The sequence below is a fragment of the Temnothorax longispinosus genome, chromosome 9 (assembly GCF_030848805.1).
Source record: "Temnothorax longispinosus isolate EJ_2023e chromosome 9, Tlon_JGU_v1, whole genome shotgun sequence".
NCBI classification, from domain to species: domain Eukaryota; kingdom Metazoa; phylum Arthropoda; class Insecta; order Hymenoptera; family Formicidae; genus Temnothorax; species Temnothorax longispinosus.
Window position 1 is genome coordinate 4,018,766 of NC_092366.1, and position 287,306 is coordinate 4,306,071.

Consider the following 287,306-nt stretch of genomic DNA (forward strand, 5'->3'; position numbering starts at 1 on the left):
TAAAATCGCGCTGGCCGTCCCGAGGGAAGTCGATTTAAGCTCTCTGTGGTAAGCGTCCGGCCACGGCTGTGAAGGAGGAACGTATAAAAGAAGCGGGCGCCTCTGTAATTGGGCATCAAAAGGCGATATTTCGCGCGTTCGCCGACGACCACCTCCTCGATGGGAGAAGAGGAAGATCCAGCCGCGGCGACCCGGGCTCGCTCTCGTGGATCCCCGCGATACCACGTGGCCGCCAAACCGCGAGGGGATGGCCTTTTACGATAGGGTCGGTTCTACCCCCCCGAACAGAATGATGATAGTATGCCTTGTTACCGCGGCCGCGCCGAGAAGAGAAGTCGCGCTCCCCCGGGTAATATCGCATACAATTATGTCCACAGAAGGGAAGACACACATGCATTATGGATGCGGTATGCCCGTACCCCCGCTGTACGTTACCTTCCTTCCCTCCCCCCTCCCCCCCCCCGGTAAATCATGTCACAGGGTTGGTTAACTCTGCAAATGATCTGAAGCGTTGCGCGCCTCGTCGGCCACCCAATATTTTTTTTTCTCTCTTATTCCAATTTCTTTTTTGCTCTCGCGATTACATTTCTGTATAACAACTGAAATACATTTTTAAAAAAAGAGAAAGAAATTTGTTAAGATGTATAATGGGCGTAAGATTATTTAGATAACCGAGTACGATTAAAAAATATGCAGTTCTACGTCACGATAATAATAAAATATTGTATTATGAATATAATTAGGGAATAAAGCGACACGATAATTAAATCTCTCAAATTTCGGTATCAAATTTTAGAATCACATCAACTAAAATTATAGATAATCATTATTAAAATCTTTGCATTACTTGAAGCAGACATTTCAAATAATCGAATCAATAATCAGTACAAAAGAAACAAAAAGAATAGAAGAATAATTGAACGGTGTATCAACACACAATTAACGTTTAATTGTATATAAAGATAAGTAACAGAAACAGAATATTCGAAGTGCGGAATAAAATTGACGTCGTGACATAGAGCACACTTTATTTCTCAATTAGTATTATAATAATCATTTAGCATTGACCGAAATCGAATATATATATATCGTATATTTTTCTTCAATCGAGTTCAATATAATCGTAGTAGATTAATTTATTACCAATACAAGTGTAATTAATCGTAATGTATTGTCTGAAAGTATCACTGTGTTGCATCCACTGGTCGCCCCCTTCGCACTTCGTCAAAACGGGGATCAACGGGAAACGGCTCGGGGCGGGGGGGTGCGTCCGGGGAGGGCAGGATATTGTCGAGAGGGCACCGATTTTTCTTTTTCTAATAACGCATCTCGTGTCTCCCGCAGATCCCGGATTTTCTGGCGCTTACAAAATATAAGTGGGCCCGGGACACTTCGAGAAACGCGAGATTCGTGCCGATCCCACACGCATACGTGTGCAGGAAGTCGGAGAGACATTTACGTACAGAGGAGAATGCGAGGAAGGAAAAATAGAAAAGAGAGAGAGAAAGAGAGAGCAAGAAGAAGGTAGGGAAAGTGGGAAAACACCAGAAGCTCCTATCTCCGTGACCAAGGATGCTCAGTGATTTTTTTTCTGCGGGGATCGATAGATCCGGCGCGTCCGCTCGATCCCCAAATAGATTAGATTACAATTAGAACGCGGAGAGCTCGTCATGCTCGCCCGAGAAGCACGCGTTTATATTAAAATCATTAAAATATTTCAATATATAATTGTCCACATTTGTTTTCATCTCTCTTTTAAATACATATATTCGAATACAACAAATAAAATGCAGTGAATCGTGTAGATTCAGACGAAGTTAAGTAAAGTATTATCTATTATTTTTAAGATAGTGAGTGAATTTCTACAGAATTATTATATCAACGCAACAATTTTTTCAGTACACTTTATAAAATATAAATAAATATCTACGAAATATTTAAAAACAATATAAAATAAAAATTGACTATACACAAAAGTCCGAGCAGTTTAATAAGCGATTTAAATCTCCTTTCGAAATTATCTTAGATCGCGGAGAGCTAGACAAATATTAATATAAAAATTATATATTAAGTGAAATAAAAACGCGTGTTTCTCGTGCGAAGACGCGCGAACTCGTCGCTGAACAATATTCAACATTTAACAATAGCCAACATTTATAGAATAAGATACCGATTTTAGTATTTATCGTTAAGTTCATTCTCTCTCGCGATCGCGCCAATCTCGCTGCCTCTTTTTTCGTGTTTCTTCTTCTTCCTCTTCATCCGCCATGCCAGATTGCGCGAACCGGTCCACGAACAATCGAACGCAAAGCGCGGACCGACGCGATATATATAAATTAACATAGTATATCACGCAGTAATATAAATTTCTTCCCGCACAAGTAGTAATAGCATATATATGTATATTTCTCTCTCTTCTTCCCCCAGCACAGTGTTTCTCAAATTTATTTCTTCCCATTGCCGATCAGCGAGAATTATCGATCAGGAACGGATTTGTAAGAGTAATTGAGAATATTTAAGCTCGGGTCCTGCAACTAATCAAGCGATCCCCATAAGTCCATTCCTGAAATGTTCGTGACTGCACATAGTATCACAAAGATACCGCCACTTCCTTCTATTTTAAATGTGCAATTGTCTAATTAGGATGCTGTTTTAAAAGATTGACTTTAAATTAAGATTTTAAGCTATACAATTATTTTATTTAAAATATACCTCATGATTTACTAAAATTTATTAAAATTGTATTAAATATTAATTTGTGAAAATTATTAGGTTTTGCTAGGTTTTCGAAAACTACTAACATATTGTCTAGTATCCATATATCTCAATACTGGAAATATCTTATTAATTGCGTAAAATGCCGTAGAATAAAAAAATTCAATTTCTTTTTTAAATTTCCATTGTTCACTGGGGACCTTGAAATTATTAGCTCCGGACCCTGAACAATCCTCATCCGCCCTTAATTCTCTACGCGAGATAATCAGCGTTTTATTGCTATCGTTCTAATTGACAAAGCTTCACCAGTCTCTCATTATATAAACAAAAATCATGATCCCACTGTGATCGAGCTGTGAGGGGTCGAAGTTGTTTCTTCTAATCTCCGGTTATTCGCATCAGAAATTTAATGACCAATTTTTTACCTTCTCTAATTTAGATTTCTGTTATTGTATATAATGCAAGGTTGATTAAAAATTAAACACGTTAATATTATCTATTTGCAAGATAAAGGTTGAAATTAAATCTTCTTAATTTCAACTATCGTTATCTGTTTTGTGTTATTGTATTATTAATATTGCAGCTCGGTAATTAATTTCTGCCCATCGACGAATGCTGGGCGATAATTTCGAACCGTATCGTGCATGTTTATTCATATCCAATTCATATTCTATTTCGCGCAAATTTAAGGAGCTTCCAGAAAGTAATTCCATCATACGGTGACGCACAAACTACACCATGCGAATAACCGAGAGTAAAAATCGTCATTTCCGATGTTCACGTCCGTTCGATGCGGATTTATCGCTTCGCATCGGACAAGATCGTTGGAACGAAAGTGATTCGTAGGCTTCGACATAGTTCGAATCGCCTTTACACAAGAGAAAAATTAATACAAACTTCTAGCAGATTACACCCTTCATGCCCATTAATTAACAGAAGTAGTTATCAGTCATATTCGATACAATCGCCCTTCACTTTTTCGCCCCTCCCTCTGTGCCCCCGTAAATCTTCGCGATGTTTTGAGAAACACTGATCCAGCGATGGCCCCCACCGGCTAAACACCGATGATGTTAAACTCTTAATATTGCACAACATCGATAACACCTCGAGTTCCGAAAGGGATTTCGTTTTATCTCACAGCGATAATAGTGTAGAGGTGAAACTTGCATGCGGACCTCTTTTTTTCCACGTTCCACGACTTGTCCTCCGTTTATTAGTTGACGTCCGTCTCAAGTAAGGACTTAACTGGCGACGGTGATAGCAGCAAGTGATAACATCAATAGTACGTTAATCGATATAGCGATCATAAACTTTAATTATGTTAAACGTGAACGAACGTGCCCTTCGTTATCGGCGTATCGCTCTGCGGGACAAAGAACATTCTCCGATTTGACTGCATCTCTACTACAACTACGTCACTTTAATACTCGTATTATAGGTATTCTAATTCCAACGGAATGTAAGAGATTATCACTAATTTAAGCCATCCGTCTTTCTTCATATCGCGCTACACTACGTACGCGAAAATTCTATCATTTTCTTAAAAATTCTTTAGCTCTACAATCTATTTAGAGAATCTTGCGTTACCGTTCGAAAAATAATTTAATGAACGGCACAAATTATTTGGAAAAGCTGAAACGCTACGAAATCAGATTATCCTACGTCCCCTGCGTATCTGTGTCTTATATCCTATTAACGGCACACTCAATTCGGAAAATGTCCCGAGTCTGAAATCCTTCGATTTAATAGAATCTCGTTCTGAATTCAATGTATATGTATAATCAAGAACGTTTTGCCAGTGCGGCGATTACAATGATATAATAATGACAATAAAATATATGAACAATGATAATGAACAGATAACGCGGTCGGATTTCGCCGTCGCCTCTATCGACAATATGTATACGTGTAAGTAATATACTCTAGTGTCATTACATTATGCTTAGCTGATATCTCGCTCGAAGATTTACCTAAAATCCACGTGGCAACAAATAACCAAGTTCCTTAATTACTTTCATTGTTCTGGCGGTTGAACTCTCATATAAAGTCAGAAAAAGGGGGGGAAAGGAAATCTGACGTCAGGACGCTGCGAAACTATAATTGTTGCCGGGCGCTCATGTAAAACATACTTGATGTATAAACGTTCTGGGTTAAACGGGAAGTTTCTTACTCCTCATTCTTGTTTTACTCTTGCGCTGTGTTCGAAAGTTACTAATTAATTAAAACTATTGCGTCTGGCCATTTTTCAAACATACGAAAAACGATATTTACATTCTAAATAATTAATTAAAATTTTCTTTAAGGCGATGCAAATTATGTAAAAAATATCGTAAAGAACGTCGAAAAAGTTTCGGGCGTGTTGAAAATTCAATAAAAAAACGAAATTTAAAATATAAATATTAATATAAAAAATTAAAAAATGTATTATTTTTCACAATTTCACATAGTTTTAAAAGAGTATTAATATTTCTGCTATAGAAAAAATCTTTCATTATCTTTGTTCCGAAACTGTCACAGCTAAATATTTCAATAATCATCGAGTATTTTTCTGCAATTAAAAATAAATGTGAAATAGTAGTATAGTCACGCGAATACAAAAGACAGTTGATTGAACGTTTCCAATAAATTGATTTTCCATTTTCTCCAAGTTTTGTTTTATCATCAACATCGACCCGGAAGTTTTCTGACAACCGAATTGGATCGTCACTGTCAAAAACAATCAATGCCAGCAACTGTAACATCTATAACAATCACAGATAATGATTTCGTGGAAGAGATTTGCCGCCATTTCGAGGTTCGCTTAAAGTAAATCCTAAACTTCTAGCTAGTATCACCTAGCAATTAATAAAAAAAGGAAAAACGGTGAAAACGAAGAACGAACGGTAAGCAGCCGAAAGAACGGTCGTTTCGACTGAGGAATGGAAATACGAATTGCGGTAACATTATTATTATATATACGAGTACATTACACGAGTAACGAGTTTGCTGCGTCGCGCGGACCAACGCAAAACATGTGCCGCGGTTGAATGATCGAACTCTCGCGAGGAAAGCCGTTTAATTAATTAAGATGATAAATGAGAGTTATGAAGAAACTTATACGCGACTTAGTGGCCAAGAATTCTTTGCGAATGGAGGGCGAGTAAGTAGAGCGGAATAAGACTGCTCCAGCCGCATTAAAATTCACTCTCACGTAACAATTATGTATGTAACAATTAAAAATGCAACAGTTAAAGAAGAATGTCAAGATCACTTAATAGTGTCTTTTATATTGGAAGCTTAATGACTTCTTTTCTAGATTATTATGACATTACTTTATTGAATTATCTAGTACTGATTAGCAATTCGAATTATTCTCTCTTTGATATTAATAATTATATTATTAATATTAATATTAATAATATAAGTATTAAGCGAAGATATAATCAGAATTGACGCCAATTTCGACACAATGAAGTAATGCTAAAGCTAGAAGCCTCCACTTATCTTAACGAGGAATTTAATAACGGCTGGAGTAATCTCATCCCGTCCAAAATCCACAAGCGATACATAATATCCGGACGAAAGTGTAGTTTGCAACAGAACAAACAGAGCGCCGAGTTATCGGCTCGTTACCGAAACGATACGACACTTTCGGCGGTGAAACTAATTAAATGCCAGAAAGGGAACTATCGGAAAATTCGCGCGCTCCGCCATAAATCGTTTCACGCTAGGCTCGATTTTCTTCTTTTGTGCACTCGAACTGTATTTGAAAATATCTCGAAAGCATCTCAACGAGACGGAAGATAATGTAGAAAAGTAGATGAGGAGAGAGCCGCCCTTGACAGTGAACTGCTATCGTAGGTACTTTGATGTGTCTGAGTGTTTGTATATGCGTATGTGTATATATATAATATATATATGTATGTATTAATACAGGTTTCTGCGTGTCTGTATACGTATAATACGTCTATATGTATCTATGCATTCGTGTGCATGTGTATTTCTGCGCGCGCGGTCCTTACGTCAATAAAATACACTATAACATTATATATATATACATTAATATGCGTAACAGGTCTATTCTCGGGGGGAGGGTGGTCTATGGGGAAGGAGGTCTCCGTATAGCTGGCGGGGAGAAAGGTCTAGAGAAACTCGGGATTGTGTCTTGGACGTAAGCTTGAAATCGCAACGTAAGTGACAATAGATAGGTAAGATATGTCGTCGAAAAATCGTCTAGGTTTTTTAGGCTAGCTGGAGAGCAGAATAATCCTGTAATGGTAGACGCTAGTGAACGAATACGCAGGGTCTTTGGCTTCAAAATGCGCGGCGTCCTCTTAGGGTAATGGCACTACGACCTGCACGTAGGTCACGGGGAAGTAACCGGTGCGGCCGTCCAGGCTGCCCTCGAACCAATTGTCGTCGATCTTCTGGGTCAAGGTGATCGTGTCGTTCTCCTGCAAAGCAGATGATGTTAAGATACAAACCTCGTCAATCATTCGCTTCTAAAGAGATCAAGAATCCGAGTAATAAAAGTTCCGATTGATCGAAGGGATTGGAACAAAAACGAATCAAATTCGTAATAAACAAGATTTAAGTATTATAAAATCATGAAATAGATTTTTTTTTAATTGTTTGAAAAGACAGAATATCTTTATGCAATTGTCTGAAGAATATTAAACATTTTTTAAATGTTTTTTAGACTTTTTTGAACAACGGCTCAAGCTTTCGGCGAATAATATCGCATGAGCTTACCTTAAATCCAAGTTCACCGGGATTCTCAGGCTCGAAGTCGTACAGGGCTGTGCAGCACGGCGATCTCTGTGTCAACGGCGTTCTCGCTGGCGATTTGCTCGGCGAGGGCAAGGGTGAAGCTGAAAATAGTCAGCACGAGTGTGCTAAACTGCTAAAAGCCGCGCTAATCTAACGTAAAAAAAAACACGTCGCAGTGTGCGTATCGCATCATACGTTCAAACTACACACTTAACAATCTGCCTTGGTGGTTGTGAAACCATCTCACGCGGAAAAACCGTGTTGCACAAAGCAGCAGTGTGTAATGTCGATTTCTTTCTAAATGCGAAAATAAAACGTGGCCCAAAACGCTCGAGGATACAATTAAACCCCTCGAGTGAAATCAATGCTTAATCATCAATAGAAGCTGCGTGAGCTAATTGAAATCTTTGCGGCAGAAGGAGACAATTCTTTCAATTTCTACATTTTTTGTCTGAAATATCTTAAAGAAAAATATGAGATTTTTCCAAAAAATTATCACTTCTAAAACTAAAAAAAATAGTCAAGTTAAAATACAGGAAAGATTATGTTCCCATATGTTATCAGAAATATTTTACAAAATTGAAATAAATACTTAAATATAAATCCAATTATAATACTTGTAATTTAGTAAAATTTGTATGAATCACTATGTTCCTTCTTGCTCAACTTGGATTTCATTCAATTCATTCGATCTAAAAACTATTCAGCGCAACCCTCTTCTACAGGGTGGCACGACACTATCTAATAAACGTGCATAGTGATCAGTCATCAGCGTCGTTATAGAAAGCGGTGGAAAATCTCATCGAAAGAAAAAGAGAAAGAAGAAAATTGCGCAGTCGGATCGGTCGCACCAACAGCCTCGATTATCAATCCTGATTTTGGACTCGACATCCTGTTTCTGGATCATTACTAGACAGAGCGAGAAACTTTAGGCAATTACGGTGGACGTTAAGCGCCCTTAACAGCGCAACAATTGGTGCAACCGCCCTCTCGCGCGGTCTCGAAAAGGAATTTGTTTGTTCGCCGGACAGAGAGACGAGGAAACCCCCATGCAAAGTTTACCATTGGTAGATTGTGGCGGGTTTCCGGCCGGAAATAGCTCGAGCTGCGAGCGCTTCCCGTCCGCGAGCGGAGAGCCGGCCCGACTTGACCCTACAGTGTGTCAAAAGGACAGACAGGTATGCCACATTATACACACAGCACAATCGGAGGAAGAATAGGGTGACGGTATGACAATGTGGCGAGAGTGTGCGTGTGTACGTATGTGTGTATTTCGCGCGCAATCGCAGAGGTCGATCCTTGAGAGATTAACATCCGATACCCGTAATTGATAGTACAATGAATCCGTCTGTTTAGCGCGGATCCGCGATTTATCTCTTGCGACATCTTAATCGAACATCGAACGTTCCAATTAACTTTTCAAGGAAGCTTGATTTATATTGCAATACTTGAATCCGTGTTTAAATTAAACGACTCGTATCCGGTTCAGTTTTGACTTAAGTTCGCAGTAGAGTTTGTACGTGCGGAAAAAAAATGAAACAGAGAATATTAGACACACATCTCGCCGAATATTTTGCGAGAGGCGTTAGACGTTCCATACAGGGTAAAAGAGACAGGAGAATGCAATATATTGGTCAATGTAGTACGTAGGGTATAGTACGTAAACGCCACCCTCCCTCTCCCCCTCGGGCATGACAGAAAGAGAATAAGGAATGAGAAACAGTTAACAGCCAGACCACCCGAGTGTCGTCGCGTGGTGTAGTGGAGTATTTGTGAAATGCATTTTACCGTGAAGAGAGAAGTTCCCACCGTTCATATGGTCCAGCGTCAATCCACTGTCCACGTGCAGATCCGCCAGTGTCTTCGGCACGAATTCCAACTTTGGTCGATTTGCGGCCTCTTCTTTCCTGAAGAGTTAAGACATTTATCCGTGAGCAATATTATTGCCAAGAAATGATTGCCACCATTCACATGCATAGACACAAAAACGGATAACTGGATCTTCTTTTACGCAAGAGATTTGCTTATTTATTTAGCTGTGAAAAGATATATTTAATATAACGCGCTTTATATTAATATTTTATCAGAATGAATCACTTTTACTTCGCCAGTCAAATAATGAACAACAATGGAAATATTAATCGACTCTACTGGCCATTATAATCGCCAAGACAATATGACCACGATTTGGTTCGATTATCGTCATCTAATCTTTGATACTTATATATAAGTATCTCATTTATAATTAATTAAATTTATTGCGAAAAATATTACCTCAGCCAGGGTTCGAACCTGGAACCTCCCTCATTTCGTGATGGGTGTCGTACCAATTCGACCATTGAGGCATGTGATAATATTTATCGCAATAACCTGTATTAAACTAAACAATATTATTCCAACCATAGTAACTGCGCGCCGACGATAATCGAACCAAATCGTGGTCGTATTATCTTGGCGATTATAATGGCCAGTAGAGTCGATTAATATTTCCATTGTTGTTTAATATTTCATATTAATATTTTTTATTAATATTTTATATTAATACTTTATATTAATACTTTATATTACGCTTTATATTACGAAAAAATATTCGTAAATTAAAACGAAATAATTGAGTATGCATGTAACTTTTTTAATTTAAATACTCATTTTTAATTCGCGCATTCGAGAAAATTATGGAAATCAGTTTCGTATTTGACACATTCGATTTTTATAACGATTTTTAATTGCGCCATATGATCAGACATACTTTTCGAAGAGTATTTCCGTCAACCCTTTCAGGACCTCGGTGCACTGTTGATGATATTCGAGAAGAGCTTCGCTGAAAGTTGCCAATTGTGCCACTTGTTCGACCTGCAAAAGAACGACGTAAGAATCACGATCTGTGGCGCAACGCGCAACATCTCGGATTAGCAACAACGACTCACGTCGTTCTCCAGCAGATTGAACATGCCCATCTGCGCCAGATGGAGGCTCTCCGCGAACTTCTCCTCGGCCTGACGAATCTCGTCGTCTGAAACGTGAGAACCTGTTCGCAAACGGTCGCCCCGCCAACGGCATTAAAAAGGTTGCACTACTGGGATTGCTTCATATTCTAAATCTAAACACTTATACAGTATAGCGGGGTACAATAAAGAAGCGTAATTAGCTCTACGAGCGCGCAAATGTAATTTAATGCTATAAAAAACCGTGTTTAATTAAGTGCCGTTGAGCGCTTTGATAAAATTATCATTTCTAAAACTAGCAACAATGCATGAAGACTGTGCGGCACAACAGTTTAAATTTTTTATTTAATTTAGAAATATATAATTAAGAAGCGTATTTTAGGAATATTTAAAAATATCTTTCGAAAACATCTTTTTAAAAAATCCAAAAAATATCCTACATTTTTGTTCTATGCAGGTTTATCTTCTAAATTTTTTTTTTTTGAAAAATTTACAGGAAATTTACGGTAGAAGCATACTGATCGATAATATGTAATAAATTTCCAAAAATACGGGATGTAAGCTCAAAATGGCACGTAATGGAAGTCATACCCGCATATGGCGACGAAGTGCCCGATCGCGCTGGACTTCCAACATGCGGACTGACGGATCTCTTTCCGGTCGCTAATAATTAAGCGATTGCCAAAAACAGATATCACATCAATCATCAGCAGAAAGCGCAAATTCATTCGGAGCAAATAACACAAAAGAATCGCGACCGCGGAAAACGTATCAATAAATTCAAATTAATAGTTCAAATAGCATAAAAGCGAAGTATATAAAACTTACAAGAATTGTTATTAGGTGTATTTAACGCTATAAAAAAAACCGTGTTTAATTAAGTGTCATTGAGCACTCTGATAAAATTATCATCCCGCCCAACGATCGAGAGTGTCAATATTAATTTATTTTGCGCCATATACACACATCGGCAGTATTTACTTATAAAAGTGTTAATTAAATCCAATTATCTATTATTCTGAACAAATTAAAAATACCGAGTATACTTTGGCTGTTATGTCGAAATTCGTTTAATTTTAACGGACTTGGATCTAACAATTATTACACCCAATATGTTATTCTTATAAAATATTATATATGTAATATAAAGTAATATATCAATATCGTATCATTTGTAAAAAAAAAAAAATTTATTGAGTTACATGATTTAAAGATATTAATACGTTTAATATTTATATAAACTGCAAGTACACGGATAAATATTCTGTTAACCCACTGCACACATTTTTTTCTGTATTTTTAGCGCTGCAGTAAGCGAGCTAATCGTGTCAAAAATAATTTTCTCTGTATAAAACGGACATAAAAGAAAAGTATTCTTTTCGCGTTCTACTTTCAAGTCCATATTATAACGCTGATTTGTAATTCTATTTGATCGTGCTCATGCAACGCAGCATGCGAGCAAGGGATCGCCTTTCTATCGCAAAAAAAAAAGAGTTGCACCACCGGCATCATCTACTCATGCAACGATTTTATCGTGACAATCCTAATCTACAGAGGCGAATCATGTACGAAACATAATTCTATTTTCCCACACGCATGCCGACAATGGGAGACGAAGCTGTCTTCATAAAGAGCCTAAAAACCCACCGACGTTACGCTGGAAAAGTATAAGTGAAGAATCGAAATGGAAATTGCCTGAAAATCTCGAAAGTGCAAGAATAACGATCGATATAATCGTCAAAACGGATCGTTCGTCAGCATCATATTAAATAATGCTGAAATTTGTATAACAAAAAGAAAAAAGTATCGAGCAATTAAAATTATGTCGTAGTAAAAGATATAACTCACAAAGATGAGAAAAAAAGAGTTCAAAACTTTGATTTTTATGCAGGTCTTCTTTTTTTAAGTACATTTACAAAAATGTATAATAAAATGAATGAATAAAAAAAAGCGTCGTTCAAAAACGACATCTCAGCGGTTCTTTTTTTTTTTTCACAAAGAGTAACGCGATCATTCTCTTTATTCATCACGTCTCTCTTTCGACAATTGCTCGTACTTAACTGCGAGTTTTTCTCCGTCGGAGGAAAATAATCTCCGCTTTGGTCACGAGACTTTTATCTCTTCGACAACGACGATTTCGCAGTTTGTGACCTTTCGCCGTTATAGCAGTCCCGGCAATACCGTCTTTCGCGTTTTCTTTTACAACACCGTCATCTCGAAAATCACGAGCGCGTGCGGCCACAGCTCCTCTCCCATCACGCGTCGAAGGGCGCGTTCGCCCGGCGTCATTACAACACGGAGTACCATGTTACAATTCCGTCACGGTTTTTATTTCAACTCATCACACGTAGTCGCATCGCGAGCGACGACGACGTGTTCGTGGCAAGGACACGCGCGACGACGGCCGCGGCCGCGGCGCGGGCGGCCTGCTCGCGCGCGCCTGAATAAATCAATAGGAGCGCGGAAACGCGAGAGAGAGGACGAGAAGCGAGGGTAACACGCAAGGGGGAAAACCTCAACGTACCTTTCGCCTGGCGTCTTCGCTTGCAATCGAAGTCCAGTCTACGGCCTTGCAGTTTCTTCCGATGGTGCTGAAATCAACAACGAAATCGAAGATGATCGTACGCGTGCGAGAGGAGCGTGAAGAGAAGCGGCGCCTAGCCGAGCGCGACTATACACAACTTTTCCAATAACCGTACCATCACTTCTTTGAGATCCTTGGTCTGCAGATGGTGCAGCGGCTCGAGGAAGTTCTGCTTGATGTTATCGTCCAACGAATACTTGACGTCCGCCATCTGCTTCATGGCTTCGCCCATTTCAATGAGAGCCTGGGCTGTAAGGATTGATAAAAGTGGAGCGGACGGTAAGGTGAGACGCTTAGACAATACGACCTATCGATCCTCGATACGTCTTCCTTTCTTTAATATTAAAATGTCACTAAACCCCGCTGTGAAAACATTTAACTCGTGTAAAGACATTTTTTTTCATTATCTGAAATTGTCAGATGATTCTTATCTCCTGCCAAAAAATTGTCGCGTACAAAAAAGAATGATATATTTTTGTAGAAAAGGAAAGAAGAAAATAAAAATCTTTAAACGATATAAACGAATAAAAATCTGTTTTGCAAAAATAATAACAATATAGTCGTCTTATTGAAAATAATTTTAAGAGGCGCGATTCCTCGCGAACGAGAACATTTTTAGACAAGAAAGTGCGGATTGAATTTCTCCACGAAAAACGGTGAAAAATCGCGCAATCGTCGAGTTTAAACTGCATGTACCGAAAATGCTGTCCTCGCCCATTTTCTTGCCATAAGTGAGCATGCAATCGCCAAGTACACCTTCCGGCTGAGGATAAGTGGACGCCTTCGCCTGACCGCTGAGTTTGCTGATACCCTTGACTGCAGCCATCTTCGCCCTCGCCGTTGGGTTTGGTTGAAGGAACTCCTTCGTCTTCATCTGCAGCTCCTCCACGAGCTCGTACGTGACGTCTGTTTTCTATATACATGATGTTTATATGAAGCCTTCGTTCTCTTGTCAATTCACTTCGTCGAGAACGTCAAGGAATTCTTTATGAAGCTGTGAAATTATATTCGCGATACGCACGAAATGGATTATCGATTCAAGAGTATAGTAATAAGACAACTCATTTGAGAGACTATTGCTCTTCTCGGAATAATACTTCCGCAAAATCTAATAATGCATAAATTCGGGGCATAAATTCCAAAAACATTATCCTCTTTTTTTTTAATTATCCTTTTATTTATTATACAGTTCTTTATTCTCTAATTACGTTAAATTTATTTACTTATATAATTTAGAGCATTCTTCACATTTAAGAATCGAGAAGATCCAATTCATTTCGGCAAATCTTTACATTGAAAAGGTTTTTTTTTATTAAATAACTCTTGTATAAGATTTGGGTTATACATTCTTATCTCAAAATTAAAACTGTTATCGAATTCTAAAAACAGTTTTAATAATATGAGAACGCACACAGAAAATCGTAATCAGAAAATTAAAAGCGCTTACAAAGGTGCAGAATTTACAAACGGTTCTCGACATAAATTATATCGCGTTATCTATGTTATGACGAAGTTAAAAAGCGAAGTATTCTAGAAAGGAACCGGCCGCGGCGGTAAGAAGTTTTTCCAGAACTTCGTTTTATAACACAGTCAATCTCGCGACTTCTGGCTTCTGGCTTCATATAACAGGAAAACGTCAAGAAAACGTTTTGAAAGACAGATAAAGATCCTCAGCGAAGCCAGAAAAAAGCCAGGCAAAATCTTTGAAATTCAGTAATAATGCCAGTAAATAGAACATGCTAGTCATCTCATCGTTCCTGACGTTCTCACAAAGGAACCGTGCGAAAATGTGACGCCTCATCTCACAACACACATACATCTTAAGAGAGACAGGAGAGGGAGAAAGAGAGAGATGGATACGAAAATACACTACTCACCCTCTCCATATCCACGAAATCGACGTCGAGCTTCGTTCCCTCCGCTCCGCCCATCTTCTCCGTCATGTACTGCAAGAGAGATCCGTTTATCCTTAGCTTAAAATCTATAGCTGCTGAATGAATAACGCACTTTACCCATTTTACAAATCTCTTAATCCGACCTGATAAGATCGCGTGAAAGATGTGCTTGTCGAAACTTGGGTCGATTTGATTTGACAAAATTTCTCGAGACTTATTTACTCTCAAGCACTCAAGTGAGATAGGTACATCACGAAAGTCATCGACATTTTATTCTTCTATTTCAACGAGCGTTTCGTTGAATAATTTATGTTGAATAATTTATGTTAAGTAGTAATAATAGGTTTAAAATTTACTCGTTTATTGCCTGAATTGCTTTAATTATAAGCGTAGAATTTTTGTTCTCAATAAAACTTTAGAGACTTTATCTGGATATATTAGAACTCTTGAAAGAAAAGATATAAATCGAAAATAAACGTAAGCGTAAGCATACAGAGATTTACGATAATTTAAAACTCCGAAAATTTTAATATTCAAAAATAAAAAATTTTAAGAATTATTAAAAAACGACAAATTTTTAAAAACCATCGGATTTAAAAGAGTCAAAAGACTGATATGTGCGTATTTTACTTTTAAAAACTTCCGTCAATCTTAATATCTCGGTCGAGGATTTCACGCTTGTATGATTACTGCCCCGTACGAACGAGATCGTTTCCGAAAATGTCTTCTTGGATTACGTAAACCGCGCTACGAATGCGAGAATATAATATTTCCACGGACCACGTCGGTTGGACGAGAGGTCAGCCAATCGCTCGTAAATCGGGATCGTCCTGAAAAGCGGCAGGAGATTTCCTCGGGATACTTCCAACTTCCGACAAGGGGATATCTCCGGAGAGAGAAGTCAGGAGCTAAGACTTTGGAGAAGAGTATTACGGAAAGCGTATACACAGAGAGGGGAGATGTTAATGGCAGAGAAAATATCATCGACAAGGGAGGAACGGTTCTTTCCTCGATCAATAATACACCCGCAACAATAATGCCCGTCGATCTGCCAAGACCTACGAAATATATCGCTCCCTGTCTTTGCCAATGGCAATGGTGAAAAAAGGACACGCATATCCTGCCAAGGCTCTGGAAAATAGGTCAGATAAATTGGCATGCGAGCGCATACGCAACACGAACGACTGTACCAATTTCTGCTAAACGAAATTTCAAGTGTTTGCTTCGAGATTACTCCAAAACTCCGATGAGCTCCATCAATTATATTTTATTGAATTAACTACTCACGCGTGTCAAAGTTACGTACATTACCGAATTTAACGGATTTAAAACATAAATATCATACAAAATTGTTTTCGATATTTTACCGATAAATCAAATTTCATACATCAATCATTATCAACATTTGCTAATTACCTATCTGCACAAGATCAAATTTTTCTTACAAAACTTGAGTTCTGTGTTATCTAAAAGATTGTAATATAACACTATATGTAATGTATCATACATGATGTATAAAAAAGTTTGCTAAAGTATAATAATTTGATGATGGCAACACTGCAAAATTAAAAGTCAAATTGCACCACAGTATCAAGATTAACTAACGGGGTTAACGATCTCTTTGTCTTTCTTCCTTCCACCTTCTCTGTTTTTTTTCTCTCTCTCTCTCTCTTTCTCTTTGCTTTCTCTTTTCTACTTAAAAATTTCTGTAGTACACACAATGAGTTAAAAAAAAGTTACATCAAAGTTAGCTATCGGTATTCTTCTCTAAGCTCTTTTAAAGTCCTCTTCTAAGTGCATTTTGAGCGCGTAACTCAATTTTGTTCACGCAAATTCAAATATTTACCCCGGTAAGGAGCAACTAGAATTCTCGACAATCGCAAGAATATCCAATCAATTCGCGATGTCTCATTCTATCTAAAAAAAAAATCAATTTCTTTGTATATGAACAAATATAATGTCGATGTATAATGCCGTGCGATTTGTTTTTTCCTGTGAAATCAATTGTATGCAAAAAGAAAGAGAGTAAAGGACACGGAAATGGTATCGTACGTTTAATCGTGCTGAGCGGCGAGCTTTGCAAGTGGGATTACTCGCAGGAGAAGAAGGGACAGAAAAAGAGACAGAGAGAGAGAGAGAATGAGAAAGACCCTGACCCATTTAACGACGACCCACTTCCAGAGATGTGCACAGGGACGCCGTCACTCGTATCCCAGTAAACGCCATCCTGGAGTAAATTTGACCCACATCGCGTCTCTCGCAATGTCGCGCGCTTTATACCGACGGACGAGCATCCAGTTTCCGGCGATTTAGAATCGCGCCTATGAAATATTATGATGGATGTCTCCATAAACATCATCCCGACACGGGAATCATAAAATTTGAAAATTTTCTGTGGTATAAAGGAAAAAAGTTTAGGTTTTTTTTCCTTCTTCAGAAAAACTGTTACACTAAATTTGTGCTGTAAAGCAGATATCGTAACGTGGCAAAATATCTGTTATTTGTTGCAAAAAATTGCTTTATTACACTTAGATTAAATTATGTACAAACATCCGTGTTTCTATTGCAATTAAATTTATAATAGCCCGTAATTGTATTAATAATATTGTAAAATAACGTAAATGGAAAATGGAAAATGGGCCTCGTGAGCAATCACGTATAATTCTTTTCTTTATTCCAGGAAAGAAGAGAAATAAAACTACAGGATCTCTATTAAGATTTCATGAATTACAAATTATATACATTCTAGATTTGTGTTAAGACCGGTTCTATTTGTAACCGTTTCTCTAACGACTTCGATAACGTGGATGACGTAAAAATATAATTGGAAAAGCGTCATCGGCGAGATTGAAACCCCGAAGGAGCGATATATTTATAACCGATTCATAACTCTTGCAACGAGCGGAAACTTAAAACTCGATCGGCTTGAATAAGATCTAAATTTTAACCGCCGCCCGCGCCGGTGCAGTCGCAGTTTGTATCGCAAAACTCTTAACACACATTCGGCGCGGACTCGCGTCGCTCTTTCGGCTTTAAAGCGCCTTTAAAGTAAGGTACCCGTGTTACGGATTCGATAAGGGTGTCGATCTACATAAGGATTGATTGCGCCAGTCAACTGGCACATTCGTGCCTGAACGAGACCTTTGCACTCGCATTAAAGCAGCAACCAGATTGACCGGTACGAGCATCGAATTTCACAGACGTGTTCGCTCTTGGGCGATACCGAGTCGAGATTAGAATTACACATCCACGAACCGTATATCCCCGAGATAAAAAGAGAAACAAGTCAGAGAATCTGTCCCTTAAAAAGAGACGACCAGGACATTTCAGTATTTAAATATTGTTAATCGGAATATTATTCATTACATTTAATTTCACTAAATGTCAAGTGCCAAATATAATTCAAAAACCTATGGAGTGAAATTATCCTCTCTGTATTAATTTCATATTATTTTTGATATAATATTGATTAAAACGTATTGAAAGCAATCGACTCGTTTACATCAATTAATTCATAAATTTTTCCTGTCATATTGTACCTCTTATTTTACAATGTTTGTATCTCGCTGCAAACGTATATATTTACCATTAATGTTACGATAGCATTTGTGGTTTCAACTACAAATAATATTTTTCATGTGAGAACAACAATTTAAAAATATTATTTATATAAATATTTTTCCGAATAATTTATAAATAGTGATTCATTGTTTTATTAAATTATATAACCATTTGATTGACGTCGAACGCACGTGTTTATTGTTACCAAGGACGATGTATGTACCTACTACCTTTAAATCTCTCGTATGTGCGCGCACATACGGGATCGAATCAAATTTCAGGCAAACACGAGAACATGCGGAAAAGCGGAGCACACATTCTCGAAAGCTCGCACGGTCGATCGGCTCGTAACATCATCGGCGAGTTCACGACATCGCGCCGTAAAAATATCCGTTCGCCATCGTCCTACGATAACGATAACATCGATAACGACGAACAGGACATCCGGCGATATTGCGGGGTTCGATCAGGCGGCGGCATAACAACGCGACACATCACACAACGGTGCGACGATGCACTTAAAGCCCCCACATTCGCCGCACCAGCCGCGCACATATATCGTGGCGAATGCAATTAGGGCACATAAAGTGAGGTAGGCACGTGCCATGCGGGCGTGCATATACGCGTGCGTGCGTGCGATTCCAGGGTTTTTCGCGCCACGAGATAAACATACAATTTTCGTCGAGGCGCAATATGGTGAGCACGCGTTATTTACGATGCGCAGTAACGCTGTCGAACTATCGCTTTATATGCGAAAATAGATGTATGTATACAACGATAGCCGGAAGCGCCTTCAATAAATCGTAGTAGCTAGCCAGTGGTTGCGAATAAAATGCCGGTATTCATATCAAATTATAAATAATTAAATATAATCGCTAATACAACCATGAATTTATCTTCCTCTCTCTCTCCTTCTTTTTAAACTCTTATGATTCTGCTTTAATAAATACATTTATTAAAGTTGAATTATTTATTTATTATAAAATTTATTATTATATTAAAGTACAATGAATATGTTAATAAATATTTTAATTACTACATGGAGAAACCAAGCCGAGCTTCCAAAAAATTCCTATATTAAATATAAGCGTTAAACCATGAATATAACGTAATAAATAGAATGAGATAAAATCGAGGAATCCACCTGTTCTAGCACGAAATGATAAAAGCTCATTTAATTAATATTTATTAATTTTTATTTTTATTGCTTTTATTTAATTGAACAAAATTTTTTACTGGATACATCTTAAAATAACATGGCATTTGTCAAAACGCGTTGGCGCGTTAAAACTAGTTTGGATGCAGATATCTCGCCGGGGCGCATCGATCGGTGCTTCTCGTTTATTATAAATATTCGAAGGTGGTGTGCACAATTAAGGATGCAAAGGTCAGAAGCTGCGGCTGCCATCATCGCGCATCACCGAGAATTTCGGTAGCCGCGGATCGTGCCGTTCCCGAGAAGTTACCTAGTCGACAGTTTAAAACTGCTCGTTACACAATCGTGCCTCAGGCGGCAGGCAATAATTCGCATTGTTTCGCACGCCGCTCGCACACTTTTCGCTCTCCGCTCGCGCCTCGCCGCCGTCAACGGAAGACATGGATTTTCATTTGACATTTGCGACGGCCCGCAAATGCGGTAATTAAGGCCAGGATAACATCCCGCCAACGCGAGACGCGACATCCCTTGGAAACTGTATTAAAACTTAGGAGAGTTTTCCTTACGCTCAATTCTCTGGGCAAAAATCAAGATACATGGCAAAATCCACCGTATCAAGTCTGTACATAATGAAAAGTAAATGGAACAGCTACGAAGAATTAACTTTATAGTTATTATTTTATTGTTTATTCCCTGTGTCTTGTATTTAATTTTATCGTTTTTAAATTTAATTTACTTCTATACTTTCTGTATTATTAAGGAAGAAATACAGAAGTAAATTAAATACAAAGATAATAAAATGAAATATAAAGGTATAAAATAGATAATGAAATAATAACTAATTTAATTCTTCTGTGGATTCTCTGTGGAATTTCGTAAATCATAATATTAATTGCGGAAAGCGCGGTAACTGTATCGGTAACTTTTATCGATATTTCCCCTCGGAAAACAAACTGACGCATTTGCATAATAGCAAATAGTACTTTACCGTGTACCTGCAACTGCGAGCGGCGCATGGGAATAATTGCAGCAATTTTCATTATTACGTCTCGACAATGCACACGGTAGAAATGCCATATAGGCAGAATTTCGCACGACACATAAGCGCGTGGATCGCGCCTCGTTTAACGCGAAGCGCAGAGAGCCTCGCGTCTTTAATGTTAAGAATTTCATAATCAAGTTTTCCACGGTATTTAGAGCGTAAGTTACGCATGACGCATATGTTCAACGAGATATTTCCATCGTAGAGATTTTCGCCGTCAAGGGCAAATAATTGCACAATTAACTGAAAGATACTAACGCAAAGACAGGTATATTAAGCTGTCTGAGCCAAATTATCAAAACACAAAAAATTTTATATGGAATTAATTTGCTAATTATTTGTTATTTTTTGCTTTTAAAAGTAATTTTTTTGCTCCAGCTATTAAAAAAATTACAAAGTTAAGATTAACCTATCCAGCCATTGTAAAAAAAACATATACATAAGTTAAAGCAAAACGTTAATAATACCAAAATTATTTGCTACTTTTTTGCTATTTTTTGGTTGCAAAAGTAATTTTTTTGCTCCAGCTTTTAAGAAGACATCAAGATAAAAAATGCGGCGCTTAAGAGTAAAGCACATTAAAGAAAATAATTTCTCGCATTATTATAGCATCAGAATGTTCCCTGAATTATTCGCTCTCAAGATATCTAAGTCTCGAATTTTTTGCTCGCAAAATAATTTAAAAAAATTTATATTTTACTTATTATAAGTCTGTTTCCCTTTCTAAAAAAGGCATGTCATCGATACTTGAATCTATCGAAGTATTGTTGTCAATACTTTGCGATGTCGATTGGTTCTCTTACTGCGCTTATTTCATGATCATCTGTCATGTCACATATTTTGACAGTTTTGTGTATCAAAGGGTTAATATTGTAATGTAACAGTAATGTAATAGATAAGTAGCGCATGCGCGCGCGTAGTGCATGTCTGTGTGATGTCTGATGGTATATAAAATATCTCGTTTTTTTATTTTTTCTATATTCCTATTAGCTATAGGAATAATTTATTGCTTTGACTTATGTATATGCTGTTTTTTACAATGGCGTGGCAGCTTTAATCTTAAGCTATTCAGCTCTTCGTAACTTTTTAATAGCTGGAGCAAAAAAAATTACTTTTAAAAGCAAAAATAGCAAATTAATTCTATATAAAATTAATTCTATATAAAATCCAACCCTTTGTAAATTTTTAATAGTGTGAACAAAAAATAGCAAAAAAGTAGGAAATAATTTTGGTATTATTAATTTATTGTTTTGACTTATGTATATGCTGTTTTTTACAATGGCTGGATAGCTTAATTTTAAGCTATTCAGCCCTTCGTAACTTTTTAACAGCTGGAGCAAAAAAATTACTTTTAAAAGCAAAAATAGCAAATTAATTCTATATAAAATTTTTTCTGATAATTTGCCTTAGATAGCTTAATATACCTCGCACAGACCATGCGGGTCAACCACGCCCACGCAAGCACACTGTGATACAATTACGCTTAATCTTGTATAATTACGAGGTATTATTCGAAATAATAGATTCTAACAAGCTACTTCGAATCAAAAGCAAGATTATCAAAATAAATGGTATATTAATTCTCATTCGTTTGACAAATTTACGCTTATTGTCAGTATTAGTGTTACGCCGTTTTTATATATATTTATTCAAGTAAAAATAAATTAGATAGTGTCTGATGTTTTGCACTTCCAATTTAACAAATATGTAATAATTTATCATTTTGTTATATCTCCGAGTTTGTTATGTCTCACCGGATGTTGTTTCTATTTTGATGTGAAATTCTTTGTACTTTTTAATTTTGAAAATCTGCACGACCTCGTTTCATTAAAGGATCATTATTGATTCGTTAAGCATGTCTCTTTCAATTAACAATTAGCCGTAAATTCGTCACGGTCTGGCTGCGACTTTAGTATTGAGAGCAAGCAGCAGCAACCAGTTACCAGTTCTTCTCTACTCGTCATTTCAAGATTAAACGTGACAGCGTGATAATGCCGCGGCTGCAGTTGATACGAAAATTCTCCGCACATAGCATGCTGGACCAAATGATAACTCGCATCAACCAGTTGTCAAACTTGGCTTTCTCAGTAACATTCCAATAAATGAATTGTGTAAAACATGCATTATTTTCCGCGCTTGAACGCGAAAAAACAATCGCGTTATCTGCTAATGGAAAGAAGTATTTTCCTGTTGATGTAAAAAACGTATACTACACTACGCGATATTGCCCGTAATTCTGAGATTCCCCCTCTCGTGTTTCACGCATTCCAGACTCGTAGATTTCTATCCTCGGATTCTGAGATCCTCCGCGAGAGAGATTCTCCAATAATAAAATTCCCACATGTACATCGAAAATTCTCGTGGAATGCCGGAGGACATCGATTTCACCGACGCAAGGACAATTCGTGTAATAATATTTCACGTGATAACAATTAATCTGCGTTTCGCAGATCTCGAGTTTCGGAGAGCTCGTTTGCTTGGGTTTTCTCGATTACATTAGCTGTTGCGGGGAGCGTCGCGGTGACGCCGGGTAAATCTGGCTGCGTTACGCGAATATCACGAATTTCCCGACGACGCGTAATCGCATTAAGACACCGCGCGTTTCGCGGGGAACGGACGGCGTTGGCAGTCGAAAGTTCGCGACGCCTAAGTAGCAATCCATCGCCAGTAATTGGAGTAATGTAGCCCGAGAGTCGTCGTTAATGTGGACGATTAAACTTTCAACGGTGTTCCACATAATGAATACGCCGTATCGGCGAATCGTGCGCGCCGCAGCGGATCGTTAGCGCGATGCCTACTTAGTGCTCCTAAGCACTAAATCAATAGCGTAATAATCGTAAAGCGTTTTGTCGTTTAATCCAATGAGAATGGCTAGTTAAATTGAAAAAAAAACTAGAGTTTAAAATAAAATTTCGCGAAGGAAAAATCGAATTTCAATTACGCGAACCGGTATACCAATTTAGATACCGTTAAAAGAAATCGACAAATTGATAAAAGAAATAATCCACGCGAGGCGAATACTCGGAGGATAAATAATGCCTCCTGTCAGCGCTGCGTATTGATTTATTATTATTCAGTCAGAAGAGATATATCTCAATATATTTCAAATAATTTCAAAAGATATTTAGCGTACATTTCTTTCGAAGCTCAACCTCCGTTTGCGGGCTTGTTATTCTTATGGAAAAGATATATTATCGATTCCGTGCATGGTGGAAAGATCCATTGTCAAGTCGCCGAAGGAATAGGACGCTTCCACGACGAATGCTCACCTGATTCGCTTTGTTGATCTGCTTCTTGAGCCCGGCGAACGCCATGGTCATGCAGTCGTGTCGTTGTTTTCCGGATCACGCGTAAATCGTACCCCGTAACTGTAACAGAGACGGAAAACGGGAAACTGTCAGACATCAGGTTGCACGTATGTGAATCTCTATACGACGCGACGGAGAGCCTCGTATATAGAGAGAGAAAAGAATGAAAGTTGCGAGCGTCGGGGAAAAATAGAACGAAAGTTTCGAATTTGTGGCCGCGACGGCTGTTGGCCGCTCGCCAAGGCGAACGGGATGATTTTCAATGTTATCGATCGGCCGTATGTTTTCCAGCATCATGACTCGTCGCTGATGTAACTATAGCCGGTCGCCTCGCCTCGCCTCGCGTGCAGGTGACGAGGCGGAGGCGACGGCGATGGGGCCCTCGAGGATGATCTCACACGCGTGAAGCCGTACGTCGCAACGTACCGCGCCGACCCGACCTCTTAACAGGCTCTAATGAGAGTAAGTAATGCTTGCTCTTATTAACGGACAGCACGTAGGTATCGATAGTTCCCTCACGCGCGACTTCCAAAGCGGCTGCAGCTTTGGCACGGCGGGAAGTAAAAAGAACGTCAGCAAATTTTGTGCATATACAAATCATAAATTTACAACCCTTTAATAAAGGCAAGCGATATACGCTGTAAAATCCATGGTTTATTTAAATCTGTTGACCGCGAGTCACAGAACTTCTCTGTCATATTCTATAATCCGATCGATCCAGCCTGTATCTATATTGGGAATGTTGTGTTACAGCAAGTTATGCGTGCATTTATTAATGCAACTGCGTATATCGATTTTTCATAAAGGTTGGCATGCAGAAATGTCGCAATAAAAATAGAGGAAGCGTGTACATTTTAAAAAATTTATGAATGGCAAATTTACGGGATGACTTAACAATAGCGAGTTACCGCACGTCGCGTCTTAATAAAGGCAATATACTGCGAGCCGATAAATTTATATATATGTTTGGTGTACAATACAGAAATTTTATTCGCAAAACCTATAATAATGAATTAAAGGGAATTCGCTCGATTAATAGTAAGTGACATATTTCTCGTTGATGTAAATTCTGCACATCGAAATAAATATGTAATACAGCAGAGAGGTTCCAGCAACGAGATATGCATAAATCCATGGCAGATTTCAATAAGAGCAAGCGCCGGGTATCAATCGATTCCTGACGCAACATCCACGAGGCTTACTAGGTTAAAAGTTTTACGTAATAAGAAAATCTTAAATCTTAAATGATCGCGTAATATTGAAGCGCTAAATCTGCAAGAATCGAACGGGAATGACGATAATATCGACGTGTTCCCACGAATACAGCAACATAAGTCTCTTATAAACTCTGAATAGACTCTTAGAGCGCGAATTTCAAGAAAGTACGCGTATCGAGCCGGAGAAGCTCTACAAGCAGGCGCAAAGTCCATAATTGACCCGAGCGGTCGGCGATGATTCCGACGAGCACAGAGGTCGTCGGAACCTTACGCGATTAATTAATCTCATGGTGCACTAGCCGAAGGTAAGCCGGACTCAAACTCTTCACGCTCAGCTTTGCGCTCTCTCGCAGAGTCGTCGTGAAAAATCATCGACCGACGAAAACTCTTTCCGAGCGATCCTTGTCGATCGCAGGAATCGAGGTTTCCGCTAACGTGCATGCCGGCAGCGGAATTCGCCGAAGTGAATAAACGCCCCGTTAACGAGAAGAACCGCTGTCTATATATGTTCCAGAATGGCACGCATTGATGGCACCGCGATATAACGTCGAAATCCTCTTACTTATAGTAATGGGCGTATAAATGAATGCAACATCTTCATTAATAACATAAGACTAATTTTAAGCCTGTAATAATCGCGAGAGCTTTATTTAAACGCACGACGGTTCGATCGAGCCGATCGGTATCGCGGCTCCGAAAGATCCTCGAGGTAAATCGGAGGCAAGGGGACAAGGTTCGGCAAGTGGGCGATTGGATGAGAAGATGGAGGATTACTGACACACAGTCCCGACAACAACGGTTAATGTCCGTCCCGACTTCGTTGCGACACAACAATTGAACCCATCGCCAATGTGCTGACTGCGCCGTTAAGCGCCGAGTATTTGCACTCTTTAAGTTAAATTCGCGTGTGCCTTAACGACTAAAATTTATGCTGCTAATAAATAAACGGACGGTATAGTGGAACATAATATTAAAAGAATAGATGGCAGTACTGAATAGTAAAATATAGAGTCATAAAGATAATACGTGGCGCAATAATCCTATCTGATGAAATTTAAGTAGAAACTTTATGCAAGAAGAGAAATGATAAGATTAGATAAAGCCGCAGTAAAAAAAACTGCGGTAAAACTGCAGGAAACTATATATAATATTCAGCCGGAATATAGCTAGGCGTGTAAAAGACTATAACGTAGGCTGTGCGAGTGGATACACGATATCGAAAAGGATAAAGGTTCTACAGTAGGTAGCACCTGGTGGTATAAGCACGGGAATATAGAGAGCTATACGTATACGCCTCACTATATAGGTAACTATAGTGTAGTGCTAGGTCAGGTAAAAATGGACTATAGAAAGGGACCGACCGATCAAACGCGCAGGTAGATGAAGACAGCCACGTTAGTTAGGTTCAGAGTACAACCCCCCCGGCGCGGCGGCGATCAAGAATTCTAACTCGTCACCCGAGAGCTCGCTATACCCAGCGGCAACGTCGTCTCGTGCCATCCATATAGTCCGCGAACGGGACGACGCGTTCGCTCCGGAAGGACCCCGTATTCGCGTCGCACTGCACACGATACCGAATTGCAAGAGCCGCGACGGTCCTCGCGCGCCGGGAAACGGGAGGAACGACCCGCTGGGTCGCGATAACGCCGCAAAATGCAACGCGCGGTATAGCGCGGTGGACGACGACGACGGTGGCCTCGCGATGCAAAATACAAGCGCAAGACAAGGAGCGTGTCTCACCTCTCTCTGAGCGTTCTCGGCCCCTCCGGCCGCGAACCGGATGCGCACCCCCACAAACGCACGCCCTGGTGGACACGGGCCGACGACGTTGGACTCTCGACGTTGGACTCGCGTCGACAATGGGAACGGGACGCGAGCGGATGCGTGCCTCTACGTGCGTGGAGGAAACAGGAGGGATCCGCGTGGGCCCACGAGCACCGCGAGAGAGCACCCCACTGACTACTCTCGTACGTGATCGGTCTCTCGCACACCGCCAAGTCCCCTGCTAGGGGGTAGTTTTCTGCTGGCCGATCGATACGCGGCCACGGCTCGGTTTCTCTCTCTCTCTCTCTCTCTCTCTCTAGCTTGCTCCCCTCTCCGGTTCCCTCCTCTCGCTCTCTCTCTCGCTGGTTCCCTCTCCCCGTCTCTCACCCGCCTCGCGTTTCGATACTATTCCCTACCCTTTCCTCTCGCGATAGCCACCTCTTCCGTCAGGGACGGATCCAGGGAGGAAACCGCACGGAGGTTGAGTTAATTTCTTCGTGTGTTTAATTTCTGTAAGACGTTCTCCCGAAGGCTCGAAATATCATCTCGCAATCAAGAATTATAATAATAATCGTAATTAGCTTCTTCTCCGGTCGGAGAATGTAATTCTTTTGCTTCCAACACAATTTCCTCCCGTAAGTATTTTCAAGATCCACCTCTGTTCTGCCCTTTCCCTATCGTTCTCTCTCTCCTCCTTCCACGTGCGCCGCAACCCTCGACTTTATTCGCGCGCGCCTTTGCTCCCTTTATACTTATACCGGGTGTCTGCTAGCGGCGAGGAGTCATTGCGGTGTACGCTCACTTCTGGAATTAGCGCGCGCGCAATAAGGATGAATAGGATGAACAATGTTTGTCATTTCCTGGGACGAGACAACATGTAAATCCCCATTCTTATGAACGAAATCCAATTTAACACGGTTGATCCGCTAAGCAGAATATTAGTACAAGGTGATGGGGACAGAAATGAATATAAATGAAATTTTTATGAATTATTTCGCTACTGTGTAAAACGTGAAGGGGAAAGGAGACGCAGCGTTTTATCGCTAAACCACTCCCGTAGCGAATAAAAAAACTTTTTACTTTGTAACGCAAAAAGAAAGTGGAAAAATGGATCTATGAACTAACAGTTACGAATAAAAAAAATTATGCATTAGAAATTAAATATTTATATCACATTTTAATCCTTTGAAAAATTGATATATTATTTTTTCCTGTGTTTTTTCTATTTAACTTTAAATTAGAAAGAATTGTGATGCTATCAATTACATATAAAAATATTTTTTTGACGCAAGATCTTCTAATTTATTTGTAGAGCAAGAGCCTACTGTTGTTATGTATTTCATATCCATACAGAGATATAAGATTTACTTCTTAAAGTCTACACACACACACTTAAATTCTCGCTTATTATATCGTTAATATAACCCACTTTGGGGCCCACGATTTTAGATAATCATATTATTTGGATATCGTAACTCTAATTAACATTTTAGTTAGTGCCCCTTAAGTAAAAATTATTTTTGCGTGAATATCGACAGAACTAATTGAGAGAATTGACTAGTATAACCTAAAAATCTTTAAAATAGATAGAATAGCTAATTACGATTTTTAGTTACGCGTAATCGTGGGCCCCAAAAGTGAATTATTTCCATCTTTATTTTTCCCAGAGTGAAATCTTTCATGAAACATCTGTCAGAATTGTCTGTCTAACACCCCCGCAATATAATCTACAAATAGCATAATAGTTCCATGATATTTCTCGAATATTCTTCTAGGTCGTTGACCATCCGCGTATATATTGTCTTTCTCCAAGGAAGAGCTCTCTTTGTAATCGGATAAAATTACAAGAACAAATAAGCCCCCTCGAAGAAACGAGATTGGTAATAAAAGCGAATGAACGAACGAGCGGTATAAAGGCGAATTGATTTTACAATTCACTAATATCGTTCTGTTTTAAGAGAGCCTTTCCTACTCTCCTCTTGCGCACTGTGTACGCGTGACAATAGTCTCAACGACGCCGCGACGTATCAATTATGAATATAATCAGTCCCTCTCACGTAATCGTTATCCGTAATACAATTTGCGATCTCTTGAGTTGACAAGCTCTCCCTCCTCCCATCTTTCCCGCTCGTTTTTTTTCCTTTTGCGCCAGTTACTCACCTCGACCCTTCTGCACTCCGGCTCAGTTAAATGCATATATCTCCTCGCAAAGTAACTCTTTTTAATTTAAGACGCGGACTCGCGAACCGTCGCCTCCACTATCGCATTTAATTTCCCAGAAGACGCTTAATTAGCGTCAAAAAGGGATGAACCGTTAGATCATAACACACTTTTTAATCGCGTCCTCTGCAAAATACCCGCGGCAGTTTCTTGGAAATCAATTGTCAACGACGCCGCGGTCTAAAAAGAGAAGTTTGATTCCTCTTACATTTTAACTTTTGCAAAGATCATGTATGATTAATTATGACAATCTTTTAATGAGCATATTATATAATCGCAATTATAATAGCAATCATAATCGCAATTATAATCGCAATTATAATCGCAAAATACACTGTCAACAAATCGCATACATTATAGGCGATTTGCGTGTTACAGGAAGTTTCACTCACTCATGGTTTTGTAATCAATGTGATATAGCGATTAAAAATGTGCAATACAATTAAGTATATAAAGTGATATAAAATTGTGTAATTAATATAATTTAAAGGTAGGTGAATTTCTGTTTGCACAATGAATCGCTGAACTATATTAACTATATAATATTGCTTCAACTCGATCGGACTCGAATTATAAAATGAAAAAAAAATATGACGGAAATGTTTTCTCTTTGGCGAAAGTTTATCGACGTTGACACACAATAAATTGGGAGAAAAATGATTTTGGACATTTAAAAGTTTGATACACGGTACACGTGTACATAGTCAACACAACACGGCCACGGGTGTAAAAGCTACTTTTCCATCCACGTTTAAGATTTAATACGCTGTAATAATTTAACATTTTTCAGATCACGTTATTCTCAGTATCATGTTTTATTCCCAGAAATTATCAAAACTATTAGTCCTATTATGGATAACGAATGCATACATTCAATGATTAAATTATTCCGTCAACTAAATATATCCTCTCATTAAAACGCGCAATTAGCCCTACGAGCACAACCACCAATTCCCAGTATTTGATGTGCAGGTGCTTTAAATATATTATATATACAGATGCATTATTTATATTTATATTATGCAGATATATTACCTATATTTATATTTTCTAAATTATAAAATAAGATGATGCAAACAGTAACGTATAATTTAACATTTCCACACGTAAAAGATTAAATATAATTCATTAGTTATATTGCACAGAAAATAAACACTATATTAATGTATGTGTAATTTTATGCAATTTTATTACATGTGACGTAATTGCATTATTTAATCATCTTCCACATATAACTAACGAACTGTGTTAAAAATTCTTTTATACTTTATGCTTTTTTAAAAATACGTGACATATACCTTTATTTTTACCAATTTTATAGCAGATAATTCTTTTTCTATGCTCGCGGAGAGAAATACGTGTCCCCCATCCTCAACTACTTTAAGCTCATCAGACCGGTAAAGAACAGTTCCCTTTAGTTTCCGTATCTCGTATAGATCAGTGAAATGACTGAAATGGAATTTTCTCTGCGGAGTCGAGCGCTGATTTGTTCGAGACGCGAAAACTTTCTGCGAATTGGCGAAACTTGACGCGATGGGGTCGTTGCTAAGAAACCTTCATCCCGACGAGCACGTACGACTGGGTCATGGTGCCGGTATCACTCGATAAAATCCTTCCCCTCCCCGTCGTCGTGGTATCGAAGTTCGCTGTATCCGTCATGCGAACCACCCCCGCCGGCGAAATATTTCTAAAAATACGCATCATCGTGCGCAGCAGGAGACGGCCGGCGGCGATTGCAATGCCTCGCGACTCGCATCCTTTGTCGCGTTACGAGCCTTATCGTCGCATGTATGCTCTTTCTCGTTTAATCAGCCGGGCGCGCGTAGCTTCGGCTGTTTCGAGATATACGAAAATTGATAACAGTAATACCCGACATTTCGTGAAACTTTTGTAGCAACGACAGATTCCCATTGTCTTTCATATGTGGATCCTGAAAAAATAAACTTTGAACGTGCCCGTTTATACGTCTAAAATTTTAATCTCTCTGTTACAATTCCCAGTTAATGTAGTCTTATACAAAATTTTTTATCAGCTAAATCAACTTGCTTTATACACTGTTAAATTCCGATTAGGGTCAAATTATATTCAGAGAGTTTCAGTCATTTTTAACCATTCTTATAGATCGCCACTGCTCCCACTCAATATATTGTTGATATTGTTATCTGCATACTGACATTGTTGTTATATTTTAACCAAACCAGTGGAGTTAAAATAATACTGTTTTGTTTAAATAAAAAATGTCGACACACGTGGTAGTTGTTTATTTTTATTTAAAATAACAAAATGTTATTTGACTCAGGGTATTGGTTTAAATTTCACCCTTTGATATTTAACAGTGCACACTTTGATACGCTCAATACCTCAATACTTCAGACTCACATATTTTATTTGTTTCGCAATAAATTTTCATCCGACGCCTATTTACAAACTTCTATATAACAAAATTCCTTCATTATTATGAAAAAATTATCGTTTGTTCTTTTCATTTTTTAAAAAAAGTGGATATTACAACAATCTCATTAATTGGTTCATTTATAATTGATGTTTATATATAAATTACTAAATTATTTACGTGGACACTTTAAAGAAAAGAATCTCTCAAATTATCTCAGAGATTCACAAACATGGAATTCGAATAATTTATCTCGGGGAACACTGCATAAGATGATTCTAATGAAAATAAATAATGAAACTCTGTATACATATTGATATCAAACTTGTTGGCTGTTTCAAATGCAATATAAACATAAAAATACTTGGAACGGACCCGCTCAATAATTATAAAATATACGTGCGATGACTTATATATTCATACATATAATTCATTTGATTATTATATTCTTTGTATATTGTAGAAAATGTATAAGGTCTTCATCTCAAGTCTCAAGTCTTCATCAAAAACCGAATCCTATCGATCGCGAAAATTTCACGCGTTACGCGTATTGCGAGCATTGCGACAGGGGCTCGATTCTTGAATTTATTCGCAAGAGAAACGTACTCGCGTTCTTACAGAAACATTGCAAGTTGATCGGTTAAAAGCCATGCGATAGCCAATCGACTTGTAACTTTTCTGTAAGAGCAGAATTTGCGCATACGTTTCTTTCGCGAATAAATTCAAGAATCGGGCCCCAGAATTCACCACAAGCAATTGCGACGATTCCGCGAGCATTCGCTATAACGAATCTTCAGCAGTATAGCTAAATCGTTATTCGTTAGAGTCGCGAAGTGGAAATCGGCGTCTGATGCGCTAATACCGGTAATAAGGCGCCGCAAACATTCCCCGAGGAATCTATATCCGTTGAGAACGCGCAGAAAAAAAGGATATACCTATCCCAATTAAATAACTGATTACGCCGGGCATCGGCGCAGTCGACGCGCGATGCATCATTAAGGTGAATTGATTGCTATATGTTAAAAATTAAGAACTTAATTAATAAGAGAGTAATCGAAGCGTAGCTAATAACGAGTGAAAAATGGATTCACGCGGGGTCATTTATCGAATTATAATAATACATCCGCGATATTCGCTATTTATAGTACGAAGGATAACTTTGTATTTTCGCAAATGTTAGCAATAAATGTGCCAGCTCATTCCGCGCTCTCTCTCTCTCTCATATCGATAAGAGTCGATTAATACATCCTGGTATCGATTTTACGCCAAGATTAATTACTACGATATAGTGCGAAAGAATTAACGTTACTTGTCACGCCGATATCTCTGCCGTGCTCACAATTATACGTTTGTCTCTTTTGCTGAAAGTAAACAAATCACACAAACCCGTGCATTATCTGCACCTAATTCGGACAAATTGTCGCGATATAATTCTCGTATAACGATATCGCATGCTAATTCAATTCGCCGTGACGTTTTAAATAGCGCTGTCAATCGTACGGTAGACTTGACAGCGCCATTTAGAACGCGCATGCATTAAATTAGCATGTAAAACGTCGGAAACTTCGTAATTTGCATTCGGTGGCATATGGTTTATTTTCATTTGCGATCCTAATCCGTCGCGCAATATGTGATCACAATGAAATCGTTTCTTACAATATCGGCGGTAATCGATAACCCAATGATACCGGAATCATCGCGCGTTCAGCGGCGAGATTTTCCTGCGCGATCGCTGTACCGTATTTTCGGAGAAACCATTCGTGACGCAATTATAATTTTACACGGACGCCGTATCTGAACTCGTTATAAACTACGCGTGCATTTCGTGCAGTTTTATCCGCTGTACATTATTTACGATATTTGTATAGATTATCGCTTCTGACGCACACACCCGCGATCACCATGGGGACTTTAAAACGGACGCATTAAAATATAAATAAAAAATACTGTCAATGAAAATTCAGGATGCGGGGCGGGACGCGCGCGCGTGGAGATATATACCACAAATTATTGGCGAGGTGTGGGAAAATCGCGTTACGTTAAATTCTGCCCACTCGTTACATCGAATCTGGCGCATCGAAATATTAATTAACGCCGACATTTCATTACGTTGCATTGCGTACATACTGATGTAGACATTATAATCCACAATCGTACCTCGTTCCAATGGGTTATTCTGCAGCTGCGCACCAGTAAAGTATTCTCAACTTTTATCTGCGTAGAAATAAAATTTGGATTTTCGTAAATTTTTGTTCAATAAAAGATCTCTTTAGCTTTAGTTAGGATATAAATAATAACAATAGAGTAACGGTATGAAATAAGCGTAATAATAGAAAATGTAAAAAAATATGCAAATTAAAATTATACGATTTAAAATGATATTGTTATTTCTTTTGCTAAACTTATGATACGTTATCGGTAAATAATGTTATATTGTACTGCCGGATATGTAAAACCCTTTCAAAGCCGAAAGGCACGAAATAAATATCTATCTACATAAATTTTTCTTTACTTTAATGCCTTCGAGCTGCATTCTTTCGAAAATTTAATGTGTATCCTCCATATATTTAGTGTGTATATATATATTTTTTTTCCCCTCGAATTTTTACCGTATAAAATTATTTTATCTTTCTTTCTGAATTATCATTATATCTTATCTCGCATATATCGCTAAGTGCGGTAATAAAACTCATCAACGGCTACTCATCGACAGCTGCTCATAATATTTACCTAAAAAATTAAATAGAAAGAAATAAAAGAAGATGTAGGAAGCTGAAAAGTTTCCTATCGCGAGAACTGCAAGATTAGCCATCCATAACTTCGCTGACGCAATACGCATTGATTTCCTTTTAACTCGCCTATTCTCCCCCGGAAAAGTCGCAGGCTTATAGCGGAGCAAATCTCGTATCAATTCTTCTCCATTTCTCTTAATTCAACTCCCTATTATTCACAAACTCGCTCGAATTTGCATACAAGGCTGATTTTAGAGTCTCTCTCGCGTTACTCGGGAGGTGCTCGGGATAGTAATTTATTCGCCGGGGGTTTCGAATCCCAAGAAAAAGGGACGCCTTCTTTATTCCACGCGGCGAAAGGACGCTTGACGTGGGGGTCAAGTCTCATCCCTGCCATGAATTTTCGCGATCGCGCTAGCCGGGCAGCTGCGACACGCGACCGTACGCGGTTAAAAGTCGGAGGTCAAAGCGGATGGCGCTGCTGGATGTAATAAAAAGGAATTGAAAGCGGAGGATCGCGAATGTGCGAGAGAGGTTTTTTCCTTTTTCTGCCGGCCGTGCCCGGCGGCATCAATACCACTTCGGCACTCGCCGTTTGAACTATTAGAACGACCCGCGACGAATATTAAATTATTTGTCATTAAGCCCGTATTAAGTGGCACGAGAGAGCCGTATCGATTTTCCACGGCACGCAGAGAAAAAGAAACAACGCGAGACGAAAATCGGCGGACTTGTTAAATAAAGATACTCCGATACCAATTAGAGTTAATCACTTAATTGCTTGTTATCCGGAGTTAATTCTATCGATATCGGTTGATTGTGATCGTCGATTACCTACGCGTCGTCTCTCTGCCACTGTTTAATGTATCATAATCCGAGAGAAAAAGCAGAATTTATTAATGCTTCTCGATGTCGGAATATTAAAACTTCGCTAATTAATTTCAGCGCTGAAAAATCATGCAGAAGTTTCACTTTTTTATCATGTCTTTGCAGTAATAATACACTGTTAAATTCGTAGGTGAAATTCGTGTAGGTGTCAATTTATACTCAAGTACTGAGTCATTTTTTAGTCATCATATAGGTCGTCACTGCTCCTACTCAATACGTCGTTAATTTAACCAAACCAATGAAGTTAAAAAAACACCAAAAAGTGCACGTAAACGCGTTAGGTAGAAGATTAAAATTTTCAAAAATTAATTCGGACAGTGTTTACAGGATTCAAGCGTTAAAGAGATCAATCGACGTTACCACAATCGAGCGTGTTCGCCTGTCGTAGCGTCTATTCGAGCGTCGGTTTTCGTACAGATAGGGCTACAATCTAGGAGGGGGACGAGAGCAAATACCGCGGTGAACGCCGGATCTCTCGACTCCGGTTACAGGCTCGCAGCTGCGGCGGCCACACGGACCGCAATCATCAATGGTCCGTACCACTGGGGATGTGCGCGAGGGCGGACTACAAGTACGCTACGATCGGTCACGTGATACGCCCACGCTCATTCACGATCATTCAAAAATCCGCCGGGCCGCCCCGGCGGCGGACGCGAAATGTCAGCCGGTCGGTCGGCAGGGCCGGCTCGATCGAAACGACGACGACGTCGTCGTCGCCGGCGCGCGGCTCTCTCTCTCTCTCTCTCGGCTCGTGAAAGCACACGTTCGGCAACTTCGGCGTCGTCGTCGTGGGCGAATCGATCGAGCGCGCGCCGAGCGTTCGTGCACGCGTAATCGGAGCAAGGCTGCCCGGTATACGCGGCGGTTCGTTACACGCGCGCGTTACACGCCCCGGCCGCTCCGGGGCGGAGAGACGACGAGGAACGTGTATGCGGATAAGTGACGTGTCGTACGTCGGTTTCACTCACCGCCGAGGGGCAGCCTTCGCCGGACGCGGCTCACAGCAAACGGCCCAGTAAACGCAATCCGCAGCAGGCCCACGACGCGGCTCCACCGACTCCTCTCACGGAGCTAACCCCCTGCCAAGATTTGACACACACGGCCCACGGGCCACACGGACGACAGCTGTTCGCGACTTCGCGCACGACCGCCAGACAGCGCGAGGGTCGCGTCCGGCGCGGCAATGAGTCATCCCGCTGGGCGGGGGAGATTAAAAACCGATCGGGGGTCGGGGGGCGGTCCCGGAGTAGGGGTATCGATACGCGCGAGAAAATCGATATGTACATCGACGAGGCGACAATTGATCGATATAAGACGATAAGACGCTTGAATTTTGCGCAAGATTATTGAACGAAATAGTTGTATGTTGATTCACTGTGGGAGAGGGGAGGGGAGCACGTGGGAGACGATAGAATAATGAGCCTGTAAACATTGTAACTTGTATCTTGAAAATACCTCGTCAAAACTTTCTTTCCCTCTATTTTTGACAAATTCTCAATTAAAAAATAAAATACGTCATCAGGCGTTTAAAAATAAACTTGGGACGATGAATAACTAATAATGTCCATTTCTATCAATGCAGATTAACTTTAATCTCGGTTCAACTTACCTTCTGTCTTTTCTTAATTCCGAAAATTGGAAGATAAAAAGTAAGTTAAACGTGAGATTAAAGTTGATCTATGTTGGTAGAAATAAACCGATGGTATAGAACAATCGTCTGTGAAGCCAAAATCTGAGTTTAATTCACGAGTCTGCACAATCGCGTGTATTTAAGTGAGAAAATATTATATCACTGTGTCACTATCCCGAGGAGTCAGAGATTATAAGCTTCAGAAACAAACAAGGCCAAGATTACTTTTATTATCGTTATTAATACAATGAAACAGATGGTAGTATTATACAATAAAATAGTACCGTTTTACAGAAGAGCGCCATAAAGCTTCGCACGTTTATGTAGCATTTGTCGAAAACATCCTGCATTTGCGGTTTTGATCTTGTTTCTTCCTCACAGCGATATGTAGTCCTTGAGTTGTTCGTCGATCTCGGAGTTGAGGGTGAGCATCAATTGGTCAAACTGATGATTACCGACTATACCTCGCAGCGTGATCAGCTAACAATTTCGAAAAAGACTTGAGTCTTTGGACAACTATCCCCAAAAAGTCTAGAATACGTTCATGATTCTCACCTGACTTTGGAGCGTATCTTTCAAAGATATACTGTGTACGGGATCATTGAAGACGAGTCTCTTCTGGCGTTGAGCATGCTCGGTTTCATAATCCACATCCTCGTACCACGAAGGGCTGGTCTGATCGGCGATCATTAAGGAGCTAAAACAATTTTCGCTCTGTTATGCACTTTAAAGTCCACTATTCCACTTTCTTTATAAAAATCTTATACGCTCAATTAAAGTAATTACGATACCAAAGTAAATATAATACTGAAATATTTTTCAATAAACCTTTATAAAAACAATTCGTAATTATGGAATTTTAAAAAATTAAATAATAACGGTTATCCAAGTTTGTTAATAAATGTTATAAGATTAAGACATTATGACTAGCGGTTATATTTAATTACTGGAAAAGATCTCGCGTTATGACTCGCGCCTTTGCTCCAACTAATATGCGCACAAAAAAGAATCTTACTCGACAGGATAGCCCGAATCGTCAAACTTTGTGATGTCGTTAAGCGTCTCGACAATGTTCGATATTATCTGCGGGAAATATTCGAGAACTGTGGGTGGACTGTTTGCCCCGAGGAGCGAACACAGCGCGAGGGCTAGTAACTTGCGCCTTTCGGTCTGAGCCACCAGCGGCATTGCGGTAACCCAACTGTGTACCAGTTTTCCGAGTACAACATCTTCTCTGGTTTCAGTTCCTATACTCTGCGCTAGATCGCTGATTACCTGCGACAATATTCTTCATTACTGGACGAACATGTACATATAAGAAAATCGTGGTCAAGATAAAATGTTTTTTACCTGTACAAAAATATCACGGGAACCTAGTAAAACTCTCGCGACGATAGACAGATTCATGGTCATGACCAATGGATATTCATCGCTATTGTAAACACTCCTGTTAACATATCGCATCACATATCTAAATATCCGTGTGGCACAAAGATATTTTTCAGAAACATTTACTTACTGGAATATCTTTAGCAAAACGGGCTTTATCAGTTCCGCGCCCTGTTGAGGAGAAGTTCTGAGACAAATCTCAAATAATCTCAGCATCATCACCCTACCCTCCGACCGCAAGTCACTGAGCAGCGTTTTCAACGACTCGATGACCACCGAACCCCTCTGAGTAAAGAAATCTTGTGGACTCAATAATACGTACATTTGAATTATGTACAGACATAAACGCAGATTCTCCGTGGTTTGATCTGAAAACGACAGAGAGGAAAGCTGACATCGTCGTAAATCATTACGACCCGTTAACAATTATTAACAACGAAAACTCGTATCACTAACCCAACAACGCTGGCATATTTCTGAAAAGATCCATTATAGCTGGCGTCGGTGTAGGTGTATTTTCCAATAAAGCTATCCACAGTTCCAATCCCTCCTCTAATAAATAAATGTGTCCCTCTTGATTAACATCGACACTCAGAGCCACGACGCTCACCACCAATGGCTCCAGAATAACGCTTTCCGAACCTAGAGCCTGTCAATACAACAGCATTAGAAAAAGATCGCGACAGCATTCATCTACTGGTCTAATAAATATCGCACATTTACCTTCTCCAAGTGTATCAGAGTCGATACTATGGCACACCTCAGCATATTGTATACCTCAGATTGCTGCCAAAGTTCAGGTAGATACGAGCTGAGTGCACCGACATGCGGCTTGATTCCACTACCAACACGCTCGATAATGAACGATAGCACAAACAACACATGCATCTAAGAAATAGAAAAACTTGTAAGAAACAACTCGAGAATATTAAGAGAAAATAAATGCCAGCTCTTCACGCCTACCTTTGTATCGCATTCGTTTACTTCTTTAAGAAGTGCGAAAAGTAAAGAAAAGGCTGGTTCCAAGAAAGGAGTAAACTCCTCCGGATTAAACTGAAAATCATCAATTGCCCGTTTCAAGGCGTTGCTCGCTGCTAAACGAACCCCTAAGTCCTCCTCGGGATTCAATGCTTCTATCATGAGCTTGTACAACTCCGGCCTTAATCCCGCACTTAACTTGATGTCTGCAAAAAGTAAAATTCGCAAATAACTTATAGTGAACAATCAATTGTCTTGAGTATTTTTCAGTGAAATTTTCAACGTACTCGTCCATTGGCCAATCAACCAACACACGCGTCTTCTAATAATCCTATAATTGTTATTTCGAACCTTCAATTCCTCTTTTAAAGTCGTCGAAAACCACTGATCAAAGTTTACCTGTGGCATAAAGACACAATAACAATTAACATTCGATGAACAAGGATAAATGATGCATTATGCGCATCATGCGTGAAACGGAATATACCCCTAGAGCAATTAAACGTTTATATAAAATTCTTGAAATACTATTCTCTTACCTCGTCATACAAATCGAATGCGGCTAGACCAACTGCGCGATACACCGCGTCTTTCACTAGAATTGCGTGTAAATTGTTAGGATCGACAGGTTGGTGATGCTGCCGCATCAAGTCAACCAAAACCGAGGCGAGAACATCTCTAAAGTGATGGAAGATTGCCAAAAATAAGGATTCTGTGCAAGGCTACAATATAACATACATTTACATTACACAATACATTTATAGAATACTTACTTATTTCAGTAATTTTTACAATATCTCCGATTACTCACCCTCAAACTATATTTCCATGATTCTCCGCCATCGTCAATAGCTGAAACAATCAATACCTTTCATATCCTATTTTTTCTATATTTTAATTACGTTTTCATCTTATATGATATTATTCTGAATACAATTTGAAATACATATTATTATATAAATTCCATGCTTACCGAAATTTTCTGGATGGGTATCCCACATTTCAAGATCCGCAGGTGTCAAAAGGAAGTAATGCGTGACAAGCCTGGAGCAAATCTCCGTTAACGTTTCCGGTGTGAAAAACTCTTGCCTTAATTGGCACGCCCTCAAAACCAATGGATCTTTATCTTTCGTCTCTGTTTCGATGAAGAAAGAATGGTCATTAATATGAAATACATCACGTAAACGAACAAGAAAAAAAAGCTTACGTACTTTCCAATAACATAACTTTCGCTGGTCTTCTGTAATACGTCGACAATAAAATGGTTTTTACTAAATTTAGACACTGAATAATAAATCTTTCAAATGCTAACGCTTGGCCAGCTTCTGTGAAGCAGTAAAAAACAGAGAACTCTAGAGAAGTCGGTATAAGTTCCACATAGCAAAACGGATGAGTCTCTAAGACTCCTAATAAAACTTTGGTCAAATGTATTATAAACTTTTCGCACACATCCACTTGCACGCCTCTAGAGGCTAAAGTTTTTCCTAAGAAAAAAAAGAAACAGAACAATATGAGATAATGCACATGTGAGTAGACGTTTGTTTTAAACCAACAGTAAGTAGAGTACTAACGACACTCAAGGCAGGTCTTTGCACGCTCGAAAACGACTTTCAGAAACAACATGGCATCTTGAGATTCGGATGGTTTAGAGAAACCATTTACGATCAGTTGCCTAAGTATTCTTAATAGTAGAAGTGCTTTTTCTAAGGTTTCTTGTGTCTGATTGACGTCGGCACCATTAGACGCCATAATCAGGAAGGACTCGGTATAAGTATTCCATAGGTTTAGAATAAAATTGAACATAGTCGCAGTCAATTCTCGGAAGAGCCTCTGTCCGTCGGCCAAGCGTCGGGACGCCAGAGCCTTGACAACGTGATGCAGCGTTAATAACGCCTGACGCTGCGCCAAAGGATTTTCTTGCCTTATGACTTCCAGCAATGTTGGTACCAGCGTACCCCATTCTCTGGGGCAATCAAACCTGTAAAATAAATTGCAAAATAAAAAGATTAGTACAGTAGAGATAAAGAGATAAAGTATTTCAACGTATATTACATATATTATACGTTATATATGTTACCTTGCTATCTTGGAAATAAGAACTGCTAATTGTATAGCTAATGGACTCATAGGTTCTTCAAAATTGATGAGCAGATGCTGTCGCAGAAATTCCTTCTCATTTTCTTCGATTGCGCTAGAATAACAGTATGCATTATTAAGCATACACTGCCGTAAATGCAATAATATCTCATTTCTGTACAACACAACTCCCTGCTTCTTACTTTGGCGCATTTTTCCTCCAGTATCTCTCAACCCCGATCTTCAAATACACTACAGCCATCCATCTAACTTCAATAGCCAAGGAATGATTCGAAAGAACATTCTAAAAACAATTTTTGCGTGATTAGTCATAAGTTTCAGATCGACGCTAAAAAATATGTAACAATATGTAAGATATTCCTAAAAGATAATAATATCCACTGCATAAATACATCATTGTCCCCCACGTGACGTTCCATAAATCCAATACGTACGTGGGAAATATAGAAAATATAAGCCTGTAAAAAAATAATAATGCTGTCGTTCCCAGCATAGGAGGACTTACATATAACGCTATATAAAATCCTTGCTGAGTCTCCCATTGCTTCAGCGTTTCCTCCGCAGACTTCAGAACATTGGGATCCTGACTGACCGCCTGTCGTAGAACTTCTATCACCGCGGCTTCCATGTCTTCTTACTGTACACAATATCAGCGGATATTACATGCCCCGGATTCTCTCGCCCTTAACGAATATCTCCGTTTCCCGGCGCGATATTATCTAACGTCGCAATTGCGACGTTGCAATGCCGTCGTTTCGGCTCGAACAGGAAAAACCGCGAAGACGACCCCGATTGCGGTCGACCGTCGTCCGCGACGCAGGTTGCCGAGAAGTATGCGCTCCGGGGGGAATCGCCGAGCATGTGGTCGCGGGACGAGCCGTCGCGTCGCGCGGGTCCACGTAAAACGAAATAGGGGGACGCGCGTACCCCGACGGAAAACGATAAGGCGATCACGCGAGTCTCGTTACATCATTTCACGTTCGCTCGCGAATCAACGTCGTCATCACCCGATCACCGTCGTCGTCTCGGTCGTTCCGGTGAGCGAGGTGCCCTCTAACCTATACGGGACGTTCGCGGCGGCGACGACGACGGAGACGGAACACCGGACCGGGCGGGGGACGAACGACGATTCCGACGAAGGTACCCGGGGGGCGACGAGAGACGAGAGAGAGAGACGCGCGCGATTCGGCGCCGCGCGCGCGTGGGAGCGGGGGAGAGGGGGAGAGAACGAAACGTCGTCTACCTGTCTCGCAACCGGTGCCGCAGCCTCTCATTCCGCGTGCTCCATTTGCCGCTCCGTTCGCGCGCGAGGTAGAGTATTTACGTAGTAAATCGATACATAACGAAAATCCTCCGGCGAGATCCCACTCTTTCTGTCTCTCTATCGTGTCCACACTCCACCGAAGAGTGCCGCGCACACACACACACACACACACACGCTCCGCGCCGCGACGTCGTACGTACGTGTACGTGGTCGGTCGTCGGTCGGCACCTTCGGCGGCGCGCAACGTTTCCCTTTTCCCTCCTCGCCCCCGCCCCACGCAGCCCCGCGCCGCCTATCCCGCCGGTCACCGCGCCGCGCCGCTTCTTCGACTTGCGCTGCGCGTCGACTCTCCTCTCGTTTTTCTCCCTTTTTTCTTTCCCTTTCTCCGCCCGCGATTAAGTGACAGTTGTCGGGCGCGTGCGTGTATGTATGTACTCCATACGTCATGCGGAGAAATAAAGAACGATCAAACTCCGATTAGCTTGATCGACTATTAACTTGGCGACCGACACCCGCGCGGTTGCTCGTAAATGCGATTATAGTGGACCGTTGCATCGTTCCCTATTATTTCACACGTGGAGAAAAAAAAACGGGAAAGGTGAATCACGTTGCTGAAATTTTCGCCAATCGCGCCGGTGTAAATTAATCGACGAATGTATCTAGTTTCTATTTTACGTATTCCTATTACTATTGCTATTGCTATTACTATTGCTATTGTTATATTATTGTTACTATTACTATTATTATTATTCGACATACAAATCGCCCCTGCTGTATATTATCGAGCAATGTTAAAAATACGTTAGACGCGGACAGAAATGCGGGATGAGGAAACAGGGAGAGAATTAGACGCGAATCTCTACGTCGAGAGAGACCATGTGCGTTTCCAGCAGCGATTCGCCGAATTCGCATTCGTTTCCGGAGCGTGCCTCTTTTCCGTTCAATTCGAATCCTCGTGGCGTTTCACCGGCGCGCGGCGGACATCCGGTGGCGCGCCGCGCTTCGCGCACGCGCGACAGTCGCTCGTCAACTCGGCGGCAGCACCGGCGACAGCGCGCTCTCCCGTTCTCTCCTTTGTTCATGGCTCGTGGCACCGTTTAAATCGTGTCACGATGAAGGTAAGAATCTGCGAAAATCGTAGGAATCGCGCGTCCTTCGCGCGAGATACCGATCCTCTTCGATTCGAAGAAGCACCGCGGACACGGCGACGTTCGTATATTTGTCAAGACCGCGTTCGTCCGCGCGCAACACCGACCGTAAATAAGCGTCGGCGTCAGGTGACGGCACGGCGGGTGAAGCGTGCGGACGTTTTTCACCGCGTTAATTGCCGTGTAACGCGATTACGACGCGTCTCCCCATTGTTTTAACCAACAACTCGCGCGAGATACATCGTTCCGAGAAAGTGTTCTTTTTCCCGGCTGCTGTACTCCGTGGAAGAAACTCTAACCTCATTTAACTTCAGCCTATCTCAGAAGTCTCGAGCGTATTCGTATGCGACCTTTCTAATGTGCATTTGGTTGTTGCAGCTGAACGTGTCGTATCCCGCGACAGGATGTCAGAAGCTGTTCGAAATTTCGGACGAGCACAAGCTCAGAATCTTCTACGAGAGGCGCATGGGCGCCGAGGTCGAGGCTGACGCCCTGGGAGACGAATGGAAAGGCTACGTGGTGCGCATCTCCGGGGGTAACGACAAGCAAGGTTTCCCCATGAAGCAGGGTATTCTGACAAACGGTGGGTTCCCGATACGTTTTACATCGATACAATTAACATATGTATAAAAAGTTACTAAGAGATAATTCACTAAACTGTTCGTTTATTCTTAATCTATTGTCATCTTGGCACTGTTCCCTTGAGTCTGTAAAAGAGACTGGGAACACTTCTGCAACTTTTCGTATCTGCGTCATGATTAATACATCGAAAGACTGTCTTTTAACGCAATGTTATTTGTTTGGCATAGGTCGTGTGCGTTTGTTGCTTTCCAAGGGACACTCTTGCTACAGACCACGACGAGATGGTGAGCGCAAGCGAAAATCAGTTCGCGGTTGCATCGTAGACTCCAATTTGTCTGTGCTGGCGCTCGTCATCATCAGGAAGGGCAAACAGGTGAATGATCGATCGCGATGTATCTTTTGAGGATGTTTCAACGCTAAAGACCCATGCTGTTCAGGGTGTATTCGAGATGTTCAATTTTCTTGAGATACTATCGTACGCATGGGAGATAAAATTCGTTTTTTGATTTGGGAAACTGCTGTGTTACTTGTGCTTTTTCTCAGTGTACGAACGAAACATTTTTTTTCCTCTTCATTATTGTCGGTTCAATCTGAATTTTTAGCAGAAACAAAATTTTGTTATATGGTTCTAAATTTTTTAAGTAAAAAATGAATTGAGTTTTAAATATAGACTAAGATTTATTCTGAACTAATGTAAGACTAATTTCTAAGTAGGTTTATAATAGTTTTCTACAATAATATATGAATCAATTGCAGGAAATCCCGGGATTGACTGACATGAATGTACCGCGTCGTCTGGGACCAAAGAGAGCGAGCAAAATTCGCAAACTCTTCAATCTCTCGAAGAAGGATGATGTACGGCAGTTTGTTGTAAAACGACCGGTCCAAAAAGAAGGAAAGAAGGAACGGTTTAAGGCGCCGAAGATTCAGCGTTTGATCACGCCAATTGTTCTTCAGGTACGTAACCTTAGAAGAATTCGCACCGATAAATATATCCTGAAAATAATGAAATTAAAATTAAATTAGATTATTTGTCAAGTTAAGTAAAGGGGAATCAAAGTATTATGCAATCGTTACATTAAAATTCATTCTTTTTCGACTCTAAATATATTCTTAAACGTGAAAAAAATACTTACAGAGAAAAAGACATAGATTGGCGTTGAAGAAGAAGCGCTGTCTGGCTCGCAAGGAGCAAGCGGCGGAGTACGCCAAGCTGCTGGCGCAAAGGCAGAAGGAGGCGAAGAACAGGCGCCAAGAGGAACTCAAGCGAAGGCGCAGCGCCTCATTGCGCGAATCCAAATCTTCGACCCAGACGGCACCAGCGGGGGGTGCGCAAGTTCAGTAAATCGGCTGAATCCTGAAATGTATTTACACGTCAATAAACAAGGTTTCAACTATCTGTAGTTTTCTCGTTTATCATGAATCATGTCAATATCCTTAACCTTTTAAAGACTGACGTGGCAAATGAGCCACAGTATACTTAAAAAATACCCGTCCTTAGAGGGTTAAACTATCCTGCATAACGACAAATAATAAATGCAATTTTTTTTTCCATACAAATAACATTTTTCAATAATTTATCAATTTATTACGCTGTTCGCTTTAACAATTAAATAATTCCGTCTACAATAATTTAAATGGAAATGATAACTTTTTTTATATAAATAAATATTTTATTATTGTAAACCGGCTCTATATATATTATCTTGCTTTCTGCCAATTGGTCGATCTCGGTAAAGGACGATACGTATTCAGCGTATCGAATGATCCCAAACAACGTCCATGAAGATCAACATAACAATACCAAAACAAACGACAGTCTGCTTCGATCTGCCTAACGTTGCGCCGGTTAGACGTCCCCAAATCCGCTTATGTGTCAAATTACGGGATCACGGATCACAGTGCGTAACGTAATCATGAGTTGACTCGTTGATTCGTTATTTTCAAGGTGTCCGTGCAAGGTTTATTCGTTTCCCGTGCGTATAGATCTTTCCACGAGCGTCTACACGCGATCGCGCGAATTCTTCTGTTCTAGGATCCAAAACCTATGTAACAGTGAACTCAAATATGTACGTAAACTCTATTTTACTTGGTTTTCCTCTGTTTTTTTTCAGATAGTCAATGTACACTGCAAAAGTATCTTGTACTGTGTCGGTGATATTTGTTGTATCTAATCTATAGTTGCTTTCCATTTACAAAACTCAGATAATTCTCACGTGTGACGTCATAATTCAGTTAAATGCACGTTCTTTTTGCATGCTGGCAAGTGAGATTCAACTGAGTTTTTATCCACAATCGAGACCATGTGCTTTAACGAATCTAATAAACTTACATTAAAAGTGAGGCTATGGACCTGTATTGTTATGCGATAGCTTTGTCATCAAAACAAGCAGGTAAATGACTTACCTGAGTATATATAAAATATTCACATAACTGAGTGACTCTGATCACTTGAGTGTAAATGGAAAGCAACTTATATCTCTCTCTTTATCAATATCTTAATCTTCTGATAATATCTATTTCTTCAAAAATTTTAAAAGTTGTATTCCATCAGTGTCTGTACATAATATAGAAAATATCTATGAAAACTTTTTTCATGTTCTTAGAATTTGAAAAGAGAGAGAAAAGAGAACAAAAAATTATACATCAAAACTGCAAGAAGCAATATCTAAGAACTCGTTTTAATTTAAGTATATGCAGAAAAGGTTAAAAAATGCGACTAAGGAGAACAAATTTGAAACTGACAATCTCTTTGTTCCACATGTATATTTATTTATTTATTTATTTTCAAGACAGAAAGATGCCGAAACTCGGGATAGCCACGAGCGAAACGCACACCCGGCCACATTTCGCGAGCCACACGCAATCTTCCTTGATGAAAAGACGGACGCCGATGAAATCGAAGCAGAATTCGTCGTCGTCGATGAAAGATGTGAGTGGGTTGAAGAGGCCGCAAGGAAACGTCATTCTCAGATCGAGCGGAATTCACAAGAAACGAAGTAACATCGTGAAGCAGAGCAGAAGCATGCAGATGATGATAATGATCCTCAAGCAACAGCGGGACCGTCGTGCGACCGTTTTTCTCACTGACAGCGAACTAATCAAAACTTGTCGATCGGAGAATCCTCTCATTTCTCTTCGAAGCGATTTGATCAAAGACGTCTCCGACGATCTCAAAAAATGCGCCGGCAGTCCAGCTAAACTGGCGAACCGAACTCTTCGCGGCGAACTGACAAAAGTCGTCGACGAGTCCGAAAAGCACGCAGATAATTCACATGCTTCTCAGGGTGAAACGAACTGTACAGGGAGAGATCATTCGGAAAGCATTAGCGTCTCTTCCGAAGATCGTACAATCGTAGACGTCGCGTATAAGCTCCAATTACATTTGAGCGACGAGGAGGAGCCGGCGGACTCGCGTTGCGAAGTCGAAGTTCACCGTCGCGGAACAGAATCGGGAGAAAAACCCAACGACTTTCCGAAGGAGGATTGCTCCGAGATCGAGACACAAATACATCCGCAAAATGCAAACGCCGCGACGAATCGCAAACGTACGCGGAAATTTTGGACGAACAGAAGAACCGGGAACGAACGCGTTGATGTCGACCGCGCGCGTCGTACCGATTTACAAAATTCTAAAAGCACGAAACACATTGATAATCCGCGAGATAATTCGTCAGCGAACGATAAGCTAGCTATGAACGGCAATGTGATTGCCCGGAGGAAGGGTGCTCTTCAAAGGAATGTCGCTTCTAATCAGCGAGCCTGGAAACCACCCGGCGTCTCGAAAACTTGGGCTACGGAAAGCGCAACGTCTTTACAACCGATATCACAGAAGTCGTCTCAGTCAACCGAAAAATCCACCGCTTCGTCGAGGAACAAACATTCGTCGTCTGAACATGTCGAGTAATATGTAGCTTTTTTTACTATTTTCTATCTTACATGTTTACGAAGTTGCTCTTCAAGTATCTGTCATCCTATATGTGCAAACTATTCTGAAGCTAGCGAACTTTCTTAGTGACATTCTGTATAATTTCTGAATAGTTTTTATCTCTATTTCTAAATTTTTATGTTTTTACTGTTTCCATTTATGTATATAATTATTATTAAATTTGTTTTAAAAGGTAACATTAAAAAAAATATCATAGGTTAAAAAATATTTACAAATATGTAAAATGACTTCGACTCCGAACGATTTCGTATTCTATGCATTCTGTATTTATAATTTTAGAGCCTCTAATAGCGAGTCTACGAGCAGCTCGACATCAGCAAATCAGTCCAAGATGTTAATGAAAGAGAACAGAGACCCTCGCGCAAATCGCATGATGAAAATCTGCGAACATCTCGCGTAAGAGACGTTTATCCTCGACATATATAATTCCATTAAGATAACAACGTTTATACATGGTAATTTTATTATAGGGAAACGAAACAGCGGCAGAGGCTGCAAAGCGGAGGGACGTTGCCGAAGAAGAGATGGTCGAGAACGAAGATCGGCACAAAGTTTGTAGATAAACGCGATGACGCGAACCCAACCCTGTCGAAATCGAAATCGCGACATTGTCAAACGCGACCAATTGTGCTGAAAGAATCCTCGAACAATTCGAATGTCGAGCAGCATACTGCGTCCACCCTGACTCGTGGCAAGAGAGCAAGAACCATGGAGGTAATCCACACATTGAGAAAGATCATCAACGACAGCGCAAGAGAAGACGAAGACGCGGAGGAAAACGCTGTGAACGACTTCGATCACGAGAAAGACGACAATGAGATCGAAACGTCGCCAAATCACGACACTTCCTTGCAAAATAACGAACTACATATGTTTACGAAAGATGTAAACTTGGATGAAGCTGATCAACCTTCTCGAAGATCAATCTGCACGCAGACGGAGTTACATCTCCCTTCTGATCAAGAAATTGACGCTGAAGAGGACCAAGATCTGAAGGAAATTTTGAAATTGACTCGAATTGTCGCGACACAAACATCGCCTTGTAATAGAAATGTAGTTGAAATTGGATGCAATACTTCTAATGTCGTTTATAACGATGTGGAAGTTTCCTGCGATCTGATGGACTTTATAAATTCGAAAACAGAAGTTGATCCAGCCACGATTGAGGATAAATCAACTTTAGATGGTCCAATTCATACGGAGCCTTCCTGCGATCTGATAGACCTCACAAGTTCGGTAACAGAGATTGATACAGGTACAATTGAAGGTGAATCAACTTTAGATGGTCTAATTCATACGGAGTATTCGCCTCTTAAACATATTGAAATTAATGTTGAAAGTGAAAATACTAATGAAAACAGGGAACTTCCGCTCAACGGCTGCAAAGAGACATTGAATACACAGATGAGCGTAAAATTAGAAAATTATGATAGCATGGAAATTGCGGCAAAAACGACAAATGATGCTGCTAGAGAAGTAGAAAAGATTATACAAGAGGAAGCTTACCAAATTTCTTTAAACTTACTTGAAAATTCTGACGATAAAACAGACACTGACAACGATAAACAGGAATCCACAAAATGCTCCAATAATCACGGCGCAAGTAGTACTTCAGTAAATAATCTATCTTTAACAAGATCTCCATCACTAACGATCGACGATTGTAATGTGTCTCATCACTCTTCCGAGGATATCACGAAATATTCCGAAAACGACGTCCAGGACGAAGATACGGTCACGTCGGAATTGAAAGTTGACGGTATACCAAGCGACGTGATGGCTGCTTTTGAGCTCGCGGCAGAGCGCGCGCGCAATCTTCACGAGGCAGTCATTATATATCATAGAAATTTAACGTCGAAGGAATCTGGGAAACGAAATGAGAAAACGGACGAAGATTACGAAATGTCGGAGTTCCGAGATGATCGGCATTGTCCCGGGATACATACCCCTTTCACAAGTCGCGAAAATGAAGATAAGATGAAATTGAAATGCGAAGCGATGTGTCACCTCGCGAACAACGGTGAAGATTTCGACGGATTCTCAACGTACTCGTCGCGCGGCAGTACTTCCGATCGAATATGCGACTTCGAAAGTTTTTCGAGATCATCGAAAGAGGATTATTTTGGGATAGACCAGGAAGAAGAAAATAACGTTCTTTCAGAAAATAAACGAGCGAGGTCGACTTTAAACGAAAGTTCTGATTCCGACGACACGGAGTATCTGATACAAATATTGAAAGAAATACAATCGAGGAGAAATAGAAGTAACGAAAATTTTGGAACGAAAGGAGCGATTAATAAAACTTTGGCACTTCCTGTGGCGATTAAAGAAACTTGCCTTATATCGCGTGAAAATCTTATTTCTTTTATTTATTGCATCGTCTGTACTGTAGTGTTTTGGTTTTTACAATTTTCGTTCCGATGTGACTCAACAAAGTAATCTCTCTGTAATCTACATTATATGTTTTTGACTCTGCATAGTATGATATTGATTTCGTTGATATTCGTTTAAGTTGTGTTCCCTTTGGTTTCAATAAATATATTCCCTGTACATGTTATATTTTTTTATTGTATTTGTATTTTATTCGATTGTATTTTATAGATATATCCATTTATCGGACGTTTTGCGTTATATAAAAGTATAAACTTACGAAAACTTAAAAAAAATGCATGTCGAAAAGTTTCTCCTGCAAAGTAACAATGAAACTGTAAAACGTCTGTGTAACAATAAAAAGGTTAATACTGGAAGGAAAAAAAGGTTGAACTATTTATTTCACGCTAGTTCGATAATATATCCTGCGTGTTAAAAATGCTAACTTCTCATCAATTTCATATATACGTACTATTTTCAATAAAAGTCATTATTATATATATTATTGAAATCGAGAGACATAGTAATAGTGTCTTACGCGAAGCGAGATCGCACCGTGATTAATATCTACTACAAATAACATTCAAAATTGACAAATTGTTTATGAGAGACAAATTCGTAAAAATCGTTGCTTAAACATTATTCACGTAGTATAATATCCAGATAAAGCCGAAATTCTTTATCTACGTTATCACGCTGATCGGATGATTCAACCAGGATGCACCTGGCATTCTTAGCGATATGTTACACATTTGAAAATGAACTCGAATCATCACGTAGCCATTCATTCGGCATCAAGGACGTCAACGGTTGCGCAACCGGTGATGTCGACCAATTCTTTCGAAGTAAAAGTGGCGATTATCTTCTGCTCTCCGGACTTTTGCGGCACGAGCTGATGCTCCACGTAAACGTTCTCCTCGGGCCCGACGTCCCTGAAGGCCAAGGTCTTGTTCCTGGAGAGACCGGGCCCGGCATAGTTGAACTGGCAATTGGTCAAAATTCTCTTCAAAGGATTCTTAAAACTCAACGTGATGGTCGATGGTTTTCCAACCGCTGGTTCACCTTCGATCTACAACATCAGAAATAGTTTGGAGATAGTTTCTTTAGTGAGAGAAATCTCTTCAGATATTTTTACGTGTAAAAACTGGATAAATAACGTGGTCTATATTTTGAAAAAAATCCCAGTTTGATTTGGTTTTTCTTATACAATACCTTAACATCGATATTCGGCTTTAAAACCTGAAAGTCATCTTCGTCTGCCCAAGTTTGCCGGGTTTCCTTGACCGTGGCAATACAATATAACTTCATAATGCAATACTCCACCAGCTTGTCTAGGTAATCATTCACCGTTACACTGAGCCTTAATTGTTCCACTGTAATGGATTAAATTGAGAATTATGTGATCTAAGCATAAAAATTACACATTACAGATGGCGTAGTTTATTTTTGAGGCAATTAACGCAAAGAAGTTAGATAACGACGCAGTATATAAAAAGTTACACGATTTTTTCTTATTCGCTGATGATTGCCCATTAAATTATATCATCACCCAGGAATTCCGGAGACAAAATTAACCAAAGCTAATCAGTCGCTTTTCTCGTTGATGATAGAACATTAGCATTAGTTATGGAAATAAAACGAATTAAACGTTGCGAATTTAATGCCAAATTTAACGACTTTGTCCATTTTCAATATTAAATCATTTGTAAATATCGTGTTTCCTTATAGATTAAAATCCCATTATAACATTATAATTAAAAAATCATTTGTCTACTTTTGCGGCCTTGCTTAAACTCATATAATCCTTCAGCTTCGATTACTTAATTACGATTCAAGAATTATGGGCGCTTTATTGATAAATTACCGTTTTGTCTATCTACTTCTAACATTAATGCAGCATTTATTTCCAGCGGCATTAAATGACTTGCCGCGAGCGTTTGAGAAAAAAAAATAAAAAACAATTCTCACCGGCGTTCGGTTGAAGCACAAAGTCGCCGGACGCTCTCTTCACCAGATTCGCCTTAACTCCGGTATAATAAACGCTGCCGGCTGACAGGATGGCCTGAATGGTGCGCGTCTCGTCGGACTTGTTCTTGATGTTCACGGTCACGGCGAACGGCTCGCCGATATTGACGCGTTCGAGCTCGATAAGATCAAACTCGACGTCCTCTTTACCCGGCGATGGCATCGAGTAGAATCTCTTCGCCATCTCGGTGCTGCGCACCGCCCTGTACAGGGTCAACCTCTCGACCTCGGTGCCTAAAAGTCGGTCAGAGATAAATCGAGCTTACAGTCAGCCGTGTAAAAGGAGGACGAAAACTATGGAGTGACTCGAATTAACGTAACATGAATTATGAATTAATATTGCAATTAATGGAAATATAATCCAAATTTTACTGAAAATTTCCAAATACTTTCACTGGTCGTGTTAGGGGTAAATTTATAATAGAATATGAATCGTCGGAGTGAAAAGGCAATTTGCTTGCATCGTTTACCTTCCTTGGCTTTGTAAACCGACGTTATGTCCTGCCTATCCTTGTCTCCATTAGGATCGAAGATCCACGGCGCCTTTGTTAAAATCATTCGGCCGATGCTGTGAAGATAATTTGATTTTTGCATTTGATTTTTAGCATGCGCGAAACGTGCCGAGGTCCTTTTTATTATTCAGGATCAGCAATTATTGCTTTTTACGAGAAGAAAGTGATAATTTGACAATTAATACATAACATGGATTATTAATTAGTACTAAAAATCATAGAGAAAGAATTCAAAGAATATAAGTGGAGTTTCTGGAAACTCCCATGACGGAGATAGGCGTGAGAAACAATAATGTGCGGAATAATAGATATATAATCCATTACGCGGAGACGTTCATCGTTTGCAACTTAAACGAGTCGACCGTCAAGTCTGTCATATTTATGCTTGCGCTTTGCATTATCTATGTTCGCCTCGGCGTCGCGGAAATTATGGAAATCGCGAGTACACAGTAATTCATGCTTTATGACGCGTCGAAGGACGATGTAATTGCGAATCGCAGGATCGGCAAATAGCGCAAAAGGCTCGCGCTTTTCCGTTTCCGTCGCTGGTACACCCGTCGTTCACTCGTCCGACTCGCTTTTATACATTTCACGCTTCATATGTAGCTGTCATAGCTATTTCCGTCCGCGACGAATTTGCTTGTACCGCGTGAATGATCAGCGAATGAAATCATCACAAAAAAAAATCGAATGAAACGTAGAGAGAGATGTTCTTTGGGACTTGGGACAGGCTCTCGAGGGGCATTAATTATTCTACGATTCCGCGCGAGAGTGCTGATTAAATAATTGCTTATTTGTCACGGTAATATTCAACGGTGCGAGAAACTTAGTTTGACAAACTCATAAATTTAAATTTGCAATTTAAATTCAGATAATATATAATCCTATCAAATTTTGATAAATGATGTGATCTTCTCTATAATACAGTATATTTTACAGTAATTTGTCAATACAAATTTTCAGTATAATATTTTAACAAATGTTGGCAAAGAATCTATTATCCGGTTCACGATTTTCCTCAATTTTCTTTGTTTTACATTAATGAATACATTATTAAATTTTGAATATAATTTAATGACAACTTTAATAAAATTATATCTCAATAGGATTTTCCTCAAAGAATATAACGTTATTTTCAATGAACGCAAAACTACCGTGTACTTACTGATACTTGTTGCAGTCGATCTTGGAATATCCCAGGTCGCTCTCCGGGTCCTCCTTCCATCTCATTAGATCCGCGTTCACGGACGCTACCATAAAGGTCACGTCGTAATTGTAACCGACGGCACCCTCCTTGACGGCCTCCACCGACGCCGGCCCACATTGATAAAAGTTGTCTGAGTGTTCCTGAGGAGTGGCATCGATGGCCTGCCAGCCTCCGTAACCCTTGGGGAGATCCGGTCTCGCCATCCACACGTCGTTCCACACGTGGTAATTCCAGATGGAGTCCTCGCCCATGGGATTGTTCGGGTCGTACTCGAGTTCCTCGTTATTTAAATCGTAGTAACGATCCACCGATAGCGAGGCATTGGCGTCGTGGGCCGATACCAGATTGGACACCACTCTCGACGGAATCCCCAGGGCGCGACACACCGTGGTGACGACCCCGGCGAAGACCCAGCATTGACCGTATTTTACCTCATTGCCGGTCTCCCAGAACTGCTCGAGGATGGGCACGCTCCCGGTCCAGCCGGACGGCGCGGTGCCGTCGCTGTAATCGCCGTCCCAGCGGCCGGTTATCACACCCTTATCGTCGTTAGAGTTTATCTAAGAACAGTGGAAAAGGAAATTGTACTTGATTTCGATTTAAAGATAATTATTTAAGTGAAAAAAGTGCTATATTGCTATGTATAGCCGTTTCGAGTTTGAAAATAAACTAAACGTCGCGATATTTTCGTTTCTAATTATTTCAGATAAAATAAGAATAACTAATCATGCGATACATCCTGATTTAATTAATAATCATAAAACCGAATTATTAGATTACTTGTAATTCTGAGCAAACTCATAATAATTCGAATGTCATTGCCAATCCTAAAATAAGTTTGGAATAAAGTAAGGATATATTACAATTCTCGAGATCGCCCGAGCCATTCTGACCGGGTCGCCTCTGGAAATCGCCTTGATACCGGATCTCTCGAGCAACAACTGACAAGCCGGTAGCACACACGCGTCGAATTGCCCAAATACCCATTCTCTGCCACGGGAGCTACCCCATGGACCCACCCATATCTTCCCGACGTCATTGAGGATGTACTCGTCGAGCAGTTGGTCGTCCTCCATATACACCAAATCCTCTACATTACATTTAATATATTTAATTACATTTTTTAAATATTTTATAATTATTTAAAAATAAGAACAATCATTTGGAAGATTATCAGATTTATCGCTGAGATTATCAGATTTAAATTCCGCGATATCTTTAAACGTCCTGCTTGTTGTTGATTAAGCTTGCGTACCTTTCAGCCACGGATTGAAGAGTAAATAGATATCTTTATCATAGCTGTAAGTATTCGGCGCTTGTCTTCTACCGAGGGTGTTGGTCTCCACGTTCAATTGCCACACGCCGACGGGACTGTCGATCGGACTTCTGACCTCGACGGACAGATCCCCGTCTTGAGCGCCGATCATCCGAACGCCCCAAGCCTCCAAATCGGTCAGGTAAGTCTCCCTGCTGGTGACCGTGTTCACTCCCCTGGTGCCACGTAGCACGTTGGGGTTCGGGCCGAAGCTGAAGAGCAGCCGGACGATGTCGGTTTCGTCCACGTACTCGCGGTTGAATCTCAGAGCCATGTGGAAGGCCTGTCCTCGTCGGAGGACGGGAATCGCGGGATCCTGGTGGACCATTTCAAAATTGAAGGTGCGATGGGTCTCGGCATTCTCCTTCTCGTACAAGTACACCGCTTCAACTATCAGCGGCTCCTCGAATGACATCTGAAGAGATCAGGATAAATTATAAAATGTCTTACGAGATTATATTAACTTATAAAAATTTCTTTTCTTAAAACAGAATGTGTTTTGGAAATTTTGAAGACTAGTTCTTCTTCTGAAAACTTTAATTCCTAATTTTTTTTAATTATCAGTGATATTATAATTATAATTACTTTAAAGTTTAATAAAATGTCCACGCAAGATTGTGCATATGTGTTGAGAGAGATATGAATCTTCTTGTTAGAAATCAACAGTCATGTTAAAGATATTGATTATATACGGAAGTGAAGTATGATTCTGTGCATTGATCGCAATTCTGCAATCTCATTCCCAGGTATTGGCTACAGCGAGGCTGTAACCGGGATGTGTCCTCATTGTCGGATCGCATGAGTGGTCCGTATCCGTCATTGATTCACCCGGTGGCATTGCATAAAAGTTCGGGAAAAATTCCGAGTGCGTAATCCGCGTAATCCGGTGTCCCGTAAAGGGGCGATCGATCGGAGAGCGGCGTCAAGCGACCTCGATCCTCGATCGCTGATTCACCCGGATCACCGCGCAGGTGAAATGCGGGATTCCACCTGTATCGCGGTATACATGCCGCGCGTGGCTCACACATTCTCGAGCACCCGGTGAATTACCGTGAAAACCACTCGTACATTATTATTATATCGGTTGTAGAAATGAAACCGGTATTTCGAGACGATTCCCCCCCCCCTTATTTGATGAATAAGTTGCGTTGCGCAAGCCACAACGTTTCTTCGTCTTGTTTTGAAAGCGAGTTGTATTTCGTGATATCGTAATCGAATAAGATGTCTTGGTCTTTTTATGAGTGAACCTCAGTTTGATAATATATAATTAACAGCACTGTCAACAATAATGCTATAACGGGACGGATAGATGAACAACAAGATTTTAAAATGCGAGTGATATTCGGAGAATGGAGATAAAAAAAACTAAATCTCTGGTTAATCTTTCATATTTTTCCATAAAAAGTGAATAAATTTAAATAATTCAAGTAAATCATGCAGTTTAGCACGAAATTAACTTGAAACGTATAATAAATAATATAGTTTGCTTTATATATTATTCTTTGTATATATAAATATATAAATACGTGACGAATTTTTTTATGTTAATTAATAAAATAGATAAAACCAATAGGGAACGGAATTTAAAAATTGATGTAAAAAAATTAGATCGGTAATAATTCCATTGGACTACATCGTTTATACAAATTAATTTCAATATAAAACATAACGATTTGTAATATATAATTAAGGATTTAATCTACAAAACTTATAAGTACATATTTTATTAGTCGTGAATGTGCTTGCCATCTTTTAATGCTGTTGCAGCAATCAATTTTATATATTATATATGTTTAATTAATTTTATCATTAAGTCTTATCATCGTTTCTTGCTTCCAATCTCTCTTAGTCGGCTTATTATATAAAAGACATAAAATTTGAACTTACCTTAAAATCACTTATGTTACAAATCAACGGCTGTAGAAACCGCGAAACAGAACAACCACGAACGACAATCAATTTACAAGTTACACCGCAAACGCACTGACGTTCGTAAACGCGTGCTACGTCTTATATGAGATACAGCTTCCTCTACGGAGTAACCGCAAAGTCCCCACTACAGCAATAATCGCGTGTAGCATTTAGATCTCTGAGTGAACGAGTCGATATGAACTCAAAACGCGCCACTTTATGTTTATGAACGGAAATGAAAAATTGATTAATTTTATAACCGCTTAAATATTTATTTATGACTCAAAATGAAATGGTTTATCAAATATAATTTTTCGAGAGATAGAAAATATTTCGACGATTTCCATCAAAACTGCAGAGAACATTTTTCTATTATGAGAGAAAAATAGAATTAACTTTGTGTTTTTAATGCATGTCTTTAATTATATTTACGAATATTACAAAAATTACTTAAATAGATTTTTTAAAATAATTAATTCAATTTTTCGACTATCCTTCTTTTGGCCTCTGTACATATTATTCAAATCTGAAAAAAAAGTTATTACTTCACATTTTAAGACATATCGCACCCCTGCTATCAACTCAAAAAATTTCGATTTTGAGTTAAGTAATATAAAAAGTATGCCTAAAATGTTATTTATATGCTATAATAGTATCACAAGTTTATATATGCGAAATTCGTTGCACGGGACAGCGTCATTATTCTTTTAAACCGATTATATTGTGGTTTCCTGGATGAAAGTGTCATAAGTCATAAGTGAATTGAGAAGTGAATCATAGCAGACCTCTTCAAGAAACAGTACAAGTTTCATTACAACAAAACAAACGTCATCGTAATTGCGTTAGTTATTTCACAATTCAAAAAAATTGAATTAAATTTTTTTCTTTCTCCTGAAAATTGTGAACTATTGAGCTGTGACAGTATTCTTCTAGGGGTGCGACATATATGTAGAATGGCAATCGTCATTTAAAATTCCAACAAATACAGTTCTTCTGATCCTAAAAAGTTAATTTGAAATTATTCGTTCGAAATAAAATCTCTAATTAGACGGACGTATCTTATCGACTTGCGATGCAGCGGTAATTAACTCGATAAACCGCAGGCTCTCGTGGGTGGTGGACGTTGCGGTCAGTCTGCAAATTAATCGCTGAAATGGGAAATGCCTGCGTAGAAGGAAACGGAACGTAATCCGGGAGTGAGATGAATGTTTGTACGACGGCTTGATGTTTTCACAAATTTATTTGCATCCTGTGTATCGAGCTACACAAATTACGTAGTAAATTATTGGTCTGTAGTTGTTTTTGGATTCTCTCCCGCCACGCGATTCCTCGCGTGCGCGCAATAATTGCGAGATCCGATAATTGCGGGCACGAATCTCTTTCCCTCTTTGCGATCGTGCAATTTCATCGTTAACAGATATGCCCCTCAATTGTGCATTTTGAGTATCGCGTTTAAAGGTCTCTCGCCCAATATCTTTCGCAATTAAGCTCCACAGACGAAAGATTTTAAGAAAAATGTAACACTTTCTATCTGATTTCTTTTTTATTTTCTGTTTCATAAAATAAATAACTAGACACTTTTATACAAAAAAAAAGAAATTTATTTTTAAAAACATATAAAAAAGCAATAAGAAAATTCAATAATAGAAATTTATATACAATTTCAAGGATGTAAATTATATATTATATTGCACAGAGAAAACAATCCCTGCTTTAGCTGCCCATCATAAATATATGCTACTCAGAATTTGAAAATTTCTATCTCATGTCAGATGTCCAATCGAGTATATACAGAGACCTTTAATCACGTTCGGCGATACGCAAAACGCACTCCTTCGACATCAATCTCGCAACACATACACACTCGTATATATCCTTAAATAAACGGACCGTGTGTGTTGAGCACCCATCTAAAATGTCTAAAAACATTATGGTAAGGCAAGTAGCAGTCATATGTAAACAAGAACGAGGAATAGATTACTATCGACTACGTAATACAATTAACTAACGCAACATCCGCTTCAGGTAATTTCCGGATCGGGGATTTCATCGTCTTGTGTGCTTCGCATTTTCTCTCTCAATCATCATCTCTCACGCTTCATCGCGGTCTCGTAAGGGTTGCGTTGTTCACGCGGGAAAAATGCCCTTCTCGTCGCAGATTCATACGATGATGATCATTAATCTGCTATCACTCACAGAAAACTGACAAAACTACCAATAACAGAATATAATATATATATATTCTTTATATAAAACAATAAGAGACCATAAAAAAAAATTGAAAGAAACTTTTTAAAATTATATATGCCTATTCGAGTTAAAATCTGAATCAAAATTTTACAGAGTAAATTTCCTGTATAAATTTGTCAATTTAACAATTCTTTAAAAAATATATGTTTGTTATGAATACTAAAATATACGGCAAAACAATCTTTTCAATTAGAAATTATCCGTATCGGGAAACAATTATTATACAACAGATAATTGTTTCGTCAAAAATTCAATTTCCTGTGGATGATCACAAATCGGTGACCAATAACTGTCGCTTCATTATTTGAAACGATTCTCGATATTCGGCATAACTTTCCTCTAGGTAGCAGGTTTTTTTTAACATCGACTCCCTAATGTGGCGGAAAAGCTGTACGAGCGCACGACAATCGACAGGAACATGCGTGTCTTCGTTAAGGACATTTCACTCAATTTTTACCAAATTTGGCACAGGACTTGGCTGTCGCGTTTATTGGCTATATGATCCTCGCAAAACGTCTCGACGTCCTTTCTCAAATTTCTCTCACAACCGATCGTCGTTGATTTCCGTTATGAGATTGCTCCGTCAGATTCAATTTATCACTATATAAAAAGAAACTAATAAAATAATAAGAATAATAAGAACCTTATTATCTTTCTTATTCTTTGTCAAATGTTTAAATATTGTGCTATTTGTCTATCCCCCGATAGCACCAATATCCTATAAATATTCATATAACGTCCATTGGACATTCTGGACATAATATGGACATCCATAGGATATTGTGTGATGTCTGGGTCATTTGTCAAAATTTGAATAATAATCTTCTTATTTATTTATTTTTTACTAAGTTTCAAATAATGTCCTGAAATATATTATAGCATTATTCAATTATAATTATCCATGCTTGAAAGGGAGCAATCTCATTCCAGCAATATGTCCGCAGTATAAATTAAAAACAGCCAACAAAAAATTATTTTCCTTAGTTGAAAATCTAATTTCGATTTACGAAAAGATGAGATTTTAATTTCGCTAAATACATTGCTGTTGACTCATTTTAATCCCCAACTTCTTGCAGATAGTTTATCTACGGTTCAGTTCTCGCTGAGACATCGGCTAATTGGTAATCTACTTCATTACCCGGATGACAAAACGAGTCTCAAAACTGATCTCTCCACGTATGCGATGTGGATCGAAAGATCGTGTTTATAAGTTTCAAGGGTTCATCATGTGTGACAATGTACAACAGATCGGGCTTGTAAAATCTCGTTTAAAGGTTTTCCGGCAAAGCGATTTACAATTCTGCTTCTCGTGCGTGTGCTCGCGTTTTCTGGCGCGTGTATCGGAAATACGCTTCCGCTTCTTAATGAGTCGTCAGCAACGACACGTGTCGGTCGATACGCTTCTATTTACGGCCAAACTGTTTTCGCATGTTTTCGCGCCGACGGAATATTCATCGCGCGCGAAGTCGAGTCGCGCATTTCGAATCCGGACACGCGAAAGGAAATACTGCTTGCCCCGTCCCACGTTTTCACGATGTTTTCGAGAGGAAATCGGAAGAGAATAAATAAGTTGTCAAGTCGCGTTTGATCGTGTCGCGTTATACTCGCTTCATCTCTCTGCGCGAGTAATAATTAACGTATTTAACGTAGTCAAGCGATAACAGAAAAATTGGTAACAATAATGGTAATGTCCAATAAAAAGGTCGAAACTTAAAGTAATACCGCAATACCGTTTGTATATCCCATCAGTATAATTAATTATTAAACAATGTACCAACGTAGAAAATAACATTTAAGGGATTTTCCTTTCTCTTTCTCTCTCTTTACACTCTTATAAATATAGTTAATTAATATAACAGCACTTCTCTTAGATCCCATATTGAGCTCGAAGGGGGAACGATCGCGCTTATCAATTGCCTCCTTCCTTCTTTTCCGAGCAAAAAGGAAACCATAAAAACGATCTCCTTACTGCGCCGCATATAATACATTACACAAACCGCACATTTCCTGTATTTTCCTTTTTTTTCCGTCTTAACGTTCTTCTCTCTATTTTGCGGAAACGAAGATTCGCGCGGTAAAGAGTTAAGCGCGGTCGTGCCTCTGCGAGCGCTCATTCACGATCCTATTATCACAGTCAAACCTCCACCCTCTCGTCTCCCATATTATAATCGCAAATATAATAACGCTTCTTTCTTTTTTTAACATTCCTCGTTCCGTCGGAAAGTGCAACGATTTCGGAATTTGTTCGAGTAAATGATGAAATATTTCGCCAGCACTTTCGCGCGCGAGTCGTTCATCTCGAAAGTACGGCAGCAAGCTTTGAAACGCGACAAACTTAATTCATTTATGCCCGAAATTGCTCCTCTATCCAGAATTTAATCAAATCGATATATGCCGATGAATTTCGATAAACGTAATTTTCTTATTAATATAGTTTAGAAATTAAAAATTCACCCAAGTGGAAATAATTTTTAACATTTTCCTAAAAAACCTTCTGAAGGTTTCGAATAAATAATTATAAAATTATAAAAAATATTTAACATAGATCCCGTTATGTTTTTCAGATCTTTAATATATCTTATAAGCATTAGATGTGTGTTAAAAATAATCACTAAAAATAAAATCACTAGGAAATAAATAAAATTAAAATAAATTTAGTCACATATTTTGTATCAAATAAATTATTAACGATCAATTAAGCATAAATAAATTAATTGAGACACAACAAATCGATGCTCTTGTACGTTTCAAGATTCTCACAGTTTGTCTAAATAGTTTGTCGAAATAGTCACTTTCGACATAAACGACTTGCGTGATCGAATCCAGAAGATATACGTCGTCTTTACTTCCAGAAACAATCGAGAGCATGCAGTAGGAACAGTCACGCAAGAGAATACGGATTCTCTCTCTCTTTCTCTTTCTCTCTCACTCTCACTCTCTTTCTCTCGTATCTCCGGGTCCATTCGAGCTGCGCAATTTAACCCTTTCAGTACCGAACTAAATATAGGGACATTAGCACCTTCCTCTTGTTAAATCAACGCAATTTTACAGCCGGTGTTCATCAGTGTGTTCGCTTAACTTTAACTGTCATTAAGTAAATATTCCCTTACGGCTCGTCATGGGGATACAAATATGCAAATGCTAATATTTAGGCAAGAGTCTTCGTCCATTTCAACTCTCATTTGAATTTGTTAAAAATCCCTTTTTCTATTTGTAATGTATTATAGTTTAGTTTACGCTACGGTCTGTAAAGTCTGTAAACATTGAGATTTACTTAAATAATGTCACATTGAATGATGTCAGCAAATAACTACAAAGTCACACTTTTCTTCAATTAGAAAAGTTTTTAAAAAAACCAAAAGCTTTGTGTTAATTGAAGAATCTACTTTGCGATAACAGAGGAGAATCGGGTATATTTTTTAAGAACCTGGCCGTCAAGCTTCAAACTATAGAGCGGTGTCGTTACTCTTTCCTTCAATAATATTCAACGCTTACATTTGTAGTTTCGTTGCTTAATTAACATAGAACGCCACGAATTATCTCCCAAATAGCGTTTCATCGAAATTTTGTTGAGTGACAGAAACTTAAAATTTAGTCTCATCGAAATCGCGAGACGACGAGAACGTGGCGGGGCCAAGGGATACATCGTGGAGTTTATTTTTCTAAAATTTTTGTATCATTATTAAATGCAGGTTTAAGGCAGGTACTGAAAGAGCTAATGGCGGATAAGGAAAGCGAGCTCCTCTATTATATCTCGGTAGATACTTCATCGTCTCTCGGTGAAGTATCGTCGCACGGCGCCATGTATCGCGCGCTACATCGAGATAAGATTACCCATTTGTGATGCTATATAACATTGTGTCGATCTTTTTTAATATATCATATATATAGCAGCGGTGATTGAGTAGTGCCCGACTAGCTCGAAATACATAATTAACGAACAATTAATCGCGAAGTATGCGTTGTTAATCTATATTTGTATGTATAGATACTTTATATGTATATAACTGTTTATATATACTATATGTATGTATATATACATATACCATTTTGTTCATTCTGTTTCTCTTGTCGTACCCCGGGACTTAGGTACACGCGTGACTAGTAGTTCAAAAAAGAAAAGGAAAAAAAAAGCAGAAATTCCTTCGCCCGCCGCGCACTCACCTTCGATTTTCTCTCTATATGTGTGTTCGTATATGTGTGTCTGAGGTATCTTTTTTTATGCATATATATGTATGTTTCTGTCAGAACAGCCTATAATCTGCAAGCGCTCACAATCAGTTCTAATTCGCGCGGTCGCTTCAGGTTCGCTCGAAAATGGATATTCATTCCCCCGCGCTCGGGATGCGCGCCCGAGATCTCTCTCGTTTCACGAGACACGGCTGCCTCTCTAAACTCCCGCGGAAGTCTAGGTACTAGAACAATAACTCCTATTCGGAGGGACGATCGCGCGATGACTATGCGTGGGATCGACCCTCGCGGGTCGCCGACGAACTAGCGCGGCGACGACGAAGACAATGATGACGACGACGGCGACGACGACGACGAATACGGTCGTCGTTCACGAGGCGATGCTACGCGCGTCGGCGGAGCGACGGGACCCCGTGTTATTTTTTGGCTGAATTAAATCGCGTTCCATCGTCGAGGGCTAACTCGGCGCATCTTCCGGTTCCACCACGCCGCCGGCCGGCCCCTGGCCACCACCCTGGCTCATCGCTACAAACTGCTGCGATAGCGTCTGCAGACTCTGCCGCACCTACAAACAAACATATTTTTCTCGTATCAAGGGAATTACACAGTTAGTCACTTAAACTATTTGATTAGACACCGGCCATCAACCACACCTGGTCTTTCCCGATTATCTTTGATTTTCAAGTATCGATAAAATCCAAACACCTGACACCTATTACGCAATCAAAATTACTCATAAATTTATCTATTTTAATTTTAGAAAAAAGTAAAATGATGTAAGAGAAATTATACAAGTCATTGTGTATTTCCAGCTTGTACTTTTTAAAGTTATAAAAAAATTTATTTAAACCATCAATAGATAAAAACTCAATAAAGTCACTTAATTTAAGAATAAATTAAAAAACACTATTTATTGAGGCCGAATATTATTACATAGTCATTTCCAGTTCGTAATTACTTTTTAAAGGAATAAAAGACTTATTTAATTTAATTGAATAAACTTAGTTAATTTAATTTGCAGACATTACATTTAAAAAACATTTATTTATTAAGTTCGAACAGACTTCACTGCAACAGATTCGGATAGTACGATGTGTGTCGGTAATCAAATCCATCGTGATCACAAACCATCACTTCCTGGGGCAATTTACCTTTACTATTTGATCCAGATTCGTGTTAAGATAGTGCAACAGCCGATCCTGCGTGAAGCGTTCCGGCGAGACGAGGGGGTGGTTTAAATAAGCGGTGTGCAGCCTGTCAATACGCATCATCATAAGAGCCGCCGATACGTAAAGAACTGCCAAGAGAGCCACCAGTATCGCTATCACCATGCCAGGCTTCAACCCGTTGGTAAACAGAGATCCCAGCCGGTCGGATTTGCTCGGTGTCAGCGTCTTCGTTAACATCACTGTTTCCAGCCTGAAAGAAAGTAAAAATAAGCGGAATAAGCGACAATTACGAAAATAACTTCAACGTATCACATTTCGCAAAGCAATGAACTAAGAGAAAACAGAGACTTGATAAAATTATCTAGACCTTTTCGTTATTGCGATTTTACGAAAGCAAATAAGATCTTACTTTATCATCCTTCATTGTTACATAACTTTATCTCATTTTTGCTAGCTTTCAATAGCTTCGTGTAAAATAATTTTGCGGCAATTAATTCAATTAATCAAACTTCCTTTTTCTTATTTGATCTATATATATACGTCGGACACGGAAGACACACCTGGCGGGTGGCAAACTCGGCCTGGTGATAATCGGGGAAGTGCCGTCGATCTCGGTGCAGGCGGTCGGCGATCTGCTGGCCGCCGTAAGATCGGTACCGCTCTCGGACATGCTCGACTCGTCCTCCTCGGCGTTCACCTCCTCGGAGTCGTCGACCAGCAGCGTCTCCGGCGTGAGGAGCTTGGTATCGGTGTCGAGCGCCGGCAACTCGTCGTCCGCCGTCGCCCGCGGCTCCATCGCCGCGTCCCAGACCTGCTTCATCAGCTTGTACGTGGAGTCGCGCGAGAGCAGCGAGCAGAAGACGTGACGCTCCTCCTCAGTGGCCACCGCCACCGCGTTCGGTATGATCCGCGCCGTCTTCTCCTTGCTGATCTTCAGCACCGACACCGTCGGTATCAGCAGCTTCGTCACGTAGCCGAACACGTTGCTGTAGAAGGCGAAGTAGTTGGGCGTGATGTACAGGTGGCCCTGCAGCAGGATGTCGCCCACCAGCGCGCAGCTGTAGTAATTCAGCACGCGCTCGTCCTCCGCCACCTGATAGCGAAATTTCGAAGACTATGCATTAGGTCGGTACTGCCCTTTCGCCGACGCGACGAAACTCCTTCCTCAAGGAGTTCCGTTCAAGGGGTTCAAGGGGAGGGCCGGGGGGGGGGGTCGTCTCCAACTTTGTCCATTCACGTGACTCTCGCTAATCTTTGTAAGATACTGCCTGATAGTAAAACGAGCTCGAATGCGACGAACCATCGATTCATAAACAGAAAACGCAACGCAAAATAGTCGTAAAGATTAGTGTGTTAAGATGAAGCTAGGCTTCATTTTCTTCGCAACGTATCCTAGTATCCTAGGATCCAGATTCCTTTCTAGGAACACGCTTTATTTGCCACGCTTGACGCTCGGGACAGCTCGACTCGAGTTACTGTATATATACTCCTCGCTTGAGCGTGTGACAATTTCGCCCTGAAGACGGACTCTGTTCAAGTTGACATGCGATACCTTGTTTATCAAACATAAAAGGGTGTCATTATTGCGCCACGCTTGCATTCATATTAATAATTCCGCTCGCGACGCGACACTATTACTACGTAAACATACATATTCGACAATAACGTCGATCAAGATCAATTAGCGAAGCTGCAAATCTAATATATTTTCGCAATTTATACATTCTTCCCATCAAACACCTAGGTCTTTTAACCGTTTCTGAAGTTCATCGGCGAGATGAGGGAAAGTATTTTTATACCGCACGTAGACGAGGCATGCATTGACGTTCATATCCTACGCGTTTATGCCCTACGTCCGGAGAAGTTTAAACAAACTGTCCGCCGGATGAAGACGAGGTAAGTATCGCAATACGATAATGAGTTGCTGCGTTGGGAAGAGACCAGCCCCCGCAACATCTGCGGGCCGGTTTTTTTTTTTTTTTTTAGCTCTTATCGTACCCTCTCGTAAGCGATTATTATCGTGGGCTCTGAGAAAATGGATGTACTATTTAAACATAATCTCTACCTGAGTGAAGTGCCTGTGGAACTTCTTCTGCCTCGCGCTGCTGGTAGACGTCGGCGACGACCTCGACGAAGATCTGCTAACCTTTGCTGGAGTTTGCGCGCCGCCAGCTGCCATCGATGGTGTACTCCTACTCAATGGCTTCGAAAGGTGACTGAGGAAAGAAGAAAACAAAAACGTATAAGAAGACCTTTATTCATACATATTATTAAATATTACGCGAGAATGCATTTAATTTTTATGCGTGTAAAGGAAAAAGTCTAATCACTTAAGATACTTAAGTAATAAAAATTGAGACCATCTAAAAAGACATGAGGCATTTTTTTAAATACAAAATAATCGTTGAGATCAAAATTGCACCAAGAACACCTCATTGAATAATAACATTATGATAATTACTTGGTTATAAATAATGGATAATTAAAAAAATAATATGATTGAATACTGAGCAGAATCATAAAAATAAAAATTGTAAATGTAATAATAATTACCATTATAAATGCGATGGTATTTATAATCATAAAGATAATAATTATCGCAGAAACAGTAATATAATATCCATAATCCAGATACGTTTCTCTCTGACATACATTTTTATAAGATAAAATCGGACAATTTGTTCGCGCGTGAAATTTCTGCGGCTTTAAAAGGTCAATTGAAACCTTTCCCTTTTTTCCCGACGTTATTGTATCTCGTTTTACGTCGTTGAATTACCTTACTATTTCAAAGATTACTATCAGGTAAGAGAAAACTGTGCGTTGGTGTCTCGCTTAATTCGTATCCGAATTCAATATGCACGTTGCAAACGATAATTAGATATTATTATTTCCTGCGACATTCCGGATGCAAGTCCGGAAAAGGATATCAAGCGTTTGAACGGTCGCTGATCTTCTCTAGGGGACAAGACGATAACCTGTGTGTGAACGGTACGTTGCAAGGGTTATCTTTTTAATGTATTATCGAAACATAGCCGGACGATGCTGTTTGCATCATTTTAACGTGTTGCATAACTCGTTTTTTGTATATGGCCGTGTAACACGCAGAACGTTTTGAGAGATTAAAAGTCTTTCCTCGACGATAATTAAATGCGATAATTAATTGCGACGAACTTTGGAGGCTTAAGACACTTCGCTTTCAGATTAATCTGCAATTAACTTTATCTTCAATTTAATTTGACGCTTCAGAAGCATCGAGACATTTAGCGCCCCGAATTATAAATTAAAACGAAGGAAAGTTTTTCGATTTGGATTTCCGCGGCTCAAGGAAATAAGGGATTATTCGTGTAATTCTTTTATCACTTATATTGTATCTTATCCTCAACTTTATTACAGACTTAAGAAGTAAAATTGTAGTACTTCTACGTCTTATCTCTGATTTTATTGAAGTCTGTATTACGAACAAATAAGCAAACAAAAAAAAATAAACTTTGCTAACTTGTTGGATTTGGTCTTTTCGGAGATCGTCCTGTTTCTTTTCCCCATAACGGAGATACTCCACAAATCGTTGCCCCACATCTCCACCCGAGTTCCCATCGTGGAATTTTTTGTCGAATTTCCTTGTTTTTCACGTTTCAAAAATTGAAACAATCTCATGCGTGCGCTTTTGCCGGTCTACAGTTCGTACAACGGATCGCTCTCAATCACAGTTCCATGCTGAACGGTGACAAAACTCACGTATCGCAAAAAAATACGAAAGCCTTCACCTCTGAAAAGTTCCAACACAAGCGAAATAAATAAAATAATTTAGATAAAATAAATACGTGAAACTTTGTACAGCTGTTCCATAGAAAAAAAAAACTTTTTATTGGATAAACAAAGATTATTTTCTGTTCAAATTATTGTTTCTTCCAAACGTTGAAGAAAATATTAAATATTAAATCATATTAATTTAATTAATTAATTAATATACTAAATGTTAAATATATTGTTTACTGTCATCAAAATCTACATTTCTTGCTATAAAAAATAGACTTGAAATTCAAAAACTCAATTTACCTTCCGCTAATTTAATCAATAAAAATATTTGAAATTAATAATTAAAATAATATTCAAAATAAAGTTAATAATAAAAATTTTATACCTTCGTAATACCTGCCTAAAATCACATATTATTCCTGAACTCGAGCACTCGAGTTCAGATAATACTAAAGATATAGAGAATATAAAACAACTAATTATTCCTCCTCTTACTTTTCTTTGTTACGATAAAAATTAGTTATAATCGATCAGATTTTTATTTCTTTTCGTTAAAGTGCCGCATTGCAAAAATTTGAAAAAAAAAATCGAATGACCCGATATGATTCACCGACCGCGCCGATACTCATCTCGGCGATCGCGTCGCGTATCGCCGCGATTTTCGCACGTGAAGACGTCCGGCTGTCGTGCGGCGTAACGCGTAACTGGTGTACGATCCGTGGCTTAACAATCCGCTGCCGGCGACGATGATAACACGTGGGAGACTGTCTGGAGCGGCCGTTGTGCCATCTCGCTCGATTAAGAGGCTGGCCGGAACCAAAATGAAAAAAAAAAAATCACCTGACGATAACTGAAGTATGCAATAACTGGGTTTAATGATAATGAGCGACAAGATAAAAATGACAGATAAAAATTTCGAGTGCGATAAAATTCGCGAAAGCCCAATCGAAGGCCGTAATATCGACAGAGGCACCAGGCACGAGTCTCGCGATTCGGTATATAATTCCGCGAAAGCGTTCACGAGGCGGGGCAGGAAACGAACGAAAAAAATACTTTTCTTCCGATATTGCACATCTACGTCCGTTCGATAAGGCTCGTGACGTATCACGAGTCTTCTTCTTGTCACTGTACGCGCACGCTTTTTTGCTTGGGATTATCTTTCGCGATACAGTCCATATGTTGTCGTTGTATACAGAACGATTCTAATCTCCACCGGGCAGCTGTCAGAACTGACCTCTGTTAATCCCCTTTTTTTTTTTATTAGTGAAACGATTACTTCTACAGGATGAATGTACATTTAGTTTTTATAAGAACATGGTTTGTATATAGTGCTTTGATAGATGAATATTAATAAGGACTTGACGTAAAAAAGGATCGTAAACACACACACACATATTTATCGTGTAATATCTGCCTCTCTCTCTCCATGCCTCTCGCCAGAGTTAAGATATCTCTAGAAAAAAAGTGAATGCGCAGATCTCTTTAATTAAAAAGTTTCGAGTCGAGCTGGACTTGATAACACTCAAAGAAACCGTATAAATCACTTTTAATGGTGTAAAGGCTGTTACAAAAAAATATCACGCTTGTATAAAAAAATTTTTAAATTTTCCACGAAGAAGACCGAGTGAAGACCTTGTTATTCGTCGAAAAGAAAGATTCTTTTAATTTTGTTTCGGGAAGGGCTGCAAAAATGTTGTCGACGATCGAACAACGAGATACTTACATCTTGTATCGAGACGGTTTAGTGCACAAAAGGCAATTTCGCCCAGATAAACCCCGCGACGTCACGCTTTGTACCGTAATAACCGTTTACGGACGGCACGCATGGAGCGGCTATTGTAAGAATGGCCGCAAAACATTCCCGTACGATTGAACTGTTTCAAAACACAATTCTATTCTCGATGTGATTTAACGCCACAAGTGCTGTCTAACTCCGCGGCCATTTAGCGTTAAGCATGCGATGAAAATATATCGGCCTATATCGGCGCCCTGCCTCGCAAGTCGCTCGGTTTTTTAACCTTTGAAGGACGGAAGTCTAGTTTTGCAAGTCTCACAATCAGCTTATCTACTAGAATTAATATTTTATCGGTCCATATACGTATCGTAAAAAAGCAAAATACGTTACGTAATTAAACGCTCAAAATAACGTATGATTCAAAACACACTTGAACTTGTTATTATTTTCTAAATATGATTTGTCTCATTAATACGCAATCTACTCTAATTGAAGATACTTCTCGTGTGTGAGGAAAAAACAACTTTTTGCAATCGTCAATTTCCTCGCGTGTATTACTCTTTAATAAATTATTTAACCTGTAATAGAATAATTCGCTCGGGTGCATTCGAAATTTAAAAGCTTAATAACAAATAAATAATAAAATAATTAATAAAAGTAATAAAAAAAGAATTTTTTCTTTGATTAATTGCATGTATTTCTAAAATTACTTCCTTTACGAGTCTTCTGTTTAAGTTACGCCGACAAAAAAGTAGTCTGACTTCGCCAACATTATTATGGCAAGTGTACCGTAATAATATTTGGAGATCATAAATAAATGTAGTTAATAGCGGCGTTCGATAATTGTGATGTGTCAGCTATCTCGTATATAGAAACGTGTATTTCCCAACATATACAGACAGATAAATTAATTAGATCGTCTTATCACGAAAGCGTATAAAGTCAAGACTTTATACGCTTTTTATCACACAATCCCCCTCTTCCTTCCTCCCTGCCATCTGCGTTTCTCTGCAATTTCTGTGCAGGTGTGACGTTATCATCGTCGTTTTGCCCGTTGATAATTTCCAAGAACCGATAACGATTTCACGCGCGAATCATCTGACTTGCGGAAGCAAAGTTGAAAATAATAACGATATCAATAACGTTAATAAAATGCTCATGCAGATATATGCAAAATTATTCATCGTTCATTATTTTCACGTGTCGCGAGCAGAATATTACTCGAGGATCAATGGCAAAAGGAGAGCGGTTTTTTGCATGCCGCCCCGAGGACATAATTACAAAGTTGTCGCTCTTTAAAAAAAAATTTTTTTTTAATGAGATATTTTAATATTTATAAATAAATTAAATATTGAAATCTATAATACATAATTTATATGTCGTATTTACAATCTTTTCGCCTAAAATAAATATCTATAATTTTGACTAACTTTTCTCCCTATTTTTTAGTTTTTTAGATTTGTTTATAGAAACCTGTAACATATATAACGTGCATACATGCCAATCTTAAGACAATATGAATAAGAAACGCGGCTCGCATCAGGTTCACGACCATAAATCCGTGTTATAGCAAGCGCAGCAGCGCCGAGCGATCTTTACGACAAAGCGGGGAGCCTCACCTGTCGTTACATTTCAAGGCCGCGTGACTGGGGCTCCTCGGAGGCGGAGGATAGCTAGCGCCGGCCACGGTGAGTTGGGACCCGCTGATCGATTGTTGGCCCCCGGCTTGCGGTGCATCGGGAGCAGCTTGCACGGGCGTGCTGGGTGCTGAGCGCGCGCCTATGGACCCCGCAGACCTGCGAACAAGACGAAAGATGGGATTTGAGAAAAATGAGACTTGGAAGAGGGAGGGCTGGCGCTGCAATTTGTGGAACCTTTCATTCCCTATTTCATATCTGCTGTGCTCGTTTTTTACCCTTGATCGTTCATAAATCTTACAGAAATAACACTATGTCGATAACACTTATATGAAAAATATTATAACAGCAAAATTGTAACTTTCCCGGCGAGTTAATTGTTAATTGTTCATTTTTTTTCTTCCTGAAAAGTTAGAGTGGAAATATATCGGTTGCTCCAGTGAATCAGTTTTGTAAAATAATAAGTGCAACTAACATTTTATCGAAATAACTTACATAATTTATACAATAATTTACACAATTTATAATAACGTTATTTCTTAAATAAATATAGTATTTAATGCAGATGATCTAAAAATCAAAAAATAATATTGCTTTTACGTATTTATTAGCTTCATTAGCTTCGTTAGCTTGATTTTGCTAAAAATATAAAATAAAAATGTATCGTGTGCGTCAAATCCACCAGAGAAAGATTAATAAATCAATTCTGATATCGACGAATGATTTAATAAAAAATTACACGTGTCCGCTGATAAAGATATATCAATTTTGTTACTACGACTATACACACAGTAATATAGTGTCAACTATAACATTTACAATAATCCTAAATGGGGTTTCTTCTATTGTTCGTCCGCAATCGGTTACAAGTAATCTTTTCTTAAATTAAAAAATTCAAGAGTCTCCGTATCATCTTCATCTTCAATTTGGATAAAAAAACAGATGGCATTATTTACTCAAGAGCTTATCACTTTCAGTGTCACAAATCACGTACCTTGCCCTGGTGATGAGTGGGCGAGACGAGAGGCAAAGGTTGATCAGCGCTAGGGTTTCGAACTCCATCATCGTGAATACAACGTTACGAAATGTTATTGTTATATTATCGCCGGGATAATAATCTGTGAGGCAGATTCCCCCTGTCCGACAAAAAGCTATCGCGCCTTGTGTTTAAAGGTAAGCTTCAACGCCGGTTACCAGTCGATCGGCAATCGACGTGAGCTCTGCGATCGATCTGCGTGGTTTATCAGACAAACATCGGCAGATGTCCAAAGTGATTCCCGGTAAAAAATGTTATCGAAAGTCACACGGACGTCGACAGGATGATTCATCGATATATTTGGTTACACGGTTGGCGAATTTCCTTCGAACGGACGGTAGCTTGTACCCCGCCATCACACAAGGCCTGCTCGCGCGACGTGATAGCGGGAGCAATTTTATCTGCAGCTTTTATCCGGCTTATCGCTCGAGTTGAGTAATGACAGAGCGTGGAAATAGCCCGAGTGGTGGGTAGCGATTAATACGTGAAAACGGAAGGGAAACAGTAGCGACTAATATTACCGCGAGTCGAGTTTAGACGAGTTGGTCGCTCGCCAAGTTCGACGGACGTGAGGCGAGAAGAGGACGAAGACACCGGGCAGAAACGAGATCGGGCGCGAGAAAATCGAAGAGAAAAGGAGAAAAAAAAGGGAAGTCGCCGGGACGGGATGAAGTTAAACGGGGCGAAAAGACGTGGCGCGGTGACTAACGAACCAGTTTCGGTCCGCTCTTCGCCGCCGCGAGAATAACCACACCTCACCAGTCACCGCACGGGTTCAACGAGCCCGGTTGCCTTTAACAAGCGCGGCGGCTCGCCGTGACCGCGGCCGATGCACAATGAGGCGAGAAGCGCGAACCGAGCGCGAGCGCGGAAAAAGAGGGGCCCCGCCGACTCTCACACGCCGCGAAACGGAACGACCGCGAGCGCGGGAGCAATGCAACACGCGGAGACACCGTTCAGTAGAAACCGCGTTGGTATCGGTACTTCCTGAAGATCCCTCTCTTCGAATGCCGCCACTTAGCGCCCATCGATCGCACGGCCAGCCTCGCGAGGAAGATGATGCCCATCTCGAAGCGGCGATTTTCTTCGTGGAGAGAGAAGAACTCGTCCGTATCCGCGCCTCGCGAGAGCGATCGGTACCGATCCAGCGGTCCGATTCTCTCGTCGTGAAGGAGAGAGTTTAGGAGTCGGGAAGTCGATGAGAATGGACGGAAAGATTGCGAAGCCGAGTACGAGAAGTGATGAGAGTTCAGAGTTGATGAGGAAAACGAGCGCGAGTGCCGCGAGTCCGGTACTCCACGGGCCAGCCGGGATATCAGACTGATCGCGGTTGGACACGTTTGTAGTTTCTTACCCGTCGCGGCCGACCCCCACGACCTTCTTCATAATTGACAAATCCGCGATGTACACCTGGCTACGTAATACGGGATCTATAGTTCGCGCTCTAGGATACTTGTACTTGAGTTATACGAGGTCTACGAAGGCGCACCGCATGGATCGAATATCGCGTACGTTAATGAGTACGCGAGGACGGAAATTGACGCTAAAATAAATCGAAATTCAACGATGACGAATTGCTCACGATTATTAATGGCATACCGTTAAGCTAGATAATGCGCAATTATAAAAAAATTAAAAGCCCACTGCTACCTTGAAAATTTGTGCGTATATAAATATCATTATTATATCAGTAATATTGTGTATAAGATGTTGGAAGAAATTATACTTTATATAATATCGAGAAAACATTTTATGACGTTGCATTTAAACATATCAAAGTTAATGAAATGAAGTAATTATTTTTAAAAAATCAAAACTGTTCCGTACAATATTTGTAAATTATGCAAGTACATATGTAAATTATACGCTGTTGTGCAATATACATATAGAAAAATGATCTATGTATGAAACGTATTATCCTTTATATGCGTAATGAGGAAGTAGCAAAAAATATTACAATTACGATTACGTAAAGCGAAAAAAAAGGATGAAACTTCACACCAGTTTGCGTCACTTCGGATGTTTAAATAAATATCATTATCCCGGCAAATTGATGCATGCGGAAACACACGCTCGAGTTTCCCGAGCAACGCAACACTTCGCTGAACCGAGAAGAAACGCAAAATATTTCGTCATTAAGCGCTGGTGCCTCCGGACTGGAAAAGAATTATATGCGCTCTCGTCGTCAGGTCGACATTCTCTGGCAATCTCCCAAAAGGTCGAAACGCTCTTTCCCTCTGTGCTGCACATCAATAAGAGGCAGCGAGAGGAAGGAGAATCGTAACGTTATTGATGCGTTTTCAAGTCTCTACAGTCTAAAATCGAATACCAGCAATAGCGAAGCCGATGAAGGCCATTACTCTCGTTAAACCGTACTATAATAATGATCACTTGAATACAGTGAAGTAAATGTACACGTTGAAAAAAATATATTTTTTATACATATAATTTTCAATAGAAAAATCATCTATAATTTTTTATAATATTTATATTTTTACATCTTTACTGTTTATGTATATATATATGTATATAAACATAGAAAGATAAAAGTAAAAATGTAAAAAGTATACAAAAATATAGAGATACAGATTAAAGCAATTAGTATTAAAATTACAGATAAATTTTACGCTGCAGGAATAATAGCTGTACACATAGGAGCTCGTCTATACCTACACCAATCGAAAGCAAACATCCACGAAATTAATTGACTTATTAATCTCTCAAGTCACGATGAGATGCGCGATTGATAGCCGGCTACTTTAGCGTAATGGCACAAGATACATGCGCGATGTCGACGACGTGCCGTTCTCCGGGAAGTGCACGCAGTTGTGACTATTATTATCTTATACCACGCAGTCACGGACATAACACGGAATTTGATTAGAGGCTCACTCTCTCTCCCTTTGATTCGCGATATCAATAAAGCGATGCTCACCAACGCCTAGTGTCGCGGTGTCCTGCATTATTGACATGCGCCAGGTGTTCTCCGATTGCGCAAAGTTCTTTCTTGAAGGCCGTAAAAAGACGTCACGCGAACATGACACTTGTACAAAGTTCTGCCGTAGACTCCGGATGAAGTGTCTAAAAGTTACGTCCTGTGCCAGGACACTGCGTAACTCGATGCGACAAATGGAAATGTTTCTAGAAAATCGATTTACGGAGCAATCCAACACGGACGCAAACATATTACGATAATGATATCCAATTAAATAATACTGTTAGAAACAGAGTAAACATTTAAATTGAGGAACTCTTTGAAACCATCTAATTATACGTACAAACCTATAATTTTTACTTTAATAAGTGATAAAAATAATTGAATCATATTTAAGTGATATATAGATATGGAATAAATAATTAATAATGGTCATCAATAATTAAATCAATTTACCGGATTATTGCCAACAACATACACTGAAAAAAAATACTTAGATCCAAGAAAATATTTTTTCACATAGTATCAATGACTTATTTACTTAATATAATCACATATTTATTAAGAATTAGATATCTTTACTTAAATTAAGTAAAAATATCTAATTCTAAATAAATATGTGATTTACTTAAATTAAGTAAAAATATCTAATTCTAAATAAATATGTGATTATATTAAGTAAATAAACCATTGGTACTATGTGAAAAAATATTTTCTTGGATCTAAGTATTTTTTTTTTTTTTTTTTTTTCATTGTAGATGATACTTTGGATTTGGTCGTATTATTAAAGATCGAGTAAACATCGATAGGTAAACGTTTTTTCGTATTCGTATAATCTTTAAAATAATCCTCGGCGTCAGATAAATGATCATGATGAGTCGAGATAATGAGACAGAGAAAGACACTTCATTTCGACATCACGCGAGTTGTCGGGAATGCAGCAAATACGTAGATGCTGCTGCATACATTTCCTTGACGACGAATGCGTTTGCATATTTATGCGTTTCAACGCCATTGAACTGTCGGCCGATTTCTCAGAGATACGAGCTTTAACGCCTATTGTACAGAAAATTATGCACACGTGGCACATCGTTCAAAACGCGTTTTCTAATAGAGACGAATGCAACGCCAATTTATTTACGATAGCGCAATTTATATTACTGGGAAATATGTGAAAAAATTTTTATTTATTACGCTGTTAAGTAAATGTCTATACCATATATCAAAATTATAAAAGTGATGTTTGTAACAAAAAATTAAAAAAAATTTTCGTAGATTTTCTACATATTAAAAAATGTATATATGTATAGCAAATTGAATAGATAATTTCTAAAAATTGGAAAATTCTCCATAAGTAAATATAGCTTGATTTGACGAAGTAAGTATGACTTAAAGTAATGAGACTTTTGACACTTAAACGAAAACTCGTTTATACACGTATCTAATCGAAATACGTGTATTAGAGAATTTTACTCCAAAATTACTCGATTTCGAACGTCAGCGAGCTATTTGCACTTCATTTGAATAACAAGCCTACTCGAAAGAAACGTTACCGATAATCGATTTATCTCTTACAAGCACATCGTACAAGCGTATAGTTGAATAAATATCACCAGAGATGAGAGCGAGTATTTAACCGCAGTATTTGACTTTACTTTTTTATCCAACTTTCGAAAAGTACAACACTGCAATATCAATATTAATATCCTCCAAATCTATTTATAAAAGGTATCAATCTCCGAGATATTCGTGCCTTCGTCGTTTGCTATATAATATCAAATTCAATATTAAAAATTTGATCATTTCTTGAAATTTTTTTGCTTGAGAAAGTTTAATTTAAACTTCTTCTGTTTAAAATCATTAGAATAACAAACTCCGTGCAGCGTTTGCGCAAGTATAATTTTTCGTATACAACCTATCTCTGAAAAAGAACTCAATTTATGTAATGAATACGATCGCGCGGTGCGAGGCGATTAGTCATTGTCAAGAGTTCGCAAAAATGTATGTCTGGCCTCTACTTTCGTCGAGTGAACCACGCATGCTCGCATTCTTGCTAGAGGGCTTCAGAATATTATCCGGTCGTCACTGATGATCGAGAGATATCGTATGTTTCCCCATTTATTAGCATCATATTTCCTCGTTGCAGGAAACTTGTTAAAATGATAATGATATCGATCGGTATCGAGTTTCACGTTTGGGTTGTAATAACATACTATATAATAATAAAATTATAACATTTTCGTAAAGAAACTGACATTAATTGAGAAATTCAAGCCTCTCTCTCCATGAAATCATTAATTTAATTATTAAATATATTATATTAGATTAATGTGCAAATATTATATATATATATATGGCACTTTTTACATATAGGTTTTAAAATATCATTCATATATTGAAATAAAATATAATCGTTATCTGTATGAAAAATATTAAGTGCATGAAAGTTTCCAAAAAAGTTTCAAATTCCCTCATCTTATCAATAATTCTCTATTTCAAATTTATAGAATTTATATCATAATTTACATTCAGCTACAAATGAAATCAGGATCTTGTGACAAACAAAATGATAAGAAAATAATCCTACTAAAGAGACAAATTCTGTATAAAGTTTAGGAAATAACTCCCCTTGTTCTGGTCCATTTCATTTTCAATCATCCAATTTTGAAAGTTAAATCCAATTCAATCTTAAATCTTTTCCAAAAGTAGAAAGTATAAAACATTACGTACCTAAAAAATCTCAAAGAATGTTTTATTTATTTTATACATTTATACATGTTCCAACTGTAAACAACGGATAAACGAGATTTCATCGTCGCGTTCACATTCAGACATTATGGAAGCAATGGATCGGCCGATTATGCGCAAACATTGGCAGTATATTATCTTCCCCCGAGAGAAAAAAAAAATCACATCGAAAAAAACACTCCCGATGTGTCACAGAATATTCTCCGGGCCAAGTAATTTGCATTAAAAAGTCAAGGTATCCTCGCTTGGAATTACCAAATAATCCATGACTCGATAGATTCTCGCAAGAAATTTTATACGCTAAGCAAAAAAACAAAAGAAACATTTCCATAAATAAATTTGATACCAAATGTTTTCGAATACAAATCGCTATCGTAAAACGTTTGAAAATTAAATCTGAATTAAAGTTAAATCGTTGGTTTCGCTATTTTTTTGTTTCCTTAAAATTATATCTCAAATTTACCTATTCTGGATAAAAATAAAGAGATAAAATCTTAATTTAACTATTTTGATATACTTTCATGTACTTTATGTTGAACATACTTGTATGTTAAACAGTGAGGAAATTGTCTTCGTCAGTGGATAAATAACAGTAATGAGGCTTTTTTGACTATAACTGGCAATCTTTATTAATAAGCCAACATAATGGTGTTGACTTATTCCTAATGAGTATTTTGGATATTAGTACAACTTCTCGACTTTATCGTCATCATTGAATACTCTAATAATTCTAATTTAACATAACACAACAATGAGCTAAAGTCAATTGCCCTAATGATAGCTCATTTTATTAAATATTTAATCAGACACGATTAATGAAAAAATAAACGCATACTTCTCATCCATTATCCTGTTTAATTGAAATCGAAATGCTTAAATAAATCAATGAATCATATATAATCATATCTTCGTTCGAGAAAAGTAATGAGAAATATGTAAACTTCAACGATCAAACTCCATTTAGGAAATTGTTAAAAGAAACATTATAGAAAGATTATATCTTTCGATTTATCTCGTAACGTCCTTTTATCGTATATCTCGTGATGACAAAGCTGAAACATTATTACATTGGACTTCAACCGTATATTCCATCTCGGACGTACATTACATTTATTGAACACGCGAATATTCACTCGTTGCCTGCGCCAACGAATTCATAAGATCCATTTAACGTGGCTGCTTGCGGTATCATTTCGATTTACGTAAATAATATTGCGTGCATCAATGCTAATGCAGGTTCAAGAGAGGAATTGCCACCGTAACGCATTTGCGCGGAACACAGGTTTTTAGCGCGGCGTTTACGGTACACGCAAAGTACGCGATAAACTAGATATTGCGAAAGTCTCCCTATTAATAGTACGTACATGCGTATCGATCGCAGGGATACACCTTCAAGGAAGCTCGGCGAATCAGTCTGCGCAGAATGATTATCTATTGACGATTCTTGAATATTCGACCAGTCTCCCGAATCTGATCTCGTGGGCGTTTTTATCTGTGTGAGAAACGCTGGATGTGCGATCGCAGATGTACTTACATATATATATTTGATACGCTCGCTTATAAATGCGAGGCATTATCTAATGGATGTAAGAAGATAATATAGAATCGACTGGCCTTCAAAAATAGATTAAAAAAGACTGCTACATCGCTATTGCGGACAAATATCCCGATGACACGCGAATGAATCCTTGCGAAAAGAATTTTCTCTGCAATTTGTTAAGTAGGAGTTGAAATTGTGTATAATCTTGTATAATTTAGATTTCGATCTAATCTCTCACTGATCGTAAAATCGTAATAAGTTAATAATAAAACAATCAATTTATAGCGGTATGATTTATGGAGTAATAATGATAATATATATGATAAAGTGATTTAAAAATATTTCATAACTTCACAATTAGTAATCCAGTTTTTCTATGGCACACGAAAATATACAACTTTTATATTTTATATTGAAAATTGAAAGTTATAAAAATTATAATTTAAAATTTAGTTTCTCTCTCTCTTTCTCTCTTCCTCTCTTGCTTCGATCTTGCGGTGTACCAATAAATCTGAATAAATCCAATGTATAAAAAGGTCGAACAATGAAAAAGCTAAATTAAAAGATGACAAAGGAAACGTACTTGTGGTCACACACAAATTATAATCTGCCATTCAATATTTGGAGTGGAATATATATCGTAGCTCCCGATTTCATTACGGTCGGTATTTCCAATAAAGCGTGTAATACTCCGGAGAGCAGGCTAGCCACCCTTACGTCGCTGTCGGGAAATTCTCAAAGAACAGTAGTAGGAATGTTAGTTTTACCAGCCAGTCCTACGCAAGTCATTAAAGGATAAAAACCGGAGGTATACACTAAAGGTCCCTCATTGACCTCTCCCGTAAATTCTCGAACGCAACTATGATTTCCACCTCGGCAAAAATTATTAACGTCTATATAGATGTACAATATGATAGAGTTACCGATATATAATGAATTTTATGATATATTTAATGCACAGAAAATTAATAAAACAATATCTACATAACAACATAAACTAATATCTAAGATAATTATAGAAAATTACAACTGACTCAAGAAAATATTTTTCTGTTTAATGGAAACATAATAATTTATTAATCAACTCCTTAAGTAAAATTGAACAAAATAAAAAGATGTAAAAACCTATAATATGTATATGGCATATATTAATAACACATTCGAGTTATTATTTTTATTATTTCGTATACTATTTTTACTATTTCATAAAATTATATCGATAATTGATCACTAACAATTGAAAACTGTTTCATACGGCGATAAGAGTTACACGTGTAAAGCGCGTCTGTACTCGACCTCCATAAACCGTTCGATACTCCAACTTGAAATTTTAAACAACGAGTGTCCTTACACGTGCTCTCGACGTCTCTACTTTTTTTTCATTACCTTGCACTATTCATTTCTTCGCCTTTTACCCCAATTAGCTCTCGTTTGATCAACTCTTAAATGCATCTTGTCAAAAAACTACAATCGATATTAATAGTCTCATATTATAAAGACAGGTTTAGTCCTCAAAATTTTTGAATTTAATTACATTTACGATTTTCTGCACAGAAAGCTTTAATAGTATGAGCAATAATTAAGGAGTGGACTAAGGGAAAGCTTTGTTAAATAACCATTTATTTAAATAATAATTAATTTCAATGTAAATAAATTTATATGCAAATTACAAATCTTTAGAATTAAGTCTCATTTGATGAAAGTAATTATCGCGTTCTATTTTAATACAAGTAATCCCAAGAAAGCTAATTTCTTATCATCGCTTCATTATTTATATTTTTAATTTACAATATTATTTAATATTGTAGGTTATTTTCATTCATTTCGCAGAACCTTGAAGTGCTAATAAAATCATGATCGTTCTCAGACATGTTCGTAAAATCTTGGCAGAGCTCTCGGCAAACTTGTCAAACGAGGAAAAATAAACTAAAGGTAATCGGGAGATGAAGGGATCGCGAAACATCGTGACGTTCGACAGAGAAGTGCATTAAATAAAGAGGTCATGGCACAGTCAAGGTTGCCACGAGGCAGAAAATATTTTCGCGATGGATGATGCAGAAAACGCGTTATTAAGTTTGTCGGTCGCAGATTAGATTGTTAGTTATACTAATATTACGTTCGACAGGCAGTCTTGTAAAAAAGGTGCATACGTCAAACCAAGATTTTTCCAATGTAATAGCTAAACGCCATTTTACTGTGTATTCATAAATTTAAAAGATAATTTTTCAAAATTATTTATAATCAACTTAATTTTTAAAATTTTTTTATTCCTTAGAGAATTTATGTTAAAAAATCCTGTTCAAATTTTTAAAAGACTGTTCGCTAAATATAAAAATTCACTCGTTATTAAATAACATCTCGCATAATGTTAACAAATAAGTAGAAAAATTAGTGTGCTAAGTTCTGCAGACTTGTCTCTATTATTTTACGTCTCATATAATGCGTGCAACTAATTTCAACCTCGAATATTTTTTATCACATCTGTCATTAGACGATTAGAGACACACATGTCGATGACGTAGTAATGATAGTGCGTTGTCAAGCTCGATCGAAATTACATGCCACACGTGATAATTTATTTCCCGAATACATAGTCTATTTTTTATTAGACTTATTAGTTTATTACCAAATTATTAAATTTTAAGTTGAATAAAATTTTAAAAATAAAATGAAGATAGCTTGGGTTTTTATTATAAATTATTTTCCAAATGATTATACATACATGCATAAGATATATATTTGGACGGTATTCCGCGGTATCATTTTCGAATCTCTATCTTCCGGCGATCTATAAACTATATACGGACAAATAATTGAATTCTATTTCAGTCACTAATTTACATTTAGCCACATCATGCTAATTTTACCTAAAACTCCGTAATTTCCGCAAGCCATGTCATTCCCGTGATTTAGACACAACGGTATATCGCGTGTATTTTTACAAATATCTGTTTTAGAGAAACAGATATTACCAAATGCAATGGCAATCAAATTTTTCCAAATCAATAAAGTACAATCAATATAATTCAAATTCCAATACAATCAAATATTCCAAATTCTTAATTAATGATTATTACTATGCCAATAAAATATGTAATAAAATAAAATGCGATTTAATTAATTTTGGATCTCTAATTAATTTCGAATCAAAAGGAATATTATTTTATATAAAAAAAATGTGCGATATGTGTTTTAAAGTCAAATTAAATTTGTCACGAACGAGTGCGAGTCTTTGTCTTTGATATCATATGGGACCAAGAGAACAGCAAATTAAATTTTTATAAGATATGAATAAACATAACGTATTATTACTATAAAATTAGAAATAAACAATTGAAATTTGGAAGATTCTAAAAAAATGCGTTTCTTTTCAAGATTTAATGTCTAACCAATGAAAAGACATACTGCTCTTCTGCATTATTATTTTCTATATTTCAATAAACTTTGTAGAAATAAATATAGTTCAACTTTTCCTTATTATATGCCTAAGAAAAAAGATATAAATGTATAAATATATTACTAAAATTTAATCGTGCACACGCTCTGCGCAAACTTTTTTAAATTTAATTTTAATTAAACAAATTTCTATAAAAGAGAGAGGAGAGGAGAGGAGAGAGAGACTTTTTCATGCTACAACCATTTGCATTTCAATAATGCAATTTGCAATTTTAATCAACGGGTTAAAATAATCGTTCAGTCGTAATGAGTGATAAAACAATGATTAAATTATGGACGCAAATGTAGATCAGAATTTGTTGGAAATATATTATTGGGTCAAACCAAATCTGGTTCCTCAATGCCACGTCATTATTATGTAATATTACTGCGGAGAGATCGATCCCGAGTCACCATATTTAATTTTATCGTTACGATTTCGCGGCTATCCGTTCGTTTGGCATACTACGAGACTTAATTCCCATCTGTTAACGACAAAGCCACGAATGATACAAGTGTCAGAATTGAGTTGTTACAACTTAAAATTAGTTAAGCAAATATTACCTTCGATAATAGTCTAAAGTTTACTTTCAATTGCCTCTCACACAGATGAGTTGAGGCCGCTTTAAATTAACTTTCCCGGATAAAGTTTGCGATAAATTTAAATCCACATGTCAAATGCAGAGATATCGACATTTCTTTAATGAAGAAATTTTGCTCTTTGACGCAAAGCGTTCTACAAAACTTTAGCTGTCTGCGCGCTTGGTACTATACCGTTTTATGTAACAAATTATAGAACAATTACTAATATTATAGAACAAGCTATAGAACTATTGCTAATATTACAGTATAAATCTCACGACATAATCCTTCTTTCCAATAGATAATAAAATATATATGTCAAATTGTAAAACAGATCTTTAAGAAAGTTCTACTGACGGAAGCCTCTTTATACAAATCCACTCATTTAATATTTAAATAGTGTATAGTTTTAATTTAAATCATACATACAAAAAAATAAAATAATACAATCGCAAGGAAAATAAGCGCGCGATTTTAATAGATCTCTAACAGAGAATCTCTCAACGTCTTTTCCTACGACGAGCTCTTAATTCCGAGGGGCCGGCGCTGATCCGCCGACGTGCGTTGTGAATGAAGCGATCTGGACTGCGGAAGTTACGACGATCGCGGTATATAGCACGATGGCCGGCTGAATATAGCAGAACGAAAGACCACGTGAACGCGCTGTGAAAACGAGCCGGCGACGGCAGCTGCTACCGCGCCCGCGAACGAGCGAGCCCCGAGACACCGCGCCGGCCAGTTCCGCGAGGTCGTCGTTCTACGAGCCGAGGAGCTTAGCGGTATTCCTCTCTCTTCCGTACGTCCCCGGGACCGCCGCGCTGCCACCGCCGTCGCCGCCGTTGGCTGCTGATTGACCCTAGAAACCCACGGGTGCGCAGCATCGCGTATGATGACCCCGATGAAAAATTCGTGATTACGAGCATTGGGGCGAGCTTCGTGAATCTAGCTCCCCGGAGATTGAAATAGAGTAAAAGGAGAAGAAGATAAAGAAAGAGAGAGAATAAAAGAGACTGATACCCATGTCCCAAAAGAGATAGGGGAACATAAAGAAAGAAGATCGTGGGAATTTAAATTACGAGAAAGATACATTTAAAGAGAAAAACGCTAGACGTCGACATTATTCAACGCAAAAGTGGATAGATCGTAAGCCAAAATATAATAAAACTAATAAAAGTAAATGGCTTCAATAATTGTACCAATAATAATTTAATTTAACACATTATAGAAACATACAAAGCCTATATCTTGCGTAAGGGGATTTATTTAGATAATTTTCTTTTCTGAAATAAAAATTAACAATTGCCCTTTCCTTTATTTCTGTGCACGTAATAAATACCTTTAAAAACAGGTTTGTAATTTCAATTTTTGATGGTCATCAATTTCTATAACAATAAATATGTATCAATATTTTATAACTGATATTTCCTGATTTTGAGTTTGTAGTGACGATATTCGGTTGAATAAAAGTATCGTCGCATTATATTTCAGATAATCGTTAATGAAGATACCACACTCAAACTGGTATCGCCGACTGCGGCATCATAACGGTCCAGTCACGACGAAACCGTTCCACGCCGGGTATAAGGCCGCATGGTATTCGCTATTTTGGGTTACGACCGGCGCGAGATTCGATCGTTCGTAAAACGAATGTCCCGATCGTCGACGGTATCCAGCACAATTCGGGATAAAACGTGTTCCAAAGTAGAGCGAGGTAAAAACCGTATTCCCATATCGTAGACACATGTGTGTCGGGAGAAAAACCGCCCAAAATAGAATCGATAACTTTTAATATCCAACAAGTAACAGGCCTGTTCTTTTAAGCTGAACTTCTTACACAGTTTGTCTTTTCTCTTTTTCTCTCCAACGTGAAAAGAAAGAGAGGAAAGATGAACCGTGCAAGAAGTTCAGCAAAAAAGAACAGGCCTAATGTTAAATATTAAAGAAATAATTAGTATTTGATTTAAAAGTAGTAAATAGAAACCTATGTTGTTTTTCAAGCGGGGTGGAATTTTGAATTTGAAATTTAATCACCCCGGAAGCGATCTCTAACATGGAAAGTTGAAGAGAAATCGCGCCGGTACAATAATCGCTAGTTTGTCGCAGCGTTTAACAGAAATATTATATAAATAAACGGAAGATATATATATATATATATGTATAATTAATTTCTCGCGGCTCGATGAAAGGACCGACATTTATAACTACTCACGATTGGATCAATTGTATCAATTAGAAGATTAGAAAATTGTTGCAACGCTAGATCGTCGTATCATTATTCGACGACATGTCGACGGTTCGACACACAGCGGCGAACTGTCCTTCCTTACGGGTCACGTCGAAATTAGAAACGTTTTCATTTCTTCGTGTTAGCGCACAGCGAAAATACGCCGATGAGTCCGCTTTTCACTAAAACACCGACCGCAACGCTGTTATTTTTCCTCGTTTCCTGCGATTAATTACTTAGAAACTCGCGAATGTTTTTACTCACGATCATGTAACGTCGCAATATGCGTCACGCGAGATTTTTTGCCAATCGTCGGCACGCATATACGTACGTATATTCGTTTTCGTCGTGAATCCTCGTGTCATTTTTAAATGTCTTATTTGCATCCATATAAACGTCATTCGAGTTCCCGAGGCCATTATACAGAAATTAACAATAGCGTCGTATGTGAAAAATATCCAATATGACATTTTATCCTATTGCACATTTAAGAAATTGGGATATATAAATCAAACTTGTCGGCGTTTACAAATTAGAAAAAAAAAAAAAAACAGAATCTTTTGGGAAATAAAATTTCAATTTGTATAAGATTTTTTGACCGATCATCATTTCTCGAAACCTTGATATTTCAAGCGGGAATTAAAAACTCTGGAGGAGAGGCTAAAACTCCCTTCATAAACAAACTCAAACAAGACGAGTTCGTTATTGTAATGCCAGTCCGTCTCCTTTCGAGAAGGCAAACATTTTCCATTACTTGCAAATTGAAAAATTTTAATTAAGGAAAAATCGATTCCAATCTAATTCAGAGTAATGTCATTAAATTTATATTAGCTTCCATGCTACATCATTACGTACATTATACGCATACTGATATCAACAGTAATGTGTTTCAATCGATATCTTAATATCTTTAGAATTTTCTTGAGCGCACATACTCACACACACACACACATATACACGCACACAACACACACTTGCACATATATTGACGGCGAAATGGATAATTTCTCCTTGAGAGAATTTCTCTGTCGTGTGAGAATATAATCTCCGGTCGTGCATCGCGCAAAACTCTAATACATTTTATAGTCGAGAGACGTATAGAAAACGAAAGAGAGAGAAACGTGAGACGTGTAAGGCCGGAATCGCGGTCGGTCTCTCGTCACTTTGAGCATCGTTGGCCTCTCCTCTCATCTTCTTCGTACACAACCTGTGCCAGTTGTTACACGCTTGCGACGTCAGTGACCCAAATAGGACGACGGTACGCGGTGCTAGGGAAAAAGAAGAGAGAAAGAGAAAAAAAAACACGTTCTCTCGAATCTATATTAACCCTAGCGCGATAAGGCGTGCACTCGAACGCGTTCCTCCTTCGGTAATCCTTTTCTCGCGTCCGTATTTAGCCCAGAAGAAGCTATACCGAGAGGCGCCGTGTCTTTCTTTGTCCATTGCAGTAACGCGAATTCGAAAAATGAGACCATTAGCGTAATAATAAAAAAAGAAGTGTGGTTTTCGCAAATATCGAAACATCGAAAGAATGCGAAGAATCTGATTCTGCGTTTTATTCCGCGCACGAGAAAGATAAATTCGTTATCTCGCTTTCGCGGTGTTTCCGATATTTTTGGTAACCATTGCACCCGATGTGTATAAAACTGTCCGTCACTTAATTTGTAATGCGCAATAGTGGATTCGGTTAAATCGCAATGACATTCCGTTTTCAACAACGGAATTCGGAATTAATATCGCGACGCCATTCATCGGAAATTGCGTGCATCGAAATCGATTCACGTATAAGAGCAACTTAAATATTTTACCATATAAAAATATCCCGAGAATATAAATAAGGTATGTAAGCAGCAATAATTGCATAAAGCAATCACTGCAATCAGTTATACATATAAATTACGAGATATTTAATAATATCGAATTATATACGATTAGCGGTATTATCATATTGTACAAACTGTCAATTTAGTGATCCTCCTAATTAATTGGCTATCTGATTGATTATCCGTTGCTACGCTAATTCTAAATGCAAAATTAATAGTTATCTGTAATAATAATTAACAAGCAATCTGCCCGCATATGCTATAATACAATGTGTCGAATATTTACATATAAACTTATTATTTTTTCGTGTCTTCCAAATATCGAGAAATATATTTAAAGGGCCACTTCAACCAAACTCCGATTTAACTTAATCGTTGATTAGTCCACTGGAAATTATCAATTGTATTTGCCAATCTGCTTAATAAGCAAATGCGATTGGTCATTTCCAATGGACTAATCAACGATTAAGTTAATCGGAGCTTGGTCAAAGTGACCCTTAGAAAAATAAAATGATAAGTTATTTCGTTATGTAAAAACAATTGAGCGGCGAATTGAATTATTTTGAATTGAAGACGTTTTCAGAATCCGCAGTCACAGAAAGACGTCCAGCGATTCTCCGTGGAGTTATCTCGTGTAGATTACGCTGCTAATTTTACCTTTTGTTGCGTCGCGACTTCGAGTCATCCTTCGTGTAGAACCCCTGAACGAAGCAGAGCATTATGGGTTCTTTGAGCTGCACCTCTCCCATGCACCCTCGTTCGCGCACTCTCTTCCGATGTCTCTCTAATTGCAAGATCCGCACGAGGAGTCTCAAAACTCCTAGATTTCCGTCTTTTCTCACTAATCAGACTTTTTCGTAGATCGCGAATTGTGTCCCTTTCCCTCGAGTCCAATGTTTCCAAGATCAGCGACTCCGATCTTCCAGGGCGCTTTCGTTTCCGTAGAATATCCAGAGTGACGGCGCAAAGATCCAGATTGATGAAATTTATGACTTCGAGATCGCACTCGACTGCGATCCGGAGTTTCGCGCGATTTATGAATCGATCGGCTGAGAACGACTGGCTTCGATCAGCTGACGATTTTGCAACTTCTTCCTCGGCGAGTATCCTCCTCCGCGAATCGATTCTCTTAAGAGACGAGGAACGACGCGAGAAACGCAATGCTGTATACCCCGTCGTCGGGGGTTGCGGAGGGCGAGTATGTCGGCACCCTTAAGGTATCGCCACGCGGTTGCCAGGCCAACAACCAGGAAAGGGCGAAGCACTCGACGAACTGCGTACTAACGACAAGAAGGCACGAAGCCCGTGCACTCTATTGATTCTCTTCTCTCTTCCTCTTCTCTCGCTCTACTCTCTCTCCTCGCTGGTCGTTAGGCGAAGATCAACAAGAGTGTCGTTGACTGAGTATTTTCAGCGATTAGAAACCGATCGAACGTCCGTCGATTCAGGTTTCTCAAGGCGTCGCAGATGTGCAGATCTCTCGTTTGTTGCGGTCAATTGTGCTTTTCTTTTTTTTTTAATACGTTCGATATTTTACCTGCGGATGCTGGAGGCGGAGGAAGAGGAGGCATCGATACTTCGTCGCAGGTCTATTTTTATTTTCCAGTCAATTACACAGCAGTCCCTTGATAAAATAAGCGTTAAAGGATACTTGAAATGTATCCGTCCGTTAGAGAGTCTCATTCGAGGACAATTATTATAAAATGCAAGTGGTGGCGAAAGAAAATTCGACAAGTCCGATCTCTACGGGTTGTACGAACAACGTTCGAGGACGTTCAAGTCCTTCCATTTCCACCGATGGACGCGAGATTGTTCCATTCGTTTTCGGACAATGCCTGATCACTCCAGCCTCCACCACGGCGTTATATTCGTTCGCAAAATTTGCTCGGCCGAGATTCACACAGATTTAATGACGCGTGCATATCCTGCGTACGTGTGGCTAATGAGCGTAATTACAACCTCCCGCTCTCTTATCGAGGCACGCATTCTCGTTGGATCCGTTCGTTGATAATCCACCACACGTTCCGTCGTATACCACAACCCGGTTTATTTATTGATCAACAACAAGCACAATAGCGATTTCTGAATCGCTTCGTTCCCAATGGAAGCGTCCAACTCTCGTTACCCTGCACCGTCTATAAAAATTCATTCATAAACGATTCCAATCCGAAAGGCGCAATCGGCACGCGTTATCAGGATTATCTCTATTCATATCGCGATATAGTACCAGGCATATTTAAACCTCTCCATGCCACTCGCGTCGGCGTCGTCTCGCGAGGAATCCGCGAAATCGGAGGCGCGATTTAAATCGCGACCGAAGAGAGCGTACGGTCCAAAATCACCGATCGATCGGATCCCGCGCGGGTCGGCGGTATCCTGCGCCTCGGGGTTATCGGGGGTTAACGCTCCCCAGGTCGGTTATCTCTCCGGCAAGCCGGATAGAGCAAAAGAGGAGAGCTCGGCGGCACCGATGGCACTCTCGCTCGGATGGCACACACGGTCTCGAGATGAGGCGGCGGCGGGGCCCTCCTTCGCGCTCGCCGGTGAGAAAGAATCGGCGACACACGCGGCGCGACTTTAAACGTGAGGGACGGGACGATACGAACAAGCCGTATCTCCATCCGACACTGGCGGCGGCGGCGAAACACCACCGCCAACCGCCACACCGTTCAGCGCGCGCGTTCCTCTCTCCACAGCCACAGCCACCGCCACCACCGCCGCCGCCGCCGCCGCCGTCCGTCGCTCGATACGTCTCCTCTATACCGCCTTCGTCCTAACTCGCGAAGCGACGCCGAATGCTTGTATGTTCTACGAGCCTCACGTGCGCGTTGTCTCCGAACACGCACCTGCATACACGCACCGTCTTTTTACACGCGCCGTCGGAGCAGGTGGTTGAGAAGTTGGAACCGGTGCCGATACACCACCGCGCGATAAAGAAAAAAGTCGGCACTTTTCACAGAGAGGTGATTGTACGTGCGATAACATCGTAAATAATCACATCGTTAATTTTTGCGTTTCAAAGATTATACACTGTTAAAGGATGAAATCTAACTTAAACCAATACCTGGAGTTAAATAACATTTTGTTATTTTTAACTACTATATGTGTATCGAAATTTATTATTTTAACAGTATTATTCTTTAATGGTTTAATTAAAAACGACTTAAATTGAGTATAATTTATTGACACTACGAATTTAACAGTGTAGGTATTATACATATGTGTTTAGAGTAGGAGAGAATGTTTCTCATACTAAAAGGTTTTGTGTCCTTCATGTGGCCGATAAAAATTAGAATAGAGCCATTATTCGTTTCTAATTGAATTGTATTCGCGAAAGAATTTTTTTCCATGAACGTTGACGGATTTTATATACATCGCACGTGGCATTATTAATTCTCAGATCAATACACATTTTACGTATTGAAAACGTCGTTATCGTTCGTTATCGTTAATACGAGCAATAGGGAAGCAAAAGCAATAAAACGGAATGCTTTTATACAATTACACTAATTGCTACCGAATGTTTCTGCTTTCCTGAAAAGCAGGCACTCTGAAGTAATTTCCGTCTATATTCCCCGTCTATATAGAGATAATTTCCTGTCCAAAACAATCCAACTAATTGCGTTATTGTTTACGAGAATTAAATGTTTCTATGTCTCTTTACAGAATATTATGATAAAATCTGCAAAAGTCGAGCTTACGGAAAAGTTGTCTTTTACGTTATTAAATCGAGTGATATTTGGCGCAATATTCGCGATAACCGCGGTTTTGTTGTGAACGGTAGTATCAGGTAGTATAAAGTTCCGCTTGTGAGTCGATTGCGACACACAAGTAGTTTAAATGCGAGTGCCTCAGATCCGATTACTAAATTATTGCAAGCCTCGCAATGGACTCGACTCTTTTTTTTCTTCTAACTTTCGCAGCGGAGCGGCGACGTCTTGCGACACGTGTAGTAGGTGCCGTGTGTCTGCTCGCTAAACCAATATTGTATGCGTCGCACTTTCTATATGCGCTTAGAACCAACTTCGAAAGTGAGCCACAGTTAAGAGTCAATAAACACGGCAGTTTACCGTATTACCGGCATTTTTCCCTCCATTATGCACCGCGTGCGTTATCCAGTAATTGCATATTGCATGAGGCGAGATTTTCCACGAGAATTTTCCCCTGACAGTTATCCATCTTGCCTTAACTTTCTGATACGATTAAATTTTCTGACTTTAAAAGCCGTGCGTGATATAACGATCGATCTTGTTACTCGTGTAGCAGGTGCAACGTAATCTTATGATCAAGGATTAAAACGAAACTCGATCAATATCTTTAAGATTGAATAGTAACTAACATTTACTTCGCCAGTAATTAAGACCGAAACTAATGGTCGTATTGCCATGACGATTAAAAAAAATGATAAGAGAGTCGATTAAAAAGTCTTTACTGTTAAACTTTAACACTGCGCGAACACCGTGTTTTTTAAGCAGTCATCCGGACACCCTGAGACTTTTAAGTCTAAAGGGTTTTTAAAAGCGTTTCTGTGTTACAAAAAAATCTATAAAAATTCATGTACCATCTTTAAGATTTCAAAGAGTGATTTCTATACTTACATAGACCGAAACTGTTGCAATTTTTTTTCCGTTCCCGTGGGAGTCATAAAGGTGAAAAGTCGACTGTGCCTTAAAAGACCCACGGTGTCCGCGCAGTGTTAAAAATGTCAGTAATAAAACATTTCTGTGCAGCTTATTCGTCGAGCACATTTAAATATGTAAAGGTGTAAACTGTTTACGTCTATAACATTTTAAGCGAATCTTGTGATTTCAGATGAATCTTAATAAATTTATTGTAACGGATAAAAATAAATTTTATATTCTTGTTTATCTCCTTTGGAGATTTACATATTCATATTCTTGCAAAAATAAAAATCAATATATGTCTCGTGGTACTGAATAATTTTTGTGAAACGCGAAAAGAAAAAGATTAATATTGAATAAAATAAGTGGCTGAAAAAAAAATTTACTAGCGAAGTCACATTTATTTATATAGTAACGATGTTTAACATTTTTACCGAAATTGGGAAACCGCGTGTTACGTAAGCAAGACCGGAGAAACAGATGCAGCTTGACTCCAAACGTCAATATCCGCAAAACATCTTTGGCAAACAGCAAATTATACTTAGACGACCCACTTTAAAGCATGTGTCTTATAATATTTGCACAAACAGTAGACCCGCGATTAGATATACGCGTTCCATTTTAGGAGTTCATTATCTTCGCTTGTAGCAAAATATGCAATGACTAACTGTTTCGAAATCATGAATACATCATTAGCAAGTTATAGCAAATATAGTCACTACCCAATTTAAAAAACTATGAGATTGACACTGAATTATAATCTCTACATTATTATTTGTGATTAGTAAAAAAAACACTAGAGAATTTTTATATTAATTTTATGCACTTTTTTTATTGTGATTATTTTTCATCAAATTATTTTTTTTTTTTAATTTATTATCATCGACAAGTGGATAAAAGGTTGAAATTTACTGCACATGTAATTTGCATATGATTTTAAGAATTTTTCTTGCATATATTCTCGTCTCTTTGCCCGCACAATACTCGAGACATTTAAGTTTCCATCAAGACCAAAAGCATTAAAACCTTCGTCACAAGGACTAATTAAAATTAACTGATTCGTCATATTTCTCTCGGAAGACAAAGTAAATAAAAATACAAAGCAAATTATCAACTACAATGAAAATTAAGTTACATAATTTACAATTTATGAAAGAAGACTTATAACGAGATATTAAATAACGATTAATATTCTTTTTCGCTTCCTCAAACCCATCTAACAACATTTCTCACGTCTGCAAACGAGTTACCTGTTTCTAAGATGGTAATTCTTGTCCGGATCTTTACCACGTTATCCGGATGCATTCACTGTCACTCACGACGGAAACGCGTCATTCCGGGGTGGGATCTGCGACCCTTCTGACGGCAGCGACTGGTATCGCAGGCTCACAGCGTCGCGTTTGTTTCCCTTGCCGACGGAATAAGCGCGATGTGTACGGGAAAATTACCGGATCGCAGCCGTTATCTGCGGCACGGGTTATCTGCGACGAGAGGCGACGACAATGATACCAAAGACGCCTCTGTCGCCGTCGCCGTCGTCGTCGCCTCTCGTAGCCTCTCGTCGCCTCTCGCGGCGTTGCAGCGCTGCAACATCTGCGCGCGCGGAGTCTGATAATCTTCCACCTCGCCGGGAAAAGGAATCGTGGATCGAAGTTCGACGTGTATATCGCGATAAAAACTGTCTATAATCAATAAAGTTCAATCGACCATTTACCCGGACGCCTTTTTAAAGACGCCCGGATGGATGCTTTTAAAGACGCGCTCCGACCGCCGATAGGGAATTGTATGCGATTTAAATAACTTATGCGTGCGTTTAAATGGACGGTCATTACGCGTATTAATTCGCGGATATATTAATTCGGGCGTGTTAACCACTTGTGCAAATTTAAATCCCACCGCGAAGTGATTATTATGTTGTTACTAGGGGATTAACCGTCAGACAGTTAAATATTTTGACGTACAAATATTATCGTACCTGGCTGAAAAAAAATTGATGAACTGTTGCAGTTAAAAATAGACTCGGATTTAAAAACTTGAGAAATTAATAGAAAATAATAAAGTTTATTATAAATAAGTACCAAAAAGCTCAAACGATTAATAAATGTCAGTGCCACAACAAAATGTTCATGTCGCTGTATTTTATTAAATTATAATTTTCAAACGTTTCGTTCTGTCATTAGGTCATATCTTCAGTATGACAAAAGTTATTTAAACAACAATTTATTATTAAAATTTATTATTTCATGCGCATATATTATGTCCTATGTTTATGTATTATTTGTGTAACAATAATTTCTTCAATAAAAAAGGTATTTTTATTCCTTTCTCTTCATGTAAAATTAGATTTAAAGATAAAAAAATTTCTTGAAAGAGAATACATATTTCGTTCGAAATGATTCGACCGAATTATTTCTTCGAACTAATCAGGAAATTGTCTCTTGCGCTATCAAGATAATTATGCGACAAATAATAATGACACGTGATTCTCGAGAAACCAATTTTATGTTTTTGATATCTCGATGGGCATCGTGTTTTCCACATACTGTATACGATATGGCTTACGGTGGAAATATACGCTCACAGTTATGGAAATATGCATTGTGTCACGATATATTGTAATCAACAGATCGTGATATAATAACGTTACAAGCCGAGTATATACAAACGGTACTATTCACTAACGCAGCCAGAAATTAAAACTTAAGGGGACCGGCATCAGACGTTTAATTAATCCGACAGATAATGCGACCCCATGAAACCCCTCACGCGACATCGACGTTGGATTTACGTCATATTCAACTGGCTTCGTATCATTCTTCGCACTTCCTATCGTTACGCGTTATACAATCGGCGAGAATTAAGCGGTAACAATAACTGACATTACGACACGTCCGAGGTGTTTCTCTGCCGAATTATTATCTACGTATTTTTTTTTTCGTAAAAATTTCATTCACCCGTGTCCTCCAATTAACACTCACGCACGCTACCATTAATTCTCGTCCTCACAACTACTACGCATATTTTTAATGTACAAGGATTATTGTTTAATTTTTCATTTTTACTTTCTCTTAATTCTAATCTCCTAAAACCTATTATTTGCCGTTAAACTCATTATTAAACATTTTCTTATTTACACTGTTAAATTCGAGTGTTAAATTATACTCAATTTGAGTCATTTTTAACCATTCCTGTAAATCACTATTGCTCCTACTTAATATGTCGTAAATTTAACTAAAACAATGTTAATTTAATTATACCAATAAAATTAAAATAATACTATTTTGTGTTAAGATAATAAATTTCGATACACATCACAGTTAAAAATAACAAAATATTATTTAACTCAAGGTATTGATGAGTTTGTCATATCCTTCAACATTTAGCAATATACGTTGATGGTAATATTCTAAAATAAAGATTTAATTTTTTATCAAAGTGTAAATTAGTCGAAATTAACTGCGGAATTTCATAATTTAATAATATTATGAATTACGAATTTATTTCGTATGTATAATTTATACGTATTTAGATAATTTAATCAATCAAGTTTCATATCCTTTTTGTTAATATATGCTTTCTGTACTTTTATCTATCCATTTTTTATTCTTACAACTTTGTATTTTTTTTTTATTCCTAAACTGACAGATTCATTTGAGTGCGTGACTTGCCAAGCTCAGATACGATCGTTTCATTTGCCTCTCGTTAACACGGTATATTGTATTCAATGCAGTTTAAGATCGACGGTTTCGACCGCAAAATGCACCGTTGCTCCAACGGCGCGCAATTGTAATTCGCTCGTTCCATCAACCGTATGCGCTTGTTAATGCCTTTTGATAGTACACGATAAGTGCTGCGCGCAAGGCCGGCCAGTGGCACGGACGACAGTTCATTGCACCGCATTTCTTTCTTTCCTGTCATTCGCGTCCATCCCTCTCCGGCATCCAGCAATAAAATCTATACAAACAGTGCCTTTTTCTCGATCTTTTGCCCTCAGAACGTCGTTATCGTCGCGCGCGATAGCGAGAATAATAATTCCCGAAAAGATATCGAGCAACTGCGAAAAATCGGGAATTTATCGTAGCGCGATAAGTCAGTCGTACATTGCGGTTCGACCGCATTGCTATACGCCACTGTATAATTGCGTTTTATACATTACATATAAAACGTAAAAAAAATAAATGATAGCGTTGCAGATACTACACGGACTAGTTTTCATCGACAATATAAATCATAACACGCAGTTCTTTACGCATAATTATCAGTAATGAAATATTCTCATTTGATGCCAACAGAAACACAAACGCGAACGGTCACTCGTCCTCATATACACAGAAGCTTCCCTGAAAATTTCTCGACGACGTATATTTAGCCGGGGCATTAACTGGCTTGTTCCTTCCTCAAGCCGGTCTCTCTACTGGTCGTAAAATCGAACGCAAACGCGAGCAGTCTCGTAAAGATCAACGCAAACGCGAATAGAAGAGGGCTACGGGCACGAAACGGTATTAATAGCGAGATGGAAGAACGAGTCCTCTTTCTAGGGCGATCTTATCGGGCTACGGAGTCCACCAAGTAATGCCGCGCGGCTAAACCGGAGGTTATTATGGTAAAATGTTTCTGGTTAAAGCCGGTCCGCCGGACGTCAGCTCGGCGTCGCGGATAAATCACACATTCTTCTCACAGATCTCAACCCTGGTAAGCGGTTATTGCTGACATAAAAATTAACAGGTCATTACCTACGCCCTCCGAATGACAACGTCCAATCTTTTGCGCATAATTCAAACCGGAGATATAAATATTAAAATTAAAAGCAAACGTAAAAATCAGAATATCTAGTTTAATCTCCAATTTCAGTTTTCATTTAAAACAATAAAAAATAATTCAAAATAAAATAACAATTTATAAAATTAATTTCACTGATTGGGCGACATGTTTCAATTTAATGATCGAATGGTTCACACTGTATTAATTTGATAACATATTTCTTCAGTTTTGTTGAAGATTGAAAATAATAATTTTAACCCTAGTTCGCCATATTCCGCTCCAGTAGATCGCTGAACGTTTTCCAGTTTTCTAGTTTTCACATAGTAACACAATTTCTTAATTTTTTTTATAATAAATTCAGTTTTAATTCAAATAATTTTCTTGATATTATCATAAACATCTTATTCAAAGTCTGTATTTCCAATTTCCACAGTATATACATAAAAGCTTAAAAATATTAATTAGAATGAAAATGACAATGCGACAAAGTCGAGCGACCTCACGAACCGGAGAGTGGCGAATTAAGGACTCGAAAATAAGTGTAGCTATAGCTAGGATTAAGATAAATATAAATTTTGGAAGTTAGATAGAAATTAAATATCAGAGGAAGTTTATCTATTATACCGCTTGAAGTTTGGACACATAATTAAATAAATATGCGTGAAAGAATGGACGTGATAAACGCCAGATAAATATTTCACGATCCGTGGAATATTGATATCGTTTACGAATGTATCTGTATCGAGAGTTGAAAAGAGCTAAATCAACGAGACAAAAACGCTTCGTGTCCAAGACCTTAATTAAATCCTCGAAGGACGTTACGACGTTAAATATAAAAATATATGATGCGATTTTTTTTACCTTATGGTCAACAACTACACGTGCGACACGCGAGCGTAAATAAACGTCGCTTATTAATATTAACTTTACTTGCTTGTGTGCTACCCTCGGAGAAAATATTGAAAGATATAAACTTATATAGATCCTAAACGCACAAGTTAACGTAAGTTAGATGTAAGTTTAAATAGACTGTAAATCTTGTTGGGATTATATAGAATGTATTATATAAATTGTGAGCACCCATAAACGCAAGTTTTGTAGCGTTATGATACATTAAAAAGAGACGTTGTTCCTCGATAAATAACGCGGAAGTCGCTTTTATCGAGACGATAATAGGGGTGCTCGAAGAGGTACTTTAATTGAGAAGACGATCCCGCATCCTGTTCATTCATCATAGTTTCACGCCATTATATTTTGTCCCGCTAAAATGCCCACGAAACTGCTTGGATGAAAAAAGATTCCATTACGCCGTTTGCGCAGTCATAACATCATTTCATAACGTTAAATCAAAATGACACGTGTTATACAATATTATGCTATTTTTACGAAAAAATAGAGGTTATCTAATAAATAAAGGTTATCTAATAAATTATTAATGTCCGTAGACGATGCATTTTTGTAATGATATTGATGAACAGTAAAACGTAGAAGACGTAATCTTAGATTCATGACCGAAGCATTCCGACGATATTAAAAGTAAAAAAAAGATACCGTAATAAAGAACACGATAATTCCGCTCTTATTGAAACAAAGAAGAAGAATCACTTCTCGAAGAATAGAGGAGAGAAATAAAAAATGATTTCGTCGCGAGATGAAGGGTTCAAATCGGCTTCAAAATCATAAGCCGTTAAATAATCTAGTAAAAGTTAAATTTGCAGACAAATGCTTAAAAAATTATATTAAACCAAATTAGTTGATGCAAAATAAAATTCAGATTTAATTATGTACGCCAGGAACGAGTCGCAACAGCAGATTATCGAGATCGCTCGCTCGCTCGCTCGCTCGTTATAATTCCGCGATCAAAAACGTAGAAAGCTCACTTTCCAGCGTGTGAGACATTAACCGCAGTTAATGTGCCATCGTGAGAGAACCAAATGCCTGGTGCAAAACCCGAGAGAAAACTAGATCAAGAAGATTAACCTTAATATCAAAGGCTTGAGCGAAACCTTAGGATGCCATTTCGTGGGAGAGGAAAACACAAACTCGGGGGAAGCGCACTCGGGGAATCCCTGCGCAAAAACCTGCGGTTGCCCTAATTCGTCGCGATCCCTTTCGATCTTCCCGATTCGGTTCGAAAGTTCATGGATATATCGAGCAAAATATATTCCCAGTATATATGTAAATAATATTTCCAGTATCTCGAGACGAAGCGAATTTCCGGTAAAAAGCTATCTACTTTCTATCGAGTCGTTTCGAAAGTAACGGCCGATCGCGCGCCAGCCTCTCGCACAAGACTACATCATTATCATTAAACTAGCACGGATCTCTTATTATCGAGCGCACTTCCACGTTCGTGCGCCTTTTTATCTTCACACACATGCCTAGCGGTGCATCGCGTTAACGGCGTTAGCTATAAACCACCGCGTAACAGTTTTCCATTGTGTGCACGCGTAATTCACGTGTCGACAGTGCTTTTCGCCCGGAATTGTGACAGTCCGCAAATAACGCTAATTTATTGGTGGCGTGCAACGCGGAAGAGGAAACATAAACCGTATTGCCCGCACACTGCGTGATCGGGAATCTGTCACACCACCGTGTGCGCGTTTTCCAGCGTTGCCCGCCCCGTTAAATGACAATAATCGATAACACCAGCGACGATGGAAGACTGCAGCTCCTCTCGCCGACAGTGCGTTGGAAAATTTTATACAAAAAAGAATACAATTGCGACGCAAAACGGAATACACGGCTCTATCGTGCGTTTAATTGCGTATATATGACTTGGCAGGATGCTCGTCTATCCTCGTATATGTAAAGTCGTGTGTTGTTGATTGCCGTTATAATTATCCGTTGCTATATATAGACGTATGAGAAGCTGCGATGTCTGATGCACAGGCGTTTTAATTGAATTTCTAGGAGTCTCGAACGATGGTGCAGCGCGTTAAGTTTCAACTGCATAAAAAAATGAGTAAATTTTAGGATTACACGTGGTGTTATTATCACCATCCCTTTTCCACTTACGTCTTTCCAGATGTAATAATAGACAGTAAAATATGGAGGCGAGAGAAAAATTCTCGTTTGCATTTTTAACTTACATTTATCTTTCACGTAGATCGAGATATTTAAATATAGCGTTCAATTTAAATATTTCAGATTACCGTCGCAAAAGTTTAAACGGCTTGTCGTGGAAAACGAGAGCCCTTCGCCTTAATATCGCCGATATAATTTTGTAATAAAGTTTACATTTTACTGGATAAAATGTGTAAATAAGAGAATATTTACGCGTCATCAAATCGCGTCGTACTTAAAATCTCGCCCGTGCCAATCTTGGCGTAATTCGTTGTATCGATCGCACTGTTAGATATCCAGCACGAATTCTATTAAAAGTCTGACTCGGAGACCGAACTGTAGAGAGAAGACGTCGCGACAAATTAACAGCAATGAGTTCGTCCCAACGGTGATGCACTTTGGCTGTACGATGAGTTTAAATGCAAACTCATTTAGGCGTTGACGCCGCCTTGGCCCGCCCGAATCGTTGATGCGTCGGTTCTAAATCGAGTATGTATATATCGCTGTACGCGAAGCTCATCCTTCGTTATTGCCCGTCAAATTTATAGAGGCCGAAGCTACCTGGTATCTGACTTTCTCGAGTTTAAAGACCCAATTTAGAAAGTAAAACTGTAATGACGGAAGCACAATGTTGATAGACTTGTTATTATAGTTGATTAGTTGATAGACTTATTTTCTTGAACCTTGAGTGCGGATACGTACGGAATTTTTTTTGTTATACTAATTTTATTTAATTAGAGTTATACTAATGACAGACATTCAATTTTACACTTTCTACGAAATCATCACAATTGCATATTGACGAACAAGTATGCTATTACAATATTTTCCAATAATATTAATGCCAGTACGTTTTACTGATTTATAATTTTAATAACATTGATGGAGAACAAATTTTATCAAAGATTGATTTTTAACTTTAATTATTATGAAAAATACTTCAATATTATAATTTAATTCAATTCGCTTTTATATTTCAAGTATCTCCTTGTTATTTTAAATATTGTGACAACACTGTAGAACTAACAGAACTTAACAGGACTTGGAACTTTTTGCTGGAAGAATATAGTGAGTAATGACTAATGACGCTATAAATGTTCAAGAGCTGAAAACGAGTCGAGTGATGTGTATTTCGTTGAAAGTCATTAGCACGCCGCGGGTATGAGTAATGCGACTCTACAAAGGAGGTGGATATATCCGACATTTACATTTGTTGTTCTATTGTTGCTCTAACGATCTCGCAGCTGGCGCTAGCACAGCTAATTCTCACATTTGATTCCTGATGTGTCTCGCGGATTACAAGTAAAAACACGGGCGTTATCTACCTGCCTATCATAAATTATGACGCGCTGTCACGCGTTATCTACATGACACGATAAACAACAAAGAAATTTCAGCTCTCAAGGGATTGCAAAATTTTCACTTTTATTAGAATACGCTTATGACACTATGTAATTATGGTAATTGTGCAAATCCACATAATATATCGTAAATTATTCGCGTCGTAAAATATTATTCTACTGATATATGATAATCGGCATTATTGATAAAAATACGAGCTTACGCACATATCATTTTTTTGTGAATAATGTCGCTAGTGAGCATAAAAAAATATTTTTAACGTTTACGTCTTTTTCACGTTTTTTAATATTTATAAATATATTAATAATATCGTATAACGCGATGATGTAATGTTAATGTATACTTTCATTATTACCATTCAATTCTCGTATTACTACTTGTTATATGTAATACCGGCATTAATTATCGAGTTAATGAATGCTAGTTATTTGTCAGGACCCGTATTCATGATTGTTATATAAATTCGAAAAGCGTATCAAGTGAGATACTCGGTATAAAGTTTTATATTTCGAGACACAGATGGTACAATAGCCATATTTGCATTAAAAATCTACATCCCGCGTACTCAGCTGATTGCGAGAAACGAACGATAAATTCTCGTAAAACTTAATTGAAGTACAACTGTTATGGAACTTCATAATATTCGCATATGAGACGAGACAGTTATTGAATAACGTTATTAAATATCTTTGGTTTTAAGTGAAACATTGAATTACCCATAAAAAGGACGGATGGGTCGTAAAAAATTAAAATAAAACCGCTCGAAATATGAAATGCATATCGAAACAGATTTCAAAATATTACTTCCTTGTAGCAAATTACTAATGCATTATTTTCTCATGGTATTCTCAATTACGATTTTTCTAAAAAAAAAAACACTTGTTTGACAATTCGTACATAAAATATTCTATAGATTATTCACGATTAATTATTAAAATCCCAAGATTAAATATTTGCGTTAATCTACTCTAACTCACCTATTTTAAAGTAATAGATCTCTATAAGACGTTTTTTATCTCTTGTGCTCTTAATTTCATACACATACATTTATATACCTATTATATATTTCATATAGCACATTTTTACGTTAATCCCTTTCCTTAAGCCTTTCGCTACTACTACCGATTATAATCGTCTTCTGCGAAATGATATTGATATAGGTATTATCGCCGACTACGGTCGTTCTTCATGTATATTATTAAGCGTTACAATTTGTGGAAATTTTTTATGCAAATTTTGTTCTTTATATTCGAAAAATTACAATAATAAAGTGGGTAGTAACGATAACGTGTAACTTGAAAACGTGTTGAAGTTATTGCATAAATGCGTATTGCTTACGGTAGTCCGTAGCACATCGTCACTTTTCGATCAGACCTAGCAAAAGGGTTAAGGTAAAAAATAATACATCACCAATACAACGCGCCGCGGCGGAGGTGCGATTATATTCTCCTCCCTCCGAGATTTGTTCATTGCACTCGCAACGCAACACTCACGAAAACACTACTAATAACGATCGCGCGTACTAATCACCAGAACAGGATAATCACAACGGCACGCCCGTTAATCGCACGCAACACGCACTTTACTATCGTATACGTTCTTACGGAGAAATACGTAGTCACGCGAAAAAAGGACGATGATGAATCGTGTTATTATCCGAAGAACTTCAATCGTCCGAAAATATAAAATCAAAATTTCGTGCTGCACGCACGATGTATTTCAAATCCCCAAATCAGACAAAATACGCCAGTTAATAAACGTGATTGATCGATATATCATGATTTTCATTATTTAAATCACTCGATCCGACCATTCGTATATATCCCGCGCTGTCAAGCGGGAAAAGCAGATGAGCAGATTTCATTTAAATTGGCAAAATATTCAAAGCGTGACATATGTTACGTGAGTTTTTGCTAAAAAATTCTTTAAAAAACAAATCGTAAGGAACGAAAGAAAAGTATACTTTTTTAGCGATATAATTCGATTAATTATCTTATTTAAATATAATTTATTTTATCACTATTTTGCAATTGATAACGCGGGACGATATGCGCGAATCGCCGAGTCGAGTTCAAAAGTTCCGATAGCGGGAAACTCCGTTGCATATCAATCGTGTATTGATAATTAATTTGAAATACATCCGAATTGAGCTATCCTCTGAAGAAATTATCGCTCGTATAAATAAAACAATTTTACAGTTTTACATTTTAAAGTTTTAACCGAATGGAATCACGCGAGATACTTCGACAAACAGCCAATAGATTTACATTCGTTAAGTTAATTAAAGCGCGCGGGCCGACAGCTACTAATTATTCGTAAAAGGTAATCGAGTTTCAATGGATAATACGGAGACAGGCGGAGAGTGAGTTGTGCTCCGCTACCTGCTCGCTCGAGTAGTACTGCGTGAATGACAATGCGTTGGCCTTGTGTACGAGGTCAAAACAAAACAGACATCAAGGTTGCGCACCAGCCGTCTCGCCTCTGGGAAATTTAAAAGTATTACAATAATTATGAGCGTTAATTCCATTTCTTTCTTTTTAAATTAATTGTATCAATACACGATCGACGTAACGGAGTTTCTCACTATCGGAACTCAAACTCGACTCGGCGATTCGCATATCATCCCGCGTTATCAATCGCAAAATGATGATTAAATAAATTATATTTAAATACGATAATTAATCGAATTATATCGCTAAAAAAGTAATTTTCCTTTCGTTTTTTTACGATTTGTTTTCTTAAGAATTCTTCAGCAAAAACGCAGGTATAAATACGGATCAAGAGATGATACGTTATCTGTTAAGTTTGTCAATGGATCGAAGATAATTATTAAACCCACACATCGTCTGCATTCTATTTGCCGGAACAGTGCAAAGAGAACTGTCAGACGTGCAAATAAGCTTAAGAGCGCGTACGGAGGAATTCTTTAACGATTTATTTTCGGACCTCGCCCTTGGAACGATGGAAAAAAAAGTTGCTCTAAAAATACGTAGGCGAACGCGGGAGTTTTGTTTACGGGCCGTGAAACATATTGATCAGCGTGTAATGGCTTATCGCATCTATCGCCAGGCTGTATTTATACAGCGTATAAAATTCGCGATATTAGAGCCGATTGTCAGAGCGATTTTTAATACACACACTGTGCCGTGTATTTTCAATCGAATCAACCGACGCTACCCTATCGTGATGATTAATACAGTCATTATGGTAAAGTGCGAACGTATATCTTCGTGTCTATGAAAATCAGAAAATTGTCAATTCGCATTGACAAACGTTGAAAAAAATTCTCAAGAACGACGAAATAGGATAAATGTAGTGTAAACGATCCGATAGAAAATACTGTCAGTAGATAACTGAATTTTTCCGACAACAATATTATTTTTGTCACATAGAATTATATCTATCTCTAATTTAACTTTTATTGTAATTATATAATAACATTCAAATATCGGTTATCGATTTGGAGCAACGACGACGTTAATTTTGCGTAAAAGTTTTATTTCCCGCACTTCAAATCAAGCTATAAATACAGATTCCATTTTTATCTTTCACGTCAGATTATCAATATATGTCAATATTCAATACTTTTCAATTTATTTATTCAATTTCTCGACAAAAAAGACAAACGCAGTATCGAACTTATTGAGAGATAAAATAAATCGCCTTTTTTCTTAGTGGTTAGTCCATCGAAAAGATATCTCGATGTTACTTGACTACATCTGTCATCCATGACACAATAAGTCGATCATCAACAGTTAAGTTGATAAGCTTTCCGCAGAAATAGACGTCGCGAAGAACGCGCGAAAATCACTTAGATTTAATCATTGATTTTAATCTATTAAACTGCGCATTTTATTGACTTCTTGTATCACCTGTTCAAGACAATACGGATTTTCTATAATAATTTTCGAAGAATATTATAAAACAACAGTCTCTAAAAATCTATATCTCTTTTTTATGTTATTTTCGTACCTAGCCTAGCTTATAAAAATTCTACCGAGAAAGAGAATAAGATAATTATATAAGTGCTACAAGGCCGTAACGCGGCGATATATTAAACACATTCCATCATTCGATTGATCAAAGATTCAAATAATATTCGTGTATTTGTCAATCTTTTTGATAAGCAAAATAATCTGTAATTCAACAATTTCTCCTAAATTCAAAATTATTTTCGATAGTGACGTAATATCACTGATAATTAACAGTATTTTATCAATTGAATACATTTTAATAAGTAGTTTTACATGTTTAAACGAGATTCTCAATTTCTCGTGTGTGCATATTTATACATCTTATTATAAGTTTATATGTGATGGATTTTTGGTTTTTCTATTTTATCTCGCGCAACACGGTTAAACTTGCGAACATAATAGTTCCTTCCATAATTAACGACTGTAAGCATCGCATCATAAATCGAAACGAATCGTGACGTACTCACCAAGTCGACGTGCTCTCGCGTACTCGCATATGCGTCTCCTCTTCATACACACACGATATTCGCTCGTCGCATATCACGGATTTCTTAATTCTCAACCGATGCAACACGATCTCGTAGTTGGCCAAAAAGCAATCCTTGCAGGTCCGAGAAATTCTCAATGCCGCCGAGATATTCTCCTTTCTATTAATAAGAAGTCCGAGTCGTCGGACTCGCAACGACGGCGACGACTCGGACTTCGTATCGCGAGTCCTTGATGTCATCTTTCATTTGGGCGCCACTCAATCACCGATGCGATTCACGAGCGGCGTAGAAAACATCGTGCGAGGAGACGCTTCCTTCCGCTTTTACTCTCTCGGCCGCGATCCGAAGTCTCATCGAGGAAAATTCACGCGCGGCGAGAATTCTTCTCGCTAACTTAACGGTTTTCGCCCGGCGACGAGTCGACGAGGTATGATCTTACTATTTCTGGCAACGCGACAGTCACCGGATCGAGGAGGCGTATCATTACGGCGCGCGATAACACATTGCACGATCCTATTATAAACACGTAATGGCAACGCCGAACGATACGACAGCACAGGAACGAGAATGATTTTGTTAACAATGCCGCGCGGAGGTGCCAACGCAGCGCTTATCAGGCGCGACGCAACTGTTTGTTTATCACTCGTCGCGTAGTACCTGGTCATTACTCTTCGGGGATGACGGGGGTGAGTGTTTGTTTGTCGTTACGCGTGAGTTACGTACAAGAAGGAAAAGTTATCGTCTCGTGTGCTTGTTACGACAGGTAGATAGTCTCGTGATATACTCTTGATATATCGTATCCTGAGAGTGTATACGCGGATATAACGCGTTAAACCGAACTTATGAATTACGTTGACTTGTAATAAAATACTTACAGTGCAATTACAGTTTTGATGCAGTTTTGATTAAAATTTTTGTATTCTCATTAAAACGGATAAGATGGTAAATCATTATTTATGAGAAAATTGCAAACAGTAATATAATATATTTTGATAATTGAGTCTTATTTTATTACTATGCATTATTTATTTAGAAATACTCAGAATGCAAATATAATTTTTTTATGTTATATTCCAAGTAAAAATTAGTGATATCTTGCGAAAATTGTTTATAGATTTAATTGTATACTTCTAAACTGTATATTTCTGAAACTTGATTGTTAATATTTCTCGGCATTTTAATTTTATTTTTTATCATTATGTTATTTGTATGTTATTTATGTTATTTTATATTTTATATATTTATATTTTAATGTTATTTATATTATTTTAGAAAAACAGTATTACTGTTAAAATGTTACTCAACGGAAAACTGAATGATGTTACATAAGAATCAGCAACTTAAGAGATTTGCTAGACACTTACATTGACCTCTGTGTCGCTCAATATTGATTAGAATCTTTATCCGATTGTACAATCGCACTAAATGCAATTCACTCATAAAGTCATTCGTTCGCCAGGAGAGAATGAATCGTCAATAGATACGCAAAATATTCTTTAAATGCTTAATTGGTTGATCTAATTTCAGATATCTACTCATCAAAACCATCTCGATTCTAATAACTTAATGCATTTGCACTACGATTACATTAATAATAGTATCTCTGGTCATTTACATCTGACTGGACCGTTCCCAACGTTAATTAAAGTCAAGTGAAATGTAAATTATTCTCTTCTTCTCTTTCTAATCCTTTAATAAGTTAAATTTATTAAAGAATTAGAAGGAAGAGCAGAGAATAATTTACATATCAGTTGTATCGCTGATATCGTTTATAACACTCACCCATTGATGATGGAAGCGGATTCATCGACGTTTGGTGGGCCCGACACCTGGACTTTGGGCACGGTGTAACCGTCCTGGTTCTGTCCATAACCGCCCGCGACGTGACCTTGCTGGTGAGCGGTGGTGTAGTCATCGCTGTCGCTGCTCGGCGGTTGCTCCGATCCGACACCGCCACGAGGTCTGCAATAATAAAACGAGCAACCGGGTATTGACGAGCAGATGAACGAGGAACCGCGATAGATCTTATTGTTACGCCACGCCGAGAAGCGCGGTCGCACGTGTCTCGCGTGGTCCAGCTTCGAATTTCTGCTCCCCGAAATTTACACCGCATGTCGTCGAGAATGTATATACGCGGATATAACGCGCAACACCGCGCACTCGGAACCCGTGAAACGCGCCTTTCCAAACGAAATTCAACCAGGCCGGTTAAACTACTCCGTTCCTTCGCGTTTCGCCGAGACGGAGGTCGAGGTTTCAACTCGATTTTCCAAGCTTCGTGGCGGTCGTTTGTAACGCGAACGCGTGGACTTTAAATCGCTGAATTACCGTCGCATTATACGACGTAGCCGTATATAACAGCCAACAGATGTGTATTGATCCGGTTAAAGATGAAAGATATATAGGTACAGAGCATCTCTGGTTTACATCCATACATCCGGTTTACATAATAGTTTCTTTTCTAGAATATATTTCGTACGTATCTGTAACGTGTTTAACACGCAACTTGAAAAATATTATTATAGAAATTAAGCCGCAAAATAATTTTTATCGAAAAACAATAAAGGCTTATATTGATAGATCCAATTTTTTTCGTGTATGAAATCTGAATATAAAACATACGAATAACAACAATGTCGAAAATATAAATGGATAATTTTATCAGGCACACAATAAGCTGCATAGATTTCTAAGTGTGGCGTTAGATCGGAAATACTCGAAAAGTGACGATAGGTAAACGTCACGATCAGCTGTCGCCAGAAGCGTGACGAATCTCGTCACGATGCGGATCGGGAAATTAACTGGTCGAGTTAACCGCGAGTTAATCGACTCTATCTCACGCACGGACAGGGAGCACAATTGTGTGCCTCAACGAGAGCAGCGCGGAAAGATTCCTATCTCCCGTGAGGCATGCTCTTTGCGCACGTTACCAAAGCAATTGCCGCTTGTAAATCAGATCGCTCGGCTTCTTTTATTATCCGAGTCCCGCTCAGAACGCTTACCGCCATTCGTAAAAATCTTGAATAAATTGTGAAAGCAAAACTTGAAAAACGAACAAACGTGGCGTCGAAATAATATTTTAATAGTGATAATAGGAGTAACAGTTTCATAATAAAATCAAGTTTTAATTTAAATGCAAGATTAATCAGAGAAACTGAAGATTTTCACGATATAATTTTTTACGAGACGAGTAAAATAAATATTAATTCATTAACAAAGTCATTAACAAAGTCATAATAAAGTTTATAAATTAAAAGTAACGTAATTCTTTTCTCGAAATTAAGTTTTCTTAGCACATAATTCTTTCTAGAAAAGAAATTATTTTTGCAAGTAATTCTGCCATGTGGGCAAGCTTCGAGAATGATTGAACGTTGGCAGGTATCCCTATGATATTTTTTGCAACGTCTTCAATCCAATCTATATTTAACAATTCTGCCCTGTATTTTCCTTTCTCTTCTACTTTAATTTTCCGGATCCTTACGTCACCTATCTCGCGGAGCACGAGGATCGATCGTCTTGAACTCGTGCTGGCATTTCGCCAGTGCAGGCGCATTAATGCGAAAGGATATTTCCAGAATAGCAATATATATACGCGAGATAACGATAAGCGAAAGGGAGAAAAAAACGAAGACGTTCCGCGAATCCTGACCGCTCTACCGTGTTTCTCTCATATCCATCACGTCGGGCGAGAATGTCCGTGACAGAACAGATGTGTTTGTCGCACAATTGCGAGGCATTCGTCACGTCCGGAACAAAAAACTTGCCCTTTCGCCCCACGTTTTAGAAGCGAATGTAACGATTTCTCCAATTTCACGTCTCGCGAAACATTCGCATTCGCGCGAAGCGCATTGTGTTCGCGCTAAACTCGAATCGTTTTTACTCACGGGACTCTCTTCATCGCGATAAATCACGAAGCGCTGGAAGAGTACATTTAGCAGTCGCCAACTGCGCTACAAATTTACATCGAACAGGATTATTTACGATCTTCTTTTTATTCGCGATAGTATATATGGCATCCAGAATGAATTCATTTGCGCTACGTAGAAGCCATGCAACTGTGCATCTACGTCTGTCAGCCGACAAACGTGGCGGTCGAGTAACACTTGATATTTATATTTACTCGTGCTCGTTCTCGTTCGCCTTTATTGACTCTCCTTTTTTTGTAACGTATATCTAGCTTACTAACAAGGACGTGATCTCTGACCCGCGATCCTGGTAAGGAACACCTCGCGGTGTTCTCGATACTGATCGCCCGCGATAAAAGCCGCATGCATAAATACGTACGCAGTACGCAATAAATGTTGAAATGGCTGCGAAAAAAAACCGAGCAAGCCATTGTGATACACATTGTAAAAGCCAAGCATTGTGATGCAATGTCTGCACACGCAAATGATCGCCGCACAATGACAACAGACGACAATAGCATTCAAGATGATTGAAGAGTTCGATCCAATAGCTCGCTTCTTTAAAAACAAAAATGCCTCTTTAAGACCTTCGGGATGTTAATCTAAATTCAGTGCTTCTAGTTTTGAGGTCGATCTTCCCTTAAATTTTCAAGAAAGCAATTAAATCGCAACGAATGTTTCAGTTGTGCAAAGTATTTTTTTCTCAGGATGCCAGAGCGCATTTAATTAAAGGACAAATTGAAGCTATACGATTTACGCTAAATTTGGGCCAATTGCGACAAATTATAATTATACAAGTATATCTATAATTATATAATTATAATTACATAATTCTATCGACATATAACGATCGCGTTTTAACGACCGGTCTAGGTCAATTCATTGAAAACGAGAACTCGTTCTACGTTGGCACTTTCGGCGTGTACACGCGGCCTTCGATCGCACCTGCGGTGAGTGCTATCGTAGCTGGCAGTCCAGTAGAGAGGCGCCACTGTCCCGCGTTATCGCTGCTCACAACGGCAGACACATGCAGAGCCTCCTTCCTGAGGCTGGAACCGGGCCTAGCCCCACGCGAAGCGGCAAGCTTCAATTATGCCAATCTTCCCGCATCCTCCTTCCGCATCTCGCCTCGCCGACGGCGCGGCGAGCCAACGACGAACTGCGAGGACCGCGGCGGAATCTGAGCCCGCGCGGCCCCGGACGAGACGCACTCTCCCTTATCAGCTGATAACACCTCTCCTCCCACTAATATCCTCCGAGAAAAATCTCTCTCAGAACATCGACGCCCGTCGACGTTCTCCTTCCTCGAGATTCCCGATGTTCCCCTCGGCTCTCTCGAGCTCCACCTCCCTCTTGGTCCTTTCGACTGTCACCGAAGAACCGGGAACCTTCCCGCAGATGTTAGCCGCTCCCTTCGAGAGAAAGAGAGACGATCCGGACGACGAGGACGAGGATGACGACGATGGCAGAGGAGAACGACGCCCCGCCGCTTATCACCTCGATATCCCGGATGTACTCCGACGACGAGAGGTGGAATACGGCAATGCGGCGCGAAGCGTGATGTCCGCGCTCGTGCTCTACTCTCCGCAGCGACGTTCTCGGCAACGCTTTCGCGGATTGTACGTGTGGCGACGGTGCCGCTGATGTGGGCACGCACACAGACGGGGCGGGAGCGACAGGCTGGTACCGCCGCGTCTGCGCCGCGCGGCTCACCTATTGACCGAATATCATCGCGATAGCTATATAGCTTATAGCTACGAATAATGGTGCACACACCAGCAACGAGAACGACGGGCTGCTCGCGGGAGAGCGTTGCTTCGAGGTGAATCCTGAGGCTCTCTCGTCTCCTCATCGAGCGGCTGCGATAACCGCGATGGCCGTCAGCTGATCGCGGCTGCCTGTCTGTCTCGAGATCGGCAAATTTGTCCGTTTTTCTCTCGTTTTCTCATAATCCGGCGTCCCACGTGAATCTCTCCCTTCCGTCAGATTTTATCATTCCGTGTCGAAAGTAGCTGCACGATTTCGGGAACTCGACAACGTCTTCACCTTCCACCTTTTACCCCTACGAGTTCTGCTCGATCAATCTTCCAGGCGAAAGGCCGCAACGCCCTTTTCTGTTTTTCCCTCTGTCTAGTTTCTTGTCAATCTGTTATCATTTTGTCTTTGCTGTTTTTCTTTTTTCACGGGACACTCATCCGCCTGTTACGCCGCGGCGCTCTTCGTTACGTCAATATTTTCCAACCCCCGTCCGTTTTTTTTCTTATTATGTTATATGTCCGTATATTTTTGTTAGGTATAACTCCTACAGATATATTTGTACTGTACCTACATACTACATAACATCCTGAGAGACCAGTCTTTATCTTAGCGCGTCCAGTATCTAAATTTCAAGAGAACTGAAACCAATATATTTTCATCGAATTTAACTTTGCGTCGCTGTTACCCCAATTACCTCCTCTCTCCTTATCGTCCCTTGATTTCGCGACAAGCGCATCAACACCGTACCGTACTACATTTAATTGCTTCATGAGATTCGCGACGCGAAAATAACTTCCTCGTTGAGGAAGGGGCCGCGTTCGCAGAGCTCTCTCCTCCGCTCGTTCGTTCGTTCCCAAACGCGATCGCGGAAGTCCGCCAACGTCGTTCCGACAAAGGAGGGTCGACCGAGGCAGGGAATATGAAGCGTTCGTTGCGAGGGGTAGCTCCAAGTGTCGTTCACACAATAATCGAGCGCCATTATAATCGTTACCCTCCCGTAACAAAATTGGTATTCGTATATCTTATTGTCAGTTACGACACAATGCGGCCTCTCGACGTTGCGGGTCTTGTGTGAACGAGACTTTATCGAGGGACAATTATTTCCAACAGATGCGTCAGAATGTCACGGGAGAGGGAAAGATAATCGAGTTATTCTTCTCGCCTCATTCTAGACTAAACGTGGGCGGAAAACGTCCCCGACGTGTGGTCGGAAGCTTTTTTCGCGTCTCCTTGCGTTACGTCATACCTGGGTTGCGCAATCGAGACCAACCCTCGAGCCGGTCCGCCCAGCATCCCAGTTCGGTCGGTACGATTCCTCCTCGCGACGCGACGACGGCGACGTCGCCTTGACCGAGTAAACAATCACGCCAACGAGAGTCACGTCTCGGAGAAGATCGGGGCCGATATAATTCCGATGAGTTCAGATTCCGATGTGCTCATCGCGCGTATTAAGATCACCTTTGTACTTACTTCATGACGACGGAAACGAGAGATGATTGACGTGACCTCGCGAGACGCGGGAAGCCTGCTTCCCATCAGCACACCTCTCGCGCGGAAAGCTGAACTCGAGGCGAGGATTATATTCGTATATGGCCGCGATCTCCCCGACTCGAGGAGAAAGGATGGAAAGTGCCGGAAACGTGGCTGTGTGACTTACGTGGGCATCGACACGGCAGGACATCCAAGCTGCAGGAGGCTCCTGGCGAGGTACTCCGGCGCAGGTGCGTCACTCGCAGCTTCAGGTGCGTGTCGCCTGGCGGACCGGGACGATCTGCTGTTTTCGCCGCCACCCGCGCATCTGTCCGACGCCGACGAGGACGACGTGGAGGTCGATGCCGACAACGACAACGTCGACGATGGCGACGATCTCGTGCTCGTCAGGCGCGCACGTTCTCGCGCGACCTGATCGTCGCTCGTTCGTGGAATCCTCAGGGAACCGCCGCGACGCAGGCCTAGCTCGCTCTCTGAAATTTTATATATTCACGATTAGTCATTACTTGCGCCGATGATTGACGTGGGCCGCTGTTATCGCGTCAATCACAAAAGTGAAAGCAAAATCCGCGAAGAACGATTGAGAATTCTAGGGAACGTCGAAGTTATTATAGTTGAAGTTATAAAAATCTTCCTTTCACACTCTCTTTTTAGACTGTAGAACTAGGTGTCCTAGTGTCCTTAATTTTTATTTTTATAACGGATGAATAAATTTAACATCGACATCCTTTCCGGGAACATTATTTGCGATTGCCTCTTGATTTTTATTTTTAATGTGCAGCGTTAAATGGAACTTAGCGGTTAAATTCCGAATTGAAGTCACTCTTCCAATATATTCCAATCAAAATCGAAAAATCGTGACACTTAAATAACTATCTAGGCAAAGCATATATTTTTATACCATCAAGTACATCTGTACCTTAAAGGTAAAGAATCGTATCTCCACTTTTTCTCGAAAGAGTTAATACTTTTTCTAATGTATACCAGGAGTTTAAATTGTATAATGGTAAAGGGTTTTAGGTCCATTATATTACTAGTTCCTAAGATACAATGTTTAGAAAAAATCGTACTGGAAATTTTCATAGAAATAATCAACTTTAAATCCTGTTTTCTCTAAATTTCTAATAACGGAAATACGATTCTTTACCTTTAAGGTATACAGATATACTTTTATATCATACTTCGAAACAAAAATAACGAATGTCTGTTCCTCACTCATGTGTTCTTCACTCGGTCGTAGAACTTTCACGATGCCGCCTTCGCAAAACTACCGAACATTCCTGCGACAACTTTCTCCTTCGCGTGCAACTCCTTCGGGCGAAGTTACTTCGACGAACGCAACAATTTGTCTGCGAGCTATCGGTCGCGGGACAACCGGAACTAGAAAAGGAGTTAAGCGATGAAAACGATACACGCGCCAGCAACGCACTCGCCGTCCGGTCGCGCGTTAGTCGTTCCCGTCGTCGACGGCTTTAATTCGTTTAAAACCTCCGGTCGTGCGTTACGTCAACCCGTATATTAACGACGCGCCACGTCTCCGATATACTACCTGCATTACGTGAACGCATTACGAACACAGGGTGCCTTTAGCTTAAGTGACTTGAACCTCGTATCGAACGCGCCGACTTACTCTGGAGCTGAAACACCCGCAGAGCCATGTTAGTGAAGATCGACAGTTCGCTGTCGACCGGTCATCCCCGACGATCGAGCTATAGGTATACCCTCTAAATATCGCGAGTTTTAGCGCACGTATTTGAGCTATGCCTACGAAAAGTCAATCTATGAGAAATTCGAAATTAAGAAAACTCAAAGTAAAAATTGAAACGGTACAACTTTGATGAGTTCATAAGAATCGATGCATCATTGAAATGAATATTGATGTTTCTGTAAGAATGGAAAGATGGAAATTTTATTTTAATTGTCAAAATTGTAGATGAATAACGGATTTATACATTATTTTAACATGACTATGCAATTTATTATTTATTTAGTGAGAAAAACGAATGATTCATCCTTTACTTTTATTTTAATTGTATAATAAACGTTCAGAATGTGATTTTAGGATATATTTTTTATGTAGAAACATAAAAATTGTGTTAGATATTTATTAATTATTATCATAGGCACTAAATAGTCCTAAAATTATTTTTTATTTAATGCAAGCTTGTCCCATCACGAATAAATAAAATAGTCTTTTATTACCTTTGTAAGTATATAAAGGTGTCAAAAATACATAAAATCGAGGTCACCAAAATTATACCGATTTTAATCTCTAATTCTGTATCAATGCTAATTCAAGACGACGCCGACGGGAATCACAGAACGAAACGAAAGTGGAACAGATAGATCTATTCTTTTTTTACTCGAGGGGTATTTCACGAATGGTTAACGAACGTTATACGACTTCGTAGCCTTCCGTCCAACAACTGAAAATTCAAGAGTGCGGTGGAGGCGCGCGTGTACACCGGGATACGCCACGTTTCTGGCAAAGTGCCGCGCATCGTCCTGTGTCATGCGGGAAAAACGCCACATCTCACGGAAGATTCGACAATCGCGCCGGGCGGGTCGAAGGGCGATTCGCGAATTATTTGCAGCACGGCACGGCATGACAGTGGAGCAGTAGGCGGTTCCCGGAAAACCGCAACGTCCCGGAATTCCCTTCCATTTTCAGACTCTGAAAATCGTGGGTTGAAGAGGAACGACGTGCTTCACGGAACTCAGCTTTGCGACCAGCGAAAAAACAAAAAGGGAAATATAAACGAAATATAAATAAGATATATAAATTACGATTTATATGATGACATCGCAAAAAAAATTCAACACCGTTGTAGGATCACAGGAGTCACGGCGATATTGCCATTTCATTACTTGGCGTGTTTTATTCGTTCTGATGATTATTTTGACAAGCGACCCTCGAGTTGCCGACGTTAGAATGTTGAGAAAAGCTCTTGACTTCGCAAATGAATAATAGCAAGTATGAGAACATTGTAGGACAGTTCCTCGTAAGATTTCGGACAAGTCTGATCAGCCGATGCGATTCGCGATAAGTATACACCATACCATTTGTATTTTTTTAGATCAAGTTCTTTGCAATTAACTCAGCCCGCTCCATCGAAATTATTGCACGAGAAATTAATTGACAGAAATTTAAATCAATTTTCTTAGCTACACGTTCATCAAATTTATATTATCTTCGATTAAATAAAAAATATATGAGAAACTAAGTGAAAAAAATACCGAGGATTCAAATGTCTACAAAAAAATATAATTTTTTATAACAACCGATAATTTGGAATAAAACCTCGATAGATAATGATTTTCGTTAATATAATTTTAATCTTCTACTATTCAAAATTTACTAATCGTTATTTTCATTCGAAATTTTCTTTAAACATTCTGCTATCTTTTATTATTTAAATATATTTGATCTTAAAATCTTAAATAACCGTATTACAGCTATCATAATTTTCTCTGATTATGAGACAAAATTTTGAGAGAGATATAGTTAAAAGATATTTTGTACCTCACAAACACAAAATTTACAGACGCTCTTATTGATCTATTTTCCCTTTTGTCCAGAATGCTGATATAAATGCTCTGTCATTATCTCACACTATCCATTACAATTAATCCATTCACGGTAAACATCGATCGTGTTCTAGGCAAGAATGGTCGTTTACAACCAAACAATTTATCTTCGATATTAGAACGAAAGTGGCTCGTTTGCGTAATTATGTTTAATTGCTGCTGTTAGATGCAGCTGCTGCTTTGAGAGGAGCGATAACTGTCCGCGATTTCGTCATAGATATATCATGTTGAAATTATTTCACTCAGAGAGTGTTGCAATAAACATTAAGTAGATAGACATCGAACTACGGTGTGGAAGAATAATGTAACTACTTCATATCGTTTTGAAAAATAAAAAAGAATTTAAGAATATCTAATATAAAATTTAATCATTTTTATAAGCATTTCTCTATATGGTCTTTTCATATATAAATTCAATAATTATTTGTCACCTTTTTAATAAAAATATTCGACGTTATTTCTATACGAATAACATTAAATATTTAGTGATAATTATCTGGCAAACGTCCTTTGTGTTGTTTAATAGCACGTGGCCTCTTCAAAGACGGCGTATATATTTTAAAATCTATACAAAAATTTCATATCAGAAAATGGCTCCAAATGGGAATAAATCTATGGAATAAGCTATTATATATTTAAAAAATATATTTAATGCAAAAAACTTGGTGTCACGTGAATCATTTATTTCTTTTTCGCATTGTTTTCACATTTGGATGGGATTTCACTGCAAAGTAACAAAGTACGCGTCGCGTGCAACTAATATCAGGAGTGCCGTGTAAAATGCAATTATTCCATCATGATGATTAATACGCGCGATCGTAATTAACCATATTTTTGCGAGTGAACTGAGCGAATCTGCGAAGAGGAGGAGACCTGAGAGTTTCAACGCAGTCATACAGCGTGTCTCGCTACTACGTGTCGTATATCAGTGAGTAACGTTATCTTTTAACATCTTATCTCAGCTGATTTATTTTTAACTTTCCTTTCAAACCGTTATTGTATTACGTAACGTACAGGTCTGATAAAATAATAATTATATCGCACATATTTTTGGGATGTTTTATCCAGAATAACATAAATTAATAAATAAATAAGAGTGTAAAAAATAACAAATAAATGATGTTGTTTTACTTTTCTTTTTGTTTATATTTGAAATAATATTCCGTGAACGATTTACACGAATATCCAAAACTGTGTAAAAACTGTTTTTATTTGTTCCGTGCGTGATATGTATATAAAAAAAAACATTTAGTGGGAAAATTCATGTTTTCCTCCAGGTGCCAGTTTTCTCAAAAAGTCAGGCAGGCAAACATGCAGTTTTTCCTATGACGCAAATCACACATCGTTTAGATAAAGGCTTAGATAAAGTTCAAAGTTTGCACGACGGTAATAATGTCTTATTAGCGAGATAGTATCGGCAATATGCACGCCATACACAATTTCGATTCAATGCAAATAGATACGATCCGTCAGCCGTCAGTGTAGGATTCAGCGACCTTAATTTGCCGATTGCGTATTCAAATCAAACCAGAATTAATGCGTATTAATTTTCCACGTGTTTCACACGATTCTCACCTTCCGCTCTACTGTATGACGCGTTAACGCGCAACTAGATTGCAATTAGTATCAAATAAAAACATATAAAATAATAAATAATTATATATTATACGTATTGTAAAATATGTTATAAAATAATTTAATACATAAGATACATACGTACATATAATATATTATACAACTGAGATTTTACTACACCAGCGCAATAAAAATGTATATATATTCGGATAATTTTCCGAAATATAAACAATTAGCTAACGCGTCATTAAGTAGCAAGAAACGATTCTTTAACGACGAGGTTTGATATAAAAAAAAATATTACATAAGAAAATCACTTTATTTTCAACTAAGCGAATTTACTGTAAAATAATATTACAAAAGTGATAAATCAAACTAAAACTGTTAATATGTTATTCTTTCGTGTATTTCCCGAATTATTTTTAATACCTGAGCAATGTCGCCGACTGCACTTGACCGCAGTTGAAACTCGACAGGTTTACGGTGACTTCGAGCGCCGCGGTCTGTTTGCAATAATTCGGTCAGCGTGACGTCAGTTATCAGACGGCTGCCAGACAAAGTCGCGTCGCAATACCGGATTTAATTTCGGAAATTCGCGACACACAAATGCAAACAGATACTCGGAATGTTCAAAGATAAAATTATATATCGAACGTCGGAGCGTGGCGTGAGATTGCACCGGGGAAAAAGCCGCCAGCGGTCGTTATCCCGATCGCGTCACGCGGGTTTCGATATCGATAGAATGACGTCAGGACTTCGGAAAATTGTTTTCGTCGTCGATCAAACGTAAATCCCGTCGGGGAAACTTCAAGCAAAGCCGATAAAAGTGGATTTACGAAACCTGCCGCGGAAGACCTTGAGGCGAATGATTCAGGATAAAAATGCATATCGCGGTTTCGACCTATACGTGACATCCGGCCAAAGATTAAAGGAGCGTAACGAGCACTTGGGCGTGGAAATATTGGCCGTCGACAAAGTTAAAGTTGATATGGACCGAGTATACGTTTTGTTTTGATTCAAGTATCGTAAGTTTTGGAAACCGTCTAAAGGCGCTTATTAATATTAATTTCGAACGCGTGTGCGTCTCTGCGCCAAAGCAACCGTTGCCAATTGTTGGCCATAAACTTTTCTCAGAATAATCTGTTAAGGTATGTTCGTACGTTGATTTGTGAACATTGTACCGTAGAATACAGTGCGTAGAACAGTGTATACGATTAAATAAATCTATTTAAATCTATTTAAATAAAATCACGACTGAATAAACTTGATCTCCCTCCGAAGGCACGGAGTTCACGTGACGTATATATATAAGCACATGAACCACAAATACACGCCCTCACCGACGCCGAATGCTTTTATACTTCTCGCTATTAATAATCTTACGATGTGCGTGATAACAAACGGCTCACGCGAGAAAACGTAACGTGTTGCTTGTGTCATACGTTACATGTGTCTCTGATCGTATGTCGACGTACGTAACGTTACACATGTTTCACTTGACGCGTTCTTTCGAGCTCGTGTTTTGCTAGGAAGATGAGTCAGAACGAGGCCGGCGATTAGGCACTAATTACTTAATGCCGGAATTTGTGTTCCGTGAATAAAGATACATTGTTCTGGAAGAACGTTTCTTTGTACCGTTAGAAATACTGGCAAGCAAAATTAATAAAAATTTTTAATAGAAGAAGAAGAAGAAGTAATAAGAAATTGTCTTTGTTGTGTTGCAAAGGCCATTATATATTTTTTTTATTTTTGCATTAGCTACCTATATTTTCACACAGACTCCTTACGTTTCCATCTTATTTCCAAGTAACACATCGCAGTCAAAATGACATCATTTTAACGTCATATTTATCCAATATTACGTCACTTTTTGGTCGATATGATGTCAAAATGATGTCATTTTGACTGCGATGTGTTATTTGGGTTAAATATGCAAATGTCTCTAATACACAAATATAAATGAAAGGAAATATGAGTTATTTAATACACAGAATCAATAAAATATCCTCGATTTTCTTTTCAATCACAGATTCTTTGATAAACTCGAAGTGTACCTTTGATAAAAAAAAATTTGCATTCTAAGAAATCAGTTTTATATATAACATATTACAAAGAAATAATTCTTCAATACGGATTTTTATTCGACCCAACTGGCTACCTTTATTAATTACAATCGTCACGACTGTTGGTTCTGATCATTATAATCGTCACGATATTCAAGGTTACATCGGTCGAAAAGGCCACAACCAATGGTCGAAACTTCGTGATGATTATAATTAATAAAGGTAACCACAATTATAGGTCGAATAAAAATACTTATCGTTAATCTGGCCAAGTAAAAGTTGCTGATTTAAATAATTCAACTGATTAAAAATTGCAGAAATGGATAAAAATTATGTAAAAAAAAATATATTCCGAAATCGTCAAAAAATTTACGACCGGAAAGAGATAACTTGTGAATACTTCGCGTATTAATTTTGTGTTGAAATTTTATCGCAACAAAGTCTAGTCTATGTATCATTGTAATGGAATTCCAATGATTACTTTTGAAGCGGAGTTTCAAACGCTTAGTATAGCAAAGGCAAATACATTACCTACATACGAGAGCTCTTTGGTACCGGAACCTAAAGGATATCGATCGCGATGAAAGCACAGAACGTTGTATCGCATATTACGAGTAAGAGAATATTTCGTTTCTCATAACGTTCATATACACGATATCAATTGCAATGATATTTCTCAACGCGTGTTAAGTATCGGATCAGTTTCAACACACAATCGCAAATCTATATTTATATCACCGAAAACACTTACTCATCAACGTTACATATTTATTATAGTTAGTAAGTGCAGTTTAGCAAGAGACGGAAAATGCGATATTATAAAGCAAGACCTGATTAGCTTTGAAAATCACAGTATCATAAATAAACATAAGATAATTTGTCTCTTCTATAAGCACGCTGAAGGAAATTAGAAATTATGGATTACGATCTTATCTATAATCCACAGGTAGAAAATTAGGTCAACACGAATATGCGATAAGTCTAGTTTTGGACACCTCTAACGTCGATTAGAAAAACCGTTGATGAAATTAAACTTCACAGGTCTTTTCGGTAAATCCTACTTGTTCATCCTACCTTCCTCGGCAGGAGAAGTCGACGGTATCCTCCAACTCGTGCCCCTTCGCAGACTGACGACCACTTCCGCTTCCACTTTCGGTTCCAGCATTCCGATCGTTCATCAATCCCGCCAGGTCGTAAGGAAAAGGAAGGATGGGAAGAGAGAAACAATAGGTCGCGTACGGTGGTATCGCGACAAAACTCGGCCAAACTAAGTTGACACTGGTCAACCGCGTCTATTCCTCAGACAGGCGAGGAATTCCCGAGGATGCCTATCGACCGGCTACTCGCCTATCGCGCGGATCGGCCAATGGTAGTGACAGGGACAGTCACGTGCGACCGCTTTCGACAGTGTGTCCTCGATGATCCGTCAATGCAGTGCGACTCGAGCAACGTATACCTCCGCGACTCTTTTTCATAAACGCGAGCATTCCGGACGCCGATCGGTACCGGTAGTCGCCACTCACCACCGTCGCGAGTCGCACTGTTTGATATTCATTCGCGGGTGCATTGCGTGTAAATTATCTACCGCGAGAACGTCGCTCTCTTTCCTTCCGTCCGTTTATTCGTTCCCCACGCGAGGGAACTGTCTTCTTTCCCGCACTTGCTAGGTCCCTTGCCCGGATTCTGAATCACTCGAAGAGACGATCTGATAACTGCCGAACGATATATACTGCCGAATTTTGGAATGCTAGAACAGATGATTAGTGAATGGTCAGCGTGATGAAATTTTGACAAATATTATATCAGAACTGCAATTGAATATTTACGTTTAATTAAAATCAATACATTATTTCTATTATTCGTAATTGTATTGATATTACTAGAACTCATGTATAAATATATTATTTCATTATCATATAAAGTGAACTGGAGTTTAGGATAAAAAGTTTAGATACACTTTCATCAAACTTCTCTTTTAAAGTGACAAGGAAGCCCAAGACATACGAAAGATGATATTCTTTTAGACATCTTTATAGCATTTTCTAGACTTTTAGTGAGTTTGAATTTATGCAAAATACTCTTCACAGATTCAGTGACATTTAAAAATTTAAATTTTAATTAATACCTGAAGAATAAATGTAGGATGAAACTGAGACGTTTAAAGAAAAAGTTTGCTAAAAACATTGCTAAATAAAATACCAATGCTGGGACACTTATAAGATCTATGTTTGGACACCTTTATCATTTTAGTTCTTAAATAAGTATAACGCGAATTAAAATCAAAGATAAAAATATAATACAAGAAAAATATTTTTATCTTTGATTTTTTAATTCGCGTTATAACTTATTTAAGGACTAAAATGATAAAAATGTCCAGGCATTGGTATACATTTAGCTTATTCCATTAAGTATTACAACATTTCCCGACTATAATTACCATTTCAGGTGTAACTCTTGACTTTATCATCAGCAATACACGTTTTTGATATTGCAATATGATACGTTGCAATATGAAACATGGCGCATATGCCATCAAAGTTGAATCAATTATGACGTTCGTAATCAAAAGTCAGTCTATGTCGTTCGCTTAAATATACCTTCAAGTGCGGTAAAACGAGATCGATCGCGATCCGACAGGAAAGTCACTCCAGCAACACCTCGCGCAAAGTGTGGTCGACGTCATACTGCCAGAAGTATCACTTCTCGCGTAATACACCGAAGAGCCGACCGCTGCTTGTTTGCAATTCGCGAGTTTACGTGTCGACGCGCGCGTCAGCTTCCAGGAATTTGTGAGATCTCGTAGAAATCGGCCGCGGCAGGCCGGTTCTTTTTATTACGTCGGGAATCGCTATCGCGAATTCAGGCGCGAATATTCGGTCCCGAATATTGACGAAGCGGCGAGGTCTAATCGAACAGGACGTTCGGCGAAGGTACAATATGGCGATAAGCGCGCCGTTGATAAGCGTATGATTGGCCGCACATAACGAACGTTCGGTCGCGACTGAAAGACCGAGTTAAGGCTCGGCGGTTTATTTCCATCGCATGTCGTGCCGAAGAACGAAATGCCGATACTTCGCGATACGCTACCCACCTAGCCAGAATTAATTAAGCGCGTGAAATGTGGTGTAAGCACGGGAAATTAGTTTTTCTCCGCGTGTTCATCGCGCGTCGCAAAAAAACGTGCGGACGGGAGCGTCGGGCGAGTAAATTATAATTTCGCACGCTTCTCCGTCCCAGAAATAAAAAAGGATTTTCACTCGGAGTTGATTTTCACATGGCGCGAACCATGTCACACTGATGCACTCCCGCGCGTAGCTTCAATTCTTTGGCTGCACGGCACGTGAAACTCTTTCGAAATTCACAACGAATAAAATAGAAACACCCATTTGCGACGTATCATTCAAATTCTAAAATATAAATGAACAATGTTGGAAATAAAAACGTCAATTATCTATACTTAAAATCTCATTTGCTTTTACAATATTTTCGATTCTAGTTTGGAGGTGTACACGCGGTGTTCGTAGCCAAAGAATCAGACGCTATTTGATTTCCTCGCGGAACAAAGTCAAGTGCGAATTGTGCGAATACAACGAGCGCCCGTGTGTGACTGAGGAGCGCGAGCGGCGCGTTTAAAAGTTCGTTTATTTTGGTTATATCGCGTCGTGCCAAAAAGCCGAACGCAGCTGACAGCCGGTGGTGACATAGTGATCGTGGCGGTGACGTCAAACGGTATAAATCGCTCGAGATGTTTTCGGAACAATTTCTTTGAGACTGTATTTACGAGGCGCCGTGAAAGAGCGACGAGATGTTTTCGGACCTAAGCGAATGGGACACTAGGAAGAGGAGCGCTAAGTATATTGTGTTATACCCTGAAGGAATTAAACGAATAAAGAGGCGGACACCAGTCGCTGCGGGACGACACAAAAAGAAACACAATCTTAGAAAACTAGTATCTTCATTTTTTTTCTCGTTCAATATTTCGTAAGTATACATAATTGTTCTCACGACAAAACTTTCGCAACTCCCCTCGACGGAGATCTCTCTTCGGCGAGACGGATCCGCCTCTTCGTTTCTCGCATATCCTCTACACACTTCGTTATTATATTAAATTTCACTTTTACGTATCACTGATGTACTCGATGGCTCGTCGAACTCGCTACGCGAGCGAGCAATGCGGGAATTAAGTATCGATAACGATTCAATTTCGCCTATCTACATTGAATCCTGCTTATCGCAATCGTGCTCTACACGCGAAAGAGTTGCCCCGCGAATCGAAGTGAGTAATTCCTTGAGCACCAAATTGGAATATTTCAAAGTTATGAAAAAAATCTTTCTTCCTAAAAAGTAATCTCTTTATAGATATATCTTTACAACATTCCTGCAATAAGAGAAAAAGAAACCTTTCCTTGTTGAGAAACGTCAGGTGGTAACATTTAAAAATAAAAATTTAATACCAACGATCCTGCAAAAAGTTTTAAGTTCGAAATATGATCAATATATTATTTAAAAAGATATTTTCCTAAATATATATAAATAAAATAAAAAATTAGAAAATAATGGTTGAAAACACAATCAAACGTCTTAAAAATATTTGAAGAATACCAAAAGCCTTAAAAAACAAACCATTTTTGCAGCTATTTCAAAATGAACGGCCACGTATGCCATTGAATAATAGCGTATACATGAATATGTCTTAACGCGACTTGGACGAAATCACAAAAAAGAGAGAGATAGAGAGAGGAGAAAAAGAGAGAAATTATGTTGCAACGAACATATTGCGCGAGCATTAATGCGCGATTCCCACGCTTATTACCCTGACAAGCAAAACCTTGCGATCAGCTGATCGCGCCTTCGTCAAGCTGAAAATCTCGCGCGCGAATCCTAATCATCGCAAGCCTATTCTCTCGAGATACTTGCAAAATCTCTCGATGAACACTTTTTCCTGCGGCCGCTTGACCGCCGTCTCAATAATACCGACACTGGCGGAGCAAAAGGACTTGACGAGCATCACGTGAGCCGCCATTAGCAGGTCGTCGTCGGCGGTGAAACGTCTGTCGCGAAGAAGCGGCGCGAGCGACGGCTCGTCATGGCACCGAGCGTCCCAGAAATCGTCCTCGCGATAACAGGCGTGTTTCGCGTACGCGGTGGTGAGAACGGCGATCAGATACGCCAGGAACCTGCGGTGGCACCACAACGTCTCGTGATTGTCGTGCAGGGTGATGTACTGCTCGTTGAACAAGCACTCCTCCGTCCAGTACGACAACGCCCTTAAGTAACACCTGAGTTTGCGGACGTCGGTGGTCGAGTAACCGTGATCGCGCTCCAGACCTCGCGCGGCGACCTCGCGAATACGTTCCAGCAACGTCCGTTCGTCGTCGTCGAGGTCGTGACGGCCCATGTAGAAGAACGGTCCGTCCTGCCCGCAATAGCCGGAGTTGTCGTACGTTTCCCTGCCCGAGGAGACCACCGCCAGGATGTACTTTCGCAGCAGGAACTGCCGATAGGAGTACGCGCTATGGTCGGACACGTGTTGCCGGCACCAGGTGAGCGTGTTTATCCACTCGGTATCGAAGCTGAGACGTCGTAGACCGCGGGACTCGAACAGGGTGACCAAGTGGCGCCGATAGCTCCACGCGTGGTAGTTGTTCGCGTAGCGATCGGCGCAGGTCTGCACGAGCTCGAGCTCGTCGTTGGCGAGCGCCTCGGCGACGTCGGTCCGTCGCTCGGCGTCCAAAACGAACGGTATCAGCCAGCTCCGATATGAGAAAGCCTCGAAGCACTTTGGCGTGTGATAGAGCACCGGTCGGGTGAAGGAGAGCTCGTCGCGCGGGTCCAACCTGCCGGCGCGCACCAGCTCCCGCCGCATGTTCCAGAACATGGTCACGCTCGGATTGAGCATCAGGGCGCCCAGCAGCCATCTCGCCACGGTGCTGGGTTCCTCACGCCGCTGATGGCGCGTCCGCCGATACTCCAGCAGCCGGCGATACGTGTACACGTAGAGCGGTTGAACGCACCACGACGCCAGGCCCAAGCTGTCCTCCTGGTGAAACACCGGCGACCGGTTCTCGCTATCCTCCATCGGCAGGATCACGAAGCTCCTTCTAGGAAGGCAGAGAAGTCGCGTGTAAAATTGTCGCTTCGCTTTGTGCTCGTATTGTAAGAAAAAAAGCAACGTCCGTGAGTGTTTTTTTATGTTGGTGAGTCTTTTAAATTGATGTGTGAATAAAGACAGTTGTGTTATTCCAAATTCCTCTGCATTACATTAATATTTCTTATTACTACATTTTATTGTTGGCCTAGTACGCGATATTAAAACTAACCGTAATAAAAATTTATATGTATAATCATTTCGTTAGTACTATTAATATTACATACTATATTAAAAATAATATCAGAGACAGAAAGAAAAAGAGAGAAAAACTGTATGTATGTAATTATTCTAAATCGTATGCGGCGAATATAAGACAAGGAATAAAAAAGTAAAATGTAATAATTGTCAATTTTTTTCGTGACAAAGCTTAAGATAGTGCGTTTATTAATTTATGTTTGAATAAAAGCAAATGTGTAAAACAATTATTTCGATACTCGACAATGCTCTATTACCTAATCCTAATCCAAGAATGGGCGCCTGATATTCTTTTTTTATAAATTGCCAATTAAAAGCCATTGTTATTAATTACATATTGCATTGCATATTTTTGGTTGTTCTATAAATTATAAGTATTTGAGGGCAATATATATATTCAATATTTTCTGAAAAGGAGAAACCAAAAAAAGTTTTTTAAATGAAAGAAGAACATAAAATTAATATGAGCTTAATCTTTTTTAACACTGGGATGTAAAAATCACCCCCAGGCGCCCTTTCCTAGATTAATATAATATAGGTATTAATATATTAAAATCCGCAATGCGTCTAGGAATGAGTGATGCAGCAGAATAAGATAATAATTTGTCGCAATGCTGATGTCTGCAGGAAAGTCTGCAGAAGAGTTTATCTTGCACCGACAAATTTATATAATCTCCCGTAAAATTACAAGTCCCCTTGTGTCCCGCACGAAATCTTCCTCAATCCAACAATTTAAAAAGCAAGCTTATCAGTATGAATCGAATGTATTTCAAGGAAATGCTTATAATGATCCTTCTCTGATTTCTAATTTTAGATCTATCGTAGAAAAACTGAAATAAGACCGTATATGCTTTTTATGCGAGCCTGTAAATTAGTATCCTGAAGCTAATTCGTTATACATACGATTCCGTATTCGATATTGCGAAAGCGTAAAGCGCATTACGTAAAACTTCGGATAATTATGTGTATATGGCGTGTGTACGCGAAAAAACTTTTATAATCACACGCATATATACGCGGAGATAGACGATAATCGAAGGAGAGTAAAATCGAGACGGAAAGAAACGACTGTGTGAGAGAGAGTTTTTTCTTTCCTCTCCGTCTCGATCGCCGGCTCAGAAAAACCGAAATCGGTAAGAATAAACGAGCAATTAAAACCGAGCGCGTTACGTAAGCGGAATTAAGGATCGCGATTATTAGCACTCGATGCTCCCCGGATGGCGCTACTTTACGAGCGCCGGACGCGGCCAATTATTTACGACGCACGAGACGTTCCCCGACGTTCCCCCGTCTCTGTCTCGCGCGCAGATTTCTTCTATGTTTTGCTTTAATCTTCTGTCCTTTTTTTTATTTTGTCCCAATTATAGTCGGCGAACGCGAATTTATTTTAATCTCGAGCTCGACAAAACTGGGATAACGAGATTAACGAGCACTTTTCGAAAATAAACTTCGGACCGAGGTTTTAACGAGCTCCCGAGTTTTTATACAACACTCCGGAATATTCTTATTCGTACTAACACGAATTAAGAGTCTCGAATTAAAAGGGATGAAATGTAAAACGGGGCGTTAATAATGCTCGGTCATTACTCTTCACATACGCGCGAGGTATGCGTTCCGCGTTAAACCCGAGGCTTAAGAAGATTGGTTTTAATTACTCGCGGAGTAATTCGAACTAGCCGAGCCGCCGACCGTAATTTTCCGACGTCTACGTTACATCTAACACAGCTATCGACTATAATGATTACACTGCAATTGACTGCGCCATGAATAATTCGAAAGGAAAAAGAAATACGTATTATTTATTCCATCGTGTGTGTTCCGTTGAATGAATAAATCTCTGCATAGCTCGCAATAATAAAACTTTCAACGATACCGAGAGAGAGAGAGAGTTAAGAAGGGAAACACAGACTTTTGCATAACGCATAATGCATAAGCATAAGAAAATTGATTGGTCTATTTCCTTATGCATATGTATATGGACCAATCAATTTTCTTATGCTTACGCATTATGCGTTATGCAAAAGTCTGTGTGCTCCCCGCTTTAATAGCTGCATTCAGCAAAAAAAGAGCAACTTATGTCTATTTCTACCAATGTATTATACAATTAACTGTACCCTTAATTTAATTAGAATTAGAAAAAATAGAACTTGGAACTAAAAAAAGATAGAAAATAAGTTAAACCGAGATTAAAATTAATCTGCATTGTAGACATTAGTAATTCCTTAATATGATTGGTCCTTGCCTTTAATTCCTCGTTGGATCTAAGAGTGGAAAACCAATCGTAATAAAGACTCACTAAACACAAACCGCTAAACGCAGCCAACGTTAAATCGAGCAACTGTGCTTTATTCTCTCTCTCTCTCTTTCTCTTAATATTTCATAGATTATGATCTAGAGCAGCGGTCAATTACAGTTGGAGCACGTGATGGACTCACAGTCAACTTCGCGGCTATTACCGTAATACCGCACGGTGCCATAACGGCGAGCGGCGTGGGCGGAAGTTCGCGCGCGCGCGAGATCGATCGTCGCGTTAAAATCGCCTCGCGGTTGACTGTTCCGCGATCGCCGGTGCACGCTTTTTTCGTACCCCTCCCCCCCCTTACCCTCTCGCCACCCATCCCGAAGACTCCGCCCTCGCAACTGCGCGGTTAGCACCGCGGTGCGTGTTCCGTTACATCCGTTTTGCCGGTTTGCGGGTGTTGCAGTGCGGTCTGCGAAACGGAGCAGCTCTCGGAGAGTCACATTTAGGTTAGGATCCCCTCGCTGCGTGAAGTCCGCGGCGATTTTAAATCGATAATACATTAATACGTATATATCGGACCACCGCTTCGTCCGCTTTTTCTCTCACGCGCCACGTCTCTCCTTCGATTATCGAGAATGATATCAACGTGCATGCATGGCGTTCGGACTTGGAAAGGATAGAGGAAAACAATCGTAGCGAGATGTGGAAAAATGTATTGAAAATAATGAGCGGATCCGACGTGTGACGAATTAAGAAACGTTAACCGCGACGTTACAAGACGGGTCGCGACGGTTGCGGCTTGCGTCCGAGTTCAAAATCGCAAATATCGCAATCGCCGCAAACGTCAAGGCGCGCGGAAGCGCGATCGGCTGTCTCGCGACAATCACGACAGCGCGAAACGACGACGAACGGCTGGGGAGGGGGGAGAGGCCTTTCGCGTATTCACTCGGATCCTCGGTCACGCGGATTCCACCGATCTCGGTTTTTCCCGTTTCGGCGAGATGGGACACACGGCGATGAGCAAAACCGCAAAATACGCCCACGCGCGTCGGGGCGGCAGGAAAGGGGGGAGGGGGGGCCTTCGGACTTTAACAACCGCGAGCGGAAAAAGGTGTGTGGTGAGGAAACTCGCGCACTCACATGGTGGGATTCCTCCGGACGGTGTTCTCGATGTCGCGGAGGATCTTCTCGGCGGCCGGGAACTCGTTGTCCACCATCGCGCGTGCCGCACATCACATCTCCCTCGTGGACGTTATCAATCGACGGCGGACGCGCCAGTGTGACCACACCACCCTCGCGTCCGCTCCCTCTCTCTCACACTCTCTCGCTCTTCCACCCTCCTTTTCTTCGTCCGCGGTTTCCCTCTCTCGCTTCTTCCTCTCTCTTTCCTCTTCCTCGTTCGCCGCCGCGCACGGCACGTCCCGTTGCGGCGTATATTGTACGGCGGTGCGGCACTTCGCTCTGCGGAAGCGCCGCCGGAGCACGGAGTGAGGCGCGGGCGCGCGGGCCTCGGGCACGCTCGGCTGCGCGCGGCGCGAAGTCGGCCGCGAGTCGGGCCGGGCGCGGGGCGCGCCGCCCAGGCTCGCCAACTTCGCTCGAGCGGCCCCGGCCGCGTCGCGCGCCGCGCGAACGAATCGAATCCTACTTTGCGCGACGCGTAAATTTCTCCGGAAATCGATGAGGCATACGTGACGAATGCTCGACTAATTTCTCGCGAAAATAAATCTATTAACTGATGTTTGTCTCGGCTAGTAAAAAATCTCAAATATCTTGCGACAAAGCACTCTCGCTACTTTATCGGATTATTTTATATTAGCGACGTCACATTTCCTAATTTATCTTTTAATTGTGCAAGTAGAATATATGTATGTTACACGTATCGTAACGCCGAATGTAAAGTAAAAGTAAAACGTGGAAGATTATTTGTCTAAATTTTTAACAAACTTATTATGTTAAAAATTACGCGCTATCGAAACATTTATTGCTCCGTTACATCAAATATTTCAGTATTAGCGTATAATGGCGGACTTTGCTGCCGGTCGCAAAAATGCGCCGCGCGGGTTTTTTATCTCTAAAAATTTTATTAATCAATTAAACTACGTTAACGTCTAGATTCTAATCTTGTAAAATTTGATTTCTATCCAACACGTTTTCCTTCACGTTCACAAGATAATCTTGAGAAACTAGTCGAAAAAATCAACTAAGAAATTAAAATGTACACCCTATATATAATTTCACATTCGACGTAAAACGTCGATTTCGAGTGCCACTTGACGCAAACAATTGAAAAATATCATGAAAGTATAAACTTCCCAGCGTAAACCACAACGTATTGCTGTTCACTTTATCGATATACTTTATATCGCCTTTCGGAAAATGATCGCGGATTACCGTAAACGTCCGGACATGGTCTCATATTGGACGAGACACGATAACGCCGCGACTCGATTATAATCCGATAATAAGGTAAATTCCATCTTACCGGATCCCCGATAACGATAATCGCGCGTACGCCGCTGCTCGCTGTACGATAAAGCGAAGGCTCTCGCGTTTATAGGACGCGATAAAACTCAAAGCGCGACACGACGAAGAATCGCCGCAAGACCAACTGAATATCGCAGCGAAATATCGATACGAATTAACGACTTCCCCCCTCCGTGCCGCGAAATCGAATCGAGATCTCGACGAACGTCAGGCGGTCGAAGTGAAGCGGGTAGCTGAACGCGACCAATTCTCTCTTCCAAGTTCTATACTTTCTGTAGTTATTCCTTTCCTTGCTTCATGGAAAACCTAACCAATAAATCTAACCTATATCGCCCAAAGAGTTTGTAATTAATTTATATGAAAATAATTTTCATATAAAAATTAATTATCGCACAGTTTCATGAATTGTAGTTTAATAAATAATTTATAATTATTATAAATATATATTTATTTCTACATAAAGCGCAAGTATTTAACATGATTAGGCTATTTCGATTAGCGCGAACTTTTTTTCTTCTATCGCAAATAAGATATGCTCATCGAGCAGCTTAGAAAAGAAAACGGATCCGTATCGACAATTGTATGCAAAAATATTGGCGTGCGGTCCCATATAACGCTCGCCGAATGCATGAAGGAGATATCTTGATCCATCCTACTGCAGGTTATTACACGACTAGAGACGTTTTTGGGCAAAGAGGCCATTTCACAACTTCTCCAGAAATCGGTCAACTTTTTGGAGAAGTATGTAACTCTCTCATTCTCGGGTTGAATACGATCTATTATCTGATATTAGTTACGTCGACGACTTCCTAAAAGATTATAAAATTGGCGTTATGTTGATGTTCTTGCTAAGAATTTGAAATCTATCTCTTAATCTCTTCCTAGCTCTTATCATTTACGATTATTTGTCTGGAACTTATCAGGAAATTAATTGCCTAGAAATAGCTTATGTATTAATCATCATTGATAGATCGTAGCAATTTGGATAATCAGCGAATGGAGAAATATTAGCAGGGATTCTATTCAACTCGTGGAACTAAGAACGCAACTAGCGTTGAAAAAGAACAAATTGAATCAGGATATCGTAGATGATAATCGATGACGATAAAATGGGCAATTGTTTATAAGTATTGTCTCACTTCCCTTTTGTCCCGAAAGATCATTTGAAAAAATGGCCTGTGGCAGAATTCGAAGATGTAAGCAAAATCAAATCTTAATTTTTGTATTTTCAAGTAAATATGAGAGAAACAGAAAGAATTGTTTTTATATGTATATTTTTAGATATTAACTATGTAATGACACATACAGTAAACATGTAGTGTTAATTATGGTTTACTGTAATGGCGGTTTGAACTACTTTTATAATCTAGAGCTCTAATCTTCTGACGTCACTTTGCTACTTGGGTTGTTGTTGGGGTTGATTAGGACCCAATGGGCCACCAAATCCCCCACCATACTGACCAAGTTGTTGTCGTTGCTTGATAAAAGACGGCCATCAACGGTAGATTGCTCTTGAATATTTTGAATATTTGGTTCGGCGTATCGGCGTTTAATCGGGCGTATATGGGCTTCTGCGAATCTGCATAAACTGTCGAGGAGCATGCTTTTGCATATTGCTTCTCTGCTGCTTCATCATATGCTTGATGTTGGAACAGAATGGAACGAGACACTTGGTCTTTTGGCAGTGTTTCGCATGATAACAACACAGCACAAGCAGCTGTTTGCATATAGGACACCTGCCTTCGGTCGTTCTCCTGCAATTCTTTGTATGCATCACCACTCGCTTCATCTTCTGGCAACTCGGTAGACGACAGTTATTAGCATCTCTGCACAGGCAGGCATGCACCAATGATAGAATGCACCTCTGTATCGATAATTCCCTGGGTTCCTACAGGTTGCAGAAACAAAAAAAGATACGAGCACATTATAGGTTTATCGTAATTACAATACATAGATATTTTTAGAATAAACCGACAAGTTACCTGTGGATTGGTTTGTTCCGCATCCGCAGGCGGAGAGCCATTATCCAAAGCAAAGCCAAGTTTTTCCATCGGGTGTGGATGACCGTCCTTATCTTTACAATTTACACATAAATCGAAATCCTGTAATAAAATCGCACGTATAATAAGCATGAAAATCATGAAAAGTGACGAAAGTATTTTTCTTCAAAGCAATCTAATACATACATCACAAACTGTACAATGGTATCTGGTCTCCACGTGACTTTTACAGTTGTTGCAAGTGTAAGGCATATTTTTTGAAATTTTTTTCTAATTTTTAATAAAAATTTTGTTTAAAATTTTGATGTCGAATACTTTTTTTCGGGTATGCGAGGTTCCCTTGTTAGTTAAAAAGGAATTAACTTACCCAACCGTCCCAACCCTGTCTCTTTGTGATCTGAGATCGGAGCGGCTTGCGGCTTGTGAACGATGTAAATTGTGAATGCTCACTGATGCTCACGGCCGCACGTGCTTCGTGCTTGTGCTTGTTAACTTGCACGAAGAACATCCCCTCCCCTTCACCAGTACCATCTAGGCTGCGTTCCAAAATTCACTCTAGTTAACTAAAATGCTATAGTGTACGTGACGTAAACTATAGATTTTAGTTTAAAGGCCATCGCACACAAAATGCATAGCTTAGCATAAGCTTAGCATAAGCTTAGCATAAAGACGGCTAAACCAATGAGCATCCAGCATAAAGTCGCCATATTGATTTACATAAGATGCTCATTGGTCCAGCGGTCTTATGCTATGCTTATACAGCCTATGCAATTTTGTGTGAAGTCGACTTTCCGTCGACGTCTACAAGTCGACTATTTGGAAGTCGACTTTCCCGTTTCCGTCAACTGTGTGCTCGAGGCGTCAGGCGTGTATGTACATAACCTCGTCGCATCGCCGTGTCGGTCACAATTCCGTTTCTATCGACTCGCCCTTGCCTAATAAGGCAAAAAAAGAAACATCGAGGGGACCCGTCGATCTCTCGACGCAGCATCCGCAACTCCAGCCTCTCCCGTTCACGACGTCCCTCAAAGAGGCGAAGCCTTCCGGTTCGAACGTTACGAATAAATAATGTCTGACCCGCGCATAAGAACGCTCAAGATTAAGACAGGAGTGGTGAAGCGCCTCGCGAAAGAGAAGGTCACGTACGAGAAAGAGGCGGCGCAGCAGCGCGAGAGGGTACAAAAGCTGAAGGAGCAGGGTGAGGATCGCTTTTTAGCCGCGAGGAGAGAAAGGACTGCGATTCCGTATCACGTGGCGTCGAGACGTTTCGTAACTGCGTAGTACAAGATATTTGCCGATTCGTTTGATAATAATGACAGTGTAATATTCCATTTGTAATGTTTTAACAGACGTCTTCGTTAAAAAAACTTGTAGATGCTTTTCTTTCTTTAATTTTTTCATGTCTTCGAAATAATGTCCCTGGCAAACTGTTGTCGAACAATTTTATTTACAGAATGTGTATTGTTGCAGACAAAGATAACTACGACATAAAGAAGCAAGAGGAGGTGCTTCAGGAGTCCCTTATGATGGTACCGGACTGCCAAAGGCGTCTCGTCAAAGCGTTTGAAGAACTCAAGAAGATCCTGGACACTGAGCAAGATTTAAAAGAAGTTGAAGGTTACGTCGAGGCTGAAAAAGTGCTCCGGGAGGTGGAAGAGCAGCTGCCGAAGGAAGGGGATATTTTGCAGATGTGTTAAAAGAAAAGTGCTTGCCGATGACTTGCTAAATTATTTTTCAATACTATTCTACATTCTTATTTTTTCACTTTTACTAACCCTTTACGATTGACTAATTCTACACGTGAACTATTACAGTCCAAGTTTTTCTTTCTTTTTTTTTTTTTATTGTTCTCACTTGAAGGTGCATATATTATTATACAAATATGTACAGTGGTCAGTCTTTCCAAGATACTGGACAGACTTATGAAAATGTGCATTTTAATATGTACTATCCGGTAACTCGGCAACAATTTGCGTACAACGTAAATTACGGTGGGAATGTATATTATAACGTTTATCCAAGCCATGTAACATGTGATGACAGTACTGTTAATAATGCGACGTCAATCGATAGAATAAGAAGGCGACAGGAAGATGAGAAGGCCATTGAACAGTTTCTCGGAGAGGCGAAATCGGCGGTTCCTACCAAAAGCAAACAGAAAGATCCGTTCAAGATCGCGGCTGCTAAGAGTGCGTTGATATCGGCGGCTAGATTAAATAAGCAACTTGAGGCTGTTTGCGCGGAACTCGAGAGCAACGTCGATCTACCGGAGGCGCAATGGCGGGAGAAGGTCAGTGCCTGTAACGCTGCGAAACACGAAATCTGCGAGATCTTGAAAACTGTAAAAGACGTGAATTTTTTGAATAAAGTTAAGAACGATTTAGAAAAACGTAGGAAAAAACGTACGAGAGAACGGCTCCGAAGGAAAGAATGGAGAAGGGAGAAGTCGATGAAGGAAGAGAGAAGAGCGAGATTGCACGCGGAGGCTGACGCGTGGATTCGAAAGGAGCAGGCGGTAGTCGAGCGGGAGAAACAAGAGGAGAAATTGCGCAAGGATGCAGACATGGTTTTATCCGACGTGCGAAGCAAGAGGAACGATGCGCGAAAATATCTGGGAATTTTGCAAGAACTACAGAACTTGCGAAAGATCAAGGCGAACATCGCTCGAGCGAGGGGCGAAAAATTGTCCTCGGCAGCTGAGGAAACGTTCAATGATACTATCGGTAGTGTTTTATTACTATAAATCATTATTTGTAATAAGCTGCTCAAAACGCTCAAGACAAAAAGTAGGCATTGTAATAATGCAAACGTAATAATGAGTGATTTCAATAATAAGAAATAAAATAAATATGAAATGCGATTAATAACGAAATATTTAATAACGAGATTTAGAATTGCGTTAACTTTTTCGTGCAAATATGATATTAATTATAATGTATTATTTTATTTTTAATGACAAATGTATGTTGCAGCTAAATTAATGGAACAGTGGACTACTTTGGATCGCGAATATGCGATAGAAGAGCAGGAATTAAAATTGATGCTAAAAACAGATAACGAAAAGAGGATCGAAAAGCAAACGAAAAATATATTCGAAGATTGGGAGAATGTACTATTTGGAACAAGTATATTGGCTGCTGAACAATCCTACAAGAATGTCGATGGTTTTATCATGATTCGGTGTGTACTTAATATTGAAATGTAATTAAAATCACATAGATAATACATCTTTTTTTTTTAATCGAGAAAATAATCTGTTTTTGTTGCATTTTAGTGCGGCCTGGGATAAATTCATCAGTTCGGAAACTGATGCAACAACGATTCCAATTGGATGGATAGTGCCTGAAAAACCATCCTCTGCTGCTTGGCAAAAATGCCTAAATAAGGAGACTTCTTGAAATTATTGAATAAACGTGTCAATTTAAGTTTACTTGAAAAAAAAAACCAATTTACTAGAATATTTTTAATCAAGTCACGCGACTTGTATACACCATGATAAAGTTTTTCACTATGCTTTCGCAAAAATTGTTATACGATATGGAAAGAAATATTATTTCAATTTTCAAAGAACTCAACTTGTTATTCTTTACTTATTCATCGAAAGGAACAATCTAGAGTGAAGATATTTAAATCGTTGCTTGTTTTACTTATTTCGAGAAATTTAATATTAATATAAAATTATATACAGAAAAGTATTTTACAAAAATTATCGTACAATTCGGTAATATTTTACAAGAGTTAAGTTTAACCAATATTTAAGATAATATCACGTTCCGTTTGAGCGGCGTTTGATGGTTCCAAGCTTTGATTCTCTTTTATAACAGGCAAAGAAGACGTTTCGGCACCAGATAATATAATTTGCATTGAACCCTGCAATTGCGTCAAAGCTAAAATCAACTGCTCTTCCTCCTGTAACTTTTGCGACAGTATAGCAAACATTTTTCGTGTTTCCTCTGACAGTTCGTCCAAATGGTCTTCGTACACATCTGTTAAAAATAATTACAAAGAATAAGTATAATTTTTTTAATCCAAGAAAGATGTGAGTTTCTAAAGAGAAGTGTAAAAAGAAATTTAAAACTTACCTAACAATACGTTCGCTACGTGCGATAATACTCTTCCAAAACGAATGTTGCCGATGTATTTGTTCAGGAATTTAATAATGTTAACTAAGGATTTGCCATTTCTACCGGCCAAAGCTCGCCTTAAGCCTTCACGCCTGATGAGCTCCTGCGTAAGCGCCACGGTGACATGCGGCGTTTTATTAACCACATAATTCATCATGACACAATCCAGCGCTTTACTATATTGAAACTTTCGCAAGCAGGCGTCATGCTTGCTCATTATCTCTTTGACTTCTTGATGCACGACCACGTCGATACTCCGTACATGCAAATTTTCGCCCGCGTGCCTGTACGACACCTTCTTGCGTTTCGGTTTTATTACATCCTTTGCATCTTCTTCGCGCCTCCTAACAGAAATCAGGCCATCTACCATACCGGCTACAACGGTCTCGTCCTCTGCCTGCAATTTAATATTAACATATGTAATTTGATATATCAATTTTTATAAATCGCTTAATTTAATAGTAATAAATTAAATTTATTAAATAAGTGTAGATGCAAGCAGACGTGTAATGACAAAAACACATTTTTTTTCTTACACTAATTCCTATGCTGAGGACCGCATTGGGATAGTCCAAAGCATGAAGAGTTTTATATGTTCCAGCGTCATAAACTTTAACGTGCCTGTCCAACGAACCAGACAATATTCTATGACCATTAGAAGCGATTTTCAGGCAAGTTACAGTCTTATGATGTTGCGTGATTTTCGCGAGCAATTTGCCACCCGCGAGAGCATCCCATACTTTGATGTCTGTCCCACCTTATAAAATTACATATAAATGTTGAACATTTTTATACATAAAGCATCAATTATATGAAAATGTATATCACATTAAATTATTATACATATTACGAGAGAATTTAAAGAGAGAGAGAGAAACTTTTAAACTTCATATACATAAAACAGTCAGGATGTCGCAAGTATTATACCTGCAGACAGGAATATTCCTCCAGTGGGCAAGAAGAGCAAACTTTCCACCGGTGCGTCGTGATTAACACTGAATATCTTCTTATTCGTCCTGGCGTCATACATATTTACGATCTTATCATACCCGCCGGATAGTAACACATCGGTGGACACGGGGCTCACTGCGCCAGCTCTGACGTAATCCGTATGTTCATTGAAACTTATCAATTGTTTCTCACTAGGTATATCCCATAACGCTACAGTCTTGTCGTCCGAGAATGAGGCAATGTGAAGATCGTCGGCTGTGAAGAAAACTCGGTGCACCGCGGCCTTGTGTCCGGAAAAGATCCGCAACATACTGTTCGAACTGATATTAAAGAGCCTGACCACCGCTTCTTCTCCACCCACGCACAATAGTTTGCCATCTCGACGAAAGCACCCTCCGTACGCGGCCTCTTTGAACCTGCTGTAAGTCTTTGTGGCCAACTTGGTGATAGGATTATACAGTTGCACTCGTACCGAGCAGGTTGTTGCGAAGTAATGTGGCTCCACTGGCGAGAAGTCAATGTAGTCTATCGGACCAAATTCCTTTATCAAAACTGGTGGCTGTCAACATACAATTACCACGGGTAATTTATCATTCTCTACATAGACAGTTGTAAGAATACAGAGATAAAAGAAATATCTTAAATATCGCATAAAAACAAGAGCATGAAAAATAAATTATATGAATTAATGGTATAACTATAACTATATTTATATCGCAAATATTTAGGCTATTCAGTATTAAACCGGATCTTACTTATTTTACACTTCCCTTATAGAAATTTAATACTGTAAGTGATTATTTGACTAGTAATTACTTATTTTGAGTATTAAAATCATTAAAAACAGTACTTTTAATACTCGAAATAAGTAATTAATCACTAGCCAAATAATCACTTACAGTATTAAATTTCTGTAAGGGTTATTTATTATAGTTCATAATTTTATAAGCAACATTTCATAAGTCGCATCGATAACCGAACAGAGCTATAACGTTTTAACTCAGATTGATGTGCTGCCAGCAAAGAAATTAAAATATTCCATAAATAAATAAAAGTTTCCTCTTTACTTGCTATATTATTAGAGAATGTAAGTGCTAAGATAAAATGTGAACGCGTGCTACTTTTTCTTTTAAATTTAGAGGGATGTTTCCAAATCGAGGAAGTTATATGGTACAGTTATATCTAGACTTTAACCCAAACTTTCTTTTTCCATTATTTCATTGTCCTGCCGAAAAAAACACGATTGTTTCTCACTTACAGGTTACGCACGTGGACGCGGCATCGGTAAGTATCTCAACCTGAATAACACGTACCGTATATTTCTTCCAATATATATTATCTTCGGTTAATTCCGGTCCTGTCCTGGCGAAGACTTTGGTATTTATTTTCTTGAACGACGTCATGTTTCAAAGTTATAAACAATCCAAAATTCGCGTCCAGCTCCGGCATTTATCGCGATTCTCTCGAAGCAAGTTGTTGAAGAGGAAGGTCTAAAAAAAAATAAAAAATGTCGCTACCACTGGCGCCACTGTTCGTAAGTACGGACGCCACTCGACTCTCGTCATTTCTTTGTTGGAAATGTTGGAATGTTCTTACATTTTCATAAATCTCGGAGAGAGTAAGCGTCGCATTTCAAATATTAAAATATTCTGCGCCGCTAAAGTATAATCGCTTAAATTTTATCTTAATTGCGACAGATTAATTATCATGACCGGTTATTTTGCAATCCACACAGCGATTCGAGAGCCTGCGATATCGGAGCGTTCGCAAAGTCATGAAAAAAAAAGCGTCGCGATCTCGGGACGATAAATACTTAATTTACCCTGAACCTGCCGATAGCCGATACTTTTGTCTGCATCCGAAAATAATCATTGCATTATGAAATCGTTCGGTGAATTAAATCAAATATTATAACAATACAATTAGACGCTAGAGAGAGAAAGAGGAAAGACAACGGGTACACAAATAAGGAGCTCGCGCAATTACAAAAGAACAAATTTTGTCTCTCTTTCTCTTAACTGCAGGAACGACTTTCGAGAGAGAACCACATTTCAATTTCGTCTACACGTGTGAATCAATCCTACTACCGCCATTATATGCGCACTGTGCACATTTCTTCACCCCGTGAATTGAGCAGAGCGCGGCGCGGTGGAGCGGAGGGAGGGAATTTAAATGACCCTGAGGGGGGGGGGAGTGGGGTTGCGGCGCGGGGTCAAGGGGGGGCGTCAAGCTGATGTTGACAGTACGAGAGTGCACGTGGTGGAAAACCGTCGTTTAAAATCGTCGCGCACGGCTCTCGACGGTGACACGCAGGCATTCCCGTCATGCCGTTAGGCTAAACCCTCCGCGTTCCCCTCTGCGTTCCCCCCACCGTCCCGGCGACACGCTGGCGCGGGATCGCGGTCGATCTCGGACATCTCGGTGCGTTCGGCGTTCCTGCGGCCTCTTGTCGAGGCGCTGAAGCTGGCTGAAGCGTCGCCTACAACATGGCGGTGCCGTTCGTGCAGTCACCCCGTCGTGCGTTTCTCCGCGCGTCATGACCACGGTGGATCGTTCCCGGCCGCGCATCGTCTCCCCACGCAGCTTCAGCTTCAGCCGCACGTCAGCCGAGATCGCGCGCTCACTAGGTTGACCCGTGAGAAGAGTGCACGGGCAGCAGCAGCAGGGCGTGCGAGGTTACGCACACACGCGTCGTCGACGTCGTCGTCGTCACGTCGCGCACCGCACCGTGAGGAAATCGGGCATCGGTCCCCGTCCCCGACGACGGACAGCAGTTGACCTTCCTTTGTCAAGTGATCGCGTCCCGATCCCAGAGAGAGAGAGAGAGAGAAAGCGAGAGTTGTCTGCACCGCGCGCACGACCACGGGCAGGAAGTGGAGGCCCAGGATGCCTGCCGCGGCCCGACTGTCGTGAATCGCCGCCTCGCGACATTCCCATTGTCCTCGTGTACAGGGGAGACTGATATTGTTGGAACGGTGAGCAATGGGGAAGAAGCGAAAAGGAAAGAAGCTCGCGTCCCGCTATTAGATTCCTTAGCCGGGAACGAGTAGAAATTTTCGGGGGGTCTCGCGGAGATTATCTAGTCAAAACAAGCACTCACGCAGGCATTTAAAATGTATACAGAGATAAGAAGAAAGTCTACAAAGATAAACTTTCTTTACTTTAAAGTTTCTTTGTTCTAACGTCACTAACGTCATTGAATTATATCTGGTTTGCTATTGTATGTCTATTTGATCGCTTTAGGAATTTAGATTACGTTGATCGCGTAATTACATAATTTACATTATGCAGAAATGTTGATTCTTATTTTGCAGAGTTGGCTAATTTTCCTTCTAAAATTTAAACGTTGCCGATTCTTCGTTGAAACTGTTCAATTTATCGTTAGTTTTAAAATTACAGCTTTTAAAAAGAGAAGATCGCTCTTATATAACAGATACAATAAATAATATTGTCATACACTAAGCGTGAGCATTAAAAAAAAATGTATACTGACCGAATTCTTCGTTATTTTAGATCGCAAGCTGCTTATTGAAGATATTGGATGAGTCTATCTCTTGCGTCAGCCTATTTATAAACAAACCTACATTTGTTATACTTGTCATAACACCGTAGATCGTCGACGTTGATTGGAGAATTTATATTTTATTTATTACACAAGAAGATAATCCAATCGATCGCTTCCAAAGACTTCTGTAAGCTTGCAGGAAACAAGAGTAACAGGAATAACTGTCTGATAACTAGTTAGAGAGAGATTGATTTGTAGAATTGAAGAAGGTTTTGTTAACGGATTTCTATTTATATCCTAGAAGTGATTGGCGTGGAAGTAAGATAGATCCATTCTTATTGGCTACAAAGGAGTTTCACTGATATGATATAAATATTAAATATTATCTTTACAATATATATACACACAATATAATTCTCTTTACAAATATAATAGTTAAAATATACATCCAAAATCAAAATTAAGAAAGATTGATTCTTGGCAGAAGCAGTTGATCAGCGCATCTAGACTTGTCTCTATCGTGCCTCCTTATTTCATCGCTGTTAGTTACTCCACCTTTCTCACAGAAGAGAAGCAGGGCTCCTCGCGCTCTTCTCGAAATCTCTCGAAGTATTTTAGGAACATATTGCAATTTGAAAGCGAATCTATCGATTGGTCTCACATTGCGGTCTGCCAAAATTTTATGAATAAGAATTACTTAGGTAAAACAAATAGAAGCTTGAAAAGGAGCAAAAAGAGGGGAGATTAGCTAATACCTTGCAAGAGACTGCTTGTACGTAGTAAAAAAGTATTCTTCGAGTTGCGTGTTGCCAATATACGATTCTTTTCTCTTTATTTGACACAAATTATCACTACCGATATTCTTACTTTCGCTAACAAGACTATCCTGTTCAACAATAATACTCAGTGTTCCTTGCAAGTTGCCTGAAATATTGTAAAGTCCGTCAAAGTCCTTTTAATTATAATAATGGCTGAGACACAAAGGATGACTGTGTATGGAAGGCATCCTCCATGCGCTAATAATAGTAGACTGGAAGAGCGCCGAGCTAAGAGGTAACGATTTATTAAACGCAACATCCAATTTTGACATTATGTCATATATATGCATCACTGAATTTGTCCGATCTTTCCAGATTGGCATTGCGACACGAGAGAAACAGGAAGCCGGACAAACCGGACGACTTCGTGTGTTACGAGTCGAGCGACGATGAGGCCGAGACGGTGACCGAGGGCAAGCAGTTCCTGAGAACGTCCTTCAACTTCGTGGATTACGTGCGCGCACGCGAGACGAACACGCGCGAAGTGCGGAATATCAATCAGGAATACGGTTCCCGTCATATACTGACCCACGATCTGTTCAAGGAATACTCGGTCAGCTTGAACAACATGAACAAAGTATTCTGTTCTCAGTGGTTGAGTGATAGACAAGTGGTATTCGGTACAAAGTGCAATAAGCTTATGGTTTACGACGTAGCGACGCAAAAACTAGACCAGATTCCATCTCTTCATGGAAGACAGCTCAGTCCGGGTGGTAACGTTATGCCCGAGCAGCAATGTGGCATTCATTCCGTTCAAATAAATCCCTCGAGGTGACTTCATTTTTCTTTTTGATATATCCGGAGAGAAAAAAATAATTTCTCGAACCCACATAGATTAATCTATATCTTTGTCTTATATAGAACTCTTTTATCCACCGGGGCGAGAAATAGTAATGAAATAGCGATATACAGATTGCCGACTTTGGATCCAGTTTGCGTCGGCGAGAACGGCCACAAGGACTGGGTGTTCGACATGTGCTGGCTGGACGATGAGTTTTTAGTCTCGGGCTCGAGAGATACGAAAATGGCTCTATGGCGTATTGACAGCGATCTTGCGGAAGCTCCTGATAAAGCAGATGTGCCTACACATAGGTAGAATCAAATACACGATTAAAACTTTGGCCTTTTCTGCTAAATTAAAAGCGAAATCAGGATGATTTTCCTTTTATAATACATATCATAATATATTAATCTTTTTTATCTAATGGTTCTGCAGTGAGGCATTAGAAATTCGGAAACAGAAATATTTATTGCTATTAATATTATTTTTATTTTTATTTTTAATATTTTTAATATCTTTAATATTTTTAATATTTTTAATATTTTTAATATTTTTAGTACTTACCATTATTAATGCCGTTAATTTTTAAGAAATAATTTGTAATTGTCATTTCTGTTTAGGTTGATTCAACCTGTCTGTGTGAAGGAATGCAAGTCCGCACAGAAAGTGCGAGCGCTAGCATTCAATAAAGCGTACAAGGAGATTGCAGCGTTGACCCTCAATAGCTTTATACATATCTGGTCGGCCGAAACCTTTAGACAGAAAATATCTAGAAAACTGCCAGCCTGCCAGGAAAACGTTTGTCTTGCTGTACAGGACGATGGAGTATACGCGATCGGATGCAGATCTTACACTCTTCTGTTGGACGCGCGTACATTACAACCAATTAAAAAAATACCATCTAGGTAAATGAAATTTTTATCTTTTTTCTCGTAATGTATGCTAGAATCAATAACAACAAATTTTTGGATACAGATATAGCGGTTGTGGCATAAGATCAGCGAGTTTTCAAGGATCCGTTCTAACCATCGGAACTGGTCTAGGAATGCTCATGTTCTACGATGTTAAAGCTCAGAAATATCTGGAATCTTCTATAAATTCTAATAGGACTGTCGTATTAAAAGCTTCGAAAGGATACGTGGTAAGTCTTGCATCGTTTAAAAGCAATGATTCACATTATTCAAATTGACAAGTAATTAGATGACTTGCAATCTACAGCAGCAAGAGTATACTGCGAGATTGTTTTATTAGTCACCACAATTTTTAGACTTGAACTAGTTTTACAATTAGATTAAACGTTTTTGTGAATCATTATACATGAGGTGTTCACAAAATTACATATTATAGGAAAATAGTAGTAGACAATAGCAGTCACTCGCACGTGGTTTTTTTTTATGTTCCAATCTGTAATTTGTGCATTCTGTGGACGCCCCATTTAACTCATTTTATGTATTATTATATAACAATTTATATATTTATTCCGTGGGATATACCAGTTTCCAGACGAGGAATACATAGATGGTTTCCAAAATGTGAAATACACTCCCGCCATTTACACACATTGCTATGACGCATCGGGTACTCGGCTATTTACAGCAGGTGGTCCATTACCCGCAAATCTGTACGGCAACTATGCAGGATTATGGCAATGAAGGTTTATGCGAACGAAACCACAAGTATGATAATTGTTAAATTAAACAATTAGGATATAAGTTGTATATGTCATGAAAGGCTTGATTATTTACAAACGTATGTTTGAAAGAGTGAGGGCAAATTTCGCCCATTTTTGGGACCTTGAATTTCAAACTTTTTTTAATGGAAAATAGTACTATTAGATAAAACATTAATCCCAGTAAAATTTCAAGATGAGCATAGGCACGGTTCCGGAGATACAAAGGGATGAAAATATGGGATATCGAAAATTCATATAAGGGTAACTTTGTCATTTTTAGAGATATTTTAAATCCACAAGCGGGTGCTGTTTCAGAATCGAGTACAAACGATTCCGAAACAGCACCCGCTTGCAAATTTAAAATATCTCTAAAAATGACAAAGTTACCCTTATACGAATTTTCGATATTCCGTATTTTCGCCCCCTTGTATCTCCGGAACCGTGCCTATGCTCATCTTGAAATTTTACTGGGATTAATGTTTCATCTAATAGTAGGTACTTTTGGAATAAAAAAAGTTTTAAATTCGAGGTCCCTAAAAAATGGGCGAAAAAACGTGTCTTTTTGTCATCACTCTTTCTTATTAATTTAATGTTCTATCCTTCTAACCTTCGAAGTCTCGAAAAGACGATAAACTTGTCAAAAAATGTTTACTTTCTGAATTATTTAATTTGTTGATTCTTTTCTTTCCACAAGATAATTAATTCTACACTGTACGGGAAATTTGGGAGAGTAGAAAAAATTTATTTCTGAAATATTTTCACGATTATATTAAATCGTGATTCAAAAAATAAAGTAATATAAAAAATTAGTCCACTTTTTGTAATTATACGTCTAGAAAAAGAAAACGTTTTATTGAAAGGATACATAAATAGCATTATATCTTATAATATGTGATAATTCAGTTAGTAGATCAAAGTTCGATATGAAATAATTCAGTTAATTTAAATAAGTAAATTAATTTTGTTTCGCTAATTTAAAATTAAAAAAATCGGATATTTTTACATCATAATAAATTAATTTTTTTTTATAAAGTAAATTTAGTTATAAGTAAAAATATCAGAATATCATTAATAATCAAGGTTGATCGCTATTTTATTATGAAAAAATAATTTAAGAATAATACCAATGTTATGGCAGAGTTTCTAAATTCATTGCCAGCGCTGAAAATCTATAGTATATGTATACGTTACATGTACTATAGATATCCAGCGCTGGCAATGAATTTAGAAACTCAGCCTATGTTTAAATATTACACGATGAAACAAAGTTGTTTTCGCGTTCCATAAGTTGATATTTTCAATTCGATTGATGGAGCGATTATGACGTAATTGAACATTTTAATAAATGATACCAAAAAAGATCCTTAGTAAGAGTGTAATAAATTTAATTTGTTTTGATTTATTCTTAAATTATAAAAATAATAATTTTATTTAAAAAATGCGTATTTAATATTCCAATTTCTATTTTAATACAGATTAAACAGAGGAAAATACCACTACTACAAACTTCAATACATTACCCTATATTTCCCAAATTAATATTTCAGGATAATTTTTATCTATTTAAGCTACCTATAAATATTTCTTGTCGAATATTTTTTTAAATTTGAATCCGATAAGATAAGTATATTACATGATGTATATGAAATTTTATGTTATTAGAGAAGCGAAAATGTGATTCGTAATTTCTGCGTGCAAATACAATATAATATTGTATAAGCATACAATATTATATTGTATATGCATTACAATATTATATTGTATATGCATTACAATATAATATTGTATATGCAATGTTACAACTTTCAGAATGTTAAGTAAAATACAATTGGATGAAATTGCAAATCACAAAAATTTTCTGCGAAAGAATTTGTTTGTCCTTACTTTAATTTAAAGAACATGATATATGTATGTAATATGATACAAATGGCAGAAAAAAAGATTGTCAACGAACATTATAATAATGAATATTAAGTTTCACCAAACTTATCGAGTTGAAGTTGAAACACCGGCCTCAAAACAGCAAACGCAATGAATTTTGTTTGACATATACTTATTTAAGCGTACAACAATACCACAATTTTGTATACAATACCACAAATGATATCGCAAGGGAATCCTGGTTGGTATCAGTTTTTTTTTTTTTTTTATTACGATTAACTACGTTAATCGTAATAAAAAAAAACTCCGACAAAGAGCGTTATTTAGTAATAGTAACTTAAACAAGGAAATTCTAAATACATCAATAGCACAATAATCTAGGAATATGTTCACCCGTGTAGAAATAAATTTTTTATATTTATTCGTGTCTATTGCTTAGCTTCGAATTAGTTGTATCTTTCTGCCGGCGTTTGAAGTTTAACTATTGAGTTTAACGCGAGTATAATCCGACTGTTCAAGTTTGACCAAGCTCGTTGCCAAGCGTTGCCGTTTGCTTTCGTCGCGACGTTTGACACCCGTTTGGAGAGTATTATGGAATTAAGCGCGTGCATTTAGTAACAAAAAAAAAACGTCGACCTGTGATTATACGAAATGCCGCGTTTGTTGTGTGCAATTGAGATAGCATTTGTTTCTATTATACGCGCATACGCTGTATTCCCATCGTCATTTTCATCAAGTATCATCTTACAACGGTAACGTTAGAGTTCGACGATTTCAGTCGAACACGCTCAAACACGATTCAGGAAGTAAGCCCCGCTCGGTTTTAGCATACAAATATGCTGTGTAACGCGGCGTAATTAAGCGAGATAAGAAATTCACCTTATTGAACGCATCACGGACGTCATCGCGTGACGAGTCGTCGCAAGTGCCACAAATTCGCGTCTCGACGTATTCTAGTAATAGGGTAGCACATTTTACGAAGCGAGGAGAGATCGGTGACAATGAAACGTCATTAAATCGTCGTAGTACGTAACACGAGCATGTATTTTAACAAAATATATTCCCGAGCTGCATATTTATGAAAGTGAAAGTGAGTGAGTGAGCGAGAGAGAGAGAGAGAGAGAGAGAGAGAGAGAGAGATTGCAAAATGTTATACATAATTATGGGGTCTCACAATATTACGGTAAGATAGATAAATGTGTGCATTGTATCCGATAGCGCTGTAGTTTCACCGATACACGTTTCATCTTTCTATGTAAACAAACAAATATATACATACATACATACATTACATTACATGGTATACATAGGATTCATTGAGGGACGGGAGGCCGCACGGGCATTCGTTTCGCCAAAAAGAAAAAAGTAAAGAGGAGGATCCGTCATCGTTTTTAGCATGTAACCGCAGAGAACTCTATAGCGTACCACACTATGCGTTCATAACGTGTACGACACTTTTGTGGGGTATTTAAAACCAATATTTTAACGCCCATCTACTTTATGCGGACTGAAATGCTCTATGTAAAAATTTATGTCATACTCTCTCTCTCCGACATGCGTTTAAATTCAATACGTTAACCGTGACCATTCATACAGCATCTCTGATAGCCTATTTTTATAAACGAGCAATAGTTAACGGGTAGCTTCTCGAGACCGACTTACTTGGCATCGTTTCGCGCCCAGATTGTTTGGAAATATATAAGACGAACAGGTAGAAAAATTCGCATTCAAACTGCTGCCACTCCCAGCGCACTCTTAATTTGTAACAAATGAATATCATACGAATGACAAATTGATAATTTTATACGTGAAAATGCGTACACCTGTTAAAATGTGTCGACGGCAGTGCGATCCGAACGTTTCAGTTTGTCGCGTTGTCCTCCCTGTGTTAAAAATCTCTACTATGGTAAACAGCGTGAACGTAAAAAACCAGTCACAGTGGCAGGGTTTGAAACGGTGATTTTTGATAATTTTCCATGACGACGATACCTTTGCACGCGCACTGCAATTGAATGAGAAGAACGACGGATGAACTATATCATTATGACTTTATATATGTGCGACTTCGTATATCTAATGTAAATAAATATACCAAGCTCTTGAGACTGATACGTCGTTTGCCTTCTTTTTCGCAGGATGCAGAATGCGACGAGCGAATAACAAAAAAAAAGACACGAGACTGATGTTTGTTAATAATTTATTAATGGCATAGTACCAATACATCTCTTAATATTGACAATCATCACAAATAACGTGTAAAGTGGGTGTACACCGCGTACAAAAGGCGTGAAATGTTTAATAAATGTCCCTTTTCTTTTTTTTTCTTCTATGATGTCCTATGCTAATGATCATTGGGATCAAATCGCGATGATGTCAGATATGTAGAAATTGTTTCTTTTCTGTCGAGTGTGTTGTAAAAAAGTGTACGTATATAAGCAATAGCGCTAATAGTGGATTGTATCCGTTGCGACGCACAAGTCCCGAGACTTTCGCAACGCGTGCGTCTCACTGTTTGCGCGTACACGAGAAGATGACCAACATTTACTCTTATCCTTCTTGAGGAGATTCACACTTTGCGAAACCGAAGAGAAATCGTAACGTATCGTGGCGCAATAAAATCTAACTTATCCGTAAATCTAAAATATCCGCTAAAATATTCGCGAATATATCCAGCGCATTTTTCTTAACATTATGAAATTTTAACTTTTTAAAAATATATATTAAATAATTAAATATAATGCTGTTTTTTAAGGTTCAAAACCGACTGTCCCAGCAGTAATGTATCTAAAGAGAAAACCGCAGAAATGAGAAATTGTATAGAGCACAAGGGTGTGTCGCGTGACTTTCAGCTCGACATGAGAGACGAAGGAAATTCCTCGTTCGCGCAATCTACTATTATTGCACGCGACAGTACTAGTCACACGGTTTAAAATGAGAAAGACCATCTGGTTTACATGTTTACATAGATATTTAGTCGGGCTATTGGTCGGCGTATGTACCTTAGCAATTTTCGAAAATGTTTTCCCCTTACTTTTTGTACTTATCGCGACGCATGGTAAACACAAACCTGTTTTTGCAACAGGACTTTATAACTTCGCTTGAGAATTCTTTATATTCGCAAATTAAAGTCTAACTCCGGCTCTGATCTCTGGCTTTGAAACATTATAAAAATCGCTAACTTTAATTGTCTCAGTGTATTATATACTGTAATTACATAGCTTCACATTATGCGAATAGAATTCATCATACACAATAAAAATTAAATCTAAATTGAAAATTTTATATGATAAATTAAAATAGAATAAAAAATAAACTTTTATATCCGAATGTGAAAGAAATTGGAATAATTTTCCGCTTGTGTGTAAATCAATGAAGATAAACAAAAGTTAAGTATTAAGTCGAGTTAGACTTCAATATGCAGTTTAGAACTGTGTACGAAAAATGGCTTCAGGATTAACATTTCATTTTCTGTCGTCTCCCATATATAATAAGCTCGTTATACTCCTTTTTTTGGTATAATAATCGGTATCCTGCATATAAATATATAATACACCAATTGCGCAATACAGGTGAGGCTGCGCCCTTAAAATAAGCGGAGTATTAGACAATTATTGCATAAATCAGTGAGCGAGTGGTCCGCACCGGATATCTCGACCCAGCTACTGGATAGGGGCGAGCAAGAAACGTTTTTTCAATCTACTGCTACAAGAAACTATACTGTCGTCACACTGAAAGTATGCAGCACGTTGTCTACTCGCCGTGAAATAAAGTGCAACGAAGCGCGCGCGTGTCCAGCGGGTCGTTCGCTACGTTCGATTGACCCGTCATCGATCGCGATCGCGAGACCGCCGTTGCCGAAGGGGACGGTAATTTTGCCGGCGATCAGACCGCGTAATCGGCCGTCGATTCCTTCTTATTAACGTTACGCGAATATCATTTTTGTAGAATCAAAGCCGCCTGGCGTCCAACGCCTTGTTGAGGTCACTGACTAGCATGCCGAGGATGGGTCTGTGCTCGGAGTTGTATCGGAACACCGAGTCCAAGAATTTGGGGTACGCCAGGAAGTCGAACACCTGGTCGCAACGCTGCGACGACTTGTCCGTGAGGTGCGGCTTTATCAGCTGCTGCAGCAACGTTCGGCAACGTTCCATCGAGCCCGTCAGGTACTCCTGGTCGTAACTGTAATCCACCTCGTAGAACGACACGACAGTCATCGCCACTGTCCCCAGAGCCTCCCGGATCTCCTCCAGCTTCTCGGCGTCGTTCGGACGAAATTGATGACTGCGCTGCACGAGTCCGATCTACGAATCGCGTTTTATAAGTTAATTTATGCGTCCAATTTCAACTCAATGTATATCAACCGTATAAATTAATACACAATTAATTATACGCTTAATTTATATTGTAATATATATCGATATAGGCTGCGGTCCAGAATAATAATATTATCATTAAATGTTCTATAATAATCGGCTATTTATGGCTGCGGTCCACTTGACGCTACAAATGCTTTGAAGCGTTCTTCTTCTCCTTCTTTCTTCATTAAAAGAAAGGAGAAGAGGAATACTTGGAAGCATTTGTAGCGTCGAGTGGACCGCAGCCATAAATAGCCGATTATTATAGAACATTTAATGATAATATTATTATTCTGGTCTTATTATTACATATGAACGAGGTAATTTCAAAGTAAAAAGAGGTAAAATTTTCGAAATATGTCTTCACTAAACTAAATATATTTATTCATATATCGATTAAATGATGCGAGTATTAATTATTGAAGACACAATTTTGAACAGATTATTGAATATTATCTCAATTATTTTGAATTCAAGCTGCTTTTTTCAGAATTTTAATTCGTGATATCGATAAGTTTGGAATATTCAAGTTTGCCCAAGCTTCTTTTGACGTCCTTCTTTAATCGGTTCTTTAATCGGCTTGAAACTCATTGCAGAATCTATCGTCGAAATTAAAGTCTGCATTCTGGAATACTTCATGTATACCTTGATGGACAATTTGATGATGTTCTTAAGGACCTTCTCGGGCTCCTTCTTGTCCAAGTGCGGATTGCTCTTGGCGACGCTCTCCATCAATTTGTACAGATTATCGAGCAACGACGTCGTGGCGTCGTCGATGAAGAGCGACCGGCCTGCATTGGTGGACACTATGCGTCCGAGAAGCTTCTTCTGGGCGCGCAATCCTAAATCCCGAGTGCGACTTACGTTCCCACCACCGGCGTTATACGATCCACCGCCTCCGCCCCCGCCGCCGCCACTTCCGATTGTGTTTGCCGACTGCATCACTGCAATATATTTTCGCACAGTGAACGACCGCCGCTCGTGTGCATTGTGCACGTACGCCCGCGTTCTCGCTTTTATTTCGCGGTAAATGTGAGTCGTGCGACCACGAGCTTTATTCGAGGCGAAACTCACGTTCGATAAAAGTCCCTCGAGTCGTAAATATCGCAGGTAACAAGTTTTCCTTGTAATCGTATCTTTATTTAGCGTCACGTCTAATATTGGAAATGTAAATAATCGGTATTTATAGCCCGATTTATATCAATTTAATATCAACTTTACATTTTACATTTCTCCAATATAAATTTAATATTTTAGAATGTGTTGTATAACGTATCGTGCGTTACGTAATGTACAAGATTGCGCTTATTATAAGTGAGCTGTAACGTTTCGTCAGCGCTAAATACGTAATGAAAAAAAAAAAGACGAGTTGCTTCCTTAAACGGTTTAACAACTCATCATAATCGCGGGAACAAAAGAATTGCACGTTCGAATGTGGCACAAAAGTAGAAAGTCTAACAACTTAGGGAGACGGAACGTTACAATTTCAGAGCCTCCTGACTCTCCTGAGAACGAACGGCGCGAAAGCGGCTGTGCGTCTCTCGACGAGGCCTCATCACGACGATAAGTCTCGGTGTGCGTAGATACACGCACGTTTCTGTTTCGCAGACTTCGTACGATGAACTCACCACCATCGGGCATCGGTAGACCACCGTTTCCTCCGGAATCGTGATAGCGGGACGGCAAATTAAACAAAGAAGCGGCGAACTGTGTGCGTGTGTGAATAATGGGTCCGGCAAACTCAGGCAAACGTAACTAAAATAAACCAAGGGTTAAACGGTCGAGCCGTTAAACGATCACATGCGTGACACAAATGTTCGTGGGTTCATGGATGTGCGCGAGACACGATGAACGGCCGGCGTATCTCCTCGCTACCTTGATTGCAGTCGGTGACGGCCACTAAGTGATAGAGCAACCAGCTCTGCAATTCCATCACGGCTGTGCCCCACGCCACCTGCGAAAAGAGAGATTTACAGAAACATTTGTAAATACTTGTAAATACATATATAAGATGCTAATAGTAAGAAGATTTCACGAGAAGATTGCGTTTCCGAGGAAGTTACACAGAATCTCTCGCTGAAGTTTCCATCGCGGAGTTTGTCGCAAAAATAGGTATAAATGATAACGATATAATAAAATTACTGTACAAATTAATTTCCATTTAACTATACAGTTGATTTATATTACAATATAAATAGAGTAGAGAGAAAGTTGAAGTTTTACTGACTTTAGAAAAGGCATTATGGAAAAAACATCGACATAATTATCGTAGGATTGTCGTCGCTTATAAATTTCTTCCAATCGAATTTCTCGCAAAAATAGATATAAATAATAACGACATAATAAAATTACTACACTGTACCAATTAATTAATTTCCATTTAATTATACAGTTGACTTATATATATTATAATATAAAGTAGAGAGAAAATAAAAATCTTGCTGACTTGAGAGAAGGCATTATAAAGAAAATATCGACATAATTATCGTAGGAATTGCCGTTATAAATTTCTTTAAATTAAATTTCCCACGGAAATGTTTCGTACATAGACATAACAGCCAATGTCGCAATTTCCTTATCCGTACAATCGCTCGTGTTTGTGAAACAAAACGCGAGCAATATACATTTGCCCGAAATGCATTCAGCGAATCGTTGCCCGATTCTTCGGATCGCAAAGCCACCACAAAGCCGGTTGAGATAAAGTTAATTACGCTTCGTTGCCCGAGTTAAAAGCATCATCAGAGATATAAATCGAACGGTTCGTAATCCGAATTCACATTCGTAATAAAAGAAACGCGCTGTTCGACGGCGTGAGGATTTCGCGTGAAATAATATAGATGCCCAAAAAAATAAACATTTTTACAGATATATATTTTTCTACCTGCTTAAAAAGATCAACGGAGAGATAGCCTTTATGTTTACCTCGTCCCTCGTAAATGTCTCATAAATGCCACCTACAGCCTTTTACATTTACAATACTATCAGCCTTGACACAGATAGAGGCTCTTTCAAAGGATAACTTCGGGGATACGACGCTATAGCTGCTTCTTATGTGACACTTTTTAAACGCGAGATCGCTCTTTACGTCTGCACAAATTATCGTTTATAGATGTACGTAAAAATATTTTCAAACCTTGCCGAGTATATCCCGTCGTAAAATTTCGCGTTTTTAGATCTCTAAACTCGTGCATTCCGTTTTCAGGAATTCGCGTTGAAAGGAATTCGCGTCGTGACGCGTGTGATCGAGAGGGGGCCTCTCTCCCTCACTCGTACAATTCGTCTTAACGAGTGCGAACGATCCTAATGCTGGAAATGAAATGTAATGCGAGCCGACGACATCCGCGTCGCACGCTATCATTCGCCTCTACACACACACGCGCGCGCGCGTACACACGCGGGCGCACAATATAAGGCACTATACCTTTGCCAGAGTTGGATCGATTTGTAAGGAGCGTCAAGGCGAGCCAGAGACTCTCATATTCACCTTTGCACGGCCGAACTGACAGCGGGCAGCCGATTAAAACTACGAGCGATTCAAACCAGCCTTCCGTAAATTTAGATTTCGTCGCGCTTCAATAATATCAAATTCGATGAATCAAACTCCACGCGTAATGTTAATGTACACGGGAAAACTTGTCTCGGATATACATCGGAAAAAAAATTAAAAAGTTGAGAGGCTTGAAAAATAAATAGCATTGGTGATAAAAGGGCGAGTCAGAAAAATGTTGGGTATTAATTATAAATTTCATCACAATGTACATACGTACGTTCGCTACAATATTTAATTTTTCGCGCACAGAATATCTGTGAAATTCGAAATATTATTTATAACATGATGGCACACATATTATTCTATGAAGCCCGCTATATTCAAATCTTGAATAAGAATCAAGTTTTCATTCGATTTTGTCTCTTCTTGATATTTATTTTTATCGAAATTTCAGTTCAGCTTATCTGTTGCGTATTTTTGCAAACAACCGCGGTCGCGCGTCTCTATCAAATTATTTTATTATCCAATTCATTCCTATTTGTAATAATTATCGAAATAAAAGAAAATTACAAGAACGATGATGCAAATACAAAAAAGCAAAATAAACTACTTACATAGTCGCTAAAACATACTCGGATAAATCGTAAATAGGAACAATATAACTCCATTTTCATCAGAATACCCGATTGATGTCACGTTAATTCGCTTCGTTATTATTAAGTATCCACTTTTCCGAATCACAGAACCCGGTTAATTGTTCCCGAATCCTGCCACTCGGTGGACGAAACCACAGGGTTAATGTGCGTGAGAGCGCGTTATGAATGATCGATCGCCGGGGGCACTTTCGCTCTCCCTCTCTCTCTCTCTCTCTCTCTCTCTCTTTCTCCTCTCTTGGCCTTTCCGCGGTCGTGCGAAAGGCTTTGTTTAGGCGCCCACGTCCCACGTCGGTGCTTTCGGGCACCTGTTTGTTGTCGCGTGCTCGTTCAGACAACTTCAAACAACGCCGATCATCGCCAGCAGTAGATCGTTGCGTCGGACTGCGCAATTTCTCGGTGGAAAATACGCGTCGAAGTCGTCCCTGACACGGGGAAAATGTCCGCACGTGCGAAAGCGAAATTATATGCACGCGGCGGATCATCGACCGTTCGACGAAATGGAGGAAAATAATTTCTTTTTCTTTTTTTCGTCAAACACGCGGTGATGATTTGCGATCGACAAATACGCCGCGTGTGTTTGCGCTAAATTCTCGATAAAAGAGAGAACACGTAATATTTCAGAGATCTCCTCTTTTTCCAGAAAGAAAGAAATAATTTCATTTCGCTGAAAAAAATAACGTTTTACGAGACACCACCGGACAGCGCGTTTATTGGATTTCTTTTAATTTTTATACGGAAACCATATATCGTTCGCGGTAAATATTTGCGGAGACAACTTTCCTGGTGGATTCGAGAGATCCCGAAAAACATCCACCGTCTCTTTTTTATTTCTAACTTTTTTATTTCACCGACGCGACGACGGCAGGGGAAAAACCGTTTCTCCGCGCGCTAAGCAGTGCCGGTTGTTTCGTATAGTGTCGAATAATTAACTCGAATAAAGTGGAATCTCTCGCTAGCCATTTCTTTTCCCCGCATGCATCATTCAAGACCGTCCATCAAGTGGGCTTGTCTTCGGAATATTCGATCGGTAGCTATAAATAACCACGTGTATCTCCCGTGATTGATTCGATTTACCATCCCCGTGCCACGACTATACGGCTTTGATTCGACATGTACATGTCGTTTTCCGTGAAACACAGCGTTCCACGAGAGGATCCTATATCCGCTTCATAGAAATCAATTGACCGACACTCGGATCCTCGTAAACCGTATTCGCAGTACGATATGAACAATTCTTGGAATACTGCGCGGAAGAGTCCGCAAACATATCCGATTAATTTGAAATCGAATCTCTCTTCACAAAAGTCCATTTATCTCTATACCTATACAATTATACATTCATTTAAATTATCGTAAAATTGATAGTGTTAACAGAATTAATGGCGCGTTACCCATAATTTTCAACAAACATATTCTCTGAAGTTCTCGCCAGAAAATTGATTTCATATAAACTGAGCCGTGTATTTTAACAACGCGAACAACGATTATTGTAATCACAATTTGATTAAAATAACGCCGATGGTATGCGTGTATAAAATTCGTTTGTAAAACAAATTCTTGCTTTATCCCTTTATCTCGCTCGCGGATTTATTCTCTCAGAGAGGATCTATCGTTAAAGTTCATGGAAATGGAGCTATTCCCGAGAAAACGCGCCGCGATCCAGTGGATATATTTTCCCGTATGTACCGAGCATCGAGAATCGCGCTTCCGTCCAAATCTGCACGGTAGTTTCAGAGTGTCTACGACGGTATACTCGGGGAGCGACTTGTCGCGAAACAATGCCGCCGTAAATAAACTGATAGCCGGGGGGCAAACGTAATTATCGGTTCTCCGGTAATATATACACACGCGCCCGCGTTTCGAATATCGTTGATAATACGTGTATCGATGCCGCGATACCACTTCGCTCTTCCTCCTCAGGAAGGGCAGGGTTTAAACGTTTACGTCAACGCCGGGTAAACGTTTCACGTCGACGTCATTGCAGCGACGACTTCGCTCTGCTCGTTAGGCGCGGATCTCGTGGAGAGTCAGAGACAAAGAGAGAAAAACGGAGAGAGAGAGAGACTCGTCCGCAAAATTATTTTACCTCCATCCTCCGTCGCGACACACGTGTGCTAATAACGCGCGTATCCAAATACGGACATGCACGTGCGCCGCGAGAGAGACGGCATGCAACGACGACGGACACGTGGCGTTTTCTCTTCGCGACACACGGCGTAATTAAGTACGACGGAGCGTTTACTGCAGTCGTGAGTTTCGCGGACGAATCTGTGGGGACCCGTCATTTCTAAAATTAGTCGCCGGCATATTTATCTGCCTCCCATTATCGCGACGAGGCCTCGAAGGACACGAACGCCCGCGAAGCGACTAACAATCAACATTTTCCGATATCCGTAAATTTAGCACGGCCGTTTAACGGGAAACGTCGCCGGTGCGCCGACGGATCGGCTTTTCCGCGAGAGTGAAACGGATATGTCGATACTCGGCTCTGGCAGGGTTAATCAGGGTGACGGGGGGCGACACGGGGGCAAACGGTACGACGGCAGCGGCACCGCTTCTCCGATGATCGTCGTTGTAAACCTGTTTAAAGGTGGAAATTGCCTCTCTCGCAAAAATCTCGCGAAGATACTGAAAAGCAACAGATATTTATATGTATATATATTGTTGAAAAGCGTATCGCGTTATATTTATTCTGGTCTCGCAAGTATTCTTTTATTAAGCATAAAATATACTTAATAATATTCCTAAGGTTGTTTACTGGGAATTTACGACTCGGCGCGTAATAAAGTCATCGTAAAATGTATATTTCAGTAATTTACGGCCAAGTTTATCAAGCCGTTATACATTTAACCTTGGAAAAAGCTGAAATAATGAGAAATGAAAGAAATAATGTTAGTCCAATATTAATAAGATATCAGAAAATAGCGAAACGTAACAATAATTATGAAAGATTCACGTAATTGCTTACAGTTCGGAAAAAGTACGGAGGAACATTGATTGTCGCAAGATAATCTGTCTTCTTTCTTTAAATCGCGATTTGGAAATCGAATTGTCGATCGATTATCACTAATCAACGAACTACGCGGAAGAAAGTTTCTCTTTAATCGTGATTTTTTCAGAAAACTGCAAGCTCCAGCGACCTTGTTCGATTGTCTCTTTTCTCTCTTTCTCACACGTAATAGAACTCGTGTACACGTGCACAAATTCCCGAGCAATCTTTCGAACGACTTCGATATATATTCCGCCAGTCGCGCGATATAATTACTTTAACGTCCCAGTGAAACAGATCGAACGTCAGGTTAATTAGCAAAGTTCACCTGGCCGCGGCGCGGCGCGGTGCGAAGTTTCTTCGCTCCGTTTCCTCGCGCTCGAAACTTTTCCACGGGAAAAATCGATCGTAGACGGGGAGAGAGACGTCGCGCGAGAGAACCGAGACCATTCGTAATGTTTACGGCGCGGCGCAATACACTCCGCAGGCCAGAACCCAGAACCCCTCCGTCGCTCGACCCGGGGCTCGCTTTCTTTTTCGCGTTCCCCAAGATGCAGCTGTCGCACACCACCCGACAGCTGTGCGTGCGACCGGCAGCACGCGTTACCCCTCCTCTCGTTAAATTGAGCATCTTCTCGCTCGGGAGTCGGGATAACCACCACCTGGCCCCCGGACTAATGTACGGGAGCACTCGCACGGGACAGGGGCACTCGAGATAGCCCCTGCGCGTCTAGCACGTGGTCGTGGCGCGAGTTCCACGGGTTCGCTGAACAAGTTAGAAGACAAATTATGCCGCAAAAGCCCGTTGGTCTGTTAAAGGCTTCGTGAGATCGTTGCGAGACTCGCTGAGACTCCATCCAGAAATAGTTAGGATAATACGAGCTGATTTGCTGTCGCGGAAGCAGATCCGCTGGTTTTATAGAGTTATCTTGATCGATCATCTTGATCATCGAGCAACTGATCGGCAACGAGTTTCTCTTGGACGTTTTGAATTAAGCATAGTGAAATTGATGGAGTTTCATGAAAATGAACTTTATAAACCGCTTTCTTAAATTACACATGGATTAATTACACGTGTTATTTTTTGCTACACAATGTAATTCCCCGCAGGCGCGAAACAACCCATATAAGTACGCGATGCTAACTGATGCGTGGATTTTTTAGAGAGGAAACAGGATGTGAAAATTATAGCAATTAGTTGAAGCATTATAAACGGAGCGCGCGCGGTTCTGAAAAAAAAACCTTAAAATATACGGCCAAATATGATTATCGCGTGTACGAAAAATAGGGACTTGATTTTAAGTATTGAACGCTACATTATAATATCGGAATAAAGATCATCTTCCGTTTCCGTTTCTCTAAAAATTGGTTTTCCGCTAATTCTTGTCGCCGAACGAAACGGAGCTTGACTAAAGTGCAACGAATGAAAAGCAGCAGCGATGTGCCAACTTCGATCGCGATAGCCTCGTTAATTTACCGTTGCGTCGGTCAAGTGTGTAGCTAATATAGATAATATTGTTGCACGCTTACGTTCCTTGTCGTAAGAAACTTCTCTCGAGGGATCGCTATAAATAAATCCCTTTATTCGCGAGTACGCACCGCGAAGGAGGTGTACGCGCCACGTGGTCGCACGTGCGAGAACACGGAAAAGATACGGAAGAAGGGAGAGAACCTCCGTGCCGAGGAGGGCGAGATACGGATGTCGGCCGATCGTTACGCCCGAAAAAGACAGATGCGATACATTATTTCCTTCCGCGAGCCGTGGCGAGCTTCCTCCTTCGACCGCACGAAAGTTACGAACGACCTCACAGGAAATTACGCCTACGAAGGATACGTGCGTGTCGCTAAAATGCGCGCGAATTTATTTCGTCTCCTTCACGCATCGAGGGTACAACATATGTATATGTCCAAAGAAAATATAAAACGACGAAAGTCTGAAATTTTTAGCTCTTAGGGTCACCTCGACCAAGCTCCGATTAACTTAATCGTTGATTAGTCCATTGGAAATGACCGATCGCATTTGCTCATTAAGCAGATTGACAAATTGGTCATTTCTAATGGACTAATCATCAACGATTAAGTTAATCGGAGTTTGGTCGAAGTGGCCCTTAAAGGATGTACGAGCTTTGTTTTTCTTGAAGATTTTTAATTAAGCTCTCTAAATTAAGTGCAGACATCCGGAGACAGAAAGCGGAGTAGAGTAGGAAGAAACTATGTTCAAAGCGGTTTCGAATTAATTTTGCTTTAGTGAAAATGTTATACGAGTTCTCTATATACAGTTGCGTTCTAACGTTCCAATCCCTTTAACTCTAATATGCGCGAGCGTTTCATAATTTTCAAAAGAACCTGTTTAATTATTTTTCAAGCTTAAAATGTTTCATTAAATCTTTGCCGTAAGCGGTTGCGCATCCCGGATTAATTTGCACGTATATTCATTAAAATGCGGTAAAATATGCACGATCAAACAAAAATAGCTTAGCGTTTAAATATTAAAAGCCTCATTAATTAGCCTTTTGATTAAATTTTCATTAACATAATGTTGCGTTATACGAGGTATGGAATGGCGTTATTAGTATACGCTACACCTTAGGACACCGTATATATTTCTATTAACTTCTCTTTCTCTGTTCCTCTCGTACGAAGGTGGACCGCGCCGGCCAAGGCTACCGATGATACGAATTCCACGCGTGTTTGAATAATAAAAAAAAAAGCACGAACTCCATAAGGGAGAATGCAGATATATAACGTTACCTTGTCGTGGTAGGTTGCAATAATAAAAAAAAAAAAAAAAAAAATTAACATGGCATCGCGGTTATGGAAATTACGTCGATCGGCGGAACAGATATAAGTCCAGGTATATCCGCATTATCTTGCAAATACACAGGAATTTCTTGCGTTTTATTTTTAGTATTCTATAAAGATTTCAGACCGCAATTGTCCCGCAGTTCGAGGCTAAAATGTTACGCTAAACGTTAACAGTGCGCAAACAGTTGGAACGAGAAGCTTTAGAACGAATAGCGAATTCAATTCAACAACTTTAACTATAACAATAAGCTGGGCAAAGTTATATTAACACACATTGAAATTAATAAATAATAGATACATTAATTAACTTTTTGAGTAAAACAGTAGTATAAATCCAATGTGGGAACGAAATATTCTAGCGTGTACCAGTTTCCGTGCGTGATTATTCTGAAAAATTAATTTAAATATTTTCGCAAGCTTGTTTGTTCCTGCAGAGAACAAAGAATATTATTTATACCTCTGTCCTGGCCAATTCTATAACGTTATTCGACGCGTTTTTTTCTTTCCGATGCCGATGTCAACCGCACGATTTGATTGATGATGTATCAGCGACGTAAAAAGACGAGTACGTTTAAACATACAGCGGGATCATGTATGACGAATAAAAAACCGTAAAGACGTTCGCAAAACTACAGGATAAACATTCACGAACTTGTCATGTGAATGTACTCGCGATAATCACGCCTGTTGAAGATTATTCGCGACGAATCGCGACAATCTTCTTTCTTCGGCGGCTCTCTCTGTGTTCTTAACCCGTTTATCCCGCGGAAAGAAAGCAGAAACGCGAGAGAGAGACACACTCGGAAGGCGTAAAATTTGCGTCCGCATCGGGCCGTGCCGATTCGCCACACGTGCGTGTCTCGCGGAGTCTACGTGCCGCGGTTTAATACGGCCGTTTAGCACGGTCGCGAGGGAAAACGTAGCCGTCGACACGCGTGCGGCGTTCGCGTACGCGCACATGTAGCCGCGTGGTATTATGAAAAACCGGTGCATCGCGTTCCTCCGCGCCGTAATTGGAAGCGGGCGCGGGCAATGCGCTAACAACAACCTCATTCATCGTGGCGATCACTCGTTAGCTTCTTCTATTTACGGCGCGCACCCGTGCGCACTCGAGGAGCCGCGCTCGCTCGCCCCGAACGTGTATATACGTCGCGTTTTAGATTTAACGTGTCGCGAAAATCCCGTTAATTGCACAAGTTTTTCTCTTATTAACTGCGAGGTCGTACGCGAGAATATTGAGTTATACGAGTTACGAGTGTAGCGATAGCTTGGGAGTAATATTAGGTTCTCTTTCGTAAATTAAGTACGAAAATACGATTTAATATCGTTGTACATTTAAATTATGTAAAATGTACTTTACTTTTTCAGAATTTTCATTTAATTAACAAGATATTCGATATTGGAGATTTAATTGGGATGAATAATGGCGCAGCAAAAAATCGTTCTCGAAAAATATATTCGAATTGAATTAAAGTATTATACATTTAAATCTGTTATACACTGAGAAAAAAATATTTATTAGGTGGCTTTTAATAGCATTATTTACTTACTTTTTACACATATTTATTTAGAATTAGATATTTTTATTTAATTAAAATAAAAATATATAATTCTAAAAAAATATGTGTAAAAAGTAAGTAAATAATGCTATTAGGAGCCACCTAATAAATATTTTTTGGGATTTTTTCTCAATGTATCTATAAATTACAAGTCTTCATTCTTTTACTTTCAGATTCAATTAATAAGTCAACGTATGTATTAAATTATTATCAATGTTGTTTTAAAATAATAAACCGAGTTCTAACAGCAACAATTCATATGAGTTCTGTGCACCAACAATTCATTAAACAAATTTCGAAAGATATGCAATGTGTCTCTCTACGTACGCTTTGTTTCAAATTATTTATCTTTGTATAGATATAAACAATCCCGAAACATTTTGCGCATTCCACGTTCTCAATATTTCGCCGATAACACGTGCACGTGTCCGCACTAATGAAATTCATGCACCGTGAACAGATTTCATGCTGTAACGACCATCGATTTTGTTCGCGAGACCACCGCGCCGCCGGAGCTCCTTTTTTTCAGGCGTTTATCTTGAATATAAATTATTGTGCTATATTGGCGCACACCACGGTTTTATATATCGATAGTTTTGGAAAAAAAAAAACAAATATTGATTCACACTCGCAACCGAGATCCTCGACGGTATCAATATTGTTCAACATTTTCGTTTATAAACTGTTATTATAAAAATAAAAACAATTATTTGTCATAATAATAAGTTTTTTCTTTCAATACGAAACCGGCACGGCGTCTTCGTTACTCAACTGAACAAAAGTATCGTTGATTTTGACTATCTAAATGCGATACAACGCTAAAACTAGATTGCAATTCAAAACTGCTGATTGCACTTTAAGTAAAACGTTTTGCGACTTGACGATTCGCGTATAACATAAAACACAGAAGAAAAAAAGAATAAAACCAAGTGACGCGGCTGCAGCCAGGCCTAAGAATCGATTTCCTCGGTCTCGGTCAGCGCTAACTATAGTCAACTAACAAGTGTTCTCTCTTTTTTCATTATTATCAAGATTCTCAAATATAACGCTTTGTACAAAGAGAAAGAGAAAGAGAGAAAGAGGGAACGCGTGTAAGACACACCCTCATCTAACGAACACTTTTAACATTACACAATTAATTAGAGAAGATATATATATTTCGGTCGGGCTGGATCTTGATAGCCTTAATAATATTTCTGCTTGAAGTTTGTATACTTTTTCCACCTCAGTAAACTGCGCGCAGATTATTTGTCGGTCTTAAAATTTATATAGAAATATTATTGTTAAGCTATTCGAGATCCAACCCGGCCGAAAATTGCATCTTCTCTAATTAATTAGGCCATCAAAGTCCAAACCGACCGAAAATAGCACCTTCTCTAATTAATTGTAAGATTTCACATCGGTTCTGTTTCACTTATTACTTTCGCAGCATATTGTCGATTAATGATTTCAATTATTCGACTCTTTATGTCTTCTATTCGAGTTCCAGCTGCGGAAAAATGATGAACAATCGGAGTCGAACTTGCTTAATCGATATTAGCGAAGTGTTAGCGAACGAAAGGCAGGTAGTTTTAGCCGTTGCACCCAACCGCGCGCTCCAATTAATGGCGCAACATTAAATCGCGACGAACAAGCGGCGCAATTAAGGCGGTTTCTCGCCGCCGTTGCGAAACGCATACGTTTCTCTTCCGCAGCGCCGGATTACCCGCCGCGCCCCGCCGGCTTTCTGCAATCTAATCTTCCGTTCGTTGTCATACGTTGGTTACGTTTCCACGATAACGTAAACGGCACTAGGCGAATTTGCGGTAATCAGCAAAGAAGAGAGAACTCGCCCGCCAAGAAAACCGCCGGACACCATCCACTTCGTTCTACTCCCTTTAGAGAATAGATCGGAATGGACTCTCAAAGATCGAGTCCCTTTCAGTCCACTTTCGAATATACATAAATGCCGCTATATAAAATTTATCGCGTTAACGTTCGCGCTAACGTTTCTCGCTAATATGCCGATTTGTAATTCGACATCGGTTGATTCGTAGCTCAACAAATTGATCGAATCACCTGCGTGTTTTCGCGATGTCGAAAGTTCTTCCATATCGGACTGAATTCCTCGAGTGTATAGAAAACGGCTAATGACATAGCATTTATGCATATATCCACCCGATGATCTGCAGTCAGATTATTTCCCAATAACGCTTTGACCTGCAAATTGCATGCCGATTGCATTTCTGATCGACGCGCGGTTCTCTCTACAAGCGTAGAGTCGCTCTCCACATATATATACGGATAATCGTGATTCCGTAACTTTTATCGCTACACATTATCACGTTCCACTAGATAATTTACCGTGACATCTCCCAGCGGTGATTCACGAAGCTATTAATCGTCATTTATCGTCGGGTCCTCGCGAGAACGATAGCTTTTACGTATTATTTAGCTCCCAAAGAGTGCGCAGGTAACGAAGAATATCGCGTATATAAAATTTGCCGGTGATCTATTTAATATGATAATGCACTCTCGGGTATTAAGGCCGAGCGAGGTAATTAAAATCGTTAAGTAAATAGAGCGACGTGTAATGTTCGTCCGACGGTAAATTTAACAATTATTGCAAAATCGTAAAAAAAATGTGACAAATATTTTTTAATACTCATCATATATAAAGGCGCTACAATTATTGTCGTTGAAAGCTCACGACAATTGGGGAAAACCCGTCCAACAACAAAATTTTATATCAGTAGCAATCCTATGTACTATATCGCGACGCTACCCAGAAGTCAATAATTCCATTTCAATTTGCGACATAGCACTGAAATGATACTAAAGTTGACTCGAAGAATAAATGAGATTCGAAGTCGCTGGCGAAATGGCGACGCGGAAAAACCGTCGGGAGGAAAACGAACGCCTTTAATGTCTCTCCGACTACGACTGGCTGTCGAAACGTCGGAAACCACAGAAATCGAAATGCGATAAATTCCTGCTACTCGGTATAAAAGCGCAATGTCAACATGTGTTTAATTTTTCGCGGCGGAAACAGAATAAATTGCAAAGATTTTATACATCCAATTCGGAATGTATATTTTCTGTCGTAATATTATCGTTGCTCGACTGTATGCGTTATCACACGTGTATCGTTGTATTGAATACTGAAAAGAGAAGTAAAATTGAAAAACAGAAATCGGCTCGACGCCGGGCCTTTCGCGCGGCAAACCAACGATGGGATTTTGCCAGCCGCTCTCACGCAATCTCAGCCGCGTTTCTTTCATAATTCACCAGAAAAGAGCTCTCGACTCGGGTCGTTTCCCTAAAGCGCCAAAGAGATAATCCGCGCAGATGAAATTCGCCTCGGCGAACGAGGGAAGGGGGGGGGACTTTAATCGAGATGGTATTAAGGAGGAGAGGAGACGGACGTTGATCTCGATGATGGAGCTAAAAATTTCGCCGTATAATATATCTCGAGGCCACGGTAATAGGGTCTTCTCCGCCGGGCGAGTTTTCTATTCTCTCTTCTCAGCCTTTTTATCTTCAATTCCATCTCCCGAGACTTTTCCCAGGCAATTTCTCGCGTGTTATATTTATGAATAGACGTGTTACATCCCGCCGAGAGCGCAGCCGAGCGTGTCTCGCCGCCGAGAAATTCGCGTTGACGAATCAGACCCGGAAGTGGCGGCGCGTGACAAATGAGTCACTCTAATCATCATCGCGCTACCTAATCCCTCGGTGGCGAAGGATCGATTTCGTAAATTTCGGAGTGCGCATTGCGACACGATTCATACGAAATAAATTCGTACACGCCGCATTCTTTTTTTTTTTATTAATAAAAATAAGACATTTTGCGAAGACCGCGAATAAATTTGGTTTTTATTTTAATTTCAGTTTGAAATTAAATAACGCCAGTTGGATAAAGAGTGAATCGCTATTATCCCGCGCAGTCAGTCGAGAGAGAAAGAGAGAGTGATCGACGGGCTGGGAAAAAAAGACCGCCGAGGCGCCCGCGATCTCGCACGCAACGGCGCGCGACGGTCCGGTCAATTTGAATCAGTCGTCGCGCGAGTACTAACCTCTGCCGATGCTGGGGGCCGCGGGAGCGCGACCCGACTCGCGAAGGGGATGAAATTTCTCCACGGGCGCGAGACGCCGCGCGCGCCGTCGGGCTCCGGCGTCGTCCTCGGGACCGGAGGCGCTTCCGTATTTCACTGATTCGCGCGGCAACGCGCGCGCGAAGGGAGAGAGAGAGAAAGATAGATTTCGCACGGTCGACACGGTTCGCGAGACGCGGGAATACTGCGTCGAGTCGCGGCACTCGCGGCGACGATGGTGAGCACATCCGTCCCGCTGCACGGCCGAACGACGTCTGCCCGGTGCCCGGTCTGCCGCCAGTGCCGTGTGATGTGCGCGAGCCCAATCCGGTTGTTGCCATAGCACCGACCCACGTGATTGGCGGAGGCGCGCCGAGGGCGGCGCTTAGCGCGAGGTGCACTTACTTGCACTTCCGAGAGCGCACTGCGAGAAACGAAATTATTCCTCGATGTCATAAATAACAAAAATGACGTTTACTGAAAATAAAAGCTCCTTTTCCTACGGTTTATTAAATTGGAATCTTTGTAAAATGTCATGCCTTTGTTCATGTGATATCTGTATTTTCGTCGCCTCGTCGGCGTCGGCCTCGTTATTTGCACTCTTCTTACACTTTTTTTAGTTAAATCGAATGACATGGGATCACTAAACATGGCGGCCACTCAAGCGCACGTCATACAAGTTTGAGTGTTTGAACAGATATACGGCTTTGCTGTTCGTGCGTATCTCGAGATAATCGAATAATTGTAAGATTATTCGCGTATCAGATATATCACATAGGAGCATTGATATGTTTGCTAATAAATATACACTTCAAATAATGAAAAATGAGAAATATTATAAATCAACAATATAAAAAAATATATAGAGCAATTAATTTGGGATCGCAAATTTTAACAAATATACTTTTTCTCTTTTGAGAATTTCTTGCATTTATTTTACATTTATATTCGCACATTCTGCGATATAAATCCTGCACTTCTAAAAATATATAATCTTTGTTCCTTCAACTTATTCCCTTTTTCTTCACATTTTTCACACACAAGTTGTGATTATTAAAAATAATTACTTTACAGATATGTGAATAACAGGAATGTATTTGTACATTCAATGTATTATGCCCTTGTAAATTATATTATGTCGCTGTACATATCTAAATGCATCGTCGAGCATGTTTCTGCTGTCATTCTAGCCCCGTCAGTTTAACCCTGAATCTTTTCCTGCAGCAGCTTCTCAAGCTTGCGCACGTCAATGGCGAATTTGCGAATGCCTTCGCTTAACTTATCGGTCGCCATTTGGTCTTCGTTTAAAAGCCATCTAAATTCGGCCTCGTCCAAGCTAATCTTTTGAAGGTCACACTTCTTCGCCGATTCCACACTCAGTACCTTGTGCACGGGCTCGTCGCTCTCCTCCAATTCTTCCAATAACTTAGGACTTATAGTAAGGAAATCACAGCCGGCGAGTTCCCTAATTTCACCTAATTATCAAAATATTTAAATCAAAAGAATAGCAACGTTAGCTGAATAATGATATTTATGTTATTTATATATATTTATTTTTATCCCGTACTTTATAATCTATATTTAAATAATAATTTGTATCATAAAACTATAAAATATTATATATGAATCATGATACTTACCGACGTTTCTGAACGAGGCACCCATCACGACCGTTTTGTAATCAAACTTCTTATAATAATTGTAAATTTGCGTTACAGAAACAACGCCAGGGTCCTCCTTTGCTTTATAAGACTTTTTATCTGTATTTGCCACGTACCTAAACAAGATTCCTTATCTTTACGCTTGCACAAATTTATAAACAAATGAGATTGTGACACTCACCAGTCGAGAATTCGTCCAACGAACGGCGAAATGAGAGTAACTCCAGCCTCCGCGCAAGCAACGGCCTGACCAAAGGAGAACAGCAGCGTCAGATTGCAATGAATTCCATATTCTTCCTCCAATTCTCTAAAAAAGATTTATCGATGATTAACGAGGCATGTTCATTAATTAAATATAGGATGCGTATTTTAATTTAATTTCTTATTTACTTCGCCGCTTGGATGCCTTCCCAGGTCGACGCAAGCTTAATCAAGACGCGTTCCTTGCTCACTCCGAGCTCTTCGTACAGAGCGATCAATCTTTTCGCCTTCTCGATACTGGCTTCCTTATTGAAGGACAATCTGGCGTCCACTTCTGTGGAAACTCTCCCGGGTATTATATTTAAGATCTCTTTACCGAAGAAAACACAGGTGATATCGAGGGCTGCTTCAACTTGCTCGGCCAAAGTACTGAAAAAGAGAGAAGCTCTACGTTAAACAATATTTAAATTATCATGTATAATTTTTAATATTGTGCTTATTTAATCTTGACAACATCGCAAGAAGACTAATATAGATTTAACAGTATAAGTTAATCACGTCATAATAAATATACTTACGACCCGGACTGTTTGCCGCATTCCACGGCCTTCTCAATTAAATGAGCGTACTTCTTTTGATTAGCGGCAGCGAGAATCAACGAAGGATTCGTTGTTGCGTCTGTGGGCTTAAATTGCTCCATAGCTGTAAGAAGAATAATAATAATATAATACCGTTAATATAATGAACGTTAATATTAATGCTCATCATTTGCAATGTTCGTGATTATTTCCATTTTATTTTATTTCGATTACTCTACATTTATATGTTCGTTATTATTTGACAATTAAACAATTTGTTCAATTGCTTTCGCTCGATACGCCTCTATCAAGGATAGGAGTGATAAATATTCTATTCTTAGAGGTCAACAAGCCGGGGTCGCGATATTTCGTATGTGCACTGATATCCGTGTCTTATTATCAGTTGCACAGATACGTAGATCTGTCCAACATCGTTCGATTTTTCGAACACGATCTATCGGAGGATATCCGCCGTGAAATTGCGATAACAATTTCTCAAATTCGAAAGGAATAAATTAAGCTCGCGTGTTACGTGTTAAAGTGAAGGCAAGAATGCGTTATCGTTAATCAAGTCATCGCGCGTTAATCAAATCAATACGCCGCGTTATCGTCACTACAACGAAGCGTGGACAACTCAGGCGTTAGAAAAACTCCTTTAGTTTCAAGATAGCGCATCAGCATATGCACGCGTGTATTATTAATGAGCTACTTTTAATCAAAATTACGTTGACAAAAATGTGTATATATATATATATATATATATATATATATATATATATATATAAGGTGTTCTAAAAGTCGCGCAAGTTTTAATATTTAATAGTAGCAATATTTAATAATAGTGCGCCGGGATAACGAATGACGCTCGAGTTGGGCAACAAGATAAAAAAATATCCTAAAAGTTTTAATGTTTAAAAGTATAGTAATATTTAATAGTGTTTTTAATATTCAATAATAGCGCAAAGATAATGACGCACGAGTTGGACTGTAAGATAAAAAAATATCCTAAAAGTGGCGCAAGTTTTAATATTTTAATAGTATAAATGCCAAGATAATGAATGACGCTCGAGTTGACCAAGAAGATTAAAACAATTTCGGCGAATCGTACAATAAAACACAACAATAGCGATATTTTAAGATAATCGATCGGCACATCGATACTCTTCGTAACGATTGTGTGATCTTCTATTTTACATATATAAGCACAATCGTGTATTGTTTCTATGACTGTTTCTTTCTTTCGGAACGAGAATTGTTAAATACATTAAAAACTAATAATTTCGAAAATAGAAATTATTATATCACCCCTTCTTAGTAGACGCGATTATTTCATATCGCGTAAATGATATCAAAATATATATGTACAAGAAAACACGGATGAAGAAATCTCTCGTATATCTTCAAAAATAATCAAGTTGAAAGAAGAAAAAAAAAACGAAAACCTTGTAATCATTCATGGTTCGAACAAAATCACGTGGTTCGACGCGCTCGAGAAAAAAAGTGCAAGCGTAGCAAGACCCCCCCCTCTTTCCCCGACCCCCCGGCGCTTTGCCAACCCCCTCCCTTCCCGCCGACGTGACCGTCGTCGGCGGTCGGGTATCCGCCGTCGCCACCGAGATCGAATTCGAATTTCAACGGGTTTTACCTTGAAAGTCGCCGGTGTCGGCGACCACCGTGGTGAGGTCCTTCAGCTGGTTCAACGAGCTCATGATCTTCGTCTTCTTCGACTGAGGCTCGCTCATGGTCGCCGTAGGTATTTATGCTCGCGCGCGCCTCGAAGATGAGAAACTGAACTTTCGGGTGTCTCACTCGCGCGGGTGCTCCGTAAGCACTGATATCTCATCGTGTGTCGTATGACGACTCCGTCGTACGCGGCGATTGGCCGTTCGATAGAGAGTTTCCGGAGCGGGTTCCGAAAGACTCGCGCCACCGACACGTTCAATCGGCACGCTCGGGGGAAAGGGTCTCGTCGAATGACGTCGAATGAAATCCGCGATTCCGCGGCCGAACCTCGGCGATAGGCCGCGGCCAACCGCTCGGCAAACTCGCGCGAAAGTCAAGAGTGCGCGCGCGATACGAAGCGATTGTTAAACCCGGAACTTGAGATAAAATAAAAAACAGCAATTGTTCGATTATAACCGATTTGCACGAACGCGAAAATAAATGACAAACTCCACAAGCGTCCCATTAGTGTAACTGAATTCGATTGATAAGTCAATTAAAAAAAATTGATCTAGTTATGTGATCGTAAAGTATCGTAAAATAATTATTAAAATATAAAAAAATAGCGTTAAAGTATTTTGAATGTGACGTGAAACTTAACGGCATAATTTCACCAGACATTTTTTAGATTTTATCTTCATACGGTAGTTGGAAGTATAGTTTTATTGATTTATTTTATAGTTTTATATTTATTTACCTCGTGATTACTTAGCAAATATTTTAAAAGTTGGAAGAAGCTTGTTTTCTGGAAAAAAAGATACTGTTTTATACGAGGAAATTCTCATAAAAACTGTATTTATTAAAATCTATTTAAATTAAGTACATAGTGCGAGTATAGTTACTTACTGGCCTATAAATACATTTTTGATCAAACGTACAGAAATGCGTCTTGAAGCTATATAAAAATAAATTCGAATAGTGTCATCGTGTTTCTATCTATAACGAACAGGTAAAACTATTACGGTGCGTAATTTCGTTTTATCTCTATATGTTACGTTTAACATGTTACTATTCTTAACTTCTTGATTTCGAGATTATCACAAGGTAATTCAGAATCAGAGTCGGATATAAGAACACGATTGCGCTTCGTGATTCTTTCGTATGTACAACGTAACGATTCTCTCGTACCTTTTCAGAAGACTCATGACCGATTATTTTTTTCAAAAATAGCATTTGCTAGATCTCTATAAATATAATTTCTTTCTATTTGAATGCATTAATCGTTTTCATTAATGCATTTAAATTGCTTCTACTTTTGATAAGTATTTAAAAGTCCGTATCAATTTAATATATTAGTCAATAAGAATTTGAGGAAAACTTATGAAATCGAGTATTACTTCGTTGAAAATAATCTCGTACTTCCCCTACTATCAGACTTTCTCAGCGGACGTATGCTTATCGAGGGCCGCGGGTTTCGGCTGATGGCTGTAGAGGAAAATCGAACAGATGACGAGGAACGCGCCCAGAGTAAACTGGAACGACAGATGAAAGTCGAACAGATAAATGGAAGCTATGCAGGAAATTATGATAGCCAGGGACGTGGCGAATCCTTTCAGTATGTTGTCAGCGTATTTGACTACCATGGCTACGATCAGTCCACCACCCGCTTGCAGGACCACCAGGTAGCAAATGAACAGGTCGTAGCCGAAGAAGAAGCCCTGCTTGCGCATGACATTACCGTCGTGTAGAAAACATGTGCCTAGGCCGAACGGTATGGACAACACGCTCAGTTGCACGTTTCGCATCCACACGGAAATGTCAGAGCCCTTGAGTATCTTCTCGAAGTAAATTCCCGCGAAGCCAGACAGGAAACACGCGCTTAAAGCGGCGGAAAAACCCAGCCAATGGTTTTGTTCGATGCCCGAGGGTAACGGCGCTTTCACACTTTGCGCCAATTGTACCAGGACCACTCCGACGACCAAGAGCACGAGAGCACCCCACTGGGTAGAGTGTAAAGATCTACGTAATATCGTCACTGCGAAGAAGGCCGTCGTCAAAATTTTCAACTGATAGGTCACCTGAAGAATATAACATTCATTTCAAATACTGTGTCGTTATAAAGTTGTTGTACATTAATCAATATCTGTTAATTTGTGCTAATTGGTATTCTTCTGCATTTTTCAGAACGAGACAAAACATTTAGCAAGACTGTCTTACCTGATGTGTGGCTGCATCCAAATTGGATGCAGAAACATAAAGTAAATTGTTCTGAATAATGTACAGAAGGGATGGCACACAAACTTTCAAGGTGTCGATAGGTTGCTTCACGATTGTCATATGTAATGCTTTGTAAAATTTCTCAAAGCTTCCCTCTTCGATATATACTAGTACAAGGCAGGTAAGCAACTTGACTGCTTCAGCCATCACAACAGCTAGGAAATAAAAGTGATATTGTTATCTTTATTACATTGAATGTAATAAAGATTTTCTGTGTTAAGATACTGACGATATTAGTAATACTGATTGTATTATTTGTAACGCAGTTTATATTTACCGGTGGAAGAGAGGAACATATCCCCTGCTCTGGTACGGGAATATCGCATGCTGAGGCCAACCATGGCATTTTGAAGCGTGAGAGTAACCAAGCTCACGTACTTCAATGTTTGTCCAGTTCCTGTAACGTACACATGTATGTCAGAGCGTCGTTCATAAATATTCATTACGGTATACATAATATTAATTATATACTGACTTTGCGAAGTCTTGTTCATGTTGGTAAGGTCCGTTGAACTTCTTTAAGATAACTTGTAGTAGGTATTGTTTCATAAGCTACATTTTTCCTAGAATCATAAGAAGTGCATGTTAATTTTCCATTTAAAAAATATTTCATTATCTTTCTTTCCTCTGCCTGTCACATACGTATAACGGTCAGTTTCTAGTCTAAAGCCATGAATAGAAGAAAGAAAAATGTGTAATACATCTAGGTATAGAATATTAACTACTTTTGAGCTATAAAATTAATTGGCAAGAATGAAAGTGATGATAAACAATTATGTGATTCATAATCTGCAGAAGAAAACTGATAAGAGACAACAGAGTATTTCGCAATATAGGGGTGTCACATATGTTTCACAACACAGAATGTTGTCGTCAGTTTACAAAATACATTATCGGATAAAGATAATTAAAATAGAAATTATTTTTTAATTATACACTGCATTTATTTGTATACATGTCATATTGACATTTGGCACTGTGACAACCAGTCGTGCGAGTTTTGACAAACTAGTCGAAAAATCAAGAGGATCGTCTTGAAGGATCCAGTAAGGAAATGTTAAAAAGCTATAACGCGTAAAGTGGAGCAGCTGATTAGCTTTCGAAATAATACTTATCAAAGGTATGCACCTTTCCCGGAATTTTTGTACACGTTGAACTGACACGTTGAACATTCGTACTTCTCAAGAATGCCTAGTTATTTTCCTGTCGACGTCACCGTCGATTGGCCTTGCCCTCGTTGTTTCCTGTTTCATTCCCTAACCTATTCGAAACTATTCTTCGAGCTCAAGGAGAATAATCGACTGTGATTGGTCAATTTCTTAATCAACGGTTACGGCTATTATAAACCAACCCTAAAAATCGAGCAACGCGATTGGTCGAAATCTTATAGCGAATTTGGGCGCTTGCACTAGTGCACACTGAGTGCGCACTAAAGGCCATTGCACGTAACAAAGTTTTAGTCATAATCGTAAAGCCCCGGACACACAAATCGACGTAAGACGTAAATCGTAAGGAAATCCACTAATCAGAGTCGACTATTCCCCTCTTCTTCCCTCTTAAAGAGGGGAATAGTCGACTCTGATTGGTGGATTTTCTTACGATTTACGTCTTACGTCTTCCGTCGATTTGTGTGTGAAGGCCTTAAGGCCGTAAGAAAATAGACCAATCACAGTCGATTATTCTCCTCGAGCTCGAAGAATAATCGAGTGTGATTGGTCTATTTTCTTACGGCCTTACGATTATGACTAAGAGCCACCGCACAAGACTCTCGTATGGTCACGTAGCGTAACGTAACGTGAGTCAACGCACAAAAAACGTATCGGTTAGCGCCTCCGCACAAGCTCTCGTATGGTAACGTAACGTAGATCAACGCACAAGAAACGTATAATATAACGCCGTAACGGCCGTAACCAATACGTTTCTTGTGCGTTGGCTCACGTTATGTTACGCTACGTGACCATACGAGAGTCTTGTGCGGTGGCTCTACTTTGTTACGTGCAATGGCCTTAAGGCTTGTTCTTAATCAATTTTATTATATTTACAGATCATCTTAAATACTTCTTAAGGTGAAATTTCATGGGCAGTGAAAAGTAGCAGCAGATCGTACTGATTGGCTACAAAATAGAGAAGTTCTAGGAACTCGAGAACTTCTCTATTTTATAGCCAATCAGTACAATCTGCTGCTGCTTTTCACTGCCCATGAAATTTCACCTTTAATCTATAAAATGATTTGTACATACAGCATCCACATAGATATTACAGATCCATATAGATATTACAGATTGTTTTATCGGCTAAAAAATTTTTAAATGTGTACTTAAGCGACTTTAAATATAAGACAAATCAACAAATCAACGTAGCGTGTTGATAAGACGACACTCAACAGTTGTATCTGCTGAACGCGGCCAATAAAAAATCAAAATCCACTATGTACATACAGAGGCCCGATTCTCTAACGACAAAAACGTATGCGTAAACTCTGTTCTAACAGAAAAGCTGCAAGCTTATTGGCTAAAAATTGCAGCCTTTCTGTTAGAACAGAGTTTGCGAGCGAGCAGCAACCAATCAGCGAGGCGAAATTTTCTACGCCACTGCTGATATCACTTCGCTGATTGGGTTGCTGCTCGCTGCTTGACGCTTGAAGCGTCCTGTCTGAATCCAGCTTTACGTGGTATTCGAGTATAGTTGGTGTATCTCTCTATAGTTTGAGTCACAGAAGTGGAAAGGAACATATTTTTGTTAACCTCACATTTTATATCAAATATTTTATTATTGTGACTATTGTGAGAGAAGAAAAATATAGCAAACATGTCTATGGTGATTACTTATAGTTTTATGTCACATAACCGATAATATTACATTTCGATTGTTTAATATATAATCTTCTTACATCTCAATTCTTAACTTTTATATTTTATTTTAACCTCCATAATTCGTTATTAATATTTAGTACAATTTTACGTTTCTGAAATTACTTAATTAAACATCAGAAATGTGATAGAAATAAGAATGCATCAAGAAATGTATGGAATAGTACATAATTACGTTGTCATTAGTATTAATATATTAATCATTGTTATGTAATTTTTTTTTCATAGCGACCTGATGATCACCGAAGGAAATGGAACCGCGAGGAATATGAGAGGATAGCACTTCAAAGACTCCAAGATGAGATTGCGGAGGAAGACTTAGGGATTCCCAAGCAGCCAGCAGTTAAAAGGGAATTGTTGAAGCAAAGAGATTACAAAGTTGATCTCGAATCTAAACTAGGAAAGAGTGTGGTCATCAATAAAAATACGCCCTCGTCGCAAACCGGAGGGTAAAATTCAGTTTCCCAGTTATCTTCTAAAGAATACAAAATACACAACACGTGTATAATTATATTAATAAATAGCATATAAAATAATTAGATAGTGTACAATAAAATTGTTCTATATATTCTATTTTTACGCAAAAAATCTCTAATTGATTAGACTAATGACTAATTGTTATATATTTTTTTTCATAGGTACTACTGCAATGTTTGCGACTGTGTTGTCAAAGATTCAATCAATTTCTTGGACCATATCAATGGGACAAAACGTAAGTTTGAATATTTCAAAAATTATAATAGAATATATAATGAATTATAATAAAATATTTTTATTTTAATTATTACTTTTAATTTTGTTCATCAGATCAACGTAATCTGGGCATGTCCATGAAGATAGAGCGATCTTCATTGGAGCAAGTTAAGGCCAGATTTGCGCAAAACAAAAAGAAGCTCGAGGAAAAAAAGAAAGATTATGATTTGGAGCAACGAGTAAAAGAACTGAAGGAAGAGGTTTGTTTTTTTTCCCTCTAAGATCGTGTTTTAAGCTTTTTTCCGTTCAATTTATTAACAAAGTTATTTCTATTATCTATAGGAAGAAAAAATCAAAGAGTACAGAAAGGAGAAGCGAAAGGATAAAAAGAGAAAGATTGAGGAACTCAACGAGGATGATGCAGGACCTTCCGACGAGATGGCCGCGATCATGGGATTCTCTGGATTTGGCTCGAAAAAAAAGTGATTTTGACAAAGAAAATATTGTTTCTTTGACGAAGATCGTGGCTGATACGATCTGAAGACTTAATAGAAACGAATAAGTGTGATGAACAGTCTTAATTCCAACTATAATTGGAATTCAAGGGGGCAATTTGTGAATATATGTTTATGGTATATTTTTCATTTTTCTATCATTGTTACAAGAGTTTCGTATTTTAAAGCGAGAAAGAAAACTCAATTGCAAATCCGATCAACGTGATCATAACAGATCACATGAGCTTAAATGTTAACTTAAGTAAGATTAATTAAAATTAATTAAGATTATTTGATTACAAATTCATAATGTAAATAATTTAAGTACATTTTTGAAATAACTCTATAATATTTTTGACGAGTTTTTTCACTGCGAAAGTGCAGGACTTTATGATTAGCTAATGCCGAAAGAAAATGTGTCGTGCGTGTAGAAATAAATTTACGAATTACTGCACATAAAATTTAACAACCGATATTTTCCTTATTATCCTATTTAAATCGCGTGTCATTATCTTGATGCTTTTACAGAAAACTTTTGGTGGATATTTTTTGTTTGTTTTAATTCCGTTGATAAAAATAGTCATATCAGGTTGAAAAGAATACGACCGAATGTTTATTAATATTCTTGTCGTGATCAGTCTATTTATAGTGTTTTACCGATAAATTTTCTGCGTGTGTAATGAACGTACTACACTGATAGAGCATTAAATCAAGACTGAGGAAAAGTTAGTTAAAGAAACTTTATGCGTCTTGTTTCAACAACCCAACACAATTATACAATAAACTAAGAACAGTCAGTATTTATATATCAATTGAATTATTTCCTTCGCAAATGTAGAAACACTTCTGTTGCGCATTGCAGTATATAATTTCTACTACTCGATTCGAAATCAAGATTTTATTAGCTAATATAGGTACCGTAAGACTTTGTATCGATTATAATATAAGTTTTATAATATGTGCTACGCTATGGTCAGTCCCGCAGGAAGCACATAGGCAATCCATGCATGTTCCAAGTCCTGTGGAACGAAAGTAGTGGATTCTTTCTCCTTTTTCTTCAGTATATTTTATATTTCCCTTCCGCGGACTCTTTCTTTCTTGAGAGACCCTCTCGCGAGCAAGATAGGAGGGAGAAGATCTCCATGGTAGTCATAGTACTCGTCTCCCACTACGCGGAGGATCAGGATCTACCAGCGGGGCCCACGTCGGGGGCCAGATTCCGGGACCGGAGCGACGGCGCAGTGCCGGTTGATGTGCAGTCGACGTAGCTCTCACGCGGTGCTCTCTCGCGGCGACGGCAATCCGTCAGCCCGTTATTCGAAAGTCCGCGGAAGCCGCGCGTGTCGGAGTCGCGCGTCGTGCCTCAGTCGCTCGCACGTGACTTGCGTGAAGTGACGTGACGTGACGCGCGAGCCATCGCACGTGCCACCGGAGGTGTCGTACATTCCGCGCGCGTTCGCCCTTTACGCGCCCTTACAGTATTTTCCGTAAATTGGACTTAAGATGGACACGTTTCCTCAGGAGAGATGAAAAAATTAGTGAACAATTTTTTGTTGGAAAAATAAGACAAATGTGTTGTTTTTTCGGAAAAGAAAATATACTTGGAAGAAGTGAAGGAACAAAGAAGAATGGCTTAGTGTTTGGCGAGGATAGTTTTGGAGAAAAGAAGAAGTGATTGTCAAATGAATGGTACATAATGAATAAATAAATATAAAACAAACGTTACACACTTTAATATTGAAGATAGACACATTCTGACAAAAGTTGAATTAATTTTTTGAAAAAAGAACAAGTCCGCTGTGGAAGGATAATTTCTATCTGGAAAGAGATTGGGACTGATCGGTTCATTGAAGATAGATTCGTATTGAGAGTTAACTCTTCAAGAGAAAAATTCCCGAAGAAGGACTCTACCCGCAAATAAAAGAAATACGAATTGAATGATTGAAGCAAATCTCAGCATCCAGAATAATTATTTTCTCATGAAAAGTTTGGAATGACCATTTAAAAAAAGAGATCGAATCAGACATATTGCTACATAAAGAAGAAGAAAGCGAAATATTTAGATAAAGAAATTTTAATATTAATTTATTCTTTTTTATGAGTCTCTCTAAACACTTATATAAACTTTCCGGAGCAGCTTCTATATAGCCAAATCTTGAACGGTCATCTTCACTTCTTCGTAAATACATTTTTATTGACTGTACGAGAAGGGCATTCTTAATATCTCTCCACGAGAAGTTTTCAACATTCTGTTAATTACCGCTAATTGTTATTATTACTGTCACGAATAAGTTAGAGTAGCTTCACGAAAGAAACGCCTGACGATACGCCGCTCTACCTGGTGCCTGGGATTTTACTACCATCGTCAACCACGAAGGATCTCTCGCTCCCGTCTCCATATAATTATAACCAATTATATTAATCAGTGCCGGCTAATGTACGTTCGCGAAAAATGCGACAGGCAGCCACGGCGAATCTATCGGACTTGACACGGAATTCAACGGATTGATGGACATCGACGGCGGTTTTACGAGCGTCTCGATCACGATTCGTGAGCACCGTAGCGTGGCATTCGTTTCAAGTTGAAGAGCGAGACGTCGAAGGAGAACGACGATGTCGCGAACTCTGCAGCCGATCGAGGAATCCAACCCCGGCAAGTCATCGGGTAAGACCTCGTTTCACCTTTTTTGTGTGTGATGACGATTTCTTCAGTTAATCTTCCAGAAATCACTGACCTTGGCAACAATTTTCAGATAATTATATATTTTGAGAAATTCAATGTCTGTTAATAAAGCAAAGATTAGGTAAAATAGAGATCTTTCACATATAGGCTCTTTTATTTAAAAAAATTAAATTCAGTTTCCTTCTGAAAAAAAGTAGTCAGTAAAATCAAAAAGATATGAATCTCATAAAGAAGGAATTAACATAATAATAAAATTAATACTGCAAATGAAGTGGCCTGAATTTCTAAAAAATTCAAGACCTTTTCTCTTGGGAAATATCATTTCAGTTTCAGTATTTGGAATCTAACGTTCTTTTCACTTTTCAAATGTGTAAAATCTACGAAATCCTCTGATAAAGAGCGCGTAGTAACGTTTTCTTATTCTAAAACAACGGTCGCTTTCCCTTTTCTTTTCCACGGAAGTGAAAAGGATCGGACACGCACCGTGTTGTTATCTGTTATACGGAGCCTGCCCACGGCTCTTATTTCCAACTCTTGTTTTCGAAACAGCCCGCGATCACTCGTGCGTGATTGAACGGATCGTCGAAGTGGATCCGACGAAACAGGCTGCGAACGTTCGGCAGAAATTTCCGCTTCACGACACCCGGGTTCGGTCAGCGAGACTGTGAAAAGTCGCGAACGGTCATAGAAGAGTAAATTGAAATTTGCATATCGGTACAAGTGAAACTTCAATCGAGTCATCAAACCGTCTCTTATTGAATTCCATCAATACTATTTCGCTTAAATTGTTACATAGATTTTAATAATTAAGAAAGATATCGAATCTCAAGACGGAGTAATATTTTTAGTCTAACGCCATAAAGAATGTGAAATTATATGCGAGATTAACATATACGCTTGTATAATAAAAGAAATAATAATTTCTTATTATAATTACGACTTATTACTATTATGTAACACATGCCGTATTATTATTATTATTATTTATTGTCGTATTTATTAAATGCAAAGATCACGGACACTAGTTCGCTGTAAATTAATCAAATTATTATAAGCAATTTATAAATTTGATATCGATCGCGCGTTATGCTATTTACGATTTTTCGTTTCAGTCTATTAACATCGCATCACAATTTTTTTTCATCGCTTTCGTATAATCGCGAATAATAATGAAGTTTCGGTCGCGTCGCAGCGTAACGTGGGCAATTAAATCGCGCAATATTCCGAAAAGTTGTAGCTCGTTATGGCGCGATTAATCATTAAATCTCATCTTGGCATGTAACACCCGCTGGCAGTTATTAGTTACGAATTGCGATCTACTTTCACAATTAATGCCGGTTGTACGTATGTATTCGCACTCGGCCAAGTAGGTATATTGCTGCTGTAACAGGTGGAACGTGAAAACTAACGGCTGTCGGCAAGATCGAAAAAATAAATGATCCATTTGCGTCAATTATTCGCCGCTGTATATACGTCAAAGTGTTCTAATTCCGTAACGACAGACTTCCCCCCTCCCTACGTTACATGAATATAACAAATTGTATTGTTAATAAATCATCGCTTATCCTAAGAATTGAATAGAGAAGTTTATTCCGCCGAGGCAATAGCAAAATATAAACTGAATTAAATTGTTACTACGTACAAATCAATTGTTCTTTATGGAAAAATGAGATGGTACGGGGAAACTATTTTATAACAGACAGAATATAAAGCCGACATAAATTGGAATGTTAAAAATACGAAAAGTTCAGAAACAGTTTTATATAAAATATTGATGAATGAAAAAGATCTCCAAAAAGCATTATATTGACTTCGCAATCGTATATCTTAAAATTAAAAGGGTTAAACCAAATTTAGACATCTCACTTACGCGCCTAATGCATATCTCGCATCGCGTAATTATACTGGAAAGACGTGCGCAATTATATGTTCGGCCAGAATACGAGGCGGTAAAATGATATGCTAGCTTGTAAATGAGCCATCTCCCTGGCGATAATTATATAGGAAGATTCAATCGTTCGAACCGCTGAGCTTCGCAAAGTAAAGTTTCTTCAGCTGAACTAACCAGAATAATCTAGAAAAACCGCTATAAAAATATCTAAAAAGTCCAATTTCTCTGACATTTTTAGACTTTTAGATTCTGTTTGAAAATATTTTAAATTGAAAAAAAAGTTATGTAGAATTACTTTTCATTTATTTAATAATAAGTTAATTTATTTGTAAAATCTGATTAATTTTTACGATATAAAATCGAAAAAATTTCAATTAAATATTTTATATTACAATTTTATGTTACAGAATATAATCAGATTTTTTTGATAATTTAATTCCGGATAAACTTAATCCTTAATAATTCAAAAAGACTCGATTTGAAAAAATTTAAAAACCGCTTAAAATTAATTAATGACTAGCAGTAATTCCAAGTTTTTTATGACATACCGTCGTTATTCTACAAAAAAGAATTGAAATCCACGCATCCCGGTTACGATGGAAAAATATCGGTGTTATTGCGTAAGGCGTCCTCTATCTCCTCGCGGGTCCAATTCGTCATGGGTTCGTAGACGACGCCCAGTCTCGAGCTTCTCACGACGTTTCCCTCGACGGACACCGGCTCCCTTCTCGCGGCCTGTATGAGAACGAAAAATTCGTCTGGCTCGCCGTTTTCCGTCATGTAACGGATCCGGACCTCCCTGGCTCCGTAGCCGCCCTCCACCACGCTCACGTGGCCTCGCTGGCGGACGGACGCGGCGATCACGCAGGTGATGAGCTTGCCCGGTCGAGCCCTGTAGTACACCTCCGCTCTAGTGCTCACCGGAAGGTACGACTTGTGGCTGTCCAGCTGGACGAGTCGGGACGTCGCTTCGTCCTTGGTGAACGCTTCGCCCTGCATCAGCCACGTAGTTCTACAAAGAGAAGTTCTCGCGTCTGCGAAGGTCTGGCGAAAGCGGGCGCGCGCGAGCCGGCGAACGATTGCGATTGAGTTTCATAAAAGCCGTTATGAGGCAAGAAACTTCCTCTTTTCGGAATAAGAAGATATATTATCGAAGGAGAGAATTGCGTTATTATCTAAACTACTCCAACGTCAAATCGCGAACTGCAGGATGGATCAAGAGATCTCGAGAGAGTTCTGATCAAGATAAAAACGGAGATTACTTTGATGCACGAACGAGACATCGTAGCCTTCTCTTTGACAAATCAATCATTGAATATTTTAAATATTGAAGATATTACCTTTTTTCTCTTCAGAAAAATCTAACTAGCTTTAAAATATCTTTGACAAATCAATTATTAAATATTCGTAATATATAAATATTGAAAATATTATCTTTTTTCCTCTTCGGGAAAATCTGATTAGCTTTAAAATATTACTATAAAGTCATCTCTCGAAAAATGTGTATATATAGGTATGTTACAAACGATAATTCCAATAAAGATTTGTATTTTTTTCGGAAATTCATGTCGACAGCCAGAAAATCATTTTAGCTTTCAGAAAAAGATAATTGTTTATTAATATAAATGTACTCACGGCTCGCTTAGTGCGGAATTTAAAATGTAACAGAAGATTAGAAGATAAACGCGCGTCATCGTTAATGATTTGCCGATGCGCGAGAGGAGAATTCTGTTGTTGGCTGCCGGCTGATATTAGCTTGCCCATGCAAATTGCCTGCTCAATGTTGTGACACTATTCCGTGTTCTTGGCCCGATATCATTATCGCGTGCGCGCGAAAACTATCGTCTTTGCGAGCTAGACGGTAGTGGAGCGTGTACTAAAATTAACGAAGAGAGCACGGTAACAGACTCTGACGTGGGCTGCTGTTATGACGATCCCTCCTCCTCCTCTTCTTCTTCCACCATGCGTCGTTTGCGAGTATTCGTGATTCTTTTCGCATGTTGACTGTTCGTTACAAATATTCTAAGTCCGTCAGCAAAAAATAAACGTTCTCGAATGGGCTAATTTGAACTTTGATCTCGAGATAACCTTACATCCAATAAAAATCGCGTGTTTACAGTTAGTTGTATCGTTATTCGAACTTGATTTTACTCAAGACCTGAACTTCTTATATGGCTATATCAGAGCCATAAATTTCCAGGAAGAGGAAAAATTTACTTTACTTGTTTTCCCTTTCATCGCCTTTCTTTGCAAGAAACTTTCTTTCCAATCATTATGTTTCTTTGAACGTTATGAAAGCATTTTAAAGTTGGCTTGGATTTCAAAGTCTTAACTGCTTACTTGCGTTTTATCATGATAAAACGCAAGTAAATCTACTGCTGTTCTCCTAATCGTTTATTAATTTATCGAAGAAGACCAAAGCACGTATAATCCTTTCATAAATTCCTTGGATAGCCATTTCCTGGCTATCCAAGGAATTTAAAAGATCAATTCGACTAAATAAAAGGGATTGTTCGCGAAGGCGATAGATTCGAATATAAAAGCGGCGGCTATAATAACTTCCTATTCTGCTATTAAATTAATCATAACGCTCGAATCACCGTCCTAACGCGATACAGCACTTGCAATTTTCCACGCGCGCGCACGCTTAGCGTTTTAATGTACGTACTTTGTTGCGATCGGATCGTGCATTAACCCTCGTGGCGGATCTTGAATGATCCAAGGATCGTACGGAAGTACAGCCATTTCGCGAATGACGATGATTATCAGCCGCAAAACGCCCGGGCCCGGCGATAAACGCCGCTAAGTGGGATTGTGCCCGTCTATTTTCCTCCGCGCGGAAAAATGTCAACGTGCTGTGTCGCCGATGTATTTATGCATCTCAAGAGAGGCGTTGGGAAGATAGCTAGGTCGGGAAGTCTAACGGCCGGTCATTATACGTAATCTTATGGTAACGACGGCTGATCGATCATCTCGCGCACCAATTATTATCTGCGCGCGAGTAAGACAACGTCCCGGGGCGAGAGACGATTAGGAAAGAGTACCCGACAGCTGGCGCGATGATGCCGACTTTAAATCCCTGCACATGCGGCATTTCGCACATCATATTCCCATCATGTTCACCAGTAAATTTGATCGTTTTGATTCTCTTTGAAGCAACTTTAAAGACTGTGCATCTTGAAACGCAATGTTCTTCTCTTAATATTATTTTCTCTTCCAGTAAATTAAAAAAGTTTTCCGATATGAAAATTATATAATAATAAGAAAAACTTTTTTTGCGCCAGAGAAATATTTTAAGTTCATTATAATCATTTTCTTCGTGAGCGCGTGTATGATAAAGATAAAGTATTTGAATTACTCGATTACTTAATTATCCTATCCGATCTTGAAATATTGGCAAACAGAAAACGATAATAATCAAGAAATACGCAATCCGAATACGCATTCTGAATATAAAAGGAGCACATTCGTATATCGACGTATAAAATAATACGTCGGAAATGAGTTGCGCCATTATGGATATGATGATTAATTCTTGATCGTATCGTGTGATAAAGTAAGGAAGTTTTGTAAAAGATTCGCAATGTGCAGTTAAGTTTAATCCTTTGAATTTTGCCAACCCATCTTGAAATTAAAAAAAAAAGTTTTTTTTTCTTATATCTATTACAAAATTGATAAAAATTCTTCTTACATCTAAAGTGCCAATATATCAAACGCAAAATATAGTCGCGGTATGTAGATTTGGATCTTCGGTATTTCTCGTACGCGGAACTGTCATAGCGGACGAGAATGTAGAGAGTTGACGACGACGTCGCGAAGAATGTGAAATTTTCTATTTCGCGAATCTGGTCACGAACGAGAACCACATCCATCCCATCGACCTCCGCGACCATCAGCCACCACCGCGTCGATACTCTGTGGTATTGTTCTTTGTTAAAACTATAAAGTGGCCGAGTGCCATTTGCCTTTTGCGTGCGAGCCGGTGCACTCGGTGTTCTCAGATCGAACAGCGAGGATTCGAAACGTTAACGAAATAAGAATTAAGACGTAAATCGAGCAACAAGTTGAAGAAAGTGATTTTCGTAACTGAAGAATCATCCATGAATATTGGTGCATGACATTCGTAAATTGAGACGATTCCGTCGAGACACAATTAGTTAATTGTATATTCTCAAGACAAATCAAAGGTGAGCAATGATCTTCAGGATTAAATCCCACGAAAGGTTTACGACGTTTCTATGCTTCAATACCACGCGCGCAACAGAAGAAATTAGAATAATTTTCAAGAGCCAAGATGAAGAAAGTGATTCTTATATCTGATTTTACATTTTATCGTATAATTAGAAATTGATAAAGCGAGCAATGACCCTTGAGTTTAATTTCTCAAAGAAACCACAAATTCTTCCAAAGTGTGTGTGCACTGTCTGCTCCAGCGTTCGTTGAGGGTTAAGCATTCACAGCACGAAACATTCTTCTTTATACGCGCCGCAAATCGATTATCAATCTCGCGTCACTTTTAATACGGTACTCCGATCTCGAATCGTCGGTCACGATTCGATGAATGCGTGACATCCGGTGCGGACCCGTTCGACACGAAGAATTCGTCCAGGATGGTGGCCGAGCTGGCTGGCATTTCCACGGCGACGGTCGACGGAAAATCATCGAACGTTGGTGGCACCTCGAAAACTTACAAACGACCCAAGTGGATCCAAACGGCGACGCGCGAGCCGATCTACAGCGTTCTGGGCAGCGACGAGTGTATCGCGACGAAGAGTCTCCCCCCGGGTGCCCACGGCAAGATCGTGGTGATCAGCGCGGTGAAGAACGAACCGAAACAGAAGCTGGAAAACGAGCAGCGAGAATTACCGTGCGTCTGGTCACCTGCATCCCAAAATAAAGCGTCGCCGATCCTCGAGATCGAGGACGAGAACACTCTCTACAGCGTGGTGAGAAAACCGAAGAAAGTACGGTTGCTGGAAACGTCCTGCGAAGCGAACGAGGAGACGATTCGGCCTGTCGATAAGATTCGGGACATCGAGCCCGACGAGAGGCCCGAACAGCAGCAATCAGACCCCAAGGACGTGTCCAGGCGAGTTGAGGTAAGGAAGTGGCTCTACGACACGCCTAGAGAATCCCTTCCGGATCCGCCGGAAATGTATTTCGATCGTTGCGAGCACGAGAATACCTGGCCTGACCAGGAGAACTTTGTGGCACTGCCCCGAGGAGTGGTGGGCCTCGTGGGGCCCTACAGAGTGTACGGAAATCCGAATGAGAGGAGAGAATACATGCTGCAAGAGGAGGAACTTGTTGAAGAGGTAGTGGATCCGGAGTGTGAAAAAGTACAGGAAGAGGAGAGCAAGGACGAGCATCGTCCTTGCTCAGAAGGTGTCAGAGAGCAGCATCAGAGGGCGAAATGGAGGATCAGGGAGGACGACGAGGAGACCCTCGTGCCGGATATCCGAAACCTGTCGGGTTACGCGGAACCGAGAACGGATATCGTCAAGAGAGAGAGTGACGATTGGAAGAACGAACGAGGATCAGTGACGAAAGTGGATAAGTCGGATTGTATCGAGGGGATTCTATCCGGCAAAGAGGAACGCGCGGTGGATGTACCGGATACGATATCCGCGATCTCGACAACGTCGATGAAGGAGAAATGGGGTGAGAAGGTCTCTTAAAACGAATTAAAATTAAAATAAGTGTTTTTTGATAGCGTGGTCAAAAAGTCATAGCGATACAAAAAGTTGACTTAAAATTGGAGATGGTCAAGTAGTCTTGGAGAATGTGAGATTAAAAATGAAGCCGTGGAGATAAAATCGGTATGATACTGTGTAATTGGTTGTCTTTACATTCAATTTAATTCTATTAACTGTGCATTAATATGTACTGGTTGTGCTCTGGATTTTATCTCCACGGCTTTATTTTTAATCTCAAGACTACTTGACCATCTTCAAGTAGTCAATTTTAATGTCAACTTTTTTATCCATGTAGCTTTTTGACCACGCTATCAAGAAGCACTTACTTACTATTAATTTAATGACCGTTGAGAATTAGCTTTCATTTATCATTTGATGTCACTGATACGGCTCAAAGCGGAGCCAAAACGTCCGTATTACATCTTAATATTTACGGTTAATTATAATTAAACATTGTCATTGTGACTACCAACAACCGCGTTATTCTCTCATTGCCCATTTTTATCCCACTTTGTTATAAATATTATGTCGTTTATTATTAAGCAATTAAAGTAGAAATTCCTGGATACAATAAAATAATTTTAATTGAAATAATTTAATTTGAAACGAGAGTTATGTGTGAAATTTTATTTACTTTCGTGAATAATTAATTATATTTAAGATCACGATTATAAAATCATATTTATAAACATTGATTTAAAACTAAATAATTCTCTATACTTGACTATTAATTTAGGAGCTATAATTATCGTTTCTATAAGAACCAATTAAAATTAATGAACTTAATAATAAATGCCTGCAAATTGACACGGCTGTTTTCCTCGCCTGCGATCTCTTTTGTCGCAGCTTGTTCACTTGTAAATTACAATCAGGTGCGTGCAATGGGTTGCGAGATTACTAAGTGGCGCCGACAACGACTAGGCGACAACGGCGTATAATTCGGCAAAGTATGTCGTCCACACATTCGGTATGCGTGGCGACACGTGTCTTACGGTATTGTCCAGCAAAATGGACTCGAGTAGCGGTAGATAGTACACCGGGTATGCATACGCATCGGCGTCTCGATACGTGCGGAGTGTGGTTCATGAGCCAACGCGATAAGGTCAACATTCGACTAAGGACTGCATTTCTATGCACCTGCTTGTCTATCATGATCCCCGCCTGCCTTGCTCGAGCAACGGTGAATTGTCTTACTCGATTCTAAAATTAGATTCTCTCTACGGGATGACTCGATGCCATTAGCAGCCCAGCGGAGGATGAACAGGATGTCATTCCGTTTCAGCAATATGCTGAAAATGTTATTGACTTTCGACGATTTTTCTTTTTAACAAAAATCGTAATGGAATTTTTAATATAAAAAAAAACAACTATCTGTACATATCGTTGATTTTCCATTTATTACATCCGCTTTTAACTTGTAATATTCATCAGACAAACGCTTCGGCACATTATTTTTCTTTTCCGCGCAAAGACTCGTACATTAGCAATTCGGTCCCCTGCAGTGTGACGTTAAGAAGTCTATAATAATACTAACGGTTTTTGACATTCTTAATGTGCTATTTCATTGTTCGAGAGTTAAAACGAGTATCACACGCAGCTTTCTAGTCAAGTACAGTTCGTTCTTGCTTTCTTTCGTGAGACCTCTCATTATGTCTTCGTCCGATATGGTGTGGCTCTTCGGCACGGCGCGGCGGCCGCCGTAGAATAGCGTATATCACATGAATTGCGAGCGGCCGCACGAGACTTTCACCATTTTTTTACACGCCTTTTACCATCCGCTGCAATCGGCATATTACGACCGGTGTCATCGGGTTGTTAAATATCGCGACTCTTACTCTTATACGCGCTCGAGACGAGCTGCCCGTTTCCTGGTTGACTGGCCTGAGCGTTTTTCATCATGCGAGCTCGCCGCGCGTTACGTCTCTCCCGGAGCGATGCGTTGCATCCGAGCGGATGTAGATTTGCATCGAGGAAATTAGAAAGCATGCATAGCAAGCGGGCATGAGTTATTCTGTCGGAATTAAACGGGAATACGAAATACGTGATATAACCGCTCCGGGCTCCGCCATTGTCTCTCCTCTCGCAACGGATCTCCTGCGTAATTCTTCAACGACTCCAGAAGCGTAAAAATCGCGCGCGCGAGCGGGAGAAAAGACCTCTATTTATTCTTGCACATAACTTTTGAGGCCACTCCACCGTGCTGCGAATCGTTTTCTCCGCCGTGGAGAGAAAAACTTCACTTTGAAAACGTATGATCGGCGCGGGCGCGAGAGCGAGCGAGGGGTGAGATAATTTTGAACAATGTGCAATGTTCTGGTATGTAAATGATTCAAAAGGGATTCGGAAAAAAATATCTTGCATTCGCGGCACTCCGGTAAATCCGATGCATTTGCAATAGCGATATAAAAATGTGAATAATATCAAGCAATGGTATGAATATTTCATTCGGATTTCCGATGCACATCGCATTTAAATTTTTAATAGAACGCTAAGCATTCCAATTATCAAGTGCAAAATAACGCGAAGTTTAATACAATTCCTCGAATTATTTTCCGCACGTGCATTGATAAAAATAAAATAATTAATTTAATTTATTTTGATTTAATAATATTTTTTTAAATATCAGATAATAATAATTTAAAATAAAAATATATTAGTTGTCCAATTATAAAGTTCTGGACCATTCAAATATTAAAAATAACTAATAATCAGGCAGCTGTTGAGTACTCGACTGCCCGTTAATTAGCCCGTTAATTAATAATAAGATTGTATCCTGCAATCCTTTCACTAGCGGCGGATTGATGAAAAGTGATAAGGAAATACACAAATAAGAGATCTTGTTACAGACAAATGAGCTAATTATCTCGAGATTCAACATATTCGTGGAAGAAACTGATGAAATGCGGGCGCACTTCTTCCTCCCCGCGGCCGCCGTAATTTACTTTCGTGTTCTACTCCGTGCCCCGGCTCCGCATTAATCGTCGCGCAGCATCGATCTGTCAGCCATATGACGCCACCGTTACTAAAAGCCTCCTGACAGCCCTCAGTCACTGTTACACATAACTGATTCTCTGCAGTTAGATGATGCAGCGCAGCGCAGCGCGCCGCGCGCTGCATCGCCGAATACCGCCGCCGCTTGGCTCTGTACAGTTAACCACTTTTCTCGCAGCATGCACGGTGGCGGTGCACGGAACGGAGGCGCGAATTGCATCTACGCGAAAATATACACATCCGCACGTGCCTCCTCTCGCGGATAGCCATACGGTCCCGACTTTTCGACGCAGATGTTCTCTCGTCGAAACGATTCGCTGACGATATACCTGCATCATTATGGAAGTGCTGTAACGCGAGTAACGACGATACGCGCGGTGATAGATCTGCCTGAACAAATTGTAAAAGAGGCAGAGCGGTACCAAAATCGTAACGAACAAGGACCGACTCGAATTAGAAGGCAGCCAAGGAAGTTTCTTATTAAAAATTTTTTATAACGCACTCATGTTGTCCACGTATCATCGTAAACTCGAGATGATTTTGCAAGCATTATTGTACACTTTTCGACGCAGATGTTCCCTCGTCGAGCGATTCGCTGATGACACTCTACCTCGGATCATTAGGAAAATGTTACCGCGAGTAACGACGATACGCGCGGTAATACATCTGCCTGAACAAATTGTAAAAGAGGCAGAGCGGTAGCAAATCGTAATATAAAGAAGGACCGACTCGAATTAGAAAGGAGCCAAGAAAGTTTCTTATTAAAATTTTTTTGCAACACTTATATGTTGTCCACACAGAAAGAACGGTTTTGCTGAAGTATCTAAAAATTTAGCTAAATACAGATTTGAAAATAATTTTGTTGCATCATTAAAATAATTATAGTAGGTCGCTGAAGTATGATGATAATGCTGTAAAAAATTTGGACATTTTAGCAATCAGTTTGAATGTTCTATATGATTATTAGACGATGCAACAACATTATTTTCAGATCAGTGTCTAGCTAAATTTTTAGATACTCCAGCAAAACCGTTCTTTCCGTGCACGTATATGATTGTAAAGCGAGATGATTTCATAAGCATTATTATACGCTCGTTCTTTTTCCATAATTTAGCAATCTGTAGGTACGTTATTAATATTCCTTAAATGGACATATTCCTTGTGTGTTTTAATAAAGCACAATCTTCGGCGTGTAAGCGATCCCGTTATAACATGATCGAGCTGCCGCGCGTGCTTATCTTTACAAGCTGCGTCTCTCGTCGAACGACGTCTTTACGCAGCTCGCGCGAAATAGCCAGAAAATCCGCCGTAATCTTTCCCTTCAACCTGAATAAAAAAAAAGGTCAAAGCACCCATAACACACGATCGACGCTGCGCCGCAAAATATTTGTCTCTTATTATTTTACTGCGATAATAAAATCTTCGTCGACAAGTCGGGCGAGATATATCTTCCACAGCGATCGTCATTAAAGTGCAATATCGCATACGAGAACCGTTTCCTTGACGATATAACACGTGATTCGATCGCAAGATCTTCCCTGCGGTCCTTGCTTTCGCGTTTTCTTGCCGGCTATTATCTCCTTTTATCTATTCATTAGCGACGGGTATTTACGCGTCATTACTGTTGCACATCTGTTAGCACACCTGAGCGCATCTTTGGTCAACGATATCGAGTATAATATGCTAAGAAACTCTTTGCACATCTGCATGTGCAAATAATAATTATTCATAAATTTTCAAGAAAGATTATTCAGAAAGAAATTTTCCTAATTAAATCTCTTTTTTGGAGGTTTCTTAATTATCTCCGACATCAATAAATTGTTTAAAAAAAAACGAAAAGAATAACTTATTCATGCGTCTTTTTAAATTATCTATTAACTCTTCCCTTCGCTACTTTTTCTGAATCGATCTTGCAACTGTTTGACTAACAGTTAATAAAAATATTTCGACTTTGAATGCGTTTCGGATGCTGACCAGCCGGCAAATGAAACACTGCGTATGGGTGTTTCCGACTTATAGATATCTATTCCGCCGCAATCTCATCTCAGAGATTTATCATTACGAGAAGACGGACAGCTGGCATGGGCAGATCCGACTCCAGATTTGCAAATGTCGCATTTCGTGTTCTCAACGGAAAACATATGTGGCACCGTCAATTTATATATCTGCTGGCCATCAGGCAGCTGTTTAAGCGTTTATAGAATACACGTGCATAAATCGGATGATAACCTGTCGGTCGGAAATAATCGCTCATATACATCGTTTATAAACTTTATAGTCCTTTCATAATAAAATGAGTGCGATTCGATCAATCTCCTTACAACTTTTCCGACCGTGACAATTCGCAATTTGTTAATTACATCGATTGAGTGATTGCTCATCGACGCGTGTTGATATAAGGATTATATTATTTATGATCTACGTTCGGAAGTTATGAGGTATATTATTCATCGTTTTGAATCAAAAGGAAGATGCAATCACTCGTGAAACTTTCATGAAACACAGTAAATATCTCTGGTATTTTTAACATTATATGACATATTGATTATACCAGCAATTAAGACAAGCTTGTTTCTAGATGAAAAATGCATAGATGTCGTTAATTCTACTGAAAGAGACAAAATACAAATGTTCTCTAACTCATTTGTGTTTGTTTTTCTGAGAAATTATTCAAATTTTGCTCCGCATAAATAAAAAAGATGAAAATTTAATAAGTTATTCAAATTTTGCTTTGCGTGATGAGAATAAAAAAGATGAAATAAGTCTTGTAATAATTATTAAAAACGTAAAAGACATATCATTAATAATGTGTATTAATGTGTATATAAAATTCCGAGAAAGTACGTGTCAGTCATCGTTATCCAAAATGATTTCGACGTAAATGATTTTATTGAAACTTTCATCAAATTTCCAATTCTCCGCTCGCTTTCCATCACGAATAATCGTATTCTCCTGAAATTAATTATGAACACATATCGATATCTTTGGATTGCCATTTTTCTCCGCATTATTAAGTGTTTCATTAACGTGGCCTCTTTTTGCATTAATGATTGTATCGCTTTTTAATAATATAAATATCACAAATAATGCAATAATGTAATAAAAATAAAATTACACACGCACGTCGTTATCGAATCATAACTTTCTTCTTTTCGACATTGAATTGTGAGTACTAAAGCAGAAAAATTATAGAATAAACAGTAGAAATTAGAATATTTAAAGTATAAGAAATTAAGACTATCACTAACTCGTTTAGCGCTAAATTTTGGAAAGCAGATGATAAAACAATCAAAATTAGGCACGCGGCATAAAACAGGGTTCGCGGAAGCATATAAGTGACGGCAGAGGAGAAAAAAGAACACAAGAAAGTGCACAGTTGGCAGATTGAAATAATAAATTACACCTTACGGTGAGTAAGGTACGTTAATTGAACGTTACGTATGACTTATGCGAATAAAAAAGGCGCGAGTTTTCGTACATAATGTCGCACATGCGGATGTGGGACGGGCGACGAAAGTGGGACACAAGAGAATTTATGAAATTAGTGAAGGGACTCTTTCTCGTTTTGCGTGCGTACTTAATGTCTCTTTCACCGGCATTTTTACGTTCAGAACATAGGACGTTTCCTTCATAAAACTGCATTGATCGCGATATTCTTATATCTAGTTACGGAATTGATGGCTGTCCCCTATATATCATCAATATGAGAGTATTAATGTTAAAAAAACGTAATATGTTATTAAAGGTAATTAAAAATAATTTAAAAAAATCAATTTTCGATAATGCACCCTGAAACATTCTGAGGTTTCGAAGGCGAAATACAATTTAACTTTCTCCACATTATCCAAAGATCCATCTTGATAACGTCAATCTTCATCGAGCAAAAAAGAAATTACCACGGCGAGCGATCGCGTCGCCGTTATTGATTTAACCCACAACCGATCGATTACCCGAATCGATTACCCCGTCGTATCATGTACGATAAGTGCAAATGTCAACATCTCTCTTCTTTACCCGTAACTTGTCAGGCGGAATCGACAGATAATGACTTGACATCGGACGCGAAATCGCTGTTAAACGCCAAAGAGCTGACGGACGTTATGTATCGTCAATGGACCGATACCCTATCGCGCATCAAACCCATTATCATCATCGATAATTCGCAGGTGGCAGGTGGCAGTCGCGCTCCTGGCGGTGCCTCTTCTTCTTTACCTCGTAGCTGGGATATAATGCGCCAGCTTATTACGCGTAATCGCGGCGGCCTGATGTCTATTAGGCGGATCATCATGGGTAGCTCCGCGACAAATTAATCTCGGCAATTTGCTCGGGCCGCTGCGCATCGAGGCCGCATCGTCTAACGCCCATCCGAATGATCGTCATCCGGATAATATTCCTCGCACGCGAAACGAGCGTTTAACCCTTTGCCTTAGAACGGGCCGTTCCGTGCGCCAAGTCGGCGATTAGCCTCTTGCACTCTCGGAGCGATATTATCGGCGTGTACTAACGAGCATAATTGTACCTCGCGTGTTTCACGCACGGGAAACAAAATCATTAATTTTATGAAGAATATATAGTAATCAAGCATTCTTAATGAATTATGTATAATTGTTTTGTGTATATAGGATGTCCCAGAACTGATCATACAAGCGGAAAGGAGATGATTCTTCATAAAAAAAATAAGTTGAAAATTTAAAACAAAACCCTTTTATATGAGGCTCGGAACCTGTTCTCGCTTGTATCACCAGGTACATCCTGCATAAGCATCTTTTGGTTCCATCTGTATACATTTTATTAGAAAAAAAAAAGACAACAGGTTACACAAGAAAGTGTAATAACCACAGTTGTTGGACAAGTTTTAATCATATACAGCGCGGGTTTAATTTTGTAGAAGATTACTAATATATTCTAATATATTCAACAAAAAGAAAAACTGGTACCGCCAAAGGGGTTCTTGCTCTCGCAGACCCGTTCTTTGTTCGCAATGTCTCGTCTAAATCATCATCACATCGAATAATCCATCGAACGCATCGAAGCGCGAGGAGTCGTAAAGTGAGTCACGAGAATAGCGGAATCTTCTACGATGGCCTGTTCGATTTAGGAGGGCGACGCGTAGCCCCCCCGAGGCGCATCGCTATCCTGTCGACATTCTCGCTAGATAGCACAAAATAAAAGCAAAAAAACGCGCTCGAGAGTACGCGGCCGTATACGTATTGACGGATGCTGGGAAATGAGGCTACGAGAAAATCGCATCATCACCATCATCAACCGAACCACCACCACCACCACCACCACCACCATCTGCCATCGCCACCGTTCGATATCCCCGAAAGAGTCGATGCACCATCGAGAGCGCAGCCGAGTTACTTGCGCCACTTGGTGCTGCGTTATCGTCACGTGCGCTTCTCGCCATTCGTCACTCGGTTGCAACATCCTCGCGAGAGCTTTGTGAGTGATGGACGGCGACGCCGTTGACGACCCCGTCGCGACGATAGCTTCCCGGTAACGAACGCACAAAGGTACAGGTAAATCTTTACAACAGCGTCTTCGAATTAGCATCTTGAGATAAGATTTGATCATTAACAAAATAAAATTTGTTTCTCAATAATAATTACTTAAAGATTTTTATTTATTTTATTTAGATTGATTAGATTATCAAGTTTAATATTTTGTTTTATTAATAATTATTTTAATTAGGTAATTATATTGATACGGTCGAGTCCTATTTGCTTGCTCCCGAATTGTTTCATCATTCGATTTTTAAATCTCTTGCTCAAGCTGACAATGAGTTCAAAGAGACTGCGTTTGTGATTTCTTTTTCTAATACAAAACTTCTTATTTAATTAAAAATAAATTTATATGTTTTGCAATTTTTAAACCCCATAAATATAAAAAATAATTATTTTTTTAAAGTAATTAATTAAAAAGTTCTTAAATGCTGTTCGCTTCGCGATAGATTAGAGAATTTACAGTTATTATAAATGCTACTTTGTAGTTAACATTTCAAATACTGACTTACAATGTCGCGAATGTACCGTAATACCGCAAACAAGACGCACCTAACTGTTTCTCTTGATCGTTCAAGTTTAAACTGCGACTGACTTTAAGTCTTGCAAAAACGCTGTCTATTGTAACATTGTAACCGACATTAATTTTGCAACATACGATTCCGTCGAACTTATAACGTCTTAACTCGCTTTCGGACCACCCAAATTAAATGCGTGAACTTTTTTTTATTACGCATTTAAGATACGGTCCGTTAGCTTCATCAATATCGTTAGATAAGTAATCAGAATCCTTTCTCAAACCTGCCGTATGACTTTATCGATTCGGCGAATCTCGAGGAAATTGTAAAAATCGTGAACTTTGCGGAACTCGTCGCTATTGATGACGATCGTCACTGTCGAACCGATAAGAAAGGAACGTGTTTCTGCAATCGACTCGTAATATGCACAGGTGCGAATAGAACCGCAGGCGCACGGCAAATAGTGGTTTGCGGTACGTGATGATACTAATTTTATCGCGATTCCGCAAAACTAGGGTTGTGCTACACTAATACACTGTACCTCTTCCGATTGCATTTTTTCTTTTGAGTTCATACGCACAATTTTACACGGTTTAACCTTGTAATTCACGACGAATCGATTTGATACGCCACTTGCAGATGATTTCTGCATATTCGCGTTGCAATCCTTCAAAGAATTTCTTCGTCTACCTTCGAATCGCGTTCTAGGTATACCTCAATCCAATTTCGAAATAATAAAAATAATAACTGCCAATTGAACTTATTAATCTCATCGTTAAAAGCTTTCTGTGTTCCCTATCTGTTTAAAAATGTCTCAATTGTCTCAGGAGACCATAAATCTTAATAAACAAATTCCAACTAAAATTAAATAAAGAAAATTACCTTAAAAAAACAATTACCTTATAAAACAATTATTTTCTTTATAACTTTGATAAAAAAACAGACTTAATAATTTACACAAGGAGACTTTATGACACATAAAATATTGGAGAGAAAATATTCCTTCATAAACATCATCGGAAACGTTAAACGAACAGAGACTTTGTAAGGAATCGCGAGAGACCTTGCAGCATCCAAGGTACATCCAAGATACACCGGTGCCTAAGTCCCGGGACCTCTCACCTCTTCAATCGCTTTTGGCGTCCTTTGTAGTGGCTCGCGCCGATGCACCATCATCGCGTCATCCTCGGAATCAAACACATGTCTCCGTTCCGGGACGCGCGATGATCTTCAAGCTCGTTAATCGCGCGACGAGCGACGGCGGCGTTTTGCCAGCTGTCGCGCGCGTTGACTCTTGACTCGTGACTTTCTCGGTGCCGCGCGCAATTTGTATTACGCACGATCGGAGAATTCTGCGTGCGGACGAGACGCGGTGCGGGGCGAGGATGGAGGAACGGAGTGCAACGTTGATTATTATTATTACTTTTTTAATGGCATGCGGATTGCACCGCGTCGAGAGAGTGCGTGCGTACGTTCTGCCGAGTCCGCGTTCGCGGAAGTAACGGAACGAAGAATCGAAGAGGAGCTTATTAGCATATGATCTCGAGTACGACCGCCCACTTATATACGCGCTCCGTAATTGTTACATCCTGTTCGTTACGGATCACTATGCCGATGTCGATCAAATAAGGCCGTCAAAAGCGTCGCTCGCTTAGGACTTAGCCTCGATACTCGACTGCTTTCTTAAGCGATTCATTATGTCTCACGTGGAAGCGCGTGCACCCTTTAAGATTGGAGAGAATGCTGTAATTTTCTGAGGTTCATTAAGCAAAGTGTCTATCTCGAGGATGAGTATACGCCAAGTATTATGCACCTTCGGGAAGACAGAAGAAAAATCGGGGCTAATGGCTAATTAATAGCTTCATTTAATAGCTGTTTCGAAATATTATTTTTTATGATATGCATTGGAAATATTAAATTGCAACAGCATTTGCTATTTCTAAATTTGGTCATTATTCATCAAGAGCGTTGAAAAAGATAGAAAAAAATCGTATTATATAAAAATTTACAATTGCAATTTAAATTGTTTCATCAATCTGCTGAAATAATTATATCGAGCAGAATTGAAATCATTAAAGAGTGGGACAAGCTAATAATTTCGGAATGATAAAAATTTAAAATAACAGCTGATTGAACGGTACTTATTAATCTTTATCGTTAAAAGCTTTCTGTATTTCCGAATATATTTACAAATGTCTCAATTGCTTCACGAGACCAATCTCAATAAACAAATCCCAATTAAAATTAAATGAAGAATATATTAAACAGCGCGCGATAACATGTCTTATATCTTTTCAAGAACTGAAAAGCGTAATTGATTGTCGAGCCGTTAAAAAAACAAGTGTCGCAATCGACTTCGCGAACACGTGGAATTGTGCGAGTGCCGCGCGAGCGATATGTAACAGTCGGACGAAACCGCGCGCGCGATGGAGAACTTACTGGTTTCGCCCGTCATTAATTACACGGCATTAAACTCACGGTAATTGCCGGCTATTTAACGCGCCGGAGAGCCGAACTTTTACTAGACGAGGCCTCGTACACGTTCTTGGCAGGGCGCAGCAGTGGAACAGCTATCATTGTGCAGCACTATAGGCTACGCAACGTCGCGCCGCGAATGCATGAGGAATCATTAGAGGCGCAATATTAGAGCAATTAAGTAAACTCGCGCGCCAGATGTCTTAATTATTTCAAAGCGTTTCCCTTTGCACGCGTGTCACGTCTTATCGCCGACTGTGACAAACAATAGTATCGCTATGAGAAAATCGTTCTGCATAGAGATAAGACTAAATGAACAATCGCTCGCTTGACGGGTGGAAATTTGTTTCTCGCCTCTCATAAATCAATCAAGTGACGTGCATTTGTACGCATCTTTTTACCGTTCAATGGTCTGTCATACAACGATCCGCGATGATTGATAAACTCGAATTAAAAAAAAAATCGGGAGATGTAATCTATATTTATAGTATAATACAATAATAGGTAAGCATAAAAAATTATGATAAAAAAACTGTCGTAAAGTTATAAAAATTTTTTACTCAACCTCAGCTAATTCATGCAATAAGCGAGGAAAGAGTGTGTTTCGGGCTTCCGGCGTTGTGTTAGCAGAGAAACACATCGACGAGAGATTAATGAAGATTTCAATATATAATTCTATAGATGTTAAAGCCATTAAGTAAATGCGACTTTCTCGTACGAGAACTTCGCGTTCGAGGCCGTGGTACAAATTGAGATAACAGATGCCGAACAGGTGACGATTCCTTGATAAAGGCTCACAAGGGAGATCTACAAATCCGTGACTATTTAGCGCCGCGGGCGCTATCGCCGCAGAACTAGACGTATAAATTCTTTCAGCGAAAGTTACACACACATTTCTCTCCGGCGACCCGGCAGGCCAACGAAAGAAAGTAGCAAGAAGAAGCGCGTGGTTCTACTTTTCCGGCTGCTGCGTATCACCCGAATGTTACACGAACGCGCGTTTCTCACACTCCTTCCCCCCCTTTCTTTCCGCAGCGAGCAATGAGCAGCACGACAAGGATAGCCTGAACGAGACCGGAAGTACGACGGGTGGCACCGTGGAGGGCGCGCCGAGTGGTGGCCCCAGCAGGGGTGACAGGACCAAGGACAAGGAGGACCACGCGTCCGCGCAGGCATCCACCTCGGCGCCACCGGCGAGATCCTTGGTCTCCAGAATCCTGGCAAGGACACGGTCGCCTCAGGACCTGCTAGATCATTCGGAACCCTAGTAAAATCTTGGGCTATCATTTTTGCCCTATTTTACCACCTATAGAGATTTATTTATTTATTAAAGCGTGCTTATTTGTACATATTGAAAATTTTAACGTTTAATTTCTCTCTATTCTTTATTTCATTTTAATTTTGGAATTTTTATGGAAGTTCTATTGAAGTAAAAGTTGCGGAGAGCTCTCAGATATAATATCTTGGCTACATATGTGCGTCCATCCTAGCAAGATTTATTTCTTTTATTATTTTCAAATCTTACACAGAGATTATAATTACTAATTTTGATCTCTTATTTTGTGTCACAGCTCGCAATTATGGGTGGTTCTCTCAAACGTGTACGGCGAGCTGATCGTCGTATTAACATTGGCGGTGTGCTTGGCCGAGGTCATGGACACGCCTGTGCCACTGCTCAGCTTGCAGGTACAAGTGATCGAACTCGCTCGACCGGGTTCCATAAATAAATCGCCTTATCGCGGATACCCGCGTCGCGTCGGTTCAAGAAAGCGAGCGTGCTCCGGGATAACATGCAACGCGTCAAAGTCTCGAAAGTATAACCGTTCGCGATGTCGGACTTAGAATTATCGTACCGTTACTTCACACAATCTGGGGAAAGTCCGAGTGTCGATCGGACAGCCTTGAACTGAAAACACGTCGATTCGGGATACCCTCTGAAAATCCCAGATCCTATAGCGATGCAAAAAAAAATTAATTGCTCGTTTTTATCTTAGAACGTAATAATGTCCACAGTTCGACAGAAAGTGGGCTTTATTTAAAAGGATTTAAAGAGATTATCTAAATCGTTTTAAAAGTATACAGTTATTTGATGAAACTTGCAATATCACTTAAATTGATTTCAGCAAAGCTGATTCAACAAAATCTCCACAATTTATCGTAGTACATCATAACATATTATATTTCATCTTTACTAACAGATTTTTCTAAAACAGTTAATATGATCTTTTATATATTTGCATAATTTTGAGGAACAATTTCATTTCAATCCCCAGTTTAATCTTAGAAAGCATTTTGAAAGTGCGAGAAGAGATAATTATGTATTATACATTGAATAATATTGCCGGTACCGGAACTACGTGAGAGATTATCGGGATTAAAACCGCGCGTAGCGATTCAATGTAATCAGAATTATGTCAAATAATCTGTACCGAAACGGCCGTAATCGCGGAGTTTGCGCGCGCTTTGGGATTACGGAGGAGCTTCCATTCACGTAAATTACAGATCAGGGAGCCACGTAAATGAAACGGTACGTCGTCGCGCGAGTTTCAAGATAACCGGTTCGCTACGTTTATCTAGTCCGATGACCCTTTTCCGCCCGGGTGGTCCCCCGCGTTTCACGGACGCTCCAAATCGCATTCCTAGTATCTGCGTTTTGCATAACGAGCGCATTTCACATACGAAGGAGATCCGTAATTGCGTGTCTTTCAGGGGGTATTTCTCATGTATCTCTACGTGGGCAGCATCGCCGTCATCATCGGCATCTACATATGGGTGCTGGTCGACAGTTGCGGCAGCTTAAGCCGAGGTGGTAACGGGCTCGGAGACGCGGAACTCGGTGGCGCGTCGCTCACCAGATTCGGATCATTAAAACGGGCGCACATCTCCAGAGCCAGGACGGCGCCGACCAGTTTCTATATACGAGTCGGAGCGCTCTGTAAGAGATAGCGTTAATCCGCTTAAAGGACATTTAGTTTAAAAATTATTTGGCATTTAAAAATTTCTCGTAAGGCTTTCACCTTTCACCCTTCACTTTCATTTAATATTTAAATCGGTATTCGTTACAAATATAATTTTTTAAATTCACTTGAAACTCTCGTTGTTAGAGCACCTTTTGCTCGTTCGATTAAAAAATCCTAGCTGTGGAGATGGATTTCATTATCTGTTTCATTATCTGTACGTTTTCAGTGTTCGGCCTGGCGACGCTGGTCTTCAACGGCCTGGAGATGGCAATGCACTCGATGATGCAGGGTGCCGAGTGCTTGACCGACGTGGTCTTTGTGCATCCGGTGCTGCACGGCTTGTTCACCTTCTTGCAGATGCACTTTCTCTTCGTAAACTCGCAGGCAAGCATCAATCTTACGTTCGTGGTCAGACAATGCGCGAACGCGATTCTTCGTCGCGCTCTGATGCGTCGACGGCCTACGTATATCGTACACACTGACGTGATCGTACGCAGCGTTTGAATTAGAACAAAGGATTTTTAAAGATTAAAACTTATATAAATATTATACAGAATTGAAATTTTATTGAAACTACTTTAAAGTGTTCCAAATCGATTTTATTCCCATTCGAAAGAGAATAAATTATTTGTATTCGTCACTCTGTTCCTTCAGGTGCTCGTAGAGCGCTTCGGTCTTGCAGCCAGATTCGGTTTCACGCATCTCGCGGCCACCAATGTCGCGGTCTGGGCGCGTCTGGTGATTTGGGATACAGCGCAAGAGTGGACTTACTTCGTACACTTGGCGCAACACGAGCAGCAAACGTCCGTATCTCCCCTGAGTCTTCGAGGATTCCCCGGATCCTTGACGAGACACTCGCGGGATCTTCTAGGTATATGATTCATCAACTTTTCGCTCTGGCGAGGAAGTTTTTCAAAAGTAATTACGCGAATTACTTCTTTCAGATAATTCGGCGAAGAAGGGAGGCACCTTCAAGCCCTATCAACCTGTTTCGAACGAGCAAATCTCGCAAGTAATCGCGTTGCAAGAATGCTTGAACACTAATACCTTGGGACAGCTGTGGACTTCAAGCATGCCCTTCTTATATCCCTTTATCGTACAATTTAGGTACGTATTATGTTAAATGTTTGCCAACTGGATTAAAATTTTCAAATTCTAATTTAGTTCATTCGTTAATTTTATTCGTCAATTAAATCAAATTGTAAGTTGTGATAAAAAGCTAAACATAAATATAAATCTAAATTTTTAATTAAATTTTAATATAAGTTTTTCATTTTTTCGTGCGAGTCTTAGACGTGAGTGAATTCTTATAATTTCTCCAAATAATTTCTCTTTCAGTTTGATCGCCGCGGCGGTGACCTTCGTGATGGGTCAGAACGTCGGTCGGGGTCGATTGACTAAACAAAAATTCCACGGCAGCAAAGACTTGAGTAGCCACAGCCGGGTAGGTTGCGACGGTTCTAGCAAGGGCCTCTTCCTGGGTATTCTTTGCATGGTCGCCGGTATCGTGGTGATCCTCATCTTCCTCGTCGTGCGAGAGGACGAGAACTTCCCCTCCGCCACGTTGTCGTGGCTCACGTGCGGCACTCTGATCGGCATCCTGACGCTGAGCAGCCTGATGACGGCCAGTGGTCTCGTGCAGGTGCGTCAGATCTCGGTGGTGATGCGAGCACCGGCCGCCCTGGACAGCCTTCTGTCGAACGTGTCGCTCTTCGGGGTGCAACTCTACTCCGTATTCACCATCGTGGTGTGCGCCTGTTCGCTGGCCATGTCGGATCAGGACGAGACCGAGGACACGCGGGCCAGACACATCATGCTGCTGTCGATGTCGATCCTGCAGCTGGTGCAGTGCTTCGCGCAGAGCACGCTGATCGCCGAGACCTCGCGACGCTCGTGCATAACGCGCTTCCAAATGCTGGCGAAACCCGGGCGCCAAGTGATCACCTTCCTACTGTTCAGCAACGCCGTGCTCTGGGCCTTCGACACCGTGATCACGCAGAATTGGCTGTCGCAGGAGCTGCAGCTACGATTCTTCGGCGTGCTCGCCTGGGGCGTGTTGTCCAGGATCGGGCTACCCCTACTAATTTTCTATAGGTTCCACAGCTGCGTGCTGTTGCTGGAGGCGTGGAACAAGTGTTACAGAACGCCACGGGGAGAGCACCCTCTCAACTGACAGCGCAGAATCTCACGCCGAGTCTCGTGCAGGTTCGTTAATAGTATCAATACTCTTGAAGATTGATTAAAATCATGATTACAATACTTGATGTCGCGTATTAATATAATTTTAATATTGTATTGTCTGAGTAATTTTATTCAATCCATAAATGTAAGCATTCTTTATATATTAAACAAAGAATCTTAAATTCTCTTGAAGTTAAAGCATATTGCACAGTTGATACATGTTTTTAAATACTTTTTGTGTAACTTTTGGATGAAAGTCAATATACTTTGATGAACTTAACATCTTGTTTGCTTATGAAACACACTGTCGTGTCGACAGACTGCATTCTGGCTTGCAAGAACCTTACTGTCCCGAGAGATCAGTGCCGATGGACAACGCTTACAAGCGGCTACTGCACCCGAATTCGCTGCCGTTGGACGCGATGCATCTTCTCCCCTACGTGGACAGCGCGAGCTGGCTGTACCTGGATCCGAATCCCGTTTTTCCCGTTTTCGAACGCCTACCGAGTCTGGAGTGCGATGCGTCGTTAATATCCGAACAGCACCGTCACCACCATCACCACCATCACTATCATCATCATCACCGTCACCGCGGCTGCCAGAGGCGACATCGTCGAGTACTGAGCGATCCCGGCGGATGGAACGCCGGTATTCGGATGAACGCGACGCGACACCGGCGAGTACTCAGCAGCGCCGACATTGATCTTATGCCAGCGTCGATTGACGAGGCCAATGAAGATAATCTATCGCCCGAGGAGGAGACAAGAGCGTCGACCTTCAGAAAAGTGCCATGGCACCCTAATTTACATATGCTCAAAATTAGGAGAACGTAAACGCAACCATTACGATTGCGACGAAGAAGCGACTGTCTTGAACGAACAAGAATCTAAGAGAAGTCTCGAAAAAAAAGTCTAATCTCTTTCTAAGAAGTCTTTTAGAATTTTGTATTATTTAAGGCTGAATTGTTGTAAATTCAAGAGATAAATGCACGGAGCATGTTTATGATCGTACTATCCATATTGTAAAGTTCTCTCTAGTAAACTCTATAAATAATTCAAAGTAAACTAATTCTATAATTACGACCTATCCTAAATTGGTTTAAAAATTAGCAGGCTAAATTGATAATCTACATACGATTTTTCCATATCTGAAGTAGAACGCTTTTTCTTGCAATGATTGTCTCTGAGAGTGCGATATACCGTTCGGTTTCACGTGCAATATTTTTAGATTTTAAGCTCACGCTATATATAGTGTACAAATGATTGTTATAGACGTGCGTCGTGTAGACAATAGATTCCGCGTCTCTATCGCGAGAGCCATCGGGATTGCATCGCATTCGTGAAAACGAATGGGCGATGCAATGCTTTGTACCTTACTAATTAATGCTGAAAAAGAGTTGTAATTATTATTCGCGAGCGTATATTTTTGTACATATTTATTGCAAACATTTTATATATGGATCTGACAGGATAACACACACGAAACAGAATTCTCGGTAGAACTCCGTTTATTATATCTAGAGAAATATGACTTTACTTATTGAATATAATCTAAGAAATAAAATTCTTCAATAAGTGTGTTCCCCTCTTCCTAACATTATTTTTATACGTTTATACTTCAAATAATATAAGATCATATGGATACATAATCAAAGTTATAGACGCGCATATGCCTTGAAATCATCTTATTATAATCTAGTTATATATTTTATACATATATAAATTATATATTTATCTATATATAAAATATATAACTAATCATGTAAAAAGCACGTATTCGATCTACTATTAATGGTTTATGAAAATTTTATTACCAATATATACGCAATCAGTATTCATTTTAATCGAAGATTCGAGATAATTTTCAAAATCTTAAAGACTACGTTCTTAAGATTACTGGTTCGCAAACCGGTATTTTCGTACTTACAAGTTATTAATTAGGACAATGTAAAAGAAGAACTATACCATTTTTTATGACTATTGTATTTCATAAGATTTTCAGTGAACGCTCGATTTATGAAATTTTTTTCTCAAAATATGGTTCTGATAAATGGAGTTCTACTGCTGAGCTCTCTTGTAGGTCGCATTATTTTGATACCTTATAAGTACTCAACGTGACAGTTTATCCATCTCGCATACGAAGAAATAGCATTAATTCGTGTTCAATGCTTCACTTTATCATAAGTATATTGTATCTTTTGGACGAAAAAATAGCGAGGCAGTGCCGATTTAGTTATTCCTTCTTAAGTGAACAATATAAAAATATTAATCAGTTTTAAGAATAAATTTAATGTCTATTTCACTAAATTTTCTACTTTTCAAACCACTTGCATGAAATTATTCGTTTTGAGTCTTGCGATTAATAAATCTGGTGGCGATTAATTATACCACGATATTATTAACGGCACTGACATAGAGATATTAAGCAAGATAAATATTAAAAAGGAAATTTCGACAATTAATATGTAGACAATAGAATAAAAAAGAATACTTACATCTATTATACCGATATTGCGAATCGAACATACTTGACACACTGCTAATGGCACTATTTCGAAAACATACCTATCTGAGAAGCTGGTGATAACGATAACAGAGTGCGATCGATGGGAGCATTAGGTAATAAAATGCAATGTACACAATAAAATTCATCTTTTTAAAAAACAAAGAGCGCTCTGTAATATATAACAAACTATACTGATTCACAGTAAAAGTTCTTTCGAAGATATATCACTGATGCATGCTGTTGTGTGTATATATGTTTATCTAGCTTTACATTGTGTGTATATATATACATACACACACACACTCTTATATATATAGATCAAGGGATAAACAAACGCTAGCGTTCTTTAACTCATTAAAGGCGCTCACACATTTCATCATCGAGAGATAATTTATCATTCTTTATTTCAAGAAGCATGATTTTTTTAAATAAGTAATTCGAAAAAATAGAACACAAAAATAATTTCAAGAAATTTAAAGTGAGCTAAGTAATCTGAAATCACAGATTGAAGATTACCCGGTAAAAGAACAACAAGAATTAAATACAGGATCTTTAGGAACCTGCTGACGCGTACTAGGATTAATCCTATATACACTTAAAGGACCCCTTAAATTATCAGTTCTTTTCAATATGAGTTTCCTGTTTAGCGCATTTCACCGCAACATAAAAGAAGAATTAACATAAATCAGCCTTTAATGAGTCAAACTAATCGAAAATGTAACACGCTCTCCGTATTCGTTGTAAGGTGATTAGATCGCGATTAGTCGAGACCAACGTCATCATGAGGAGGTTTCGGGGGATTGAAACGACCTGCCCCGGCACCGGGAAAACCGGGCATGCCGCCCGGGAAATTCATTCCGGCAGCGCCCGGCATGCCGCCAGCACCGCCGAACTTCGAAGCCATCTTATTGATAAGACCCATTATCTTCGGATTGTTCTGGTATTTGAGGACGTTTGACGGATTCGTAGAGATCTCCTTGAAGGCCTCGGCCACTTCCGGATCCTGCACATTCATCCATGAAAATAAATAAGTTGCACATCGTCGCGGAAGATTCACAAAAATTATTTTAATTAAATCACGTAATCTGTTATTGTTTCTTTATTTAGAAGCGGAAGAAAAGAAGAAAATATATGTTCAAACGTGAAATACTTACATGAAATAAAAATTGGTCGTTTAAATTTGTTAGAAATTATATGTACATATATATTTTTAATATTTTAAAATGTATAATTGTAAAAATTATAATAAGCGTCCAAATTATCATTAAAATGAAGTACGTACGAAAACCGATTAATATCGAGAAGTATTCGTATTATTAATATAAGCGTTAAAATATATTTCATAGTTTTCTATAGCAGCATGTAACACATTATATATTTTCCGAAAGAGAGCACGAATACGACTAGTACTGTTCATTTATTAAAGATTATAGTTTTTTCCTCGCGACTTACCTCGAAAGCTTGAAGCACATCGGGATCCTTGAGGAATTGATAGAAATCTCCCGCGCCAGGAGACGTATTGCCCGCCTCCGTTTGGGAAGTTCGCGTGTTTTCCTCGCGAGCTTTGGCGGCCTCTCGCGCTCTTCGCAATCTTTCTTGTCTCTCGCGCTCCAATTTTTCTTGCGCCTTTCGTTCCTTCTTCCTCTTGTGTTCCTCGATCTTTCGCGCCTGGTACATAATTATTGTCTAACGATATCTATTCCTTTTGTTAAAACATTATATTTACTTAAAACTATATCGGAACAGCTACACATAAAACCAAGAGAGTTGCAACTTACCTACCTTACTAACATATGCAGACGTTTAAAAAAAAAATCTGACAAAGTGCATGTTAGAATTACGATGTTATACACAAAGATATTATGCGTAAGAAGTCAGCGTGCTTTAGGAATAGTAGGTAATTAAAAGCGACCGCGAATTAAGCGCGAGAAGGGGTAGTATGCGGCAGAACGAAACTGTGAACTTGATGGTGAACGCGCAAGGTTTCGATCTAAACATAGGTATAAATAAATGAGACATCCATGCGATCTTTTACGGAAAAGAGAGTGATCTACCGTGCGTCTTTAGGAACGAGTCCAAATCTTAAATTATAATGACGTGGAATACGCCTGGCTGAAATATATATATATATATATATATATATATATATATATATATATACATATTGTGACATATACAATTAACGAGTTTATTATAGATCGTGAAGCGATCTACTTAGCCGCCAGTATTTGTCTCCCCCCCAAAAAAAGCAAAACATTAAATCAAAGTCTCCGACATTGGACCCAAGTACCTAATGCTTGTGTCAAGCTCTGATGAATGCAAATTTAATTTGCAAATTTAGTTTGCAACTGTTTAAATAAAAATATAATTATGGAACTGTCAAATGTTGTAGAAAATTAAATGCAGAGATCCAACTGCAAATAACAGATAATATAAATTTTGCAAATGTATGACAAAATTGCTAATTGCCTTCTCGAGTGTAATTAGAATTCATTAAGGCATTTCAATTATATATGATAAAAATTAAATAAAATCAAAAGTCGTTGCTTCTCTCGTACTCTTGCAATTTTATGCACAGAAAGAAATTGTTAAAATTATTGTACGTCTCGCAAAACAAAAATTTTCTGTGCATTAAAGAATTTATTTAATTCACTTCGTCATACGTATAATGAAATAACAAGATGTATAAATAACATTCACATACGTACACGTGCACACATACAGTCATGCATTGTGCATGATACTTTCTTTACTGAAGCAAGAAGGCTTTTCAAAAGGTAATTAAGCATTTCTTTCAACTATAAGTCTAATTAATTAAGTACACGAGCTTCCGCGAGTTTTCAGCGAAAAAAAAGGGAAAGACGAAGAGAGAGAGAGAGAGAGAGGGAGAAGAGGAGAAAGAGAGGACTTTTGCACGACGGGCCACCTTATACGGATGCGACCCGGGCTTCTAAATATAAAGGCGCCCGCGGTTCTGACGCTCCTCTGCGTCTGTGCTCGCGTATTTCGCGGCGAATCTCATCTCTCTGGTCGTGCGCTACGCTTCGGTTAGTCGCCTTCACCAATGAAGCAGCAAAATTCTCCTCTCCATGATTATAATTGACTAACTAAAGAAATATGCGAAATAATTAAGTTTAAAAATTTTAATGTAAATCTTATTAAAAAACCAATGGTGATAGTATTTAGTGATACTTGATCGACGAAATCAGTCTTTAGATATTTTAGATACTAAAAATAGTAAAAATCAATTTTGTCTAATTAATCATCGCATCCGGAACTGGTTTATAAAAAGACTAGTAAAAAATAGCAGCAGGATATTAGTATCGCATAAAATCAAGAAAAGTTCTGTCACACGAAATCAAAATCTGTGCAAAAAAATTTAGAATATTCTCGGTAATATTTCAAACAATAACTTAATACTCTCGAAATGTTGAAAATGCGAAAGAACTAAAACCCAGATTTTAATCCTAGAGATAAAATTTGGAAATTCAAACAAATGTCAGAATTTTATATCTCTAAATTTCACCGTCGAATTTTGCATATCATCTCTTCATTACATCATTACATCTGGCGCTAAATGCGCGATTGCGCGTACGCAACTTTAAAGCACATATTTTCGACTGAGTGGACCATACTGCTTAGCAAAGCTAGGTGGAAGAAGCAACGGTAGAAAATAAGTACTTCCGTTACAAAGAAAAAAAAAGGTTGAATAAGTCGTGGTAGAAATTGTGGGAGTGAGGTACGCGGAGATGACGTACGATGTACGATGTGGCTTGCGGCAACGAGATCGTCAAACGGTCAACGATTTACGTCGTTAACCTGGTCCCTCGTCCAGATAGATCTCTCTCTGATGAGCACCGGGAATGCCGAGAGATATTTTTAAATGCACCACGATATAGCCCGAAATTTCAAACCGCGCGACATTAGCTCTAGAGGAAAGACACTATGCGGTATTTTTATTTGTAGAAGTACTAGTATTCGAAGAGTTATTGTTAGTTACAAAGTTGCCAAGAACACGAAGATTACTAGAGAATGAAGAGATCGGACCAATTTTAGAATTATCCTCAAAAATATCGAGCTATAATTAATAAATTCAGGATGATTAAATATCAGATAATGGTAACTAGAATTTGAATAAACAATATCGGCGATTTCCAATTAATATCGGAAGCTGGAACAAAACATTTTCTTCTTCCTTTTTGGAATAATAAAGTCTGAAATAATTGACGACGAGCACCGGTCAATGAATCCATAATATTCGGCAAAGTTACGTACTTGCATCCTGACAACTATATTTCAATCGCGGATCTCACGTAGTCGCGTGGAATAGGCGACCTTGATCTACGCCGCGTCTCCGTGTGATTATCCGTATATAAAAATAAAAGCTACTCGCTGCTCGTCGAAAGAGACCCTCCTCTTCCCTTTCCATTCCCAAATCGAGATCAGGAATACGAGCAGACAATATCAAAGATAAGAGCGACTCAAGATTTTGGTTTGAATCACCGAATTGTTGCATTGTTGCTAATGCGTCTGGTGTCCAAAGCCAAATCGTCGAATAACGTCAAAGCGGGTAGTACTCGTAGAGTCGATAGAGAACTCTCGCAGCTGTCGATCGCGGCCGATCTGGCCACGTCGCTCAATGACGCACTCGATATAACGTGTGCGAGGGTGAGGGTGCTTCCGCATCCGTCGGAAGTTTTTCCGTCGTCCGACCGATAACCACGAGGTGGCCCGGACGAGGTGGGCCCACGGGAAAAGTAGGACGGTGAAGAGAAGAAAAAGGGGGAAAAGCGACGAACCGCTGCCACTGCCGCTGCCACTGCCGCTGCCATTGCGCCTGTGGGGTAAAGAGGAAGAAGAAGAGAGGGGCGTCTTCGGGGTTTGGCGGTAGTGACAATGCCAGTGCCTCGCGGGCTAGTTGGAGTCGAAGGCGACGACGGGATCGAGAAGTGAGAGAGGACGAGCTGTGTGCCAGCCCTGGCCCCGGCCGATCGCGTAGTGTCTAGTGTGACGAGATGACGGGTGCGCGGATGAGACCCGCGCTCGTCGTGGGCCTCCTCCTGAGCGTTCTAGCCGTTACCTTACGAGGTCAGTAAAACTGCCAGACCCCACGCGGATGAGCCTTAGCGCGTCTCGAAGAACTGGATCGTATACGTTGAGAGCTGGATCTCGCGAACGTAAATTTATTCGTGCGGCCAGTGATTCGATCTCGTCGATCTCGTCTAATCAACAGATTCGAAGCTTTCAGTTCGTTTGTCTCGTATGGACGTTTCTTTATTAGTCTTGTCATCGATGTAAAATATTAAGAGTTCGTCCTGACTGTGCTATAGTTAGATTGTTATAGTTTGAACATCAAAGCTAGATCTTGAACAAAACCTGTTCTAATTATGTTTTAATTACAACCGGAGTTGCTGTAGTAAGCAAGAATGTGGGAAGGATAGTTTCTTCGTACGAATGACCATCGATTGTCGACGACAATGGAACTGTAACGTTGACGAAACTATGACGATTGACTGACGAAGGTCAATGTTACGTAAAATTACCGCGGTTCGCGTCATCGACCCCTATAGCTTTCTCGTTTCTATACGTGCACTGATGACTCAGCTATAATTTAATATCTTTCGCTAAGAATCTACTAAGAATTTCGCGAAAGATTCTAATCAATACAATAATTTTACTCTTTTATCGAAATTAAAATTACGTCTATTATCTATTTTCTTATCTTTTTCGTTTGACTCTATCATTTCTTTTATTATTTTTATTTATCGTGTAATTTAAATAATCCACTAAATGCGATAAATTTGAAAGATATTCGTCATATAATTTTTCATAAACTATATAGCGATTGATAAAATCAAATGGTGCCCTTTTAAATAAGTCACTAAGTGTGTATTTCAGATATACTTTAAATAAAAATATTTCACTTTGCGCGGTAATTGAATAAATTGAATTGCTAATGGTTGAAGATGCGCCCAACGCGTCGTCTCGGAGTTTAAATAAAAGTCGTCGATTCAAGGATTTGTTATTTTAGGAATCGATGGGAGTTGGCTGTCATCAACCCGCGCGCACGATAATTACATAAGAAACCGCATAAATCCGTGCCAGCATCGTTCTAAATCTCCAGAAATGAATTGTTCTAACTGTGTGATCGGACCATCAATAAGTTCCATTCTCAATTCTTTTATAATTAAATAACAAGTCGAATAAATTTAAAATAAATTTAATTATTATTGTAACCTCCAATATTTATGACAAATCGGATTGCTCCCCAAGTAGCGTCTCGTATCTCATTAAACAATTATAAATGAACTTTCATGTGTGGAAAAAGAAAACAATGATATTTTATGAAGATCATGTTAAAGAAAGCAGTATTCGTGTCAAATTTTAGATTTGTATCAAGTTTTATGACGTTGATAGTCGCAAAAATTTCTAACGACTAAGTGCAGCAAAAAGCTATACATATCGTAGACTATGGAACAAGACTCGGGATTCTATCTTTATCCGGCGCAGCTGCGCTTGCCAAACGACAGCTGCCTGCATGCGTCTCCTCCTATCACTCTTAACTCAAAATTTGTTCGTATTATCGCACCATCACGGAAACCGACGGGAGACAAATTTTCTCACTGAGGAAGTGATAGGATAATTATGTACTTTCCGATAGCACACTCGATAATATGACTTAGGGTAAAGTCTTAGAAAGTGGTTTTAAAAATGACTTAAGTTTCAAAACATGGCAAGAGAGAAATCACTCATATTCATTTTTCTGCATTGAAATCGAAATATGACATTGAATCAAAATATTGAGGATTTCGTCATTTGATCGAAATATTGTTATATTTAATTAATTAATATTATTATTTGTATTATAAAAAAGGGGAAGGTTTATATTTGTTTCTCACGTAACGCTATATGCGGTCAAAGAGGAAAATGGCTTGACAATCCAAGAAAAGCTAATAAAAGGGCCTCGATTAAAAGCATGAAACGATCTTGCTTGGATCTTGTTTCTCGGAGAAGTTACAAAAACTAGAACCTTGTGCCAGAAATTGCGGTATGTGATATAACAATGAGATATAGTGAGGGAGAGACACGTAAAGATATCCCGCAAAACGAAACTTCTCGTGTTTACGTACGATCACGTGAACTCATAAACTACGATTCTCTGACGTTTGAGGTACTACCCCGGCGGCATCCAAGCTCAAACAGCAACTATCAAATGAAACTGGCAAGAGTCCTCTGCAATTTCACCAATACTATCACGTTTATAGCTTTATTTTATCAATTCGCATCAGTTCAATCGCTTTTTAAAATATAACCATGTCAATTTCAATTTTAGTCGAAATACATAAGTTTCATGGTATGCTCTATAAACACGTGTATCGTAACAGCTTGAAATTTATTTAACATCGCGAAAATCTCAATAATTTTCTTCGCGACATAAAGTCCAAGTTACTGTGCGCTACTACGCGTTGACCAATCACGGGTAAAAATAATACGATATCCTATTAAATTAATAAACTTCGTCTGACCGACGGAAAAGCGAGCAGTCCAATCAACTCATAATATTTCCTCGTAGGAAGAGATGATAAAAATACGATTCGCTCGCCTAATATATAAATATTTTCGAGTGTTGCTCGGCTCAAAGCCGCCTACCCGCCGCTAAACTTAGAAGCCGGCCACGTCCCAGGTACCGCCTAGAAAGATGATATCGACATTTTCTTCGGTGGAAATTCCACCGTCTTCGCATTTCGCAGCGGTAGTGCCTATTAAATTACGTTCCGTCACGAGCAAACTACCGTCGATATTGTGTACAAGTTAAAAAGAAGTTAAGAGAAGCTTCTTCCTCGCAAACAGCTCTCTAACGAAATTTGGGATACAATTGTCTCGCGCAAGGATACAGATTATTCAAATAGGATGATAACAAAACAAGAATATTGTTCTATATATTAATGAAATGTATATCCAATTACATTCTGGTATATTTAATTTCATGACTATTAAAGAAACAAATAAATAGAAATATACGGAAAACAATAGCAAAGAGTCCACAGCTCTTTCAAGTAGCAGTTTTAGTTATCTGAATTGAAGAAAAGAGACACGTATATCTTCCTATAGTTATTAAAGCTCCAGATAAAATAAAATGATTGAGGAACGTCATCTTGCACTTTTAAGTTTCTTTTCATTTAACGTATGCCTTTTCTTTCTTTCTCTCTCTCTCGTTTTTTCTCTTTATGTTCAATTAATTTTTTCAACCCACGATCAATTTTCGATTGCGTTAAAGGATTCGCTGAAATTTACACGTATCATTTAACAAGAACCAGCTGGTTAATCCGTAAAATCCGTACGTCCGTTTGTAAAAGAAGCGCACTTGATGCGGCAATGCAAAACTTTCATCAGACACGTTGGATGACAAGTCGCGCTAGGTGTTCCTGAACACCTGTCACCGAGCGCGAACACGCGCACGGCCCGCTCGGCCAGAATGTGCGCGTAATGACTTTGACAGGTCTCTTGCGTCACCTGGGTCAGATATTTCGGGTTAGTGGTCGCGTGGCGTTAAACTCACCGTCGCCGAAGGCTCCGTGCGGTGAGTTATCTAATACGGCGCGCGATATCTTTTGGCACGGTCGCGTTAAAGCGCGCAACGAGAATTCTCCTGGCCGAAAATTTCTGGCACACACGGCGACACACGAACAATGTAAATATCTCGGCGTACGCACGTATGCGAGACTTCGAGTAACGTCAAGTTCGCTATTCGATATCGCGAATTAATCAGACACGCGGTGAAACGGTAACGGGTGAATTTGACGAATTCAATTATATCGGAACTAAACGACGACACGTGTGTAATCATCTTTTAGCAAAAACACGTGTATCTGTGATCTAATATGCTAAAGATTTTTATTTTAGGATAAGTTGTAAATATGATAAATCCTACAAAAACTTTTGAATAACAAGAAGTTTGATTAGAAATTCTGAATAGTTCAATAGATCTTGATAATAGATTAAAATAATTCACGTAAAAAATCATTATTATAAATATTAAGAATATTTTAGGAGATTTATTATATCATATAAATTTTTTCAAATGACTTAATTTTTAATTATTTCTCTGACAAAACATTGCATACGTAAAATATAAGACAAAGATTTCTTTTGAGACTCAAGCAAAAACTGTTAAACGTTGAAATAACGTTTCAGGAGTGCAGTGCGACGAGCCAACCCAGGTACCATCCGAGGACCTATGTCGACCGTACATCGAGAAGGCGCTGAAGGATCTCGGCACAGGTAATATTAGATGATGGCGAATACTCAGCTGGAACACAGCGATTTCTAGAATATTTCGTTTGAAGGATCTTTGGAGCAGACCAGTGCAGAGGTCGGAATCGAGATCGACCAAGAGAGCCATGAGGAAGCATCACCTGCGAGCGAGGAAGTAAGCACGACCCTTAATTTGTTCACATAATTAAAGTTAATTTGCAATATATGGAATATTCCAAAGAAATCCTACTATCAAAAATGTATTTATTTAGACTGGCGAGGCAGGAGACGACGCTTCGAAAGAAGAGACTAAGGACGAGGAGGGATCGGTAGAGGAAAGCGCGGGAGCGGCTGCCGACGAGAGCAAGGAAGCAACCGAGGAGCAAGTCGACGCTAGCGAAGAAAAAGCAGAGGAGATATCCGAAAAAGAAGAACAAAGCGAGGAAGCTGCGACTGGTGAAAGTGGTGAAGGTAGAATTAATAATCGTTGATGCTTTAAATAAATGGTGATATTTTCGGATTTGAAAATGCAAGTATTTGAAGGATATAACAAAAAAAAATACCAATATTATTCAGAAAAAGCTGAGGGAGCGTCCGCTGAGGAAACTGAAGGCGACGGAGACCAAACCGACTCCTCCGAAAAAGTGACGGAAAGCGAAGAGAAAACTGAGGAAGAAGACGAAAAGAAATCCGACGAAGAGACAAAAGAAGACGAAAAATCCGAGGAGAAAGAGAAAGTAGACGACGAAGCGAAGTCCGAAGAAAAAAAGGATGAAACCGAAGAATCGAAAGACGAGGAACAAGAGGAGTCCAAAGAAGCCACTGAAGAAGTAGGAGTCGAGTCTAAAGAAGAAGCGGAAGCTCAGCAAGCATCGGCGGAAGCTAGTGTTGAAGAAGAATCTGATAAAGAGGAAGAAGGTGACAGTAAAGCCGAAGAGGGCGCCGAATCGACCGAAGAGCAGACAGTAAGCGGCGAGGATGAGAAAGGTGACACTGAGGAGGAATCGCAAGATGAAAGCCCTGAAGCTGAGGGTGAAGAAAAAGAAAAGGAAAGCGCGGAAAATGCTGAGACAGCAGATTCCGCAGATGTAGAAGAAGGAACAAAGTCGGTAGAAGAAGAAACAGCAAAATCTGCTGAAGGAGAAGAGGGAACGTCGGCGGAAGAGGAGACAAAATCAAAGGAGGAAGAAGAGGCGAAATCCGAGGAAAGTGAAACGAAATCCGCGGAAGAGGAGGATGCGAAGACTGAAGAGAAAGATGAAAAATCGGAAAAGGAGGACGTCAAGTCCGAGGGAGAGGAAAGTGAAGAGGTAAAATTGCGCGGCAAGCGAGAAGTCGGTGAAGAAGGCGCTGAAGCAGATGACGAATCTGAGGAAGAAGGTAAAAAAGATCTTATAAATAATATTCGAGAATTATATAAATTCATCCTCTCTATCTTTGTTATAATATAATCCTATTAATTGTTACATTTTATATTACTGACGTAGAATGTAGTTAATATAATTTATAATACAATTCTATATCGTCAGGTGCCAGTGAGGAAGAACAGGAGCATACTCCAGAGGAGGATTTAATTCAAAATCAAGAAATCGAAATTCCGGAGAACCTTCGGCCCAGAGATCACATTAATCAATTGCTAAAATTGGACGAAGAAAATGAGGGAAAAGAACGAGCTATAGAAAAAGAGGCTGATATTATTCTTAGGGATCTAAAGAGACTCTACGACTCCGCTATAAAGCCGTTAGAGACTATGTACAAATATAGAGACTTGAGCAACAGGCATTTTGGAGGTAAGCGAGCAATGATTTTGAAATTAATTGTTTTTAATTCATTCACATTCAAGTATTAAGGCAAAATAAATAATGTATCTTTAAATTAAGATTTACAAACATTAATCTATAACTATTGCTCTACTTCATTAGATCCTGAAATATTCTCCAAGCCACTAGTGCTGTTTATGGGACCGTGGAGTGGCGGAAAATCGTCTATCATTAATTATCTGCTCGACATCGAGTACAAGCCAGTGTCATTGAGGACAGGTGGGTAATTAACTAAAAGAGGAATCGTGATATCTCTTCCTTACATTTTCTTCTTTGGCTTTGCGCTGATAAAGTAGCTAAGACTTACAATTAGCAGTAGATGGCATGCTAGTAGCATGAATATACAGAGAGTGTTTAGGTGGTTTGAGAGAGTGCTTAGAAGAGCATTGCAAATCGCCAAATGGAAAAAATGACACAGGAGCCGAGCCATCACCGGCGTACTTCAACATAATAATGCACGGCGAGGAGGAGGAGGTTCTCGACGGTACCCAGTTGGCCGCCGATTGGACCTTTTCGGGACTGCAGAAGTTTGGACAGGGTCTGTTGGATCGTCTCAGAGGCCTGCGACTTAATAACAAGTTGCTCGAAAAAGTAAGCGATCGCAAATGATTATCCGTTTACAGATATTTATTGCATATATCGGAAATTGAATTTAGGATTTTTACTTAAAATAAGTATTTAAAACGTTTAATATTTTACATTTTAACAACTAATCCTCAAAATTATGCGAGATAAAATTATATTCTATTATTTATTAAATTTTAAAAACTCTAAGGTAAAGTTTCAATTTACAATTTTAATCAAACCATTTTAATATATTAATCACACATGATTAAACATTTGTTAATAATGGAATTTAAAAGATGCGAAGGGAGAGAAAATAAAATTATTATTAATATTATTCGAGGCAATTTATGCGTAATATATAAAATTATATTATATAAAATTCCGTATATTATCTGATATATTATTAGGTGAACATCGTCGAGATTCCAGGTATTTTAGAGATTCGAAAGCAAGTTCAACGCTTATTTCCCTTTAATGATGCGTGCCAGTGGTTCATCGATCGAGCGGACATAATATTTTTGGTTTACGATCCCGCCAAGTTGGACGTCGGTCCCGAAACCGAGGCGATTCTTGATCAGTTAAAGGGAAGAGAATATCAGGTGAGAGGACAAAAATAATAAAATATTGGAGTAAAGGAGCATTATTTGCCTCAAGAGACTTGCCCTAAAAAAGAAAGTCTAATATAATTTAACATTACTTTCAAACAGACTCGTATTATTCTCAACAAAGCCGATCAGGTAAAGCCCGAGGAACTCATGAGGGTGCAAGGCGCCCTAATCTGGAATATATCACCGCTCATGTCAAGCGCGGAGCCGCCTATAATGTACTCCACGTCGTTATGGTCGTTACCCTACGAGGCTGGTGCGCCCACCAGGTTGTTATACGCTCAAGAACGCGCATTCCTTCGCGACCTACGTTCCGCAATAACCAAGAGGGTCGAACACAAGATAGCGAGCGCCAGAAGATTCGCCGTGAGTTTACGCATAAACATAAATTCTAGCGAAAAGCAAAATCGGTCTTTCCTCGAAAAAAATAATACAGAAATTCACGATACAAATCTATTAAAGAATTAAATGTACCGTTTTATTGGAACAAATCCACTTGACGCGTTCGATCTTTGTCAATTTCAGGTACGAGTGCGCAATCACGCTAAGATGGTAGATTGCTATCTGACGACGTATTACAATCACAAGACATTCTTCGGCAACAAGCGAGAGATCAGCGATAAGATCGTCGAGAACCCGCAGGACTATCACATCTACGAGGGCCTCAGCACTCTCACCAACATATCGCGCTACGATCTACCGGATCCGGATGTCTACCGTGATTTCTTCCGGCTGAATCCGCTCTACGATTTCCCGCTGCTGAGCACCACGTGCACGTACTTCCGCGGCTGTCCGATCAACAGGCTCGACGTGGCCATCGCCTACGATCTACCCGAGCTGGTGGGCAACTATAGGAAGTCGGTAGAGGCGGTGCTGCACGAGAACGAAGGCAACAGCCCACCGAGTTGAGTGCGTATCCGCGTTCCGGAACGGAGCTCTTGATACCATGTGAAATACTGGACTGGCGACAAAAAAAGCTACGTTTACCTTCGCTAGACCGAGAGAAGAATATACACTCAGCCTGTAGCCGAAATGCCTTGGTAGCTTTAGAGGATGCTCGACGACGGTGAACGAGCTGAAAAACGTGGTCCGATATTTGAGATGGTACCAAGGATTTTCTTCTTGAAACACAGGCAGCTAGAGATCGCGCGCTACCCTCGCGAGTTATACTCGAGGTGCTCCGATGACAAGAAGTCGGTTCGCAAAAGAAGCTGACGGTCGCGAAAGGCAGAAGGGCATGGAGTCTCGAAGTTACGAAAATTGGGGGGGAAGGGGGTACCATCATTCGAACGGGCGAGTAACGCTCCATGTAATTTCTAGATCCGAATAGTTTAGCCTCGTCCCTCACGACATGGCGCAATGTGAAAGAAAAAAAAACGTGAGCACGATGTGGAGTGTGATATCACGAGTTCAGTGGTCGGAACACTTCCTCCGGTTGCAGAAGAAGAGCAAGTGTATTGCTTGTGTCTGGTAAAACAATGCGAGTGCTACCATTCCGATCCAAAAGCGGACAGTGAGAGTTCCCTTTGAATTTATGTGTTCAGATATCGGTTCCTCTCGGCGAAAATTCGTGACCTCGGTGCGACAGTGGCTTACCTCAGTTTTCTAGATGCTCGAAAAAATTCTTCAAAACTTAATGTTAAAGAATCTAGGAATTTAGACTTATTTCATTATTTTCTGTTTCTTTCCCAAATTTAATTTGGGAATTTCAAATTTTTATTCATATTCATTATGGATCTTAATTTTAAGAAATTTAATTTCAGAGGTAGAGATTGACCTGTGTGTCTATAAAATTAACTTTATTTTAGATATTTAGATTTCGTCTTAATCGTCCTATCATTTTCGTCTTAATTGTAGTTGTTTTAACTTTAAGTTTAATTTTCTCGAGCTTTTGAAAACGTAAATTAAACCACCGTTGCACCGAATCCTTAAATTCTCACGACGAATCGACGTTGGCTGATTATCTCGGAAGAAGATAGACTCTCCAGAATCGACGTAACGTTGACGATTTCGTCCGCCAAATTCCTCTGTACCGGGGAAATTAAAACTAATTATACCGAAATATTTCCATTACGAAAAAGAGATAAAATGATCTCTTCTTGTGGCTTTTGTGGAATACCTTGTATAAGCTGATTTTGTGTTCTTATTAAAATGTGTAATTAAATAATTAAAGATATGCGCTGATCTCTCTCACGCATTGTTCAGTTAACGTGTGAGACGAATCACGACGTATTTTTGATTACAAAAATTTAGGCTTCCTTCTAGTTAGACAGAATATAAGTTTCCTACATCTTTAAACACCGTATCATATAAAATAGCTCTCTATATATATTAGAAAACTAAATTTTAATATCTAAGATATATGCATATACACGTCTTAAATATTAAAATTTATAAATTTTCAAATTCTTAGTTGTTTCACTTTTCAGATTTACAAACACCGTCCTTAAATTCTTTCAAAGCCTTTGATCATTAAATCTTTAAATCCTAGATCGCAAAATTCACAATCTAAAATTGAACTTTTAAATAATCATTTTATATCTTTAAATTGTTTTTGTTGCTATCTGTTCCAAATATATTTCATTAATTTTAAACAAACTGTTCTGAATAATTAGATTATCATCCACGATCCTAATCAAATATCACGATTCTAAGGTAAATATAATAAATGTTTTCAGTTCATTATACGCACATTAATTTTTTCAAGTAAAAGCGCGAACATGTTAGAGGTACCGCAAGTGATTTACACCCTAAATTATGCGAACACCGAAGCAAGTTTTTCATTTACATAAAATAATAACATAAATATAACATAATTTATTCAGCGTTGAATATGTGTATTGTTGATATTATTATTGTTATTACCATTGTTGTTGCTACTGTCATCATTGTTATTCTACATTATACAAAGTTTACGTCAAGTTAATTTAATGTTACAGACATATGTTATCAAAGCATCTATTTCTTTAGTTAGAGTTAATATATTGACACACAATATATACATATATCTAAGCTGAGATAGAATTATAAGATTCATTATATGAATCTTATATACATACATATATACACACACACATAAATAATTACATTTAGGCAAGTGTACGTTTTAAATAAGAACATGTGTCGTGGTTGCTGTTTGTGTATACGTGCTATGTCATTTCATACCCAAATACAATGAATCATCTATTTATAAAATTCAATAGATGAATATATGTACTCGCATTTGATAAGCAGGCAAATAAGCAAGTTTGCAAAGGCTTATCTTATCAATGTAGAACTTGTTTTCGAAGTAACAGTTACATATTAAACACGGATTGTAAGCTATGAAATAATCCGTGCAAGCTGCATTTTACAAACGTTGCATTCTTATTAAAATGCGTATGCAATTTTTTATGCAACCGTTATACAAAAATATTACTTTCTCTAAGGAATTTTATAGACTTTTATTTTTGATTTTTTATTTTAAATATGACGTTTAAAATTCAAAATATTCGTTATTTTTTAAATATTATTTTCTGGACGCACGTGATATGAGAATGGTCAACTAATAGTCGACAAGTTTTGGGTTTAATTTCCACATATGCCTCAACTTTATAAGAACTTAGGAAAGTTGAAGGTTACGAGCGTAAAGTAATATACGAGGTTGAATAGTAACCCGCTTTGGAAACTCATATTTTATATAAAAAACGTTTTGTTTTTAAGGCGAGATACGAGTACTCTACACATGCGAAACAGAATGCACTCATTATGCCAAATGCAATGTTTCCCATGCAAAACGTAAAGTTACTCACATTTGGCGTGGTCTCGCGTAGCCATTCGTCCGCTTGCTCGTCAAAATCAAGTTTACAGGCCAGTCTCAGATCGTTCGCCGCTTCCTCGAACTTTCCAAGCAGATGGTAGGCTCTTCCTCTGAATTTGTGAGCCGCCGCGCTGTCCGGATTTAACTCTATGGCACGGTTGCAGTCACGAATGCAAGCGTTCGGCTTGTTCAATAATAAGAAAACTTGACTGCGTTTAGCGTACAGCAAGGCCGCTTGAGGGTTCAATACGATAGCCTCTGTATAAAGTTGTATGGCCTTCTCGTAATCTTTCTCCACAAATGCTGAGACCGCTTCGGATCTTTTTGCCTGCGACTCTGCAATTTCTTCCTCCGTGGGCTCCAAAGTCAAGTTTCCCATTTTCTGAGGAGCATCTTCGTCCGGTTCTAAAAAAACAAAAGAAACACACGTTGCATTATTATATATTTATTACACAGAACAACGTAAAAGTATACGTACGATTTGAAAGAGATAATTATACAAACCGATTACGCCAGTCATATCCAGCTCCAAGTCGCTCTCCTCACTCTCTTCACTCGCCGGCTCCGGTTCGGGCTGCGGTTCTGCGGGTTTGCTCTCAAACTCTGTCTTGGCATCCGACGAATCGTTGGTCTTAGCTTCCGGTATCTTACCGCCATAATGTTCTATCAAATCCTTGATAAAGGACAGCTTCGGATCGTGCAGAAGAGACGGATTGTTGATGCAATGCCGAGCGAACGTTCTCAGCTGTTGCGCGACGTTGTCATTGAACATCTCCATGTTTGTTCTGCAAACAGATATCGGTCTATCAAATAAAGTGCCTCCGTTTGTGAATTCGAACGAGCCTAACCAAATGTTATTCTCGCATTAATAGAAGTTCGTCTACGACGTTGCGATGCAAAAGAAATATCAAGATACACGTATCCTCGGCCATTCGAAAGCATATATCTACTTCAATTCGAAGGACACGCGAGTCCAGGCTATGCTTACGGAAATAATAATTCAGAATCCTGACGCGCACCAGGATTCGAGTGAACTCACCGCTGATTACAGACGAGCGGACCTCCGGAGCGATCTTACTCGCGCGCTGCCGCGTACCTGTATTATTTTTCGTTCTGGCTTTCGTTCAGCTTTATCGTCGAAACGCACAACAATAAGTCACGCAAACACCACGATTTCGCGATATCATTCAAAACCGGATGCGGAAAACGCAAGAGTCGCAAGACGACGCCGTGTGTGGCGTGTGTTATGTATCGAATTCGTCGCCACAGTCGGAATTCACGGATTGGTCGAATCATTTGGTTTGTTCGTGTTGCTTGAAATCCCTAAAAGTTCTTGCATTTTAAAATGAGATAAATAAGAATTATATTCAGACGTTGGAGAGAGAGAGAGAGAGAGAGAGAGAGAAAGCGAAGATTCTAAGTGCAAAAAAAGTATGAGCAACAGAACTAATCGTAACAATGCAAACACTCGCAATGGCATATCTTGTTCTTATAAGAAGCATAGCATCTTATTAGCATAAAAAATGACAGTGAAGTGAATATATATAAGGTTTAGTTTAACTTAATTTTTTTTTAATTTTACCTCAAAAATTTAATTTTTATATACAAATTTTTTAATTGTTATAATTATTTTATTACATATATTTACCATTATTTATTTAATTACATTAAAATATTTACAATAAATTTTTGATAAAATTTTTTATCTCGTCTATTTTTTTTATTTTTTAATTATTAATCTTTATATTTAATTAAATAACTTAATAATTTAATTATTTTTTAAATCAATTATATATTTATATTATTTCCATGTTATATTCGATCAGTATATAAGATTTGTCCTTTTTCGAAGAAACAAAATATACTTGTCTCACTTTAGCTTATTGCTAGAGTGCACCGTTCAGACGGTTCTTCGAAAAAGAACAAACCTCGCGCTCGCGTCGCGCGGCGCGGGCGCGGCGTTGCGCGCGCAACTTCACTGCGTACAACGGCCGACGGCGCGAGAGGCGCGACGGCGCCATTAGCGTGGCGCCCATCGAGTCCGCCGTCTAGTCGATCGCGCTACCTCCGCGACGCCCGTCTTGCTCCGATTCGAAGTTCTCGGCTCCAGGCAGCGCGAGATCGCCATTTTATGTGTTTGGCACTGTCACGGGACGGGTGACACGGGTGCGTGCGTGCGTGCGTGCGTGCATGCGTGCGGTGCGGTGCGGTGCGGTGCGGTACGGTGCGGTGCGGTGCGTACGTGGTACTACACCCCGGGGCTGAAGGAGTCGAGGAGTGCGCGTCCGCGTCCGTCGTCCGTCTCACGGCGGTTGCCCCGCGGCGTATCCCCCCCGAGTTGCGGAGTTGGTGCGGCGCGGCGGTTTTAGCGCGTCCGCTAAAAACATGTTGCCCGAACAACGGCCCGGCCCGGACGCGTACAAGTAACGCACGGTGGCGGCCATCGGCCCAATCGCGGCGACAGCGCTCGCGATTCGAGCGGGGTGTCGGTCGCGGTGCGAGGTGGCACACACGACACGACGCGGCCTATCGAGATGGTGTAGTGTAGCGCGCGCGCAAGGCGGGCCCCTGCGTGAGCGCGAGAGAAAGAGTGTGTTTTCGTCCTCGCCGTCGTCCTCGCCGTCATCTCCGCCGTCATCGCCGTCGTCTTCGTCGTCTTCGTAGTTCGGGAGTAGAGTGCACCTGCGGATCGCGACTCGTCTCCCGCCCTTCGTCGCTCCCGTTGCATCGTCGTTCTACTCTGTCGTCCTCGTCGCCGACGACCGTCTCGACGATCACTGTGCCATCGTCATCGACCTCGTCGTTGTCGTCGTCGACGTCGTCGTCGCCGTCGCCGTCGCCGTCGCCGTCGTCGTCGTCGTCGTCGTCGCCGTCGTCGTCGTCGTCGTCGTCGGCGGACGTCGCGAGACGCCCGACGTCGTCATCGAGACGGATTTCACCGATTACCCTGGATTACTCGCGACACGACGCCTCCTGGCCATCAGTTACGATGACTACGGTGCGCACCATACCCTCGGACAAGGTAAGTCCCCTTCCACCCTCTCCCGCGCCCTATCATATATTTATCTACGATATCGGGGGTGCATTTATACGTCGATCTATCTCTCTCCTCTCCTCGTTACGCGTCTCTTGTCATCAGCTTGTCTCACGTCTACCGCACCCTCCCGGCACTCCCCCTACCCCTCCCTCCCTCTTCCCCTCGTCGTCCTGCGTCGTCCTCGCGAAGGACGGAGGAGAGAATCCTCCTTCCTCGCCACCTTCAGCCTCTCCTACGCCTCCCCCGCAACCACCGCCTCCTCTTACTTCTGCATTTCCTCCTGCTCGCCACCGCCACCTCCTCCGCGCCCTCCGCCTCCTCCCTTCGCATACTCCCGAGCAAAGCCTTTTGCGCCATGACGTCGGGAAACTGTGAGATATACGTCGAACGTGACACTAGGCGCATCTGCCCGTTGCCTCTCCGCGAGAATTTTGCGGTCGACAGGATTTTTCCGGAGTATGGACGATATAAATGTCCGCGTGGGATATGCCTGCTGCGTGTCGCGACTCGAGGGTGGGAAATGAAAATAAGCTGGAATAATAGAAAGCGGCAGAGAGATCGTGCAATGTATTTGACCTTTTTGTTTGCGGAATTAATTAAACGAACAATTGATTGTTCTCCAACTTGCGTAAACCGGACAGACGCTCGCTCTCGTGTTATTAACGCTCGTTAAATACGCTTGCCTTGACACTAGAACGACCAAAAACGCTTCGCGGATGATAAAAGAAAAGGAGGGAGGGAGAGAAAGAGAGAAAACAGAACTGGAGGAAGGAAATGAGATAAGATGCGAAAATACGAGAAACGTTAAACGCTTTGACACTTTTACTCCCGAGCCAGACGAGATATCGACTGCTCCAATTTAGAAATATTGGATGAATGCCTCCCTTGTCTGTTTATCTCCATTGTCGTGTAGAAGACAATGTGTTTTGACGGATGATAAAGTCAGTCGGCATGTTACTTGTATGCGAATTTGTTCCTCCCCCCTCCCTTCCGTATATTCGAGTTTCTTTTTTCTCGTTCGCTGTTTAGCGCGCATGTGAGAGAGTGAAAGAGAAAGGAAGAGTCGAAGAGAGAAATTCTCCGTCTTTATTTCACGTTGGCATTGATCTCCATTTATAGACGGATGAAACTCCGAATCGGCCGGCCACCACTTATATAGGCGCTAAACGCAACGCTAAACGCATCGTGGACCTTGGTGTCTTTAATGCACGCTCCGTTTCGTAACGAAGCACGGCCTACGTTCCGTGCCGCAGTTGTCATTACGTTGTGTTTTTCTCCCCGTCTTCTCTGTCTCTCTCTCTCTCACTCGCATCGCTCGCGTATCATCGTGCATTTAACGCGAGTGATTAAGTATAATTCTGAGTCTCATTTTTCTGTCACGCCACTCGCGCTTGTCGCGCTCGTTATTCTCGCGTAATGAGACATTACTTAGCCGCTGGATGTGAAACGCGAAATATCGCGTATCGCTAAACGCAGGAGAACAAATTGTCGGAATTCGGAATTTCCCGTCTCTCGACATGGCAAGATCTATCGCGTTGTCATCGTTAAATCATGAATCATTTGCTCGTTTTCGATGGTAAATCCAAGTCTCGAAAGAAATGCAGGACATACTTAATTGTTCGAACGGCAAAGTTAACGCTGCGACCGAGCAAATTTTATAAATTTTACATAATGTGAAGTAGCGCACCTTGCTGTCAATTAAGACAATCGACTGAAATACTTCATCAATGAGTCACGATATCGGAGTCATTCCTAGAAAAAGAATAAATGAGCGTATAAGTAGAATTTACGTATTCGGGACTAAAAAACGCTCGTTTGCGTATCAATAAACGACTTCGAGGTATGAATTTCTTGCAAAAAAGATATAAGAAAAACACAATGCGCGTCTTCGCATCGAGATGTGATATTTCAATCTTGATAACGCGAAAAAAGCTATTAATTTGCGTGGAAAATAACGATTGACTTTAATCTTTGATCGATCAACTTGTGGATTTATCCACTCAGACCTATATATCTTGTTATATACGTAATAAAATATAATTATTTTTTATCTGTTATTATATTAATAAAAAAATTTTATCTGTTATTATTATATTATATATAACAAAAATCAATTCCGTATATAAATTTGAAACGTAATCGAACTTTTTGCGAGAATTGTAAAAAATAATACATAATATTATTTTAAATTTTGTTAAAATCGCTTAAAGAGCACGAAATTGATACGATTATTTATTCGAAATCTATAAATTAAATTAAAACCGCGATTTAAAACTTAAAGATAAAAAGCGGCTGTTATTTTCCGAATAATTTTCGATACTTTCCGATGTATCGCGTGTTTATGGGCGAGTTCGATCGCAGTCCTGTCAATCGCTCATTGCACCGCTATTTTTCGCATCGCGTTTTTCCACGGAAAATTGCGAAGAAACGGCGATTGGCGCCGCGACGTCTCAAAAGGAAAGTCGAGCCCCCGGATTTCACTCCATTATCATACTTTCAGAAATTAATATTTCCATCTTGATTCTTGCGTTAGCCTGCTGCTGATTATGGACTTGAGAGATTCCACCGCGGATAACAATGCTCCTTCGCGCATCAATTTCGCGTCTCATCGTGCTCGCGTGTCGGTGGACGACGTCTTAATGTAATATTCAGGAATTAAAGGCTTTACTCTTCTCTTCACTCTAGATATCTCGATGTAATTAAAGTGTCGGATGGATTTTTCATAAGGCCTTAAAGTCCATCTTGAGTGACTTCGTAATAATAACGTCGCGTTTACGTCCTCGAGCTTGTTAAATCTAAATGCCCATCTAATATATTAAGACCGAATTTCCAAATATCACGTACCTACATTTCATTGCAGACCGAGCTTATACATATTTAAAATTACTTTGGCATTTAAGATAGAAATTATTGGTTGCTCCATTTTCTTTCCAACTTAATTAACTGTTTATCAGTTTAAAAATATACATATTTAATACAACTAAAGTGAACTTTACAATATGGTATAATTTTGAAATCTAATCTCTTTTAAGTTCCATGTAAATAATACGTATAATCCATATTTATTGTAATATTTAACAACATTTTGAATTAAAGTTAACTAAAGTGTATCTTAGGATTATACTTATAAAAGATACCGTTAAGTTTTATTCTCTGACAATGTATTCGTGAAGCATATACATATATGTTGAAATGTCTAGCGCAGTTTAGAAGAGAGAATAAGTAACGTAAGTATTTTATTACAGTATGAAATCTCTTTTCCTTTCTTTCACGAAACTTTCGCGCAGAAAGAAAAGTAGGTACATTAGATGAAAAGTAAAATTCAACTGAAAAATTTACGAAATTCAGATTTATTGTTATCGATCGTTCTTTTCTTCGTACACGTCGAGTTTTCAGTATACTACTAACATAAAACTTTCGGAGTAATGTTTTGACCCGCAATGTTTTGGTCGCGAGACCGTTACGCGCATTGTTCCGCGGCGCCGCGACAGACCCCTGCATTAACGACGAAATTTATCAGTCACGCACATATTGTGCTAGAAATAATAATGCGTTCTTATCCGTGTCGAATTAGGCTAGCCTCGGGGCGGCTTTTCGCGCGAGGAGAGCCTAGAGACGAGACGATCATCTCTTTTCCTTCAGCGTTTCACGGCCGTTTCGTGCGTCTGTCGGGCTTTATACACCGTTGCTTATCATCGTGCGCAATTATACGCGCCGCGTGCAACAAAGGAGCGTGGCAAGTGCGCGCAACCTCCTTACGCGTTTGACTCTTAAACCGAGACAACTGCGAAAGTGCTTATAATTAAAAAAGATACAGCTCCCGATGACGTTTCTCCATTTCCCTTGGATTGCGTTACAAATAGATATATATACGATAAATAAACGTGTGGAAATTAGACTCTCTTGGACCGAGAAATTTCTTTGATGTGGATAAATCCCCGCCATAAACATTTACCATATTTACCTAACCGTTTCTCGTGTTCCGGGAGACTCGAGCAACCAGCTGTGCACGTTGAGCAAACATGTGTGTGCAATAAATTCTCATATATTGCAGTTACCGAGTTATCATTTTGGCATAAAGTTTTTAACTCTTTATAGAATTGCGCGAAATATAAAGTAAGCGTAATTAAATTTTTCTCACGAGATCTTTCGTCTTTCGAAAGAACGAGAATATAAGACCTATTTCTAATTTTAACGAACAATGGTATATGGAGAGGAAAAAAAATTGATTATCGTTTTTTTTTGTAATATGTCGTTCGAAGTATGCGCTCCTTTTGCCGACGTGTATAAAGACCGCCTCTGCATCGTGCAGATGCATGCAGGTTTCTTCGACCTGTGTTTTCCCGCCCAAGTATATGTATATCGTGCGTTATTACTTTCGTGGGAAGTTGGCGCAATGACGGCGCAATATTACTCTCGGGAGGATACTTAACATTGCAAATTAAAGGGCCCGAGCAAACGCGAGTTTCGAGAATGTATAAATAAATAACGAGAGATCTCTCTCCGTCTGCACTTTCTTTATACATACTTCCTACATTCGAAAGGAAACAAATGCGTACTCGCTTAATGTAATTACACTTCATTACAATAATAATTCGACGGTTAAACAGAGAAAGAGAACGGAAAAATTGTAGGAAAGTATAGAAAGCGGGGCTAGGAAGAGCGGATCTCTTTATTTTCCCCAACTTGGCGGTCTTTAATTTGATTTAACTCTTTTAGCCGCGCGTGAAAATTATTCGATTATGAAAATAATGGCACGCCGATAAATTTTGCCGAGAGGCAAAACCGACTGCAGGAAATCCATCTAAGAAAACCAATGAATCTGAAAGATATTTTTCTAATAAAGGTGAATAATAATCCGCTTCGTATAATTCAGCGACTGTGCCGCATTTGAGATAAAAAAAGGAACGTTGAAAATTATAGATCGACTTTAATCTTTTGAAAAATGCACGATTGCAACAATGCGGGCATCCGGCGGCGCGGCGGCGTATACGTAGAATCGGATCGGATCGTTCGCGTGATATCTGGTGACGTTGAGTCGGCGCCTTTTATTTTATTTCCCCGGAAGCGCGGAAAAAAGCGAGCGCGTGAGTCACGTCCGGCCTGAAATCTTTTCGCGCAAATTTTATTATTCTAAGCGAACGCGCGCGCAATGTATATCGGCTTTTGTTCGCGGCCAAGGCTAATATCGGTCGGCGTGATCGCGTACTTAATACGAAGAAAAAAGAAGACACGAAACGGTGGACATTGCAAGTCTCTATTTCCGCGCGAATGACTTGCGCCGATTTTGGCTTGCGCTCTCATCGTGTGTTTACCGCTATAATATTCGAGTAACGTACAACTCGTAATTATAATTTACACTCTATTTCCTGGGTATTCCCCAGTGTTCAGATACTGTCTCGGGCCGACTAAGAACGAAACGAAAAAATTCTTATCGTTTTAAATACATATTTCATCGAGTGCCGCTTGTAAAGCTTCCCGAAATTTTAATTAAAGATTTTAATTAATTATCGAATTCTCTTTTATAGGCTCAATTTTAATAACGAAAACATGGAATCTGACAACAATTTTTGAATTTTAAATCTTGACAAATCTTGTTCTCAAAGGTTGTTTAAAAAATGATATTTATTACACATATATACATAATCAATTCTAAATAAAATAAGTACGTCATATTTTATTTTTATTTATCTCGTGTGAAAAAATTATGGCAACCATTCGAGACTTGACCTTTTAACATGTGATATGACATATTAACATGGAAGATAATTCCTATACGAGATATCTTACAAAATATCCCAAAATAATTCGTTATAATTAATTGAGCGATCTATAAATAATTTGATTTCGCGTACGAATGATAGTTACATCAGTACTATAAAGACAAGTTATTCATAATTAATTATTTTTTGCTCATTATAATCGCACGTTTCAGTCAAAAGGTCTTATTAAAAAAAGTTATTGGCAAATTAGTACGATGCACGCAGAATAATCTCGTATGTAACAAATTCTCCATGCATTTCTCCGCAACGTCCGTTTCATAAAATGCACGCCAGCATTTTCCGCCCGGATTTCATAGATTGTCGATCGAGCACGTGCGTTCGATTTCAAAGGAGGACGGCGCAGGTGCGCGGTTTGTATTAGTATAGTTTCCTGTTTCGCGACGCAAAGAATTTTTACAACTTGCGTATAAATGAAAATGAAACCGTAATATAGCTTGCGCTTCCGTTAACTTCGCCATGTTCGGGATATCCCGCGGACTTGCATCGGCATCGCGTTTCGCGATAAATAACTAAAAACTATTTTTGCATCGTCGAGTAAACGTATATGCGTGCGTATATGTATGTCGTAGCGAGAGCGATGGATGTTGGAGGTACATGTAAATGTTCTGTAAACGGGGTGATGATGGGCACGCGCGCGCGCGTGTGTTTGTCAGAGAGAGAAACGGAGAACGCGATGAGATTCTGTGTATTTCACGGTAACCGCGTTAAACAAACATCGACGAGGAGCTACATGCCGAGTGATTGCGTCGGGATCACTACAGCTGTCGCAATTGCGCGCGCCCGATTGGCCGTCCCATTGCGATCTACTTTACACACGATGAGCAGGTGCCGGCAGTCGGCGACTTGTCCGCAAATAATTCGCGCCGCGATATCTCCGGGACATATCGCCGAATGCGGTAATTGCGGTAGCTCGAGCTTCTATAACCGTAAAGCGAGCGAGCGGTTTTGATAAAGAAGACACGAGTCTCTGAAAAGACATGAACTAAATATTCAAACGAGACGTATATAGTCTGGAATTGTTTTGTAGGAATGTTGAAATAGAAATGCAGTATTAATAAAAAAATTCTAACCCGAAATATTCTATAATATATCGGTTTTATTTCAAATAACAAGATTGTATTTGTAACAGCGAACTTTATAAATAATAGATGTATGTACATTTTCCGAGCTTCCGAGCGGGATTTGATTACTATCCACGTTCACATTTTATTTGTCTAGATTCTTTTTTTAACTTGTCATTAAAACTTGATCGCCTGACAGGATCTCTCCAAAATTTTTGTTCACTGAGATTTCTATAAAAATTTCATAGAATTAATCGGATAAAATGGGAATAACGTGTGTTGCAGAAATAAAAATCTGAAAAAATCTTCTACCTAACGACAATAACATTCTATACTTGACCGTAAATAAAGTTCTGTACTTGCTTTAAGCGTGTTACGCATCATGACAAAATGACAGAATTCTGCATTTAAATTTTGAATGAGCCAGTCATCATCGGCAGTGAATTAAACGCAATTGCTTATCGCGAACGCAAGGAGACACGATTGCAAATTGGAGTTCAATTCACTGAAGACTGTAACGCGGATGAGATCGGACAATGTGCAAGTTATCTTATCGCTGATCCGGGGAGAACGGACGTGTGAGAAAAAAGGTGCGACGGAGAAAGGAACGGAGGCGGACAAAGACTTTCGATATCGCGTCAGAGCACTGCAGTCTAATTGGTTTAAAGCACGGACAATAAGCTACTGGTAACTCATAACATCAGCACTTTGTTCAATAAAGCCTAACGGTGCAATTTTGTCTTTAAATCGTGCGATATTGCGATATTAAAAATCATTTACGTATAAAACATTAGTTACGAGTGATTTGGTTGCGATAATTCTATTAATTTATTTATTTGAGCCAGCTCTCAAAAATGCTAAATAGAATATAAATTATACAAAGCATATACGGAAAAAGAACGGTTTTGCTGAAATATATGAAAATTAGGCCAGTTACAGACCTGAAAATAATTATGTTAAACTATCAAAATAATTATGCAGGACGCTCAAGCATGATGATAATGCTGCGAAAAGTTTTGACATTCTAGCAACCAGCTTGAGCGTCCAACGTAATTACTTAGATGGCTTAATATAATTATTTTCAGGTCTGTATTTAGCTAAATTTTTTAATACTTTAGCAAAACCGTCCTGTAAATAAATAAATACAAAATAATACACGACACATATATTATTATAATTATATCAGAGAAATCAACGATCACAATCAATGAATCAATAATAATAATTATTGATTATGATTAATTTTTCGATTATATTTTAAATTATAAAATTGTGCATTAGTTACACCAAAGAGACAACTTGTTAGTTAATCTCGAAATTCTTTATTAATTTACTTATTATATGAACCGTGCGAACTAAGTGATTTTGCAGTTATCTCTGTGTGCACTATATTATCTGCTGTAAATCTACCGATCGAAATCGATAGTGATACGTTGTACTTGTGAAAGGCGACGAGATTCGTGACGAGCTGTTGCAAGCCGCCCTCGTTGCAATTTAGCCTCGTCCTAGAATCAAGGATCCGTGGATCCAGTCAGTTTGCAAACGGGGAAGGGAGAAACGGAGGTTTTTTATTTAAACAATTGCAAATAAGGTTACAGTGTAATATTTTTTTACACGTCGCGATATGTGATATTAAATGCATTTTTAGATTATATATATATTTTTTTTAGAATAATTGTTTAATTAAGAATAAGTATTAAGAAAATTATAATAATTATAGTAATGTTATTAATTGACTTTGGTCGCGATTATTCGACGTATAAACAATAATGATTATACAAAGTTTAGCTCTTATAAATTATACTCATTAACGAAGAATTTTTAATTCGCAGAAGTCTAATCCTTATCGCTTATAACGATTCAAAATTTCTTACATTTCAAAAATAACACTTTTGTTGTCAGAACTGTGTTGATTAAGGAAACGCTGATAGAAATAAGACATAAATATAAGTGGACCTTTGCTTTGAATTTTTTATCGAATCTTATTATCCGAGTTTGCGATAAAACTAGACAGAAAGAGAAATGGAAACCAGATTAAGAGGGCAATAGACTATAAAGGCACTTATAATGTTTCTAATGTGACACGTGACGCATGTACTTGGAATCCGATACAGATACTCCGAAGTTACATGAAATGTTGTATAGTTTGCATTAGCCGCACCATTTTCACGATGTGTCGTATCAACATAACGATATGCAGGCGACAGTAGAGTTTCGCGCGGAGCTGAAACGATATTTCGGAATATTTCATCCACGACGTTTCTCGATATATCCGTAATAACTACGCATATCTGAAAATATATCAGGTGTGTATTTGTAGTTATATTTAGTGTGTGTATTCTGCTTTTTCGAACGATATTCTATCCTGATGAATATTAAATATCAGTTATACAAGTTAGAAATAATAAAAAAATTTACAGTGGATTTTTACAAAAATATTCTATACCTTAAAATATAGTTGTGCTTGTGTTTTGTATTTATTTCTGGCAAACCGTGGATATTATAAAATGAGAAATGTAATCTTTTACCTACAAGTAAATGCATTTAGTTGGAGATAATTTAATTTTCGAGCACGGTTTCACAATTCGAAATTGATATCTTTACTATGATGTGAAATCATCATCGAAGTTTGTGAAAGACAAAACTTTTTTAAGTTATCTTTTTATGTACCATAGCGTGTCACTAATTCATTATGTATATATTTGTGAGAATTTAGTTTAAAATTAGCCAAGATAACGTATCGGAAAAATGTATAGTTTTATTTAAAAATAGTTTTCTTTTAACTACTTCTTGATGGAGACAAAAAATATTTAGGTATATATATATATTCATATTTTAAATATGAATATTTGACGTTTAAGACTCGATGAAAGGTCTAGTCGCTTCTTACAAACTAAAGTAAGATACCGTATAAGAATTTTTCACTGACAGACGCATTGTAAATGTTTCAAAAAGAAAATTCAAAGGTCGCGACAGCACGTAATCAAAGAAAAGCGGAAGCAAGAACACGGGTCATAGGGTGACGGGGCGGGAAGAAAGGGAGAAGGAAAAAGCCGCTCACGAAGCATTAACGAAGAAAGCTTTCGAGCGGACGGTTAAGAGTTGGGTGGAATTTATGGCCGCGCCGAATTACCGACGTAAAGCAGCAGCCGCGTAGCGAAAGGAGGAAATCAATTCGAAAGTCCTTCTTCGTTTTTGCCCGGGAGAAAGAGACAGGCGAGCCGCCGCGCCGGAAGTCGCAAATCTGTCGTCACCTGCAAACCGAACACCAACGGGGGCACGATCTATCGATAAGACGCGTAATTCTAGAGGAAAAAATGAAAGCGAAAAGAAGAGCGAGAGACGCGCGCCGCTGTGGATCCATTTTTAAAGTTCGCTAACTCCAGAGGCAGCTGGCGAAACGGTCGGTGACATTGTCGGATTTATGTACGGTGTCCCGGACCGTTACCGGATGTTCTTTCAGTTAGATGTGCCAAAGGTTGCTCTGGAGAATGCTCTGGGGACCGTTTTGTTGTTACGAAACGTGAATTTCCGTCAACGCGGCGGAGAACGCAAAGTCAAACAGATTGAAATAAAAAACTTTTCACCGTGTGTATGTATTAATGTTGAAATTTAAAACATATTTTACGCTTGAAAATGTATTAATGTCGGGAGTGGACAAATTTTAATTTTAACATGTTGCGAGTATATCAAAGTTTTTGGTGTATGGCTGAGAGAATTTCCAGCAAATAACCAAATCGCGATAACCCGGTGAACAGATAACGAACTGTTTTGCAGTTGATCTCAACTACACTTTGTCTTAACAGCGGACTTAATTTATGACTCCAAACTATCAAGATATATTAACACAATTTACGAAGTTGCCACATGAGAAGTCTCGACAAACTTTTACTGCGCGCAAAACTTGAAAATAACTTATATATCCCATAGAGATTGTTTATAAGATATCATAATGAATACATACTGGAAGAGAAAGCTGTCAAAAGCATCTAAACAGAAACCGGAAAAAAATCTGGCGCCGTGTTTATAACGATGGGACACGCACGATATGAACTGGTTTAATTAGGACCATATGCCGATCCCCCCCGCGTGATGGTGCCAAAAAAAGCACATTCGGCTGGCGGGGAATTCGGATTTTCGATGAGCCTGTTTTTGCAGCGCGGAACAACAATCTGCCGGATTTTCCCGTGATCGCGGTATCGATCTGCGAATAGGGATCGCGCCAAGCCGAGCGTGAAGATAATCGTTTTGTCCGTTAGACAACCTCTGTCGGTTCCCCCGAGCTATACATTGGTTGGCACGGAAACCCGTGCCAAAAAGTGGAGGCTAAACTGCACCCTACGGTGGCACAGATTTTCACTGAATCTCTCTCTCTTTCTCTCGCTAATCGATCGCTCTTACGGCCGTTACCCCGTCACGTGGAAAGCGAATTGTTCGACTACTGTCATACGATGACATGTTAACGGTACAGTCGCGTTTTGTACACACTGGTGACTGTAAAGATCCATTAGAGCACGAAGAGTAATGCGACAACAAGGTATATACAATGGAGTACGCGCGGCGGAATTTTCAGAAAAACGCTCGGAATATTCGATTAATCTTCCACGATCCTTGGAAATTAATCTCCGGAAATTATCTCTCAGCGAAGCGAATTATTTAAATATTTAGCCACGCAAGAAAAAGGGCTATTCTTGGAAAATTACATTGTTGCGATTATTCGTTGAATTCTCTTAGAAGGTAATAAGGTTATATAGTAACCGAATAGCCAGAAGCAATTATAAATAACTAATAATATAAATAAAAAACGTGAATTCAAATTCGCCGACGAACATGACTTTTCGTTTGAACTTTCATTGGAGAAAGATCGATTTTAAAATGTATTCAGAAATCCAGTATATATTAAAATTCGATATGTCAGAAACGTATATCACTGTGCCACTGTCACATCGTAATTGGTATGTCGCAGGAAATCACGGGAGATTCTCTCAGCGGCGAGTGAAAGTGAGGCTGCTGTTAAAGCTTCGTGCAATAACAACTTCGGTGATTCGAGACAATATCGTGTTCAGACGGATTACGTTCAGTTGCATCCGCGCACATAAATTATCCCGCACTCGTTGCACTCGCGATATGAGAATAAGGAAGTTATTCTTTCACTTTTCCCACATCCGCGCGGTTTCTTACCACATAAATTACGCCGTAAGAAAACAATTCTTCCATGTTTGAATGCGCTCGTTCGCATCGCGCGATAATTACCGCCCGTTCGCGTGAAATCATATTAATTGTTATACCCAGCGGCTTTCATGTGAGGATAAGAACGTGTAATCTTTCTCGTATATTGTGCGACATAAATAACGCCCAAAAACACTTAAGAATTTATTTTATATTAGGTGTTTTAGAGAATAGGACAGGACAGGTGGATCGTGTCTATGATTTGTGAGATTTACTTCAAATAAGAAAATGTAAAATTTATAGATTATGCATTTTTCGTCTGCCATTGTCCATATGTTATTTCCTAGTATTAATGTAATCTACGTAAACATATATGAAACGGGATTTTTTCGAGAAAGACTCAAGTTCGTCCATAAAAATAACAAATAATTACTTTTTATTTGTTAGAAATAAATACTCTACATGCCAATTCAGATATTAACAAATATTATATGCGATTATTACATGCAAGAAATGCTACATATGAGAATTTTAATTATTACTAAATTTTTTTATTGCCATGTACTTTCCTAGATTCTCGAGACAAATTGTAGGTACTGCATTTTTATCGAACACATTATCACAACGAAATCTCGTTACAACCTTTTCTGAATTTTTTTCAGATGAACTAAATCTTTTCACGTTAACCCTAATGGAAGGCGGGAAGGAAGAGAATTCGTCACTGTCGGAAATGACGTTTTCTCTCCTTTCTTCTTCCCCCTCGACAAGGTATCATCGCATATCGAACATCAGATCCACCCACGTTTCGTTTACTCTAGTTTTGCTGAAATAGCGTACTTTTCTTCATCGATCATTCTTGCATTTTGCTCCCTCTTTTCCTCTCGTCTACAAGACCAGAGGTCGAGGTTAACCTGCCGATCGTCCTCAAATTACTCCGACTTTTATCGTTTTGGCGACCTCGTAACCAGCAACAAATTTAAAGAGTCCTTAATATCCTAAATATAATAAGAGGCTTTTCGGGGAATATCTTCGGTGAATATCAAACAATATATAGAAATTTTATTTTAAGATTGTTATTTCTTATGTTCTATTAAATAAAGAAAATTAGATACTAATGTAATATACTTGCTTATACTTAATTTATTGATTTCAAAGACTAAAACTTAATTTTTTAAGAAGATTCTGGTATGTGTCAATATTCTTTTTTCGTTCCATAGTGTCTTTATTCTTTTATATTTGATGGCTTTTTTCTGGGACATTTACAACTGCTTTCTTTTATTTATAAGTTAAAGTCATAAATTAAAAAATAAATTATAATTTAATAGACAAAAATTCCCGGATCAGTTCGACACTCCGCGCATTAGCTATATCTGATTTCACATTGCGATTTCACGGCTTCTCGCGTTTCCTCATATCGCTTATCCAGCTTGGTATGGTTTTCAAAAAGAAGTATTTTTATACCGGTGCAGCGGTGATCTCCTTCGCCTCGTCACCCTTTCCGACGAAAAATTTGCAGTTTTAGTCTCGTCTAGCGATGACGTAAGCGCCGTCGTAATTCGCGGCCGCGCGCGATGACGTACGGATTTCCTGATGGTCGTCGGTGCTTTTGTGACGCGCGTGGCGGAAATCGATATCTAGCACGAGGAGTGCTTAGTTGGTCGCGATTTCCCACGACACGCGATATACCTTGATCGATAAAAGGTTAGGATTGCGTTCGAAATTTGTGGCAAATAAAAATAACGGTAATTTTTTGGGTATAATTTTATTGACAAAGACGAATACGCCAAACGGAAATTACATCTCCAGTCATAAATTTTACATTAAACCATAAAGGATAAATTGTACAAATATTTTTCTTGGAAAGTGCGTTAAATATTAAATTGGCGTGCCTGATAATAATTGCATTCCTTTTTTGGCGACGTTATACATAAATAAGCAAACAAGAACGATTGCCTTTGAAAGGATATGTGATGCATGGAAACAGATTAGGAAAGAGTAAAATTTAATGAACCGCGATGCATTATTTTAGCGCTCTCGGAAGCGCGATATTATTTTCATGCGATTCGACCGATGCGATGCGGGGTATAAGGGGAGATGCAGCGTCATCACAACCGGGAGAACGATACAGCGGTTGATTTTAATAGTCGCAACCGCTGCAATTTTTTCGCACATTTATATGCCGTGTGTCTTTTAGTATCCGTTAGTGATCAAACGGTCCTATGCTATGTGGAGCACGAGCGCGAGTTTATAGCCACCCTGTATATAACGGTGGCGTCGGGCATGAGTCACATCCGACGCAGCCCTCTCTCGTATTATCTTCTTTCATCTTGCTTCTCCTTCACTTTCCTTAGAGCTCTTATAACTCGCTATTGCCTCCATTTCTCTCATCTTTTCTCATTTCGGTGCTTTCACTCTCTCTTGCTCTTTCTCCTTCTTTCCATCCCGTCTCCTCTCTCTCTCTCTCTCTCTCTTTCCTCTTCGTTATTTTCTTTCAGTTTTCTCTATTTAATTTTATTTGTTATACGTTAACGCATTCACATTTTTTACAGCACTTATTTTCTTAAAACTAAAATATTTTAGAAATTATTCTTGCCCAACATAAGTTATTTACGAGTCATTTTATTTTTATTGTTGCAAGACCGTTTTTAAATAGTATATCATTAATTTATGAATACCTGAAATTGACACAATTTTGGACAAATATTTTCTTCGTTGTGCCAACCTCCGTTTGGCAACAGTCGGAATCAAGGAAGGGATTTATGTAACTTAAAGTTCCTACGAGAATGCCAAATAATTTTTTAAATCAGAAATACATCGATTTGCGTTAAAATGAGATATTTATGGTATACATGAGATGTTACATAAAACATTTTTCTGATAAATGTAATTTTTTTGTAAATATATTCAGTGGACGGATGGTAGTCGAGATGGTCAAAATATTATAAATTAAAAAGGCTGAAAATGTCAAAAGAAAAAGGATCAGGTGACACATTATAAATCTGAATTCAAATTTTAATTAAGATAAAATTATATGCTGTGAATATAAAAGAATTCTGTAAGAATTTAGAAAGAGAGAGAGAGAGAGAGAGAGAGAGAGAGAGAGAGAGAGAGAGAGAGAGAGAGAGAGAGAGAAGTTGTATCGATCTGCGTCGCATACATAATCGCGATATATGTGTAAAGGTCCATGTATATAGAAAAGATCACGCGGGTGACGTGACGGGGTGACGATTTCGCGCGAGGATGAGATAAACTTGAGAGCCGGATCTCGATAATGCCCGCCGGCATCGTAATTTATCCCGATTCTCGCACTTCAGAACGTCGTTTCTCCTACGTTAAATATAGGCGACCCGGCACACGACTCGGCCGAGAGATCTAACCGTATTTCGACGTACTCTATTCCATGTATTTTCTGCCGCCACGATTTAGAGGGGCCTATCCCTATATGACCAAGGCAGCACACACCTCCATTCGCCCAGGAGGGAAGGTCGGAATGTAACCGTACGAAACGATCCCGGAGGAGTGTCGGTCCCGAAGGGCACAGTTCGTACAGTAGCGCGCAAAAGTTTCGGCTCTCGTATAGCGAGAAATACAATTTTCGTATTAAATTGAGATTATATAAAATATACATGACATGAATTTATCGGATAAGATTTCTGGTATTTGAATTTATAAATATTCCTTGAGTATGAGTTGCCTCACTTTTATTCACAGTTTTTATTATCGCCATATTCGGTACTGCAATGCAATCCGTTTGTACCGTTAAAATTTAAATATTAATACTTTAACCGATTATTTCTCCCTCCCGTCTCCCTTTTTTCGCTCTGTTTTGTTTCCTTCTTCTTTCTTTCTATTTTATTTATTAAACAATATAATGATCAATTATTATTTAATAATTGTATATATCATGAAATAAATTTAAAAAATAATCCAAAACATAAAGAGTACAAGAATAAACTGTGCTAGACAAATAAGTTGCTATATGCCGATTTTGGAGTTGAGTGCTTTTTGAATTCATTGCTCTCAAAATACATCACTGCTGAATTTTTGGTTAACTGCTTATCTTAAAAACCTACTAGACAGTGTGGCGATGTTATACGTATACAAGAAGGAAAAATCTTTATTCTTTATATAGTTGAACAAAATATGTATTTAATCTGATTTCTTTATTACGATGTTTGAATAATTTCAAGTGGAGCGATACCACTATTTGGCTGTTAGACATTCAAACTATCAATATTTACATTCTAACAAAGATTCACAGTTCACTCTTCGACCTTCTTCGAATGCTTCTCGATGGCATAGATGTTATGCCGTCGTATTCAGTAATATACGCTCTAAAGTACCGTGCGGACACGATGAGACTTCAGATCAGATCAGCGCGACAAAATTTCATACTGCGATATTTTAAAGTAGAAGGATTTACTTATAGATGCAAACTTTGTCGTGCAGTTGTTGGGTTTTCAAAATTGAAAGCACATTTAATTCATTCTCACAAAATTTTTAGACTAAATTGGCAATAAAGGTAAAGATATCAATAGCATACCTGGGCGGAACTTCGACGTTACATAGGATGGAGATAGATTTCAAAATGATAAGATTTGTAATAAATTTCTTTTGAGTGCGTATAAAAGATACAACTTTAGAGTAACATTTGATATGTCGTCATCCGTCAATATTATAATAGAAGAAATATAGAAAGAAGTTGAATATATGCGGATATGGCTATGGCCACATTTCGACACATCAAAGAATCAGGTAAAATGCAAAATGTGCCATAAAATGTTTAGTATATAATATATATATAAAGTAAATGCCATATCGCAGGACTTGTTCGATTATGATAAATGAAAGCATTCAAGAAAGTATTATAAGAAACAGTAATAATTACAACATTAAAACAATCATCAACTGAAGAATATAATGCTGGTATTTCTCATCAGATTGGTATATACATATATTCGCAAGCTTCAAAAACTCAAGAAAATGACAATGGTAAATATTACGAATATTATGTTTTATTTTCCTTCAGTTCATATATTTACTTATATATAACGAAGTCATAAGAAATTGAATATTTAGTGTTTGTCATAAGAATTATATGGCACTGGTATATATTTCTCATCATCGGACTACTGCATATTTGCAAGCTGAAGACATTAAAAAAAATGACAATGACCGCATCACTCGTTCGATTATGGCATAAATGAGAGAAGTCAAGATAGTACTAGAAGAAATATTATACTTATAACAATAACAATCATCAACTGAAGAATATAATGCTGATATTTCTCATCAGATTGGTATATATTAATTCGCAAGCTTCAAAAACTCAAGAAAATGACAATGGTAAATATTACGAATATCATTTTCCTTCAAAATTTACTTACAACAAAGTCATAAGAAATTGAATATTTAGTATTTTGTTTATCATAAGAATTATAAATATTTGAGTCTGATATTTAAAATGTATGTTTTAATAAAAGTTAAAAAATACTTGAGTCAAATAATTCTATTTAGTCGATATTAAGATCCAACGCTTCTTTACTGTTATCTAATTCTAATTTATGTGATCATCAAATTTACTATTTAAATATTCAATAATTGATGAAAATTTTCATAATTATTATTAGCCATTCTCCAATAAAATAATATTTGAGTCTGATGGTTATACGATTGTTAGGATATTTCGATAATGAGAGTCCTTGTTTCGGTCCAGTAATAAAATAGTGTATTGATTGAAATTTTATTATGTAGCATTAATTACACAAATACACATTTTATTTTAATTGCTTTGTATGCGTATGCAGGTTCAACTTCAGCGTTATATGCATGGTTTATGACAGAGTTCTGGATTTTGAAGACAATACATTAAATAGCATCGGCAATCCTAATATCTTAAATGAGCTGTAATTGATGAATAAACAGACGCATCACTGCAAATCCGTAAGTGTGTTATTTTAACTGAAGCTCTTAATTCTTCATATTTCTTGCGTTTTAAATCACGTCATTTAATACGATTGAACGTACGTATTAACTTTTAATTTAATACGATTAAATGCGTTAATGTAATATGCAACGAAACATGTAAGACGCAGTCAAATGTGTCATTTTTAGACTTTTATACGTGTAGAAATAACACACTTGGATTTATAGTGATTTGACGTGTTAGATATCAACTTTTTTACAAACATAATTTACTAGTTGTTTTATTAAATATTTCTTATTTAAATTAATATTGCTAATAGTTGAATTTCTTCTACATTTTTTCTGCAGGATATTTCAGTGAAAATTAATTATACGTCCAGATATTTTGTCTTGATATTAAAATTTAAAAAGAATAATAATCCTGTATCTGTATTATTTATCTCAAGTAAAATCCGTCGTGCAAAATTTGTAGAAATAATCTTTAAATATTCTGAAATTAATTAAAAATTATTAATGTACTTTAGCTATTCGCATTTTTTTTTTAAGTTGATGTACGATAAACTGTGGAATAAATAACGCGAAGTGGACGCATTTTTATGAATAAGATGGCATTAACATTAACAAAAACATGATGGTTTATTTATTTAACCCATAATCAATCAAAAATATACAGATTTATCTTATAATGATCTAAATATTTAGTTAGCATTCTTCTTGTCTATCAGCAATCGTTTGTATTAATCGATTTGAAAAAAATTTATACGCCAACTCTAATGATATTTTATGGATTATTGGATGTCTTAGTATGTATATTCAGATCTATTGTAATATATGTAATCGAACTTTTATCTATATTTCGCTACTTTGAGAAATTCGTCAGTGATATTAATACAATAATGCTTTTTGCTATAAATAATAATCTATGAATTAATTGTAGTATGGAAAATTAATGTTCATTAATACTGTTAAATTAAGGTACTGTTGTGGCATGATAAGTAGGTATGTGGCTATGATAAAAATGTTGCTGCACGTATAAATAAACTTAAGGGGGGCACAGCCGTTATTTTTATGAAATCGGCTAAAACAACAAAATTGCGAATATGGCAATAACAAATTAGCAATAAATAAAACACTAAATTTATGTCTACGTTCTATTCGATTGTACTGCAGTGGCCGTGCTAACTTAATAGACGTGAACGCTCCGTGTAGTAGATTAATTGTTTTAATTAAAGGATTTTGCGCATTAGCCGGCGTTTTGGCTCGTTGACGTTAACCTGTGCTAGACATTAAACGAAAACTGCATGTTCTCTTTAGCAACAAATATTTAAAAAACTCACTGCAATTTAGAATACTATAGTATCGTACATATATTTTCTCAACACAAGTTAATTAGTACTGTCGCGATGTTAACGTTCACGCATTCGTGAGGATTCCGTTTTTCTCTTATACGGCATCGCGGAAAACCATTCGCGGCATCGATTCGCCGTTCATATTATGATCCAGAATCCGCACGTCGGATCTGATCTCGCCCATTACAGACGAGAACACAGTAATAGGACCTGCGTTCGACTCGCGATTCCGAAAGCTCGCGCCGTCGTCTTCGATGGATTAAGCTTTAAGGTGCGATTTCATTGACGCTAGAAACCAGCGGCAGCGTCAAGAAAATGTAGTGGGGGAAGAAGTTCAGACCGTCTCAACTTTTTAGCGTACCGCAAAATTCAACGAAACTTCTTCCCCCACTACATTTTCTTGACGCTGCCGCTGGTTTCTAGCGTCAATGAAATCGCACCTTTATTTCCCGCTTGATACTTACTCGCTGTATATTCGCTTGTATACTGGGGGTCCATTCGGATAGGGTCTGAACGGCGAAACGGTCCGATCCAGAAATCCTCCAGAAGCAAGCGTGTTCCAGCGCGAAGCAGAGGGAGGAAATTTCATTTTGGATTCGACACTCCGCCGTCTCGGCCCCAAAGCGGCGCGGGCGTGGGAAAGGGTGGATAATTTAAGCGCCAGAGAGATCGAAGCGAGTCGATAACCCGCGCCGCGCGACATTTTATCGCCGTAACGTGAACGGCGCTTTTAACGCGCGAAACGTTTGTACGCAAAGTTGCTCCCGTTATCTTCTTCTTCTTCTTCCTCTCGCGATCTCTTATATTCTTGTACACCTAAAATTACGGGGACGGGAGACGTGATAAAAGTAAATCTTTAATTTGTTGAGCTAAGTTCTGATGATGGAATATCCTAGAAATTTCATGCAGTAGCGGAACATATTACATTTCTCTTTATTTTCGACATTTTATTATTTCGGATTTCTCCTACCAGCGACCGCTTGAAATAGTACGAAGTACGGTATTATGCATCAGATCTCCGACAGGGTACTATAATATTTATAGTAACAGCGGTTTACATACAACCCGTGTAATAGCGGAATATCGCGGAATAAGCGTGCGAATTTATACCAAGTGGCTCGCGAGAGGCTCGAAATAAATCCGATCACGTCACTCGATCTCCAAACCGAAATTACCGTCCACGTCTATCTAGCTCTCTTTACTGCAGCCCGGTAACGGTCCCTCGCGCGCTCCCCCGTTATTTTCTCTCTGGATATCTCGCCGGTAACATGACTATGGTATAACGTGGAGCGAACGTCTCGCGCGATGCCAGACCGGTCTCGGGATATAGTCGGGCATTCTTTCGCATAGTGATCTTCTACACGTTCGACAACTTTCTACAGGGTGTTTCGTAAGATCCACACTGAAGGAAAGTGCTCCTCAACAAGTTCGTATATAGACAGCTGTGCTTAGCTAAACATTCAAAGCGAAACGCGATTAGAGTTATCTGACCTTTACCGAATCTCTTTTCCCTATTAGATTGTTAAATATCTTTCATATTCTAAATTTCTATACTCGATACTTTGTAATAGTCATACTGCATGTCACAAATAATAAAAGATATGTATCTCTTTGTTGCAGATTTTTTATTTTACTGAAAAATTTATTTTTTATATGATATTAACTGATTTAAATCGCGACATATTCACAAATCGGAAAAAACAATGTCGACATTGCTTTCATTACGCTACGTGTAGGCGTTTTGCAAGAAAATAATGGATGATCATGATGGACGAGAGATTTGAAAGAATTAAACGTGTTATATAACATTATATAACTAGAGTGAATCCTGGAAATTACTCGGGCTCACTCGTCAGTTCGACAATGCGTAACGCGCAAATCTGTAATCCGTAAAGGGACGTTACGACAAATCGCTAATTAATCTCAGAAGAGTTCTGGTTAGCCCGGAACTGTTGGGTATATAGGCATTGCTCAAACTGCAATGCGCAATCGCGACGCATCTCTCAAGCTCCCGATGCGTGGCGCGACGCGGCCTTAACGAATGGAAGAGAAGACCGACGTTTGCCGCAGGGTGAGCGAGAAAGAGTGCGAAGGCGCGAGACGCGAGGTGGTGTGCAGTGACTGATTGGAGGGCGAGAGGAGTCGGACAGAGAGGACGAGCGGACGAGCGGACGTATAACGATCGATCGGTCCCTTACTAAACCACTGACAAACTTCTCGTGCAGAGAGACTGAGATCCTCCCGCGCCACACCGCGCCGACACTCCAGCCTTTTCTTTCTTTGTTCGACGTCTCTCGGTATCTGCATTTTTCGCTCCCTATTATTCCTTTTTGCTACTCGCGTTTTACATTCTTCGATTGTTTAGCGTCACTCGATTGCGGTTACCTCTGGATATTTCTTCAATCACCTTCTTCGATTGTGCGCTATCTTTAATGTATTTCTATCGCAATAATCTCTCTAGATTTCATTATTTTTGAATATTTTTAAATATCTTCAATGTTTTACTATTTCAATATATGAAGAGATCACTTTGTCGATTTTTTCTTACATTTTACTTGAGAGTTATCATCGTCACATTCTACTTTTTGTTGTATTTTAGGTATTGTTAATATATCAATTTTTCAATTTTGTATACATATTTGTAATTCATAATATTAATAGATCTTTACGATATTTTGCACATCTTTTACTTTTTTGTTCTATTTTATTTCATTTTTTTTATCGATTTATATTACGCATATTAACCTACACATAGGATTTTTTTTTTAGTTTTTATTACTAGTCAGCTGAGCAATCTGATATTAGATTTAAAAATATATTACTCAGACTTGCTCTATCTATATCTATCTATCTAACGATCTATCTATCTATGTTCTATCTCTTTATAACAGATAGAATTTTATGCTTAATTTTAGACTCTTTCTTCTCTTCTAAGATTTCTATATTATATTATTATCTTTTTCTTCCTACTTTTTCTATCGTCTTTCCGCCTCGCATAAAATCCTATTTTCATACGTCTTACGAATAGCAAAAGCTAATCATGAATAAACGGTAGCAGCGCTTCGAGATGTATGAACACGCTAATTGCTAGTGAAGGCCAAAATAATTATTGCGCTCGACACGGTCTTTCAGCGGGAGTTCGTTTTACGTGGATGAAATAACGTGTATTTGGCCTATTCGGCAATAGAGATATTATCGAAAAATTAAGTTGGAAAGAATCAATTTCTGCCAAAAATATGAGGGGGATGAGAGAGAGAGAGAGAGAGAGAGAGAGAGAGAGAGAGAGAGAATGTTAATACGTATTATGTTCATTATTATGCATTAAGATAATTACGCTTTATTGTATATGCGGCCTATAATACTTGAAACGTTTAAAAATTTCCTTTTCTCTCAAAATGAAGATATCTATTTCAAAAGAGACGATTTAGTCATGTAAAAATACAATAGAGATTTCAAGTAACGTTATTATGAAAACCCAGATAAGTCAACAATCCTGAAAATTACGTGCGCAATAAAAAAATTATAGAAGACTAAATTAGAAGTACTGGAATCATTCCGACGAAAATATGTATATATGTCAAAGAGTTACATCGTGTCAAAGGGATACATAATTGCCATGTACGTAAACCTAATTAATCACAGGAAGGCGCTCAAATATCGTATATATTACGCATGTCGTACAGGATTAATGGAATATTTAAACGTGCCCAGGCAATGCCCAGTTTTCATTAAAGTTTTCATTAAATCCGACAGGAATGGATCTCGTCTCGGCCGAGTCTTCTTATTACGAAACGCATTCATCTTGTTTCCAATCTTCCTCCGTCTAATGCCGCCGAGGGTATCCTCCGGACTTTAGCGGCTAAGTGTCCTTCGCACTTATTATTCGATGCCGCTGCTTGAGCCGCGCGTCCCCGGACTCTTCGGACACCCTCTCTCCTCATTCCAAGAGCACCCCAGCCTCGTCCCTCTCGCGCACACACCTTGGGGAAGGTCGGGTCTAGGTCGCGTGCTGCTGGGTTCGCCTCTTCCTCCTCCTCTTCCGCCTCTTCCTCCCCCTCCTCCCCATCCTCCTGCGCTTCCTCCGCGAGCGGGTTTCAACGCGCGTTAACGAAATGCCACGACGACGCCCGTTAGCCGTCGTGTCGGGTCGATCGATAAATTTGCAAGTGCAGGCTGCGACGGCACTTTGCGGCCGGAATAGTTGCCCGAGACTCGTTTATTCTGAAAGTGGTGTAAGCTGCGGTATCCAGACAGGCATTTGGCTATTATCGTCCGATTACACCATTTATATACTAATAAATAAAACTGTCGCGTGATGTGTCTTGAAATTTCTCGACCAAAGTCGATTGTTCTTGACAAAAACATGCATGCAGCTAATGAATGGCAAGATATGTACTTTACCCGGTTTCAGATAAATTTAAAACTTTTTCAATTTTAATTTGACCACTATAGAATAGCAGATAATAATAGCCAAATGTATCGGTAAACTTTGATGTGATAATGACAAAAATGTTCATGCAGCTAATAAACGGCGAGACGTGTGTTTTATCCGATTTCAGATACACTTAAAACTTTTTAAATTTTAATTTGACTACTAGAGAATAGAGAATAGCAGAAAATAATAGAATGCTTTTTATACATTTGTGGAGGAAAAATTGTCTAAATATGCCAGTAAACTTTGATGCGATAATGACATATAACTTTGTGTAAAAATGTAATTCAATTGAAAAATTTAATCTCTACCAGTTGACGTGGATTACATTTTTATGCAAATTACAAAGGTAAAATATGTGCTGAAAGAAATAGTATGTGTGTTAAAAATTCAAGTATGTTAAGAATTTTTTTCTCTGTGTGTGAACACAGGTTTATTTTTCTCGATGGCTAAATTTGCGCCCTAGTTTTGCCTCGTGAGTCCAGTTTCGACGAGTCTGTTAAAATCGATAGCCCGCATTGGTTCATGTATATTCCCGACTGAAATTTATCATGTTTCGAACAATGGATCGTAAGACGGGGTTACATTGGGATTAACTCTGCACCACAATAGAGAAAATGGACCGCGAGTCGGAGGAGTGTCCAGTTAATATCAGAGAGATTTCAACAATTCTATTTTAACATCAATTCTATCCCTCGAAGAAAACTTTCGTTTCTATAGAACGATGCAGTGCGAAAATACAAAACTTATTTTTGAAATTGAGACTCTAAACTCTTGAGATTAAACAAAATATGCTATTAAGACACACATTTAGAAAATCGATGCCTTTTATTTTAATACGCAATTTAACACTGGAATTAATTAAATTAATATTATTAGCGCTATAAAATTAAATCACAAATTAAGATTGAAAATTTTATTACCGTCGCAATGACAATATTGGCTCTGTTGATATATCTATTATTCGGTAACTTACGGAACTCCCGGAGAATGTGTACTTTTAAATTCATATCCAGGCGCGAGACACGTGATTTATCACGATCTCGCATCGGTGACGTCCGCTGCGTGTCGAAACGTAGTATTTTAACCCGGTTTGTATATCGGCCAATCCATTTAAAGCGATCTCTCGACTGCTCGACCCGTTAACGCGATTCCACAGGCGGGTTTCTATACGATTTCGGAACCATCCGTGCACCACCCTCGCCCTCGGAAGGCTTTGTGTGTGACTCCACCTTTTTACGTGGCTCGCCACGAGCCGCCACCACGGAATACCGAGGAATTACGTTCGTTAACCCCGATTGATCCCGACGGCGTTTTTGTCATTGCGCTCGCTTTATTGACGGGACTTCTCTCGGGTGCATGCTCGCGCACGCACTCGCACGCGGAGTGCATCGTTTATCGACCAGATATAAATTCCAGTAGGTGGACATTAACGCTACTGGAACGTTGTTTTGTCTTGTCGAGAAAATAACGTCTCACGGTAGGTCTGAGAAAATTGAGAAAATTGCACGAGATGCAAAAGACACAATATATTATACGAGAGAAAGATCATTATTATACGAAATAATAACGACATGAGAATGCTGCAGATTGATTAATATTTATACGGTATTTATATAAGCGCAAGTTATATAATAATATTAAATAAATTTTATTATATATCTACGTATTGTTTCTCATTAAGTTTAATAAGTTTTCATAATCTCGATATCTGTTCCTGAAATTAAAAATCTGCTGAAATAGAATTCACTTGAAACTGATGAAAGATTCACTTTACCGATGGTTAATCCACAGAAAGCACTTTACTTTTAATTGCTTCGATAATTTGAATGTTATAACGCGTATATGAAAAAATTGACTTCAAATTCGTAAAAGCATATCTGTAAATGAAATTAGTAAAGATCCTTCATTAATACTCATGTACATAACACTTGGAAATTCCCGCACTGTTTCGAAACGAAATAAGTTTTTAATTCAATTAACCTGAATAGAACACGGCGCAGTGGTGCTGGGCATTGGCAATATCGGTGAACGCGGTACACGATAATGCCGCCCCAAGCTGGCACTTTTTGATTATTATTTCGATAAGAAATAAAATGATGATGTTTGTTCCACCGACAACAAGCACCGCGTGATTAAAGCAATGTTAATGCGATATCTGTCGCGACAAGCTTTACGCTACGCTTTTTTTTCCGGTATGATAAACCACTTTGCAGACGCCGCTCCGAGGTGTTGATTTTATCATGCGTTTCTCAAGGTGCAACGGGAATAACCGGAGTGCATCGCGATAAAGTTAAGTTATCTTGAAGAAACTTTGAGCTCATGGTCTTTGACACAATTCAGGATGATTTAATCATGTTTTTTATAATAACAATTTCCTTAAAAGTTAAATTTACTTTTAAAGGCAGAAAGGTACGTCGAAGAAAAATGTAATAAAACCAGAGAAAATATAATATATAATTATAGAAAAGGAGAGCTTTTCTAATCGTGCGGAGATATGATTAAAAAGGGACAAAATATTCTGGATTAAGTAATGAGATATTATTGTAATAAATTGGAATTGGAAACAATTTACTTTCGTACTTTTATGTGTTCTTTACATCTTCCAAGTACCTATAATCAAATACTCGCATGGATATCTCCCAATGGGTTTGTTAATTTTATTTATTGGAGGAGCGATTAAGAGCGATTCGACTCCGACGCTCCATTACACGTTCGCACCGGATGGCGGAGCATTAGTATTTATTAACCTAAAGTCACCCTGTAATTGACGTGAATTGCCAGCTCGAGGTATTCCGCGAAGACTGTGGAAATGACTTGCTATAAGCGTATATACGTGTCTCGAGGACGGCTCGATTGCGCGAGATTATTAATAAATAACCTGATGCGGGAAGCTTCATATCGCACTCACGTATACATCGCAAATAACCGATCTGAAATAACTGATTCGAATGTCACTGTCAATAAAATCATGCGGTATCACTCACAAAGTATTAAATTAATAATTTAGCAATAATAAATTTAACATATTTACACATATGCGTGTTTGCTTAATAATTCATATATTTAACATATGTTGTATTTAATACGTGTTTACTTAATTTATATTACATGTTGATTATAATTACATTTAATACATTCAATAATAAGGTGCCGCGTTATTAAAAATTATTGAGTAGCTTGTCTGCGTGTGGAGCTTGGGGTTTTTTTTTTCGAACGACGCGACGAGATGTACTCCAAACCGACCGATCCCGAGATTGTCATCGTTGCGCTGTTTATTCTACTAGGAAATGCGATACAGTGCCGGTAAATTGAGAGAAAGGCAGCCGAAAGATACCGCACCTCGCGACGCATGCATGGGGGTTAGCGCACGTTCCCAAGGCTTCCTCTCGAAATGCGATACGGGAATACGGCAGGATATGTGCTATTGTGAGATGCAGCGTGCTTGCGCGCATAGAGAATACGCTTTTGTGCTTTTCTCAAATTTTCTCAATTCCGGTGCATACGATTAACCAACGAACGAAATGGGGAAAAAAAATGAAACGATCCTTTTTCGCGTAATGAAATTTTCATGTCGTCGAGAGATTTACATTAATTTAATTTAATTTAATGCCAAGATCAAAGTGACGCGAATGGTCGAAAAGTTAATCGTCTCGATAAAAGGGTCCTTTACGGAGCAGCATTAACGATTTAACTCGTATCTACGCTTATTCCCTCATTTGATCTTTTTACGTATATTTAAGCGGCTGTTATATATCAAAAAATTCCAATTTAGTAAAAAGTAAAAGGAAGAGTATGAATTAACGTAATATTACATTTGCGATACTCTGTTCGTTATTTGTGACAAGTATATAATATCGAGTAATTCGATAAATTAATCAATTCTTTATTATCGAAGATTATATTTTCGTCGAAACATTCGATCATCTTCAAGTGTTTATAAAGTTAATAATGGTCGGATTACTGCGGCATTGTGCGTTGTAGCGTATCGGTGCTTATTTGATTCTATTTTCGGCGAAATTGGAGGATGACCTATCGAGTGGCGGAATTCGATTTACCGGAAATGACAATCCCGGAATGCGATACCCCGGATGACTTTCGTGGAGTGGCACTCCGTTTCTCGTTTCCTCGGCTCCAAAGAGAGGAGCCCCGCCGCGATCGTAACGAGAATAAGAAGACGAGCGAGATATCCATCAGAGACAAGACATTTCTTCAGCCGCGAGACGGTAAGGCGGAGTCTCCGGCTTCGGCTGTATAGGTATACGCTCTGCGACCTACGTTCCGTCTGAATAATTTCCAGTATCTCGTTGACCCATCTCGGAAAATATGTATGAGACGATCTCGCTCGCTCGCAAGCGCGCGCGTGCATATATACACGGTGTCCAACCGTTTTCCTTCTGTTAAACTCCTCGTTAAACGCGGCGAATCGTGCAATTTTACATTCGGTGCAATCGAAGTCGATAAATAGAATATATTCCACAAAATTTCATACTTTTTAATACATAAAAGATCCCACTTTTATATCTCAAATATTTCCCCCCGTTGTCTTGCGCTTCTCCTCCACCAATGATATATTATACTTTTCTTAACGAAGTGTTAAGAAAACTTGTCAGATTATTCGCCGAAATCCTCCAACTTTCGGCCTAAGCTAATTGAGTGCGTTAAGTAACTCCATAATTACGCCTTCTCATCGAATTTTCGTTGACGAAGGATCGCCTCCGGGGACTCCGTGGAGGAATCCGTCGTCGCCAAGAATGGCGATAGCGACGCGATATACCTCTGCACGCGAATATACAGATAAAGCGCGGTGGGTAGAGCGATTCCCCGCCAACTTCGTCGGCGCGGCGCCTCCGCGCGATGAGAAATGCGAGGTCGGAGCCAGACGGCCGCTGTTCCTCTTCTCCTTCGTCTTCCCGCTTCTTCCTCGAGAGGGAAAAACCGTCCAGATCGAAACCGTTTCTCGCATGACTCCGTGCCTTTGTGCCTCGCGCTGGTCGTTCGAGTGATAAAAATTCTTTTCATTATACAGCGTTTAATTTAATTTCCGCGGCAGCGTTAAGAAGGAGTTCCATATTGGCAATATTTAATTTATTTTAGTCTCTATACTTTTATTTTAATTATTTATTTATTACATCAGTTTTATCTTTGTACTTATTGTATATCTTTAAATATTTTTATCATAAATATTTGTTTGGATTTTTTAAATTCCCCCTTAATATAATAATTAAATATCGATGAAGAAAGTACCTGCACATTCCATTATTTCGGAATAACTCTGCATAAAACGGGAAAATATTGCCGCAAAAAATGCTTTATTTTCATTCAGCGATATTTTTAGTTGAAAATTTATTCCAAAAGAAATAAATTACGTAAGTATTTTTTTTATTCCCCGCATGCGTCGCCGAATTCGCGTGCGGGTCGCGTGCGGCGCGATGGACGACGAGGAGGAAGGACCTTGAGGGAAAACGCCGTTGCGTCTCGGCCGTATATCTGGATCGAGAAGGGAGATCTGCTCGTGCGCGCGCGCTTTGCGCGTTTATTACGTGTTTGCGTCAAAACTTAAAGTCCTTCGATATACGTGCGCTGCTGCGGGCGAAGGACGCGGGCGCGCGCGTAGAGAGATGTGGGTCGTTCTACATGCATATGCGCGTAGCTCCGCTCGCGCGGTCCTCGGGTATCCGAATGCCCCAATGACCTGGTTATCCGGTCTCGGCGTGACCTCGCCTCGTGACGCGAATCGAGCGCTCCGCGCGCGCTCGCAAAATCAAGGTAAACCCATCGCGGCGAACACACATTCGCGATTAGCCCAATTCCGCTCTTTCTTCTCCCGGCCTCCTTGTTTCCTCCTCTCCCCTCCCCTCCCCTCCGCTCGCCCTCCGTTGTCGGTCCTTTTTCACAACGCGCGTCTCCCATTATAGAGCCTAATAAAATCTCCGTAACGGTATCGCTGAGGGACGCACGCCGACCCTCAGATCCATTAATTATTGACAGGGAAAATTGTATATAATACAAGATAGACCGACCGAACTTTTTCACCCATGTTTTCTTTTGGCAGATATGTCATTGATATTTCCCTGCATGGATGTAAATGTCGAAGTGTTGATAGTCTTTCATTATTTGTAAGCAATAACAGATCGAAACTTTTTCCAGAATCTGGAGCGCAGAAATAAATAATGATAACTTACTCTTTTTATCTGCTTCACACGTGAGCTGTATATAAATGAAATCTTAATTCGTAACTTATGAAGATATTTTTTAATGTTGAAAAAAACAAATCATCGTGATACTTATATGTCGTTATGTGACATTATTGAACGATTTAAGCGACGAAGTAAAAGGATCGGCGTCGGCCTAGGAGCCTGTTTTAAATGGCGTTAGCTTCTTAATCCACTTAACCGTTTTACTAGAAAGGTAGTGAGACGTTAATTATACTTTTCCACGTCCATGTGCAACTTGGTGGCCGATAGGAGCTCCGGCTATATTATCCGCCGGGTTAATTTAAGGCGATTCCACTTTTAAGATTATAAGTTAGTGAAACTCATCGCGAAGTTGCGTGTCGAAGTCGGGACTTAAAACGATTATCCGCCAACCGACATTAGCTCGAAGATTTATCCCGGCCTTTTTATAGCGTCCGCACTTGACTTGACGTTCTCAACTCGTCGCTTAACCTTTTCGCGGACTTGAGTAAAGTTCAACCTGTACGCGTTATAAAAAATATATATAATGCTATGTAGTTTAATTAATAATCTAAATAAAATGTGCGGTGTTCTTTAAAAGAGTAATGCTATGAAATAGTACTACAAATTTCCATATAAAACTTTCACGATGTGTTTTTGATGTACAGAGATATTTTAAAATACGTTCTCTAATAGCGATAATAATAATATACGTTAATAGCGATAATAATTAATTAATAGGGTGTTATTTTATAATTGATCATTAATAATTAAAAATTAGAGAAAGTTTATCGGCCTTTGAAGCTGTAATAATGTAAAACTTTCTGAACAGATCTAACACGTTTGTAAGAATTGACTATGAATAAATCTTTTAGAATTTATTAACTGAGCGATTTATGGAACATTTTGCGTGCAAAAGTGAAAGTTGATTACGATTCTGCCGGAAAAATATACTAATTTGATTTCAACTAATTACTATAGATACTTTAACGTAAAGCATATTTTGCACGAATTATTGGATTTTACAAAAAAATAAAAACTTGTTTATTAAACAGAAAAACTAAAATGTTTATATTTGCGTTCATTTTTTTATGACTATATTTTTAATAGTAAAGATAACAATTAAATTTGTTATCTTTTAATTAATAATACTAGATTTTTAAATAATATTCGTGTCCGAATGTTATTTAACACACGGAATGTAGGATTAACTCCTCGAAATCTCGGTCGTTTTTTCTTTTTTTGCAAATGAGACCCACTCCCTGCGCTTTTTCCGCGAGGTGAAAGCAGCGAAAGTTCGAATCAGGCAGCGCGCGTGACGAAAGAAACGAAATATTCGACGTGGACATATCGAGTGGTGACATCGTTAGATTCGCATCGCTAGACATCCAGGTGATGGCACCTGCACGGACCAGCAATTGCTGTGCCCGTTATTACCGAGTGACCTATTAAGAATATGTAATTAGCGCGACTTCACTTTTACGACGACCCCTCGGAGTTGTCTTCTGTTTAGAATTCAAGGCTCCCCTCGTCGCTAATTATTATCACATCTTTGACCGTGACGTGCGTGTGCGCGACAGAGTCTTTTTTATATAAAAACTGTATTTTCAGTAATTTGAAGGATAACGAGAGAACATAAAAATAGAGTTAAATATTCTTGCGATATATCACGCACGTGGACAAGCGAGGAAAGATTTCGTGACGCGGACAGAAGGGCGATCTCGAGCACGTGACTCGAATAATCGATTGCTATTACATGAATAAGTCTCTTTGAAGTCCGTATGTCGACGGAAATCTCTCTCGTGTCTTTGAATTCACACACATGCAGATCCGGAGGATTTTCGAGAGTTTGTTATACGCGCACCAGGAAGAGGACCACTTCCTCTATGCATGCTCGGTGAGCCTAAAATTTCTAAATCAAGCACGGAGCAAAAGTGAAGTGCTCCTCTTTCTATGTGTGTGTCCTTCTCTCTCTCTCTCTCTTTCTCTCTTTGTATCCCCCTCTCGTTGGAGGACTAATGAGCGAATTATCGGAACGGTTGGTCGCGCCCTTTCGACCAAACGATCGATAGAAAACGCGGTTTCGCGTGCGAATCAACTTGCAGCAGTTTGCACTCTCGAATGGAGCTCAGAACTATAGTCACCTCGGTCGTTGTTGCTCGGAAACCCGATATCTCTCTTATCGACGTATTAGAAGATGACAGTGGGGATTATAAGGCTCGAGGCATGCTTTACAAAACGTATTGTACGGTTCTACGGCACGATCGTTCTACACGATATTTTGCGCTTTTTCTTCTCATTTTTCATGATATCGCCGATAATAAGAATCCGAGAAAAGATCCCTTTCTTAAACAATATATCTTTTATTTAGGAAACGTATGCAATTTATTGCTTATTGCTTTAAACAATAGATTATTTGTTTAACAAAAAATTACATTACATTACATTTGGTGGCGTATCTCGTGAATATTCTCATAAATAATGCTTGAAAAATTTTACTACGCTATTGGTTTTGACACACATACGGTCTTTCTCAACTAAAAAGCAATTTTCTAAAAACATGTAATTTGCAGCTTTTTTTCTGTGTCAGTTTTGTTTTAAGTTTTGTCTGATGTTCATAAACGCAGAAACAATTTCCGACAAAGTAATTTCACAGAGATGAATATAGGAGAAATTATATTTATTCACAGCAATCAATGCATATACATGTGATTTAAAATAAACCACGGGCGAGTAAAAATTTTTTGTAGTTAAAAACTACAAAAAGGCTACGCGAATAGAGATCAAGAAATTCCATTTACATAACAATTCGGCGTCGCTGACACATTTAATGCGGCAGACTGAGAAATTTTGCGGAACGACATCAAGAATTTTCCACAAGAATTTCATGAAACGTTGTCCCGCGGGAAAAACCTGCAGCTCTAAAATTTCCATCCTTATATACAATCTTCATACAGAGCGCACGAAAAATGCATGTATCCCCCCGTTGAAATTTCATTTTCCTCGAAATCTACGGTCCACTTTCGCTCGCGGGTATTTGCAAATCCGGAAGGCTTTCCACGGGAAGATTATCAAATTAGTAACGCCTAGAAAAAGGTACAACGGATAAAAATAAACTCCGTAGCGTCTCTCGGCGCTGTAATTTCCTCGTTACAGCTTCGTAACGCTCACCCGCATTATTCCCGCTATACACTTTACAATATACAGGGTAAGTCTGGCCAGCCGGCGAGCCTCCGGCACGAAAATTCCGTAATGCCAAGGGGAAGTTTCGCGTGCGGCTGGACGATAATGCGCATCGCTCGCGGGGGACGATGATTTAACGCTTTAACGGCGGATTGTCGCGACCACGGAGACCGCAAAGGGTTACGAGCGGTCGGCCGAGCCCTTCGAGCACGCACGTCGCGCCGGGGTCCAGCTTCGTCCTCATCGTCGTCGCTAATTATTTATGTTGCCTGATCTTCGCACCCCTGCCTACCCGATGTTAATTGAATTCGCGTTCGTCCGTGGGGGCGACTGTCCCCGGTAATTTCGCCGGTACGCAGCAGCTGCCGCCGGTGCTGGTTGAAAGTCGACGAATGCTTGTCTCACCCTCTCGCTTTCGGCGTATATAATGAACGTTTACTGCAATTTTACGATTTTTATTCCGAATGGTATAATTAATATTTAATATTTTGTTTAAAGTATTTAGTATATTCAGCTCTTACATAATATATGAACTTTGATGATTTGATAAAATAAGTACCTGGAATTTAATTTGTATGTAAATTAGTTTTTATATTATACTACTAGTCACATAAACTGAAATTTTTCTTAATTAATTTGAGATGATGAAAATATCAAGCGCATATCCAGTTATTAAAATTTTTCTATTTGCGTAATTGATCTTCCTCTCTCTCTCTCTCTCTTACTCTCCCCCTCTCTCACTCTCACTCTAATACTCACTCTAATTTTATATATTGCAGATAAATCTACGCCTCATCCTCGTCAGTGGCAAGACAAAAGAGTTCCTATTCAGTCCAAGCGATTCCGCGGGCGATATAGCGCACCATGTGTTTGAAAATTGGCCGGAAGGTGAGTTAGTCATTGCCGTTTCGAAACTCCGCTTGCACCAATCCATTCCCCATTAGCGTTACTATAATTGCTATAACAGCAGAATCTAACATATGATGCTACCTGCAATTATTATCATTAATTACCGATGTGCCATCACGTCATGATGAGAGAGTTACAAAATCATCGTATACAAATACCTTATAGGTATGTATTCGAGAATCTGTTAGAATCTCTGCTACTCAAAAGATTTTAAAATTAGAAGATTAAACAATTCAGAAAGAAATGAGAAATTAACAAAATTAGATTTGTGTAAAATTAGAAATTTTGATTAACAAGAAGTTATGAAATTTCAAGAATAAATTTTTACAGAGTATTAAAAATGTTTATTTATGTATGACGTCTGGAATTTTTTTATGTAATTTTAATAATGCTTCATCGCTTTCGTTACAATGTGAAAGACTTGAAAGTTATTTTAAATATAAAGTACAAGCATTTTTTCTTTGTCCTAATATAATCAATAGATAGAAAAAAATTTAGAATTAAAATATATAGAATTATAAAGTTATATGAGGATAGAAACAATATAACTAGGAAATTTTACACTCAATCTTTACAATGGCGGGTTCGTATTTTCGTATTTTTTTTATCGCTACAAATACTTTCTACGAACCTACGCCATCTTTTAAAGTTCGAGGAGCTTTGGCTCCTCTCTCGGAAACTTTTCGCGAATCGTTGGATCGAGCCGGGAGAGAACACCTAACCCTCAGCATCCCGCAAATGTTATCTCCGTGTTGCAGACTGGGCAGAGGAGGCGGTCGCCAAGGCGGAGATCCTGCGGCTAATCTACCAGGGTCGTTTCCTGCACAGCAATGTCACGCTCGGTGCTCTTGGGCTTCCCTTTGGAAAAACCACGGTGATGCATCTGGTGCCGCGGGAGAATCTTCCGGAGCCTAATTCTCAAGGTGAATTCGCGAGATGCGACCATGTTATCTCCTCCTCCGTGGAGATCGTTACGAAACTTCTTGTATGCTTTCCTCCTCCCCGCCCCCTTCGCTTCCCCGATGAACTCACCACAAAACCAGACACAAATTTTCTCTTTTTTAACTTCTCTTGAGAGAGAAATATAAACCTCGTCATAAAATCGTAATTAAAATACTCTCGTAGACCATAAAATTAAACCGTGATGCACATCTGGTTTTTATTATGTTATATCAACTCTTATTCACATAACGTATATCATCTGTTAAACCATTATTGTCATTAGTACGTATTTAGTAAAATTCCTGAAAATTTTTAATATTAATAATTGACTAAAATAACTGAGATTCTGATTATTAATTTCCAAGATTAATAAGAAGATTTAATACCCTGTTTTCTAAAATGAATTTTTAAATGACAATTTTTTTTGTAATTTTATATAAAAAATGTAATATTATATAAAAATTACAATTTTTAATTGTATTTTTATGTATATGCATATAATGAGTGCCTTTATATATCATGGTATCCCCGGAGGAAAATAAATTACCCGGATAAGGGTTAATTCCCTGCAACCCGTATAAAAACACGTTGCGCACACTCTACCGCACTTTTATTAATATCCAGTTAAATCTTCACTCGTTATCGTTCTTTAAATTTGTTTACTCGCCGTTCTAAACTAAATCTATCGCATCGGTACGTGACGCGCTTGCGTAATTATTACGGTAAAATCTCGTTACAACGAGCTGCCGCCGTGGATCTCCAAATTGAATTTATTACACCAAAAGTTCGTTACATCAAGCCGCGTATTAGACGCGGAGATTCAATCACACTTCGTTATAGTGAAAATGTCGTATTCCATCGATGTTCATTATAACGGAATTTACGGAATTATATATGGATTAGCTTTATTTAGCCGTTAGTTGACAGCGATTTATATACAACTATCAAGAATGCAGCTAGAGTATATTGAAGATAGATTTTTCGGCAAATACATTTTTAGACAGAAATATCAAGGAGCATCGTCAAGAGTGGTCGTAGCTTCTCAAATTTTAATATTTTGCAGCAAAGCTTCAAACTAAAATATAAAATTATTAAAAAAAATTATAATATCAAGTATGAGACAGCATCAAATTAAAAAGAAAGATTCTAATAAATATATTCTTACCCCATTTTTATGATCATGTCAAAATATTAATTTTATTAAATATTTTATATCTCTATTTAATTTATAAAGAATTTTTTATTTTTTTACAATTTATAGCTAAGAAATTACTAGTATTTTGATACTTTTGTCAAACTAACAATGAGAGCAACTTCGAAAAAGTCCTTTCTTAAATCTGCGCCTTCTGGTCTTGCGTTTATCTCGCGGCATAAATTAATGTATACTGATAAATTGAACGTTGCGATCGTTACGCACGCATCGCTATCGATTTAGCACACGTTACTCTGCAACCGCGCATCAGTGAAAGTCAGAATATTAATTCGCATAATCAATCGTCTCATCAAATGATGATCGTCACACAGTTTCTCACTGCGCAACGTCGTTATTACTCGTACGAGGTCTATATAATTTCTCGTAAAATGCATATTTCGCGTTGCGACCCTTTGCAATTTCCCTTGCAATTTCTCTGTCGCTTCCGGCACGCGTATACTTCCGTTTCTGCGAGCCTTTTCCGGTAAATTCCGCGATTCTTAATTTAACGGCGATTGAACAATTGTATACGTTACATTGATTAATATCCGACAGTTTATCTTCGTTTTCTTCCTTCCTAACGTCGCGACATCGACTTCACCGCACGCAACTCGTTTACCGCTAATTATTAATCGATGCGACGGCAAGTGCGACGGATAAAACGCGGGCAGGTAGTTAATAATCAGCTTTGATCGACGGAGAAGATAATCGTCGAGGTGCTGCGATGCATTGTGCAACTTCGTAACAATACGCTGCAACTTTACAACACAGTGGAGGTTTCCTGCTTTCTAAATTGGCTTTTTCACGTGGCCTGTGCATCAGCAGCGCAAAATTTATAGGAAATGCATCATTTGTTCCCGCCTGTTTTCGGACAATCAAAAAAGTCGTTAATGATAGGTAAAAAGTAGGAAAAGCTAAACTATTTTTATTGGGCATTTTGTTTAAGTATTAACTAATTAATTATTTAATTTATTAGTTAAAACTACAGCCATTTAGATATTTTACTTAATATTACACTTTGTATTTACTAATAATAATTGATAACCGCTTCATGCTCGCCAAATTTGTTATATTCAATCTAGAATACCCAATGTTATAACATTGAAACATAACATCTTTTTTGTAGATCTAGATCTTTATTTAAAAAATTTTTAATATAAGTCCAAATTATTTTATATTACTTTTCTCATTTGTTTTAAGACTGATATTCTGTTAGATTGAAGGTACTGATTTATTGAATGCGTATGCTATTACATCAATTAACAATTAAAAGAAAAAGCGACAGTTATTCCCATTTCATCTTTTTAGGCATTCTTCCTAACGGTGAGTACATGTACACCCTGCCCGACGGTCCTTAAAACTATGACAACAACTAAAAGACACCGCCTTAAATCCTTGAGTCAACGTGAGTTTCCCCAATCCTTATCACCTATTTCTCGCAAATTCCAAATCCGTTGCTTGTTTCCACGACAAATAAATATAACACCGAACGAAAAGTAACATACACAAATCCTATCGTTCAAGACAATTTAATAACATTGTACGATCCGATATTTAAATGTGGGCTTTAACAGAAGAGCATGACATTATATCTGAATGAAGGAGAAATCCATGTACAACAACTTAATCTTATTCTTTTGTGAAAATAACTCAAGTTTGCCATTCCAGTTTTTTATAAATAATATTATACTATAATTTGTAATGGAAGAATAAAAAATTAACATTCTTATTTTGAAAATAAATGAAATGACTAAGGAAAGAATTGAGGTGCTACTTCATTGTTGATTGTTTAAATAACATCACTTGGTATTATTTGGCAATTGCTACTTTTATTAGAAAGAAATATTTATTTATTCGATCACGAAATAATATTAAAGTTAATTGCAGGCACCAGAAAAGACGATTTTTCCAAAGAATGATACGAAATTTTCTCGAGAAATTAGTCTGTGATGACTAATGAATTCTTTATTTCAGTCAGGAGAGCTCTTTTGCAAGAACCAAGTGAACTTTCTTTACACTCTTTCAACGCAATGTACACGATGTTACGCATATATACACATACGCACATACGCACACACATTCTTTCTCTTTTCATCCGTTTGCACAGACCGTCTATCCAGATTTCGCGGTGCTAGGCTGGACTTCGCGTCGCAAGGACATGCGAGTTAACCGACATGTGCGTTATTTTGTTGCAGATCAGAGACAAAAAAGTAAAGGCGGCGGGAGTAGTTGCTGCTCGGCTTCCTGCTGCATACTCTAAGCCGTCGCAGTAGCCGTCGCCGACGTCGGTGGTGGATCTCGTGGCGGATGGGCATGCAGCGATGGGCGAGCTCGGGCTCACCCACAGCGCTGAGCCATGGTTTCTAAGATTTCTGTGCTGATGTATAATCGTTAGTGGCTGAGCTCGTGAGCAGTGTAGCACGAGGAGAGAAGAAGAAAAAACGGATCGTCGGACGAAGGAGAGGTCTCGCTCGCGCGATATCCGCCGACGAGGGATGCGCGCCGCAACGATGCGTTCCCCGGTGAATAAATCCCCCTACGTCGTCGGACCGATCGCTTATTTCGGTTCATTTGACGGGCGGTAATGCGTGCGCGATCGATATGCACTCGCGAGGGAAATCCGCTCGGGAAGACGAGCGGACGGGTATAGCGTGCTCTCCGTTAAGAGAGGCCGGATCGTTGTCGGCGGCACGACGATTAGCTTGCCGAGAGATCTCCGGCCGAATTGCGCCGATAGGGGATGGTCGACTAACTTCGACTAACGACGTTACTGTGGACGCTACGGGCTCTTGTTGTGATATACCGATGGACGTGAAAAGGATTTGATCAGTCAGTAAATTTCATTAACAGCTCGAATCAAGGATCGATTAGCTATTTTTTCCCTCCCCCTGCCGCTTACCAACTGACGACCCCGCAAGCGTCGTAATATCGAAAGAGAAAAAAAAAGAGAGAAGCATGGGATCATTCGTAAAATTAGTTAATTGTCTTAAGTTGAAATTTCCGTTAACTACAGAGTTAACTGAGTAATAAATTTTATTAACCACTCTGATTAATTTCGTATGGCGATATTTCTTCATTTCTACAGCGTTTACATCGTTAGATTGTAAATGGGATAATCGTAAATGTAGTTAGCAGTCTTAATTAAATTTTGCTTAGGGATTCCTTATCCTTTCCCTAGATTACATATAGCTATATGATATCGATGAAGAAAGAAGACGATCGTAAATTTAGTTAACGGTCTTAACTAAATTTTGGTCGGCGATACCCCGTCTTTTCCTAGATTACGACCGTAGTTGTAATACCGCAGGAGGGAAAGACGTTAAGGTCGCTTAACTTCCGTTAACCCTCCTTAGTTAACTTAAGTTTCGATTATTCGCCCTCGACTTGACCTAAATTAATTTAATTCAATTCCGCTATCTATCTCGCGAAACGAAACTAGAATCGGAGGATTCTAGGAAAGCGTTAAACGTCAGTTAACTTTAACTATCGTTCAGTTAGAGCACCACCTCGGTGTCGGCGCAAGCCGGCCTCGAGGCTCGAGAAGGGCGAACAATTACGTATTCGCCGCGAATGTTTGTAATCCCGTTTTGTTCGCTCCCATCTAACGAACTCGTGTGCGTATGCACGGTATAATGCGGAATAGAATTCTCAAGGAATGGAACCGGGGTAGCAAGAGACTACGTTCCGTTCTGAGCGTACATCCAAGACGCGCCCTGGAACGGCGCTACAATGCTTAGAAACTCAACCACTATCACAATACCGCAGCATTATAATAATTATGTAGACGGGATCGTGTGCATGCTTGCGTAAATTGAATGTATCGCGTTCGAGTGAGAAAAAGGAAGAGGAAGCGAATGAGAGGGAGCGAAAGAGAGAGAGAGAGAGAGAATCGCGCGCGAGAGAATCAAAGAGAGAATAAAATTTATGTTGTGATATGCAGGTAGCGATTATATATGTTATATATATAAAATATATATATACATGTATATGCAGGGTGTTCCTAGTCAATCGCGCATTCGGTCGACAATACTTAACGCGTTGGTAGTTAGAATCGCACGTGAGAAAATTTCATAGCGGCAACGGTTTTTCAGCGATAGATTGACTCGTGAGAAGCAGACGAGTCACTTTACAATTTTATTCGGTATGCGATGTCAACAGACACGTTAAGACTGATATGGAATACAGTGTATTCACTGGATTGAGATATTTTTTTGAAGCTCGTTCGGTATTAACCGTTTACCCGCGGTATTTATCGTCGAAGGTGCGACTGACCAGAGATTCCCTGTATATACAGAATGTTGAGAAAGAAGGACGTGAAGATTCGTGGGTACATTCCTCGCAAATTCGATTTTTTTTTTGCGAATTAATTCGACTCCGTTGCGTGGCACACTTTTCATGCGCGCCTGAATATCTCGATTACCGACTAACAAATCGAATTCCATTAACGCATGTAAATTCCATTAAAATTAAATAAACAAGTGCGACCAATTATAAATTGGAGCGATACGTTGATTTTAATGCGAACGTAAATTTGGGATAAACTCTTCCGAGAGCTATCCAACGCCACGTCGATATCCATATACCTCGACGAAAATATTCAAAATGATCTCAAACGAATCTTTATTGTATTTCGTCGTTTGACCGTAAACGTTTTGTTCGCATTCCGCAAAGAAGCTTCACTTGTCGTGTTCAAAGTTCGAAAAGCTCGACGCTAGGACGCAACTTGGATCTGGGAACGATCGCGACTTCGAATCGCGCGAGGAATACGTTCGCGTACAATACATAGTCGCGTTCTTCTCTCTCGACAGACTGTATATACGTACTATTATCGAAGTCGCGTGTGCACGTCGACACGCGCGTTCCGCGTCTCGACGCACGCGTCTCGGCGCGCACGTATGCGACGGTATGAGGCACGTTGACGCGCAGTTAAGCTCTCATACCGCATAGATGACTTTATTATCATGAATTTAAAATGAAGTAATATTATATGACGCCACTTTGAGAGTTTAGTATTCCGAAGTATAAGATTATCAGAGAGGAGAGAGAGAGAGAGAGAAAGAGAGGGAGAGAGAAAGAGAGAGAGAAAGAGAGAAGACATTGGATCTCTAATGAGTAGTTATGATTAAATGAAAACTCAAATATATTTCCTGTTATATATATCCCCTTCTTTTCCCCCCGTCGAGTCCTCCCCCGGTCCTCCCTCTACTAATCCATCTTCTCTTGCCCGCCCTCAATCCCTTCGTGTTACCCGTCCACGCGAATCTGTCGGGCCTAGAACGTCGCTCTCGTTAGACCCAAAAATAAATAATTCCATGCTATGAATTTACCATGCCCATTTCGAGTATCGATCGTAGTTAGGTCCAATCAAACCGTTACGACGAATGCGTTGTAGGCGATTCTCTACACACCGACACTGACACTGATCCACGTGTATACACACATACACACACACACACAAAGGCCACGTGTGCGTGCACGCGCGCGTAACTCTCTAACACGCTATCTTATACTAATCGTACTGTAACTCTTACGAAATGCATAGCCCTGTGTATATATATATAATGCAATGTTCTTACCGTAGTTAAATTTGCGAGAGAAGAAATTTGTGCGATCAAAGCGTGAGCTATATTTAATTTATTTCTTATGTATACACACACATATGCACATACACACATACACATCCAAATACACACTCGCGAAGCGAAGCGAAATGCGAGGCGATCATGTTTGTATATTTCGAAATCGTTATTAGTACCTGCCTGACTCATAAACCTGTGCCATACCGTGGAATTCTTTTATTCACCTATGTCCCTCCTCGTTGTCGTTCCATCACTGTAACGCCGTCCTTTTTCTCTCGAACCTTCCCTGCTGCGATCGGCACTTAACGCGCAAAGTATTTTCCCTTGTACCTTTTCGCGGAGATTGTTATACGTGCGAGAGGCCGTTCGCCAACTGAAATTCGGCGAGGGCATTAAGACATAATTAAGACATATCAACATTGAGCCCGAATCGCGACGACAAAACTTTAATTTGATCTACTAATTTCCCGCGGGTTAAAATTCTGTAATTGTAAATTATATTTTTCCGGAAAGGTACCGCATCATGCAAATTAAAAATGATATATAATGGGAACATATTCGAATTCGTATTATTTATTTCCTGAGAAACGAAGAATTTAATCGCATACGATAACGAGGGGTTCTTAGAGAATTTTTTGACAAACCCGCGTGCAGAAGACACTTCTGCTTTTCTGAATCCAAGCATTCTTCAATTTCAACAATTGTACTGGAGATATAGTGGTGGTCAAACTTCTCCAAGCATCAGCCGCATATTCTCTTCAAATTTTCCTGTCTTGAGCTTCTTTGCACTTAAAAACTAATTCTATCAAAGTGCAGAAATAATTAAATTTCAATATATAGATATAAATTAAAGTTAACTCGAATTGAAAATATATTCAAATTTACCTCACATAAAATGACATTAAAACAACTGTTGTATTATAGCGTCATACACAATTGCGTTACAGTTCAATTTCTTTTAGTTTGGCCACCATGATACAACGTTATATAATACCAGTCATACAATACCGTTTTTCTCGCGTCCTATCTCAAGGCGAATGAGAGAGCTTCAAAGTACACGCGTTCGCGGCAGGGTAACGTTACTCCTATCTATCCCCTATCGCTTTATCTAAACGATTCTGTACGGTGAAAGTCTAACGCTGAACACATTGTATATACTGTGGGTTTATGGGAACGGCTCGCACGATGCACTCATTACAACTTACTCATTGTTCTTTAGTACGTTCGTTCCGAGCGGTTTTCATCGGTTTTTTTTTTAAGAAGGATCCGTATATATAGAGCGTTACCTTTAATGATCGAACACTTTAAAAACGTCATTACTTTTTGTCCACGCCCTGCCCCCCATGATTCGTATTTTTTATTGTAAGATCATAAGATGTAGATTATCTATAAAATGCTGTTTATATAGGGAAACCAATTGTTTAGTTCGTAAGATTTTAAGATTCGCGAAATAGAGAGGGAGAGAGTGTGAAAGAGAGAGAGAGAGAATGAGAGTGAGAGCGAGGACGCGAGAGAGACAGTGAGAAAGCTACACATTACCCGGTATGTTGTGAGCTTACGGAAGGGATGCATGGCGAATGAAGAAGACTCTATTAGTCCTATCGTGAATGTACTATTAAAAAAAAGATGTAATGAAAAGTTAAAAAGTATTCTTAAACATCAATTGCATTGTATTCATTTCATTGCGCGATTAAGCTGCGTCCGAGATTATAAATAGGCTTATGCGCGATAAACGAAGTCGAACTCACACGCGAACTGTAAGGAAGGGTGAGAAAAACAGGGGTGGAAGGAAAGGAGAGATCATCCTTGCCGCGTCTGGAGCTTCCATCGCGTTTTTTTTCCTTTTGCCATTTCACGACGGAATTAATTTCGAATTATTGCTACAAACGTAGAGGGTTCTCCGTAATAAATTTACCTTGCAACTCCTCTCACTCCGCGATGTCACTATCAGGCGTTGGTTGAGGATCTCCGGAACCGCAATTTTTCGAAAGGAACATCCTTAAAGTCTCTTACTTTTTTTTAATAATCGAAATCGAGATTATTTCTATTCGAAGTCTCGACGAAATGTGAAACGCGCGCACGTAACACAATAAAGATCAACAAAATATATATATTTCCCGTGTAAAGGGATTAAAGTTTAAAAACAAGTTGAATATCACGATGGTCGTTGATTTGAAGAATACCCACACACACGTGTGTGTGTGCGTGTGTGTGTATATACGTATTGTTAACCTCGTATTAATTGCTGATACATTCCATAGCGAGATTATCTTACACACAAATATAATTTCAATTAACCGATAATTATACTTTTAAAGTTAACAACAATGGGCAATTAACTGAGTCGCGATAAATAAAGAGTTCATTTTCTGTTTAATTGTCTAAAGCGTGGAAAGTCTTTAAAGGATAGATAATGGTATTCGTAAAATATGCATGCATAATCTACGAAGAATATACACTTCTTTGTACTTCATATCAAAATTTTAGCCTGTAAGGATCTACTCGGGACGATTTTCGGACAAGAAATTTTATTCTAATTTCGTTTTCTTTTCAGTAGAGAAATCTACAATTTCCCCCTTGCTAAAACGAAGGATTATCAGTATCATCAATGATACGATGGATCAATTTCTTTTATTTTTTTTTTATGTGAGACATTTCTAGATTGTCCAATAAATTGGCAAAATTATTCTTACAAGACAACAAGACGGGAAGTTAACATTAATTAAATAAAAACATCCTAAACTATAATACACAACTATTTATGTTAGAATACTTTTCACTTTATTTGCGGACAAAATTGACAAGTAAATGTCTTTCATCGATCCGACCTATCTTCACTAAAAATACTCCGTGTCTGTGGATTTCTTATTAACAGCTACATTGCCGATATTGCCGTGTTAGAAAGAAATAAGAATCGATACTCATAATTTTCAGTTATCGCTCGCGATACTTTCTATCCCGCGGAATTATTTGATTGATATGCCACCTTCTATAAAATTGTCGGTTGACTGTCAACGAAGAGAAAAATTAGGATCCTTCGGAATAAGGATTTGAAAAATATCAAACTTCGCCTACAAACGTATATTACAGATAAATCATAAATGCTGTATAATGCTATATTACGATTATATACAAAATGTTTGGCAATAAGCTATGGTTGAATATGATACATTCCACGATATTCCAAAACTCTATACATATATGATATATTTATTCATCTTAAATGTAGCTGGATGCTATATCAAAATTTTTTTAAAGCGATAACTAATGAATAAAACTATTTTTTTATTTTTATTACATATCATTTTTAATATTATATATATTACATTTTATATTACCATATATTATAATTCTCAATCAATATGGATGTCATGGCAATTTTAGTAAGAAAAGAAACAGTTTTAATTTTTAACAACGGCTGTCATCACGTATGCCTATTGTCGAATATTCTGTACGTTTAAATTTTGCTATCGTTATAATATCGACGTAAACCACATTCGTAAAAGATATTGACAAGCAGAGAATTACAGCTTGCAGAGACATTACTTCTATGTAATATATGTCGCGTAACAATTGTGTACCCCTATTACATACGAAAGCCGTTTTACTAATCCGCATTTTACGCTATAGGGAGAGACGACGAAATTTCGCGGTCACTCTATTTTGAATACGACCTTTCGCCTATAAAACGGATCCGCTTTATTTTCCTTTTCCTCTCACTGGTAGTTTGTAGATCGTACGATTAAGGAACGCGAGGTACAAAGGAACCCAGTGACGTTTAATTCGAAAAGGGAGAAAAGAAAAAGAAGAAAAAAAAAGAAATTTATACAGCGAGACAGACGCCGCGTCGGGAATGTAATCGACATTCTTTGTGTAATTGTAATGTAAGCGTAAACACCACAGCCAGAATTCACGCAATATGTCCCTAATCAATGTTCATATATGAATATTGAAAGAAATGTATAAAAAGCTATGTAGTATTATAAAAAAAACGAGTATATATATATGATATTTATTCCTGTTGCTTCATATCTGTTGGACACATCGAAGTTCACCTGACATGGTTTCACGCCTTCTTTTCATTCTTAAGGCGATCGCCTCTCGATAAACAATTACTACATTCGAGGTGTAATGCCCAGATATTTTTGTAGATAGCAATTATTTATGGCCACGATGCGACAACGCGAAATAAAACCGAATAAAACGAATCTTATGCAACCAAGGAGTGAGATAAAATTGAAATAAAACATTCCAGCGCGACGAGTTTTGCATGGAAAAACATAATTTTTTTATCAAACATGTTTTGCTTTATAAAACTGCTACATATTCATCGACGTTATTTTTGCTACGAATTCCCTTTTTTTTATTTTCGCGAGTCAACGTGTTTTTGTTTACGCGTCAAGTTACTTTTTGTCACTGTTAAGTGCAAGGTGCGAGAGATTAAATTGAAAGACGTAGACGAATCCAAATAGGATTGATCTTTATAAAAAATGTTGGTCGCCGAGTTTTTTCTCTGCAAGGCAGTCGGATTACGTATGCAAATGCAAACATACAGATATATAATTCAGGTAGGTTCACGGCTTTCAATAAAAAAGTAAGTTTATTCAAATGCGTTATTTTTGGCAAAATAAACCGCAACCTTAAACTACTCTTCTATTTTTTACCTCTCATAAGAAAGATATACGGATCGTGCTTTTCTAATATGACGGATTATTCAAAAGATTGCGAGCTTCAATAATTCTTTCGTTTCATTCATTTAAAAAATGAGCTAGAATTAGAGATTCAAATTTAAGACACTTGATCCTTTGTTACTACGTTAAATTGATGACCGATTCCGGTCAACCTTGATTTATTTTTTTTTGATTCCAGTAAAAACGTTCAACCGCGTGACATTTTAAAAAGCAGAGTTCTCCAATGATTGAGTGTCACGACAAAATTACGTCATTCACTTCAGGTGAATTTTATTTTTGTCAGATTTCAAATTGACACCCGGTTGGAAAGGATGTCATTCTATAAAAGTCACACAAATGACCATCTATTTTGTAGTGACGAATCACGCAAAACATTTTTTTATTTTTAAATATTTATTGACAATTTAGACGCATTTCCAAGATTTATTGACGTATGCCATTGGATACGTGTCATAAATAATATTTTCAACATAACTAATTTGCGAACTAATTTTCAAGGCATCCTCTTCGAGGCTGCCTCGCCAATTTAACTTCCTCAAGCAGATTTCTTTTCGCCATACTTCTTGAATCTCGGAACCATGTACATGGGTATCGACAATGTCGAACCAGCTATACAGAACAACGAAACTATCTTTTCCTGTAACAAAAATTTTCCTCATTATTACAAATAAAATAAGATTAATCTATGTGAAAGCGACAATCGTGGTGTATTCAAGCATGAGATTTCCAAAACAATTAATATTTCCATTGCAAGAAATATTAATTGTTGCGCCAAATTTTCTATCAAATTTTATGTCGCATTAAGTCCTCATTTTTCAATCAATTCTTGTGGCAAAACATGGAAAATCTCTCACAATTTTACATTCCACTGAAGGAGGTTAACCCAACATTACTTGCGTGGTTTTTTTGTCTTAATTTAAACCACAACTAGCGTGGGATGTATCTTACAATATTATTATCTCAACTTTCATTGTCCTCTTTGATGATTTACAATAAAATAAAGGTTTGATATTTTATACAACTTCTAGATAAAGATAAGCGTAATTCTTCTTTAATTGTGAGACAATTTGTGCAATTGGCATACGATCGATATAAAAGTTTTACGCTGTAAATTTAGATTTCTAAAGGGAGAAGAGGGTCGTGGAGTATTTACTCCCCCATGCAAGTAACATATAGGGTTAACTGCGCGCTTAGGGTTAACCGTGTCTTTCTCTTATGTAATTTCACACGACACGGAGCAGCTTCTACTCACAGCGGTGGAAATTTTTACTTCGGGCGGTGCGCTGACGATCGAATTAGTGTACGTCCTAGAAATAACGCCCGACAAACCGGACGCATTTCTCAGCCCGTTGCGAATCGCGAACATTTTCGCTCTCGTCGTTTACGAGCTTTCCGATTATCGTGGAAAGAAGTCGCAGTCGCACAAACTGCTCGAACAGTAACCAGGAATATTATTTCTCGAGACGGGCAATTCTATTCAGCCAGAGAGAAGCCTGAGTCTGAAGAGAGTCTTTTTCGTGGCCCGTGGGACTGTCGACAGCCAAACCCCCGTACACTACCGCCAGTACATTATACCGCCATTTTCGAAATTGGTACTACGTAGCCACGTTCATTTTCCGACACTATCGATAAAACATCATTTTGGTGCGCGTCCGTGCTACATCTGCAAATGTAAAGGTGCCATTTCACGTTGACTGCATTATAGTTGAGTGCATTACATTCGCGAGATTTACATGCTCAATACCGTGCGTACGATATTTAATCTTAATTGTGATTTTGTTTAATCAACTACGTGCCTTTACTAATCGTCCACTTGATTCGCGTAGCATCTCGCGTCAAGATCTTTCAACATTTCATCGTCATTAACGCGATTGTAACGCAGTGATGAAACGCGGAACAAATCGGGGCAATCGCGACTCCTTCAAATTTGCGCGAAAAATCTATGTTACCTGCTTTTATATTATAGAGTAAAAGTACTTCCTTCCCATGGGTACGACCTTTTGGCGAGGTGGGAAGGCTCAGTACCCAGTACGAGGATTTTACCCAAGCAAAACTCTCGTTCTGCTTGGATAAAAATTCAAAGACGGGGAACCTAACGTTACCCTGCTCCGTCTCCGCCGATTTAATTAAATGAACGAACCGCAGCCGATTCGTCGCGTTTGCTTCGGGAATGCCGTTCAAGTAATCGGACTAAAGGACTTTTTTAAACGGGAGTGCCGTACAGTATCGCGCGAGAAAGACTTTTATTTATTAGTCCGCGTGCGATTGTAGTTAATTATGCGAGTGTTTCTCGCGAGTGTCCTGTGCGGTGAGAGGAGGAAGCTTGACGTCCTGAGAGGAGGAGGAGGTCTGGGAGAGACATCGGGCCCCGGCGGAGCAACCTTGAGGTGAATATTATCTGCATAATAATTATTTTCCATTTATTTAGATTGTTTTATTTTGATAAGTTAAAAATAATTAGAAAAAGAGAAATTATCTAAAATTTTATTTTTGTAAAAGATTTTTTTCGGTAAATAGATAATAGTATTGCTAAGTATTTTATTGAAAGACGAATTAGAGGCGCGTAAGAATTATTTTTTGAAATATTGATCATTTATTTGAACGCTTCTTTAATTTGAATTTTATGTTTGTATGTTACAGTCGTCGTAACTACGTGAATAACTCCGCCTGTTGCGCATCGGGTTAATTGGTGAGTCAGAATTTCTTTTTTTATTGAAGTAACGAATCTACGATTAATCAAATATAGAGCAAATATATCTCGGTGCATGTCGAATTATGACAATAAATTATATAGTATAAATTTATTACATCTCGTAGATACGTTGCTTTAAAATGGATGGGCTAAAACTATATAATTATGGCAAATATTTCATCTTGGTTACTTGTTTATTGATGTATTGTGCGATTGTGCTTGAGGAAATATTCGCACACTTCGCGCACATAGAGCTCGCAAAGAGCTCATTATCGTTGAATTACGTTGACAAATCTTCGCGTTCTATATAAATAATAAATTTTTTAATAAAATTTAAATCCCAAATAAAATATTATATCAAATCAGAATTTTATTTCGCGAATTTAAGTTAGTAAATTACACAGTAAGTTAAATTTTCGACAATTTTTTACGTAAATCAATTCTACTTACAATTAGAGTAATAAATTTTTGAAAAACACAAAAAATAAGAAGTAAAGTAATGATAAAAATATAAAATTTTATTTAGATCTTTTATAAAATTATTTTTGTATTATTTTTCTTGAACAAAGAGAAAGTGTAAGATATTGTGTAAAAATAAAATAAAAAAATAAATAAAATTTCTGTAGATAGGGAAAAATTATGAATTAGTTAGGATTTGTGTTATTATACCCTTCTATTCCCATATACTTTAGCCAAGATTAAATATTATAAAAATCGATGCAAGGAAGCAATATATAAATATATAATAAAAAGGATAAGAAATATTTTGGTTTTATTATGCAATTTATTTCACAGAAAACGCGATATAATGGTTATTGGTTATTAATTACTAAAATTTATTTTAACAAAGCACCGATTTTACCCTAATTTTTTGTAGCCGGATTTATAAATGTTTTAACAAGAAATTTTACTTATAATTTTCATCGATTTTAGATGAAACTGCGGATAATATCATCCACACTGTTGTAAATGATTTCGATTTATGGTATACATTAAGCGCACTATCGAATAATTAACCTTTGTTGTGGCTAAACAATGATTCCAATTACTTATGGTATTTCATGAAATAAACAGCAGAAAATCATTATTTTGCGGGCATAGTTGGGCGAATTTTGCAGAGAAAAACTGCATTACTGACATAAATGCAGCATAGTTTCACTAAAATTAAACAGTCAGCAAACTTAATAAATTGTTATCAGAGATGTGCAGACTTTGTAAAACGTTTTCAACTTCCTATCACATATCACTTATGCATATTACTTACATACGAAATACATCATTAACACAAATTATAACGTTAGTTTCTTAATTTATATTATATATATGAAAACATTATATATTACATCATAAGAGAATAATTTTTTATCTTTCAAACTAAAAGATCTGTCATTATCATATCAATTCCATGATGACTTTTTTTTTAAAACGCGCCAATATGTTTATTATTCTATTGTTTTCCATTTTAACGTATTTGTTGTACTTTGTCATGCCTATTATTATTATTATTTTTTCTACATTATTTATTACAACAAAAGTCAAGTATTCATTAAAGATCCAGCAAACCCCATTCGTCATACATTGGAATTCTCTTCATCATCAATTTTTTATAACTCTCGCTCTTTAGACCCGGACTTGAAAAAGTATCAGGATTCATGATCTCATCCAAATCTTTCACCTCAGTCTTGCAGCACAGCACTATCGGTAAAATTGAGAAGGATGATATCATTCCATAACTGGCTCTTCGTTTTAGGGTAGCTTTCAGTTCTTCCATGGTGGGTGGGCGCGTCTTGCAGCCCAGTTGCTTCATAGTCGCTGACAGTACGCCAAGATATTCATTTAATAAAACATCTCTCTTGTTTTCAATAACATCCGGGGAAGGACTTGTATTGAAAAAATATTGAAGATCGATTGCCGGCGATGTGTAGACACACGTTTGGAAATCCACCTGTAATATCAAACAAACTCTGTGTCGCTCGATCGATTTTTTAAGCTCCTGGCAATTGAATTGGAAATGAATTCCGTGCCCCGGGAAAGAAGTGGGACTTATGTTTAGGAAGTCGCGGCGAGAAAGTTGAGAGTTTGCGCGAATGACACCGGCAGACAGGTGGCGGATGTACCTGAATGTGATCAAACTGGATTTATGCATTATTCATAATATACTGCAGTTTCAAGTATCTCATATTAGAGCGCTGCTTCTTTGTCTTGATCGCTAAAGTCGATATTGCGAATCATTATTAAAATGCGTTAAGGGGTTAGTCTACTCTATAAGATCGGGCAGAAACAGGCGAATTTTCAGGAATTAATTTCAGACAAAATATCGGTGATACATGAATGATTTTTTTTTCATTATCTTTATTAGGATTTCAAGAACATGTACAAATTTTTTAGTGTAAAAAAATTTCAAAATGGCGATGAGGCACTCCTTCGCGCGCAACTATGCTTTTCAGACGGTGTACATGGTTTCTGAAATGTGGGTGGTCTGAAAAAAAAATATATGGTCATTAACTATATTGTATTGTCTTCAGAATGACGGAGCTTTTTTCTCTCCTCGTTTTTGGCGTCAAGAAAAAAATTCCTGAATTTTTCAAAAATGCAGTGAAAAATTCAAGAATTTTTTTCTTGACGCCAAAAACGAGGAGAGAAAAAAAGCTCCGTCATTCCGAAGACAATACAATATAGTTAATGACCATATATTTTTTTTTTTTTCAGACCACCCACATTTCAGAAACCATGTACACCGTCTGAAAAGCATAGTTGCGCGCGAAGGAGTGCCTCATCGCCATTTCAAAATTTTTTTACACCAAAAAATTTGTACATGTTCTTGAAACCCTAATAAAGATAATGAAAAAAAAATCATTCATGTATCACCGATATTTTGTCTGAAATTAATTCCTGAATAGAGTAGACTAACCCCTTAACATATACCGTATACTTTTCGGAATATTATATATTTATGTCTTATTTATTTTGTTAATTTTTATGTAAATTTATTTTGCATTTAACTGCAACTTACATTGCATTCAACTACGAAAATGATAATAAAAATTCAGAAATATAGATAATTAAAACAAAGTGACTAAACGATGCTATACCTATTTATATTTAATTTATAGTCACGATGCTTTACATTTTTCAAAATTAATATTTTAAGATAGGTATAGTTTTAAAGTAAATACGCTGTTTCAACAATATAAATTATGTCATTACATGCAGGTACAAATTAGATTTCACGAATTTCGTCATTCAATCTTAAATTTCAATCGTGATTATAATAATAAATAAATCAATAAGCTTGTATTCAAAGGAAATATACATAATTTTTTTACAATGTGGTGGTACTTACACAAATGTGCTGAACAGGTTTGCCATCATTGTCATATTTGAACAACATATTGTTTACCCAGAAATCGCCGTGATTAATAACATTGAATTCATCCTCACATAACTTGGATGCATCTATTCCTATTTTGTATGCGTGGTCGGTGAGTTTAGCAATTTTTTCCGAGTATCTAATAAATAAAAGTCACATATAAACATGGAATTCTATAAAATTATGGAAAAATCATAAATATTTGCTGTATATTCTAAACAACAATTTGTGTTTCTATATGTATTTGCCAGTTTCTGCTTATTATGTTTATTTATGTTATCTTAAACATTAAGAATTAGATTAATAAATATTGCGTTTATTCATGTAAATCTTACTTTTTCATTCCTGGCCAATTTGCAACTTCATCTGCTAAAGCTTTAATACTCATAACGAAAAAAGTTTGCAGTTCTGGCGGCCACTGATCGTTAAATATTCCTTTCGTATACATCTCTTTTTGCTTTGGTTCCTAGATATTAAAATATTTTTATCAAAGAACATTAATATTTATTCATTTAATTATAAAATTTAGTAAATAAGTTTGTAGTGTGGACGGGAAATTTGAAACATGTATACATGAGGCTATAGAAAAAAATCTACGACATGAATTTCAATAACATGTGATTTCTTAACAAATTTAGAAAACATTTTTTTTTTTAAGATAGTTACAAGGAGGACTATTTGTTACAATTTCTTAATGTAAATTTCAATATAAATTACAAATTAAACGGTTTCGTAAATGTAGAAAGACTTACTGCTTACAATTGGTTAGGCACATACGTGTCCATTTAAGCTAAAAGCAAGTGAGTCACGCGTAGTGATTTACCTTCTCGCATATGGCTACAGAAGCTGCGTGAAACCTGGCTAGTCCGTCAAGCGCCAATATGGTATGAGCTAGGTCAAGACCAGATATACGATCGGCCATGCGAAAGCCGAGAGGCGCGAGATCCTCGATCACCAGAAGCGTTGGATTTTTATTTTGCACGTAAAGGCCCTTCCCGCTTAAGCGATGCTCCGGCCCTAACAACTTATTCATTTTATCCAAGGTATCTGACATCATCAATATCTCGATGTCAAAGGTGCCTGATAATTCGACCTGTAAAAAGTTTATTTAAGAAATAAAATCTTTTAAAATCAAACAAGCATGCAATTAGTTTTGTGATGTAAGGGTTTAAATAAAAAGTTTAGGTTTCTCAGAAATCAGAAATGACAAATAAATAATAATTTTATTCCGCAAATCAAAATTGATTTTAAAATGTCTGAAGCATATACTTTTCTTCTAAATGTATATGTGCCTCTTTGAACTTGATAAAAATAATTTGATTTTCAATTACTGATTGCCTCAAAAATAATTGTCCTGATCTTTTTGTTGATTAGAAATCTACTTCGAAATAGTAGAATCTGCCACTTAATTTGATTTATTTGTATTAGAAATATTATATTAGTTGAATCAACTTACAAGGTCCTGACGAATGCCTTCAGCTATAGGCGAGATTTTGAAAATGATTGATTTCTTCTCCGTAATTTTACTCTCGCCTTGGTCACGCGAAAATTCGGCAGTAACCCTAATCATGTCGCTTGAGTAGTTGTCACCCTTAGCCGTGGCCGGTTTCGAGAATATATCGATCACCTGAATTGAGTTGTCGCCTTCCGACTTTCGCAGGATCTTCTCTACGAAGCATAGATTCAGCCATGCCGGTGTCTTTAGGGCCATTTCTGAAATTGGAACTGGAATTGGAATTGGAGAATTTTCCCGACAAATCATTGTTCTTCCCGCCGCGGCGCCGTGTCACGATACGCGAAAACGATTCTTTACGATAACTTATTGTTCGCAGCGAGCTTTATCACGTTTTCTTTGTGTCTTTTTTTAACCAGCTCCCTCGCACTCATTCCGGCCTTTCCACCCTTTCCTTCGTCGCGCCCCCCCTTCCGTCGTTTTTTCCCCGCCCGCTTTACCGTCGTTTTTTTTTATATCCGTCAATATTCAAGACGGGCGCGTATTCTCCTATACGTTTGAGTTAAGAGCTGTTTCAATTAAAAGCGTAATGGGAAGCCGCTTTTCCCTTTTCCCTTTTTGGTCAACGGCATACGTACATTCCGCGTTGAGATCCCGTCGAACGTGATCGAGTTGCGGTATTTGCGAGAAATTTACGACGCGTCTGTGGCGTGCCGCGATCGCGTACGTAAGTACTTGTGGTCATCGAATGACATCGGCTATATTTCACCTTGATGAGTTTTCTCAGAAATGTTTTCCGCGGTTTTCTCAGAATCAAATCCGCCCATTATTAGATGGACGTTTAATGACTGAACTTATGAGGAACACATATAATTTTAATAATATATTAATAATTTATAGCAAATGATATAAATCACAATGAAAATGGTTTACTAATCAAGTGCCAGAAATGCAAATAAATGACAAAACTTTTTATTCTTTAATCGACTTCAAATAAATTTTATTTCAATTAAATTATGATACATCTTAATTGCAATGATTAATGTAATAAATTGATTAAAATGGATTTAAGAGAATTTTGATAAAATAGATGGTAACATTTAAAAAATCCATATAATTATACAAATCCTATACTACATAAATATGTATTGATATATTTAATTGTGTAATACCTCTTTCTCTTTAGTTATACTATTTTTTCACATTATATAACTCTAACATGCGAACATTAATCATTACGAAAACAAAAACAACGAGATAAGATTAAAGTTGAATACTATTCATTTGACGTAATAATTGCTCAAGCAAGTACGTAATCGCTTATGTCATGCTTAGATAAAGCATAACATGTGATTATACAGTAAAGTCACTACGCTATTGAAGAATAGAAACGTCTCAATTTCTCAATTAAAAGCAATTGTGAAGATGCCAAGCAAGGTCGAAGATGACAAAGATATCAACTAAACTAGTATTTGACATCAACTATTAAATATATCAATAAAAAATATCGATGCAATTGACGTCAATTCAACTAATAATTTCTGGCTGGATTGTTAATCTTAAAAATCGTATAACAATTAATATTGCATTGAGAAATTGAAAGGATATTTGTTATGGCTTATCTTCTTTCATTTAAAAAGTAAAGAGGAAAAGTGGTTATTTGTGTGTGTGTGTTAGACAGATATATTTGATTTATATAGATATTCGATTTCTACATTATTACATTTTATAAAGTATAAGATTGTTTAAAGATATGGAAAATTATTTATACGTTCTAAAATATTGTCTATAAGATAGACAGATAGAGAAATATCTCATAAAAACTTATAATCGTGTTCATAATGTTTGCGCATTATGTATGTTTACAACTTAAACTCTTCTTCTCTCAAACTCACGCGACTTATGCAATTTACACGGAATAAACTTGAGATTCTCCCACTAATGTAGCATTTTTGTAAAATAATATTTTCTTAAATTATATTAAAGTATATTAAATTATGTGTCATATAATTTATTCAAGTGCTTTTTATTCCTATATTTATTCATATTTTCCTATACACATGTTATTGCATTATTAGCAAGTTGATCTCATATTTTTTAAATGTAATATAGTATAAGTGAGTTCACTATAATTATACATGTTTTACAAGGCTTTATCTAAAATTTTTATTAATAAATTCCGACTGAATATCGGTTTGCGGAAAACAAAGCGTTGATAATAATCGATACACTGACCTGTAAATTGCTTCGACTTTGGTCGTTTATTTCACTTAAATGCTCACTTCACTGTGCCGTTTCGTAAAGCCAGCCGCGAAGTGATACACGCAGAACGCAGAAGTGACAGGCTATAGCTACATCAGTGCATTTTTTTATACTCTCGAATGAAATTGCGAGTCTACGTATGTTTTCATTCGGCACTGCAGATGACTGTCACGAACACGACATATGTTCTACATTGTCACCATTTATATTTATACCGTCGGACTTCCTGATTTATTCTTAGATAACTGAGACTTGGCCAGCATTAAACACATGTCGATTTATCTCTCAATAAACCAATAGACGCTAAATGAGATAACAGAGCGATGATAACACTCGTGTGATCATGAACTGAATACGACAAGGAGTTAGAAGCAGTAGAAGCGAGCATTTATCATCCTAGAATTGAGACAAGAGGGGGGGGGGTCTTGTTTCATTAAGCCCGGCAAACGTTAAAGGAAATTATAAATGAGTATATTGTAGGTATATACATGAATGTGTGAAAATATGTAATATATTAAGGCAGAAAGATTTCAGAAGAATGCATGAATTAAATTCATCAGATTTTGCACAGAAAAAAAATTTACCTTTTGTTAAAGTAACTTTTTGTAAAACTTTTGCTACTGTTGCTAAATTATAGCTCTCGCTGCAAAAAATGTTAGTTATCCCTATTTTATAATTAAATTTGCTATAATAGCTAATCTTGTGAGGATGTACGATTTCCAAAATTAATTCATGCATTATTCGTTGCCGTCCATAATACCGTCATCCTAAACTTGAATAATTTTTCTGAACGGCGAGAATTTAGTGGAATTGTTTACGAAGGTCGTCTATCATGAGTGTTATCTCGGGATATGAAATTTATATGTGATATTTTAAGGGAAAAAAATCTCCGCGGATTTCATACTTTGCGTCAATATATATGCATCTCAGTCAATGTACATATTGTTTTTTTATTGAATAGATGAAGCGAAACAACACTTCATCAACGTACTGATAATTGAAGTGGCAAATGCATTATTTTCATTTATTACAAAATTGTATATATTTCGCATTATTGTTCTCTTAAAATATGTATTCTTCTTCAATTTCATGGCTAAGTTTTAAGTAAAAATTGAATTGTCTACTGATCTCTCAAATCACATAAAAATTTTTTTATATATTTTTTCATTTTCATCCACATGGTAACTACTTTTTTGATAACATATGCGTCTCTAACATTTTTCTACTTAACTTATTTCACTATACTGTTAATGTAGCTCAGAAATAATCATTAAAATATTAATCAAATTTTGACATTTATAATTTTATGATTATTATTACGAAAATAATTTAGTAAATTTGGAACTGAGATATAAAAAGTTGATAACATATGTTAACTATCGTGAGAATTTCCGGGTACATAATCTTAAGTGCGTGAAGCACGCATGTTACTAATAATAATTAAAAAACAGTTCATGTACTTAAAATATAATATAATATAAAAAAAGCAAATAACGAAAGTAAATTATGAGGAAAAGAAGTTAAATATTTCTGCTAAAATATTTCTGCAGTGTTTATTCACCTCCTTCACTGCACGACGCTTCCGATTCACCAGGTAGCAGGAAATCCTCAGGATTATATAGCGTAGGCGAAAGTCCGTCAGGTCAGGTCGGGATATCAAGAAAAGTCGTATGAATTTTCACGTAACAAGGAACAGGGACCGTACTACGCCTTACTCGTATGAATTTACTTTCAAGAGTGTGCGAGAAAATCAATACCAAAACCCAGTCTCTTTTATTAATCCATACGCCAGGTCGATTGAGCATTTTTATCGAGGTTGATGGCTTAAGTTAATGTTTTTTTTATGTTTTTTGGGTCGTAGAACAAGAATCTGTAAATAGTTTTTTCGTAAGTCGATGCAATAAAAAGTTATTAACAATTTATTTGTTTAAAAATTGCCCTAGCGATCAAACTATATATACATCCTATAAAAAAATGAACTAGAGAAAATTTGTTCCTCTTTTCACGACGAACAAAATGGCGTTTGAATTTTTCCAAAATCTTCATTATTGACGGAAATATGTCAATTTTTAAGTAATTACTGCCTACGCGTCGCGGAGTACCCTAGGAGCAAAAAAGGATTAAAAAAGAGCAAAAAAATAAATTAAATTAAAATTAAAGGAGCAAAACTCGCGTGGTACAATTGAGCGCGGCGCGCACGCCTAGGGTACCTACTCCGCGACGCATAGGCAGTAATTACCTAAAAATTGACATATTTCCGTCAATAATCAAGATTTTGGGAAAATTCAAACGCTATTTTGTTCGTCGTGAAAAGAGGAACAAATTTTCTCTAGTTCATTTTTTTATAGGATGTATAGTTTGATCGCTAGGGCAATTTAAACAAATAAATTGTTAATAACTTTTTATTGCATCGACTTACAAAAAAACTATTTACAGATTCTTGTTCTACGACCCAAAAAACATAAAAAAAACATTAACTTAAGCCATCAACCTCGATAAAAATGCTCAATCGACCTGACGTATGGACTATATATTATTGATTTATTAATTCGCTAACGTGCCACGTGTGTACGTTGCTAATATATACCAATCGCGCATTGGAATAATAAAAAAAATTTTATTATGATGCAATAACCCAGATAGCCAAGCGTGATAGAGCATATTGAGCAAACTAATGCATTGCATGTGTTTTCATATATTTGCTGTAAATTTGCTGACATCGAAATAGAACACGTTACAAATACAGCTACATGACTGCTTATACATGCAATCAGTTGACGCAATTTCAAGAGCAAACGGTTCGCAATATTGGTACGTTACATAGTATTTACCCGTTTACCTTATATCAGATGCTTTTTTCCCTTATATCCCAGACTTTGTCCAGATGAAACCATTGTGTACTCTAATTATATATAATAGATATAATAATTATATTTATGAAACCTTTGCATATTCTTGTCTATGCACGTTTATGTATGTTTATGTACGTACATATACATTGCATACATATACGTCTTTTTGTAATATAAGAGTATAAGTAAACATTATACTTGACTAATATATATTATTGTACGTGAAGTCACCAGTTGTCCTGTTTTTATAAAAGCAAGTTAGGGAATAGCATACTTTCGTAATTGTATAAAGAATACCTACATATAATTTTAATATTACAACAAAAGAAGATTGTACTGTCTTTATAAAAGCTCATTGATGCATTTTATTAAATATCTTTGTTTAAAAAATAATGTTAACTTGTATCGCTATTGCGTTGTAATATAACTCTTTTATAATGTTGTACTTTATATTATTATATTGTAAAGTAAATTGTAAGAGAAATAAAATAAAAATGATAGAAATGTAAAAAAAAAGTATTGTAAATAAAAGAGGACCGCCGATCGGAATCGGCGGAAACGGTGGAGGGCCTCTATAGGTTGACCTGTTTCTAGCGGATGTTAGTTAAAATCTAAGATAAAAACAAATATTTAATTTATAACTAAGAAAATGCAAAGTCCAAAATGCATTTAATCGCAATGACATTCGGCAGGACGGCCTTTAAAAATATTGCTTATATACGACATATACCTTTTCCTTGATACTAGTGTACCAAATTTAAATAAAATTAAATTTTTTTTATCGTTATCAGATGAAATCGCGCAATTTACAGATGTAGCACTAAAATGATGTTTTATGTCGGCAGTGTCGGAAAATAAACGTGGCTATACGTTATACAATCGAAAATGGATATACTGGCGCTAATGTACAGGGGTTTTCGACGGTCCCATGAAAAAGACCGGGATGGCCTCTCTCAGGCTTCTCTCTGATTTAGCTACGACCAGAGAGAGCCTGAGAGCGGTCATGGACGACGATTTGGCTGTTACCGAATCCTGTAGGTAATTAATGTGCACAATTTTTTGTGATTCTCTTCCGTGTTATGTTTACGATTTTTTTTTGTTTTTTACCGAAGAAAATCAAAAAATCGTTAGACATAGCACGGAAGAGAACCACAAAATCGTGAACATTACCGACAGGATTCGGTAACAGACATCAGCTGATCAGCCAAATCGTGTTCATGACTGCTCTGCTCAGGCTTCTCTCTTCTCTCTGGTCTCTGATTAAAGGTACCGGTTGAAACAGACAAAACAAATGTGTGGTACTATCACGTGTACATGTAATAAGTAACGAAGACCTTTTAATATTTTAAGTGTCAAACAATTATTCTGCCGTT

The 287,306-nt window shown here is 38.8% G+C and overlaps 23 protein-coding genes and 2 long non-coding RNA genes across 52 annotated transcripts in view; 11 read left to right on the forward strand and 14 right to left on the reverse strand.

The window, feature by feature from the left end:
• Positions 1-1,011: 1,011 nt before the first annotated feature.
• On the reverse strand, positions 1,012-36,397 carry Endoa (SH3 domain containing GRB2 like, endophilin-A). Of its 8 annotated transcripts, none has more exons than XM_071789111.1 (13): positions 36,137-36,397; positions 23,917-24,015; positions 14,871-14,939; positions 13,690-13,906; positions 13,109-13,242; positions 12,934-13,000; positions 11,001-11,072; positions 10,392-10,477; positions 10,214-10,317; positions 9,253-9,371; positions 8,527-8,616; positions 7,447-7,565; positions 1,012-7,148 (listed from the first exon to the last, which is right to left on the reverse strand). In XM_071789111.1, the coding sequence occupies exons 2-13, from the start codon at positions 23,965-23,967 to the stop codon at positions 7,029-7,031; spliced, it is 1,248 nt and encodes a 415-aa protein (XP_071645212.1). In that variant the 5' UTR covers positions 23,968-24,015; positions 36,137-36,397; the 3' UTR covers positions 1,012-7,028. The 8 variants fall into 8 exon arrangements, with proteins under 8 accessions (XP_071645212.1, XP_071645210.1, XP_071645213.1 ...); XM_071789109.1 differs by having other exon boundaries at positions 10,392-10,492; positions 36,137-36,396; XM_071789112.1 differs by having other exon boundaries at positions 9,274-9,371; positions 10,392-10,492; positions 36,137-36,395.
• Positions 36,398-37,006: 609 nt separating this feature from the next.
• On the reverse strand, positions 37,007-42,866 carry Impbeta11 (importin beta11). Of its 2 annotated transcripts, none has more exons than XM_071789101.1 (18): positions 42,727-42,866; positions 41,768-41,899; positions 41,445-41,545; positions 41,243-41,356; positions 40,737-41,143; positions 40,377-40,649; positions 40,139-40,300; positions 39,977-40,017; positions 39,705-39,887; positions 39,453-39,564; positions 39,151-39,371; positions 38,911-39,075; positions 38,644-38,836; positions 38,318-38,555; positions 38,149-38,245; positions 37,814-38,073; positions 37,354-37,495; positions 37,007-37,278 (listed from the first exon to the last, which is right to left on the reverse strand). In XM_071789101.1, the coding sequence occupies exons 2-18, from the start codon at positions 41,888-41,890 to the stop codon at positions 37,174-37,176; spliced, it is 2,937 nt and encodes a 978-aa protein (XP_071645202.1). In that variant the 5' UTR covers positions 41,891-41,899; positions 42,727-42,866; the 3' UTR covers positions 37,007-37,173. The 2 variants fall into 2 exon arrangements, with proteins under 2 accessions (XP_071645202.1, XP_071645201.1); XM_071789100.1 differs by lacking the exon at positions 42,727-42,866 and adding an exon at positions 42,506-42,716.
• Positions 42,867-43,485: 619 nt separating this feature from the next.
• Positions 43,486-45,653, forward strand: Rps6 (ribosomal protein S6). Its single transcript, XM_071789124.1, has 5 exons — positions 43,486-43,644; positions 44,053-44,257; positions 44,484-44,629; positions 45,013-45,213; positions 45,395-45,653. Exons 1-5 carry the CDS (start codon positions 43,639-43,641, stop codon positions 45,599-45,601), a joined length of 765 nt encoding a protein of 254 aa, XP_071645225.1. The 5' UTR covers positions 43,486-43,638; the 3' UTR covers positions 45,602-45,653.
• A 282-nt stretch (positions 45,654-45,935) lies between these two features.
• LOC139819615 (uncharacterized) lies at positions 45,936-50,961 on the forward strand. Of its 2 annotated transcripts, none has more exons than XM_071789098.1 (4): positions 45,936-46,325; positions 47,049-48,159; positions 48,485-48,601; positions 48,676-50,961. In XM_071789098.1, the coding sequence occupies exons 2-4, from the start codon at positions 47,057-47,059 to the stop codon at positions 50,642-50,644; spliced, it is 3,189 nt and encodes a 1,062-aa protein (XP_071645199.1). In that variant the 5' UTR covers positions 45,936-46,325; positions 47,049-47,056; the 3' UTR covers positions 50,645-50,961. The 2 variants fall into 2 exon arrangements, with proteins under 2 accessions (XP_071645199.1, XP_071645200.1); XM_071789099.1 differs by having other exon boundaries at positions 47,053-48,159.
• LOC139819617 (hemocyte protein-glutamine gamma-glutamyltransferase) lies at positions 50,756-57,671 on the reverse strand. The gene is made up of 8 exons (XM_071789102.1): positions 57,522-57,671; positions 55,575-56,049; positions 55,183-55,409; positions 54,278-54,879; positions 53,071-53,168; positions 52,544-52,834; positions 51,788-51,948; positions 50,756-51,644 (listed from the first exon to the last, which is right to left on the reverse strand). The coding sequence occupies exons 2-8, from the start codon at positions 56,047-56,049 to the stop codon at positions 51,360-51,362; spliced, it is 2,139 nt and encodes a 712-aa protein (XP_071645203.1). The 5' UTR covers positions 57,522-57,671; the 3' UTR covers positions 50,756-51,359.
• Positions 57,672-58,766: 1,095 nt separating this feature from the next.
• Positions 58,767-123,034, reverse strand: LOC139819620 (uncharacterized). Of its 2 annotated transcripts, none has more exons than XM_071789104.1 (8): positions 122,334-123,034; positions 114,200-114,506; positions 108,662-108,841; positions 72,266-72,442; positions 67,221-67,371; positions 65,716-66,248; positions 65,138-65,405; positions 58,767-64,551 (listed from the first exon to the last, which is right to left on the reverse strand). In XM_071789104.1, the coding sequence occupies exons 1-8, from the start codon at positions 122,422-122,424 to the stop codon at positions 64,444-64,446; spliced, it is 1,815 nt and encodes a 604-aa protein (XP_071645205.1). In that variant the 5' UTR covers positions 122,425-123,034; the 3' UTR covers positions 58,767-64,443. The 2 variants fall into 2 exon arrangements, with proteins under 2 accessions (XP_071645205.1, XP_071645204.1); XM_071789103.1 differs by having other exon boundaries at positions 65,716-66,269; positions 122,334-123,013.
• Positions 123,035-125,197: 2,163 nt separating this feature from the next.
• Positions 125,198-131,348, reverse strand: Temp (protein prenyltransferase alpha subunit repeat-containing protein tempura). The gene is made up of 2 exons (XM_071789108.1): positions 130,988-131,348; positions 125,198-127,360 (listed from the first exon to the last, which is right to left on the reverse strand). Exons 1-2 carry the CDS (start codon positions 131,062-131,064, stop codon positions 126,145-126,147), a joined length of 1,293 nt encoding a protein of 430 aa, XP_071645209.1. The 5' UTR covers positions 131,065-131,348; the 3' UTR covers positions 125,198-126,144.
• A 1,379-nt stretch (positions 131,349-132,727) lies between these two features.
• LOC139819631 (histone lysine acetyltransferase CREBBP-like) lies at positions 132,728-135,031 on the reverse strand. Of its 3 annotated transcripts, XR_011733785.1 has the most exons (5): positions 134,699-135,031; positions 134,518-134,601; positions 134,314-134,433; positions 133,793-134,219; positions 132,728-133,140 (listed from the first exon to the last, which is right to left on the reverse strand). XR_011733785.1 is itself a non-coding variant. In XM_071789128.1 (4 exons), the coding sequence occupies exons 1-4, from the start codon at positions 134,837-134,839 to the stop codon at positions 133,881-133,883; spliced, it is 684 nt and encodes a 227-aa protein (XP_071645229.1). In that variant the 5' UTR covers positions 134,840-135,031; the 3' UTR covers positions 133,538-133,880. The 3 variants fall into 3 exon arrangements, 2 of the variants coding, with proteins under 2 accessions (XP_071645229.1, XP_071645231.1); XM_071789128.1 differs by lacking the exon at positions 132,728-133,140 and having other exon boundaries at positions 133,538-134,219; XM_071789130.1 differs by lacking the exons at positions 132,728-133,140; positions 134,518-134,601 and having other exon boundaries at positions 133,538-134,219.
• Positions 135,032-135,187: 156 nt separating this feature from the next.
• On the forward strand, positions 135,188-136,028 carry LOC139819632 (tubulin-specific chaperone A-like). The gene is made up of 2 exons (XM_071789131.1): positions 135,188-135,529; positions 135,802-136,028. Exons 1-2 carry the CDS (start codon positions 135,400-135,402, stop codon positions 136,026-136,028), a joined length of 357 nt encoding a protein of 118 aa, XP_071645232.1. The 5' UTR covers positions 135,188-135,399.
• Positions 136,029-136,213: 185 nt separating this feature from the next.
• On the forward strand, positions 136,214-137,901 carry LOC139819626 (programmed cell death protein 7-like). Its single transcript, XM_071789117.1, has 3 exons — positions 136,214-137,054; positions 137,304-137,511; positions 137,606-137,901. The coding sequence occupies exons 1-3, from the start codon at positions 136,214-136,216 to the stop codon at positions 137,727-137,729; spliced, it is 1,173 nt and encodes a 390-aa protein (XP_071645218.1). The 3' UTR covers positions 137,730-137,901.
• Positions 137,902-137,969: 68 nt separating this feature from the next.
• LOC139819621 (U3 small nucleolar RNA-associated protein 15 homolog) lies at positions 137,970-140,952 on the reverse strand. The gene is made up of 5 exons (XM_071789105.1): positions 140,720-140,952; positions 139,383-139,965; positions 138,992-139,212; positions 138,414-138,852; positions 137,970-138,317 (listed from the first exon to the last, which is right to left on the reverse strand). Exons 1-5 carry the CDS (start codon positions 140,807-140,809, stop codon positions 138,076-138,078), a joined length of 1,575 nt encoding a protein of 524 aa, XP_071645206.1. The 5' UTR covers positions 140,810-140,952; the 3' UTR covers positions 137,970-138,075.
• Positions 140,953-141,657: 705 nt separating this feature from the next.
• Positions 141,658-150,172, forward strand: Dcaf12 (DDB1 and CUL4 associated factor 12-like protein). Its single transcript, XM_071789107.1, has 8 exons — positions 141,658-142,381; positions 142,920-143,964; positions 144,045-144,500; positions 144,591-144,821; positions 145,131-145,415; positions 145,486-145,651; positions 146,007-146,186; positions 147,658-150,172. Exons 2-7 carry the CDS (start codon positions 143,879-143,881, stop codon positions 146,160-146,162), a joined length of 1,380 nt encoding a protein of 459 aa, XP_071645208.1. The 5' UTR covers positions 141,658-142,381; positions 142,920-143,878; the 3' UTR covers positions 146,163-146,186; positions 147,658-150,172.
• A 71-nt stretch (positions 150,173-150,243) lies between these two features.
• Positions 150,244-168,274, reverse strand: Sigmar (Tumor necrosis factor alpha-induced protein 8-like protein sigmar). 3 transcript variants are annotated; one of them, XM_071789127.1, is made up of 5 exons: positions 167,973-168,274; positions 154,294-154,372; positions 154,047-154,173; positions 153,064-153,362; positions 150,244-152,364 (listed from the first exon to the last, which is right to left on the reverse strand). In XM_071789127.1, exons 3-5 carry the CDS (start codon positions 154,057-154,059, stop codon positions 152,011-152,013), a joined length of 666 nt encoding a protein of 221 aa, XP_071645228.1. In that variant the 5' UTR covers positions 154,060-154,173; positions 154,294-154,372; positions 167,973-168,274; the 3' UTR covers positions 150,244-152,010. The 3 variants fall into 3 exon arrangements, with proteins under 3 accessions (XP_071645228.1, XP_071645226.1, XP_071645227.1); XM_071789125.1 differs by lacking the exon at positions 154,047-154,173; XM_071789126.1 differs by having other exon boundaries at positions 154,047-154,372.
• A 793-nt stretch (positions 168,275-169,067) lies between these two features.
• Taldo (transaldolase) lies at positions 169,068-172,270 on the reverse strand. The gene is made up of 6 exons (XM_071789123.1): positions 172,076-172,270; positions 170,431-170,554; positions 170,042-170,281; positions 169,833-169,958; positions 169,631-169,767; positions 169,068-169,465 (listed from the first exon to the last, which is right to left on the reverse strand). Exons 1-6 carry the CDS (start codon positions 172,170-172,172, stop codon positions 169,191-169,193), a joined length of 999 nt encoding a protein of 332 aa, XP_071645224.1. The 5' UTR covers positions 172,173-172,270; the 3' UTR covers positions 169,068-169,190.
• A 660-nt stretch (positions 172,271-172,930) lies between these two features.
• Positions 172,931-175,712, reverse strand: Ugalt (UDP-galactose transporter). Of its 4 annotated transcripts, none has more exons than XM_071789118.1 (5): positions 175,498-175,712; positions 174,845-174,932; positions 174,647-174,766; positions 174,310-174,524; positions 172,931-174,170 (listed from the first exon to the last, which is right to left on the reverse strand). In XM_071789118.1, exons 2-5 carry the CDS (start codon positions 174,861-174,863, stop codon positions 173,523-173,525), a joined length of 1,002 nt encoding a protein of 333 aa, XP_071645219.1. In that variant the 5' UTR covers positions 174,864-174,932; positions 175,498-175,712; the 3' UTR covers positions 172,931-173,522. The 4 variants fall into 4 exon arrangements, with proteins under 4 accessions (XP_071645219.1, XP_071645220.1, XP_071645222.1 ...); XM_071789119.1 differs by lacking the exon at positions 175,498-175,712 and adding an exon at positions 175,306-175,485; XM_071789121.1 differs by lacking the exon at positions 175,498-175,712 and adding an exon at positions 175,325-175,478.
• Positions 175,713-177,031: 1,319 nt separating this feature from the next.
• LOC139819554 (zinc finger matrin-type protein 2) lies at positions 177,032-179,165 on the forward strand. Its single transcript, XM_071788995.1, has 5 exons — positions 177,032-177,186; positions 177,468-177,688; positions 177,878-177,951; positions 178,047-178,192; positions 178,275-179,165. The coding sequence occupies exons 1-5, from the start codon at positions 177,178-177,180 to the stop codon at positions 178,416-178,418; spliced, it is 594 nt and encodes a 197-aa protein (XP_071645096.1). The 5' UTR covers positions 177,032-177,177; the 3' UTR covers positions 178,419-179,165.
• A 1,788-nt stretch (positions 179,166-180,953) lies between these two features.
• LOC139819551 (proton channel OtopLc) lies at positions 180,954-207,016 on the forward strand. Of its 3 annotated transcripts, none has more exons than XM_071788990.1 (9): positions 180,954-181,091; positions 201,220-201,451; positions 201,756-201,870; positions 202,894-203,119; positions 203,371-203,528; positions 203,799-204,015; positions 204,089-204,251; positions 204,483-205,349; positions 205,645-207,016. In XM_071788990.1, the coding sequence occupies exons 1-8, from the start codon at positions 181,040-181,042 to the stop codon at positions 205,315-205,317; spliced, it is 1,998 nt and encodes a 665-aa protein (XP_071645091.1). In that variant the 5' UTR covers positions 180,954-181,039; the 3' UTR covers positions 205,318-205,349; positions 205,645-207,016. The 3 variants fall into 3 exon arrangements, with proteins under 3 accessions (XP_071645091.1, XP_071645092.1, XP_071645093.1); XM_071788991.1 differs by lacking the exon at positions 180,954-181,091 and adding an exon at positions 197,065-197,203; XM_071788992.1 differs by lacking the exon at positions 180,954-181,091 and adding an exon at positions 197,065-197,203 and having other exon boundaries at positions 201,220-201,404.
• On the reverse strand, positions 181,845-185,817 carry LOC139819555 (uncharacterized). Of its 2 annotated transcripts, none has more exons than XM_071788996.1 (2): positions 185,669-185,817; positions 181,845-184,012 (listed from the first exon to the last, which is right to left on the reverse strand). In XM_071788996.1, the coding sequence occupies exons 1-2, from the start codon at positions 185,743-185,745 to the stop codon at positions 183,592-183,594; spliced, it is 498 nt and encodes a 165-aa protein (XP_071645097.1). In that variant the 5' UTR covers positions 185,746-185,817; the 3' UTR covers positions 181,845-183,591. The 2 variants fall into 2 exon arrangements, with proteins under 2 accessions (XP_071645097.1, XP_071645099.1); XM_071788998.1 differs by lacking the exon at positions 185,669-185,817 and adding an exon at positions 184,636-184,889.
• A 943-nt stretch (positions 207,017-207,959) lies between the features above and the next one.
• Positions 207,960-225,127, reverse strand: LOC139819553 (hsc70-interacting protein). Of its 2 annotated transcripts, none has more exons than XM_071788994.1 (5): positions 224,973-225,127; positions 224,381-224,661; positions 223,869-224,281; positions 209,283-209,498; positions 207,960-208,833 (listed from the first exon to the last, which is right to left on the reverse strand). In XM_071788994.1, the coding sequence occupies exons 2-5, from the start codon at positions 224,652-224,654 to the stop codon at positions 208,591-208,593; spliced, it is 1,146 nt and encodes a 381-aa protein (XP_071645095.1). In that variant the 5' UTR covers positions 224,655-224,661; positions 224,973-225,127; the 3' UTR covers positions 207,960-208,590. The 2 variants fall into 2 exon arrangements, with proteins under 2 accessions (XP_071645095.1, XP_071645094.1); XM_071788993.1 differs by having other exon boundaries at positions 224,916-225,117.
• Positions 212,409-223,220, forward strand: LOC139819550 (uncharacterized). 2 transcript variants are annotated; one of them, XM_071788988.1, is made up of 11 exons: positions 212,409-212,918; positions 217,026-217,112; positions 217,178-217,260; positions 217,358-217,556; positions 217,662-218,465; positions 218,615-218,875; positions 219,008-219,124; positions 219,264-219,496; positions 219,880-220,071; positions 220,180-220,443; positions 220,603-223,220. In XM_071788988.1, the coding sequence occupies exons 1-11, from the start codon at positions 212,846-212,848 to the stop codon at positions 220,984-220,986; spliced, it is 2,697 nt and encodes an 898-aa protein (XP_071645089.1). In that variant the 5' UTR covers positions 212,409-212,845; the 3' UTR covers positions 220,987-223,220. The 2 variants fall into 2 exon arrangements, with proteins under 2 accessions (XP_071645089.1, XP_071645090.1); XM_071788989.1 differs by having other exon boundaries at positions 212,413-212,918; positions 219,324-219,496.
• A 760-nt stretch (positions 225,128-225,887) lies between the features above and the next one.
• Positions 225,888-272,622, forward strand: Ubl3 (ubiquitin like 3). Of its 2 annotated transcripts, none has more exons than XM_071789302.1 (4): positions 225,888-226,898; positions 260,771-260,879; positions 261,659-261,823; positions 265,230-272,622. In XM_071789302.1, exons 1-4 carry the CDS (start codon positions 226,866-226,868, stop codon positions 265,292-265,294), a joined length of 372 nt encoding a protein of 123 aa, XP_071645403.1. In that variant the 5' UTR covers positions 225,888-226,865; the 3' UTR covers positions 265,295-272,622. The 2 variants fall into 2 exon arrangements, with proteins under 2 accessions (XP_071645403.1, XP_071645404.1); XM_071789303.1 differs by lacking the exon at positions 225,888-226,898 and adding an exon at positions 248,227-248,271.
• Positions 240,013-247,753, forward strand: LOC139819714 (uncharacterized). Its single transcript, XR_011733801.1, has 4 exons — positions 240,013-243,681; positions 243,751-243,918; positions 244,006-244,272; positions 244,734-247,753. It is a non-coding gene; the product is annotated as an uncharacterized lncRNA (long non-coding RNA).
• A 1,027-nt stretch (positions 272,623-273,649) lies between the features above and the next one.
• Positions 273,650-275,513, reverse strand: LOC139819713 (uncharacterized). Its single transcript, XR_011733800.1, has 2 exons — positions 274,557-275,513; positions 273,650-273,941 (listed from the first exon to the last, which is right to left on the reverse strand). It is a non-coding gene; the product is annotated as an uncharacterized lncRNA (long non-coding RNA).
• Positions 275,514-276,760: 1,247 nt separating this feature from the next.
• On the reverse strand, positions 276,761-284,798 carry LOC139818788 (uncharacterized). Of its 3 annotated transcripts, none has more exons than XM_071787690.1 (6): positions 284,643-284,798; positions 280,823-281,079; positions 280,190-280,459; positions 279,702-279,832; positions 279,340-279,505; positions 276,761-277,941 (listed from the first exon to the last, which is right to left on the reverse strand). In XM_071787690.1, exons 2-6 carry the CDS (start codon positions 281,075-281,077, stop codon positions 277,543-277,545), a joined length of 1,221 nt encoding a protein of 406 aa, XP_071643791.1. In that variant the 5' UTR covers positions 281,078-281,079; positions 284,643-284,798; the 3' UTR covers positions 276,761-277,542. The 3 variants fall into 3 exon arrangements, with proteins under 3 accessions (XP_071643791.1, XP_071643789.1, XP_071643790.1); XM_071787688.1 differs by lacking the exon at positions 284,643-284,798 and adding an exon at positions 283,055-283,445; XM_071787689.1 differs by lacking the exon at positions 284,643-284,798 and adding an exon at positions 281,458-281,618.
• Positions 284,799-287,133: 2,335 nt separating this feature from the next.
• Gdl (gonadal protein gdl) overlaps positions 287,134-287,306 on the forward strand; it is a 1,353-nt gene continuing 1,180 nt past the window's right edge. The window contains exon 1 of one of the 3 annotated variants that reach the window (XM_071787609.1): positions 287,134-287,199. The gene's annotated coding sequence lies outside the window, so the exon portion shown is untranslated. The other 2 variants (XM_071787608.1, XM_071787607.1) reach the window with 2 other exon arrangements.

Coding starts and splice junctions, on each gene's coding strand:
- Endoa (XM_071789109.1), bottom strand. CDS start 23,967: ATGACCATGGCGTTCGCCGGGCTCAAGAAGCAGATCAACAAAGCGAAT. Junction 11,073..12,933: donor GCGAAGACGCCAGGCGAAAG/GTACGTTGAGGT, acceptor CTTAATTATTAG/CGACCGGAAAGAGATCCGTC. Junction 8,617..9,252: donor TGGGAACTTCTCTCTTCACG/GTAAAATGCATT, acceptor GACACACTGTAG/GGTCAAGTCGGGCCGGCTCT.
- Impbeta11 (XM_071789101.1), bottom strand. CDS start 41,890: ATGGAAGCCGCGGTGATAGAAGTTCTACGACAGGCGGTCAGTCAGGAT. Junction 40,650..40,736: donor AAAGACCTGCCTTGAGTGTC/GTTAGTACTCTA, acceptor TTTTTTTCTTAG/GAAAAACTTTAGCCTCTAGA. Junction 38,074..38,148: donor CCCGTGATATTTTTGTACAG/GTAAAAAACATT, acceptor ATATTGTCGCAG/GTAATCAGCGATCTAGCGCA.
- Rps6 (XM_071789124.1), top strand. Junction 44,630..45,012: donor TCATCAGGAAGGGCAAACAG/GTGAATGATCGA, acceptor AATCAATTGCAG/GAAATCCCGGGATTGACTGA. Junction 45,214..45,394: donor TCACGCCAATTGTTCTTCAG/GTACGTAACCTT, acceptor AAATACTTACAG/AGAAAAAGACATAGATTGGC.
- LOC139819615 (XM_071789098.1), top strand. CDS start 47,057: ATGCCGAAACTCGGGATAGCCACGAGCGAAACGCACACCCGGCCACAT. Junction 48,160..48,484: donor TCGTCGTCTGAACATGTCGA/GTAATATGTAGC, acceptor TTATAATTTTAG/AGCCTCTAATAGCGAGTCTA. Junction 48,602..48,675: donor AAAATCTGCGAACATCTCGC/GTAAGAGACGTT, acceptor ATTTTATTATAG/GGAAACGAAACAGCGGCAGA.
- LOC139819617 (XM_071789102.1), bottom strand. CDS start 56,049: ATGTCATTCGAGGAGCCGCTGATAGTTGAAGCGGTGTACTTGTACGAG. Junction 53,169..54,277: donor ATCGACTGCAACAAGTATCA/GTAAGTACACGG, acceptor TTATCTTCACAG/CATCGGCCGAATGATTTTAA. Junction 51,645..51,787: donor AGCCGAATATCGATGTTAAG/GTATTGTATAAG, acceptor CTGATGTTGTAG/ATCGAAGGTGAACCAGCGGT.
- LOC139819620 (XM_071789103.1), bottom strand. CDS start 122,424: ATGCTGGAACCGAAAGTGGAAGCGGAAGTGGTCGTCAGTCTGCGAAGG. Junction 72,443..108,661: donor TCCGCTTCCATCATCAATGG/GTGAGTGTTATA, acceptor TCTTGTTCGCAG/GTCTGCGGGGTCCATAGGCG. Junction 66,270..67,220: donor TCCACAGGCACTTCACTCAG/GTAGAGATTATG, acceptor CCTAATGCATAG/TCTTCGAAATTTCGCTATCA.
- Temp (XM_071789108.1), bottom strand. CDS start 131,064: ATGGTGGACAACGAGTTCCCGGCCGCCGAGAAGATCCTCCGCGACATC. Junction 127,361..130,987: donor GTCCGGAGGAATCCCACCAT/GTGAGTGCGCGA, acceptor CTGCCTTCCTAG/AAGGAGCTTCGTGATCCTGC.
- LOC139819631 (XM_071789128.1), bottom strand. CDS start 134,839: ATGTTCTTCGTGCAAGTTAACAAGCACAAGCACGAAGCACGTGCGGCC. Junction 134,434..134,517: donor ACCATTGTACAGTTTGTGAT/GTATGTATTAGA, acceptor ATTTTATTACAG/GATTTCGATTTATGTGTAAA. Junction 134,220..134,313: donor CGGAACAAACCAATCCACAG/GTAACTTGTCGG, acceptor TGCAACCTGTAG/GAACCCAGGGAATTATCGAT.
- LOC139819632 (XM_071789131.1), top strand. CDS start 135,400: ATGTCTGACCCGCGCATAAGAACGCTCAAGATTAAGACAGGAGTGGTG. Junction 135,530..135,801: donor ACAAAAGCTGAAGGAGCAGG/GTGAGGATCGCT, acceptor GTATTGTTGCAG/ACAAAGATAACTACGACATA.
- LOC139819626 (XM_071789117.1), top strand. CDS start 136,214: ATGTACAGTGGTCAGTCTTTCCAAGATACTGGACAGACTTATGAAAAT. Junction 137,055..137,303: donor AACGTTCAATGATACTATCG/GTAGTGTTTTAT, acceptor TGTATGTTGCAG/CTAAATTAATGGAACAGTGG. Junction 137,512..137,605: donor GATGGTTTTATCATGATTCG/GTGTGTACTTAA, acceptor GTTGCATTTTAG/TGCGGCCTGGGATAAATTCA.
- LOC139819621 (XM_071789105.1), bottom strand. CDS start 140,809: ATGACGTCGTTCAAGAAAATAAATACCAAAGTCTTCGCCAGGACAGGA. Junction 139,966..140,719: donor TATATTGGAAGAAATATACG/GTACGTGTTATT, acceptor GTATGTTGACAG/CCACCAGTTTTGATAAAGGA. Junction 138,318..138,413: donor CGTAGCGAACGTATTGTTAG/GTAAGTTTTAAA, acceptor TATTTTTAACAG/ATGTGTACGAAGACCATTTG.
- Dcaf12 (XM_071789107.1), top strand. CDS start 143,879: ATGGCTGAGACACAAAGGATGACTGTGTATGGAAGGCATCCTCCATGC. Junction 143,965..144,044: donor GAAGAGCGCCGAGCTAAGAG/GTAACGATTTAT, acceptor CGATCTTTCCAG/ATTGGCATTGCGACACGAGA. Junction 145,416..145,485: donor ATTAAAAAAATACCATCTAG/GTAAATGAAATT, acceptor TTTTGGATACAG/ATATAGCGGTTGTGGCATAA.
- Sigmar (XM_071789125.1), bottom strand. CDS start 154,351: ATGGAATTGCAGAGCTGGTTGCTCTATCACTTAGTGGCCGTCACCGAC. Junction 153,363..154,293: donor CGTCACCGACTGCAATCAAG/GTAGCGAGGAGA, acceptor AATATATTGCAG/TGATGCAGTCGGCAAACACA. Junction 152,365..153,063: donor TCATCAAATTGTCCATCAAG/GTATACATGAAG, acceptor CGCGATTCGTAG/ATCGGACTCGTGCAGCGCAG.
- Taldo (XM_071789123.1), bottom strand. CDS start 172,172: ATGAGCGAGCCTCAGTCGAAGAAGACGAAGATCATGAGCTCGTTGAAC. Junction 170,555..172,075: donor CGACACCGGCGACTTTCAAG/GTAAAACCCGTT, acceptor TTCTTCTTACAG/CTATGGAGCAATTTAAGCCC. Junction 170,282..170,430: donor TGCGGCAAACAGTCCGGGTC/GTAAGTATATTT, acceptor TCTCTTTTTCAG/TACTTTGGCCGAGCAAGTTG.
- Ugalt (XM_071789118.1), bottom strand. Junction 174,525..174,646: donor TATGTTCCTCTCTTCCACCG/GTAAATATAAAC, acceptor TTTATTTCCTAG/CTGTTGTGATGGCTGAAGCA. Junction 174,171..174,309: donor TGGATGCAGCCACACATCAG/GTAAGACAGTCT, acceptor TATATTCTTCAG/GTGACCTATCAGTTGAAAAT.
- LOC139819554 (XM_071788995.1), top strand. Junction 177,689..177,877: donor CCCTCGTCGCAAACCGGAGG/GTAAAATTCAGT, acceptor TTTTTTTCATAG/GTACTACTGCAATGTTTGCG. Junction 177,952..178,046: donor CCATATCAATGGGACAAAAC/GTAAGTTTGAAT, acceptor TTTGTTCATCAG/ATCAACGTAATCTGGGCATG.
- LOC139819551 (XM_071788990.1), top strand. CDS start 181,040: ATGTCGCGAACTCTGCAGCCGATCGAGGAATCCAACCCCGGCAAGTCA. Junction 203,529..203,798: donor TTCTCTTCGTAAACTCGCAG/GCAAGCATCAAT, acceptor CTGTTCCTTCAG/GTGCTCGTAGAGCGCTTCGG. Junction 204,252..204,482: donor CCCTTTATCGTACAATTTAG/GTACGTATTATG, acceptor TTTCTCTTTCAG/TTTGATCGCCGCGGCGGTGA.
- LOC139819555 (XM_071788996.1), bottom strand. CDS start 185,745: ATGGCTGTACTTCCGTACGATCCTTGGATCATTCAAGATCCGCCACGA. Junction 184,013..185,668: donor CACGATCCGATCGCAACAAA/GTACGTACATTA, acceptor TTCTCTTTGTAG/AACTACGTGGCTGATGCAGG.
- LOC139819550 (XM_071788988.1), top strand. CDS start 212,846: ATGACGGGTGCGCGGATGAGACCCGCGCTCGTCGTGGGCCTCCTCCTG. Junction 212,919..217,025: donor TCTAGCCGTTACCTTACGAG/GTCAGTAAAACT, acceptor ATAACGTTTCAG/GAGTGCAGTGCGACGAGCCA. Junction 219,125..219,263: donor GCCAGTGTCATTGAGGACAG/GTGGGTAATTAA, acceptor GAGAGTGTTTAG/GTGGTTTGAGAGAGTGCTTA.
- LOC139819553 (XM_071788994.1), bottom strand. CDS start 224,654: ATGGAGATGTTCAATGACAACGTCGCGCAACAGCTGAGAACGTTCGCT. Junction 224,282..224,380: donor GGATATGACTGGCGTAATCG/GTTTGTATAATT, acceptor TTGTTTTTTTAG/AACCGGACGAAGATGCTCCT. Junction 208,834..209,282: donor ATGTGCTTCAAGCTTTCGAG/GTAAGTCGCGAG, acceptor ATGAATGTGCAG/GATCCGGAAGTGGCCGAGGC.
- Ubl3 (XM_071789302.1), top strand. CDS start 226,866: ATGACTACGGTGCGCACCATACCCTCGGACAAG. Junction 226,899..260,770: donor GCACCATACCCTCGGACAAG/GTAAGTCCCCTT, acceptor TATATATTGCAG/ATAAATCTACGCCTCATCCT. Junction 260,880..261,658: donor GTTTGAAAATTGGCCGGAAG/GTGAGTTAGTCA, acceptor TCCGTGTTGCAG/ACTGGGCAGAGGAGGCGGTC.
- LOC139818788 (XM_071787690.1), bottom strand. CDS start 281,077: ATGGCCCTAAAGACACCGGCATGGCTGAATCTATGCTTCGTAGAGAAG. Junction 279,506..279,701: donor AATTGGCCAGGAATGAAAAA/GTAAGATTTACA, acceptor TTTATTTATTAG/ATACTCGGAAAAAATTGCTA. Junction 277,942..279,339: donor AACCTGTTCAGCACATTTGT/GTAAGTACCACC, acceptor TTGATATTACAG/GTGGATTTCCAAACGTGTGT.